At 42.1% G+C, this 248,462-nt stretch overlaps 36 protein-coding genes and 3 non-coding genes across 59 annotated transcripts; 15 read left to right on the top strand and 24 right to left on the bottom strand.

Moving 5' to 3' along the window:
- Positions 1-10,012: 10,012 nt before the first annotated feature.
- Positions 10,013-11,054, bottom strand: LOC108066504 (uncharacterized). Of its 2 annotated transcripts, XM_070215779.1 has the most exons (3): positions 10,973-11,045; positions 10,696-10,854; positions 10,013-10,293 (listed from the first exon to the last, which is right to left on the bottom strand). In XM_070215779.1, exons 2-3 carry the CDS (start codon positions 10,848-10,850, stop codon positions 10,203-10,205), a joined length of 246 nt encoding a protein of 81 aa, XP_070071880.1. In that variant the 5' UTR covers positions 10,851-10,854; positions 10,973-11,045; the 3' UTR covers positions 10,013-10,202. The 2 variants fall into 2 exon arrangements, with proteins under 2 accessions (XP_070071880.1, XP_070071879.1); XM_070215778.1 differs by having other exon boundaries at positions 10,696-11,054.
- A 358-nt stretch (positions 11,055-11,412) lies between these two features.
- On the bottom strand, positions 11,413-13,936 carry LOC108066491 (uncharacterized). The gene has a single exon (XM_017155025.3). The coding sequence runs from the start codon at positions 13,781-13,783 to the stop codon at positions 11,501-11,503; it is 2,283 nt and encodes a 760-aa protein (XP_017010514.3). The 5' UTR covers positions 13,784-13,936; the 3' UTR covers positions 11,413-11,500.
- A 1,292-nt stretch (positions 13,937-15,228) lies between these two features.
- LOC108066479 (nuclear transcription factor Y subunit beta) lies at positions 15,229-16,501 on the top strand. Its single transcript, XM_017155011.3, has 2 exons — positions 15,229-15,302; positions 15,783-16,501. Exons 1-2 carry the CDS (start codon positions 15,300-15,302, stop codon positions 16,494-16,496), a joined length of 717 nt encoding a protein of 238 aa, XP_017010500.3. The 5' UTR covers positions 15,229-15,299; the 3' UTR covers positions 16,497-16,501.
- Positions 16,502-17,225: 724 nt separating this feature from the next.
- On the bottom strand, positions 17,226-30,896 carry LOC108066585 (uncharacterized). Its single transcript, XM_017155161.3, has 5 exons — positions 30,237-30,896; positions 22,936-23,182; positions 22,759-22,882; positions 20,030-22,506; positions 17,226-19,175 (listed from the first exon to the last, which is right to left on the bottom strand). The coding sequence occupies exons 1-5, from the start codon at positions 30,789-30,791 to the stop codon at positions 17,335-17,337; spliced, it is 5,244 nt and encodes a 1,747-aa protein (XP_017010650.3). The 5' UTR covers positions 30,792-30,896; the 3' UTR covers positions 17,226-17,334.
- Positions 23,966-29,966, top strand: ebd2 (earthbound 2). 2 transcript variants are annotated; one of them, XM_017155163.3, is made up of 3 exons: positions 23,966-24,221; positions 27,046-27,317; positions 28,744-29,966. In XM_017155163.3, the coding sequence occupies exons 2-3, from the start codon at positions 27,258-27,260 to the stop codon at positions 29,794-29,796; spliced, it is 1,113 nt and encodes a 370-aa protein (XP_017010652.3). In that variant the 5' UTR covers positions 23,966-24,221; positions 27,046-27,257; the 3' UTR covers positions 29,797-29,966. The 2 variants fall into 2 exon arrangements, with proteins under 2 accessions (XP_017010652.3, XP_070071523.1); XM_070215422.1 differs by lacking the exon at positions 23,966-24,221 and adding an exon at positions 26,789-26,979.
- Positions 30,897-31,635: 739 nt separating the features above from the next.
- Tbc1d8-9 (TBC1 domain family member 8/9) lies at positions 31,636-38,220 on the top strand. 4 transcript variants are annotated; one of them, XM_017155125.3, is made up of 11 exons: positions 31,636-31,796; positions 32,238-32,404; positions 33,334-33,592; positions 33,646-34,207; positions 34,490-34,638; positions 34,701-36,096; positions 36,543-36,760; positions 36,821-37,059; positions 37,165-37,494; positions 37,555-37,643; positions 37,705-38,220. In XM_017155125.3, exons 1-11 carry the CDS (start codon positions 31,753-31,755, stop codon positions 38,014-38,016), a joined length of 3,765 nt encoding a protein of 1,254 aa, XP_017010614.3. In that variant the 5' UTR covers positions 31,636-31,752; the 3' UTR covers positions 38,017-38,220. The 4 variants fall into 4 exon arrangements, with proteins under 4 accessions (XP_017010614.3, XP_070072065.1, XP_017010612.3 ...); XM_070215964.1 differs by having other exon boundaries at positions 37,690-38,220; XM_017155123.3 differs by having other exon boundaries at positions 36,821-37,494.
- On the bottom strand, positions 38,115-41,874 carry Tsr1 (Tsr1 ribosome assembly factor). Its single transcript, XM_017155127.3, has 4 exons — positions 41,668-41,874; positions 40,047-41,602; positions 39,717-39,983; positions 38,115-39,201 (listed from the first exon to the last, which is right to left on the bottom strand). Exons 1-4 carry the CDS (start codon positions 41,771-41,773, stop codon positions 38,692-38,694), a joined length of 2,439 nt encoding a protein of 812 aa, XP_017010616.3. The 5' UTR covers positions 41,774-41,874; the 3' UTR covers positions 38,115-38,691.
- A 464-nt stretch (positions 41,875-42,338) lies between these two features.
- Positions 42,339-44,946, bottom strand: LOC108066488 (metallophosphoesterase domain-containing protein 1). Its single transcript, XM_017155020.3, has 2 exons — positions 44,682-44,946; positions 42,339-43,546 (listed from the first exon to the last, which is right to left on the bottom strand). The coding sequence occupies exon 2, from the start codon at positions 43,534-43,536 to the stop codon at positions 42,640-42,642; it is 897 nt and encodes a 298-aa protein (XP_017010509.2). The 5' UTR covers positions 43,537-43,546; positions 44,682-44,946; the 3' UTR covers positions 42,339-42,639.
- Positions 44,947-45,043: 97 nt separating this feature from the next.
- On the top strand, positions 45,044-103,508 carry fry (Protein furry). 9 transcript variants are annotated; one of them, XM_070214632.1, is made up of 29 exons: positions 45,044-45,390; positions 52,832-54,378; positions 54,434-54,774; positions 54,832-56,204; positions 56,268-56,499; positions 56,560-56,742; positions 58,343-58,486; positions 59,711-59,878; positions 59,944-60,093; positions 60,482-60,651; positions 60,752-60,906; positions 61,179-61,289; positions 61,355-61,509; positions 63,634-63,797; positions 84,277-84,396; positions 84,843-84,976; positions 85,052-85,150; positions 85,218-85,352; positions 85,420-85,591; positions 85,664-85,769; positions 85,827-86,162; positions 95,879-97,469; positions 97,995-98,501; positions 99,989-100,615; positions 100,877-100,906; positions 101,382-102,338; positions 102,399-102,644; positions 102,709-103,075; positions 103,142-103,508. In XM_070214632.1, exons 1-29 carry the CDS (start codon positions 45,336-45,338, stop codon positions 103,321-103,323), a joined length of 10,557 nt encoding a protein of 3,518 aa, XP_070070733.1. In that variant the 5' UTR covers positions 45,044-45,335; the 3' UTR covers positions 103,324-103,508. The 9 variants fall into 9 exon arrangements, with proteins under 9 accessions (XP_070070733.1, XP_017010547.3, XP_017010552.3 ...); XM_017155058.3 differs by having other exon boundaries at positions 103,139-103,508; XM_017155060.3 differs by lacking the exon at positions 45,044-45,390 and adding an exon at positions 48,803-49,513 and having other exon boundaries at positions 103,139-103,508.
- On the bottom strand, positions 65,393-83,277 carry CNMaR (CNMamide Receptor). The gene is made up of 7 exons (XM_017155068.3): positions 82,286-83,277; positions 74,916-75,058; positions 74,000-74,235; positions 73,464-73,585; positions 71,503-71,621; positions 71,330-71,400; positions 65,393-66,016 (listed from the first exon to the last, which is right to left on the bottom strand). The coding sequence occupies exons 1-7, from the start codon at positions 82,934-82,936 to the stop codon at positions 65,919-65,921; spliced, it is 1,440 nt and encodes a 479-aa protein (XP_017010557.2). The 5' UTR covers positions 82,937-83,277; the 3' UTR covers positions 65,393-65,918.
- On the bottom strand, positions 86,310-87,119 carry LOC108066529 (serine protease 1-like). The gene has a single exon (XM_017155073.2). It carries the CDS (start codon positions 87,117-87,119, stop codon positions 86,310-86,312), a length of 810 nt encoding a protein of 269 aa, XP_017010562.2.
- On the bottom strand, positions 88,349-89,226 carry LOC108066528 (serine protease 1-like). Its single transcript, XM_017155072.3, has one exon. It carries the CDS (start codon positions 89,208-89,210, stop codon positions 88,401-88,403), a length of 810 nt encoding a protein of 269 aa, XP_017010561.2. The 5' UTR covers positions 89,211-89,226; the 3' UTR covers positions 88,349-88,400.
- LOC108066530 (serine protease 1-like) lies at positions 90,504-91,360 on the bottom strand. Its single transcript, XM_017155074.3, has one exon. It carries the CDS (start codon positions 91,340-91,342, stop codon positions 90,563-90,565), a length of 780 nt encoding a protein of 259 aa, XP_017010563.2. The 5' UTR covers positions 91,343-91,360; the 3' UTR covers positions 90,504-90,562.
- LOC108066527 (serine protease 1-like) lies at positions 92,548-93,410 on the bottom strand. Its single transcript, XM_017155070.3, has one exon. The coding sequence runs from the start codon at positions 93,408-93,410 to the stop codon at positions 92,601-92,603; it is 810 nt and encodes a 269-aa protein (XP_017010559.2). The 3' UTR covers positions 92,548-92,600.
- On the bottom strand, positions 94,481-95,341 carry LOC108066531 (serine protease 1). The gene has a single exon (XM_017155075.3). It carries the CDS (start codon positions 95,331-95,333, stop codon positions 94,563-94,565), a length of 771 nt encoding a protein of 256 aa, XP_017010564.2. The 5' UTR covers positions 95,334-95,341; the 3' UTR covers positions 94,481-94,562.
- Positions 103,509-103,550: 42 nt separating the features above from the next.
- On the bottom strand, positions 103,551-105,846 carry Cyp40 (Cyclophilin 40). Its single transcript, XM_017155069.3, has 4 exons — positions 105,647-105,846; positions 105,318-105,562; positions 104,250-104,570; positions 103,551-104,176 (listed from the first exon to the last, which is right to left on the bottom strand). Exons 1-4 carry the CDS (start codon positions 105,726-105,728, stop codon positions 103,673-103,675), a joined length of 1,152 nt encoding a protein of 383 aa, XP_017010558.2. The 5' UTR covers positions 105,729-105,846; the 3' UTR covers positions 103,551-103,672.
- A 1,544-nt stretch (positions 105,847-107,390) lies between these two features.
- Positions 107,391-109,227, top strand: Or67b (Odorant receptor 67b). Its single transcript, XM_017155130.3, has 10 exons — positions 107,391-107,527; positions 107,580-107,679; positions 107,736-107,874; positions 107,930-108,121; positions 108,178-108,282; positions 108,337-108,505; positions 108,558-108,663; positions 108,725-108,826; positions 108,883-109,038; positions 109,095-109,227. The coding sequence occupies exons 1-10, from the start codon at positions 107,391-107,393 to the stop codon at positions 109,149-109,151; spliced, it is 1,263 nt and encodes a 420-aa protein (XP_017010619.2). The 3' UTR covers positions 109,152-109,227.
- LanB2 (laminin subunit gamma-1) lies at positions 109,158-120,299 on the bottom strand. Its single transcript, XM_017155129.3, has 10 exons — positions 120,189-120,299; positions 117,889-118,255; positions 117,194-117,327; positions 117,004-117,131; positions 116,322-116,936; positions 114,956-115,367; positions 111,306-113,891; positions 110,349-110,685; positions 109,984-110,284; positions 109,158-109,919 (listed from the first exon to the last, which is right to left on the bottom strand). Exons 2-10 carry the CDS (start codon positions 118,081-118,083, stop codon positions 109,708-109,710), a joined length of 4,920 nt encoding a protein of 1,639 aa, XP_017010618.2. The 5' UTR covers positions 118,084-118,255; positions 120,189-120,299; the 3' UTR covers positions 109,158-109,707.
- A 1,726-nt stretch (positions 120,300-122,025) lies between these two features.
- On the bottom strand, positions 122,026-139,785 carry Tmc (Transmembrane channel-like). The gene is made up of 19 exons (XM_017155150.3): positions 139,164-139,785; positions 132,823-132,959; positions 132,695-132,735; positions 131,678-131,977; positions 131,356-131,483; positions 130,955-131,059; positions 130,494-130,682; positions 130,288-130,418; positions 129,822-129,932; positions 129,158-129,252; positions 128,997-129,093; positions 128,844-128,936; positions 128,485-128,640; positions 126,628-128,419; positions 125,311-125,415; positions 125,042-125,223; positions 124,804-124,980; positions 124,426-124,748; positions 122,026-123,747 (listed from the first exon to the last, which is right to left on the bottom strand). Exons 1-19 carry the CDS (start codon positions 139,350-139,352, stop codon positions 122,210-122,212), a joined length of 5,889 nt encoding a protein of 1,962 aa, XP_017010639.3. The 5' UTR covers positions 139,353-139,785; the 3' UTR covers positions 122,026-122,209.
- On the bottom strand, positions 133,935-135,257 carry LOC108066580 (MORN repeat-containing protein 5). Its single transcript, XM_017155153.3, has one exon. It carries the CDS (start codon positions 135,177-135,179, stop codon positions 134,307-134,309), a length of 873 nt encoding a protein of 290 aa, XP_017010642.3. The 5' UTR covers positions 135,180-135,257; the 3' UTR covers positions 133,935-134,306.
- LOC108066581 (serine protease 1) lies at positions 135,412-136,401 on the top strand. Its single transcript, XM_017155156.3, has one exon. The coding sequence runs from the start codon at positions 135,426-135,428 to the stop codon at positions 136,173-136,175; it is 750 nt and encodes a 249-aa protein (XP_017010645.2). The 5' UTR covers positions 135,412-135,425; the 3' UTR covers positions 136,176-136,401.
- On the bottom strand, positions 136,669-138,001 carry LOC108066579 (uncharacterized). The gene has a single exon (XM_017155152.3). It carries the CDS (start codon positions 137,915-137,917, stop codon positions 136,775-136,777), a length of 1,143 nt encoding a protein of 380 aa, XP_017010641.3. The 5' UTR covers positions 137,918-138,001; the 3' UTR covers positions 136,669-136,774.
- Positions 139,786-141,564: 1,779 nt separating the features above from the next.
- Positions 141,565-187,348, bottom strand: LOC108066569 (capon-like protein). Of its 8 annotated transcripts, none has more exons than XM_070214641.1 (10): positions 187,107-187,348; positions 179,564-180,112; positions 157,334-157,405; positions 156,608-156,703; positions 156,379-156,546; positions 149,679-149,886; positions 146,964-147,070; positions 145,822-145,992; positions 145,620-145,742; positions 141,565-143,304 (listed from the first exon to the last, which is right to left on the bottom strand). In XM_070214641.1, the coding sequence occupies exons 2-10, from the start codon at positions 179,663-179,665 to the stop codon at positions 143,011-143,013; spliced, it is 1,341 nt and encodes a 446-aa protein (XP_070070742.1). In that variant the 5' UTR covers positions 179,666-180,112; positions 187,107-187,348; the 3' UTR covers positions 141,565-143,010. The 8 variants fall into 8 exon arrangements, 7 of the variants coding, with proteins under 7 accessions (XP_070070742.1, XP_070070740.1, XP_017010629.2 ...); XM_044396010.2 differs by lacking the exon at positions 141,565-143,304 and adding an exon at positions 143,718-145,353; XM_044396009.2 differs by lacking the exons at positions 141,565-143,304; positions 187,107-187,348 and adding exons at positions 143,718-145,353; positions 186,489-186,591.
- A 4,565-nt stretch (positions 187,349-191,913) lies between these two features.
- Ir67a (Ionotropic receptor 67a) lies at positions 191,914-193,692 on the top strand. The gene has a single exon (XM_017151393.3). It carries the CDS (start codon positions 191,914-191,916, stop codon positions 193,690-193,692), a length of 1,779 nt encoding a protein of 592 aa, XP_017006882.2.
- A 3,636-nt stretch (positions 193,693-197,328) lies between these two features.
- On the bottom strand, positions 197,329-198,986 carry Or67a (Odorant receptor 67a). Its single transcript, XM_017151392.3, has 4 exons — positions 198,136-198,986; positions 197,656-197,857; positions 197,446-197,601; positions 197,329-197,382 (listed from the first exon to the last, which is right to left on the bottom strand). The coding sequence occupies exons 1-4, from the start codon at positions 198,984-198,986 to the stop codon at positions 197,329-197,331; spliced, it is 1,263 nt and encodes a 420-aa protein (XP_017006881.3).
- Positions 198,987-209,846: 10,860 nt separating this feature from the next.
- TRNAP-UGG (transfer RNA proline (anticodon UGG)) lies at positions 209,847-209,918 on the top strand. The gene has a single exon. It is a non-coding gene; the product is annotated as a tRNA-Pro (tRNA).
- Positions 209,919-214,425: 4,507 nt separating this feature from the next.
- LOC108064055 (uncharacterized) lies at positions 214,426-215,013 on the top strand. The gene is made up of 2 exons (XM_017151391.2): positions 214,426-214,803; positions 214,864-215,013. Exons 1-2 carry the CDS (start codon positions 214,426-214,428, stop codon positions 215,011-215,013), a joined length of 528 nt encoding a protein of 175 aa, XP_017006880.1.
- A 288-nt stretch (positions 215,014-215,301) lies between these two features.
- On the top strand, positions 215,302-215,923 carry LOC108064059 (uncharacterized). Its single transcript, XM_017151395.3, has 2 exons — positions 215,302-215,679; positions 215,774-215,923. Exons 1-2 carry the CDS (start codon positions 215,302-215,304, stop codon positions 215,921-215,923), a joined length of 528 nt encoding a protein of 175 aa, XP_017006884.3.
- Positions 215,924-216,157: 234 nt separating this feature from the next.
- LOC108064068 (uncharacterized) lies at positions 216,158-217,304 on the top strand. The gene is made up of 3 exons (XM_017151409.3): positions 216,158-216,278; positions 216,398-216,963; positions 217,017-217,304. The coding sequence occupies exons 2-3, from the start codon at positions 216,511-216,513 to the stop codon at positions 217,170-217,172; spliced, it is 609 nt and encodes a 202-aa protein (XP_017006898.2). The 5' UTR covers positions 216,158-216,278; positions 216,398-216,510; the 3' UTR covers positions 217,173-217,304.
- Positions 217,305-217,321: 17 nt separating this feature from the next.
- On the top strand, positions 217,322-217,991 carry LOC108064069 (uncharacterized). Its single transcript, XM_070215164.1, has 3 exons — positions 217,322-217,547; positions 217,600-217,767; positions 217,824-217,991. The coding sequence occupies exons 1-3, from the start codon at positions 217,332-217,334 to the stop codon at positions 217,989-217,991; spliced, it is 552 nt and encodes a 183-aa protein (XP_070071265.1). The 5' UTR covers positions 217,322-217,331.
- Positions 217,992-218,574: 583 nt separating this feature from the next.
- On the top strand, positions 218,575-220,840 carry Zmynd10 (zinc finger MYND-type containing 10). Its single transcript, XM_017151407.3, has 4 exons — positions 218,575-219,337; positions 219,824-220,013; positions 220,066-220,508; positions 220,575-220,840. The coding sequence occupies exons 1-4, from the start codon at positions 218,667-218,669 to the stop codon at positions 220,627-220,629; spliced, it is 1,359 nt and encodes a 452-aa protein (XP_017006896.3). The 5' UTR covers positions 218,575-218,666; the 3' UTR covers positions 220,630-220,840.
- On the bottom strand, positions 220,664-222,190 carry RpS12 (ribosomal protein S12). The gene is made up of 3 exons (XM_070214885.1): positions 222,066-222,190; positions 221,722-221,856; positions 220,664-221,085 (listed from the first exon to the last, which is right to left on the bottom strand). Exons 1-3 carry the CDS (start codon positions 222,080-222,082, stop codon positions 220,818-220,820), a joined length of 420 nt encoding a protein of 139 aa, XP_070070986.1. The 5' UTR covers positions 222,083-222,190; the 3' UTR covers positions 220,664-220,817.
- Positions 221,169-221,239, bottom strand: LOC123003474 (small nucleolar RNA U18). Its single transcript, XR_006412605.1, has one exon. It is a non-coding gene; the product is annotated as a small nucleolar RNA U18 (small nucleolar RNA).
- Positions 221,939-222,009, bottom strand: LOC123003475 (small nucleolar RNA U18). Its single transcript, XR_006412606.1, has one exon. It is a non-coding gene; the product is annotated as a small nucleolar RNA U18 (small nucleolar RNA).
- A 5,363-nt stretch (positions 222,191-227,553) lies between the features above and the next one.
- On the top strand, positions 227,554-231,391 carry Adk2 (Adenosine kinase 2). Its single transcript, XM_017151403.3, has 3 exons — positions 227,554-227,805; positions 229,291-229,774; positions 230,530-231,391. The coding sequence occupies exons 1-3, from the start codon at positions 227,789-227,791 to the stop codon at positions 231,064-231,066; spliced, it is 1,038 nt and encodes a 345-aa protein (XP_017006892.1). The 5' UTR covers positions 227,554-227,788; the 3' UTR covers positions 231,067-231,391.
- Positions 231,392-231,874: 483 nt separating this feature from the next.
- Icmt (isoprenylcysteine carboxylmethyltransferase ste14) lies at positions 231,875-233,749 on the bottom strand. The gene is made up of 3 exons (XM_017151404.3): positions 233,366-233,749; positions 232,927-233,298; positions 231,875-232,385 (listed from the first exon to the last, which is right to left on the bottom strand). The coding sequence occupies exons 1-3, from the start codon at positions 233,618-233,620 to the stop codon at positions 232,098-232,100; spliced, it is 915 nt and encodes a 304-aa protein (XP_017006893.3). The 5' UTR covers positions 233,621-233,749; the 3' UTR covers positions 231,875-232,097.
- A 350-nt stretch (positions 233,750-234,099) lies between these two features.
- Positions 234,100-234,850, top strand: mRpL20 (mitochondrial ribosomal protein L20). The gene is made up of 3 exons (XM_017151405.3): positions 234,100-234,307; positions 234,380-234,588; positions 234,643-234,850. The coding sequence occupies exons 1-3, from the start codon at positions 234,221-234,223 to the stop codon at positions 234,797-234,799; spliced, it is 453 nt and encodes a 150-aa protein (XP_017006894.2). The 5' UTR covers positions 234,100-234,220; the 3' UTR covers positions 234,800-234,850.
- Positions 234,851-235,277: 427 nt separating this feature from the next.
- Positions 235,278-236,155, bottom strand: LOC108064064 (10 kDa heat shock protein, mitochondrial). The gene is made up of 3 exons (XM_017151406.3): positions 236,009-236,155; positions 235,666-235,827; positions 235,278-235,609 (listed from the first exon to the last, which is right to left on the bottom strand). The coding sequence occupies exons 1-3, from the start codon at positions 236,009-236,011 to the stop codon at positions 235,463-235,465; spliced, it is 312 nt and encodes a 103-aa protein (XP_017006895.1). The 5' UTR covers positions 236,012-236,155; the 3' UTR covers positions 235,278-235,462.
- A 115-nt stretch (positions 236,156-236,270) lies between these two features.
- LOC108064058 (zinc finger protein OZF-like) lies at positions 236,271-237,973 on the bottom strand. The gene is made up of 2 exons (XM_044395890.2): positions 237,860-237,973; positions 236,271-237,800 (listed from the first exon to the last, which is right to left on the bottom strand). Exon 2 carries the CDS (start codon positions 237,794-237,796, stop codon positions 236,672-236,674), a length of 1,125 nt encoding a protein of 374 aa, XP_044251825.2. The 5' UTR covers positions 237,797-237,800; positions 237,860-237,973; the 3' UTR covers positions 236,271-236,671.
- Between the last annotated feature and the right edge of the window lie 10,489 nt (positions 237,974-248,462).

Here is a 248,462-nt window from a genome sequence, read left to right as displayed (position 1 = left end):
TTCCGTTGGACTTAAACAATGTAAAACTGAAAAGCTTTCAAGCTTCGGCAACTTGTTGCTTGTTGAATTAAATGGGGCAGAAAAAGTGCTAGAAACAACAGCAACAACATGGATATCAGCAACATCAACAGAAACAAGAGCAACATTGAAAAATTATAAGATATTAAACAAACAAAAGTTGCGATAGCAACACAAACAAAATCAAGTGCAACGTGAAGAACTGCAACACGAGCAACATCAACAAGTGCAACCTTAGCCACAACAGCAACAACAATGTATTCAAGGAGCAACATTAACATTTTCATTGCTTGTGCGAGCCTGACCCATTTAAAGTAACAAGAGAGGAAGGCTAACTTTTAAGGCCGAAGATGAGATACCCTTGTTAATAATAATACTAATATTTATAATATGTAAAATGATATATGGCATTTTAACAGGTGAAAATAATATACGCTTAATCAGTATCCGTATCAGTATAATAAGGCTAACCTTCTGAGTTAGGAAATGAAAATGTATTAAATCTAGATAGTCGGAAAATATTTGCTAAGGTGAATAACACCTTTTTTTCCCAGAAAGGAAATATTTTATATATTTTCCATCAACAAAGTGTATAGTTTAGGCCAAACAACACCTTGTCATTTTTCAAAGTAAACGATGATTAAGAGACCGAGAACCAATAGTCATAAAAAATGCTTGCCTTCTTGTGTCTTGCTAAAATATTAAAAGGTATATTTGATTTGGGAAGATAAAAAGTTCCTTGCAATTATATAAAACTCTACAAGTGTATAAATAAATGAAATAGCGGAGAGTGTGTCATGGAGGACCGTCCAATCACCCAATAAAGTGGTCAAATTGACGGAGCAGTTTATTATTAATCTGTTGCACTTTGTAAGCTGATAAACAAAACGGAATGTTTACAGAACGGGCAACAAATTGAGCGCATTCGTCGAAAAACATATTCGAAAAGGCGAGGAAACGAAATGTAAACAAAAAAGTGATTCAAAAATTATGAAAGCCCCACATGAAGACAAATTGAACATAATTTTGCGATGAGGAATAGTTTCCCGGAGGGAAAATGGGAATCGCGAATCGAAATAGATTAATTTATGGTACGTGAAAGAGTTACCATGCTTGGCCACACAGGATGATCCATGCTGGCTAAAAATAGGGATGACTTCCAAAATCGAAATAGAATCGCCGGTCGGTTGGGTGGGGATTGTGGGTGTGGTTCCGATCTGCTTGTGTGTGTGTGTGTAAATGTGGGTGGGGGTGGGCGAGCGTGCGCCATCTGCTCTGGACATTGGCATTGAGTGGGTGGCGTGGCGTGGCGTGGCGCCTCGCTGCCAACATGTGCGGCAGCTGCCCCCAAAAAATCTGTGCATAAACATCAACATTCGTGTAATGTTACGAGCATACACCCGGCAAAAAAATGGATTATATTTGACACCATTTTGTAAATTTTAGTTTATTATAATAACTTTTTATACCCTTGCAGAGGGTATTATGATTTCAGTCAGAAGTTTGCAACGCAGTGAAGGAGACGTTTCCGACCCCATAAAGTATTTATATTCTTGATCAGCATCACAAGACGAGTCGATCTAGCCATGTCCGTCTGTCCGTCTGTCCGTCTGTCCGTCCGTCTGTCCGTCTGTCCGTCTGTCCGTCTGTCCGTCTGTCCGTCTGTCCGTTTTTTAAATATTTCTGAATTTCGAATTAATTTTTTAAAAAATCGGACTACTATATCATATAGCTGCCATAGGAACGATCGGAAAATTAATGGAAAAGTAATAGGAAATAAATTCAAGCTTCTTTGGTTTTTATTGTATTATCTTCTACTCTAGGATATGACTCTTTTTAAATATTTCCGAATTTCAATTTTAATTTAATCAAAATCGGACGACTATATCATATAGCTGCCATAGGAACGATCGGAAAATTAATGGAAAAGTAATAGGAAATAAATTCTAGCTTCTTTGGTTTTTATTGTATTATCTTCTACTCTAGGATATGACTCTTTTTAAATATTTCCGAATTTTAATTTTAATTTGATCAAAATCGGACGACTATATCATATAGCTGCCATAGGAACGATCGGAAAATTAATGAGAAATATTAGAAAATTGAACATTTTTGCGATTTGTTAATTAATAGGAATGATCTGCAAGGGTATATAAGCTTCGGCTGGCCGAAGCTAGCTTCCTTTCTTGTTTTTAATTCAAATTGCTTACAGCTGCGTTTAGCGAACATATTTTATACACTTTTCGATCCACAAGTAGAGCATCCATAGCCCCTAGAAAAAAGTTTGTTCGTACCGGTTTTTTTTTTGTTAGTAAAATTTTTAAATTTTTATTTAAAACCAAATTTAAAAAATTCACAATAAGGAAATTGTAATGGTTTGCTTTTGAAGCAAAAGAAAAAAAAGGGATTTAATATATGTTATAGGTATCTGACAAAAATAGTAGTACACAATTTCAAAAGCATTTTTTTATGTTGTAAAAACACATCCCACAATTTGTATAAAATATTTAATTAGCAATTACCTTACAGCAACAATAAATTAAATAAGTAGTAAACATCATATTCGCATAGGCGAATTTAATTTAAGCAAGGCATTTTGTTTATGGTGTACAAATGTATGTGTAATAAAATCTGGCATTTTTAATGTCCAAATAGTTACGATATAAAATTCTTTGGATAAACTATGTGCCTAACTTTTCTTTTGCCGGCCATTAACACCCGGAATATTCGAATAAAAACTAGAATGACGATCTTCAATGGGGAAGGTCGCCCATGATTTATGCGATAGCTCAACTCTTTTGGGGCCATCAAAGGCCAGACCCATTAATTCCGTTTCATTTCTAACCGTATACGCCTCCGTTTCGATCTCGATGTATTCCGTCCATCGACACTCTGCACTTGACTCCGGCAAATGTTTGCGCAACTTTGGCAGCCGTATCTAACATTAGACCCCTAATTCTTGTAATTTATGGCAATTTAAAGATTTTCTCAGCTGCCCCGCGAGGAGAGTCTAAACAAACACAAGAAGCGTCGATTCTGGCGTGACATTGACCCATCGAAGAGGTCGCAGCACGTGGACAATAGATTGTTTATATCACAGAAAAAATATATATTGAAAAATATAGGAAAATTCGAAAAGTACAATAGTTAAAAAACAAACATACTAATTAAAGAAGGTGTCTCTTAGCCTGTGCAAAAATGCGAAATAAGGCGATGACAAATGATTTCAAAATAAATCAAATGAAAGGAATAAAATTCCCTTGGGAAAATACATTTCCTGTATACCACTTTTGTGCGGATGTTGATAAAATATTTCGAATTTGGGTTTTTTTTCTTCTAAAGGTTGTTTCTTTATTTTATCACTAAGCTGAAAAAAAAGAAACTGCAAGTATCAATGCAACGCTAATTGGTATTTATTGTATGCTATTTACTAAAATTAGTTTGTGTTTTAGTAATTTATCAATGCGTACACGTTTATACTATTTCCCTTATATTCTTAATACAACGCTTATTAAATTTAAATTTTCTGTTTTTTTGTTCGGTGTAAGCTTTTAATTCTGTTTGCACCTTCTCGAGTTTTAATGTTTCAGCTGCAAGTCGAAATCTGAGTTTTTTTGATCTTCTATACAATTGCAACACTTTCAGACACAGAAGAAATCCCAGAATAGAGGAGATGAATGAGAGGACTCTGAAGACTATGAGTTCATTCTTGCAATCCACTAATTCCTCGTTGGTGATTGAATGCGCGGCAGTACCCATTGCTTTTGATCCCTTGTATGATTAAATGAAAACGTTGGCAGTACCTACTTATTTCCGATTGTCAACTTGTCCAAGATGTTGGAACCCTTTTATACCAAAATGAGTGAATTGCATCTAAGGGTTTTTTTATCTAGGAGATATCTTTGTTTTCGCAACTTAACATTTCTATGGCCGGTGACTGTACTGCTACCCTAATCAGAAATATTTACATAAGGGGCTACCTTCGCCTTTGCTGCTTTTATCTATTCCCTACGTAATGAAGTACCTTAGAATGTGCGCAATAATTTCATTTCTGAAGAGTGCCATATACATATATTCCTGTTAAAATCAAGTCGTTTGAAGTCGTCATGCTTGTAGGAAACTATAATAAAAGTAGTTTCAGTAAACCTTTCGACATGTTTGAAACAAATTAACCCAGACAAATAATTCCCGCATGAGCCCCACAGCATCCTGCCCATTACAATTGCCAGATGTAGCGAATGTCTTAAATTTTTCGCACATTTCGGCTATATCCAAAAATATATGTATTTTCGGAAAAAGCCCGGCAGTCGCAACATGTGTCGATGCCCGGGGATTTGCGTCTGGGTATGCTCCACTAATAAGAGCAAAAATGTAGTCCAATACGATCGCCACATTTCTGGACCGCACCACCGAGACCCCAATACGAAAAATCGAAATCGAGAAAACGGAACGATCATAAAATGCGAATAAACATGCTGAAACTTAAATTCGAAAATATGCAAACTTGCACTTGCTCCAAGACAATTGCTTAATAAACGCAGCGGATTCCAATCATATTTTACTGCCGATATGTAGTTAGGGTTTATATGGTGGTTCCATAAACAATTGAAGGTTACAACTCTGAGTCATCCGGCAGATCTGGTGAGTAAGCCACTTGCACTATGCAAATTTGAAAGCGAAGGAGAGAGGCACTGATGAATACCTTAGACCAGCCGTCTAACGTGTTTCCAATTATGCAAATCTCATCATAACATAACTTACTCGAACGATAGATAACCAAGTTTGGGATACTTTCAGTAATAAGTTTTCAATTAAAAAATATTTGATAAGAGGCCGCAGAACACCCAAGTTGGTGAACGCTGCGTGACTTAATTGCTTTTCGTTGTTGTGCTGCGATTGGCGCTAATTGAAGACAACTTGTTGGGCAGCTGGCGATGGATGTGGATGTGGAGATGGTGATGGTGGTCACTGGGTTGCTGGTAACTGGTGACCGGTGGTCAGTAAGCGGAGCCAACTGCAACCTGTCCCCCGGCATCGGGCTAACTTTGTCATTGATGATTACTGCACACCGAGAAAAACAAAGTCAAGAAATGTTTCCATGAAATAGATCATTCTTTTTTTTTTGACCATCATATTCATAAATTTGAACATTTCTTCAAAACTTTATAGACCTACATTGGCTTTCATTATGTCTTATTATTAAATATTTTAAAAATGTTTTTTATTTCTATAAAACTTTGGTCGTTGGGAATACCAAGAAAAGAATTAAAAAAAATAAAATTGGTTGGTTATAATCTTATAATGTTCTGTCTGACATAATTGTATATTAATATTTAAAATAATCTTTTAGTATATTGCAAAACTTCCCAATAATGCTAAAATATCATATTGATAATTGATTTTAAAATATAGTTTTTTGTTATGTTACAAAGTTGTAGTTTTTCTCTGTACGATTGCCCCCAAAGCCAGCAGCTCAAGAATTATGCGTGGCCACCAGTTCCCAGAGCCACGTTGTCTGGCGATGTCATTTCCATTTTGTTGATTTTCCTGTTCACTTTGCACTAATCGATTTCCAATATATTTACGCTTAGACGGCATTCACATGCCCATAGAGTACAACAATGTTTTTGCCACTGGGGCAGAGCTTATGTTTCTGGTTTTTATAAATATTCAAAATTATTCAAAAAGTTACGAAACTTTTGATAAATGGTTTTCTGAACATGGCCTCAGCCTGTTTAATATTAGGCGAGTAATTAAAAGTATAAGAATTATTCACTTGTTTGCATTCCACGAATTTCAGCATGAATTGACCCAATTTTCGGGTACAAAATTAAGACATTTCAATTGCTGTCACTTAACATCAAGTTCAAGTTCAATTGGGGAGCGTCATTTACGTAGTTTGATTCCAAAAAAAAAGTATAAGAGTTACATATATTTGTATTCTTCAAGAACTTTTCTGACTTAACTTCTCTAACAAAAAAAAACCACAGCTATATCTGAATCATCTTAGCCACTCTTATCGCTGTGAATAATCGAAATCCACTACCTGAATCACCTGAACATTTATTCCAGACATGAGTAATGTGGAAAATGTGTTTAGAATATTAGTTTTGGATTTCCCTGAGAGCATAATTCATGGATAATTGGCAGAGCTAACGACAGATTTGGACCATAAACCTTTTTCCCCGGCATCATCAATAATTGATTAAGCATATTTCATACGCGCTAGCTAAGGCTAATTAATCAATTTCCCTCTAATTGGCAGAAAGTAATTGCATAGAAATTGATCAAAATTGTTCGCGCTTTGCGAATTCGCAAATAACACGTATGCGACGCATGGGAAATGCGAAAATCTCTCTTTCCACCCCATCGATGTGCAGCGAAGAGTGAAATTCAATTTGTTCCAAAAAAAAAAGTAAAAAAAAAGGAAATGCGCGAATAGTTTCGGTCACAAAATCGCAACCCGTAATTGCATTTCGCTTTAAAGAGGCTTTAAAATTATGCAAAATGCATTTGAGCTGCAGGCACGAACCACGACGACCATCCATGTCAATGACAGATACCAATCCTCCGCCATCCACCCGCTGCCACCTACTGCCACCCACCTCCCACCGCCCCTTTTGGCCCCTCGGAAACGGCAGCAATTACAGCCACAACAAGTGAAGCGAAATTTTGGCCAGAGCAAAGAAACCGCTCCGCACACAATATTCCCTCCTTATCCAATCACATTGCACTCGGAAATAAAATGTTGTCCAACCTAATTTACCTTTTTATAATATAAAATATGAATTATATATTTTTCTTACTATTTTAAACAAAAAGTGTAAGTAATGTTTGTTAAAATCTTATATCTATGTTATTAAAAGAATTTATTAGGTTAAAAGAAGGATCTAAAATATAATACTTGTTTTATAAATTACTATAAAATGTAAAAGAAAAAATTAATTTGATATGTGTGAATTTAATTGGCTTTAATAAATAATTATATAATTTTTTTATTTAAAACAAAAAGTAATTACAAACTATTAAAATTTGAAAATAATATTTACTTTCTCTCCCCCAGATAATCTGCGTATTTCTTTAAGTGCACTGCTCAGATTGTTGCAACTTGCAAGTGCAGTTGTCGTTGCTTCGATGGCTCTGCCAATTCTTGTGCATATATAATTTTATGCTTATGCTCATGTTTGCCTTATGGAAATGCGAGATTTTACCACATAAGAAAAAAAAACCCGAGTCGTAGAAAAAAAGGGGGAAATGAAAACACAGGCGACTTTGGCACTTTGGACTTTGAGCTTGCCCATGTTTTTTATGCAAATTATGCATAATGTATGGAAAGAATTTTGTGTGGACACACGACAAAGTTCAATTGTATCAAATTGGTGGAAAAAAAAACGAAACGAAAAATAAACTTTAAGACGGGCAGCAAAAATAAACGAAAATCGAGTGCGACTCCATCAATCATATGGGCATCAATCAGAGGCGGCAAGAAGAGGGCGAAACTTTGAAGTTTGCGGCATGCCGCATTCAGTAAAGAGCAATTTTGTGGTCCATTTCAATTAGAACACAGAGCCAAACAGGCCACAAAATGTGGCAAGCAAATATAGGCGAATGTACATCTTATTTACAAAGAGAGCTCATGATGTGAAGGCACCCAACACTTTTCCCAGGAATTTTGGCCAAATAAATTCAACTAAAGTTCAGCACTTTCACATGCCAAATGATTCCAATAAATTCAGGTCTGATCTCACTTTTTATTCGAGTGGTATTAATACGCTCTTGTTATAGCCGATGAGCACACTGATGTCACTTCCACTTTCGTCTCGTTTGCAAATTGCACTTGCAATGGTGAAAAATGCAGCGAACAAATATGAATAAATTCACAGCGGAAATGAGACATTTCTTTGGCCCATTGTAAACTTTTTGACTGACGGCCAAGGTTTTAGGGAAACCAAGAACTTGCTAGCTCATCAGTTATAAATAGAAATTACAAAACTATCTAATCTCAAACGATATCATTAATCTTATCTTAAATGCAGTAGCAATTACAATTGTTGAAGTTTGAATACTTATATCCTTTTATCCCAATCTAAATAATGCATTTAGCTAAAGCCTTGTGTGTAAGTTAATTTAAATAATGATCTGGGTCACACAGCTTAGTTAGATTTAAAGCTCACATGTGGTTAAGAATTTTTGAATCCACCCATCTGCAGCCAGTGCCAAATGTTCAGTGTGCAGATATGCTAACGAGCAGACAAACAGATTTTGGCATGCTTGGAAGAAAGCTATTTTCGGAGCTATTTTTAAACGCAGACAGACCATAAATTTATGGAGGGGGATTCACAAAAGGTCAACTGAGCATGAAAGCCAAAACTCTGACTTTTAACACTGGTTTAAACGAAACTTTAAATTAAATCAACTATGTTTTTCTTATAAATATACTTTAATTTAAAGTAATAATCCCTTATCTTTATATTCTAAATTTAATACACTGTTTAGCTATTTAAAATTATTACCTTTCTTCTTACATTTTTTTCTTGTAATCAACGATTTTTATTTGTATACCCTTACAAGATTTTTTGTGGTTCCCCTACAAATTACATTGTATCTTTCTAGAATTAGCCCTTTGCTAGATTATTCGTCGGGGGATTAGCATTTCGTGCACACAATTCCCCAATTTATCATAACTGACACGGCGACTGCAAAAATTGGGCATCAATTTGATGAAATTCACACGTATTTAGAAACTGTCAGAAGTGCCAGAGTCGCGTCATTTGTCTCATTAAGCCATTATTTCCGCTTCTGATACACAGAGAGAATTCTGACGTTCTCATCTGAGTTGAAAATGTTCTTAAAAATATAAATGCCTTTTTTAAGTTCAAAATGTTCTAAATGTGCTTAAATTAAGTTAAATTGGTTCTTAAAATCTAGTTGAGCTTAGAATGTTCTTGAAATATGAACGAAATGTTATTATTTTAGCACAGGGTTCTTAAATCAAATCAATTTTGTTCTCAAAAACCACAATCCCTCAAAATGTTCTTAGTTTAAGAACGAAAAGGACTAAAGAATGAACAAAAATTAAGTTGCATTTCAACTTAAAGTGATTCAAAACTCTATTCTCTAATTTTTATGGATTTCCTAGAAAGCGTTAGGATGTTTTCGTTTGACACCTAGCACGCATTAGGCCATTTTCCTTTGCTCCAATACGACCTTACCATTAGATTGGCCCTTTTCGTCTTATTTATAATTCCCAACTGGGTCTAGCCCTTCATGAACCAAGGCCAAGTCAGATATTGAGACTTAAAGACTTTTTTCTGGCTTAAGCCTTTAATAAACTTCCGCACTTTTATAAGGTGTAGGATGAAGTTACTTTTGGAAAAGGTAATTGGACAACTACCTTAATATTACATATAAATTACTTTTGATCCTAAATGACTCTTATCTTTAGCTAAAATTAAATTCAAAATGCTATAGAATTGAGAGCGAAATGTTCTGAAAATATAACAAATGAACTTATTTTTGTATCCATTTGACTTAAAAATGTTCTTGAATTAAGGACAAAATCAACTTGAAAAAAGAACGAAATTAACTCAATGTCGGATTATTAGCTAACACCATTTCGTTCTGATGTTGAGAACATTCAACTCGAAATGAGAACATTTGTGCTTACCCGGTTTTTAAGAACGAATGTTCTTGATTTGAGTGCAATGTTCTTAGTTTTTTTTCTCTGTGTAGAAATGCTCGCTTGACACTTCTCAAGAGCAATGGCAATCTTGGCTCAATGTGTTCGGGATCGGGTGGCCCGAGTATGAATGACATCATGGATCGTTCTGCGATCGTTGTGCGAATATTCCATAGTACTATATGTCTGAAGCGCCGCAGATCGCGCTCAATGACGCTGTCTCCATTAATCACAATCGTACGTATCAGAATCGCCGGAGACAGCCTCATCATCAATTGCAGCAATATGCCAAAGCCCACACAAAAAGATCAAATATGCACTGGCACGAGGGCGAATTTCAATTTTATATAACATTTCGCGACGTCTGATGGATGACTGGTGGACGCTTAGATGGTGGCGAAGGAGTCAATCAGTGGGCCAGGCGGTTGCAGACATTCGATTTCAATTGGTGCTACTACGGGAATGTTGGGATGGGGGAACGGGTCATCTGTCTGCTTGGATGACACTACTTCAAGGCCCTGTCCTTCGCAGCACCGAAGTAAAGAACCGACCAGGACTTGTCCGGTATATCGAACACGCTTTCCCGCTGGTAAACACTGGATGGTAAAAAAGAATAAGATCTTAGGGATTTACTTTTTAAAATAAAGATCAATTATAATCCTTACAAAGCTAAAAAGGGATTTGTATATTTTCCAGATTTTTTGATTACTAATTATTATTAAAATTTAATAAAATATGGTCATCAAATACTAATTCTTGTTCAAAAATATCTAAATTACTGGAATATATTTATTGCAATTTATTGTCATGATTTTAATGCTAATAAATGGTCAATTAATTCTGATTTTATACAATTTCTTTCAATGAAGATCAAATTAATCTCTTGATTACGCTTTGAGTAATGACAAGACAAAATGATTCTATGTTTAAAGAAAATGCGAATGTTAAGAACTTGATGCTTTTGAATTTGTATTAATAATCTTTATATAAAACCTCACCTGACCAATCGCTGGCGTTGGTGCTCAGGAATGCAGGTCTGCTTGGGGGTCGGCTTCAGTTCCAGGGCGAAGTCACTCTCGGTGGGATCCATAATCGCCATTTCGTCCTTGCCACTTTTGGATACCCCACGCTTCTCACCGAATTGAGACGTCATGGTTCTTTGTTTTGGGCCGAAAAAAAGACAATCGGGTTTAGTGAACGGGCAATTTATAGTTAAAAGAATTTTAAAAATCTAAAATTTACACTGCCTTGTATCGAAATAAAAAGTTGACTCACAAAAAATTAATATATGTTTTGCGTATTATTTGTGAGTTTCAACTGAATGGGTGCTATCGCTTGAACTAGTGTTACAACTTATAAGACAGAAAAAGCAAAGGTTTGAGAATGAAATATACGTCTACTTTGATTTATTTGTTTGCCAGTAGCCACAAAAAGTAAACCTAACAAGTCGGTTAGCTAAATTAAATGCCTGCAGAGTTTAGCAATCCAGCTCCCTAAAAAGTAGGCAATAAAATTATTATACATTTTGAGGAGGCCTAGAAGTATGCTATGCTTTTTGGAGATTGCTAGAAATCTTGAAAAATTTGGGTTTATTGAAACATCATCTTTTTGAATTCTTATAAAATTATTATAAAGAAGAAAATAATCAAATCTAGGTATTGCTTAGATTTTTCCCTGTTCTACTACCAACCATTAAAAATTAAACAAAAAATTCGTATAGAAAAGTGATCATAAGATTGTTTTATTAGATACAAATCTATCCAATTAGTACGGTAAAATTTAGCACTTGTTGTCGATCGATCATCAGTAGACCTGCACCTGAACGGCCAGGAATCTGCGGGCATTGTTGGTCATCTCCGTGATCATGGCCATGGGCAGCACCATGGCGCACCGACTGCGGCCGACGTGGCCCACTTCGTTGGGAGCCCGGATATCGTAGATATAGCCGGTATTAACCCCAACGCAACCGGCCATCTGGGGACCTAGGGTGGACCAAAGCGAAAGGGTGGCCATGGGTTGCATGCCACGCGGCACAAATCCGGTTAACCAGAGAACGAAGAATTCTATATCGGATTGGGACCTAGTACGGGATCCCCGGGTATTAACACCCAAAGCATTGGTTAAATAAGTACGGCCACTCATCACCAGGACGGGCAGTAGATCACGGAGATCCTCGGCCTGGGTGTCGATGATCTTATCCCGCACCATATAGACCATGTGGCACTTGGGCTTGTCCACCATCGTCATGTTGGTGTCCAGAAAGAAGGTCTTGGTCTCCCTAGCCTTAATCCGCTCCATGGTCAGGGATCGATGATCCAGTAGCAGGTGGTTATTCAAATCGGAGACGAAGCACAGTCGCTGGCAATCGGAATCGGGACAACGAACGGGTGATCGCGAAACGTCTAGTTCCTTGGTCTTTTGCAACTTGGTCATCTGGGGTTTCTTCTCGATCAGTCGGATGAGTTCCTTCTCCGAACAGGCTATCGTGGAGAACTGAGCTCGCGGGGCATTCAAGCAGACTTCCATGGATTCATCTAGGCTCCTGATTAGCTTAACAATATCCAACGGATCGTTGACGAAGCTGGAAAAGAGAGCTCGCTGCGCCGAGGACAAGAGAATGCACATCCTGCGCGGTTCACCCAAGGGCTGGGTTCGCTCGAAATTATCCCTGGGTCGATAGCCACTGGGCATGTAGAAGCCAACATTGGCAGGGGTTGCAAAAGGATTTCTCAGCTGATAGGGCAGCGGTACATAGATCCTTTGCTTTCTGACAACTATACTTTCTCTTTGTGTCGTTGATAAGGGGGTTTCTAAGTTGGTTTCCGTATCCGAACCCGAATCACTTTCAGTCACGGTTTCCGTATCGGTTTCGGATTCTAAAGAAGGATCTAATGTTTCAAGGCTCTCTTGGGAAATCCGATCCGAATCCAAATCCTTGCTCTTTATATATGGTTTATCCTCTTCGTGTAGAGCCTTCAACAGGGTTTCCAGACTTTCTTCCTTGTGCAACTTCTTGCCTTCTGTTATTTTCTTTTCCATTTCCGCTTTAGACTTCAAACGTTGTAAGGTCATATGTGCTCCTCCACTCTGTCGTTTACTTCGTCCCGAGGAAGAGCGATGTGTCCTTTTCTCCAGGACATCCAGTTCCGTTCGGGCCGTCTCACATTCCGCATCCAGCCGGTTTCTCATCAAGGCCAACTTTCTCATTTGTCGCCGTTTCTCGAGTAGCTTCTTTTGAAGTTCCATATTGCTGGAATTCTTAGGCCGGGAATCTGGGCTCTTTGCCTGCTTGGAGGTCCCTGGTTTGGCGGAGGATTCATCGGCAGCAAAGCGACGCTGCAACTTCTTGATGTCCTTGATGGTAAGACCCGGTCCAGTGGTTAAGGAATAAAGATCAGAGCTCTTTACCCGCTTGGTGGAGGTTTCAGATCTTTGATTCTGGTCATCGCGATGCTTGTAGGTTCTGGCATATGGATTAACAGGCGACAGGCGACGATCTAGTTCGAGTGGTAGTACGGGATTCATATGCCTAGGCGGTGTGGATCGCATTAGTTCGATGCCCTTGATCTTTCCAGATCTTTTACTTCGTGATGGAACCACTTTCGCAGGACTTGAATTACGTAGAGTGCTCGCATCAGATCGAGTACTCGTCGCTGGGGATACATTTAATGGAGTCACGGGTGGTGTGACAGGATCATCTTCAATATGCTGATTGCGATTCAAGTTGCCATGCCTATTGGGCAGTAAATTGAAGGATCCACCGTTTCTCGGCGGATCCACGGCCTCGACGGCCCAATTATTCATATGGTTAGCCAGACTGGCGGCCTGTTGATTCTGTATACCCTTTCCGGAATTCAAAGTTGATATCCTGCAAGTTACCGAATCGATCGAGTCCAAACTTTGTCTGAAAAGTATCTGAACCGATTCGCTGGCCGCGTTGTGCTTCATAAAGAAGGTCAGTTCGTTGCACAAGTTGCACCAACTGGAGGCGCCCTCTATGTAATCCTTTCCGGAGTTTTGGAATTTGTCGGCGGTGCAGGGACTTAAGCAATTTCTTCGATTACCGCAGCGACTGCACTCGTACATACTCTATCCAGACCCCGATGATGGAAGGCCAATAGAAACACTAATAAGACAATTTATAAAAGCGCTACCGAAAATATACAAATAACAGTGTACAGTTTTTGGTTCGGTTCCCATTAAAAGGGAATGTAAACAATGTGAAAATACAAAAGGGTTTTTGAGTTTTCGAAACCTGACAACTGGATGGAAAAACAGTTGATTTAATGATCTCAATTATTAGCTAAAAATATTAAATAAAATATTTTATTAAAGTAAATACCGAAATAAACATTTATTTTAATATTTCAGAACAAAATTCCATATTTAGAATCGCTCAACCGTTTTTCTAATGCAAACATAAAGCATTTTATTTTCAAGTGGCTTATATGGGATTTTTCGGTTGATTGGTTATTTGCTTTTCCGGTCCGGCCCCTTGGAGATACGGAGACATCTTCGGTCACTCAGGTGCTGGACCCATCCATTGACCGTGAAATCCGACGCCGAAGGTCAGGAGGGGACGTGCAAAAAACACTCAGTGAAAAGCAAATTCGGGGAACCTTGGATACCCAGACCAGCCATGCTCCAGTTTATACGCCTCGAGCCGGAGCTCTCGAGCGCCATCGAGATTGTCAAACGCCCCGTCAAGTGGCACCTGTCAGCAGGTGAAGACAGAAATGAAGAGAGGAGAAGCGCTTAAAATGGATAAGCGTGCTTTTTTTAAAGGTGATGATTAGGTACACTTTTTCATAAAAATAAACAAAAAATTATACAAAATCATAAATAAAATGCTTTCCGTTTTTAAAAATATCCTGTTCATATTATATTTTTTTAATAATTTATTGCGAATTTATTCCTTAATAAATAATTGCTTTATTTACTTTATAAATGCTGTTATTAAATACATACATGTTTTAAGATCACAGCATAATCTTATAAGCCACAAGTAAATAAAGGAGTATATGGGGAATAAGTACTAGCTGTTTTTAAACCAATAACAATTCTTTACGTACGAGTATTAAGTATTAAAATATATATACATAATTAACAAAATACATATTTATTTAGATAGGAAATTACACAATAAGCTTTTATTTTTCTTAAAACTATTTATACATTATTTATTTATTTAGTAGGTGGTCTTCCTTGTGGGCTTTAAAAATCGTAATGACTTTCAGCAAGGGTACGAAAATAGCCAAAAGCGGCTTACACTGAGACCAATTGAGGCTTGACTTGAATCGGATGGGATCGAATTGCTTCGGCGGCCAGTGGCGATGAATCAGCTTGAATATTCGAACATTTAGCCATTCGAATGTTTGTTTGTTTGATTGTTTGCTGAGATGCACCAAAATCAAAATCAAAACCAAAGCCGAAAACCGAAAATCGACGACAAATCATAGATGGTCTGCGCAAATAACGGAACCCGCCCCGAAGCCCACTGTTTGAACTTTTTCGAAGGTCTCCCCTGAAGCTGTACTCGTATAAATATCATTACATTTTAGTGTTCCGACATCAGACGCTCCACAGCCAAACATCCAACAAGATGGTAAGCATTCACCAAGAGAACTAAAAGAACTAACAAGGATAATAAAGGATATAAGGAGACCATCACAAAAAAAAACAAAATAATATATTAAATTAAATCTTGCATTCTTTTATAATGCTCAAAATTTATTTTTTAAATGCTAGAAACTGTTGAGTTATTTATAACCAACTAAAAATTACCTCGAGTACCGATAAAGTGCTCAATAGTAAACATAGGTCGATTAAATCACTAATAGACTTTTAAATAGTTAAAAAAAAAATTCCGATAAAAAAAGATGATCAATAAATATAAAAATTCTTTTTTTAGTAGGGTTCCATTTTAGTAATGATCTTGGATTCCATTTCTTAAATATTAGCTTTTCGATAAACACATTTTTTGCAGAATTAACTTTCTAAATTTTTTGTATTTATTTTAAATTTTTAGCATGTTATTTTTATAATCTTAAAATTTAATAGATAATATCATATCACTCCCTCTTAGAAAACCTTCTGCCTGACCCTCGCTTTGTGCGCCTGCCTGGCGGCCGCGGATGTGTCGCACCTGCAACCTGGCAGCAGCTACCTGCCGCCTCCTCGTCCGGAGCACGCAGTGTCCATGAGCATCGAGCAGCAGGAGCTGCGCGAGCTGCCCGAACAGGTAGAGTACATGCGTCCGAATGAGCAGGGTCAAATGGAGCCGATGCCCAGCAGTCTGCTCACACCTCCCGCTCCAGTGGATCAGCAGGAGGAAGCCGTGCCCTCCACTCGCTACCTGCCACCCGCACCAGTTGCCGCCGCTCCAGTCCAGATGGATGCTGAGCCCATGATGATGCCCCAGATGGAGATGGCTCCCGAGGAGGTTGTCATGGAGAAGCTGCAGGAGCAGCCAGAGCTTGCCAATCGTTACCTGCCCCCCGCACCAGTCTCCGAACAGCAGTTGACCTACCAGCAATACCAGGAGCAGATGCAGCAGTTCCAGATGCAGGAACAGCAGCAGCAGGATCAGCAGCCCCAGGAGGAGCAGCCCCAGCAATTTCAGGATCAGCCAGCTGCGGAGGAGGAGCAGCAGATGCCATACATTCTGGATGTCCAGCAGCCCATGGCTCCGTCCGATGTGGAGACCCAGGAGCAACTGGAACCGGAGCCCGCCCACGAGCTCCGTGCCGATGGCTACCACTACAAACAGGCCGAGGAACAGCGTCGTCTGCGGCATTAAGTCATCTGCGGATTTGAGTCACCGAATGACGACATCGAGTCACCCGGTCATGCGTCATCCGATTGTTGTTAAATGTTTAGCTTAGTTCTTAGAGAACCGATTAAATTTCGACTTTGAAGAGTATCTGCTTTTGATTATTTCCATCTGGTTTCTATTAGTCACAGGGTGTGTAAAACGTGAAAGAATTTCATTCTTTATTTAGGAATCTTGGATAAAGAATAGTGTGATTTTAAAATAGGAGTTGAATTTTTGTCTAAATTTTTAGGGAGTAAAAAGTTCAAAAACAGTAGAAATTCTTAAAACATCTATGATTAAATAGAATCCTAAATTTTTATAACCATAATTTTGGTTTTAGCTAAACATTGAATCTTTAAACTACATTATTATTTAAGATAAGAATGACTTTAAAGTGGCATTTGCATTTTAATTTTAAAAGAGTTTAAAGCAATGAAATATTTTATATTTTTTAAAACACAAACAACACTCAAAAAACTCAGTTAAAAAAATTATTTAAGATTTGAATGACTTCAAGGTGGCATTTGCATTTATTTTTCTAAAGAGTTTAAATCAATGAAAAATTAAAAAAAATAGAAACTCAAAAATTAAAATTTAATGCAAAATGCAAAACATCGTTGTAAATTAAATTTCAAAACAGATAAAAAAAACAAATTTTATAATTATCATTTATCATAATCAAATGTAACCCATCCCGAAAACGATATATTAAAAAGTGACTTATAGCTTTATTAAATTCATACCCCTAATTCCATATATATTATCCAAACAATTAGTAACTAAATCCTGAGCCTCTGCCGGCACGAATACCTCACGAATCTCCTCAAGCGCCGACCTCCTCGCCGCCCTCCTCCTCCTCGTTCTCGACGGTGGCTCCCTCGCGCAGCATCTCCACCTTGTGGATGCTGAAGTCGATGTTGTAGAACGGCACATTCAGGGTGACCACCACGCAGTAGAGGAGCACCTGGAGGTGGCGGGTGCGCAGCATGTAGGAGGCGCCCTGTTGCTTGGGGAACAGCGGATGGTCCTTCTCCTGACAGTCGTACATAAAGTAGCCGCCATCGTGGCCGGGACAAAACCCGATGGCCAGCGATCGCTTGCGCACACTCACAATGCCGAACTGGTAGTGACTGAAGAAGTAGATCAGAGCCTCGGAGAGATTCATCCGGTTGAAGGTGGGCACCCGGTAGAGTTTGCCATAGCACACATGCTCGATGTGGACCACGAAATTGATGGTGTCCATGGAGCAGTCGATGTTGAGGTTCTCCAGCGAGAACTCGTAGTCCTCCTTGCTGATCTGATCGATGCTCTCCTTGAAGTAGGTATTCCCGCTGACCACTATCGTGTCCAGGAGATGTGGACTCCAGTCCATCAACCGATAGACACTGGCCGCACAGCAGGCCATCACATAGCAGCCCAGATACTGGCGACCCCGCACATCGTCCTCAAAGACCGGCGCCTCCGGATGGAGATTGCCCCACAGCGACCACAGGCGTCCCTCGATCTCGATGTCGAACTTCTTGATCTTGCTGATCGGCAGATTGCGATACTTGCCAGCCGTATTTCGGCGATTCAACCGGCTCCAAACGGGCAAACAGTTCTCCAGTTCCAGCCATCCCAAAGATTCGTTGGTGGCACAGATCTCGTACTCGGGTCGGCCGTACTGCTTATTCGTGCAGGTCATGGGTATCGAGAGATCGGTGAGGAGTTGCAGAATCCTGGCATTCGGTGCCGCCTTCTTGTGCGAAAGCACATCCACCAGGAAGAACTTGTACAGGTTCTTTTCCTTCCAGTTCTTCACGGCACTCCGATCGTCGATGTACTTGATCACCGAATCCACATCGTAGAGGAGAACCCAGGAGGCGGTGTTTCTTTCAGGCCAACGCTTGGGTCCCTTGGGACAACGCTTCTTTTTCTTTCCACCTCCTTCCTCCTCGGCGTCGCCATCGTCGTCCTCCTGCTCCTCATCCCCTCCAGGCTTCTCCATGCTGCCATAAGGATCAAACAGGTGGAAGAACTCGTCGTGGTAGATGGCATAGCTCCCATTTGGCGTAAAGATGATCATGTATTTGCGCTGGTTGAGCAGCTTGCCGAACTTCTTTTTGAAGATCATCAGGCCCACTTCCGGGGAACCGGGTTTCTTCACCGGCGTCGGGGTCCACATGCCCGCCGGCTCGAAGCAGCGTATCCAGATGTCGAACTCATAATCATCGATGGTAACGTGGCGAACCACGCGTTCAAAAACCGATTCCAGTTCACAAACTCCCGAGGAGATCGCCTTGGCATTATTAATAACCCGATCAATACGGTAAGAGTTCCATTGGTTCAAAGGACGCAGGGAGCAACTGATGATGGCCAGGGCGGAGGCAAAGTAGCAGGGCTTGATCGTCTTGAAGGAACCCTCCTCACGGCCCTCGAGCGCCAGGCTGCCCTGGATCTTGAAGTTGCAGTCCTTCTCGCGCATCCTGTAGCCAAACATTATGGGACGAGGCTTGTACGCCCGGCGAAGCTCCTTCGGCAGCTTCTTGCCCGGTCGGTGCTTCAGCTCCACCTCCTCCTCGCCCTCGCCTTCCTCCTCGCCCTCCTCCTCGCCGACCATGTCCTCCTCCTCGTCGTCGCCCTCCTCTCCCTCGCCCTCGTCGATGCCAATGTCCCGGTACTCGGCTAAAAAAAAGAATAAATAAAGTTTTAACACAAGAAACTTATACTTCAAATATGATTAAAAATTGAAGTAACTTATATTTAGGTTCCTTAATAATGGGTATTTTAATTTAAACATTTTTAAAAAATTATAAAAAACCCACTAGACAATCACCACAAAAATGTTGTCAACAAAATAAGTTTTGAAATGGATTGACAATAAATACTGTTCAAATTGTTTGAGTTAAGAATTGAAGCGTTTAAAATTGAAAAAGTTACATTTCAATTAAATTAAAAAAAAAAACAATTCAGATTGCTTGGTTTCACTTGAAATTATTTATATTAAGGTCGAATATATTAGATTCGTTGTTAATCATATTTACATTAAATATTTTACGTCATTAAAAAAATATTTTGATATTTAAATCAAATTTTAAAACATTTAAATTAACTATAATTTATAGTAATCATATTTACATTATATATTTACGTCATAAAAAAAGAATTTCTTATTTAAATAAAAGTTTAAAACATTTAAATTAACTACAATTTATAGTAATCATATTTACATTAAATATTTCACGTTATTAAAAAAAAAAATTTATATTTAAATCAAAGTTTAAAACATTTAAATTAACTATAATTTATAGTAATCATATTTACATTGAATATTTCACGTCATTAAAAAAAGAATTTCATATATAAATCAAAGTTTAAAACATTTAAACTAACTATAATTAATAGTAATCATATTCACATTAAAAAAAAAAAATTTCATATTTAAAATTAATAAAAACCGCAATGGATGAAACGCATACCGAAAAATATTTAAATTGAATATGAAATATTAGTATTTTCTTTTCAGTCTATAAACTTACGTTTCTTTCCCTCCTTTCTGTCCTGGTGCTCCTGTTTGGCCTTGAGGAACATCTGAATGCGCTCGTTCTCCTTCCTGAGCTCCTCGTCGATGTAGCGCATCTTCTCCAGCCGCTGATCCCGCAGCTTCTTCTGCCTCGCCGTCTCCTGTTTGACCTCCTTGTCGTCATCCTCCTTGCGCCAGGGTCGGAAACGCCCATGAATATTATTGTCCACCATTTGGACGCAGGCCACGATGAAGTTCATCACCGAGCAGCCCTGTGGATTGCAGCCGAATTCGATGCGCTTAATCAATGCATCCAATTCCACAAAGCGGAGGAGACAAGCTGGTCCAGATCCACCCTTTCGATAGCCAATTGCATTGCACGGGAATCCAATGAACATGTACACGAAGTTATAGCGCTTGAAGATCACGCAGGAGAAGCGCTGGCAAACGAGGAGCAGCCTATTGTTATCCACCAGGAGATCAACCAGAACCTGGCGCAGAGGCACCATGATCGAGGACTTGACCACCTTCTTGACCTCCAAACTGTAGTTGCTCTCGCCGATGGCGATGTCGGGTAGTTTTTTGGCCAACAGGCAGGCCAAAATGTACTCGTAGTTCTGGTAATCATCGCCAAAGCTATTGGCCGACTCCAAGGAGAACTCGATGAGATCGGCATTCCAGGTGGACAGCTTGTACTTGGAGGAAACGGCCATGGCCACCAGCCCGGCCAGCAGGCCACCCAGCTTGGCCATCTCCTCGTCCAGCTGAGGCAGCTGCGTGGTGCCCATGATGATCCAGGAGCCATCCGGCAAAGCCTTGAAGTTGCTTTTGAGCGCCACTTCTTCCTCGACGGTGAGCACTCGCTTCAGATCCTCCTCCTCCTCCGCCGCCGCCGCCTGGCCAAGTTCATAGCCCCGCTTGATCTTCAGCCGCAGCGCCTTGAGATTCTCCTGATCCGTCCGCAGCAGCACCTTTTGGGCGGGCTTATAGAGATACGGCCGCTTTGGTTGCGGTTCAGGCAGTTCCTTTATAATGCTATTGATGATCATGTTGATGAGCTCCTCCACCATCTCCTTCTCATCCACCGTGGGGAAGCGATCCTCCTCTGGAATACTCTCGATACTCTTCTTCTGCTTCAACTCCGGCATTGGTGGCTCATCCGTGAAGGTGGGCAGACCCATCTGCAGACCCGGAAACTTGTTTGTCTGCGGGGTCATCACCTGCAAAGGTCGAATGCAACCCGTTCGTATTCCATGAATAAAGAACTTGCCACCACGTCGCATCTTCAGGGCATTCTTGTAGATCACCCGGACAAAGGAGTCAAAAGTAGTGTGCATTTGCAACACCGCCAGACCCTTGATGGTATAGTCATCGGGATCCACCACCAGACCAGTTCGATTTCGCCGAAAGGGATCGAAGACATAGAAGAACTCCCTGTCCCGCCAAACGGCCATCACCGAGTTGTCGATCTGGAGCAGCGCCGATGGCCACTGGGGCATATTAAACAACTGATGCAGAGCCATCGTCAGCTGGGATTCCAAGTAGCTCTTGCAGTCCGCCACATGGCCATTGATCATGAAGGGATGCTTGCGAACGGTGGCCTTAAAAGCACCCATTAGGAACATTTCCGGCAGATCCACCACATTCAAGTGGGGCTTCTTGTTCTTCCACCGCTTGCCATCCAGTCGGAACTTCTTGCGAAGGGTTTTATAGTAGGCCACTCCATACCGAATGATATCATCCACAGTGCCGGGCTTCCAAAGTTTAGCCAGCTCAAACTCCGAGTAAATCAGAGCTATCAGGGACACAACCAGCGAGGCATTCTTCTCATTACCCGAAATGGGCTGGTGAATGCCACCCGTGGCCGCCGTTTTCACCGCAAAGTTCTCGTTGACCACGGCCCACAGTTTGTGGAACTCCTCGTTTTCCACCGCCTTAATAGGTGGATCCTTCAGTTTCCCATACTGCGTCAGAGATATCTCAAAGATATTGAACTCATCCTGCGGCTGGAGGTCACTGAACTTGGTGATCAGGTGCACCAGATGCTCAGTATATCGAGTGGCCATCAGCGAACACTTTCCCTCCTCGAAATCCCGCTCGCAGTCCTCATCCCGTCCATTGGGATCGAAGATATAGTACGAGTTCAGGCAGCGCTTCCAGATCAGCAGGAAGAGATCGCGTGAGGTGAAAATACAGGCATTGTATTTGGAAAAGAACAGCGAAAGCGCCTTGAACATGTTCGGTTCGTTCTTGAGCAGTCCAGAAAAATGAATCTTTATCTCGACGGCTGCATCCCGTTCCGCCACCTGTTGAATGATATCGAAGTCATTCACCTCCGACTTGTAGTTCAGGTCGGCGCTCTTTTTAGTCAACTTGACACCGCGCTTGAGGATGCCGTCCATGGTGGCTCCTGTCCAGAAATCGGGATTCAAGCGAAAGCTCTCCACGAAGGCCACTATAATGGCGCCGATCTCACTGGGTCGATTGTAGTATCTGTTTTTAAGGAGGGGGAGGTGGATTAAGATGCTATCTTACACACAAAAAAATTACGATATGAAACGTAGATCGATTTTACTTAAGATCAATTTTAATTTGTTATGTGACAGGTACAGGTAAATTTGAACTGGTCGAAAAGAGTATTTCATGTAAAAACGATATGGAAATATGTTTTTTTATGTGTAGGGACCTTTTTTTTTAATCAGAAATTAGAAATTCTTGATAAATCCTTATTATACAGACACTCACTGCAATCGGTAAGACTCCTGCTTCGGTTCCGGATAGATATTTCGATTTCCGAACACAATCTCAGCGGTGAAGGTCTTTTCCAGCTGCTGTGGTATATTATAGAGCGTGAGTTCGCCGTCCTTTTCTACAAAATTTCAATGAAGCTAGATTATAATAGATTAGAATTAGATTACATACCATATTTGGGCAGAGAGGCGGCAATGAACTCCTGGTCCATTTGCTCTTCGCGCTTCTGATAGCCCACATTCCAGGTCCACAGATCCTGTGGACTACAGCCCTCGATGATATCGTAGGTCTTAAGGTTCTCGCCCTCTAAGCCCTCTTGCAGGACACGCGGATTGTAGGAGGGAAAGGGCAGCTCCTCCAGGGGGCCAACTTCGGTTTCGTTCAAGTAGATGCGACTCTTGGGACGCTTTAGCTCCAACTGCGCATGGAGTACAATTATATCATTATTTATTTAAGGTAATCTACATTTTTAATATGCAATTACGGAGAAATTAGGTTTCGTAGCAAAGTGGGTAGTTAGTAATCGTTGCCTTACATTAGCTAGCTTTTAATTAGTCATAATTAAACACAAATTAATTAAACAGTAATAAGATAACCTATAAAACAAACATTATATTTCCTTGAGTCAACTTTTCTCCTTGTGCAGTTCAACAAAGAGGTTTAGTTTAACCCAAATAAAGTTAGGATATGGCCAGCAAATTGAATTATTCAGAGACCCAATAGTCTTGGCTGGCTATTGGGTAACATATGGCCAGTTATCAGCGCTTGGGTCTGTGCAAGCTCTGTGCTTTCACTCGGCGACTCTGTTTTCCTGGCCATGGCCATAAGCTTTTAATGCGGCTGAAAATAGCACGCATACGCCACCGATGCCCGTCGCCCCGTATATAGGAGGCACTTTTGTGCTTGTCTTGGTCTGGCTATGGTATAATATGGTATGGTATTTACGGGAGGCCTGTTTTTTCCTCCTCTGTGTTATATTTTTTTTGTATTTTCTGCGCTCATCAAGAAGTTAGTAAGCGGCATAAGGTAAGCACGAAATGCCAACTAGACTGACTATAACGACATGATGTCGCCGCGCTATATGCGGTATATGCGCTATATGCGCTACATGTGTATGGGTTCGGGGTGCGTCCGTATGGGTGAGTGTGCCTCTATGGCTGGCTGGCCACGATGACGGCCACCAAACAACAGAGGCGTCCCATGCACAGAGCAGTAAACAACGAACAGCGCTTAGTGCCACATCACGGAATCTTATCGCTCTCGTTCGACTCGACCAAAAGCCAAAAACCCAACCGAAACCGAAACTGAAACCGACTAACCCGAGACCAGAAACCCGGACCACCGAGCAAATACGAAGCTGCCTCGGCTGTAGAACAAACAACTCATCTAGTTGCTGCAGCAACAATAACAACAGAAATCGAGACATATAGTACAGTACGACGGACCAGGTGAACCAGGTGAGCGGCGCAGTATCGCGCAGTTATAGCATACGACCACGTCAATACCAATACCACTACCAATACCAAAGCGCAGTTGCCAACAGTACAAGTTGGTTCCAATTCCAATTCCAACTACGCAACCCTCTTGAAAAGGCGTGCTGGCAAAATGTCAAACTGGGTAGGGTTACGATGGGGCTGCGGGGGAACTAAGGAGTGGGGACTGCAGATCTTGTCAAAGACAGGTGTGCTGGGATGTCCACTTAATTATAGCGCTGATATGGCAAAGCAATGAGTGTATTTTGCTTAATATTTTATTTTAAGAATGATATATGATATGATATATTGGTTGTAGTTCTGTTTTTAATATTATTAGACATTTTAATATCCAGTTAGATGCTAAGGACATGTTTTCAAAAACTTTTCTTAGTTTTCTTGCTTAAAAAAATATGTTATATGATATGATCTATTGGTTTTAGTTCTGTTCTTAATATTATTAGACATTTTAATATCTAGTTAGATGCTAAATACATGTTTTCATAGACTTTTCTTAGTTTTCTGGCTTAAAAAAATGATTATCCTTAATTACAAGGTTAGAATTATAAGATATATTTAATTTTAAGAACTTTGATCTGTTCTTACTTAAAAGACAAAATCCACGTAGCCTCAGTTTTAAAATCCGTAAAAGGAACTGATGAACTAATCAACTTAAAGGCAGCTGTTTCCATCAAAGATGCTGAGGCTGCAATAGCAATCTGGGTGATGGCTTTGAATTCGAATTAAAATTGGTATTTGCCAGGTGCAGCTGCCCAACGAAAACTCAGATACACATATACGGATGCCAAGCTAAAGTGTTCGGCAAACAAGCGACCGCAGGCGGCGCCCCTGAGAAAAGGGAATGGCTGCAAAAACAGAGGCCTTTCCAAAGGGGGGTTTATACAATACTGTAAACTAATAATGTAGAGCCAAAGAAACCATTCAAGATTTTATTATAATGAGCTTTTTGAATATAATATCGGGATTTATTTTTTTAATTTCAAATTTGCGTCCTTTAATTTATCACACAAAATCCTTTAAAATCCTTTTTTTTATATTTTATATCGGGATTTATTTTTTAATTTAAAATTTGTGTCCTTTATTTTCACATTTAATCCTTTTAAAAATTGCCTTAAAGAAGGAAGCCTGTGCTACCTACATACATTAAATATTTATTTTCTTTGTGAAAGTATTATATTTTTGGTAAATTCCAATGATTACCAGATTTAAACCCAAAGATCTTATATATGAATCAGAATTGCTTCATGTCTATTGATAAGACGCTAGCTATGAACACCCGTAGAACATTAGAGTGCGATTATATCGCTTCGAATACGAAGCGAATCGTTCAAAGAGTAGACAGGCTCTTATCTCCGACGCAAAGTTAATTAGCCAAGATAGAGAGAGGTTTCTGCAGCGAGCCAAGCGAATAGGAATCGGATTTTAATCGTTAACCCAGCATATAGCCTTGCCACCCCCACCCCCTCCTGGCATAGCCCACGCCCCTCCTCCCACAACAAAAATTGAGACATACCGAACAGCATACGCGGAAAACGCAAACGCAAATGAAACAAAAGCGAGGCGACTGCAACCGCACTGCTTTTGCATATGGCCACTGCACAATGCACTAGACCAACAACGGTCACAGATGCGGTCAAAAACATAGTGGTACGGAAAGGTTTGAAACAGATAACAAACTAATATTTTAAAATTGGTCAGTGCTAGTTGCCTTGTTAAATACTTTGTATTTGTAAAAATTAAACTGTTTAAAATGTATTTTTGAACATCTAAATAATTTTTTTTAACAAACCAATTAAGAAAATAAATGAAGGTCAACTAATTTTAAAAATATGTAAAATATGCTTGGTTTATAAACAGTGAAATATTTACAAATATCCTTTAAAACGTTATTTCACCCAATACACTTTTTTTGTTTAAAGGATTAAACTTTTTTATAACTTTCTAGTGCATATATCGTTATGCATTTTGAAAAACAGGACACTTCATAAAAATTTTCTGTTATCTATTTTTCTTATATTCGATACTAATTGTACGCTAGTGATAGTCACTTCTGGTCTTTCAATTACTCTTTTGCTTGCTTTTCTATGCCCAAGAATGGGTTCTTATCTGCTCCAATCCAAAACCGTAAATCAGATGAACTAAGACCTTTGACAAGTAGTGTAATTCATAGATTCTTTAACTGCTAACCCTTTTTTTTGTGGAAACCACTATTATTTTGACCTGCTCTGTGCAATAGGATGAGATTCCTCTTACTTCAAACTGCATAACTACTATAGAAATGGTATGTGGTGTAAATTTTATATTGTTAATTGTTGTTTGTAAAAGTATTGCACTGTGCAATAGGATAACGAGAAAGAGCGAAAACTAGTTCAGGCTTATTTAAAGCCGTTTGGTATATGGTTTAATTGCTACGGCTTGTTTTTAGTGAAAGCCACTAGTATTTTGACCTGCTCTGTGCAAAAGTAACAGCTGCAAGTGTCGGTTGTGTTGCTACAACAACAAACACCACGCAAAAGGGACTGAGCATAGTGAACCGTTTTTATTTCATACGGAGCGCGCAAAGAACGCACACACACATTCAGAGGCGAAGAGCGGAACAAAAAAAACAGGGCACACAAGTGTGTTATTACTCAGTAATTGTAAAAATGTCAGAGCCGCAACAACAAAAGCTAATATAGAGGCAAGCGAATTTGAGAACGTGCCGTGCCAACACTCATGAAAAGTGACTAATAAACGCTTAGCTATTTGCATGGACAGTATTAATAATGCTTTTATTTCTGTTTTATAGCGATATATTTCGTTGTGGCAGCTTCAAAGGAGTCACACAGACACACACTCACTCGCTGTCCCCCTCTGACGCATGATCTTTGTGGCGAGAGAGAGAGCGAAACAACAACAACAGCGCAAGAAGCTGCTGCGCAGTTAGCTGAAAAGAGGAAGAGAAGGAGGAGGATAACGAAGGAGGAATAAGAGAGCTAAAAACTTAAAAATACTATTGAAATGGCAGCTATTGCGGCATTACCAACAACTACGTTGCGACGCAACAACAACAACAAAGGGGTAAGTTGTCTCAGGAAGAAGCCAGATACGTACGTATGTATGTATGTATGTACGTTTGTTAACTTGGCCTTTAAGCGGTCCGCTGAGGGTGGTTTTCACAACTTGCCTCAAGTGGACACGCGGCCGTCAGACAAGCACGCGTCTAAACTGGAAATATATTTACAAATGCAAATAAATACGTAAAAATGTATGTATGTGCATATGTACATATGTAGGCTTTATTTTACCCTTGAGCAATGTGCGTTGCAACCAAGGACCTTTGCGTTCATACGTACATATGCATGTAAATATGTCATATACAGGACCTTTTGCATGATCGTTTAAAATGTGGCCTCTTCAAGATTTAATACCTTTTTTTAAGTCAAAAAATTATAAATATTGAAAATTTAAAATCAATCAAAAAAATTGTAATGATCTTAAATTAGCTTAGTTATTTATTTATTAAGTTCTTCCTTCTACCGCTGCGCTTAAATACATTCATATTTTGCAATACCAAAATTAATATAGCATTTATTTTTAGCTACACTGATAACACTATGCAGCATCAAAAATTAACCTTAATGAATGCTATATTTTTGGATTCGTTACGAATTCCCAAGTTAAACTGCGTTTTCCAAAGAGTTCCCCGACGCAAGGATTCATAGCAAAAGGACCTCAAAGTTCGAAAAATGCTGAAATTGACCAACTTTGCGGAGCTCTCAGAGGCAAATGGATGCATGGCTTGGTTCGAAGTTAAAGTTTTTTAAAAGATACACCCTTTATCTTTCAAACCCCATACATAAAATAATTTTAGGATATTTTTTAAGGCAGAAATAAATTCCAAAAAACATAGTCAAAAAACTGAAAAACAAACAGCTGCGGTCAAAATAGTAGCAGTGTTGCCGCCTTGTGTTTTTAAAAGTTTGGGGTTTAAAAGAAAAAGGGTGTATCTTTTAAAAAGCTTTAACATCGAATCAAACCATGCATCCATTTGCCTCTGAGAGCTCCGCAAAGTTGGCCAATTTCAGCATTTTTCGAACTTTGAGGTCCTTTTGCTAAGAATCCTTGCGTCGGGGAACTTTTTGGAAAACGCAGTTTAACTTGGGAATTCGTAACGAATCCAAAAATATAGCATCCATCGAGGTAAATTTAAAAAGCACTAAAAATGCTGCACAGTGTAATAGTTATGTATCTACTTTTTGATACATTAATTTTTTAATTTCTATTATTTTAATAATTTTAAATATGGAGATAATTAAAGGAACAATAATCGGTAATTCGAAGAATTTAAAGTAGGATTTAAGATAAAATTAAAAAATATTTAATGAAAAACTTCATAGTTTTCTTTATATCTTTAAAATAGTGGTATCTTCTATTTAGTAGGACATGCCAAATATTATGAACGCTAAATTTTTAATTGATCTTTTATCCTCTTTCTTTTTCCCAGATCAAATCGCGTCGCAACGAGCGTAATATCCTTACTTTCTACGAAAAGATTGCCGTGATCCGTTACTATGAGGAGACAAATATTTCGAGAAACAGTCTGGCCAAGATGTTCCACTGCTGCGCCACCCAAATTCGCCGCATCCTGGACAAGAAAAAGGAGCTGCTCCAGCAATTGGCCACCTTGAGCGAGGCGGATGCCTCTATAATAATTGAGGAGATGACGCGCAAGCGCCGTAAATTCGAGATGAGTGCCATTAGTTTCCTGCTTCACGAATGGGTGGAAAGATGCACCCAACTGCACTTGAACATCAGCATTCGGAACCAAAAACTCAAGGAAACAGCCATACGAATGGCAGCAGTTTTGAATCTGCCCTCGTTTAGACCCTCCTATCGGTGGCTAAATCGGTTTCGTGGAAAGTACAAGTACGAGGCCGATGAGTTGGGCTACCAGGGAGAGAATGCCCTCAACCAGGATCTGCCTGTCGAGGACATTATTGTGGAGTTCAAGCATGCGCTGCCCAACTTTATGCAACGCGAGCTGGCCGAACCCGCTGAAGGTGTCACCAAAGGACCTGTCATTCCAGATTTTGTCAATCTCTCCAGTGAAAATAGTCTGATGTCTGATCACCACGAGGAGGATGATGGAGTGGAGGTGGTCACCTGTGAGCCCACCATGATGTCCTCACCGGCCAGCTCGCCAGAAGACGAGGAGGATGAGGAGGAGAAGAAGGGATTCCCTCCACAGGAAGGCCAGGAAAATGCCGAAGATCAAATGAACGCCGGCACTAGCACCCTACTGAATGGCGTCTTTCCGCACCTGGCCATCATCCATCAGTTCGCCCTGATGAACTCGGATGTGCAGGCACTGGAGCTCATCTCCCAGCTGGGCGTGCATATGCAGCAGCAGGCTGTTTCCGGAGCTTATCACACCCTTTCGCTGGCGACAACAGGTGGAGGTGCAGATGGACAAGCAGATCCGGGGACGAACTCTTTACCGGAACTGCCACCGGGCAGCATTTATGCAGATATCGATGACATCGAGTTAATCGAGTAGGAGCGCCAAATAGAAATCGAAACTAAGCTAGCCTAAGCTTCAATGCCATAATGTAGTCGTCTAGTATTTATGATCTACACACTTGAAGGTGATTTGATTTATTTCATTACGAAAGTACTTAATAAATCGACATCGGACTTTAGGTTAAAACGTTTTTTTTTTTTTTAAAAGATTAAAAGCCACATTTGATTGCTTAAAAAACAAAAACTTCAGTTAATCAAATGTGGCTTTAAATCGTATTTAAAAAAAAACGATTTCACTTAAAATCCGATGTCTATTAATAATTTATTATTATTATAGTATCGCTATTTAAATGAGCTTGTATTTAATAAGTTGTAAATCAAATTGGATTTGATTTAATGAAAAATCAATAAAAAAGCACTGCTTAATGTAAACGTTTAAATTGAATAATTAATTGAATAATAAGTTATAAAGCTTACCATGCGCTTGTCCGGAATAATGATCATGTCCGAGCTGCATTCGGGAGTGGCCAGTTGTGGCTTGACCTCGCCCTCCTCCTCCTCCTCGCCCTCCTCGGCCTGCTGCTCCTCCTCGCCCATGTCCATGGGACTGTTGAGCACCACCAGGTCCTTGGGACATGTCCTATCCACCCTGGCGTCGTGCTCTACCAGGCCAAAATCCTTGCGGGCCGCCAGCAGGCGCTCTCGCATCTCGGCGTGCGTCTTCAGCTCCGCCTGGGTTCGTTGTGGTATGATGCACATGGTGTACTCGTCGTAGAGGGCACATTGTTTCTTGTACGGCCGAATGAAGCGCGACTCCTCCGCCTTCTGGTGGATGCGACGCAGCTCATCCTCGATGGTCAGCACTTGGGAGATCGTCGAATTGGGCGGTTTCTTCTGGCAAACGCGATCGCGGGGCGGACAGTTCTCCGCCTTCCATTCCGGCGACGTTTCGTTGCCCAGAAAGGTTCGCACCTCATACGGATTCGCCGATGGACTGCACTCCGCGTTCACTTCCACGAATTTTTTCAACATTTTTGCAAAACACTATCGATTTTGCAGGAGTTGGGAATAAAACTAATAATTTTGTAGCACGACACGTTCGTTATGTTTCGAATCAGTCATACAAGTGAATAGATTCAGGTTGTTAAATGAAAGGCATGGTTTACTATAAAATTTTAAAGTGGTTTTGAAAACAAATTATTTGGGGTGGCGTTATACCATTAATTTATAAATTTTAGATAATAAATACGAGAATTTATAGTTTTTATAAAATTTAAGAATAGTTATAATTCTTTACAAAAGTGATTTGTTATAAAAGTTTTTAAAAAATGTAAAATTCACTTTTAAAAATTTAAATTAATTTACTGATTTACTTATTCAATCAGTAAAAAATAAAAATGTTATCCAAGTTTTTAAAATAATCATTAAAGAAATAAAAATAGTTTTTATAAGTGTTCGAATTTACATTATTTTATTTTAAGATTTTTAAGATCATCATTGTTTAATGAATTCACATTTCAAACTAAATTCAAATGTCCCGCGGTCAGCACCCGTTCACAATAGATCACTTCGTTCTTGCTGGATTCATTCACTTTATAGCCTACGGTCACTCGGAAACAGTGATGTCATTTTTGTGTGAGCAAAAAAAGCTGAATTCCAGGGAAAAGTTTCAGTAAGCGTTTAATGCTTAAACGCCTATTTTATTTCAAATGTTGCTTTAAACAGACTTACTTGGCTAAACACCTGCTCGAATTCGGTATTTGACCAAGGTTTTAGCAGCATTTGTAGAGCAATTAAACCCATTTAGCTATAAAATCTAGAATTACCGCCAGCCGCTATCAGCCTTAAAAAAAGCCAATACTGACGGGAAAAAAGCGGACATGACACCACTGCTCGGAACATCTGAAAAAAAAACAACAATCAGCGCTCGATGCAGTATTAAACAAAGAATATTTTTTGAATTACTGCCTCGCACGGGTCAAAACCGTTCAAGATGTGGATACAGCCCAAGGAGCAGCTCCTGCCCTCGGCATTCTGGTGAGTTCCAAACCAAAACAGCAGCTAATTTGGGGGAATGCCGAAAAGCCAAATTAAACATGCCCGCTTGCGTGTGTGGGTGAGCTGGATGTGATTGGGGCATGTGTATATGCAATGTTGTGTTTATGGAAGGTGTCTCATGGAATGCAATTATCACGAAGTGCAGGCCGCAAGGAGAGCCGCAAATCACGTACTCCGGCGACGCATAAACGACGTAATTGCATTTGTTGATAGCTAATTGAGCCAAAAGTTCAAGACTCCAACTCTTTGGATCGACGGTTCTGATTTCGCAACGCAAAAAGAGGCAGCTGTGTAAAGTCAGCTTGAAAATTGATTTCCAACTGTTTCCTGCTGCGTAGAAAAAAAAGAGACCCCACCCCCTGGAAAATTCCCCATAGAATTCTCCATTTTAAAGCGATTTTTTTTTCGTTCCGCCCACAGGATTGCCGAGATGCACTCGAGATATTTCGTCCTGCAGAAGCGACGTGGTCACGGGGAATCCCGGGGCTTCGGCTCCATGCTCGTTGGAACCTACGACAGCGTGATGAACACCAAACCGGCTCCCTATCGCATCCTCCACCAGACGCCCTCGTCGGAGGTGTCTTACGGTAGGTTCAATAACTCGGACTCATCCGCTTTATCAGCTGCAGTTGCTCGAGTCTATGTGACCGTGAATCATCGGGTTTTTATGGGAGTATGCCAATATTTCTTTCATCCAGAGGTTGCCTTTTAGCGCTTACGTAAACGAGGAACGAGGCTGATTACAAAAGCTGCGGAGGCTGGCTCATCTCTTTTGTTATTCAATTTGAAATATAATAATATAAGAAAGGAGGCTGTGCTTGGAGTACAGTGCTTGGAAAACCCTACAGAATTTTATCAAAACTTCAAGAAAACATTAGAACTTGAGGTCTACTAAGTTTCAGCTAACTATTTCTATGATAAGTAGTTTCAAAAATTATTACATTGCCTCATAAATTGTAATCAGAATTTCTAAAAACTTTAGAAGTTGGGGTCTATTAAGTTTCAGCTAACTATTTCTATCGTTTCTATGCTTAGCAGTCTCAAAAATTATAACATTGCCTTATAAATAGTAATCCGAATTTCTAAAAACATTAGATCTCAAGGTCTATTAAGTTTCAGCTAACTATTTCTATCGTTTCTATGATAAGTAGTTTCAAAAATTATTACATTGCCTTATAAATAGTAATCAGAATTTATAAAACCACAAAATTATGCTGATATGACTTATTAATTTCATAAGCATAATCAAAATATAAGCAATTTTTAATGTATTTGCTTACTTCCCAGCTATACAAATCATATTTGACGTTTAATAACCGTATATGGCTTTGGTTTAATGGTTATATCTTATCTTTATATCTTATCTGTTTTATTTGATTTATTTAATTATCATAAAAAACAAATTTACACAAAAGAAATGGTTCCCAGTTGCATTTCGCTTACACCAACCTATTAATAACTGATCTTGAATATTACCGACAACATTAAACTATTATTTAATACCCATAACCCACAGAAATCGCCATTGGCATCACCCAGAGTGAGATAGTCAAGGACTGGGAATGGCTGCAGGCCAATCTCTTCAAGGTGCTGGACGAGATGGAGAATGAGGACGAGGTGACCAACTTCACCATATGCAAGATCCAATCGCTCTACACACAAAACAACCAGGATGACACCGGCGAGTCGGCCGAATTCAAGGTGATGAAGTCAAAGTTCAGGCAGATTTTCAAAATGCCCGAAGAAGAGCGGGTAGTTAACTCCTACTCGGCCACGTAAGCATCAAAATTCGATATATAAATCCTATTTAATAAATGTTTAATTTTAGTTATGTGAAGAACAAGATTCCCAGACAGGGGCAACTTTATATTTCGCTGAACCACGTCTGCTTTTACTCGTATATGCTGGGCCAGGAGATTAAGCGCATCATACGCTTTGCGGAGCTGGAGGACATCAGCCGAAATGCCAATACCATCTATCTGAAGACCACCAATAACATGACCTACAACTTTACAATGCTCTTCAACGCCAGCGAGGCGCATTCGTTGATCGAGCAGCTAAATAAAATGGCCATACAGCAACTAATCCATGATCCGGATAGTCCAGTGGTCGATCACGACACATCGAATTTCGCACGGCTGGGCACCAAGACATCCAAGAAGCCGGTGCTGCTGCGGGATTTGACCGCTCGCCAGAAATCCGAGGAGTTTCGCATTTACTTCCGACTGCCGCAATCGGAGATAATCGACGGAAAGATAAAGGCAAACATCTGGACACCCTACTCGAAGCGGTTCAATTCCGGCTTTATCTATCTCTCGCCGAATTTCTTTTGCTTTCGCAGCGATGTCAAGGATTTGGTCAGCGTGGTTATACCGATGAAGACTATTAAGGTGACTAAATATCAGAAAAATCAGAAAAAAAAAACCGAAATGAAATAGGGTTATTTCTACATTAATTCATATCAATATGTCAATTTTAAGATTCAAACATATCAACATGATATTTTATCCTATCATAAAAAATACCAAATGTAGTATTTTTTGGGGAAATAATCTTTATTCATATCAAAATGATATGAATAACTTGATCTTTAAGAAATATCAAATTGATCATTACCATTTCTATTTTCTGTGTATTATTAAGTTGGTTAACGTTAACAATTTATTTTTTAGAGCGTGGAGAAGAAGGATGACGGCCAACAACGGTTCGAAAATCAAATTGTCATCATTACATCAGAGAATGTGCCTTTCATGTTTGCTCATATCGTGGACCGAGATGTGCTGATCTCCAAGATCACAGATCTTCTTGCACGGATTCATGTGTAAGTGTAGTCTAAATTAATATAAAATTAGAGCTCAGTAATTCCAAAATTCTCTTCATTAGTCCCGTGAGTCGCGAACGAGCCAAGTACGATATTTCGTGGAGCAAGCAGACCGCTCTGATGAACACATTCAAGACGCAGTTCAGCGCGGAAATCATTCAGAAGCAGGAGGAGAAGATGGTGCGCTGGGAGGCGCATTTCCGGGACTTTGGACGCGGCATCGGTATGTTCCGCACCACGGACGTGATAAATCTAATTGTGGAGGGCATTCCGGACAAGCTGCGCCAGGAGATCTGGCTAATCTTCTCCGGGGCAATTCACGACAAGGAGATGAATCCCGGACTGTACGAGGATCTGGTGGAGAAGGCGGCCTGCATCAAGAATTGCTTTGCCCATGACGAAATCGATCGGGATCTGCCCCGTTCGCTGCCCGAACATCCTGCATTCCAGAGCACCGACGGCATCGGAGCTCTGCGACGAGTCCTGCAGGCCTATGCGCTGCGCAATCCGCAGGTGGGCTACTGCCAGGCCATGAACATTGTGTCGTCCGTGTTCCTGCTCTTCTGCGACGAGGAGAACGCCTTCTGGATGCTGGCCAGCCTGTGCGAGAATCTACTGCCCGATTACTACAAGGATAAGGTGGTGGGCGCCCAGATCGATCAGGGAGTGCTCAACGAACTGGTGGAAACGCATATGTCGGATTTGCACGGTCATTTAGAGCAGCTGGGAGTGATCAAGATGATCTCCATCTCGTGGTTCCTCACCATCTTCATGAGCGTCATCAGCTACGAGAGCTCTCTGCACATTTTGGACTGCTTCTTCTACGAGGGCGCCAAGATCATCTTCATGATCTCGCTGCAGATCATCGAGTGGAACAGGGACAAGCTGCTGCACTGCCAGGACGATGGCGAAGCCATGCTGGTGCTGCAGAACTATCTGGAGGGTATCTACAACCCGGAGTACCAGGTTCCTCCGACGACGGACAAACGGAAGCAGGAGCGCAAGGTCCAAACGCAGACGGTGCAGACTCTCATCCACGAGGCGTACACCAAGTTCGGCGAGGAGATCACCCAGCAGCGCATTGAGGAGCTGCGCAACAAGCATCGCCGGCTGACCATGCGACAGTTTGACATTGACAACGAGAAGACTATTGTAAAGGCCTACGTCCAGAATCCCTACTTCAGTCGCAGTGAGCTGCACATGCTGCTTACGATTATCCGCGAGGAGAAGCACGCCCTGAAGTCCCTGCAGCAGCAGCAGCAGAAGGCCCAGTGTCCACTGTCTGAGATGCCCCAGTTGGTGCCGCAGTCGCCGAACAGGGCGATCCAGGATGCGGGCGCCTCTGGCGGTAGATACGAGGCGTATAGTGTGAACTACGAGGTGTTTCACACACTTTTCACGGAACTAACACCCTGGCGGAAGTGCGTCAGCGTTGATATTGGCGAAAAGTTGTTCAGGGTGAGTTGTTGGTTTGGTTTTAGGTTCAAATTTGAATGGATTTAATGAATTATTTCGAATTTTTTGTTTTATATGAATGAATTAATTAGAATTTTGAGTTTAATAGAATTGATTGAATGAATGGCATGAATTCCGAAATAATTCAAACGACAATTTCTTTTGAAGAAGAAAGGGCCATAATTTTGTGATTAAATCTGCTTGAATTTTATTTACTATACAGTTACCATTGATTGGTTAAAATTGTTTCACTTGTTGTTTTTAAAAAAAAATTCTCAAATTCAAAAAATTCATAGAAATTATTCATTTATTCATTCAATTCGAAATGAATTAGAAAAACATTCAATTTATTTCACATAGAATTGAATTAAACAAATCAAAAATTTCATGGCATACTATGATAAAACGAAAATTGAATGAATCAGTAAGTTTTTGTCTCCCTTCTGCAGCTCACAGATAAAAAAGGCACTGGTTTTCTGGACTTTGGCCAGCTCATCAACGCCTTGGGCCTGGTGTGCTCCACCAAGAACATGGAGAAGCTGAAACTGCTGTTCGTGCTGCATCTGCCGCCGCTTTTGTCCAAGGCGGAGATCGAGAGATCTCGTCGCCCGCGTCCACGGACCAAAGACGATGCCGAGGAGGCGTTCGAGGCGGAGGATTTCTTCGAGTGGGTGTTTAATTCGATTATTTAATCAACAAAAAATAACCCTTGTTATCTCTTTTGTAGCAACGATGCCTCTGAGTCGATGGAGGCGTTGCCCTCGCCCTCGGATCACAACTTTGATGCCGACGACTTTGCCCTGATCAGTGCCACCCAGCACCTGCACAACCTGGCCGGAATCTCGGGCAACACGTTCATGGACCTGTCGCGCACGCCCAATCTATCGCTGAACTCCAACACCTCGTCGTTGGCGCAGCGCAGCTCAACCTTTTACGTGGACCTGCCGGCATCAGCGGCACTCCAGGGTACAGCAACATCAACAGATGCTGGGCGGGACGAAGACGGTCTCCAGGGAGAGCTTCGCCAGCAGGGCCGTTACGAATCGATTGACACATTTTCGGATATTTCAGATCTGGGAGCGGTAGCGGTAGCGGAAGTGGGAGTGGGAGCATCCTCGGCCGATCGAAACGCCGATCAAATGCTTCTCAATGTCGAGACTATATCGAATTTCTCACAGATCAGCGACCTGGTTGCGGCCACGCGGCTCGAACGCGCCGACTCGAATGCCACGGACTCGCGGAGTCTCGGTAGCCTTGGCTATCTGCTCGATCAGCCCGATGAGGGCGCCTCCAGTTCGCAGCACAGCATTCCGCACATGCGCAAGGAGAATTTCCAGCTGCTGTGGCGCAGCATTGTCGAGATCATGGGTCTCGTTCAGGATGAAGAGATGCAAAGGGCTTGTAAGTGGAAGTTTTCAAATAGAGATAAACCTTTTTTTAAGCATTATTTTACTTATTTAGATGAGAATCTCCTGGAGCTGGGCAACAGCAACATAAAGAAGGAGCCCAGTTTGGAAAGTTTCACCCAGCTGAATATGGGAAGTGATGAGGTGGGTCCTAGTTTATCTTTCAATAGGCTATTGATAACCCTTACAGATTATCTTTTGCCAGCAACCGGATAGCAATGGCAATCCCACCACACCGGCAGCCGAACCCGTGGGCACCACCCGCCTGTTTGTGGCCCTCGAGGAGGAGCTGCGTCAGGCGAGCGGCAAGACCAGAACGACAACGACCAGCAGCGGCGACAGCAGCAGCAGTAGCACAAACATTTCCGAGTCCTGGCACATATCCATCAGCCAGTTTATCGCCACGGTTCTGACCGTCAACAGCATTGTCCGAGGTTTCCAGACGCCCATCCAAATAAGCGAACAGATCGAGCAGCTGCAGAAGAAGCGGCGCAAGTGTTTGTCCACCAATTACTGAATACCCTAAGTCCTAAGTCCCCTACCCATACCCAATCCTAGCCACAAAACTGTATTAGCCATATATATGATCCCCGATCCTTGTGCAATGCGGCAAGCTTTTAAACGTATCCATGTTTTATGTATGTATATTGTATTGCCTCTACCGTTAAGTTAAGACAATTGTTTGTGAATATAATTCTATTATTCCTATTATATATAACTACTCTGTCTGTTTGCGATTATTATCCCTTTATATAATTATTGTCGTAGCACGCAAAATTGATATTTTTTTATGGAAATGAATGAAGGCTGAAGATTAAAGGACAAGATCACCACCCAACACAACCGACAAGGAGCAAGCTGGACCTTTGCGCGTGCGTCCTTAACACTTCCATCACCATCGAAGCCAAATGATTCGTTACATTAATAATTATATTCATTTCCTAAGTTATCATATATAAATAATGATGGATTCGGGTTTTTCGTACATCATTTATGTACTTTTTGAAAGGATACTTCACAAAGGGATAAGTAATCGTGGGTATTTAACATAAATCTAAAACATTTTCAGAAGTTACTCAAATTATACATCATTTATGTACTTTTCAAAGGATAAGTAATCGTGGGTATTTAACATCAATAATATAAAATATTTTGAGAAGCTATATAAATCGTCCATCGGTTACTTATTAGACTACTCTTCCATTGCAATCTGTTGCGAGTTTCTCCTGTTGGCCGCTGCATGTTGCCGCTCGTGCTCCGCCGTTCGCACCAGACACTCCTCGTATGTCCACTTGGGGAAGACTCGCTTGTACAGGTACATGAAGGCGGTGTCGTAGGATCGCAGCTGGCCATCAAAGTAGCACTTCATGTGGCCGTGCGTGCCCAGCGACTCCTTGATGTGTCCCATTCGGCCGCACTTGGTCCTTAGTTTCACCGGCTTGAAGTACTCCACGTCCTCCTTGTAGAAGAACATGTATCGGATCGAGGCCGACTTGCGATTGATCCGCATGGGATGGCCGCTGAGCACGACGCGCTTGAGCACGATGCGATCGGGATTGCAGGAGAGCAGGCGGCCGCGGGCCACCAGCGCCAGCGTGGAGTCGGGATTCACCTTAAAAGCGAGCACGGCGGCCGGAGGGAACTGAATGGGGGCGTAGAACGTGGCGCAGATGGTCTCGTACGGACGGAAAAAGCGTTCAAACTGGATAAATAAACCATGTTAATATTGATTCACTTAAAGATCGCAAGAGCAATTCATACTAGAGCCCTGCGTGAATCATTCAATTTTTGTTTTTTCATAGTATGCCATGAAATTTATGATTTGTTTAATTCAATTCTATGTGAAATAAATTTAATGTTTTTCTAATTTATTTTGAATTGAATGAATGAATGAATAATTTTTATGAATTTTTGGAATTTGCCTAATTTTTTTGCGCTTTCTTTTGAGAACGAAAATTGGAAAATTTTTAACAAATCAATGTTAACTGCATAGTAAATAAAATTCAGGCAGATTTAATCACAAAATGATGGCCCTTTCTTCTTCTGAAGAAATTGTTGTTTGAATTATTTCGGAATTTATGCCATTCATTCATTCAATTCTATTTAACTCAAAATTCAAATTGATTAAATTCTATTAAACTCAAAATGCTAATTAATTCATTCATATAAAACAAAAAATTCATTGAATCCATTCATTCAGGGCCCTGAAATTCAAACCTTATGCTTATCCCCATTGGTGTGCTGGCTGTAAATGGGATTTACGACGAAGCGACGATAGCCGCACTGGATGATCAGCTGCTCCTTGGACTTCAGCGGCACCTCGGAGTCGGGCATTCGCTGCAGGACGACGTTCATGACGCACATCTGGTGCTCATGGGGCAGCATTCCGTAGACAATAATGTTGTCCGTCAGCTGGGCGGACTTGAAGGCGTTCCAACGGCTTTCGGGCACATTGATTACATGAAGAGTGACGTAGAAACCGGGCTAGAAAATATTTAACAACATTATTATTGAACTTTTAAGGCTTAAATTAAGACTACCCCTTACCAGCACACCCTCAAACTCCTTGGCCTCGTTCAGAATCCTCCGCTTGGTGCGGTCAAAGTTCTGGAACTGATAGATGCGCGCATAGTCGGCGGGCAGATTCTCCTTGGCATCCCAGGGCGATGTCCTGAAGGACTCCAGACCGCGATACTTCTGGAACCGCTCGTGGGCGGGCACATCCCGTGGGGTGTCTATCTCATCGGGCCACAGCTCATCCGAGCGAGCCTCCTGGAGCTGCTTGAGGGTCTCGCGCTCCTCCTGGAAGTCAATCTGCTGATCGTACTTCTCGTCGTTGATGGCAGCCTCCGAGGCCACCGAAGCACTGTCCTGATATTCCTCCGTGTCCGAGTCGCGCTTCTCGTACTCGTCCTCGAAGGATTTGTTGTCGCACGACATGAAGTCCTCTTCAGAATCCTCCTCATCATCGTCGTCGCTCATCTCATCGTCTTCTTGGCTCTCCGGTTGCTCCACCTCCTCAACGTCGGGAATCCAGGCAGCCTGGTAATCGCTGTAGCCTTTTGGCACCCGCTTTACCAGCTTCATCTTCTTGGTCTCCTGCTGCGAGGCGGCGATCTCCTCCTCGGTGGGCCACGTCTGCTCCGCGTCCATGGGATCGGGTATGTTCTCGCTCTGCAGCGAGGTGCGCTTCGCGGGATCACTGCGGTCCAGCAGACGCACCTCGGCGTTCTCTCCATCCCTAGATTTATCCAGTTTATACGGATCCGGCGGGGCGACCACCTGACTCAACTGAAAGTCACCCAAACCGGGAATGTGAACCAGGCCATTAACGTTCAGGGATTGTCCACGAAGGAAGCCGGTGACTTCCAGGGTGCCCAGATCGTCGCTGGGATCGGAGCTCGGCTTGAACTCCACCACATCGCCGAAGAGATGCGGCCGATTGGCCACGTTGTGCAGAATGCGCTTCTTCTGGCCGCCAATGCGTCGCATCACATTCAAACCCTCGCTGGCCGTGTCCAGCTGCATGATCTTCTCCTCGGGCAGCAGCTTCGAGATGATCTTCTGGGCCGCCTGCTTGCTGGCGGGCCGTCGCTTGGGATTGATGGACTCCAGATCCATCAAGGCCACCACAGGAGTGGGTATTCCCTGGGCGGACATCATGTTGAAGATGCGCTGACCCCAGCGATCGAAGATCTCGTCGTCGCCAAAGGCGGCCGAGGTCAGCAGCAACGTGGTGTCGCACACCTTGAGGTAATCCAGGGCCACCAGTTCGTTGCCACGACTCACGGGCGGGATGACAAAGGCGAAGCGCTGCTTGAATCGCGGCAGATTCATGTAAACAATGCCGCTGGGCGAGTTCTCCACCACCAGTTCGGAGTCGCAGCTCTGGAGGATGGCCAAAGCGGACCTCGGATCGATTTGCTCGTGCATGGGCAGCAGGCAGACGAGGAAGGGAGCGGTGTTCTGGCCACCCAGTTTCCGCTTCTGCTCCAGAACCTCATCCCTTTTGTTCTTCCTGAGTTGATTCATCTGGTTGCGTCGCTGCTCCTTGCGCTGCTGCTGCTTGTGCTTGTGGGAGATGGCCTTCAGCCCGATCTTTCCTGCGGGCGGAACAGGAGGAGCATCATTAGATTTATCCCCTAATCCCTGCGAGATTCGCACTCACCCTTCTGCGCATTGTCGATGGCTCCCTTGGAGCGATGACGACCCGTCTTGTGGGCCTTGTTCGCTTGCTTCAGCGGCCCCGGTCGATGGAACGCATGATCCGCCATGATTGCAGGTGCTTAGTTCAAGAAAATCCAAATCCAATCAATTTGCGCTGTTTTGTTTTCCCAACCAACAAGAGCACATGTTCTAGTGAGTATGACCGTAGTGGAAAAATACTTTAAGTAACATTTTTCATTTTCAAATATACCGAAAATATTGCAAACGGACTAACGCCACATGTTTACTTTACTTCTTGGCGGGAAAATAGTTTATTTTTAAAAATGTAAATTAAAAAATGTTTAGGTAATATTAGGTTTTATTTATCAATTCATTTCGGCTAAAAGTATGAAATTACCAACTTAAAAACTGTTCCTAACTAGAGACTAGAGATAATGTTAACTAATATAATTTTCTAGATAATTAATTTTTTAATTAATTTATTTCATTTGCTCCAATTGTTTTGCATTGATGAACGTAAAAATCAAAGGATTTTAATTGAAATATATATCTGTGACACATCCGATATTGCTTGATAAGAAGTTCTATAAAAATAATCAAATTTAATAATAATTTGATAATATTTTGTACGTGATTTTCGCTTACCAAAATATCATGGGAAAGTATAAATGATTCAAAGAAAACATTTTAATTTTATGTTGCTGTTTAATATAAAATTTAATTCTTGACAACTACAAATTTTTGTATTCTTTGCACTTAACTTGAATAAATATTTTGTGGTTTTTCATATTATGATTTCGGGTCTGTAGACTTGTAGAAACAATCTTTACACTAATTAGAGTTTTATCTTCTTCCGAAGACAGCAAAAAATGATTTTGCCCTATATCTTATCTCTTAAACTTGTAAGCCTAATATAAACTTAAAGTGGGACAAAAGTAAATTCATTGAACCGGCAACAAATGCGATCTAAATTCTAATCCTTGCGAAAGCCCGGTGGCAGGGTGACATCGAAAACGATGGGGGCATTGTTGGGTAGGTAATTGATGTCACAGGTTGAGGCGTTCACGAAGATGATCCTGCCGTCGCTGGTGATGCCATAGCCCTCGTGGACATGGCCGAATACATGGTACTTGGGGCGCACCCTCTGCTGAACTGTGCTGAGTAGCTCCACGCATCCGGCTCGCACGCCGGAACAGCAGAGATCCCCGTGACCCACGGGCGGCGTGTGGGTGACCAGGATATCGATGCCATCCGGTACCTGATTCCATTTCTCCAAGCAGGCTGGCCCCCGTGGGACATTGAAAGCCCAACGGCAGAATTCCGGCTGCCAGGGTGATCCGTAGATACGAATGCCCCAGATCTCCAGCAGCTCATCCTCCAGATAGCGACAATTGGTCAGGACACCGCGGACATTCTGCGTCTGTACGGCGCTCTCCAGATTCTCCTTGGCATTGCCCAAGGTGGGCAGATCATCCAGAATGGACATCCCGGTGTGCTTGCTGCTCGACGCATGATTCTTTTGAAAGGGATGCGTGAAGGTGCGATCGAAGCTCAGCTCATGATTGCCCGCAATCACGATCTTGTGGCGATGCGGCAGTGCCCCAATCCAGGTGTTGAACTCCTCCACCTCCTCCAGCTGGCCGCACTTGGTGAAATCGCCCGCATGGATGAATATATCCCCGTCGGGTATGTCGAACTTGATGTAGGGCGTCAGGGAGTGGGTGTCCGACATGCAGACCACTCGGGCCTTGTTGGGCGCCACCGTGGTCGTGGGTGGCTTCATCGTCACCTTGATCACCCGCTGCGTCTTGCTGATCTCCCGCCAGGCGGCCGTGGGATCCTGGCTCAGCGGATGTACTGGCACCTCCATTTCGAGAGTCCTGTAATTTAAAAAAGGTGAGTCGAATTTCTATAAATAGAACCAATAACAGAACTAGGTTTTTAAGATCTTATTTCATGAATTTTAATGCTTAAACTTGAACTGATCTTAAATTTATTAGGAAGTAGAAATATAAATAGGTTTTAAAGATCTTATTTCATGGATTATAATGCTTAAATCTTAAACTTTCTTGACTTTATAATTCCTTCGATTATAATTATAAATTTATTAGGAAGTAGAAATATAACTAGGTTTTAAATATCTTATTTCATGAATTATAATGCTGAATCTTAAACTGATCTTAAATTTATTAGGAAGTAGAAATATAACTAGGTTTTAAATATCTTATTTCATGAATTATAATGCTTAAATCTTAAACTGTCTTGACTTTTTAAGTGATTCGATTATAATTATTAATTTATTAGGAAGTAGAAATATAACTAGGCTTTAAAGATCTTATTTCATGAATTATAATGCTTAAATCTTGAACTTAAATCTTTATAATAAGTAGAAATATAACAAGGTTTTAAAGATCTTATTTCATGGATTTTAATGCTTAATCTTGAACTGTCTTGACTTTATAATTTATTCGATTAGAATTATTTATTTATTGTTAGAAATATAACATGGTTTTAAAGATCTTATTTCATTAATTATAATGCTTAAATCTTAAACTTTCTTGACTTGATTCGCTTATATTTATTAATTTATTAATAAAGCATACTAGTAAATTTAAGAAGTTTTTATTGATTTTTTAGTGAACAATAATATTTATAAACTACATTTTAGCGGGAAATCAGTTCTCGTAAGATAGTAAAACCTATAAAACGTGGCTATAAACGTTATCTCGATACGGTGGTTATAGGGAGGTTTAATTACTGGAAATGAATGGGCAAAAAAGATTTAAAATTAAGCAATGGAGATGGAATTTTAGAATTAGGAATTACAATTCGAAATATAATAAAATAAACTGGGTTGTAAAACCGATATTATCTACTTTACTATGCAGAATTTCGAGAACTGTTAAATAAAACCTAAAACTATTGGTAGCCCTTGCCATAATGCGAATTCGAGTACCCTATATAAAGTTTATTCTATAAAATGTATATAATTTAACAGATTTTTAGGTTACTCACTATTTTTATGAATATTCCTGGCGATTCCTAGCTTCTTTGCTTGTCGTCGGTTTCTGATTGTTTTGCCATTGTTGTGTAGGCCTTTAAGCACTCATTGCAATCGTCGGCGACATGGTCGAGCCCCGATTAGCACGCATTTATTTATGTTTAGTCAAGTATTGGCAGATAAATGCGATACTAATTTGATAATGGCAATCAAAATAGAAGAAAGTGCCTGTCGAGGAGTGACGTCATTGCCGGGGCGAACAGCTGATTGCCAATAACGTAACGTAAGCTTACTTAACGTAACAAAACGTAGCTGCCAACTGATTTTCTACGCCATAACGCGCTGCCAACTCGTCAAAACCTGGTCAAAACAAAAATCAGCTGCTTGGATATTTTTCTGCTTCTTCACTACGTGTAAATTTTCGTTAAACAATTTCAGCAAAAAACGGTCGAAAAAAACGCATAAATCAAATAGGAAAAAGTGATTTCACGGTGTGCAAGTGTACTTAAAGATAAGAACAGTGTTTTTTGGGTGTTTAAAGGCCAGAAAAGTGGTCACCTGGTGAAATTACCCTCTTGGCTAGCGAAAAAATGGCCGCAGCTGCCACTTTCGCAGACGCGTGTTGTTTTTAGCCATAAATTATAAATCAGCGACTGCAGGCGAATAAAATGGATCAATTGGAGCTGCAGGAGGATTTGTTTGCCTTGGAGGCAGCGGCTGCAGGTGAGTTTTTCGCGTTTTTAACTCCTTTTCTTTGTTTTTCAGCTGCATGAGGGGCTATTTTTGGGACTTAAACAGCCTTCGGCTTTTTTTTTACTGGGCGCAGCTCTTGCACTTATTTTTTAAATGCTCTTATTGCCTATTGTTTACGCCCACTTATTGTCTGTTTGTGTGCGTTCCCGTGCGTGTGAATCTCACTGCATTTCGCTCACTCCTCCAACGCGCCTCATCTCCCCTCTCCCTCCCTTCCGCACACACCTTCAGATCTTTTGCATCTGTTTATCCGTTATCCGTTTGTTTGTTTGCTTTGTCTTCCTCATTTGCTAAGTGATGATTCACTTTGATTGCCGGCCATCTCTCTCTCTCGCACTCTCTCACTCACTCACACTTGCCCACCTAATCAAATCACATAATTTATGGTTTTGATTCACTGTATCGCTACAGTGGAGCAAATTGCCATTGAACAGGGTGCGGTTTGTTTACTTGGGAAAACTCTAAAAGTTAAGAGCCCCAAGTGTTTATCCACATCTTCACAAAGAATCGCCGGTTTGTTTGGGTGTCTTTGAAAATATTTATCTCTCCTCCCGATTTAGATAAAAGTGGGAAAAGTTAAGAGATAGTTTATGAACTTTTGATCCAAATCAGAAGGTTTTGTCGCTAGGCAGTAATTAGTTATGAGACAACTTTTAAAGAAGGTATATTTGTAGAGACAGTCAGTTGCCAAGCAACCTTACTTTCAAATGTATTCACAAAGTTTGCGGTTTCCTATCCCTTAGATATTTTTAATAACCTGCTTAAATTATCTTAAAAAATTTCAATCAAAATGGAATCTGTTTTTCTTAAAAACTTTTTAATGTTCAGAAATATTTTACAAATAAGTTAGATTGCTTCTGATTTAATATTTTACAAATATTTGACTGTCATTTGAATAAAAAACATCTTTTATTCGTTGTGTTATTCTTTTTTTGTATTCCTATTAAATTTAATATATAAAATTTAAGAATATCTAATACAAACTTAGCTTGAACGATTGCTCTTACATAAACAATTGACTTATACCCACTGTTGACATAATGCAGTTTACATCTCCTCCTTTGTCTTCTTTAATTTATTGACTCAACTTTTCTTTTTCTTTTGGCGCACAGCAATTTTTCATTATATTCTGTTGAGATTGATTTACCGCCATGTTGAGCCGGGACGCGAACCAATGGGCCCTATCTCAGCGTCCCCCCAGAAACACACCCCCCAAAACAAACCCACCCACTTATTTGTACGCTTTTCATTCACAATCCCAACAAAAAAGGCGGGAAAAAGAGTGCCAAATAAACCTTGATAATGACATTCAGCACTAGAGAAACAAAACAAACGTCTGGCGTCAATGGGTGGGATTGGATTTTTGCTGTGTTTCGGTTTTGGTTTTGTTTTATGTTTTTGTTTTTGTTTTTCGGGATGGGGATGGCGATGGCTTGCCACCACCACCTGGCAGTTATCCAACGGATTTTGTAGCGCAGTGTGGCAAAATTAGAAAATTCCGCCAGCCATCCAAAGTCAAATGTCGAGTCGTCGTTACCATCACCTGTGCGAAATTGCATAAGTTCGGGCTCCAAACGCTCGTACATCAGCCCATTTTCGTTTTCATTCTCAGTCACATTCTCATTTGTTTGCCCGCCGCCGCCGTCGTCGAAACACAAAGTACCAGGGGGCACTAAAAATAATACGAAAAATCCGCCGAGAAAAGTCTATAGAGCCTCCCACTTAAGGCCGAAAAAATCAAGTGCGTTCCCAAGTGTTTTTAGCGGGTGTAAAGTGCGTTCCGGTCGCGTGCTTACCTTCTCGAATCGCGTGCCAGTCCATCATTTGGTAGTACCAACCTACCAACTCCTAGTTATGCGGTGGGCGTGATGTAATTTGCAATAAAAGCAGTTAACTAATTCGCCAAACCAATATTGTACCAATGGAAAGTGCTTGAGATTGTGCTGCCCAAGTGCTAATTTCTCGTACATGCATTCGACAGTATGACTACAAAATCTGGACGCGTATATAATCAATTTAACTGTTTGTCGTTACAAAATGCCCCTCGGCTTTGTTTCTTATTTGCCCATTTGTTTGTTTATTTATTTACTGTGTTGGTGTAACCAATTCGCACCGAGTTTGTTTAGAAATTCGCCAAGGCAGTTGGGAATTTCATTTCAATAATGGAAAATACTTTGGGTCCGGCCAGGAACGGGAATTAAACACAGTTGAACTTCGGTGCCCCGAACTTTTATCCAGTCGATTTTATTGATCTTTGCTTAGAGAACTGTAATTTAGTTTTCAAAAATGTCTTCAAAATTCAAGAAGTGGTTTAACATTTTTTTGTAAAATCCAGTTATGTATAATTTTAAAAGTTTTTTAAATGCATATATTTTGATATCAAAATTGAGTTCAAAGGACTAATTTTTGTTTAATTTTTTTTTAGAATTCAAATGGTATGAGAAATGTGAAATGAAATATTTCCATTTATTAACATTTTTTTAAATATCCAATTATAATTTACACAATTAATTTAAAAGTTTTTTAAGTGCATACATTTTGATCTTATAATGTAATACAAAAAAATATTTTTTGTTTGATTTTTAATTTTATTTTAGAATTCAAATGGTATTTACTCATCTATTTATTGTTCGTATTAGGAATATAAAAATGTTTTTTTTATCCTACCAGAATAGAGAGTTCGATTGAAGAGGTTTGACTGTTAATTTAAACCCCTTCTTTTAATCCCTTCTGGCGAATCTAAAGCACTTGCCTTGAATTGGATTTCCGTGGTTCCTAAGCCCGCGGAATTCGGGTTAAGGACGTCCTTTGAAGTGCTGCAGTTGTAGCTTAGCTCCAGCCTTGGCTTCTCCGCGGGATTTCCACGGCGAGGGCGGAAAGTTTTCCACTTAGCACTTCGCTGCGGGAAGGCGCTAGCCCGGTGAAGCTAACGCGACAGTTACTCACATATATAACCCCACTAGCCGTGCTAATCAGTTGGAATCTGCCGAGGAGAGAAGGCAAATACAAATGAGTAAACAAACAGATGGTCCTAATCATCGCTCATTTCCCGTACAACGCGGCGTATGAGTGTTGTTCTTGAAAGAGCTCAGCTGATTTTCATTTCGCCGCAACGGGGAATCAGCTGTTCCCTTCGCTCGGCTCTCTCGCAATTGTTAATCATAATTTTAAATAGACAATAATCGTTTGTTTTGATTTCGAGCTTCCAATTTGCGAGCGTGCGCGAGTTGCTCACTTTTTGTTGATTTTCGTTCGTTCTTTTTTTATTCTGCTGCCATTGACGTCGCTCGCTCTTTTATTTTTTTTTTGTTTTTTTCTGTAGCTCGTCCGTTTTGTTTTTTCGATTCGTTTTTCGCCGCAGTCGAAATTCGTCCGCCGTTTGCCTCGCATTTTGCACTTTGCGGTCCGCTCGAAATATTTATTTTGGACTTAACGTGTGCTACTCTTCTATATATACCACTATATAAAATATATCCGTCTATATGTTCGGTTCTATCGGTCCCACAAATAATTCGATTCCAATGGCCAACGTAATTTGACATCAGCCAATAAATAAAGAAATAAAAAGGTGTACAAGTTTCGTTTTGGATTTCAGAACGCTGAGCTCATTATTTCTAGCTAATTAGCATAAAAATCGTAAAAGCTCCACAGCGGCTGTTAAAATTATAAAACCTATAAAAAATATGGTTGTTCCATAGAAAATGAGTGCTCTTAGATTATCAATAATCCCCTCGTAAAATTAAAGTGAAACAAACCTGAAAAGTGACCCAGTGACACAGTTCAAACCATCTTATCAGCAGCCCGTTTTTAATCGAATCTAATACAATCTCACACCGTACAATAAACAATTGAAACTACAATTAATAAATATTATTCGTCGGCTGTTTAGAAGTACCAAATCACGTGCCTCTAATTGCAATACTTGTCCGCGTTAATTAGTGTTAAATACACTCGCTATCGCAATTGTTTTTCTAGTCGGGCAGAACAATTGTAAATCTGCCCGAATATCATTTTCCCAGCTGTGATTCCCTTACAAATATATGCTCCACTTTCATGTTATGGAATTTTCAATGGACTCCAAAAAAACTAAAAGGTTTGTTTTCCTTCTTTTTTTTTACATTAGTTACGACTCGAAACTCAAGAACCTTTTTGCGTACTAAGAAAGCGATAAAAAAATAAAAAATAAATGGGGTGACAAAACATGTATCCAGGAAATGTTTGGTTTACAGACGATAAAAATAAAATGTGATAAACAATCCGAAGGTTTCGACTGTTTGTCGAAGTTCAAGTTTATGTGAATGGAACAAAAATGAAGTATATCGAAAGTTTACATGGTTTTGCTATATAGAGTTATCTTATCGGAGTGATTACGAAATTCTTATAATTGTCATTGTTTTCGCTGTCACTCGCTGGCAGATAATCGAAATGGGAACGGCAAGAAAATAAACTACATAAGGGTTCAAGGGCGCAAGTTGATGGATTAATGGTTTAGATAAGATACAAATTTGATAATCAATAACAAGTTGATTTATGATTCCCATTACTCAGCTACCGAATGTTAGATTCTTTAAAATGTATTATTTTCATTACTCAAAACAAAGGCATTCCTCTAAGATTTGTAGCTTTACATTTATCTTGAGTTTCCGCCAAATTCTGGGAATATTTTTCATTAATGCTGCAACGCCTATTTTTCGAATTATCATCGCTATACTTATCGCCTCTTTTTTTGTATTTGGGGGTCTTGCCAAAAATCTTTGTTTATTATTTTCAACCCATTTTTATTATTCAGCAATATTATTCTTATCTTTCACAATGTTTTTGAATTTAAGCGTGATTTCCTATCAATTAACCATAAATCAATTTGTTAAACCGTTTTTCATGCCTCTTTCTTTGGACGCTTTTCTAATTTTCAAATAAATAACAAGAGCATTCTGGAAAGGGGAAAAACAACAAGTGAAAATGTATGGCATACTCAAAATGCTCAACAGCGACATAAAAAAGCACCTAAAAATATTTCCATGCGCCAAACTATAGATATATATCTTTTCCAACGAAATCGAATTTGTTAATAGAATAAAAGGAATAGGTAAGGTATGATAGACGAGGGTCTGTATAGGGTGCAATAATTAAAAAAATCTTATAATAATGGGTCACAATAGTTTTGTTTTAGAATGTTAATAGGTAATATAATAAAGAAACTAGGTAAGGTAAGGTGTGATAGACGAGATTCTATAAAGAGTGCAATATATTAAAAAAATCTTCCAATAATGGGTCACAATACTTTTTGATAAGAAGGTTTCATAACCATACTACAAATTCCATCCTGGTCATTATTTAAATTCCAGAAAACGATGACTAATTGGTATCTCTGGGTCGAACCCCGACCAATCAGTATATTAGCCTTATTTTCCTGCCCCTGTTGCAGTTTTTATTTAAAACTTTTTACGTTTTATTTTGGATTTGTGTTGGCCCAGTGCGATGGATCAATCGGTTGGCAGAGAGATATTTGTTCGGGTTCGTCGAACATCTTATAAGTGGCGTGGAATCGTGTTGTTCGCGCTTTTGTTGCTGTTGTTATATGACACATCCAGAGAGCTTTTATAAGGCGTACGTTCCGTTTGGAAAGGCGATTCGGGTGAGCGTGTTAATACGGTATTAATAATACGGACGCATATACCATATTGTAGGTACATATGTTTTCGCATTTCGTTTAAGATTTCGTTCGGAACTTTTTTAATTTTCTTCTTCACACACATGTGTTTAGTGAAATGACAAACATTTTCCAAGCCATTATTTATTCCGTCTCTGGTTGCACAAGTCATTTAGTTGCCTGGACTTCGGTGTCTTTGGGCAATTTCCTTGGAGCAGATTTCACGGCTTTCGCTACAAAGTTTTGGATTCAACCTTTGCTGTCCCCGTGAGCCTTCTAAATTGCCTTGTACTTCAACTATATCAATTATTCACGGAAAACGGCGACGGAAACCTTTACCCTGAACTTTAACAGACCTTCGGCCGGAGCTCAAACAGCTGACTGCGAAGCATGACACACGGCATATCGTTTGGATTACGTTTGGTAGTGATATCTATTATTCACCGGCCACATACAATAGTACTTGACTTGGTCATAAAGGACACTGGCACTCGTGTCTTGGCCTATTGATTGAATTCGATTTTAAAGGAATTTCGGCCCGGGGGGATGTCCAGGAATAAGTCATGATAATTGATCTAAATAATAGATTGAGGTTTTGCCAGTTAGGCAGAAGGCGGGTAACCTTTGTTTTGGGTGTTTCTTATACATAAGCGACAGCTTACAATTCATTAAAAAATCGTAAGTTCGTCATACATCCATTTTTTAATTGCTAGCTTATCGGAAATAATGTTTATAAATATTGAAGTTATTTTTTGACGTCATCATACACTTCCTATTTATGTTTCCCAACATTATTTTACTAGAAGAACCATTCCTGCCATAAATATTTCTGGGAAACTTATATTACGCACTTCAGTCAACTTTTTTTAGGTGGTATTTGATTTCTGTTCTTATCGTCGTACCGATAAACAGATATGGGGTGCCAGAAGGAAAACAAAATCATCAATTGTAATTATTATTTTGCATATTCTGCAGACTGCGTACGCTTTTGACAGATGGTTGATGCCATTCCATCCATCAGGCCATGTGGCAATAATAAGTTTACAGTTATTTCCAGGCAATTAAGATATAAAACCAACTTATTGAATGATAACCCGAAACGATACAGCCCCAAAGTCCAGAATTGGGCCCCATAAAGGGAGTTCGTTTCGGTTTCTCTTCCTAATTTGAGTTTTTGGGGCGTGTTTTCTTGCCACACCCCCACACTTGATGATGATTAAATTGTTGATGGTCGCTGATGATAATTTCTATTTACAGATTTCGCTTTATAGGCGTGTCCTAGAACCAAGGTTGGGTAAACAAATAAAACAAGAGATCACAAATCAAAAACTCATACAGTATATATCGCTTATAGACAAATGTAGGAATGCCAAAACAATAAATAAATGTCATAGCATTTTTGATTTGAAACACACGTGCATATATTTTTAGTTTTCTTGATTCTCTAGCCAAGTTTTTAATTTTATCTTAGGAAGTGGAAAAAAAAAATAGGAATATTCATAATTTAAAAAAGAATTAAATGGAATATAAACAAAAAAAAATTATTTACTTTTTTTATAACTGATGTTTACTGTAATTTATATTTTATATACAAATGCCAGGTGTTGTTATGATTTTTAAACACACTCGTTTAGTGAATCATTTTTGGGACTCGTCCAGCTATCTGAACATGTAATTCCATACCTATAAATAACTGATAAGTGTAATCCGTTTAATCGTAAAACCGATAATGATAATGGTTTTTGTTCTTTTTTTAACCAGGCACAAATCAAAACCCAAATGAGCAGCACCTGAGCGATCCGGCTGGCTCGCCCTCCACCGCCAGTCCGAGCAACAGCAACACCGCAATTGCCGCAGCAGCAGCAGCAGCAGCAGCAGCAACAGCAGCAGCAGCAACATCAGCAACTGCGGCGGGAGGAGGAGGAGCGGTGGTGACGCCAACAAAGAGCCCCCAGCGTAACGCTTTCCAGGAAGATGCTTATCAGGCAAACCTGGCTGGCGGCGATAGCGTCGATAACGTGGAATCGGCTCAATTGGACGGCAATCCGAGTGGCGGATCGCCCGGGCAGCGTCACTCGATAAACTCGGCGGAATACACTTCCACGCCGAAGACCAGTCGGAATGGTCCGAGCAGCACCAACGCGAGTGGAACAACATCGCCAATTAATTACCAGCTGCCCGGCGATGACTATCCGTATGGCATAGAGTATGAGTCACAGCAACTGCAATATCAACAGCAGCAACAGCAGCAGCAGCAGCAACAGCAGCAACATTTGCCAGAGCAACTGCCGGCGATTAGCTACCAAAGTTTGCCGGCCAGTCGCCAGAGTTACGCTTCACCGCCGGCTCTGATTATTCCCCAGCGGCAGTCGCTGCTCCCGTGGGGAGCTCACTCGAGGAGCTCGATCATCAACGTCCTGCCCAGCTACACCCAGGCCGAGATGCATGCCTTGGCCGCCAGCGTGGCCAGCGTGGAGATATCCGCTCCACGGCCGGGTGAGATTGTGATGCGCAACCTTTTTAGTGACTTCACCGCCCAGGCTGAGAAGAAGATCGAGCTGGTGATGCTGGAGAGTGCCGATAAGAATCTCTCGAAGCTGCTGCAGCGCGGCGAGGATCAGCAATTCGATCAGTTACTATCGGCCTTGGGTTCCGTGGCCGAGCACTGCCTGCCCTCGTTGCTGCACACGCTGCTCGCCTGGCATCGTCGGCAGTTGTCCGACATGGAGATCAAAAACGACCTGAAGAAACCTGCGCCCAGTGGCAGTAATTCCCAGGCGTCGAGCAATAAACCCACAGTGGATCTGGATTTTCAGCTGCAGCGTAGGGAGGCGGCTGTGGAGTTTATTTTCTGCCTGGCTCTCATCGAGATACTCAAGCAGCTGCCCTATCATCCGGGTCACGAGGATCTGGTGCGCAGCATCGAGAACCTGGCCTTTAAGCACTTCAAGTACAAGGATGGACTGCAGAACAATCCGAATGCGCATAATATCCACATGATTGCCGATCTGTATGCAGAGGTCATTGGGGTATTGGCCCAAAGTCGCTTTGCATCGGTGCGCAAGAGGTTCATGAGTGAACTGAAGGAACTGCGGGGCAAGGAGGTGTCGCCCACGACCACCCAGAGCATCATCAGTCTGCTGATGGGCATGAAGTTCTTCCGGGTCAAGATGGTGCCCATCGAGGAGTTCGAGGCCTCGTTTCAGTTTATGCACGAGTGCGGTCAGTACTTCTTGGAGGTGAAGGATAAGGATATCAAGCATGCTTTGGCAGGACTCTTTGTGGAGATCCTTGTTCCTGTGGCGGCGGTGAGTTAAGAGCATATATATCATTGAAAAATAATACTAATGTTTTACTTTTCAGGCCGTTAAGAACGAGGTGAATGTTCCCTGTGTGAAGAACTTTGTGGAGCTGCTCTATGTGCAGACTCTGGACGCCTCTACCAAGTCTAAGCATCGCTTGGCCCTCTTTCCGCTGGTCACCTGCCTGCTCTGCGTCTCGCAGAAGACCTTCTTCCTGACCAACTGGCACTACTTCCTGGCCATGTGCCTGAGTAACCTCAAGAATCGCGATGCCAAAATGAGTCGCGTGGCCCTGGAGTCGCTGTATCGACTGCTTTGGGTTTACATGATCCGCATCAAGTGCGAGTCTAACTCGGCCACGCACTCCCGTCTTCAGAGCATTGTGAACTCGCTGTTTCCCAAGTAAGAGTTGGTTTTTGTAATCCTTTTTATAAATACTAATTTATTTTTACCTTCCAGGGGCTCCAAGGGAGTTGTGCCACGCGACACGCCGCTGAATATCTTCGTGAAGATCATCCAGTTCATCGCCCAGGAGCGCCTAGACTTTGCCATGCGCGAGATCGTCTACGACCTGCTGTGCGTGGGCCGTTCCATCAAGCTGATCCTCAATCCGGAACGCATGAGCATCGGACTGCGAGCCTTCCTGGTCGTCGCCGACTCACTGCAGCAGAAGGCGGGTGAGCCGCCGATGCCCAGGACGGTTCCAGCCCTGCCCTCGGGCAACACGCTGCGCGTGAAGAAGACGTACATCAACAAGATGCTAACGGATGACACAGCGAGGAGTATTGGCATGTCCACGTATTTCCCTCATGTACGCAGGGTTTTCGTTGATATTTTGAGGGCTCTGGATGTTCACTACGGTCGGCCACTCATGATGACGAATACGCAGAACCAAAACAAGGAGCCCGACGAGATGCTGTCCGGCGAGAGAAAGCCGCGCATCGATCTCTTTCGCACGTGCGTGGCCGCCGTGCCGCGACTGATACCCGATACAATGACTGCCCATGAACTGGTGGATCTGCTCTCCCGACTGACGGTCCACATGGACGAGGAGCTGCGCATTCTAACCCACCAGTCGCTCACGACTTTGGTGATCGATTTTCCGGATTGGCGTCAGGATGTCGTGCACGGATACACTCAGTTTTTGGTGCGCGACGTCACCGACACCTATCCGCAGCTGCTGGAGAACTGCACGCGCATCCTGTTCAACTTTCTCAACATCTGGCGTTGCGCTATTAATGTGAATGGCAATAACACCACTATTCCGCCGAGTGGCGGGACAAATGTGGCTAGCACAGCACAGCCCAAAGTGGTCACAACTGCAACTGTGGTGCAGGCTACAGTGGCGCAGGCTGCAGCAGCTCCGGCCAAGGACACCGCCAGCAGTCAGTTGTCCAAGCAGCAGCATCTGAATACCGCCAGCAGTGCTGCCTCCAGCATCACCACCTCCAGCGGCATGTCGAGCATCACCCAGCACACTGTGCTGAATATGGCCAGTGATGTGGCCAAGAAGAATGAGATTCCACTGGCCACAACGCTTCATTTCGTCGAGGGCTTTGCCCTGGTGCTCCTCTGCAACTATCGTCCCTATTTGCGCAAGCTGGCCGCCATGATTCTCAAGGAGGTGAAGAATCTAATGCGGGCACTGGGCATACCGGAAACGGAGCCACCGCTCATCGATGTCATGGATCGCTGTGTGCCGGCCATCGTGGAGAAGTGCCTGCCCATGCTGCCGCAGACGGAGAAGACGGCTATTCTGAATGCCAATTGCATTGACCTGCAGTGGATAGCGGAAAGATCCAGTGGAGTGTGGCTGGCTGGGCTAACAGATGGTAGGAATTCCTTTTAAATTTATTCATTGTAATGGAAATAAATAAATTTTATTTTCCTTGCAGACAACTCAAAGTCCTCCACATCCACGCTCAATCTTTCACAGTCCAGTTCGACGGCAAATGCCTCGGCAACGGTGACGAGCTCCCCACAACCTCCGTTTGATCCCTGGGCCACTTGCTTGTTTGGATTGCTCGAAAGGCAGCGCATCTTGCAGCAGTGCCCCTCGGCAGTGGCACAGGCCTGGCCGATTTGTTTCACGCGCCTAAATGCGCTCTACAGTGTCATAGATCCCACGTAGGTGGAAAGTAGCTTAACCATTTCTAAATATAACAATCAATTACTTTACTACTGCAGCCCCGTGAGCGACAATCGAGCTTCGTTGCTCAGGAGTTCGGCGCCCACCAAGAAAGTGCCCACCGAGAGCCAAAAGGATTCGTACTTGCGTCTTTGGAGGAATCAGGTGGCATGTGCCATGCGATTGGTTCCCCAAATTCCCAGTGTAGCCGTTCGTTGTGCCTCGCCTGATTTGAGTTTGAGGTAAGTGAGGCAAGGGAAACACATAGCATTCGACAATCATTTTTACAGAGTCAAAAATAACAAAACTTTCAAATTGCATTCAAACTTGTTTATATTTCGATATAAATTGATGGTTTTGTTATTTTTCTCTGTGCATTTATTGATTCCTATTACTAACACCTCCCCAAAAACAAACAAGACACTTCATTACTTCTGTTTGACTAACATTTCGCATTCAATTTCATTTGGCACGAATTCGCATGCAGTGTTTATACATGTACTAAAATTGACCTGTGCTCTGTTATTAAGAGTGGGTGTACAAAATTTAAAAATCAAGTGTCAAAGTTCAAGCAGCCAAACAGATACAAACATATATGCATGTGTGTATATTTTCATATTTGAAAATGTGTTTTGTCCTACTCAATTTGCATTTTAATGGTCAATGCATATCAGCTTTAATATGTCATTATCTGTGATTGCTTCATCTGCGTTACTCATACGACACGTTGTGTGCTTAGCTGGATTGGTTTACATGCATGCACTCGATTGGATTTGCTAAAATCTCCAGTAAATTTATATAACATTTATGTAGAAGTTAATGTCGTATATCAGCCTGCATAAACACAAACAGTAGGGAACTTTTGTCAATATTTGTTCACATCATCCAAGCGCGATAGTAGTATGTTTATTATTTTAGTGAAGAGAGGTTAAAGAGTAGGGCTTAAATTAAAAGGGTGTTAGGAGTAAATCGGAAATGAAATGTTTTGAATGGCGGAATCAAACTGCATTTAAGCCTCTTGCGAATACAATGTAAATAAATTAACAGACAATTTATTCATAATTGAAACTATAACCTGGTTTGTCTATTTAATACTTTGGAAACAATTTTGTGTAGGAATATAGATAAAGCATATTGCTAGTTCCAAAAAGTATGTTGACTAAATATGCAAAATAAAATTAATAAAACTTCTTCTAATTTTATTAGTTTTTTGAGAGGTAAATGTAATGAAAATTTAACTTTTTAAGTGGACATGCCAGTTTATTGACACTACAAAAATTATTATAAACGAAAATTCTTGGAAGTCAATAAATACAAATAGGACTTTATGATTGCTTTTTTGGAATTGTATTTGGTTGAATATTATATTTATCTTGCTACCAGTTTTTCCACGTAGTAAATCATTGTTAATCCAGTTTCGGGCACCGTTCGTTGAAAATTTAACTAGATTTAAGTGAATTATATTGCGAAATATTGCAACCCACAACACACGACACACATGCAATGAAATCTACTCGAAACATTTCCATCAAATCAGTGTGTAAATGTTGGCCGACGGGAAATGTCAATAAAAATGGGGATTTCACAAAAAAATCCACATCGACTCCACCCCGCCACCTTTCACCCATGTGCCCGTGATGGGTAGAGTCCACGTCAACCTCCACACCGACAGAACATCCCATGGGAGCTGGGAGCCAACTATTTGCCATGATGAAATCTCCGTGCAAATGCATACATTAAATATTGCTCACATAAATCGTAATCGAATCATCACAAGTCGTTCAAAAACCCACAAAAAATCCCGCTCTTTATCAATATCTATATATGGATTGTAATTTATAGTTTACAAGATCAGTCGGACTCGCGTTCGCTGTCCGATTCCCTGGACAATATACCATCCAATGTGTTTGGGCCCGAGGGAATCGTCACGCGCTTCACGCTGCCACTCTCCTATGGACGCAAAGAGGCGCGCCAAAAGCGACTTGGGTAAAGCAAATAAAACCAAAACCAAACAAAAGTTCCAGCAAAACAATAACTCGATTTACGTTATAATTTGTTGTACAAATACCCAAAAATATGTTCTGAATGCAACCTGAGTATATTTCTGTGTTTATTATATTTCTGTTGCCTGTCTGTGTTTTTTGTGTGTTAAGCTTTGGCATGTAATTATAAATGTTTTGAGTTAGTTGCAAAAGTTTTAATCCTTGCCTACCAATTTGCATTCTTGATTTCGAGAGAGTATCCTTTTTCACTGTGTTTCCTTTATTTATTTAGTTTCAAAGGGTATATTATTCTAGCATAATTTTTTTCTTTATATTTTTCATTTTATTAAAACAATTTTAAGTGCTAAACTGTAATTATAATTCTCCCATAAAACTCAATAAATCAAACATAATATTTATTGCTTTTTCCACTTAAAGTATTTATGTATATAAATATTTGAATTTATTTCCTGCTGAATTTGAACTTATTTGACTTTGATTTCCTAAGATATTTTCCCATTTTCATTGACCAGATTTTTATTGAGTTAGTTGCTGCCGTTTAATTTGGCAAACAGTTGGCTCGCCTCCTTCTATCTTGTTTTCTGTGGAATACGATTCCGAAACGGTCAGTCCTCCTTGTTTGCAGTGTGCTGAAAATAATTTGAAGACAAGTTTGTTTATTTTTCATATAGCGCATGTCAGCCAGTTCCCCACAATGCCCAAAACCACCCGATTCCTCATTCCCGTGGCCCACAAAAACCCGCAAAAGCTTGATTTGGCTTCGTGTTCGCTTTTCAGCGGCAGAAAAAAATTTATATAAAATTGTTATTTGCTTGCTGTCATTTATTATTATTCGTTGCGACCGGCCCTCGCAAAGGGAAAGGGAAAATTCAGAGCGAACAAAAAAAATATGGGTTTTAATTGAAAGAAGATTTCGAATTTAAAATTCATAATGTTTATCGTTGTTGCACTGCAGAAAAAAGAAAAGGTGGGACCGTGACCCTGTATCCCTGTATGCTAAATAATGTCTGGAATTCGAGGCAGTCGAGTGAGCGAATTTTTACAGACCAGTTTAAATCGCAGTAAACTTTATGGACTTTCGCTAAATGATGACCTTGCCAAGCAAACACCCACAGAAAGCCAGAAAGCGACATTAACAGAAATTACTGCCCCGGAGCGCTCGCTGCTGTTTGACACTAAAATCCATGGCCGTAAATTTGTTTTACAGCTCATCGCCGGACTCCCTGAACGCCGATCGCAGTGACAAGTCGGCGATGGGCAGCGCCTCCCCGCACGCCCTCTACAAGCTGGTGGTCCCGCTGCTCCGGTGCGAGGTCGTCGATGTGCGAGATGCCGCCGTGAATGCTTTGGGCCTGATAAACCACGATGCGCTCAAGTAAGTCTCTAAGCTATTTCGAATTTGATGCATCCCCTCTGACCTGGTTGCGTGCGTTCTGGCAGGGATTTGATGGAGGAGCTGGTGGTCTACATACGCGAGGCGGTGGATCGCAAGCAGGAGAACATGCGCAGGAGGCGGAGACGGGATGCGCTGCGTCTGCAGGTGGTGCGAGTGCTGGAGAAGATTGCCGAGAACGGAACGTTTGGAGTGAGGTAAGACAGCTTTTGCCTATAATTTATTCAGTAGCCTTAATTGAACTGCAAGAAAAAATTTGACATGAAACGATGATCGATTTTACGTTATGTGGTATTAATTTTGACTTGATGTGCTCAAAATGTAATGTTTCTCCGCTATTTCGCTCTATTTCGAATTGAGAGGGTTTGTACTTTTCGTTCCCACTCACATAATTTAATTTGTCACATTGCTTCTTCCGCTCTTTTTTAAAGTCAGAGAATCTGCGAGAGACAAATTTACCATGCGCATATCGATTTGACCGCGACGTGTTATTTTTTTGTGTGTACCATATTTTGTTTATTATATGTGGATTTTCTCTAATGTTTCTAAATAAATAAATAAAAACTTTCCCTCATCCATTTGCAGCACCTGCGTGCTGGAACGCGACACGATGTCGCTGCATCCCACCTTCGTGGAGTACATCGAGGGCGCCGTGGCCTATCTAATGTCTGAGACGGACAAGGACAATCTGAGCATTCGGGAGGTGAAGGCGCACTTTTGCAATTTCATACGCAAGATGATTAAGAACTTCTCACGTAAGTCGTCGAAAGTCCTCCGAAGAGGAGCAGCTGTCATCGCCACAACTTTGGCGGCGCATCCATCTGCTACGACTGATTGCCTGTTCATTTCTCTCAGTCGAATCCTGTGCCACGCTGCTGTCTCGGGTCCTCAAGCGTAATCTGTTCAATTTGTTTGCCGCATGGTGCGGCAGCTTCTCTAAGCCCCTAGGCATCACCGTGCAGATTGGCCAGACCCTCGAGGAGGAGAAGCTGCAGTTCAGCGCCCTGCAGGCAAGTAGAAAAGCCGCCATAGGATTCTGTCTTATCCCAGTTTTTTGCACTAAGAAAAGCTTTCCATATTGGATCGTCTATTTATAATATTTTTATATCGTCTTTGGACTAATCTATAGATCTATTGGAATTACTTTACATATTTTAGTTAAATTTAGTTATTAAAAAACAGATATTACTGGGCGATACATTATAAATTTAACATAATTTAAATAATTTTGTAATCTAACTTTCAACTTATTTTTCTCCGTCTATTCTTGTTCCCTCTTTAGGCCATGTCCGCCCTGCTGTGCTGCGGTCACATCTTCTATGCACCTCATCTGCAAGACGAAGGCATCATATACAAGTGGCTGGATCTGCTGCTGACCTCCAAGGACGAAAAGGTAAAGGCACCACTTACTTGTCTCCCCACCTAAACCGCATTTAAAGGCTAAACTCATTCTCACAGATTTACCAACTGGCCCGGGATACGGTGGTGCTTTTGCTCGAATCGAATCCGGATATGGGACAACTTCTGGAGTGGGTCATAGATCGGTGCTATACGTCGACTCCTCGCGAGGCAGACGCCTGTTTCCTGGCCCTGGCCTCGATCTTCAGCGCCAAGTGAGTGAAAGGAAATGACACTTTAAGCATGAACATGGGTGACGCAGCCTCATATGTAATCGCCTTACGTTCCTGTTCCCTTTTAATTTGTTTCGACAGTCGGGCACTTTATACTCCACTTGCGGCCGTAATCGCCTGGCCCATATATCCAGGTTGGGATGTGGTGGGATAAAGGTCGTGATTCCCGCTTAAAACCGGTGCTCTTAAGTAGCATTTCACGTGTCTGCCAACAATGGGTTCTCTTTAAATTTACGTACACACACACGAGTGGCAGACAGCCTATTTGTTCAGGCCAAGCACGTTTTTTATTTCCTGTTCCTTTTCCTTTTTTTTGTTGGCCATAATGGCAGCGAACGGCGGCGTTTTCCGTATATATTGCTAGATAAACAGTAGGAGACATGAAGCATAGCATGCATGGCTCATTGCATTTAATGCAATTGTAAACGGGAGACCAATGTTTTACAGGCGATTTCATTTTCAGGTGTGAAAAGAACGGATTTTCTACTGAATGTAATAGCTATTAGCTAATTACTAAAAATGTTTTACAATTTTAATTAATTTCGCGTTATTTGATATTTCTGTTCAACCATCATCGGTAATAATATATTTAAGTGCCAGTTCTAATGGAAAATAATTACCTATGCTAAAACTCAAACCGTCTGTCTCACCGCAGTTTAAGCTTTCCATTTGTCATTTGTCGACATTTGCCGATGTCGTAGGTATTTTAGCCAGGAGCTATAGTTACGAGAGCCCACTAGTTTGCGGTTCATCTTCAGGGGAGTATGTGATTTTGTGGTTTTTCCAAAAACCGAAAATCAAAGACATAATAGAAGCCTCCCAACCACTTGAGACGACCAATTTCTTTGTCGGCTGGACAGCGTCTTAGAGCAGTGCGTTTCTAATGGTTATGGGTTTTTGATACCCTGTAATTGTAGATTTTCATTTAATAATGTGATACCTTTCCAGCGTAGAACTTTGTTTGATTTTTAAAAGGATTTCCTAACATTATTACATTTATTAAAATAATATATAAATAGATATTTGTTATCTAAAATATCGATATATCAATCTAGGATATTTTCGATATAATATTGAGCTCGATATTTTTGGGCAATATATCATATATCTTTATATTCATCTCTGAGTATGTTTATGTTGTTCATTGTACAGAAAACTGATACTACTGAGTATCTTATAGTCGAGTCATGAGACCACAGACATCCCCTTTGCTTTTTTCTAGTGTGACCCAACCACATCTGCTGCATCTGTGCAGCGCGTGGCATTCCGAACTTTATTTTCCGCTTCTCCGGTTTTTTTGTGTCAGGTGGCGTTGGCATGCTGTTGGCACATCGAAGCGAATACCATTTTAATTTTAATGGGCAGCGTGATAAATTCTTTAAATTGCTGACCCGGTTTAAAGGCGCCGACCAGAGCGAAGGAGCTGGCAAAGCAACTTGGCCCGAAAATTGATTGATTGTATCTAAACTGTTTTGGGTCTCGGTTGCTTATCGCAGGCAATTTGCGCCCGGGAATTCGCATTATTTGAATAGCCAGCCATTTGTCCTTGAACTTTGATCTTTACGACCATACAAAGGCTCTAAATTATACACATAAGTTCTGCTTTCCACTTTCTGTATTCTTTCAAACCCCATCTAGAAGATGAGGAAAAAAGAAAAACCACTGCATACTTTGTAGCGCCGAAGACTTGTGTTTGCGGTGATGCAAAGCGAAAATCGATTTGCGTAACTTATTCAATTCAATGCAAGCGTTGGGTAAAGTGGGTGGCTGGTCTTGTCCGAAAGTGCCAACCCCCCAACCCCCAACCCCCCGAAGCGGGGGTAAAAATGCATGTGTGCAAACAAGGAGCTGAAAGTGGGCTACGACATTTTAATGGATCTGTCGGGCTTTGGATGGGGTGATGGCTTTTCTGGTTACCTGGCAGTGCAGGTGGAGCAGCAACTGTTGATTCTTGGCATGTGCTGTTTGCTGATGTGTTGAACAATTCCGGCATTATTTTGAACACAGAACCGCAGAACCACAAGCCAACAACCTCATTAGGTTACTTTGTATACTTTTAACTTTTCTTTTAAGGACCTGGTTTTCCTTCCACCTTTTTAATTACAGGGAATACCCGTGCGACCATTACACATCCGTGATAACCGTGACCCTCCTGATGACGGGCTGTCCTCGAGTGGAAGTGCATGCGACGGCGCTGCAATTGCTGCAAATCCTGGACAAGCGATTCTTTGGCAGCGTGGTGGGCACTCTGCACAGCGACAACGAGAAAGGTATGAGTTTTCCTCCCTACTGACTCGCGAACTAACGCGGGGTGATGGCAATAAAGTGAAAATTAAGTGACAAGAAGAACTCTTTAGTGGAACTGGGGAATCTCCAGGCGGCTATTGATTTCCATAATGTTGCAGTGTCTCTTACCAGTTTTGCAATATTATGCCCCTGTAAAAGATTCTACTTTCTGGGAAACGATTATTTTCGATTGAATTCTGAAAAATATCGATAAAATCGATTTGAAATCAAAAACAAAAAAATTTAAAAAAAGTAATAGGATTTAAAAAGTGAAGAGAAAGCAAGAAATATAGATTTCAAATTAAGATTTATAATTCATTCTTAATTTGAGTTATATCACTTTAAAATAATATTTCCTTCATTAAGGATGCATCGATTCCCATAAAAAAAAATCGATGTAATCGATTTTTAAATCGAATTGTTGACAATTGACAATTGTCGATTTTAAAATCGAATTGTTGACAATTTTACATTTAATGTTTTCAAGTACTTTTCCATTATTTATTTGTTAGTGTTTATTATTCCCTTTAGAAAATCTTGAGTTAAATGATGAGATCATAAATGTCTACATTTTGATCTAAGCAATTTACGGATTACGGGCTAACCGCAATGCACAAGCATTAAATAATGAAACCTCTTTGAGGGAAAATGTAGCTGAAATTAAATCAGCTCTCCGCACTTCCTAATCCCCATTGTTCTTGCAATCCGTCAGAGGCTGAGCTACTTATAAAAGGGCGAAAACAAGCTCACATGACATTGACACCCCCCGTAAAAATACTTACTTCACCTTTCACCTTACCATTTTCATTCGGTAAAATTTCCCAATGCGGCAAGTGTTGTTTATTCTCCTTGTTTGCTGGTGCTTAAATTTTTGCATTTTAATTTCATATACCTACCGTGATGTTATTGTTATTTTTATACCTTGGGTGTGGCTGTAGAATTTTTATTGCATTACATAAGAAGCTTTAACAAGCTTTGTATGCGAAAATCGTTCGCATATTCGATGTTTTCCCATTAAGCCGAAGTTTGTTTACATGTAACGTTTGAACGAGCTAAGAAATTTCCCTTTTCTGAGTGTCTTTTTAATTCCCCAGAGCTTACGGCTAATCCTCAAAGGTATTTGTCTACAAGATTGAACCTTCAAAATTGTTTTCTACTTCTTAGAAGGCCCTTGCTCTACTATTTTCGTAATTAGAACAATTTCAGTGCTTGCACTTGAACTTTTTCATCGGCCTTTGTAAGGTTAGTCGACCCTGCTCGATGGGAAGCTGTTTACCCAAAAAAATATTATCCGCCCACATAGAAGCAGTCTTTTCACCTTTTTTCTGCCTTTACACTAAGCTGATGAAGTTTTTTGTTGCCCTTTGCCGAGAGGATGCTGCAATACAAGCTTAGTCCTGTAAAGTTAAAAAGATAATAATAAATCCCCGACATTGGGTCAGCAGTTCCGGATGAGTTTGGGATTCAGCCGTATAATTTGGCAAAAAAAATACTGTTTAAAGTTGGTTGATTGGAAAATGATTTAAATGCTTGCTGTGGCGAACTGGCGAATCCAATCAAAACACTCTCTCTTCGGCTTTTCATTTAACGAAATTAACATTTATTACATGTATACATTTTCGCGTCGGCTGGTTAGACAGCAATATATTTTTATTAATTTAATCTGTTTGGGGTTTACGTTTGACGTTTTCAAATTGTGTTTCTGTGGTTCGGTTTCAATTAAGTTAGCGTGCGGATTTGAATTGGATTGGTTTCTATTTAACTGCCTTCTAAATATGCGTACAGTTTCGGAAGCAAAAGAAAATTTAATTATTTTATTTCTACCATGGTTAGTTAAACACTTATATAAATGTAATTCGGTGTATACAATACAATCTTAATTTTGATTTTTCCTTTTCATTCCATTTTGCTTGGCCTTTACATCACAAACAAATACTTCGCTTTTGTTTTTCGTTTCTCGTTTCGATTCTCCTCTTACATTTATGTTTGCTGAAATCTAATTAAAAACGAAATTCCTGCTTATCCCGCGGCGTATTTCGCAATCTCCCATTTTTCCTTGGCCTTTGGAGCCGCTAAGTTTATTATTACTCTGTAAGCTCTGCAGTTCACTTGAGTGGATGCAACTCGTGCATTTCGTTCCAACAATGCTGCGTCATCATCCGACGGCGGGTGGATGTGCCGGTATTACGACAATATTCAGAAACTGAAAAGAAAAAAACCAAACAGCGCGGTTAACATGCGAAAAGGTTGTAAATTTGAACAATTATGTTTGCATCCACGTGTACTTATGTATGTTAATTTATTTTCATTCTCTGGCATTCGAATTGCCATAGCGAAAGTTCTTGAAGTTGATTTCTATATGGAGTGTAAATGGCAAGGTTAAGTAATGAAACATAATTACGAATTGCAAGGGAATAGTTTGGGTTTCAACTGGTTCCTCCACGCCATAAAAATAACTACAGTTAAAAGGAATTTAAGTTAAATTTTTTCGGATTTTTATATTGTATCTAAAAAAATTGACTACCGGAATTAAAGGCTTAAGATCCAAAAGCCCCAATGCTTTTTTGGGATTATGTGGCATAAAAACAGCATTCCAAAGCCTAAAATAAATGGTCGACATTTCATATGATATATGTTTTTTTTTGTATCAAGGCAAATCGTCAATTAATTGTTATACTAAATCCTTATTTACTCATGTTTTTTGTGTGTCATTTGGCGACATTTTTCTATCCCTTTTTTTCACCTGAAAATAACAAAGCCGCGATTTATGTGATGTCAGTCGTATCGAAATCCCAGCAGGGCGCACAAAAGTAGACTATAAATTCGGTACTTTGGGGTTTTCAATGGCTGCTCAGATGGCTTTCGGGCTTATTTGGGGGCCAATTTATTGGCCAGTCGATAGAGCGAAATGTCAGGATTCAAATACCGAACAAATCGGATTTAAACCCCCTGAAAACCAACCGAGTCGTAAGCATTCAGTGGGTTTTTGTTAGCTAATTTAACAAAGAACAGCGCAGAAGCATATTCATTTCGTTTGGTCTCGTCTTTATTTTCTGCCGACATATTGTGTTTCATGGCAATCTGAGCTAATCAATCATCCGTGTTCAAAAAAGCATACAAAGCTGGAAAAAAGTGCCAATAAATTCGGGCCAGCGGCATTTTTCAATGAACACAATGTTTGTCTGTCTTGTTTGCATTTGTTCCTTTATGATCTTTGCGCTCGGCAATTATGGCTATCCTTCAAAGGCGATTGTATTTTCGGGACGCATTGAAATTCACCTCAAATTAAACTTTTATTCATCCGCCTGCCGTGCGACACACTTTGTTTCCTTTTAATTATTTTAAATGTCTTTCCGGCAAGTCAACAAAGAAGATGTATAAATAGCATTTTGCCACTTCAGCTCCTTGAGAAGGATTCCATCCCCCTATGGATTTGCCTCAAAATTTTTGTTGATTGCCATGTGTGGATATTTGTGGCCTGGAAAGATTAATGATGACGTTCTTCGACTGTCCTTGAACCATGCCTGATGCTTCCTTGGCTTTTGTGCGAGTCGCTTTCTTTATTCCTCTTCCAGTAAGTTATTAAATAAATTATACAGTCAGCCACAAAAGAACAGAGACTACCCGCGTCATCTTTCCACCGCCACTTTCAAACGGAAGCCATCGAAATCCTAAGTGAATTGTTCAGTTGAGTTGTTTTGTGAATGAATAGACAGAGCGTCGAAAATTTGTAAGAATGCTTAAATTTTGGGGGTCTTCAAGTGTATAAGGTTGCTGCATTGGGCCATCCACTTGATATTCTGACCTAGCACAATCATTTCCTGGTCAAACTTAAGCTTCTTGTGAGATAAATCATTATAAATGAGTCCCAGTTAACACAGTGCAGCAGTGAGAGGTCACGAACAGATGATAGTCGTTAGTTTTTCTAGCTTAAGATGTTTGGAAAAAGTACTCTGAAATACGTCTTAACCATAAAGAAGTTAAGATGCTTAAGTTGTTATAACAGAATCATGGTATTAAAAGCGGAAACTTCCTCTAAAATTCATAAGTTCATTCACGCACTTTATAGGCAAGCAAGTAAAGTCATTGGAAAATATTAAAAATAATAAGTTAATTTGCTAAAGTTGATATAACAGAATTATGATATTGAAAGCAGAACCTTTCTTTAAAATTCATAAATTCATTCACACACTTTATAAGCAAACTTCTAATCCAAATCACTTTAAATCCAAGTAAAGTCAATGCAGCATTTCTAGTTTCTTTTCTAAGCTTGAATAAAGGACAGCGAATGGCCTGTTTTTTCCAGAGCAAAGCACTGATTGACTCGCCCAGGAAAATTCCGGAGGGCATAGGTTTTGGCCCTTACCACGAGGCATCCTGGATGGCTTGGTAATTTATGGCCAATAAGCAACACCGTAATGAGGCAGCGGGCGGATCCCGAGAGGCGCGCCAATTGCCAATGCATTCAGCGCACGTACCACATTGCGTATGAGTAATGCTGCGCGAAAAAAAAGGAAAATGTATTTGCGAAACTGAACCTTCGCACTTGCCGCAGGCCGTGATTAGGCGGGATTGGCTGGATTGGCTGGGCAACCGATGTGCGAACGCAACGCTTTTCTCATTAACTGCCGGTGTTTGATTTTCGGATTATCCAGACCGATTTTCGAGTTCAATAAAGGCATTTTTAGCATGGAAATTGGATTGACGGATTAATTAGTGTGAAATGTGGAAATTTTCGAACTTCACTCGATTTGAATTGAATACGAATTAAAGAATCGATAGATAATTTATTTACTACGTTTATTATGGACTTATAAAATAAAAGACAAGGAAATTTGAAATTCAAGTCGGAATAACTTAGAATTCCTATCAATGAAACGATTTAACTTTTAAAGACATTTAAGGTGTCTGCTTCAGGCTAATATTCATGAGAGACAGCGATAAATAAGAAAGCGTAATGTAAGCATTTTAAAATCTCTTCCGTTCCTGACAGTGTTAAATGTAATTGCAATTGTTGCTAAAGTGAAAATCTTTCCCTTCCTGTTTTCCCTTCCAGGCATGCAAACAAAACAAGGACACCTCTTGTATTTGCATGGTGTCAATATTTGCATGGAGCACACTCCTTCATCCCGTTTGATCCTCTGTCGCTCGCAGCCTCTACCGTAGAATCCTTGCCGTCAGCTGAAGCTTTCGTTTCGTTTTTCCTTTCACTCTCCCCAGTTTTCCCTTTTCATTTTCATTTCCATTTGAATTGTAGCGTAACCCCGGGTTTTGTTCTTGGGCGCGTTGACAGGATTTGTGTGGCGCAATTGCTGAAACTGGCTTGAATTTTCCGGTTGCTCTATTCGCCGCTTTTAACGAATTGGCAAACACTTTTAATTAAGAAGTGGAAAACCATACTGTAAAATAAATATGCTCCCTGACATTTTTATGGCTTCCAATATGCCACCAGAGGTTCGAAGAAAAATGCCTGTTCAAAAATGCTCTTGGCTTTAGTAAGAAATTAAAAATTGATGTGCCCCAAAGGTAAGCCGGAAAATCGTAAAACTAAATTTTACGGCAGGTGAATGATGGTTGAGTGAAAAGGGGGAGGGAAAATCCCGTTGTCTGCTTAGGGACCGAGTAGAAAAGCCAACTTAAGCCATAAAAGAATGAATTTAAATTTATATTGAATCCATATTAAGCCACAAAACTATACTTCCTTTTCAGGTAGAGTTTTCAACATGTAACATAATACATTTTTTAAACTAATATTCATGAATAATTTCTAAACAACATTGATTTGGTTAAATTGAAGCCATGGACTGAATTACATTTATTGCCGAAAGGCTTTAAGTTTGTTAGCCTGAAGGCATTTCATTCAGCTTTCGTTGAACGCTTGAAAAAGTTCCAAGAAAACCCAGGAGCGTAATGGAAAATCATTTAGCACTCGATTAGCATTTGCCCCAGTTTACTCTCTTGTCTACCAAATTGCATGCTTCAATTGCTCTGGCTTCGCATTCAAAACCAAACTGAGCAATTCAATTACGATTTGCATTCATGACTTAAAGACCTGGTTAATCGCCTAAAGATTGAAATTGACCCAGGGAAGTCAAGTTCTTCAAACTGAATAATTTCTTAAAATTAAAGAAAATATATCTTAAGAGCTATTTTTTTCCTGTGCACTTAATAAACCTTTTTCATTCCCGATTAACGCTTACATCCGGCTTCTTTCGGCCCTCCGAATTTCCCGCTTTCCCTGCTGCTGCTTTTCCCCGGTGACATTGCTAACCGCTTTTCATTAACAGAAAGCACGACGTCAGATGCTGATTTGTTTGCCTCCACTGTCAGAGCGTTTATAGGAAAAGTTTTCCCCGACTCTGCAGCAGCAACAGCAACAAAACAACAATTAGTGCTACGGCTTTTGGCAGAGGAAAAATGCAGTGCCTGCTGGGATTTAATTCCAGAGAAGAAACTTGAGTGGTCACTTTAATCCGAAAGAATCTCTGCTATAGACATCTGTTTGTGCCGGGTTGAGCAGAGTTTATCCGGGTTTTTGTCCAGCTTGAAGAGTCAGCCGACCGACTGGAGCGTTGAAAATGTTTAATATGCATAGCTGGATGTCAAAGCTTCTCTAATCAGCAAGGCGTCCAATTTAACTGGGGGTCCCTTGTAATAATCAACAAAAATATTTTAGATTTTTTGATATCAGCTAGAGCTTGAAAATTGTCGATATTTTGTCAATATCGATTTTTCCTTTAAGTTCTATTATGATAATAGTATTATCAGCCCATTCAATTGAGTATTTTAAGACGAGCAACTAAAAACTAAAAAGAAGGCACCAAATTTAAATAGAACCGCGCTGCGTAATTTCTTCCAAGTGCAGATGTCAAGTGCAGTCATAGAAACCGCAGCCCTGTTGGCATTTTGTACTAGCTTTGGCCAGCTTTAAATTTTCTCTCAAGTTTAGTTAAGACCAGTAAAGTTCCGAGTTTTGGCTGCCAGGAGCCACTGAAGTTGCAAAAGTTTTACTCTCAACCCAAGGAAATGTTCTGCCTTTTGTGTTATCGAAATAAATATTTGAAAAAAGTATTTGCATTTGAAATTTAAAAGCTTCTTGAGCAAATTGTGTTTTGTGCCATGTGAAAGTAAGTCTTTTGGTTATGTACCATAAGAGTTTTTGGTAAACCATTTATTTATACATATAATATTTTAATCTCAGTTAAGTCGGAAATAATTGGACATAATCCATTTAAAATGTCTAGATGCAGATTTAGATGTATATTCATAAAAACCAACTAGTCTTTGATATTTCCAAATATTAAATGGACTTCTTGAGATTAAATTATTTCGAAAACCAGCCATGCAGACAGTTTATGGTTATTAAATGTATCAAGACATCTTTTCCAAGACAACAAATTAAATTTTCAAGCTTTTTGAGCACATAAAATCGCATTTGTCATATGAAATTTCCACATGCTGCTTTGAATGCATTATGTGCCCTTATTATTGGAGAAAAATCCCCTCCCCCACTCACCTGTCACTTGGGTGTTTCCTGCCTCCCGTTGGGCGGATGAAACCCTCCTGAAGATGCTCAATACGGCTTTGCTGTGAATTCGGAAGAAAATGAACGAGAATGGAAAGAATAAAATGTATTTAAACAGTCCCATAAACATGCGTTATTGGGGTAATTTGTGCCGGATTACTTACCGGAAATTCTGTCCGCTGACGCAGTAAAGCACGAAATTGATGCCGAAATTTGTGATGAAGAAAGCGTGAAAAATATATTGAAGGGCAATTGTTGAATTCTCGTTTCTGGCCGATTCCGTCTGTGGATGAGTGAATAACAAAAAAGGAAGGAGGCGGCATTAATAAGAATTTCGTCTGCCAATTAGGAAGCTGCACGTTGTCGTGGCAACAGCTCTCGGCATTAACAGCTTGCCTTGGGCCTTTGAGCTCCTAATATGGATATCGATACTATTAATGCGAAATTTTACATAACTCACTAATGGCTAAATAATTTCTGGAACAAGACACCTCTCCCTTTCGCCCCAGAAACCCATGTGTAATGGGCACGTGCCGCCCTTGTTGACCTGTTGATCTTCGAGGAAAAGGCCGAATAATAATTCAGCTCTTGTCCGTCATCCGTCGTCCTTCCTTTTCCACTCAATTAATTTTGTGTCGCAATGGAAATTTGATTTTTAAATTGACATGTGAACTTGGGTGTAAAAATCAATTTCTATATATCCATTTATGAAAATCATGATGGGTTTTTGCAATAATCTAAAAATTTGTATTAAAATGTGCCTCTTGATGTTTTATAGGGCATTTTTAAGTCCTCACTTTTTGTTCTCTGTTTCTATAAAATCTATTCATTTATATGGCAGCTTTAACGATTCGTTTTGCACACAAAAAATTATGTCACAATGTTGACAGCTGAAGGCATGTATTAAATTCTGTGTAATTTAGAATACCCCTATTTCGCAGAATTTTCAGAAACCCAACTTGTAAAAATAAAAGAGTAATTACCATGAAAATGTTTGTGGACAAAGGCAAATTTAATTAACTTGTATACACACGATGCATTACACAGGTGTATTTTCAAAGGAAAACCATCATTTTCAATTTTAAAAAATGATGTCATTATCAGTTTCAGCTTAATTAACTGGCATTGAATGTAATTTGAATAGGAATATCATTTTTATAGTTTCCCTTTGTTGGAAATGCTAAAAATATACAACTCATGCTATTTTGCGATAATCATTTTATGATTACCCTTGCAGTTGACACCTGGCCCATTTATTGTAACAAGAAACTGATTTTATTTTTACGATTTAGCACCAAAGTGCACAAACTAATTAAAGCCTAATTAACACCTATGTGTCTTTCACCACGGCAACCGGTCTGTGCTCACTTGGCGAGGATATTAAAATGTTTTGCCCTTTGATGTATGTATGTATGTGCGATGTACTACATGTAAGCGAGCGGGAAGTCGAAGGATTTCAACTGGGGAGCAGGAGGTGGCCCCCAAGAGCCGAAGCATCCGAAATAGTTTATGTTGTCATGACAACTTTACGACTGTTGTCCTGCCCAGTTCAGATATGAGCAGGATCAGGAATTGAAACGAGTTTCAACGCCATCTCCCGCATTTGTGGGCAGATAATTAGTAACGGACAGCTGACGGTCGAAGTTATAAGACTACTTATTCCGCATTGTTTTGGGCAGGCATCAAAGAAGTATGCACTGTAAAAAAAATATTTGAACACTTTGCAATGCAAAAAAAAAACAGGAAGATGGTTAAATGTGAAAGAGATCTATCGATCTATGCATTATATCTCATAACATATTAATGAATGGTCCGATTTAAAATTTTTTTTTACATTTCGACAAGTATTATTAAAAATGAATAATAATATATTTAAAATCCGTTCAAAGTTGAATCCCATTTTGTTCCGTGTATATTTGCTCTGTTTACTTAACCAACCGCACTAAATTTAGAAGCTTGCCAAGGGCTGCTGATCCAATTACTTGGGTCAAGCCCAAGTAGAGTCCCATCATTGTTCTGGGCATCACAATGCACTGTCTTTGTGCTTGTCTCAATATAGTAGAAGAGGAGGGTTTCAACTCAACCGATTGGCCGAGAAGAGCGCCATTATGTTTGCATTACTTACCTCCCAATAGGCTTCAATGCGCAGCAGGCAGCTGGGCAAGTTGAGGCAGACAAAAACCGTTGAGACAATTAGCAGCATTTTGGTAACCTTGATCTGCGATGAGTTTTGTACCTTGCGGCGTGCTGAAAGAAAGTAAATAAATAAAGGAAAACAGGAAAGGAGTTAAGATGAGACGCATCCTTCACACTCCCGTTGACTTCATAATTAGTTGGAATTTATAATTGTAATAGTTTGCAAATTGTTTGACAATTTGTCAGTGTCGCAAACTTGGCTGAGACTGCAGCTGTCAGAAAGTTGCTCATACATTTTCCCAGCTGCTTTCATCATCTTTTGTTTTGTCATTTTTAATGTCAGACGCGGCTGGAAAATGGCTGCAAACAAATTCACAGATTCACGAGTCAACTTAAATGGCTTTAGAGAAAGTTTGAGCTTGCTTTTCTTGTGCCAAGTTTTCCAGCAAATGTCACCGAAGAAAGAGTTTCCCGCCTTGGATGTCAAGTAACCGAAGCACTGACATTTTCCGAATGAAAACTCACCTGGTTTCTGTGTGATCGCACAGTGGTGTTGGCAATTGTTTATTTGCTGCTGCTGCGGCTGCTGTTGTTCCTGCTCATCCGGCTGCCTGATGGCAACATTGTGCTGTCCGCTTGGATGCGTTCCCGTTGACTTTTGGCGCTTCAGCGATGCCGAAATGCGGTAAGAGGTCACTGCAGAAGACGCTCCTCCGGAAGAGTTCGATGAGTTCGAGGGCATGCTGTTTGTTTGAGGTTTCCTGAATGAGAAAGCAGAAGAAACATCCAATTATATTTGGGGTTTTGGATGAACATGAACCAAAAGATGACACTTGAACATTTTCAACAAAGAAAATTAATCAAGAAAATGCTGAACCTTTAAATAATATTTAATAAATACATATATTCACAAAAAGGCATATTTTAAAGAACCCTAATTTTAGCAATGCAATATGTAAAGTAATTTGTAGCTTAAATATTTTACTTGGCTAAAAACTTCTTATCATTTCTCCTCAATTTATATTTCTTTATTTAAATAATTTAAATCAACCATTTAAATTAAACGCTTGGATTACTGTGCCTATAATAAGATTATTTGAAATTACATTTATTAGGAATTGCTATTTAGTTAGCTTTTTGTTTGAATAGCGGCGTGAATAAACGCATGTTTCAAATTAAATGAAATTAATACAACAACATAACCCTTTCCTAACTTCATATTCACATTCTAACAAAATCAGCTCACGGCTACTTAAGTTTACAAGTGTTTTAAGATTTTCCTTCGGCATAGGCATGTGCAACAATTTAAATGTAATCCCAGAAGCACTTAGACAAATAATGAAAATGTTTCTCCAGGGCGAGCCATGCTAATCGCCTTAGTGCGATTTCCTGTCAAAAATCAATGAGTCGAATAGCGAATATCCCGGGGTTTAGTACTCACATCTTGTGCATGGTCAGCGTTCGGCGAACGGTGGCGAATTTCCACACCGTGCAACCTGTACAGGTGTTCAGAACGGCGATGGTGGTGAAGGGCACCGCATAAACGACAATCGAGTCCCAGTAGTTGAAGAGGGCCAGTTGTTCCTGCGAATGTGGAGAACATGTTTTTATTATTATTGCGCTGGTTGGTTCCAATTCAATTGGTTTTTGTTTGTGGTTACGCCAACGTGGCGTATACGAAATGTGTGTATAAAATTGAGTATACGCCACGTTGCAACCCCAACTAGCTTTAATCTTGTTTGGACCAAATTCAATTTGTGTGGCGTTTTTGTCTCAGCATCGCCAAAACTCTTTGCCAAAAGCTGAAAGTAATTAAATTCCAAACAAAATTGCGGAAAAAGTGGACTTAATCCATTTGCATGTCACGCAGAGCGCTGGGGAAATTAGTTGTTGAGTTGTCGAGTCGTCGAATATATTTTTGAAAACAAAATAGAAACTTGGAATTTAAATGGCTTCTCCAAAGCACCGGTGCAACTTAAAACCTCATTTCCCCTGATAATATAATCTACGGGTTAGCACGGAAAACAAGAGAATCCCGTTTTAATTTGCATAATTCGCTTGGCCAGAAATATAATGGAATTAATATCCAGCTGAACCGATAGGTTTATGCTCTAAACAACCAGAGCTGGCTGACCTTCTCTTCTCTGCTCGTCTGCTTCTTTAATCTCGGCATACTTCTCGGCATTTTACGCTCGGCCAAACTCCTTTTCTGCCCCCGGGACCCTTTTGAAGGGGTAAACTATTTTCGCATAGTCTTGTGCATTTATTTTCCACTTTCCCTGGGGTGAAAACCTCTCAACCGGGCAAATTCCGAACTGCCTGCATATTTTCATGTCCGAAATGTTCAATCTGAAATGTTCCAGGACGCTCGAATTAATCTCTGCGAACAGATGTGGGTAGCCATTTGGCCTGGCTAATTTCGGGCAAGGCAATCCCATTTGTTTCAATCACAATTAACCAAAAATGGAAGTCCATAAGCGCATTATCGTCCATTAAGGTCCATCCAACTGTTTACCCGTATTTAGTAGTATTCTAGTAGAACCAGCTGGCTAGTCAGCCTCCCATTAAAGTTCAAAACACTTTAAAGAGCAAGTGTAATTCCCACTCTATGTCCTTAGGTATGCAATCATCATCAGTGGGTTTTGTCGTAATTTCTAGCGGCTGCCTTCAATTTACATAATTTGAAGTGTTGGCATTCATCAAAATGTATTACACAACCATTGAAATTATGTTAATCACCAACTGGCAAAATCAAAATTGTTCATCAAGTAATTCAATGCCCAGACGTTTTTTTTTCTATATCTGCATTACAGAATCTGTGCCCAAAAGTATTTCCGAAAATAAATTTAAATTTTCCCCCATCGGCGCGATTTATTCGCCCACGTTATATTTAGTGATTTGATTACATTTTCTATGGGGATAAAAAAAACCGCGAAAGGGTTGATCCGTAATGGTGTATTGTTTCTCAATTTAATTGCTAAATACATTGTCTTCTTAATTCATTATTTATGCCTTCTTAAGTAGCGAGGCAAACCCATAATCTATTGATCGGCCATTCTATTTGTCGACTGGCCACTTGGGTCCAGGTGCCTTTGGACAGTAAACACCGCAGGAAGCGCCCTGGAAAATCCCCCGAATGGCCGCCATAACCGTAAAAGCTGTCCTGCTTGACCAGACCATTCAATTTATTTGCTTTTGCTATTTACTTTATATGCCCCTCTCAATTCGTTCATAGGTTTTTGGCGCCCGTGTGTGTGTCAAGTGGATCAAAGTGTAATAGCTCGTAAATTTTCAATCAACTGCCGATGATGATGATGTCTGGCCTTTGATGCTACTCATACACGAAATTGTTATGAAAGTATAATTAATTCTCGAGGAAATGTATTTCATGTTGGTTTTTATACTTTAAAACGTAACATAGAATTTTTCCAGTTGTATAACTACGTTTTCATGTTACTTTTTTATACATGTGGAATAATTTTAAATATTATTTCATTTGTTTTTAATATGTCGTAACAAAATGAAAAGAATAGAAAAGAAACAAAAGCTTGTAAAGTTGCATAAACCAAAGTGAATGTTTAATTTTAAAGTTTCCCCTGCATATTCCAAGCAAGTTAAATCCGCAGCTTTAGTGAGTGCTTTGCCCATCGGCATCCTTTGGCTCAAACTATTTCCATGCATATGGTATTTGCACTTTACTATATTCTTGGACACTTCCTGTTGCGGCCCCATGCTGACACATGGAGATTTCCATGAGCTTAGTCGATTTCAATTTGACTTCACATCTGCTTCCCAGTTACATCAAAGGGCGTCTTCTGTATTGATGACTGCCGGCCATAATATCGAACTTAATTAATTACCAAGAAAAGCTTTAAATAGAATGCCCTTTAGAGAGAGCTCTCACTTTCAGCGAATGCTAAAATTTAGGTAATACTTCTGCCGTAATTTGTCTATTCATTAGAGGTCTGCAATGCCAGAATCGACTTGCGGAGCTTCTTGAGGAACATCTGGCTGCCTTTTCCCGAGGAACTGCCTTCTGGTGTTCCCTCTCATCCAGGGGAGGGCTATTACACAATGATTTGTTTCTTTCAATATGCCAACCGCCGAGTACAAAACGTCTATTTACAGCTTAGAACTCGCTGTCTGTTTCAAAATTTATGTCGTCTACCCCTCGAGGCTCAATGTTCGTTGCCATTTTGCAATATTGTTCACCGCACGTTGCACAGCGTACATTCCGCCAACTTCACTGGATCCTCTAAATCATTTGGTTTGCCTGCCAGCGGAATTCGTGCATAATTTCCCAGCCGCTAGCCATCTGTGCCATCTGGTTGACGCTGGCATCAACGTCGTGGTTCCCATCGCTCAAACGAAATTGTTGTCAAACGAAATTGCTGACAATTCGCAGGTACACTTGAAAGAATATTATAATACGTCGAAAAATTTCTAAAGGATTGTTTTGCTTTTCCCTAAGACCATTACAACTGATGGTCTTTAAGATTGATTTATCATCGAATTTTAAAAGAGAAGTCATCGAAAATAACGAATAAGGTTGTAGGGTTTTTTACTTTTAAGTATTAAAAAACAAATTTTAGAAATAAAACGAAATTTGTTTTTAAAAATGTTTTCAGTGTGCCTGAATTGGCGGTATTTACAATATTTGTTTTAACAAATAGTAGACTAGTCCATTTAACTTTTATTTTCTTAGAATTTTGTTTTAAGAATAAAAACCTTTTGTGCTGAATCGCATGTAAGGAAGAATAGTTCTTAATTCAAGGAACATGTGCCCTAATATTTTTTTCTGTGCAGTTTCAAGTACATTTTTCTCGGTATATCAGCTCTGCTGATTGAAAGCGAGTTTTTCCGTTTGAGTTCCATCAATCATTTGAGCAATCGAATCGAGAAGTACACGTAGGCGCGACACTTAACGCTTCATTGGGGCCAATTTGGCTAATAGGCGGGCTGGCTGGCAGTCAAATTCACCTGGCGTCCTTTTGTTTGCATTGCATTGCGTCCGCCCACATATAGTGAAAAATTAGCATTGAATTTCAGGCCCCGAAAAGCGTCGCCTACCAACTAAGCAAAAGGTAAACAGTTGAAAAGCAAGTGAAATATGAGATTTATTGGGACCTGAGAATTGGAATTGTCATCCTTGAGACGCACGGGACACACCCATCAGGTCCACGTGTCTGGCGGTGGGTTCGGTGTTTTTTTTTTACTACCATGTCCTTTTGTCCTGTTTGTGCTGCGGGCCCAGAAAAAATATTTGCTTTGGTTTACGAGTCGGCAGTGCCCTTTTGTTTTTTAGTCATCCTTGTTTACCCAGCGTTTTGAGAGAGTTCTATAGTTTCGCCTTGAATTTTGCAACGCAGTTAACGCTATGGATGTGAAATCCATTAATTCAATTAATCCTATGACACAGCAAGAGAAAAAAATTATGACGAGGTCTTCCAAAAAATCGTAAAACCACTGAAATCACTTACTGTAAAATTTGGAAGTTTTTATTTATAGAGCATAAAGCTCTTCGTTGCTTCAAACATTTAACTTATTTCCCCCTTTTTTTATCTGGTTAACCTTTTTGCCATTTTTGGCTTTGTACTGTTATTTTTTGTGTGCAGTTCTTTGACCCATTCGTTAGCCAATTTGTGGCGGCCTTTTTTTCCTGTCCAATAAATGCTTAATTTGCTCGCTTAGCCCACACAGCGGTTGGCTTTGCGCCTTTCGGGACCCAATTAATTGACTAATTGCTCTACACTCAGAAAAAAAATCGCCCTAAATTTTAGAAAATCGCCATACTTTGAAAATCGCCTTGAAATTCAGAAAATATTTCTATTTTTCAGAAATATTTTTCTAAATAATAAGAAAAACTTACCCTGATTAAATCAACTCCTCTTGTTATCCACTTTTAGAAAAATTTTCTGTTATTCAGAAATTTTTCTTTCAAACTAAGAAAAAATCGCCTTACATTTTAGAAAATTGGCCCAATCGGTAGCCTAGGGGTCTAATGCGAGCGGATTATTTGTTTTCTACGCTTATATTCGGAAGCGTGTGTTCGATCCCACGTCGAGGCGGACATTTTTTGCGTCTTTTTTTTTTTTTTTTGCGCATTAAAATGTATACTTTAATACAAATAAGGATTTAGGTAAGCTAACACACACATAATGGATAAATAAGAGTATAAACCTAGAACCCAGGAGAACAGAATGAGAATGTACTTTGTACAGCGCCTCTCGTGATGCTTCCCTGGCGCAGCTAGTAGAGTGTTTGACTGCAAACTGTGAGGTAAGGGGTTCGAATCCCGCGAGCGACCAAAATGTTTTCCTCAAGATAGTAAGTTATTTGATTTTTATGTTTATCATTAATAAATAATATAATAATTTCAGTTATTATTTCAGTTACAATTAAAGATTAAAAGTGTGTTTGTGTACAAGCATCGTGACGTCATCCATGTGTTTAATTAGAGGAGAGAAAAATAAGTTGAAAAACGAGAACCCCAACAACAACACCCCACACCGACAGACTCCACCCAGTCGGCATAACTCCCGATTCCCCGATTTTTTTCTTCTTCTTCTTATTCAATTTTGCAAAAACTAACCCTAAATTTAAGAAATTTTTTTTCTAATTTTTAGAAATATTTTTTCTAAAAGGCAAGGCGAGCTGCCTTTGGCTTAAAAAGTATGGCGATTTTCTAAAATTCAGGGCGATTTTTTTTCTGAGTGTAGTTTTGGCCAAATTAGTGGCTACTTCGTCTTGCGGCCGGGCGCATGATCGGCATATCCTGGCGGTATTTATTGGGCTTAATTGACTGGGTGTCAATACCAAGTCGAGTGAAAGTGACGAAGGATTCGGGAACTCAAGAGCTGTCAAGTCAGAGTTTACTTGCGAAACAGCTGTAAGTGCCGGTGACAGATTCTTCAGATAATCCCTCGTCCTCTGGGTTTTTTTTGCCCACTCACCGAAATCATATGCTTCAAACATGTTTTCAAAATATTTGACAACAATGTTGCTGGCCATTTGCCAGAGTAAACATACAATGCCATTCAAATTCCAATAACGATATATGAATGGCAGACAAGAATTCTAAAATGCCAGCACTTCCACGTATGGGTTACCTTTTTGAAAAACCCAAAGTTAGGTGCGGGAAATGGCAAATAAATTTTCGTTGTGTCGCTGGTTACCGAAGGCAACCGAAATGAAAAATTCAAGGCACCGGAAGAATGCGTTTGATGAAGTTGGATTTTGATGTGTGAGATTTTTTGGGTGAGAGTGCTACAACTAAAAAACAAGAGAGAACTCTATAGTTGGTTGCCCCGACTACCTGATACCCTTTACTCAGTTAAGCAGTAAACTGCTTGCACCGCTTGCATTCCATTATTTGCTCATAACTTTTTAATGCGTGGTCCGATTTTAAGATTTTCTTCCACTTTTCGAAAGGTACACCCAAAAAAAAATCCGAAAGTTTACAGTTAATACGCGTTGTATTAAAAGTATACTACAGCTAGTATCAAACTGTCAGTATTAATTCAAAACTAAATAATGTAAGGAGCAGACTCAATAGTGTTAAGTTAAGACTAAATAGTGTTAAGTTTATGTCCTGAGTTTAATTTCTATACCGAAGTTTTCGGTTTTCGTTCCTGGTGTGAAGCCAGGATGCTCTGGTTTGGAACCTGGACATTTCGAACAGAAAAAGTGTTACCGCTTTTTAATGCTATTCGGACGCGTTAGTATTTTAAGGGTTTTACATTAGTGTATTTTGTAAACGACGCTGCGGTCTGTTTAAGGTTGTTTGTGAAAATTACTTGTGAAAATTTTAATATTTGCTTATTTTGGGCTTATTTGAAATGTAAGTACATTTAAATTGTGTCTTAGTCCATAACTAATGAGTGAATTCTTTTCTTTTTACTGACACCACCTTGAATTGCGCTCCAGATGCCGGGAAACTAAGGATCTTGCTATTGGCTTGCATTTTTTCTGACCGCGGCCAGCGCAATGTTTACTTCAATATCAGCGTCCCCGACCAAACTCCGGTGTTCATCTGGACGGCGACCACTCTGGAGATGATCAGCGACATAAGCGGTAAAACGGCTGCATTTGCCCAAATATGCATACACACGTACATATTTTGTACATGTATTGTATTTATGTTTATTTGTTAAATTAAAAATTACCTTCAGTAATTTATAAAAATGTAAAAAATATTTGTAATAATATATGAAAAGTACAGAACAACATTTTTTGAATTTTGTCTCTTTTATACGGGGTATAATATTTATACTGGCATTATACTAAATAGTATACAAAATAAACTAGCACCCTAAATTTCAGTACACTGAGTGAGTATAAACTGTACACTCGTTAGTTTAAACTTGACAACTTCGAAAGTTTCATTTTTATACTTTCGAAGTCCATTAGTTTAATACTCAGAGTATCGAGAAATTTTTGACACTCAATAGTTTACCTTTAATGTAGAAATAGTTTAGTTTCTATGATCATTTTTTTTTGGGTGTATAATAAACTCAACAAAATCACATTTACAGTTTTACAAAATCTGTAAAATTGTGGGCGCCAGTCTTGTTCTAAAGGTCTGTTAAAGTTTTAAAAACATTAAAGAGTATTGTGTACTAGCCAAATAGCCATTGATATTTCGTTAATGGTGTTCAAGAGAAAATATTCTCAGATCAATAGGAGATCTCTATTAATAACAGAAAATATTTGTTTGGAAAACCATAACAATGGAATAAATTGCTCTTTTTGTGGGCATAATTTGTTTGTTTCAAGTATAAGCAATATAATTTTTTTGTTTGGCCCACTCACCTTGTATTCCGAGTTGAGATCGCAGATGGTTGTGTTCAGTTTGGGCATAAAGACCGGCTTGGCAATCACTATATAGGGCAGACAGTGCAGACAGCCGACGAGGGTGAGACAGAAGAGCACGATTTTAGCCCGGCGCACGGTGCACATGGTCTGTCGCTTCAGCGGATAGATGACCGCAATGAAGCGCTCCACGGTGAAGGCCACCACAAACCAAACGGAGCAGAAGCTGGCCAAGTAGCTGAAGAAGGTGAAGAACTGGCAGAAGTAGTTCCTATTGTAGATGTCCACATTGAGGAAGTTCAGCCACTGGGCGAAGAGGCCGGCCAGAAAGCAAGTATCGCTGACGGCCAGAGCAGCTAGGTAAAAGCTCGAGGATAACTTTCGTAACTTGGTCCTGAAGAAGACGAAGACGGAAAGGATATTCCCAATGCCGCCCGTGCAGCAGAGTACGGGGATATAGTAATGGTGTACGATGTCCCCTATAAAGAAGGCTATCCGCAGCATCTCCTCATCCTCATCATCGCCAAGTGTGCCATTCGTGTCCATCTGTGTGGCATCCGTGACATTTGCTTCACTTGTGGTTGGACCAAAGTCCGCCTCCGTAGTCGCTGATATATTGCCACTGGTGGTGGCCATAAAGTCCATGTCCATTTTTTTTAGCTTTATTTTATTTTTAAAAATCTAAATATAATAAACACACTTAATATTCCAATTTCAAGCGTACACTTTGCTAACTTTTTCTCTGACACACTATTTTAATTGATCCATTTGAAACGCCAGACTTAATTGCCTCGCTTTTGACAAATGTTTGCCCATTTCAATGGAAAGGTAAAAAGTTTTTATTTATTTTTCGTTGGCCAACCAAACTATTTCACTCGACGGCACACATGTCAACAATCAAAAGTTTCGATTGGTGGTCGAATTTTTCACACGAATCCCTGTTTCCGCTTAACTTAATCTTAATTAAGATTTTGTATTTCAAACTTTTCTTTTGGCAAACTTATTGTTATTACCGATTGCTGCTCGCCAAGGTGTTTTAAGTTCATTATGGGCCAAACATTTTTTGCCCACCATTCGTAATGATGTAAACAAAGAAGAAACGCCAGGTAAATTTAAAAACTTTTGCCGCACATAAAAAGTTTTTTCTTTCGTTCCCAAAACTTCTGAGGGTTCTTGTTTTCAACAAAAGCAGCGTTTACCTGTGGTCTAGTTTTATTTTGAATTTTTTTCGAAAGCCAAAAACTTCTGTGATTGCGCTCTGAATGGAGGCAATATTTTTCTCGATTAATTAGTAATTCTCGGAATGGAATTCGTTTGTTTACTTCGAGAGGTGCTGGGTGCAATTGATTAAGAAAAATATTTTCCAACTATCCCGCCGGTTTTCTTTAAATGGCCTGGTGAACTTGGCTATTCGTTTTCTTTTTTTTGTTTTGCCGGTTCGTCCAACCAGCAGGACAATGAGCGCGCAACTAAGCCGAGACAATGGACGTGGCAGCCTTTTAAACCACTTTCAATTGACTCTTGGAAGGCGCCAAGTGAAAGCTTTTCCACGGCGATATTGCGCCGGCGCCGGTTCATTCATAAAATCAACAGGTGACAAGGTCAGGGTTTTTGGAGGAGCAGCAACAAGTGGTGTTCGCGATTGTCAAGGGATTAGCCCAGCAGGATTTGCAGAAGGAGAACGACGCCACTGGGTCGTAGACAATGGGCCGCTAAACAGTTCTTTTGAAACGCAATTGTTGCGGTCACATTGTCATTGGGCGGTAAGGAAAACAATAACAAACCGCGGCGCTTTTCCAAATGCCGGAAAAGCTCTTTTCTCTTGGAAAGGCTAGTCTGTACTTTATTCACAGTCCTCATTGGGACTTGCTCGAGTGCGGAGCTTCGAAATGGCTGCGCATCCTGGTTGGACTTGAATATATTCAATATATATTACTCCGAATTTAACGAGTCATTTTATTAACTTCCTCTTTTGTTTTCTTTATTTTCAGAGGATGACAAGGTGGGCACCCTGGATGTCGTGCTGAGCAGTGCTTACTGTCGATCCCAGCGCTTCCTGTCCAAACAACTGGCCCAACTGCGTCCGGAGCTTACCATGTCCATCTTTTCGGGTGAGTAACTTAACCGTAACTTAACTCTAACTTAACCGTAACTTGACCGTAACTTGACCGTAACTTGACCGTAACTTGACCGTAACTTGACCGTAACTTGACCGTAACTTGACCGTAACTTGACCGTAACTTGACCGTAACTTGACCGTAACTTGACCGTAACTTGACCGTAACTTGACCGTAACTTGACCGTAACTTGACCGTAACTTGACCGTAACTTGACCGTAACTTGACCGTAACTTGACCGTAACTTGACCGTAACTTGACCGTAACTTGACCGTAACTTGACCGTAACTTAACCGTAAGTTAACCTATAGTCAACTAATTTATGGTTTATTGAAATTTATTTTCATTTTTCACTAACCGTAACCTACCCGTAACTTAACCATAACTTAAACTCTAGTCAAGTAATTTATGGTTTATTAAAATTTCTTTTTATTTTTTAGAAATCACCCATCGTTTCCAGAGCGCTCGAGAGGATGTGCGCGCGCTGCTGCTGCAGTGTCTCCTTCCCTGGCTGCAGAATATGGAACTGGTGGCCACAAGTGTGCCGCCTGCCACGCCCCTTTCGTACATTATGGTAAGCGATGCGCGAAATAGCCTTCCGTTTGTTTTTTCTTCCGGCAAACGGATTGTAACCTTTGCTTTTTCGCAGTATTTTCCGGATTCGGGGACGCGAGGACGTCGCGAGGGAACTGGTTCGACAGAGGCAACGGAAATGATTCTGAACAATCTCTTCTACATCACAGCCAAGGTATATAGAAATATATGCTCATCGTTTGGAAAGGATGTATTTAAATTTTAAATTGTTTCCACTGCAGTTCTCTGACGCCCATCCACGCGACATCGAGGAGTTGTGGGGCACACTCTGCCAGTTTTGGCCCAATAACCTGAAGGTTATACTGCGCTACTTGGTAATCATGAGTGGCATGGCCCCCACCGAACTGCTGCCCTATGTAAGTGCTGGTTTACAAGGGTTATCCGGTGTAGTAATAATGATTTTCTTTAACACACTTTAAACAGGCCAAGCGGGTGGCTCTTTATCTGGTAAGGAGCTGTCCGGATCGATTGCTAGACGAGCTAATGGCCGAGCTGCAGACTGTGGAGACGCTCAACTGTCTGATTGAGCGCACGGAAACGCCACCTTTCTATCGATTGACCAGCATGCGAAAGGCCTCCAGTCACAGTGCCGATGGTAGGGGAAATAATTATACATTAAAATATTTTACAAATGAAATTTAAACGTTATTTTATTATTTTGTAACAGGCCAAGCTGTGGGCGGCATTAATGACTCGAGAATTCAGGACTTGGCTGTCGAGAAGGGCACCATTCACACCAAGCGTCACAGCGGAGAGGATCCCATTAAAATTGGGTAAGTTTTAAAGGCTTCTTATAAAGGTAATATTAACGTAAAAATATTTCCCCTCAGAACCTGCAAATCGGACAGCGGTATTAGGGCCTATACCCAAGCAGCTGCTGCTGCTGCTGCCGCTGCCGTCACTCCCGGATCAAGTGGCAATCGTCCACCGCGTGGAGCCGATAAGATTCGCGCCGCCTCAGGGCCTTCCATTCTGCCCCGGCCAGAGGATATTCTCATCAACGATCCAGAACTGCGGCAGGAGGAGAATGTTGAGCTGCGCGGAACATCGGATGCCCCGCCAAATGCCCACCCACATCCACTGCCCATGCCGGAATATGGTGGTTACTTTGCTCCGCTCACCGAGTTTCTACCGGATGTCAGTTTGCCCATCAGCGGATTCCACAGGTGAGTTAATGAAAAGTGGTGAATAAGTTTATGAGATTATCTTTTGTAAAAGTTTTCAAACTTTTAGTAGACATTTAAAATATTTAAGTTTTCAAATTAATTTATTAAGAAAAACTCTCTGCGAAAGAATTCCTATCTAAAACAAGTTTAGTAGGAAATGCCAGTGTTGTCGCGAATCCATCCCAGATAGTCGGAGACGCGGGTTCCTCCAGAGGGACCGCTGTGGCAGTCACCAGAGCCGAAGGTGATCACTCCCACGAGGCGGGGATTGTCCTGGGTAACCATGGGACCACCGGAGTCGCCTCCACAGGTGGATCTGCCACCGACGGGGCGGGTGCACAAGTCAGTGCTGGCCACCGAGCCGTAGGACTGCTCGCACTCGCTGTTGCTGATGATCTGGACGTCCATGCACTGCAGCAATTCGGCCAGGTTTCCGTTGTCCATACCGCCCCATCCGCAGACCAAGACCCAAGTGTCCTGGAAACGATCGCTCTGCTCGCTCATGCTGGGCAGGGCGACCTTGTTGATCAGATCAGTGAAGGTAACGGGATCAGTGCGAATCAGACCGATGTCAGTGCCGGCCCGGGAGCCAAAGTCGGGATAGCTGATGAAGTTCTCTCGACGGACGATTTGCTTCAATGCTCCGTTCCAGGCCTTGTTGGAACCGTAGTTGATTTCCACGTAGTCGGTGGTCAGGCAATGGGCGGCGGTCAGGATCCAGTTGTTGGCAATGATTGTGCCAGCTCCAACAGCACCACTGTTGCTTCCATCGTTTCGGAGGAACAGACCCACAATGTAGGGAGCCTTGCCCTCGTCGGCTGTGTAGCCATTGACAATGCGACCCTCGGGACCCTCGGAGAAAGTCACCTGGGGCAGGTGGCTGGTGCGGTTGAGCCCAGTTGGGGAGGCGGCGACCAAGGCCAAGACCACGGAAAGAGTTAGCAAGAACAGTTTCATGTCTGGGAAAATACTTAGCCTCTTGGTCGGAACGCCTTGCTTTTATACGATTCGCAAGGCTTGATAAGCAGGTCAACAGTCAATCATGGCATCTTATCGCACCCATACTTTCACTGAAAATCGAAATACCCCTTTGTAATTGTTATAGATTTCGCATCTCCGGGGGGGATTTTGCCACTCAACATCACGGTTATCAGAAAAGTTAGGAAATGCAAAATATACTGGATTTCATAGGACCTCATAAATCTATTGATCCTCTTAAGTACCAGGTACTGATAAGCGGCAAGCCATCGATCAATAAATTATTGCAAATTGAGCCCACTGCCAACTCGCTAAAATGATATGGTAAACTTTCGCCAGTCAATATGCCAGCAACAACATAAGAAAACAGGTCGTACATTTTTCATTTTTTTAATTTAAATGAAATAAATTGTTTGATAAATCGACTTAAAAACTAGAAAATCATTAAACAAGAGTCCAAAGGCTATTACACTGTGCTACTAAATAAATTCTTAATTTATTTACGTTGATGGCTGCTTAGGGATCTTATTCGCTTTTAATCGCCTTTTTCAAATGTGCTCGCAAAAAAATCCCCATACAAAAAATTCTGAGAAAAACAACCAAAGTGCTAAAAATTCGGTTTTTGAAATTTGTTTAATAGATATTAAAGGCGATTCTTGGTTGGTTAGTTAATTCCGACATTTTGCAAAATAAATTCCTTACCTTTTGAGTCTTAAACTTTGAGTAATATATAACGAAGTTATAACCGAAGGAATAAATTGTCATTGTCGTTCAGATGAAGAAAAATTCTTGGTGTTTGTAGCTCGAAAGGTAAAGAGTTCATCTTGTTATTTGTTTTGTTTTAAAACAGTGGTGGCCAGCAGAAGCAGCGCGCTCGATCCATGGGATAGGCAATTTCTCTGCCGCTGCGCTGCCAGCGTTCCGGTGCACACGTACGCTGTAAAGCAGAAAAACGGCAAACACAAAGCCAGCTTCTTGATTGCAAGCTCTCACGCAAACGCAATTCGTGCTCTCATTGTATGTGTGCTGCTTCTGCTGGCCACCACTGTTTTAAAATAATAGGATGTTGACTAAATTTTAAAAACTTGGGTTTAGAAAAATATTTATTGCATTCGCTTTGAATATTCACCCTAGTGGATGGTGCTATCCCCCAAACCACCCCACGTAAATTAGCCCTTTTCCCACCAGTTGAACAAGTTTACAAAGTATTGCATTTTAGAAAACAGTTTATTAAAAATAAACAGAAGAATCCTCGCGGAATTAGTAGGAGATGCCAGTGTGGTCGCGGATCCATCCGACGTAGTCGGAGACGCGGGTGCCGCCACCGGGACCGCTGTGGCAGTCGCCAGAGCTGAAGGTGATCACTCCCACAATACGGGCATTGTCGTGTGTCACCATGGGGCCGCCGGAGTCGCCTCCGCAGGTGGACTTGCCATCGGAGTTGCGGACGCACATGTCAGTGCTGGCCACCGATCCGTAGGACTGCTCGCACTCGCTGTTGCTGATGATCTGGACGTCAGCGCACTGCAGCCAATCGGCCAGGTTTCCGTTGTCCATACCTCCCCATCCGCAGGCGACGACCCAGGTGTCCTGGAAGCGATCGTTCTGCTCGTTCATGCTGGGCAGGGCAACCTTGTTGATCAGACCATTGAAATCCACATGGGGAGTGCGGATCAGACCGATGTCAGTGCCGCCACGGTTGGGCCAGTCGGGATGGCTGATGAAGTTGTCGCGACGGACGGTCTGCCTGTAGGCTCCGTTCCAGCCCCAGTTGGATCCGTAGTGGATCTCGGCGTAGTCGGTGGTCAGGCAATGGGCGGCGGTCAGGATCCAGTCGTTGGCAATGATGGTACCAGCACCAACAGCTCCGCTGTTGCTTCCGTCGTTCAGGAGGAAGAGACCCACAATGTAGGGGGCCTTGCCCTCGGGAGCTGGGTAGCCGTTGACGATGCGACCCTGGGGACTGTCGGAGAAAGTCACCTGGGGCAGCAGGCTGGTGCGGTTAAGACGGGCCGGGGAGCCGGCCACCAAGGCCAGGGCCACGGAAAGAATTAGCAGAAACAGTTTCATGGCTAGGAAGAAACTTAGCCTTCTGGTTGGGGCGCCCTTCTTTTATACCATTCGCGGCTGCTTGCTAACAGTATATTATGGCATCTTATCGCACCCATACTGGCTGAATTCATTCATGACTTGTACATAAAATCGCTGAGCCCCTTTCTAATCACTTGTTATGAAGTTGGCATCTCAGGGGGGGATTGGGCCACTCCACATCACGGCTATCAGAACAGTTCGGAAATGCAAAATATACTGTGTCCCATAGGGCCTCATAAATCTATTGTACCTCTTAAGTATCAGGCAGCGATAAGAGCCAAGCAACTGATCAATAAATTAGTCTTAATAGAGCCCACTGTCAGCTCGCAAACATGATAGGGTAAACTTTCGCTAAACAACATAGGAAAACAAACCGTTTATTTTCTTTTATTTTGCTTTAAATTAACTACTGAACATGTTTGATATCTAAAAGTAGGAAATTTTTACTAGCTTTGGAACATAAAACTCTTTAACAGTGTCTTTCCTTGCTACAAATATTAAATCTGTTGTTGGCCACACTCTTATAAGTACTCGTAAGTTTATTTGTTTACTTAATTAAGCAAGTGCTTCAAAGTAAAGTAATACTGAATCGTACTCAAGTGAGATATCAATAAAACATTATCAGGCCTGTTCCCGATTTCGCTTTCGATCGTTTTACTCAAATTACATTTGGGAGAACAGGGTACCTGTTCCGGTTTACCCAATTTGAGTGATTTACTCAACTTTAGTTAGTTTTGCTTGGAACTATGGAATTTGGCTTTTTTTAGTTTATCTTAAAACTAATTGTTGAAAATTAGTTTTTATCTTTAATAAAAATACTTCATTACTGTATCAACCACAAAATAATTTGCCGAAGCTGTTTGGATTTTTACGTGACCCTGAGATTGGAAAGGATACTCGATAAAAAACAAGAGAGAACGCTATAGTCGAGTACTCAGCTACTTTATAGCTTCAGCTGTTACATACCTTTAAACAAACAGAATATACCCTTTTAGTCTTTTAGTGTAAAAACACAAGAAGTTATTTCTTAATTTAAATAATGAATCATTTTTTAAGAAGCTTTTTTGATGTTGAATCATATATATACTCTAAGGTGTTAAGCCCCCCTCCTTTCAGATGAAATCTCATACCAATTATGGTTAAAAGAAGTACAATACACAAATTTTGTATTTGTGATATGATTTCACACATTTTCTAAAATTTTTTATTCGGTATTTTTTTATAGATCGAGAACCGGGTTTATATAGAGGGATGATGATGAAAAATATAGCATTGCATTTTTAAAAAGAGTTTATTAAAAACACTTGAGAATCCTTTCAAACCTTTCGGAATTAGTAGGAAATGCCAGTGTTGTCGCGGATCCATCCCAGGTAGTCGGAGACGCGGGTTCCTCCAGAGGGACCGCTGTGGCAATCAGCAGAGCCGAAGGTGATCACTCCCACGAGGCGGGGATTGTCGTGGGTAACCATGGGACCACCGGAGTCTCCTCCGCAGGAGGACTTGCCGTCCGTGTTGCGGACGCACATGTCATTGCTGGCCACCGAGCCGAAGTACTGCTCGCACTCGCTGTTGCTGATGACCTGGACATCCGCGCACTGCAGCCACTCGGCAAAGTTTCCGTTGTCCATACCGCCCCATCCGCAGGCCACGACCCAGGTGTTCTGGAAGCGATCGTTCTGCTCGTTCATGCTGGGCAGAGCGACCTTGTTGATCAGACTGCTGAAGTCCACGTGGGGAGTGCGGATCAGACCGATGTCAGCGCCTCCACGGTTGGGCCAGTCGGGATGGCGGATGAAGTTGTCGCTACGAACGTGTTGCCTGTAGGCGCCGTTCCAGCTCCAGTTGGATCCGTAGTGGATTTCCACATAGTCGGTGGTCAGGCAATGGGCGGCGGTCAGGATCCAGTCGTTGGCAATGATGGAACCAGCACCAAAGGCATCGCCGCCTCCATCGCTTCCGAGGTACAGGCCCACAATATAGGGAGCCTTGCCCTCGTAAGCTGGGTAGCCGTTGACGATGCGACTCTCGGGAGTCTCGGTGCGGTTAAGATGGGCTGGGGAGCCGGCGACCAAGGCCAAGGCCACGGAGAGTGTTAGAAGGAACAGTTTCATGGCTGAAAAAGAACTAAGTCTTCGTTCTGAGAAGTCGGGTCTTTATACGATTCGGCGGAGGCCAATTTAAAGTGTCTGCGAGTGCGCCTTATCGCTATCACTTTTGGCAGTCCACTTTGATTGATTCAAAAGTTTCAAAAAGTTTTTATCAACTCAATCACTTTTTTTTGCCAAGAAGCATTCAAAATAATCAGCTTATTCACTAATGAAAATTTGAATTCACACTCCTAATCTGACATGAATGAAACCCAAATTGTTGTTTTATAGTGGAAAAATATTTTGATATGTACTTTTATACTCCGGAAATTAATTTTAGCAGGGGGTAGGCAGGGGCGTAGGCACCCCCTCGGGTGAAAGCCTATGCAAAATATGGTTTACAGAAGTATGCTTCAGAAAATTCGTACGGTAAACCCCCCTCAACATAATCTTGCCTACGCCGCTGCTAAGGTGAATATGAAATAAAATGGGAATAAAAACATTCGACTTAAAAATAGGAAGTTATTTGATCGCTTAACTAAATTAAAAGAATTCCTGAATTACAAATATAACTGGCATGTACTTTTATACATGATTTAAAGCTCAGTAATACCAGCTGTAAAATTGCAGATATTACATTTAAAAGAAATCTTTTTTTTTTTGTGATACGAAAAACCTAATTCCTTGAAATAATTTTTTTTTATCTTTATGTTCGGAGAACTGAAGAACGGATATTCATATCACAATCGCTATAAACAATTTTAAAAGGTGTCTGAGGCCCACATCTTTAAAGATTTCGGAAAATTATAATTGAAATTTTGTTATGCCTGTTAATACCTATCGTAATGTAGAACAAATTTTTAAAATCGGACCATTCTTTAAAGAGTTATGAGCAAATTAGAATTCAAGCAGTGCAAGCAGTCGCTTTGCTGCATGCATATCTTCATCGCACTTCCTTTAGCTGAGTATCTGATAGTGGAAATAGTCGACTATAGCGTTTTCTCTTATTTTTTGGAAAAATATAATGTTTAAGGGTCTTATAGTTTTACTTGTCATATTGATAACTTCTCATAGTTAAAAGACTAATAAAAATTGTTAGTGACTAATAACGATTACCCTTTGTAAAATTTTCTCATTCGGTTTTCTTGTGTATATTAAGAACCGGGTTATTTAGAGAAATGCTGATGAAAAATATATAATCTTCCAATAGATCAATACAGTCACAGAACTTTGCATTTTTGAAAAGAATTTATTAGGAATGAACAAGATAATCCTTGCGGAATTAGTAGGAGATGCCGGTGTGGTCACGGATCCATCCCAGGTAGTCGGAGACGCGGGTGCCTCCAGAGGGACCGCTGTGGCAATCAGCAGAGCCGAAGGTGATCACTCCCACGAGACGGGCATTGTCGTGGGTAACCAGAGGACCGCCGGAGTCTCCTCCGCAGGTGCCCTTGCTGTCGGTGTTGCGGACGCACATGTCAGTGCTGGCCACCGATCCGTAGTACTGCTCGCACTCGCTGTTGCCGATGATCTGGACGTCAGCGCACTGCAGCCATTCGGCCAGGTTTCCGTCGTCCATACCGCCCCATCCGCAGGCCACGACCCAGGTGTTCTGGAAGCGATCGTTCTGCTCGTTCATGCTGGGCAGGGCAACCTTGTTGATCAGGCCGGTGAAGTCGACGTGGGGAGTGCGGATCAGACCGATGTCGGTGCCGCCACGGTTGGGCCAGTCGGGATGGCTGATGAAGTTGTCGCGACGGACGGTCTGCCTGTAGGCTCCGTTCCAGCCCCAGTTGGATCCGTAGTGGATCACCACGTAGTCGGTGGTCAGGCAATGGGCGGCGGTCAGGATCCAGTCGTTGGCAATGATGGAACCAGCACCAACGGCACCACTGTTGCTTCCATCGTTCATGAGGAACAGACCCACAATGTAGGGGGCCTTGCCCTCGGGAGCTGGGTAGCCGTTGACGATGCGACCCTCGGGAATCTCGGTGAAGGTCACCTGGCGCAGCAGGCTGGTGCGGTTAAGGCGGGCCGGGGTGCCGGACACCAAGGCCAGGGCCACGGAGAGAGTTAGCAGGAACAGTTTCATGGCTGACAAAAAACTGAATATTCGTACTAAGACGTCGGACTTTTATACGATTCGGCGGGCCCCCTGTAAAGTGTCTGCGAGTGCACCTTATCGCTATCACTTTCGACAGTCCACTTTGATTGATTCCAGAGTTGGCTATCAACTCAATGACCCTTCTGGCCAATAATCAGCATATTCACTAATGAAATTTTGAATTCACACTCTTAATCTGTCATGAATGAAACCCTGAGTGTTTGTATACAGTGGAAAAATCTTTTGATATGTATTTTTATACTCCGGAAATTAATTTTAGCAGGGGGGTAGGCAGGGGCGTAGGCACCCTGAAAGCCTATGCAAACTATGGTTTTCAGAATTATGCTACACAATATATGTACTCAACAATTTTTTGGGGAGATCTATAAGAATAGTTTGCTGTGGTCATATACAAATTCAACAGCCATTGCTTCGTTGTCATGTTAAAAATTGAGTATATTTACATTGCATCGGTTTCTCGCTTTCATAGGAGAAAATGTTACATTAAGGTTTATTGCTTGGGGTAATTAGTTTTTTAAATCTGGAGAATGATCAGTTTTCTCGATACTTAATGGGTGGTGTCATTAGCTAAGATATGGAACGGTAATATAATAAAGGAAGCTATGAATATTTTGCATTATATTTATAATTCCTATGTATTAAATTGTTTCGAATTTATATTATTTCAATAAAGACAAATAAGTAAATTTGTTTTCGGACTTCTTGTGCTTTTTCCAAATCGGATCATTCGATTTTATAGCTGTAATACTTTGCATAGTCAATCTAGGCATTGTAATCGCTTAGTATTCAAGTTATTAACCTAGAATGGTCCTAACCAATTTTTTTTATTGATTAAACAAACTTTCCAAAATTAGTTCATTTTTACAGCTGCAAGGGTATAACAACATAAATATTTTTAGGTAACTTACCTATGATTCCTTAAAAGATCATGAAGTAAAATCGAAAATTTGTATTCAAGCATTTAAGTTGTCCTTCACAAAAACAGCTAAACATTAATTTTTTGCAGCTTTCAGAGTGATTATATATTTATATAGATAGGTACATTTACATTGCAATATATCTGAATATATAGGTTGGATGTAGAATTCATTTCAATTTAGCCATGGTCCAGTTTCCAAGTTAGTAGTAGGCTATTCCCGACTTTTCGCGGATCCAGTCCAAGTGATCGGAGACACGGGTGTAGCCCGAGGGTCCACTCTTGCAGCCGCTGGAAGCGAACGTGATGACGCCCACTTGGATGGGGTTGTCGTGTGTGACCAGTGCGCCGCCAGAGTCGCCGCCGCACACGGATTTTCCATCGGTGGCCCGGGTGCACATATCCGTGGCGGCCACCGATCCGTAGGACCTGGCACATTCGCTGTTGCTAATGACCTGCACGTCCATGCACTGCAGCCAGTCGGCCAGCCTTCCATTGGCCATTCCTCCCCAGCCGCAGGCCACGCACCACCAGTTCTCGAATCGCTCTCCTTGCTGGCTGAACTTGGGCAGGGAGACCTTGTTGATCAGGTTGGTGAAGCCCACGTAGGGAGTGCGGATGAGTCCGATGTCATGGCCAGCACTGTTTCCGAATCCCGGGTGCCGGAAGAAGTTATCCTTGTTCACCGTGTGCTGGATCTGACCATTCCAGGCTCGATTCGAGCCGTAGTGAATGGTCACCGAGTCGGTGGTCAGGCAGTGGGCGGCGGTCAGGACCCAGGTGTTGCCAATTATGGTTCCTCCGCCCACGGCTCCGTTGTTCATCCGAAGACCCACGGCATAGGGAGCCTTGCCCTCGTAGGCTGGATATCCGTTTACAATGATGTCCTGCGGACCATCGTGATGAGCCGAGCGATTCCTGTGGGCACAAGTGGTAACCACAAAGAGTAACAACAACAGAAGCTTCACGGTCATGTTGGAAATTGAACGCCGTTTGGTGTTGGTTCTGGGTTTTATTGAAAAAATTCTACCGATTTTACTGGGGGTAATTACTTTCGCAACTCTGGAGAGTCATCAGAGCTATCGAAACCTAATGAGTGTCGTAATTAGCTAAGATATTCTTGTAATGGGTAATACGAAGAAGTAAGGAAATACTTTTTGGTTTCCAAATCTAGTATGTAAAAATTTACGTAAGTCGTTTAGGGGTAACAAAATAGGTACTATATTATATTATTAAGTATATAATATCTTTTTAATTAATACATTAATATTACGTATAAAATACTTTCAACTCCCTAATCTAATTTTTCAAAATATACATAAGTCGTTTAGGAATATTACGAAATATTTCTTTATATCGGCATAGATATAAAAATTATAGAAATTAACAGAACTAATTACTTAAGAAATTGTTTTCATTAAATCATCAATAATGGAGTCCCACAAAATCTCTTAAACTTAATACTTCCGTACTGCCTATCTTGAATCTATAAATAATAAATATTCCCCTTCCTTTACAGATGCAACGTGGCCGTGATGCTGCTCACGGACATTGTGGTGGACGGAATTCCTGGGATCGACTGGACGCTGCACCTGCCGCTGATGCTGCACATCCTATTCCTCGGACTGGACCACACGCGCATCATTGTGCGGGAGCACTGCAAGCAGCTGTGCGTCAACCTGCTCATCGTGCTGGCCGAGCACAACGATCACCTGACGGTGGCCCGCATCCTGCTGAACAGCGAGACGAGTAAACTGGATCTGGGACTCACGGTTCCCGCTCTGCCGGTGATTGATAACAATTTCACGGAGCTGCACCAGCAATTCGATAGCTATCTGCTGCACGTCAGTCCCCAGGCGGCGGCCTATGCCCTGCAGCACAATCTCTCCAGCTCCACGATCATAGCGGCGCATCAGCAGAATCTCTCGCAGACGCCGCAGCAGAATCAGCAGCAAGCGGGCTCGCAGAACGGGCAGAATACCACGCCGCCTGGTTTGACCACCACGCCGGCTGCCCTGCAAATAAATCCGAATAATTCGGAGAACTCGGAGGTGCCGCTGATCCATCCGGACGAGCATGCTCCTCCGCAGCCAGGACCCAGTATGCCCATTGCCCATGTGATCAAGAGCCTGTTGAAGTTCCTCGCCCAGGACACCTGCCAGCCGCTTTGGAACTACGAGGATATTACGGCCAAAGTGTGGGCGGTAAAATCCGCGGAGCAACTGAGCTGCTTCCTCAAGCACATGGTCAAGGTTTTCGCAGATAGCTATCCACAGGCTCGCATCGCCGAGCGCTGGGCACAGACTGCTCTTCAGTTGGGCCTCTCCTGCTCATCCCGCCACTACGCAGGACGCTGCCTGCAGATCTTCCGGGCTTTGAATGTGCCCATTAACTCGAGGATGCTGTCGGATATCCTCTCCCGCCTGGTGGAAACGGTGGCCGAGCAGGGCGAGGATATGCAGGGATATGTCACGGAACTGCTGCTCACTCTGGAGGCGGCTGTCGATAGCTTGGACTCGGACTTCCGGCCGCTCGACGTGATGAAGGATATCTTCAAGAGTACGCCCAATCTGAACAACAAGGACGGGGGACCCAACTCGATTTTGCCCGGCAAGAAGTCGCCTTCGGGCATGACGCCGCAGTCCTCGAACTACTCGATACCCAGTCACGGGAGGAGCACCAGCTACTCGGTTTCGTATTGCGGTCGGAAGGCCAATAACTCGCCGTGCGACAAGCAGGTGGAGCTAAGGAATCGATCCTCGGGCATCGATCTGGAACGGAGTGTCGTCTGCAAGTTCGGCGTGGGCAGTGGTGGCGTGCTGGGAGCTGGATCTGCGCTCTCCCGTTCCCGCAGCGCCCAGAGCCTCAAGATGCTGGGCGATACGGCCACGCAGGACGACAAGATGACCATCTTGGCGCAGCTCTTTTGGCTCTCCGTTTCCCTTCTGGAATCGGACTACGAGCACGAGTTCATGCTGGCGCTACGCCTGCTGACCAGGGTGCTGCATCGCCTGCCACTGGATCGTCCGGATGCACGGGACAAGGTGGAGAAGCTGCAGCAGCAGCTCAAGTGGACGGCTTATCCGGGTGTGCATGCGTTGCTCTTGAAGGTGAGTCTTTGTTTTAACTAAAATGTCTTCAAAACAAGAAAGAACGGTATAGTGGGGTGACCCGACTCATTAAACTTTAATCAGGTATAACTTTTTAACGAATGGTCCGATTTGAAAAATTTCTTCTACATTTCGATAGGTATAAATAAACGCAACAAGATTGCATTTATACCTTTCCGAAATTTTTAATCATGTGGGCACTTAAAATCGTTTGTGAGCGATTGTTGGCGTTAGAGGGGGCGTGGCGCCCAGCTGAAATAAGCTTGCGCTGCTTAGGAAGCCCAAGAATATGAGTGGGAAATCTCAACCTTCTAGCTTTTGTAGTTTCCGAGATCTTAGCGTTCATACGGGCAAACAGACAGGCAGACGGACAGACGGACATGGCTATACCGATTTGGCTAGTGACCCTGATCAAGAAATGCTTCCTTCTCCCTGTTTCATACTTTTGCACGAATACAATATACCCTTTTACTCTACGAGAAACGGGTGTAAATATTAATGTTCTTTGGTTCTCCTTTTTTTTAGGGCTGCACCCACAGTGCCACCTATGAACCCACCATCACCCTGCTCTCCCAGTTCGCCCCCCTGCTGACCCTGCCCGTCTGTGATCCCACCCAGAGCTGCGCCTTCCCCATGAACGTCATCGCCCTGCTGCCCTACATGCTGCTGCACTACGAGGACGCCAATGAGATCTGCATTCGCAGTGCGGAGAACATAGCCCAGGTGTCCACGGAGCTCGGGGCTAAACTGGAGAACCTGGGCACCGTGATGACGCTCTACAGCCGCAAGACCTTCTGCAAGGAGTCCTTCCAGTGGACCAAGTGTGTGGTCAAGTATCTGCACGACACCTATGCCCACATGGGCCTCCATATGGTGGCCTTCCTCATCGAGGTCCTGGAGAAGGGACCCCAGCAGGTGCAGGTGCCGGTGCTGAATGTGATCCACTGCATGCTGCACTACGTGGATCTGTCGGCTCCGCAGGCTCAGACTATCAATGCAGATTTGCTGCGGGCCATTGGAAAGTATCTGGATGTAAGTTCTAGATTAAAGCTATGGGGTTTCCCCAAGCAAGTGCGTACAAAAAGTTATCTTAGAAAAAATAAACTCTTCCTCAAAGCACTCTGCTCATATATCAGCCAAACAAACGATAAGAAAATTTATTTTTTTGTTTATTATAATTATTTTATTAGTTTAGTCACTCCGTCTGTGGCTAAAATCTAATCTAAATAGCCGTCTGTGGCAGCGTTTTCGATTATTGTGGTAGACCATAAAAGAAATCTTAGGAAAGATAACTTGGTCAAATCAGTTACTTTTATTTATTGTTAATGGAAAGCAAATAGGAATTTTATGTTGATAATAAATTTATTTTATTGTAACATTTTTACAACTAGGGCTATAGTTACTTTTATTTATTGCAACATTTATGTTAATGGATTATAAATAGACATATTACGATGATAATAAATTTAGTTTTTAAATTATATGTAATTAGATAAAAATATCTGTCTATTTTTCGACGGTAAACTGGATCATAAATAGACATTTTATGATGATAGCACTTTTTTTTATTGTACCATTACATAAATTAGGGCTAAATATCTCTCTATCTTTAGATGGTAAACAGGATTATAAATAGACATTTTATGATGATAATAGATTTTTTTTATTGTACCATTGTACCATTACATAAATTAGGGCTATATAGACTTTTAGTTAGATTTAATTAAATAAACATTTAAAAAATAAATTAAGGGGTTATATACCTTTTTTTTTTCAAAAAAACGAAATTTTTTTTTTTGCTGAATCTTAAAGTATATCCCCTAGAGAACATCTTCCCAAATTTTCATACAAATCCGAATAATAGTTCGATAGGAAAACAGCGTTTTGACGCGCTCGACTTCAATAGTTGCAACGTCAACGTAAAACTTTGAATGCGATTATCTCAAAGTCGTGTTTTTCCAAAAGTGCCTTCGCTGTGACCACGATTGCGCAAGAACTATTTGATCGATCTTCTTCAATTTTTTTTTAAATTATTCGTAATGATTGTGCCGAGTTCGTGAACGATTCAGTTTTTATGCGCCAATTTTAATTTCGCAGATCAGAATTTTTTAATAAAATTTTTAGAACTTGAAAAATCAACTTTGTGGAAAAATTGTTACTGTATGCAGAGAAATGCAGGAAATATTCTTAAAAGTAATCGTTCACGAACAGGAAATAATACTATACTAACTAAAAATTTTTGGTTTTTTGATATCAGTTGACCTGCTGGACTTCCATCGTGGTCACCGCAAGCCGCTATAAAAAAAAAAGGGTTCCGAAAGATTTGCCATAACTTCGTAAATTATTCATATTTTTTCAAGAACAAAGGCTTGTTGTTTCGATAAAAACATGTACTATCAATAAATAATAACTTCACTGTCATAAAATAATTGCTACACACAAAAAAAAAAATCCAAAGTTCCCTCAATTTTTTCGCTCAAAAAAGGTATATAACCCCTTAAATAACTCTCTTTTTTCAGACCGTAAACTGGAAGGACTCACTAAAGATTCTGAAGCTGATCGTGACCAGGAGCTCATCCCTGCAGGTGGTGCCACCCAGCGACGGCAGCAGCGCCGGCTTATCGTTCTCTTTCTATGGCGCATATCCGGACTCGGATATGTTCTGTAAAAAGGAACTGGCCGGTCGCACCATGGAGTTCACCTTCGATGTCTCACAGACGCCTCTGATCGGTCGTCGTATCCTGCTGAAGACGGAGGAGCCGGTGGCCACGGGAGCAGCCTCCACCACGGGCAGCTCCTCGTTGAATTCCACTTTGACGAATGCCACCACGGTGACGGTGGCACCAAGTGCTGTGCAACAGCAGACGAATGCGCAGCTGCAACAGCAGCGGACCCACACGAATGTGGCGGCCATGGCAGCCGCAGCAGCGGCGCAGCATCAGCAGCAGCAACATGCCATTGGAGCGGGCAGCAGCGTGGTGGGAACTCCCAATTCTCCGCGACGCAGTGCCAGTCTTTCGCCGGCGGATACGGTGCCGCTGAGCGGATGGAAGCGACCCTGGATGTCGCAGTGTCGCGTGCGTGAGTGCCTGGTCAATCTGCTGACCACCTGTGGGCAGCGGGTCGGACTGCCCAAGTCGCCATCGGTAAGTGAGCCTCTCCAGGATCGTCCCAGCCGGCCGCTTGTACATAGCCAGGTGCATGCCTTAGGCTCCCCTAGAGCAGCTCCCCTCTTCTCATGCATTTTTGCAATTATTTACCTCTAACTCTTTTTCTTTCATGTATACAATACCAAAAAACCAAAATACCAATACCAAATCCAATATCAATACCAAAACCAACCAAAAACTAACACGCATTATCATCATTAACCAATCAATCCGATACCAAAATCGAAACATATCTAGGACGATTTCATAAACTCAATTTGCTCAAAGGTAAAGGACACGTTTCTATGTGCTGCGTCTAGTTTGGCTTTTGTGTGATTTAGGTTCTCGCATGTAGTAGCTTTTTAAAGATATTTTTTAACAAAATTACTTAAAATATTTACTAAGTTACATGATTTGTTAACGTCAAATAGAAATTTAATCTGAAAAATATTTATGATCATCATTTTTTTGTTGGCCTGTGTTCCATTCCACACATTCCAGTCACACAAAAATACCGCCATTTGCTTTCCTATTCCGTTGTTCCGTTTGCATGTTGCATGTTTTGTTTCAACTGTACTTTTCGTTTATACTCTTAAATGCAAACACATTTAGTCGTTGAGCACGTCACTACTAACCGGATCGATTGCGACCAGACAAAGCGTAAGCTTTATCTCTATTACTCTTCTACATATATATTTATCATCTGAATGTTTATCCTTAGTTATTTTGTGAATATAACTAATCTTCTTACCTGTACGTATAGGTGATCTTCAGTCAGTCTTCGGATCTAATGGAGCGCCAGTCCTCGGCCGCTTCTTCCACGGAAGAGACCTCAGGTCCTCAGGGCGACCTGAGCAGTGGCTCGAGGCGCGACGATGGTCAGCCCGATTTCACCGTCTTCAAGGACTTTGATTTCCTGGAGTACGAGGACAGTATTGCTGGCGAGTCCACGGACAACTTCAACTGGGGAGTTCGTCGCCATCAGCTCTTCGAGGGCGATGAGGATCGTTTGAATTGCGGCAGTGGCATCGGTGGCTCCAGCAAGGGAGGACACTCATCTGCCCTGGAGGACAGCTTCAGTGATAAGACGCCCATTTTGAGCAAGAGGAAACGGCAGATTGCGGACGATTCATCCGATGAGGAGGCTGAATCCGAGTCGCCCTTGGACGAGGATCACCGCCAGTCGTTCCTGAAGTCGGGCTACAGTGCCGTGCCGCCCACTTCGCTGAGTCTGCGGGAGCGAAGGCGTCGCAACTCGGTGTCGCGCAGCGATACCAGTGGATCCAGTGCTGGAGACTTGGGTGATCTTACGCCCTGCAATGCTTCGCCTCACCTGCCCGGCATCATTCGCTTTGCCGCCATTCGCGACGAGGCGGAGGAGAACTGGCGTCGCCAGTTGCAGGCCATGCTGGTCAATCAGCCCTCGGCCCACACCTCGGAACTATTGCAGCAGCTCTTCCGGCTGATCAAGGAGCTCACCTTCAAGACCATCAACATTTCCAAGGAGGCCAAGAAGTTCTTCACAGGCATTGGTTCACAGCTGGGCAATAGGATCTCCCTGTTCACGGATCTTCTGAGTTCTCGGGCGGATCCGCCGCAGGTTTGGTGCAGCGAACTGCAGGCCACGACTCCCAAGCTCTTTGAGACGCTGCGTTTTAATGTGCTGGAGGTGCAGGAGCATCTGGAGACCTTCTTCGATCGCAAGGACCAGGTTTTAGAGGTAGAGTAAAATATCATTAAAAAGAATGGGAGTTATTTCACTAAATTTATTTCTTTTTAGTGCCTGGATGCTGTGAAGACCAGTTGTAAACTGTCGCTCTTCAACGAGGCGGATGTGGCTGCTTCTGGCCTGGAGCTGCCCAGCTCCTCCAGCGTGGCCTACATGCCCTTCGATCCTGCCTCCACTGAGGTGGTCCTCGACCTGGGCCGCTCTCTCTACAAGCTGATGTTCCAGCTGCTGCTGCTTATCGAATCGAATCACAAGATATCCTCGAATGTGGTGAATCATTTCCGTATCAACGAAGACGTGAGTGAAGAGATTTTTAGTTTAAATCAGTTATTATAATTTATATTTAATTTATTTACTGCAGATGCATGACATATCCGATCTCTATGCCCTGGTTCGCGATGCCCTGGTGCGCTACACCAGCGAGGCTGAACTGGATTGCCTGGAGTCCTCCACCTCAACGGAGGGCGAGCACACGCCCACGCCTTCACCTGGTTTGCCGATGACCCACGAGGAGTTTGAGGCCGCCCTCGCCGAGCACATCGATCTGCAGAGATGGCCCAGCGCCATAGCCCATGTGCGTCAGTATCGACGGATCTCCACGCTCAACGCCAGCGGCGATCAAAACCTGACCGTATTCAGCTACAGCAGCCTGGACAATCGCCAGAAATGGGATGAGATGTCGGTGATACTGAATGCATATGCGCATGGTATCATGAAGGATCGCACAGGTATATTATAATAGTGCTTTTTAATTTAAAGATAATTAATCCAAAAATGTCTCACCCCTTCAGCAGAAGCCTTCATTGTATCCAAATCGGACTCGGAACTGTTCGAGATCTATGCCATTCTCTCGGAGAACTTGTATCATGTATCCAGCGCCCTGACCAACATGGAGATCAGCATGAAGAGCTACTCGGCGGGCGGCGCATCGGGCAATCTGCATCGCAGCGAACAGGACATTGTGACAAATCTTTAAAGTAATCCGTAGACTAAGCGAAACGCAGAGTTAAGATCCCTTTTATATGTAATCTTTTAGAGTATCTAAGCTGCATTCTAGACACTGCTGTGTGTACGTAAGCGATCATTATTATTGAGTGCGAAAACAAATGTGAGTTAGATACGATCCAATATATTTATCAATTACAGCACAATAATCAGAAATAGCTGTCTGACTGCCTTTTTTTGTTGTGGTAAACCACTGACTGACTGTTGGTAAAACAACAATATTTATTAATAAGTATTTACATGCAATGAAGCCATTCAGAGGTCCGCGTTAAACCAAAAGAAATTCAAAACGATCCAGGAAAATGGTGACTGGCTGCCAGCTAGGCAAAAAGATTTTTAAGCGCATTTCGTTGCTGTCGGTTGTACTGGGCCAGGAGCTGCTTGGTGCTGTTCAGTTCGTTCAGGATCTGTTTGTTCTCGGGCAGCAGATTGTGGGCCTTCTTCAGATCGTTGATGGCCTCCTCGTAGTTGCGCAGACCACGCTGCGCCTGGCCACGCCGGTAGAAGGCTTTGCTGCACTTGGGATCCAGTCGAATGGCCTCGGTGCAATCGTTCCTGGCACTCGCGTAGTTGCCCAGTTTCAGGTCGACGGCGGCCGAGTTAATGTTGTTCACCACCGAGAAGCCGTCGATCTTCAACAGGTCCGTGTCGACCAGGTGCTTTTTGAAGGGGTTAAGCTGCTGCCAGCCAAACTGTTTGCTAAGGTAATGATAGTAGCGATTGGCCTTGCGATATTTGGCGCGGGCCTCGTGATAGCGGCCGAGACTGTAGAAGTGATTGCCCGATTGGCGAATGACCGTGAGCAGCTCCACCGCCGCATCAGCCTGTAGTGTTAGTAGTGGATAGTAAAATTGGGTCAGTAGTGCAGCTCTGATAGAAACTCTTATCTGGACTCACTGTGAACTTGTCGAACTTGCGCGTCCAGTCCATCGGATAGGCGGGCAACTTGTCCGCCGTCTCGTCGCTGCACTCGAGGCCCCAATCCTCGCCAGAAGCTATCTCGCCGCAGTCCCGTATCACGATCTCCGCCGTGGGATCGCCCTCGTCATTGCAGTTTTGTTCCATTTCAGCCACAATGCCCAGGCCGCGTAGGACACGGCCCACGACCACGTTGGTTCCATTCAGATTCTCACAGCCCACGGCCGAGATGAAGAACTGTGAATTGGTGGAGTTGGGCTTGCCGTAGTTGGCCATGCTGACTACGCCCTCTTCGTTGTGCTGGGGATAGATTAGCGGTTATAAAATGGGGTACAAAATAAGGTATATTTATAATCTGTAGATTTTCAAACACTTGAGAGGTCTAACAGACCATCTACTTCAGACTTTTTGAAGTAGTGCCGATCAAGTGCCGATTTCTCCGCCTGTTTAATTCAAAGGAAGCTTTAGGGCCGTTTTCTCGACAGTTTGTTAAATTTAAAGTAAGGAATAAAATCGTACGGAATATAAGATTTTTTAAACCTACTTTAAATTTAACAAATGGACCAGAAAACGGCCCTTAAAGGTTTAAAATCTCTATAGATTTTAAGAACTGTGATTTGCCATACGATTTCAAGGTTAAAACCTTACTTTAAATTTAACAAATGGACGAGAAAACGGCCCTTAATGGTTTAAAATCTTTATAGATTTTATAGAACTCTGATTTGCTATACGATTTCAAGGTTTTAACCCTACTTTAAATTTAACAAATGGACGAGAGCCCTTAATGATTTAAAATCTCTATAGATTTTATAGAACTCTGATTTGCCATACGATTTCAAGGTTAAAACCTTGCTTTAAATTTAACAAACGGACGAGAAAACGGCCCTTAATGGTTTAAAATCTCTATAGATTTTATAGAACTCTTATTTGTCATACGATTTCAAGGTTTTAACCTTACTTTAAATTTAACAAATGGAGCAGAAAACGGCCCTTAATGGTTTAAAATCTCTATAGATTACTGGTGTCCCTGGATAAAAGTAAACCCACTGTGAGTTCAAAGTTCTCATCCTCGAATACTGGACCGTAGATGCTCTCGCCGCTGGATCCGTCGTTCTTGACCACATCCCCGCTCTGGACGGCGAAGACGCGCTTGACCTTGTGGAAGCGGGTTCCCTTGTAGTGGAGCGGTTTGCCCATGGTACCAATGCCACATTCGCCCGTGCAGAGGGCGCGGAAATTTTCCGCTGTCCTCGGCACAACATCCTTGCGCAGTTCAATTATCATGCGACCCGCTGCGAGATTGATACATATATATGAGTAGAAGATTCAACTGGTTGGCATGGCAATGGCCTCAATCTCGGGCAGAATCCACTCACCATCCTCCTTGCCAATGGAAATGTCCAGGTAGACCAGCGGATTGGAGGTTTTCACCGGCCGGAGCAGCTTGCGTTCGTCCATTTCTGCCCTTTCAGGGCGGGCTCTCAGTTACGTGACTTGTCACTGCCCGCCAACTGGACCAGGCTGTTCCAAATTATCACCCGATTTCTAACTTGCGAATAAAATTGTTTACCTTATTTTAGTAGTGTGGCTGTGGGAGGGAAATCGCAAAACACCTGCTGCTGGTGGCGCCTCATAGCCTCTGCACACCATTTACACAGTGAAAAAACTGTGAATTAATTGCAAATATATTAAGTAACAACAATTAAATTAAAATTTATTTGAGACTTGTGCCGAACTTTTTCGTCTTTTTCAAACGCAATTAGGTTTTACGAATTTTGGTCGCTGTTGCAGAATCGCCCTCTGTGTAAAAATACTTTTACAGCAGTCAAATGTATGTAAATTTGATTATGTAAAATGTACATTTCAGATATCTTCTACATTTCATGTAGAAACCATGTATTTTAGTTGATGTCTCGAATAAATGAAGAAAAAATCAAAATAACGGACCAGTTTTTTCAAAATAGACCGGAAAAAGTAATGGTTTTGCCCTTTATCTCTAGTGCTAATTTCTGTAAAATAAATTCGTAATAAAGTTCCAAATGGATTGTCGTTAAATGAATAAATCTTTAAATTTCAACCATTAAAAAAAATTGCATAATAATTTTTATACAAAATTAGAGCTAATAGAGCAAACAGCCCTTCGCTTTGCTGAAGTACTCTCATTACCTAAATGACGTCGAAAAAACATTCAGAAAAATTGTTTTTTTGCAAAAATTATTGTCCTTGTTTTAAAAACCATAAAAAATGGTTATTTTGTCCGGAACAATACATAAAATGGGCAGAATATTGAATGCCACGTCGCGCTTGGATTTCGACCATTCTTTGATAAAAATCGTGATAACCCCTTATAAAAAAAAAAAAAAAAAAAAAATTGGAAAGAAAATGTATCTTTTTAAATTTACCCGAAACTTCTGTGGATCGTTAGCATGGGTTATTAGCTGGACAAAACAGAGGTTCTTATTGCTGAGGAACTCTTCCCTTACTTACGTCAAAAAAACACTTAGCAAAATTCTCGTTAAAAAAAAAAAACTTTTGACGATTCTATTTTTAATTTTACTTAAATAATTTGTTATTAACTCTTAATAAAAGTTCGGATATAATTAATGTTGGTCATTTAAATAGTGATGAAATATGAGTCTTTCAGAATAAAATGAATTTATCTTTGATTTATATCTTTGATTTGGTTTTAAGCGTTAATTTTTGAAATATCTTGCCTAGTTTGACTTTTAAAGAGTATTAAAAATCCGAAGACACTAAAAACTCATGATAATAAAACCATTTATAACTAAAGTCAAGGGGATGCTTCCCTTTTCCAGCTATTGCTGGCACTCTTCCCTATGAAGTCTGACTTCAATTTCATTATTGGGCTTTTTTGTGACTTTGGTAGCTATACACCTTCGATGAGTTTTAAATTTTTAATGATTTTAAGACACGCCCATCCAATTTAGGTAATTATTTGTGTCCTCTGTCGAGTTGCACAATAACCAGAGCTTATAGCAAATTATTCCATAGGAACCATATAATTTGTGGCCACTAATTGAGACAAGAAAGCCATTGCAAAAGCCATAAAAGCCTAGGATACGGGTTGTCTTTAAACAGTCTTAAAACCAACTATACGGAATGCAGGACCAACTGGATCAGGAGCTCGAGCGCATCGATAAGTTGCCCAAATTGGGGCTTCTGTGGGTGGAGTACAGTGCCTACGCGCTGGGCGTTAATATTGCACCCAGGAAGCGCAGTTCCCAATACTGTCGATTGTAAGGAGTTCCCTATATTATAGAAATTTATTTAATAGATATTTTAACACAGAACACGCATAGTGGTCTTGGTTGTTAACCTGAGTATCATATACAGCCTCGTCGCTTTCATTATGGAAAACTACACGATCTCTTTTGAGACCTACGTTGAGGTTTGCATGGGCTTTATTCTTTTGGGTTTTTCTTTAATTAATCTATGTTCTATTAGGCTGTTTTACTCACCTTTCAACTGAGCGTTGGTGTGGTCAAGATGTTTCACTTTCAGAGTAAGGTAGAATCTTGTTCAAAATTGGTGTTTTCTACAGAGACAGGACAAGTCCTAAAGTCCCTCGGACTCTTTGATTTGGGTAAGTCATTAACATCCTTAATGATTTTTAATTTATCCTAAAAAATATACCCCAGATTTGCCGAAGAAAAAGGAGCTTCTGAGATCAGTGAGCTTGATCTTGCTTGACAATTGGTTGATAATCGATCGACAGGTCATGTTCTTCTTCAAGATCGTCTGCATGCCTGTGCTTTACTATTGTGTGCGACCCTATTTTCAGTACATTTACGATTGTTATATTGTCAAGGATACCTGTGAAATGACCCTGAGTATGTGAAGTTTTCAATCATTTTGCTTCCTATTTTAACCTTTTTTAACATTTCAGCTTACCCAGCCATTGTTCCATATGTGCAACTAGGAAAGTTCGAATTCCCCTCTTATGTGATTCGCTTCTTTCTACTGCAATCTGGTCCTCTTTGGTGCTTTTTTGGTGGGTAATTAAAGAAATCAGTTTAATAACTAGTTTTATACGTTTTTCTTATAGCTGTTTTTGGATTCAACAGCCTATTTGTGGTCCTCACTAGATATGAGTCTGGTCTTATAAAAGTTTTACGGTTTCTGGTTCAAAATTCTACTTCGGATATCCTGGTTCCCCAGCATCTGCGAGATAAATATCTTCAATGTTGCGTGAGGCTTTTTGCTCGCATATCAAAGTGAATAGTCGTTACTCTATTTAAAAACCCATTTTAATTACATTTCTTTTAGCCATCATAATCAAATTGAAAACCTCTTCAAGTACATAATCCTGGTTCAATGCTCAGTAAGCAGTATTTTGATCTGCATGCTTCTTTACAAGATCAGCACAGTTTTGGTAGGCTGATTGACTAACTATATGGTTTAAGAATATATTAATTTGAAATTTATTTCATTAGGAAGTTGGCTGGGTGTGGATGGGCATGATAATGGTCTACTTTGTAACCATTGCTCTGGAGATCAGCCTGTACAACGTGAGTGCACAGAAGGTAGAAACCCAGGTGAGTTAAATGAATATTATTATTTGTTCTTTTTAAGGAAACATTTCATATTTTAGAGTGAACTTCTATTCTACGATTGGTACAACTGCAGTTGGTATAATGAGTCCAAGGAATTCAAGTTCATGATCAAAATGATGCTGCTTTTCTCACGTCGAACTTTGGTTTTGAGTGTGGGTGGATTTACAAGTCTCTCCCATAAATTCCTGGTTCAGGTATTGTTTTTAAAATATGTTAAATATTTGATTTAATAGGGTATAACCCATTCCAGGTCTTTCGTCTGAGCGCAAACTTCTTTCTGCTACTCCGCAACATGAACAACAAATAGACCAAGTTTGGTTTTTACAAAATTACAACGTTGGAAAAGTTATATTTTGAGGGGAAACTCTTTAAGCGACTTATACACAAAGATACATGGTAATTGTATTGGCACATTAAACGTAGATGACAAATATGTTAATATATAAGTGTTTAGAATAGGTTTCAGGTGGAGCTACGGCAGAGATAGAGAAATGCGATTGGATTATCGGATTGGAGTACAAGTTCGTTTAGTGTTTAGTGTTTTTTGTTTCTTTTAACATATAATACAGTTCGTTGCTGGCTTGAAACTGGTGAAGCTCAGTTGGCAGTTGATTCTCGATGTGGGCATCCCCGTGTATCATTATGGTATATGGCATACAGTATGCGAACGATGATGCGTTAAAGCTTAACGTTGTCTGGTCACTAAACAGAATATTTCGGCTAAGTCACTAAAATTACATAATTTCATTCAACGGCTACGTTCTATCATAAATCTGATTTGTTCGTCTCGTTCTGATCCTCGTTCTCGAACTTAGTGTTAATTGAAGTAGTTGTTATTGGGGGGCTGGGGGATCTCTGGATCTCTACGGTTCGAGGCGATTGCGACTGAAGCAGTTCTCCGGCAGAGCCTTGGAAATAAGGCCAATATTCTTCACCTCCTCCCTGAGCTCCTTCAGCTCGGCGTCGTACTTGTCGATCAGATTCTTCTGGGATGTTCGCTGCTCCCGGTACTTTTCAATGCGTCCCGTCAGATTGACACGATTGATCTCACCCTCCACAGTGGCCAAACGATTCTCTGAGGGATTGATTAAAAAATATTGTTAAGAAATGTTAGTATTCTAGGAGATACCTGAACTCACCCAATTTATCCAAATCGCCCGTGTTAATGTCCTTCAGGTTCTCCAGCTCATCCTTGATGGCCGTCAGCTCGGCATTGGCCTTTTCGATCTGCTTCTGGGCCTCCTGGGTATCGGCCTTGGCCTGGCCCACCTTTCGCTTGGCATCGTCCACCAGGTTGTCGTCCTTGGTTGAGCTCTCCTCCAGCTTGAATATGTCCATTTCGGTGAGCTTCACCCGGTGATTGAGTTGGTCGGCCTCATCGCGCAGATTGCGGGCAGCCACCTTGGTCTCGTTGGCCTTGCGGCGGATCAGCTCGGCATCCTGTAAGGAAATTTTTCAAAATGAATATATCTAATTTTCAGAATTAGTGAGTAGTAATAAGTACCTTTGAAGCCTGTTCGGCATACTTCAACTGCGCCTCCTGGGCGTTCTTCTTGGCCTCGTTGGCATTCTTGTTGGCTCCGTCCAAGGCCGCCTCCGCCTGGCTGATCAGGCTCTCGGCATTCTGGATATCCTTCTCAATGTTGGGCACGGTCTGCAGTGCCTGGTCGGCGCTCTCCGAAGTGCGCTGGACATCCGACTGGAAGCCGGTCAGCTTGTTGTACGTGTTGTTGGCCTCCTTGAGGGTGTTGTCGCCCTGTTCCACCGCCTTGGTGGCCTTGTCGTGGGCGGCCTTGGCCCGCTCCAATAGCTCGATGTCATCCTGTTGCTGCTCTTCGGCTCTAAAAGATAAGTTGAAGTTAAGTTAATGTAAAGTAATGTTAATGTAATGTTAATGTTAAGTTAGGTTACAGTTAGTTTGAAGTTAGGTTGAAGTAAGGATTAAGTTAGGTTAAAGTTGGATTGACGTTAGGTTGAAGTTAGGTTCAAGTTAGGTTGAAATTAGGTTGAAGTTAGGTTGAAGTTAGGTTGAAGTTAGGTTGCAGTTAGGTTAAAGTTAGGTTAAAGTAAGGTTGAAGTTAGGTTGAAGTTAGGTTAAAGTAAGGTTAAAGTTAGGTTGAAGTTAGGCTACAGTTAGGTTGAAGTTAGGCTACAGTTAGGTTGAAGTTAGGTTGAAGTTAGGTTGAAATTAGGTTGAAGTTAGGTTGAAGTTAGGTTGAGGTTAGGTTGAAGTTAGGTTGAAGTAAGGTTGAAGTAAGGTTGAAGTTAGGTTGAAATAAGGTTGAAGTTAGGTGGAAGTTAGGCTACAGATAGGTTAAAGTTAGGTTAAAGTTAGGCTACAGTTAGGTTGAAGTAAGGTTAAAGTTAGGTGGAAGTTATTCTACAGTTAGGTTGAAGTTAAGTCAAAGTTAAGCTAATCTTAATTTAATCTCTAGTTAAGAAGACCTTTAGGAGCACCCACCTCTTCAACAGCGTTTCCGTGAGTTCCTGCTCCGTTTCGAAATCGGCAAAGAGTTCGCCATTGCTGTTGGACAATTCGTTGATCTGCTTGAGCAGCTCATCGGCTCGCTCGTTGGCCGCCACTGCATCCTTCTTCAGCTGGCTGATATCGATGGCCGGCTGGGTCTGACGGTTGACATCATTCAGCAGGGTCAGAGCGGTTTCGTAGACCTCGTTGGCCTTGCGCAGAGCCTCCTTGGAGGTCTGGACCACGGTGCCCAGCGACTGCTTGACATGGCTCAGCTCCAGGCCCACCTCCGTCTGCAGCTCCGTGCCGATCTTCTCCTGCAGATCGATGGCGCTCTTGGCCAGCTGATGGGCCTTCTCCACGGCGTCCTTGGCATCCTTGGCGTTCTTCAGATCGAACTGGGCCTCCGACTCGAGTTTGTCGGCCAAAGCGCGAGCCTCGCGCGAAATGTCCGAGATCTGTTCGGACTGCTGGCCAAACTCCACGGACTTCTCCCTGGCCTTGGCCAACGCCTGGGCACCCTCGTCGTTGAGCAGATCGAAGGCCTGTTGCAGTTCCTTCTTGGCATTCTCGGTGATCTGGTCGAGGATTGTGTAGTTCTGTCGCGCCCTATCGATCTCCCCGTTGGCATCCGACTGGAACTTATCGGCACTTTGCAGATGCTCCCTTACGCTCTCCAAGTGCTTGTGCAGATCATCGATGACCTCGGCGTAGGTCTGACCACCTTGACCCGAGTTATCGCGAGCATCCTGGGCCAAAACGGCCACCTTCTCCTGCACGGCCTTCAGCTTGGCCTCGAACTCATCGTCATTGGTCACCGGCGTGCGGGCAATCTCATCCAGAGTCTGGCTAAGATTAGATAGCTTCTCGCGGTGCAGATCGGCGGCATCTTGAACTAAGTTATAGCAATCGGGGCAGTCGATGCAGCCGCGATGCCTATCGTACTTGTTCTCCTTGCAGCGATCGCAGCGACGACCCTCGACATTGTCGTTGCAGGGACACTGGCCACTCTGGTCGCACTGGAATCCCTTGGAGCCACTCTCATCGCACTCGCAGGGCTTGCAGCCCTCGCCGGAGAAGCCGTAGAAGTAGTTCTCGCACTGGTCGCACCGCTGACCTGTGACCCCAGGTCTACAGTGGCACTGGCCGGAGTAGCGATCGCAGGTGGCATTGTAGCTGCCCACCGGATCGCACAGGCAGTTCTCGCAGCCATTTCCTGATCGAATATTAAAGTAACCCGGCTGACACTCCCCACAATCCCGGCCAATCACATTCGGTTTGCACTGGCACTGGCCAGTCACCTGGTCGCATCGCGTGATGCTCTGCTCATCCTGCTCGGTTCCTGCCTCGTAGCAGGTGCAACGATCGCAGCGTCCATGTGGCAAAGCCAGGGGATCTCCAAAGTGCCCGGACAAACACTGATCGCAGTGATCACCGCCCGTATTGTGGATGCACTTCAAACACTCGCCCGTCGTCCTGTTGCAATTGCCCACCGCATTCGGGTCCACATTTCCATTGCAGTCGCAGCTCTTGCAGGTCTGAACTTCGCCCAGCAGCCCAGTGGGATCGCCAAAGAAGCCATCGCTACACTGTTCGCATCGAGAACCGAAATAACCCTTTGGACACTCTGTACAAATAACCGTATCCTCGTTGATCTGCAGACAGGCACCGTCATTGGGGCAAGGACACCGCTTGCAGTCGCTGGGAGTTCCACCCAAGGCATTCCCGTAGAATCCCTTGGCGCACTGATCGCAGTTATCCCCGTGAGTGTTGTGCTGGCAGATGCACCTGCCCGTCTCGGAGTCGCAGATGTCGGCGTGGCCATGGCAATCGCAGGGTATGCAGGGCATGAAGGGACCTCCGCGGGCGGGACTGTGCCGATAGCCGGGGGCGCAGGACTCGCAGAACTGACCCAGGTAACCCTCGGGGCAGGTGCACTGCTCGATCCAGGTGGCCGGATGACCGGCTGCCCCGCGATGCGCCGTCTGCAGCTCCACGTCGTCCAGAATGGCCTCGCCCTGCACCGAGTACGTGGCCCTGATCTTGATGGCCGTCAGGTTGGACAGAATCGAGAGGAATCCGCGGGCCGACTGGCTGGGCTGCCACTGGTAGTCGTGGTGTTCGTGCAGCCGGAAGGTGAACTCCTTGACCCCCAGATCGGGCAGTCCATTGCCCTGGGCGAAAATGGGCAGCGAGATACGGCTGCCGGCGCCCTCGAGAATCACATCACTCACTCCCGTATTGGCCACCTGACCCACCAACTGCAGCTTGAACTTCAGATCCCTGTTGTAGGAGGCCCTCTGATCGCCGAGGAAGCGATCGGGCGCCTGGAAGTACACGTGCTCGTTGCCCTGGGCGGTGGTTCCTATGCTCCGACTGTACTGGTTGTACTTGATGTCCACCTCGCGCTGGTTCAAGTCGGCAGCCGTCCAGCGCTCCTTGAACTTGTTAAAGTTCGAGGTCACCGAGACAATCGAGTAGCCCGGTGCCGTCATGCACTCGGAGGTGTGGCCGTAGCAGAAGCAGGGGGTGCAGCCGAATCGGTTCGACTTGTCCAGGTTGAAGAAGCCGGGCTTGCATCTAGGTGGAGAAAGGAGGGGAGATTATAGAGGGTGATTTAAATCAGAAAGTTAACCGGAAGTTAAATTCGTTTTCTCAATGTGCTGTTAGTTTTACGAACGACAAATCGCGTTTTAATGGGAATTTTTAGCTGACAAACCTGAATAGATTAGTCTTTTTTCGGCCGACCAATATAACTAGAATTTAACCTTTAGTTAAGAGTTTTCAGTTGGATAAAACCTAAATTGATATCGAGAAGCTACATTTTTCGGAAACATCCATTTAAATCGATGACAAAAATAAACACTACAAACTATCTGTCGGAGAAAGATAACCTGAAGATAAATTCGTTTTCTCAATGTGCTGTTAGTTTTACGAACGTCAAATGGGAAAATGTGAATTTTTAGCTGACAAACCTGAGTACATCAGTCTTTTTTCGGCCGACCAATATAACTAGAATGTAACCTTTAGTTAAGAGTTTTCAGTTAAATAAAACCTAAGCTAATATTAAGAAGCTAAATTTTTCGGAAACATCCATTTAAATCGATGACAAAAATAAACACTACAAACTATCTGTCGGAGTAAGATAACCTGAAGAAAAACTCGTTTTCTCAATGTGATGTTAGTTTTACGAACGACAAATCTTTAGACGATTTAATGGGAATTTTGGGCTGACCAACCTGTATAGATGTCTTTTTTCGGCCGACCAATATAACTAGAATTTAACCTTTAGTTAAGAGTTTTCAGTTAGATAAACCTAAATTGATACTGAGACAAATCCTTACACGATTTAATGGGATTTTTGAACTGACAAACCTGAATAGATGAGTCTTTTTGTCCTTCGACCAACATAACTAGAACATAACCTTTAGTTAAGAGTTTTCTATTAAATACAACCAAAATTGATAACCAAAATTCGGAAAAATCCATTTAAATCGATGTCAAAACTTAACACTACACAGAGAAACTAAACTTTTACGAAACGACAATTAACTCGATGGCTAAAGTTAACTTGACATTGAGAAATCGGCTCCTAAAGCACTAAATGTGAAGCCAACTCATTACTACTCAGCATTACTACTCACTCATTGCATCGCCTGCCCTCCACGTTGCCCTTGCAGAAGCAGATTCCGGTCTCCGCATCGCAGGCGGGGGTGTTCTCGTGGGAGCCCCGTCCGTCGCATCCGCACTGCTGGCAGCCATGGGGGCCGAACTGATAGTAGTTGTTGTCGCAGCGGTCGCACTTGTCGCCCGTCACTCCCGGCTTGCACTGGCACTTGCCGTGGCTGTTGCACTGCAGCGATCGGGAGCCCACGGGATCGCAGGCGCAGTTCACGCAGTAGCCGTCGTCGCGCATATAGAAGTTCTCCTTGCAGCGCTCGCAGTTGGGACCATCGCGATTCTCGCGGCAGTCCAGGCAGTGACCTCCGTGACCCGTGCGGTTGAAGAGCTGCGCGTCGAAGAAGCACTTGTCCGCCAGTCCATTGCAGTTGCAGGCTACGGAGATACAATATAGTTCAGTGGTCTATCTTTTCCTTTCTTGAATATTATTTATACAATTAATCAGGTACCAATTCGGCACTCCTGGCCCTATAAGATTCGTCTCTAGGCCGTAATCTTTTGACCAGCCCTGAACCAAGGCCAGTGGTAAAAGAAAGACTGCTGGCAAGCAAGGCACAAACATGACTGATGGTCGCCTGTCTTCTTTGCTTCTTTCAACTAACACTGCCTCTAACGGCAAAGTGGTCTGTCCTTATATAGAACGCATCGACGGGAAACTCTGTCCAGCTGATCGAAGAAAACCAGAAAACGCATCTCTCCACTCTGGGAAAACTAGTTTAGAGTCTAGACTTTCAGCTTTGGGACTAATTTCTTAAATTAAATTGTAAAATATTTGTTTCTCACTTGCACCCAAAGAAATATCTATTTGAAACAGGGACCGAAAATATTCATTATTTTGTATTTTTTGAACCTAAAAATCAGTCACTTATAATAGTCGGAAAACCAAATGGAATACACCGATTGGTTACTAATTAGATAACCTTTTCAAATCCGCAATGAACATTTTTTTTTTGGTTTTTAATTGATATTGCTCAGAAATATTCATTATTTTTCAGTTGTATAAATATGTATCAGGAATAATCATTATAATCGTTATTTGTGAGCGATATTATTTTGCTTAAAAATATCCCTCAAAGTAAATAATGATTATATTTGAGATTTTTGGTGGAAACCGTTTTGTTTTTAACATATTGGGTTTCCAAATGAATAAGAATTTTGAAAAAAACATATTTTCGCTCTTGGCTGTTTTCTGTGTAGTAGGTAGCCTAATAAATCCTAAATTACCTAACATTTTTTGGTTCTTAGAAGTTAAATTATTATATTTTTACGAGGAAAGGTCAAGTTTCTTCGATTGTGACCTCCTGTTTTTGAATCTCAATTTCCACCTACCTTTGCATTCGTTCACTTCCGTGGAGGTAGACCTCTTCCACTTGAGGTCGTTGTAGAGCGGCAGGCAGCGATCGCAGTCGGGTCCATCGGTATTGTGACGGCACTCGCAGACCACGGCCCTCTCGCCATGCATTCCGGTGCTGGTGATGCACTTGCTGGCATGTCCGTTGCACTTGCAACGTGCTCCGACCGAAATGTCGGTGATGGCATAGAAGTAGGACTGCAGCACCTGGGGATCTCCGAAGACCTCGTCACCGAAGGTGTTCAGGCGATCCAAAGTGATTCGGATATCGGTGGCCGTGACCCATTCCTGGAGCTCAGCACTGCGCTCGAAATTGATGCCACTGGGACGACCCTCCAGCGTGGAGAAGGCGATCTCTCCGTCCCTCAATGGCGAGATATCACTGTACTCGCTGGTGCAGAAGGCATGAGCCTCACCTTCTCCCTTGCGAATGGCCCGCGAATCGGGCAGGGAGTAGGTGTCGCGACAGGTGGCACTGTAGAACTGGTAGGGAATCCAGGGACCATTCTGCGAGGTCCTCTTGTAGATGGTAAAGGATTCGGGACGAGGCGAGCGGAACAGAATGCTCACATATGTGACATCGTAGGACTTTCCTGGGGTTTTGATAAAATTATAAGATAAATATAGGTCTTCTTTAGCTCATCTATGTAAAAAACTTACCGAAGTGCAAAGTCAGATTCACATAGCTCGGGTGCTGGATGCCCTCGTACATGGTCTCCGATTGCCACCAGGTGGGGATCTCCCCCTTATGCGCATCGGTCAAAAAGGTGGTAGTGTGATCATTACGTCTATTGAAAGGGATTTCAATTATTTATAAAGACGTCTTTGCCATAAAGATGATTTTACTCACCCGCACAGCTCGCAATTCTTATGATTTTGATTCATAGTTTGTACGCAGAAGCGGTTGTCTTTCTGCTCACCGCAGGTATTAGTGGACTCAATAGGTAGTTGATAGGCAGCATTGATAAACTCGGGCAGGCATTTCTAATGGGGAATAATATTTGATTTAATTTGTTGGTCCTTATTTCACAAGTTATCTAAGATATATCAGAAAAAAAAAACAATATATACTATATATATTGTCCTGAAACTAAATAATACAAATTCTATACTCAGTAGTTTTATTTTAATATGAAATATTATAAACTTAATACTTTGTAGTTTCGTTTCCATACCGAAAGTTTCAATTTAATACTTTTGAATTTATTAATTTAATACCCCTCTTATTGATCGAATTTGACTCTCAATAGTGTAGAATTCATGACTATTTTTTTGGGTGTACCTAAACTTATAATAAATTAAGTCCCTAATATGAACTACTTCATTTACTTTGAGACAGCATTCCCATCGTTAATTCCCCTAACTTCCTCTAATTTGTTCCATTCTCCCTTAAAAAAAACTGTCGTTATATTGCTCAATTAGTTTGCATCTCTCACTCGAATTGACCCAACCCAAAAGCAACCGCTAATTCTCAATTCTCTTCAATTGGTTTGTAGACAAACAAAGCGGTTCCGAGTTCCCATTCCCCCCAAATAAGCCCCTTACCTGCGGTCTGCCATATGGATCGTAGCACTCCAGGGCCGGCAAGTAGTTGACATTGCGCAACTCGTGGCCTCCCACGGAGTTGATGGGTGGACGCTGGGCGGCTAGGATAACGGTGGTGCAGCTGGCGATCAGGACTCCGATCAGCAGCAGAGGCGCCGTGGAGGAGCCACTGTGGCTCCACCGGCTGCGCTTCATGGTGGGTTTAGTTGGGGCTTAGCTCTCGGGCTACAGGTGGGTGTCCCTGGGATGTGGACAAGTTCTAAGACTATTTGGTTTTCCGCGTGGTTCCTTGGTCTCTGGTGGTGTCGTCTCTCTTCAATTCATTACGGATCACTTCCTACTGTTGGTGCCTGAGCGACTTCATATGCTGAAAAATGAGATTATGAATGTGATTCAGTTAAGATATTGATTAAAGTCCAGAAAACATGTGTGGCACATATTGTGGCGAAGATTTTTAATTAGTTCGGCCAGCAAATCGGTCGAAAAATAAACTTTACTGCCCGGACAGGCCGGCAATGAGTTCATTTGCTTTTGGGTAAACAAAACGAAAAACGAAAACTGGAAACTGAAAAGGCAAAAGGCAAAAACTGCAAATGAAAATTTCAAACAACAAGCAGCCGTGTGAGCGGAGACATAAATAAACTCTCGAGCATGAGTTCCATGTGTATTTGCTATTCGGGAACTCGAAGTAATTCCATGCGATGATTTCATCTACTCCCCTACTCTCATTCATTCTTATTCTCAATTGCGGCGGCCTTTCAGTAATGAGGATTTTCTTAGTCTCACTACGATTTTATGGACTGCAATAGCTGCAAGGTTGGATTCATTTAGATTTTTCAGATCCCAGATTCATATGTGCCTTTTCTATGAATTCAGTAAATTAGAGGCACTAATTAGCAAATATTTGCTTAGTATTCCGGGGAAGATGATATCACATCCTCTGGAACAGAATGCAATATGAGTTTCGCCTGGGATACAGGAAAATACCAGTTCGCGTGGGTGAGATGCGGAATTTTGAGACAGAAATACTCCTCTGGAATTTCATTCAGTGAACTCAATCTCATTCCTAATTTGAATTTCCAGAAGCGCCGGCTCGTTCTATTCCAAAAAAGATATTCTGGCTGGAAATCACAATGCGGATCAGGGTTTCGTTATTTTTAGTCCACAACCAAGATTAGTTTTTTGTCTAACAATTGTTTGCACATAGATTCTAATTATATTTTTGTTTTATCAATGGCACCCATTTATTTCCTTTCCCGGGATCCCGTTTTCGTTCATTGTCTCGGCTTATCAGCCTTTCGAGTTCTTCACGGATCGAAACTACGAGTATACGAAATCTGTTGTCAGGCCGCCCGACTTTCAGATGAACCCTTTGCGCAGAGTTCAGCCGAGTCCACATAACACTGATACCGATACTGGAACTACACACACACACTATATATGGTCGGAACGAACATCCGCTCCATTCAGATTCGAGATTCCCATATGGAATACATATGTAACATAAGGCTGGGTCTTGAGCTGCGACGAGATACGCGCCTATGAACACGAGTTCCTTTGGCGATAAGAATTTGGGGCTACGCTACGAACTAGCTGATATCACACTCTATATAAAGACTACAGCAGTTTTGATTTTTTAGTTTTTTTCTAGGCTCAAATGCGTTTTTGTTTGCACCTTTTGGCCTGTATCTTTATTGCTTGGTTTGTTTTTATCCACTGGTTCAGCCGCACGCACACTCACAAGCCAGCAGGTAGAGGGAAAAACGGAGGAAAGCACTCAAAAATCACTCAGATACTTTTACGAACTCCGTTTCGTATTCGTATCGTATCTCACGGATGCACACAGGGCGCAGCAACTGCGTTATTTTCGTTTATTTATCGCCTATATTTATATGGTAGATACATTTTCCGCTGCGACTGAATGTAGGAGCACAACACATGGCACTTTTCGACTGTGATTTCCAAAATATTTCCCTACTATTTTTTATTTTATTTAAATAATAGGACTGGTCACTGGGCTTTCGATCGACTGCAGTTATGCACACTTTTCCAGCCCTGTTGCATTTCTGCTGACTGGCGTTTTGAACTGGGGATTGTGTTGCCTCGCTTTCGTGTAATTGTATCGGCACCTCGAAGGCAAGAACCTCACGGGTAAACACTGCGCACACATGCAAGATACTTTTTATCTGAACGGGGCTTTTCTTTGCTTCTTGCTGCCTGGCGAGTAGTAAAATAAAAGGTGACCCGAGAAAACTTGAGACTGCGCTGCGACTGATCTCCGTTCCACCAGATGCACTTACTTCGTCGCTCAGAAGACGCTGGCAACCGCTAACGAGGACGTCCAATGCTCAACTGACTCTCGAGGAATGCGAAGCCAGACGAACCGATCGCTCGATCTGCGCTCGTTGAGTGAAACTCGGCGCTCAGTATCTGTATCTGCTGGTGCTTTGGTATACTGTCGGTTGTATCTGAGACTGTGAGAGAGTACTACTTCTGCCCGGGAGTTGGACTAAACAAAGCTCTCCAGTTGTGGTGATCTTCCTCTTGGAAGTACTGCTGCTTAATTGCCTCTCTCCTCGCAAAACCACATCTTGGTTTTTTTGCTACGAATTCCATTAATTGCTCATTTAGGCGGGCAAATATTTGAACAGTATTCAAAATAATTGCCCCGAGTTCTGCCGTCTCGGATGCTGCGACGGGGTGCTCACTGCTCCACTTTCCGCTCAGTTTGTAGTTATTGGACTTAGCAGGTTATCGCTGGCAGTGCTGATAAGGAGGTTATCGACGTCTTACTTTCGGTTTCATTCAAGAAACATTCAAAATGTAGAATTTAATAGTTTTATAGTTTTTTGATTGCTATATTTTGGATTTATAAATTTAAATAAATTAACTGTTGAAAATAAAAAGAAGAAATATTATTGAAATACAAATAATATTATTTAAACAATGCCTTAGTATCACTAAATTAATTTAAGGAAAGAGCCCCCTTAGAAGGCATCGTCTTATGTCATAGAAATGAAATTGAATAAATATTTTTGTTTTGTTTAACAAAGACCAAAAGCACTTTTTATACCCTTGCAGAGGGTATTATGATTTCAGTCAGAAGTTTGCAACGCAGTGAAGGAGACGTTTCCGACCCCATAAAGTATATATATTCTTGATCAGCATCACAAGACGAGTCGATCTAGCCATGTCCGTCTGTCCGTCTGTCCGTCCGTCTGTCCGTCTGTCCGTCTGTCCGTCTATCCGTCTGTCCGTCTGTCTGTTTCTACGCAAACTAGTCTCTCAGTTTTTGAGCTATCGGGACAAAACTTTCGCAAAAGTCTTCTTTCTATTGCAGGTAGTATATATGTCGGAGCCGACCGGATCGGACAACTATATCTTATAGCTCCCATAGGAACAATCGGAAAAAAAAAACTTTAAAAAAATTCTAGCTTCGGTGTTTTTTGAAATATTACCTTCTACTTTTGGGGATAATATTTTTTAAATATTTCTGAATTTCGAATTAATTATTTAAAAAATCGGACTACTATATCATATAGCTGCCATAGGAACGATCAAAAAATTAATGGAAAAGTAATAGGAAATAAATTCTAGCTTCTTTGGTTTTTATTGTATTATCTTCTACTCTAGGATATGACTCTTTTTAAATATTTCCGAATTTCAATTTTAATTTAATCAAAATCGGACGACTATATCATATAGCTGCCATAGGAACGATCGGAAAATTAATGGAAAAGTAATTGGAAATAAATTCTAGCTTCTTTGGTTTTTATTGTATTATCTTCTACTCTAGGATATGACTCTTTTTAAATATTTCCGAATTTCAATTTTAATTTGATCAAAATCAGACGACTATATCATATAGCTGCCATAGGAACGCTCGGAAAATTAATGAGAAATATTAGAAAATTGAACATTTTTGCGATTTGTTAATTAATAGGAATGATCTGCAAGGGTATATAAGCTTCGGCTGGCCGAAGCTAGCTTCCTTTCTTGTTTTAAAAAGCCCTTATCAATAAAAACTCACCTTAGACGTATTTATTTTTGCTAAGCACGCCGCTTTTTGCAGTGTATAAACAAACAATAACTTCTTTGAATAATAAAATATTTTTTTTAGTGCAATATCGAGTGGTTTATTATAACTTCGTATGGAAATAGACTAATGGATGAAATATCTTATGTTATATAGACCAAGAGATTTGTCAAAATGTCGGAGAAGAAGATTGAAGCCAAGTCGTTAGTGGAGTAGGAAGAATGCTAATTTATTTAGTTAAGATGACAATCTGGCGTTAAAGGCACTTCTTCAGTGGGCTCATCATTACTCCTGCTCCTTCTCGATGTCGATCTTAATTATGTTGACCGCGGGTTCCGGCGAGGTACTTCGCGATTCGGGCAGTCCATTTGGTGGAGCAGCTGCATCCACAATGCACTCATCGCTGCCGGTGGTGCTGATCGTGATGGTGGGTATATTATCCGACCAAATGGAGCTCTGCGAATCCTGTCGCATCGTGCGGCGTCGATGGGAATCGCTGCGTTTGGGAAAGGTAATGGGACCGGCCGTGTCCAGTTCCTCCAGGTCATCGTCCACGGTGGCCGTTGGAGCAGTGCCGCCAGTGGAAGGAACTTTGGGAGGCTTGGGTGGTTTAGTCGGCGGACGAGATGAGGAAGTGCTGCTGCCAAAATGCAGTGGAGCACTGGGAGTCGGAGACTCCGGTTCCGGGGTGGGTGGCATTTCCAGGGCCGTCGAGCTGGACACACTGGACAATACTGAGGGCGGCGGTGGCGGCGTGTAGGCCAAATAGGTGGGGGTGGTCGGACCCGGCGACTCATCCGAGCCAGGCTGCTCCGGTTCGTCCTTCTTGAGATTCACTGCCTCGCGGACGAGGGCCAACAGGTTGCCGATCTTCTTGCGACCCTGTCGAGACAGCACCGACAATTGCCGCTGGTGGTGACCCTGACCCTGACCCTGGTGACCCTGACTGGGCGTGGGCGAGGGCAGACTCCTCTCCTGCTCCTGCTCACCTCCAGATAGCTCGCTGGTCAGGTGCTCCGGGGCTGGAGGGGCAGGCACATCCGAGCTCCTCTCCACACTTCGCTCATCGAACTTGAACACTTCGGGATTATTTGACTTGAATTTGTGCTTGCGGAACTTGAACTTGCCCAAACTTCCACCACCACCACTTTCTTTATTGGTCGGTGAGGGTTTATCTTCCTTCTTTTCATCAACTATGTGGAATTTGGGGGTTACGGGTGTGGATTCCTCGGCATTCGGTTCCACTGACTCAACTGGCATGTTGGGTGTTTGTGGTGTTTCTGGGGATTCCTCAACTTCCCCCTCTTCATCCTTCTGCTCCTTGTGGCGCCTCAGCAAACTGGCGCGGCGTTCGCTGACAATCCTTGAATTCGTATCCGGATCATGTTCGTTGTCCTTGTCCTTGGGCGATTCATAGGGAGGCGGCTGTTGCTGCGGCTGCGGCTGCTTGTGTTTGGTGTCCTTTTTCTCCTTTTCCTTTTCCTTCACGCTGCCCCTGTGTTTCTCCACTTTGAAGCGGCTCTTGGGATGGGTTTCCTTGAGAGGGAAATTCGCCGAGGAGCTAGTCCCGGCCACTATAGAACCAGCCCGTGCCCGCTCCTGTTTGGCAATCTGCACGATGTCCACGAGCGAGGGTTTGCGGGTGCGGCGGATTTGCTGCAATCGCGACAGGCCGAAGCGCTTGTCCTTGGCCTCCTCGTCGTGGGGCAGGGAGTCCTGGTGCTCGGTGTCCGTGTCATCGTCATCCCGCCGCACAAAGGAGTCCTCATCGGAGGTGGCGGATCCCTTGCGAAGCGCCTTCTTCATGATGCGTGAGATTAGCTCTGAAAAACAAATGACTTGTGAACTTAACAAGAGAGAACGCTATAGTCGGCTGCCCCGACAATCTGATACAATCTGATGATTAATTTTTTTGTGCCAAAAATTGGGTTCTAGGTTTTTGGTATAATTTAATTTAATAACGAGTTCAGAAAGATATAACAATTCATATTTGGATCCATATGGTTTTGGCCAAAAAACCAATTATTTTTCGGTCAAAAAATTATTTTTTTTTGTGCCAAAAATTGGGATATAGGTTTTTGGTAAATATGATTTTTTTTCTTTTCGTTTTTTGGCTGTAACTTGGCCAAAAATGGTCCTACACCAAAAATACATACTGTTTTGAACAGATAACAACAAAATAAATAAATCCATGACACTTTTCGTGTGGTTTTGAAAAAATAAAATTTTCGCCAATTTTCACTATTTTTATAAGGGGGTACATCATAATTTTTTGCGAAAAATGGCAAAAAAATAAAATGTCCAGGTTTCAATGACAATCGATTGGAAATTTAATAACGAGTTCAGAGAGGTATGACAATCCATATTTGAATCTATATTTTCATTGTTTCAGCCAAAAAAACAATTATTTTTCGGTCAAAAAATGCATTTTTTTTATATCTTTTTACTCTACGAGTAAAGGGTATAAATATCTCTCTCTCTAATCCCTTGGATTCACCTACCTTTGCGGGCCTGATTTTTGTACTCCTCCGTGTCGAAATCGGGCGGTTGGGTGGGTGTAACCGGAGAGCTGGCCTCCAGAACTTTGCGCCACCGATTTGTCAGCGTGGTGGCCGTCGGTTCCGCCTGCTTGACCTCCGGTACCTTGAAGATCTTCTTGCGCTCCTCCTCACGTTCCTTCTGCAGCTGGGTGCGCAAATCCTGGTTGGCCTCTCGCAAAGCGCCAGTCAGGGAAACCAGATAGTAGATGATGAGGATGAGCAGCAGGAGCAGTGGAATCACAGTGCTCGAGGAGGTCAGATAGTCCAGCGGTTCGTGGAGTTGTCTAACAGAGTTTATATCTTTATACCATATCTTTAAAATGTAGTTTTAAAACATACTTTGGCAGCGCATTCCTGGTGGTGTTGGTGATAAACTCTGCTATCCTGTTGTACTCCGAAAAGGGACCGCAATGCCAGGAAGGACGCAGCCAAACAATCGCATATCCAACTGGCAGGACGCAAAGGAAGAGCATGGTCAGTAGCAGCGATAGGTAGAAGTTGTTCGATTTGGACGCCCTGCAAGGATTCGAGATTACCATACCATCATCATCAACAGTTGAGTCCCAGGACCACTCACTTGAATACCACCTCGTGCGGCACATTGCAGGTGAGCACTATCCACGAACGGAAGTACATCATGATCATCAATTTGACCAGGTTGATGAGCACCAGGCCCGGCGAGAAGAATATGCCCATCCACACCTGGCCCTGGTTATTAATCAACGTCAGGATGTTCTCGGCTATCTTGAAGTCGCCGTACTGCGATGAAAAGCGACGAAAACAAAGCCTCGCATTAGTCACCTGTGGCCAGGGAAACACCGAAACCGGATGGAGTGCTCAACTCACCTGGGGAAAGGTCTTCTCCATGTCCCAGCACCAGTTTTGATTGACATACCGCACGAAGAGGGCGCGCAGAAAGTCGATGCACAGCGGCGCCACAATGGACATCAGCTTTTGGGAGATGAGGTTGAGAAAAGTGGGGTTTAATAAGCGCTTTGTAATGAACTTGGATGGTCCGGATGCTGGCGCTTAAAAGTTGCCACACGTAACCCGGGCTGTGCCCGTCTTGAATCCTAGTTTATGGCTGATTTTGTGGTCCCCAATTCATGCACGAACACGTGCCCCAATCCAAGGTTGAATCGAGATGAAGATACCGGTTGCAAGCCCAAACCGCACATGACCAAACTCAATTCCCCATCGCCAGGGTATTTGGTTATGCGTAAAGCATAAATGCGTTTAAGCCCCGGCCCGTAACTTGCCTAATTTATGTGCTTAAATCGTTTAATAGAGATTATGTACGCCATGTCGGAGGGGGCATAATCAAATCGGGACAGCAGACCCATGTCCTTATTTTTTTTTCGCTCGGGATTTCAGATCCCTAGGCCGACACACAGTTTACACGAATGTCGGACAAATGGTAAGTACGGAATAAAAGGGCAAGTAATCCCCGGATTGAGATGTCTTCTGAAAAATCCCTACGACCAGTAGGGTTATTGACTTGGCCGGATATCTACACCGTTTCCTCATCTCGCCAACAGTCAAAAGTGTCTCGGCGACCTTGAAAACTTTTGGCCATTCCACCAGTTTGTTTACGATTAGACTGAAAGTTCACAGCCCAATGGGATGCCAATCGACACTCGACGTGGCAAATGGCCAAATAAAAGTTGGCATTCGAGGGCAAAAAGTTCACAATCATGCTTATGGCTTATGTAAATTTCTGACTGGAAATCGAAGAGAGCGCGTAGAAATTCCTTTTCCTTTTCCGGCTACCAGCTGCGTTTCACATCAATGGCAAAGGACTCCCGAGAGCGATTATTATGATAAAATGCCCTGCGTTTTGCTTTTAAGTCAAGTGGATTTTGGTTTTGCTAGACGAGGGCAAAAATTTGATTTTCAAAAAAACGTAGGGAAAAAAACCGAGAAGACAAAAGCGGAAGACAAATTTTGCGTTAAATTTTCCGGACAATTTAGCTAAACGGGCTTTCACGCCCAGCTACTCCCTTTTCGAGTTCAATCATATTTAAGGCTAAATAGATTTTGATACAGAAGCAGTTGCTTCCGAGCTGGAAGCCCAGGGAAATTGATAGCAGCTCATGGTGATAAATTTGCTTTTAAACTGCGGCAACTTTGGCAGTGCTTAGCAGTTGAAGGAGCAGAACTCACCCCGTCGAAAACGATGACTTTGGAGAGCTCCTGGCCCAAGGAGGTCTCCCAGCACATGGTAGTCAGATTGGTTTGTATCTGCTTAATCGCCAGCTGCACTTCCTTCAGTCGCTTCTGCTTCCGCTCTAAAGGAGTGAGTTTCACGGTGGTTAGCTGCTTGGAGTCGCTGCTCAGGGTGGTGCCATCGGGACTTTCGGTGGTGCTACCAAAGATACTATTGCCCGTGGGACAAATGGTTACCACACAGTCCTCCAGCTGATCGCTATCCATATAGGTAGTGCTCTTGAACTCCGACACATCCATAATGCCCATGTAGTAGGGTGTCTTTGGAGCTTCCTCGGTGGTCGAAGAGCTCTCATCTTCCTCGGTGGTGCTACTACTGCTTTCATAGGGATTTGTGGTGCTCTCCGAAGTGGAAGATTCGGTGGATCCCTCCGTTGTGGATGTTTCCTCCTCGGTGGTGCTGGTTGCCTCTGTTGTCGTTCGGTATCTTCTTCTGGGTCTTCTGGTGGTTGTGGTAGAAGTAGAAGTAGTTGTAGAGGATTGCCTGTTTCTCAGTCGCCTGAGTTTCTCCCACTCCTCCTTGCTGAGAATTCCATTCAGTGGTCTTTTGGTGGTGCCCTGTGTGGTTTGCCTGATAACAGAGGGCCAATTCAGGGGCCATCGACTGGGAATGGCATTTACCGCCTCCGTGGTTTCCCCCGGTTGACCACTGGAAACGGCGGAATCATTGCGATGTCGTCTGCTGTATTTGCTGGTGAAAAAGGGTGAGTCGCCCAATGATCTCTTCCTGCGGCTCTTCGACTCCTCTTTTTCTTCTTCATCCACTTGCTCCAGAACCTTGGCCAATGGATCTTCTGCCTGATCAGTACTCCTCTGTTCATCATAATCTTCAATGTCCGAGGGTTCCGACGAGAAGTCTGTAAAATCGGAGTAGCTATTGTTTTCCGGGGCATCTGACGTGGCATCGCTGCCATAGTCGTAGGAACCCTCATCGTCGCCTGAGGTGTAGGAAAAGTTGTCCTCTGGCTGGGGTTTTTCGGTGGTTGTGGTTGTCGTTAGTTTTGTGGTGCTGCTCGAAGGCAAAATGGTGGTTTTAGCAGTGGTTGCTGCTGTACTCATAGTTGTACTACTGGTAGTTGGTGCTATAGTTGTATTGACAGTGGTGCTAATCAATGTGGTTGTTGTTGGAGCCTCTGTGGTTGTAGTGGCTCTTTCAGTCGTTGTGGTTGTTGTTGCCTCCGTGGTTGTTGTCGTCGGCGGTAAAGTTGTCCAAGGTGTAGTTGTAGTAGCAATAGTAGTGGTGGTTGCCTCCGTGGTTGTCCAAGTACTCGAAGTTGAGGGTGTTGTTGTGGGCAGCGTTGTTGGCATCATGGCTGGTGTGGTGACATTAAGAACCAACAACGCGGTGGCCAAGTTCTTGCCACTGATAATGTTGCCCAAGAACATTCTTTTGCATTTCATAGTCCGGTTGTAGCACTTGAGTCGCTGCATCGAGGTGGCGATTAAGGTGGCAGCAGCTGTGGTCGAGAAGAGACCTCCACTATCCTCGCCCCACGATGAACTCGAGGCGGAGTCATCGAACAGGCCATCCGATGTACTTTCGCTATAAAGCGAGGTCGTGGGGCTCATCGCCCTGAGAGCCTCAATCGAACTGAGCAGATTCTTCAGCTCCATGGTATTCGTTTCGTTCTCCATTTTCAGCGCCTGCAGCGGTTTCTCTTTGCTGTTGATCTTGTAGATGAAGGAGAACATCAGCGAGTACAAATTCAACATATTCAGGATCATAATGCTGCAAAGTAAGAGGGCTTTCGTTATTACCAATAAAATGTAATACATTACCGCTGTTTAACTCACCGAGCCAATTGAAGGCGCAGCTGCTGCCTAGGATGCCAGTTCTCGAATAATCCCAGGGCCTCGAAAATCATGGGCAGGAAGAAGGAGAGCAGGGTCATGGTCACGTTCACCGCATTGCGACTCAGCCAGTTGTCGTGCTTGGCCAGGTCCTCAGAGCTGTAAATAAATTACACAGAGGGGAATATAAGTAAATAAATAAATTAATAAATAAATTATTAATTAAACAAATATTAATATATTTTTAAAATATTTAAAATCAAAATACAGCTTCTTTAAGGCTCTTCCTTTCCACGTTTACCCATCAAACGTAAATAAGGATGTTTTCCCTACCATTTTTCCCATTTCCCCCATCCACTTACTGATTGACCAGCAGCACCACCGTCGCTCCCGACAAACCCAGCAGTCCCATCACCAGGATATTGACCAGTATCCTCTGCAGTATCACCCGCCAGCTGAAAGGACACGGCGCATCGATTATGGTAAGTAAATAGCATCAGTTGGCCGCGACTTACTTGCGATTATCCTTCTTCTTCTCAGCCTCCTCCAGCAGGGCCTCCTTGAAGCCCACGACCACGGATGCGATGCGATTGTGGGCCGTTTCCGCGTGTCCTATGGGAGAAGGATTTAATGGTATGGGATGGGATGGATGGAGGAACTGCAACTGGCCACTTACCAATCATAAAGTCCCAGCCGGTGAAGAGCTTCCACGAGAAGACGCACTCGTCGTCCTTCGAGGAAAGTTTCGAGTTGCGCGAGTTTTCCGCCATTCTGTCGACAGAGCGAAAAAAGTTTTAGTCTTGCCGTAATTTGTGCTGAAAATCCCCGGCAATCCCAGGATAGCTTTTGCCAATTGGAATAATTCACGCTCGCCGAGCACGTGCTAAGCTAAAACAAAAGTGGCCAGCGGAAAGGTCAGTGCCGGCTGCTCACTGTTGACATTGCTACTTTGTTCAATTACGAAATCAACATAATGCCGACAAAGCCATTAAAGCGAGCCAGCCGCCCAACGGTCAAAATGGCGTTTTGCCATTTCCGTTTCCCGTTTGCCACCCCCTTTTGCACGTGTCTGCGTGTCGTGTGCGTGCGTAAATCATAATGGCCAATGCTCTCTGTTCTCTTTCGTTGGGGGCAGAAAGTTTTTCGGCCCCCCAGTCACGCCCCGTGCCAAGATTTGTATTATTTAATCAGCGCTTCAGTGTTGTTTAATTAATTAACGAGCATTCGGACATTTAGTTTGCTTTTTGCGGCTTCGATGGCAAGGGATTTAATGAAGTGCCTGGCCAACACTGGGACCCATGACCCTCTGGAACCTTATTTACTTATATACCCATACTCACTTTCTCAGCGTGGCCACAAAGCTGTAGATATAGACCAGGACGGCGGTGAGGAAATAGGCTAAGGGCAGCTTATATCCGGACGTGCTAATGCCGGATGTGCTTGAATAGTAGCTGGGGGAGAGAAAACGAGAGGATATTGCCAGCAATTAATAGAGATCTCATTCCGCCACTCTAATAATACCATTAAATAATTGCATAAAAATATAAACCAATAGGGTTATTTTCTGTTGAAAAAGCGAGTGAAAGTTATATTATTTGGGTGTGAAACAGAGTAGGTGTCTAAAAGTATGCAACAATATATTTTTAATCCAAAAGTGATATAAATTCTTACAGTAAGACTACTGTTCTTAATTCACTGCATACTTTTAAGCACATACTTGACATTTAAAAGCGATTTTCTTATTTTGTACTTGAAGAAATAGGGAGTTAAGTTTCTTTATTTATTTATTTATTTATTTGTTCTCACCCATAAAACATCGGTGAATACTTCAGGTATCCCTCAAACTCCCAGAATGTGAAAAGATTGCCGGCCACACGAGCCTCGGGGTCGGACATCCTTTTTCTGGGATCCGTTTCGCCGTGTTTGGTGGCAAAATACTGAAAATGCACGAAACCCGAGTGGAAACATGAGAAGAGTTGTAAAACGAATTGGCCACTTTCGAGGGCACTCACCTCGGGCCCAATGACAAAGGCGACCAGCGGAATGGCAATCATGATGTTGACCCACATGAGCCAGCGCAGGAATGTAAAGTAGGAGGCCACGCCGGAGCCGAAGTGCGACTCGATCTCCTTGATGCGCAGCTCCCAGGGAATGAGGACGGTGAGGAAGCTGGTCGTCTCCCGTTTCCAGTGTCGCCATCGCTGAGGGAGTAGAAAAAACGATTTATATCTCGGAGGAATTGCAGCCTGCAAGTTCGTATTTTAATTGGTTTTCCCCGGGCAACCAAGCTCACATAACTCTGTGAATTATTGAATGTCCGTCCCGAGCCGGAAAAGTGGCCCATAAATTGTGTAAACATAAATATTTTTTGCATGGCTTGGGGCTTGCTCGCCTTGGGCTTGTTGCATTCCGCATTCTGCAGGCGTTTCCTGCCGGGGAAAAAGGGGTAAAATGGGGTACGAAAATCACTTACTGCCGCCATTAAAATTTTAAACCTCGCCCACAAGTCTCTGGTGCTGCGTGACATGGCGAATCGCTCCTGCAGCGCTCCCTCGTGGCGTGCCACATATGTTTTGGCCTGTCAACACATCCGAGGGCCGCAGGATCCCACAGTCCAAGTCCAGAACATCATTAAAAATGCCAGGGTGTAGCGCAAGATGGGAGATAAAGAGTGGTTGATTTTGTGGTGTGAATGAAATCGAAAAGTTTGGAGGAGAGGTTGTCGTAACATTCTCAACGACCTGACAAGCGGCGTGAAAACGAACGCGCCCAGTTTTAGGCTTCCAACTTCTCACCCACCCGAAAAGAAATCCCCGATTCCAATTCCACGCCCATCTTAAAGCCATGGCTTTATATACACCCTCAACCACCCACCTGCCGAACCAACTTGAGCTTCTTGCGGATGGGCCATGGCTGTAGCTTCACCGACTGTATGACCTCCTTGTGCAGGCGGATGTTCTCAAAGATTTGCTCTTGCGTGGACTCCTGATTGGTGCCCTCCTCTGAAAGTCAAGAAGAGGAAAAACAGATTACACATACGCCCCGTATGCCACGCCATCAAAAGCGGAGGCCGCACGTAGCATGAAAAATTACGGAAAACAGGCCCCCAGACGTTGATTAGCTGCCACTGGAGGACCGAGAGCCGCTCGTTAACTAAGCGAAATCTGTTCTGGACACTTATGGGTCCCGCACTTGCCTGAACTTGTCGTATAGACACTGGAGCGTCGCCGCTCCACACTATCCAGCACGTGATCCATGGGACTGGATGCCCGTCGCGAACTCCGGCTGCCTCGTTTGCCCCGATAGCCGCGCACACTGGCACGTCTCTGCATTATTGCCGATACGGAAATTGTGTAGCTCTCCTCATCGTCAATGTCGCCGCCGCCGCCATCCTCGATTCCTCCTGTTATTCCGACTCCTGATGGCGGATACTGCCCCAAGTGGGCTTCGTGGTGGCTGCTCTCGGCGTCGCTGCTTTGGTTTTGCAATGGGAAATCTGCTGGGGAGAAGCAGAGGAGGAGGTCATTAGGTTGTCCACCTATACAACAATCAAAGAAAATTGCAAACTGGCTGGGAAAAAAATATTTTCAATATAAGCTCCCTCTGACTTGCAACTATATTTGTAAACTCCATTTCTCTTATTTATATTTAAATTTTAAAATAATTCTTAAAGGCTCCAAATGTCTGTGTTATTGTATTTGAAAAATTGTTAATGGAAATGTTGTTTCTAAAAAAATGTTTTAAGATTTTATTTCACAAATAACTACATTTATTTTATTTTAATCCAAAACTGGATGAAACAAAAATTTCTCCAAACAAATAAAAAGTGGAAATCTTATTAAAAGAGTTTTAGTAAGAGGAATATTATTTTATAGGTTTCTGAGTGAACTGAAGAAAAGAAAAGTATTTATTAAAATGTTCGTACCAATTCTTACAAATTTTAAAAGAAGTATAACGTTGCTAACAAAATGTACCTGATTTAATACACAATTAAATTTGAAAATAGATTTTTTATTTCAGTTTTATTTGTTAAATTGTTAAAATATTTATACAATTAAAGGGAAATCATTGAACAACATCGCCATTAAAAAAATTCATTTAATGCCGTTTTCTAGTCCAACTGTTTAATTTAAATATTGCTTTTTAGCCATACTTTAAATTTAACATACCGGAAAACCGGATATAAAGTTTTCGTTAAAGAAATTGTACATACCGTTCAGTTCGTAGGATCTGTGGTCCTCCTGTGATGCAGCTCTTTAATGTTGTAGAAGGCAATAAAAAAGCAGAGAGACAGATAGTTGCTCCATGGCCTTAAATTATCCTCAGCGCCGCGGCACTCACCTCCTGCCCCGTTGTCCCTTGTAGAATTCCCTCTTGGCATCGGCGCTGCTCTGCATTTGCCAGCCACCTCTATCCAAGTCGCATGGCGGTGCCCAGGTCACAGATAGTTGATGGGGCGAGGTGACTCCCGAGTTGTTCTACGAATTGAATTGATGGTGGAAGCTTAACTCAACTGGTTTTCAAGTGCTGTTCCGGGACAGCTAATTACTCAAATCACACTGGTACTCTTCTCTTTGCGTGCGGGAGGACCTTCACTCTTAATTGCTTATTTATTAATTTCACTGCAGAGTTATTATATATCTTCTGGTGCCCTCGAAGAAAATCCTTTTAATGGACTAGTAGTCAGCAATTTGTGCTCCTGATTTTGCTAGTTAGCCGCCCGTAGCGCTTTGGAGCAGCCTTGTGCGCAGACTGAACGGCTTAGCTGGCTGGCCGGGCCAGCAAGGCGCAAAAGACCATCCTCCAAAAGGACATCGACCAACACCATTACCAAGGAGCTCACACGGACACAGGTGGAACGAGCGAAAGTTAAATTTTTCTAATAATGAATGAATATGAATGAAGAAGCGAGGGAACCGAGGGACGAACACCACCGGCGATGGGCAACTTATCAAAGCCAAAACGTGCCCAAAACCCACACAAGCACTCGATGTGGCGCCAAGGAATTTACGCGGACATGGTATAGTATAGAAAAGGACAGGACCTCCTCGCCCAGTTGGAACGAAGACGAATGAGTGTAAAAATCGCCAGCGGCATGTGATAACAACGCCGTATCCGGGCGTAACCAGCCAGGACTTCGAATGTCCATTTAGATGGCGATGTGAGTGTGAGTGTAAATGTGAATGTGAATGCGAGTGGGTGTATGCCTTGTATGATATTGAGTCACCTTGTATTCTTGGCCCGACCATGTAAATGAAAATCAAACATGCAAGGGTTGATAAAGGAAAATCGCGAAATTCCAGGGTTTTCCCCGGGTTTTCTGCCTTTTCAGTCAGGGGAGTGCCCTCTATTGAAATATATGTTTTGGCGCTCTCCGCCGTGTTTTGTGCTTCGCTTTCGCTTTTGCTTTCTCTGATTTCACTTTCGTCCCTTTTAATTAAATGGAGTTCGCCTAGGCTTTCCCGGCTTTAATTAACATCAAATTTATCTCGCACGTGTAGCCTTATTATTCGGCGATTATGGGTTCATTACCCGCTGTGCCAGTGGCCTAGGCCTGAATTTGAGAATTTTCTAGGTTCAGGTCCAGGTAAACTTGAGCCAAAGTTCAATGCCGCACCGATGACCCAGTGAAAAGCCCACGCCTTTTCTTTGGGCCTAAGTGGCTTTCCATGTTCGGCTGCAGTTTTCGCGATTCGCCCATAAATCTTAGGGCCTAACTTGGCCAAAGGCGTTGGTCCTCGAATGTGGGTCAACTACACACAATATATATTAATTTGAAGCCACCTAGAAAGTATAACCAAAATAAATCAAGGGATGCATGATGATCAATTAATGCGACACACATTGCTCTCGCTTTTGGAGCGCCTCCATTTGTCGCGGAATTCGCGGTGGCGCAACCGCATTGCCTGCACCTCCGAGGAGCTGGAATCCGTGGTGCTGGCCAGGTGGAGGCGTTCCGAGGGGAAGCTCTCCTGGCTGCTGGAGCGCCGGCAGATGTGCATCTTGGGCATGTACTGCTTGCGGCTGCAACCGGCGTTCTTCTGATTATTCCGGATGATCTCCCGCGCAAACCGGGCCATCACCTTCTGCTTGTGGTGACGATTCCACAGCGGCCCGTGGGCACAGTTCTCCCGGACCCAACGACGCGCCTCCCGACAGCCCACATACAAACTCTGGTGGGCGTAGCTCTTGGTGTCCAGCATGAAGCCACGATTGCCCAGGAGACCGAAGCCAAGATCGAAGACATTGCGGCCCATGGCCAGGGGATGGGGTCCATCTTTGGTCTTGAATAGGTTGGGACCAACTGGCTCCAGGGGTCCCTTGGTTTCCTGGTGAAAGCGACGATCCTCGGGAGAGCAATATGACCAGTTTTCGAAAGATAGCAAACCCTCGTCATTCAACTCAAAGTCCACGGGCAGCGAGTCATTGAATCTCATCTGATCTATCGACTTTAGCTTGCCATGTCTATGGGTTACTTGGTAAGTAACTCCCGCGGGATCCGGTGTCTGAATGGTGCCCCTGCCATGGAATTGATTGTTTTTAAACTCTCCCGTGTAGCGGGTGCCATCGGGATAGATGTAGACACCCAACTCCTGCATGCCCAACTCATCGCTGGGGCCAATATATCTAGATCCCGTCATAAGGATGTCCACCTGTGTAATGGTCGAGGCCTTCGTTGTCCTCTGGTACTGCTCCATTTTCACTTTAACAACTTGGGTATTTTGTGTACCGAAACAGTGAAATTCGAATGTAATGTTGTTGAAAAGTTGAGTGATTATTCAATGAATTTGTCTAAAATATTCTATAACCGTTAATGGCGAGGTAATCAGTAACTTCAGTGATTACACTAATGTTCCCACTAAACTTGGCCTAATTACCCCCGTTCCATTTACTATATAAATAACCCACTGAAAGGCAGACAGTAACAAACTTTTCTTGGCACGATGAAGAAGTTGGTAATTTTCTTGGCCTTCGCTGTGGCCGCTGGAGGAGCTGCCAAGGATGATCCCGATCACATCATCACCAATGGAAGCCCCGCCTACGAGGGACAGGCGCCCTATGTGGTGGGCATGGCCTTCGGGCAGAGCAACCTGTGGTGCAGTGGCACCATCATTGGCGACTCCTGGGTTTTGACATCCGCTCAATGTTTAGCCGGCAGCTCGGGGGTGACCATCTACTTCGGAGCCACCCGGCTGAGTCAGGCCCAATTTGCAGTGACAGTGGGCACTGGATCCTACATCACCGGAAGTCAGCATCTCGCTTTGGTTCGTATACCCCAAATTAGCTTCAGCAACCGGGTCAACAAGGTGGCCCTTCCACCGCTGAGGGATAGATCCCAGCGCTACGAGAACTGGTGGGCCAATGTCTGCGGCTGGGGAGTTACCACTTTTAATAACGGACTAACCGATGCGCTGCAGTGCGTCGACCTGCAGATAATGCCCAACAACGAGTGCTCCGCCTTCTACGGATCCACCACCGTCTCCGATCAGATCCTCTGCACCCGCACTCCCAACGGAAGGTCCACTTGCTACGGCGATGCCGGAAGTCCGCTGGTCACCAAATCGGGATCCACCCTGGTGGGCATTTCCGCCTTCGTGGCCTCCAACGGCTGCACCTTGGGACTGCCTGCCGGCTTTGCCAGGGTCACCAGCGCACTGGACTGGATCCGTCAGCGGACCGGCATTTCTTACTAAGCGGGTCATGTAGTAGAGTATCAAAATAAACATGTCCTATGCCTGCACAGCAATTTTTGTGATGCTTCTTCTGGGGATCAAAATGATTCATTTCGATTCAAATTGTTGATTAAGTGTTTTTAAGATTTTGTAAAAATTTAGATGCCATTGTGATGTGTTTATACCTATCAAAATGTAGAAGAAAACTTTAAAATCGGACCATTCATTAAAAAGTTATGAGCAAAAATTTAAACAGCCGCTAGATGGCGCCAGTAGCATTGATGAGTAATGGGTATCTGTTAATAGCGTTCTCTTAGGTTCTTTTTCAAATAAGGCTTAAAAATTAAGCAGGAATGGCAAACTCTTATATTTAAATAAACTTCGTCATTAAAAAGGGCAATTCACTCAGTAACGAAGGGATTCACGAAATTATTGTAGGGATTAAATATTTATTGATTTTTATTTTTAAAAAAATAGGAGACTCTTTAAATAAAAGAAATTAGTGAAATTGCTCTTTTGTTCATAACATACAAAATGAATAAATTTATTTGAACCTCCTACGCGGCGTTAACTAAAATTTTAAATAGGAAAATACATATAAACAAGACAATCCTCGCGATCTACAGCTCGAAAATGGAGCGTGTCATTTCCAAGTAGCTGTTGTGGCGAATCAGATTGGACTGCACCACATTGATGTTGTCGGCCGGCCGCTTTTGCATCATGGCGAGGGCCGATCGATAGGTTTCCGGAACCTCCAGGGGCAGTGAGTCCTCGCCAAAGCTATCGGACTGGCAGCTGGAGGCGCCGCCCGAGTCGGGATTGCGAACATCTGAGGTGCTTGTCCATTGGCGAGGTCTTTCAACCTTCTCCATTTTGGCACAAGGATGCTTCTTCTGGTACTCTTGCTGATCCTGCTGTCGCTTGTCCAGCATCCTGGCGTAGGCCCTTACACACATTTCCGTATCCCAGGCGGGATCATTGGGCGGCATGGACTTCCGGCGAGTGGTTTGCAGCGGCTCCTTAGTCGATTGACCCCGCTTTTTGGTCAGCTTGTGGTAGTACCGCTTGCGATTCACCTCGCCATTGGGCGCATATATGGCAGTCCTTCGGAGCTGAGCCCGTTCCGTGGCCAAATTGTTGGCTATAATGCGGCGGCAAAAGTCGGCGGGTGGTTCAATAACATGCGCGGTTCGAGCCTTCCTACAATGACGCTTGATAAAATCCTTATCCTGCTGACAGCCCACGTACATTCGGCTGCGAAACGGGCCCGGTCGATCCGTCATCCAGCAGGTCTTACTGTTGAACATGCCCTCCTCGACATCGTAGCAATCCGGCGGTATTTCCCTGGGCAGCATTTTGGCCGTAATAAAGGCCGTCGGGCCCACCGGCTGTTGGCCATAACGACGCTCGGCATGATAGCGCCGATCGCCGGGCGTCAAATAGTCCCAATTGTCGCACTCCAGCTTCATCTCGTTGAACCTGCCCTCGACATGCAGGCCGTCGGAGAACCACATGTCCTCCACCGTCACCAGGCGACCATGCTCGAATTCTCCCTTCACCGTGAAGCGATAGGGTTGTGCCAGTCTTAGGTGCCCGAAACCATGGAACTGACCCTGGTGGAACCTGCCGCGATACTCGCTGCCATCCGGATAGCGATAGCTACCGAATCCGTCCATCACATTCACCAGCCTGTCCCAGGCGCCCTCATAACTGCTCCGGGTGACGAAGTGCCTCTGCTGGGACTCGGCGCATATCGTCGACATTTTGTCAGCTTTTTCGGGGGTAATTTTGTGTGTCTGTGTAGTCGAAGCAACTGAAAACCAACTCGAACGTGCCAACTGACAAACTCCCGGCCTGCCTTGTTGAGATTACGCATCAGCTTTATGACCAAATAAATGTTTGCCCTCCGACCCACTCGACCCACTGTTCTGTCCCAAAAACCACTGGACAAGTGGGCAGAGTCCAGGGTGTGTCTACCGCATCCACATGCCCACTCGCATGTCTGGCCTAATGAACACGGGGATACTCTTGTCTGTACCTGCTGGCCAAATAGCCAAGTGATTTAACTTGTTTATTAACTGCCGTAAACCAGAAAACCTCCAGTGATCTGAGATTTTGCATGCTTATTTCGAGTTGAATGTGTGGAGTTAGTTTGCGAAATTATTCCAATTATGTTAAAGTTTGACCAGGAAAGCCACTCATAATTAGGAGCATTTACAACATACGATAGATAAGTATCAAGGCTTGGTAAAAATAGGTTACCAGAGAAAATTTAGCTCTTAATTAAGGCAAACGACTTTTCATAAACATGCAAAGGAAATAAAATAAATGTGAAATATACAAAAGAATTTTTAGCAATAGAATTTTTATTTTTAAATAATTCGAAGTAAAATAAAAATTTAACTAAAATCGTATTAACCAAAAAGGCTTTTTAAAAGGAAAGCAAAAGGTATAAAAGGAAAACATTTGTAATAAAAGGAATCGTTAAAAAATTCCCAATTTTTAAATGCATAAACTAAGAAGAAACAAATTCTCCAATAAATTCGTCCTGAATAACAAAAATACATTTTTCAAAAATACGCAAAGTATAAAAAAATAGTTTACAAATAATTCGAATTTTAAAATTGATTATATCAAAAACTAAGTACAACCAAAACTTCTTAAAAATTTTTAGTAGTACATTTTTTTTAAAACCCTTAAGTTTAAGATGAATTCCTTCTTTTAGGAACCCCTACAGAGCATCCTACGTCCACCTTGACCAAAGGAATCTCCCACCTGTCTACTGACGGGTGTAAAAAATGATTTTAACAGCCAACTGGCTGGCGCTGCATTGCTTTTGCTTGACCGAGCCAAAAGCGACGGGCAGTTAAGTGCGATTGGTGTTTATGGCCATTGGCCATTGCTGCAGCTGGGCCATGTCCAGAGCCATTCCATTGACTCGTTCCATGTCTCGTTGGCCTGGCCAAATCGTAAGCACTCCCGGGCGGGCCGTAAATCATGCTCACTTACCTCACTGTTGGCGCCAGTGGCCACGTTGCTGCTGCTGCTGCCCACGCAGCGGAAGTCGACGGAACCACCTGATGAGCGTCGCGGTTTGCCGATGTCCAGGCGCAGGATTCCCGGCTTGGGTCGCCGGGGAGCTGCGGCCGGCGGGCCACTGAGCCCCGCAGCTCCACTGGGCTCCTCGTCGTTCTGCATGGCCAGAGTTGAAACGCTTTTATTCACCGCGCTCACACACGTCCGCCGTGCAGCGCCAACGCGAACTGACTACATCCTGGATGTCCTGGCCGAGGACTTTGGAGCAACAATTACGCGCGCAGCCAACGGGCAATGGATATAAAATGTGAATTAAACGCGCCACCCACGCGATAAGTGTCAATGAATGTGCCATGCGAGAGTGTGTTTGTGTCTCCATTTTCCTGTGTCCTGCGTCCTGTGTCCTGTGCTTTGCCAGTTCCCGAGGATGACGTTGGACAGCACAGGACACGCGGCACTTTCAACTGCTTCTCCTGGCTGTCACCGACTGGGCTCAGGCTCACATGACACAAAGTGAACTTCCTGCTTTCAGGGTCACCGCGGCCTACCTCTGTGTAATTATGTCTGCCGCGGCCCCAAAAAGTGTCAACAGCTCGGCCCCCAAAAATACAGGACACAAAATATCGCATGTCGCATTCGCCATGTGAAGGAACGCCATTTTTCATTTTCACTTTCGCTTTTCATTTTTATACCCGTTACTCGAAGAGTAAAAGGGTATACTAGATTCGTGCAAAAGTATGTAACAGCTAGAAGGAAGCGTTTCCGACCCCATAAAGTATATATATTCTTGATCAGGGTCACTAGCCGAGTCGATCTAGCCATGTCCGTCTGTCCGTCTGTCCGTCTGTCCGTCTGTCCGTCTGTCCGTCTGTCCGTCTGTCTGTCCGTCTGTCTGTCTGTATGAACGCTGAGATCTCAGAAACTACAAAAGCTAGAAGGTTGAGATTTCCCACACATATTCTTTGGCTTCCTACGCAGCGCAAGTTTATTTTAGCCGAGCGCCACGCCCCCTCTAACGCCCACAATCGCCCACTAACGATTTTAAAATGGGTCCTGCGCCCACATCTTTAAAGATTTCCGAGAAGTATAAATGCAATTTTGTTGTGTATATTTATACCTATCGAAATGTAGAAGACATTTTTCAAATCGGACCATTCATTAAAAAGTTATACGCAATCAAAAATTATATATCTATCTCCCTCGCACTCCCTTTAGCTGAGTTACGATTATTAGTCGGGACACCAACCCGACACAGCGTTCGCACTACCTTTAGCTGAGTGACGGGTATTAGATAGTCGGGACAACAACCCGACTATAGCGTTATATTTTTGCGCCTTCCATTAGTGCGATGCGTTGCCCCGTGTCCTTAATTATGAGCGCACAAAAGGAGCCTTCACTGGGTTTTCTAATTGTGGTGACCAGTTTCGATGGGGTATATACGTTTTGGGGAGCTACTATTGATTCGTAATGAAATGTTCCTAATGAGACTCAAACTTAGGACACAAAAATCTTAAAATATAGTTTTTCTTAAATATATATGGTATTTTATTTCTAAAATTAAAGTCAATGGAATTTTTTTGGGTGGTTCTACATTTAAATAATTAAAATATATTAATAAATAACATAAATAAAATTAAAAATTGTCATCCTGGTAAATAATAAATGTCAAATTTCTTTGAACTAGTATAAAATAATCACAAGCAAATTGCAATCCTATCAAAAACAAATTTATTACTTAACTCATTTTACAAAAAATGTTGTTTAAACAATTTTTAAAACATAAGGAAACCAAAAGAAATGCAAGTTTTGGAATCAGCTGAAAAATAATGCGAATAAAAAGACTGGGTCCTGCTATAGTATCAATTTTCGGCTAATACAACTTGAATTTAGTTTTTATTGGTATAAAAAAGCAATGAAAATATGATTTATAAAACGTATTATTGGCTGCGTTATAAAATGATTATATTTAAGTTGCAACCCCCAGTCGATTGGTAGCAATAAATACTGTTACGCTGTCAGATAAGTTTCCATTTCAAACTCCCCATAAATACTTACTAAAGCTGAAAATACGGGTCCCCCAGTGGGGGGTACTGCCAAGTCGATCCGAATGCGGGCTGCACACATGGATGGTGATGGTATCTCCGCTCCACGACGCTCCCACTTGGCCAGAATGCGCTTGTTAGCTGCCAAGCCCACCTGCTGTTGCTCCATCTCCTCCCCCTGCTCCCCACCAGCGGCATGTCCTCGCACATCCGCATGTCCTGCCCCTGCTGATATGCAATGCCTTTCTATTACATGCAAAGCGCGTTAAATTAATTGAACTGCAAAGTGTCAGCGGCAGAAGGAGCGGAATAGGGAAATGTTGCCCAGCATGTTGCATTTAATTTTTATTCTTTTCACTTTATTCTATTGCGTTGAACCAGAGCAACTAATATTAATTCAACACGGGTATGTTGGTACTCGCTAAAGTAGCTTATAAAAAACTTTTCCTATTTGTCGCAAATGTGTGTGTGTGGAATGCATGGATGTGTGTCAGTGTGATGTATGCTTGTGTTTGTGTCTCCTGGTTTATGCTTAGTACAAATTTCAGTTTCAGTCTCAAAAAACGTTTGCATAAATTAACTAAAACCATTTTACGTAAATTAATTTGTGCTTTTTCTTGCATCTATAAATTTCGTACCTAAATTGCAAATGTCATAAAATCGTTAGGAAAATCGTCTTTTCATTGTGATGCCGGGCAATAAACGGAGGGGCTACCAAATAATGCAATAAAAACCCGACTGAGTTTGATGATGATTGAAAACCATTTGGCCGGCTTTAACTCCCCTCAAATTTGAATTGCAAAATTTCGCCTAGCCCCCCTAAAAAGATTGTCACAGTTTTTCTCGCAGTTGTTTCTGCATATTCAACTAACCCTAAGAGCTATCTGGTTTTACTAACCCTAACTTAACCCATCAAACTTGAAGTGCAATCTGCTGGCCGTACCTGCTAACTAGCATCTAGCTACCTTACGAAACCCACACACTTTATAGCCAGCAAATCCCCATAAATTTCGAGTAAATCGCTTATACGCCACGTATGCCGCAAGTTCGGTTTTGCACTTTCCACAGCATCTGACTTGAATTTATAGAGTAACCCGGAATGAAAACAACAAAAAGGGAAAAAGGAAGAGGGAATGGGACTGCCAAGCGTAAAAGTAGAATCGATTTATGCATAAAAACGGTGAAGCCGGCAGAAATTTATGAATATCAAACATTTGATCTTTTTGGTCCTGGTTTTTCCGGCTGCAGGAAAGCTCTCTCTGTTTTTCCTGTGTTGTCTCCGCTGCCCCCTGTTTGCTTAGCTTAATAACCAGTTTTTCTCGTACACGAAAAGTTGGTCAAGTTAAGCAGTAAATGCTCTTTTGGCTTCTGTCTTCTGGCAGTCGGTGTGTGTGGGTGGGCTACGTGGCGTATGATTAATGTGCGTGGCTTGTTCGCCTAATGAATTGGCTAGCATAACCACGGGCTAACTGGCCAAAATACTGCCATTCAGTTAATACTTAAATACACATTGAGCTTACGTTTGATGCTCGCTAATTGACTTGTGTCTTGTGTGTTGTGTGTTCTATGTGCCTGTTGCATGGCATCTCGATGAGCATGTCGCTTGTTCGTTCGTTAATTTGGTCCTTTAGTCTATTGGTTTTCGTACTAGCTAGCTATGCCTATGGAAATTGGTAAATATATCAAACCTACACTTAGGGCTATGCTAAAAACTCACTTAACAGCTAATAAACGCACACATTACGCAAATGCGAGGGGCGATGGGCGATGGAGCGACCTCAGAAAGTTGTCACTTTGCCCAGCCGCATGCCGAGCAATTTACGGCGCTTTTTGGCGCTCAGCTTTGTCCAAATGGTGCTGCTGCCCTCCACCAGCAGAAATTCGTCGCATAAATCATCCGGCTCCTTGGTGCCTCCGATGCCTCCAATCCCTCCGATGCCGTAGAAATGATCCTCCTGATACTTCTCGGAGCGCGAGTCGCCGGAAACGAAGCCGCTTTCTGGGCGGGACAAGGAGGCGGTGTGCCAGGGAAGCTGCTGGAACCATCGGGCCACTTTCGCCGTCGACGATAGCTGCGGGAAATGGAAAATCGGCGGTTGGTGGGTGGGTGTGTTAAGTAAAGTCAGTGTGTAAATTTATGCAAATGAGTTATGTGCGCAAATTGCTGCCCACCAGCAAAATCCGTTGGCAGTAAGGAAAAAACGAAATAAAAAAATATTAAAAAAACCAACTACCGAGTAGAGTGAAAAATGGCGACACTTGTTTTTTGCCACTCCTCCTTGGGCCGACGGCATCGTTTTTCATTTATCCAGGGGTGGAAATTCATACACTGACCGTCGAGCGTCCCAAGGGGCGGATGCTTAATGCGCTTAAAAGTGTGCTGCATGTTTTTGTCGGAAAAGTCATTAGGGAAATTGCCCAGTCTGGCGTTAACTTTCAATTATTAACGACAATATACAAGCGGATCGAAAGAGATGCCAAGGGTTTTGTTTTTACATAATTATCCGATTTTTATTATTATTATTTATTCTGTTGTCTGCCGTTCATTGTTGCTCGCCCATTGAATTTCCATATTCAGCCGAATATTTGAAATTTTAATTTACACATAACTCTTTTGCGGGTTGAAGCCTATGCGGGTCACGCATAAATTGAATTAAAATACAACAATTTACAAAAATAACAGTATCCAACTAAAACTAGACTCATTAGCTTAAACACTAGTTGTATAGATATAGATTTCATTTGGGGGAAGAGAAAATACTTTCAAACGATTATGGCAAACTTTTTGAGTAAGTTTCTTCGTTGCTGATATGCTAAGATTATGTTTCACAAATACTTTTACCTAAGTAAACCAAACGCCAAAGGGCTATATACTCTGACTTTGGCACACACTTTGAGCTAGAAGATAACGCTATATAGATTTAGATATATTTTACACTTAAATAGACGTTGAGCTGGGCAAATAATTGGCACATTAAACGCCTAGGACACCTAAAATGCGAAACTAAAGTAGGGTTGTGTTGCTCCTAAATTAATACTGTTCCACCCACTCATTCACTCGATCCTCAGGCTCTCTTTAATATAATTTATTTAGTGGTATGCCTGGCCCAGGTGGTCCTCTGCACCTGGCTCATCATCTGGCTGCGATTGGGCACCTTCTCGCTGGTGCTCCTGGTGATGAAACTGGGCGTGGCCGATAGCTTCCTCTGGTGACCCGCCTCGTCGGTGACCCTCAGCAAAACCGTATTGAATCGCGTCTCCCGACTGCTGTTGCTATTATTGTTCTGATTTTGGCTCTGGTTGCCATTGCTGCTCCCGGGACTTATGTTATTGTTGCTGCTTCTTAAACGAGGTGATGATGGCGAGTCCAGCGTTGAGGAACTGCGACTGGTGTCCCGTGTGCTCGTAGATCCACCGCAGGCCAGGCCAGCCAAATTGCCATTCGAAACGGCCGCCTTGAGCTGCTCCTCCAGACTATTCAGATTCTGCTCGATGCTCAGCCGGATATCCTCGTTCAAGGACGAACTGCCGGCGAAGGAGTTCCGATTCATGGTGCCCAACGGCGAGGGCGTCAGCGTTCCCGTGGCCGCCGGCGAGGTGAGGAAATTGAAGGCTCCTCCAGCTCCAGCTCCTCCTCCTCCAGCATTATTATTCGGAGTGGCCGGAGTGCAGGACAATGGATTCACATAGAAGAAGGAGTTGTGGCCCGCGGCGGAGGGCGTCTGCTGGCCCTGGCCAGGATTGGCATTCAGATTCAGGGCCTGCAGGCGATTCAGCAGCTCCTGATTCACCTGGAACAGATCCTTGGACAAGGCATCCTGCTGTTGCTGTTGCTGCAACTGATTGCTGATGCTCTGCAGGGCGCTCATCGAGGGGTAAGGACTACTGCCCCCCGCCACGGGAGGGGGCGTGGCCGGATTGGGAACCGCTTGTTGCTGCTGCTGCTGCTGTTGCTGTTGCAAATTCTGGAGGTGCTGGCTCTGCTGATTGAGGCCACTCAGCTGGTGACTCAGCGAGGTCAACTGCTGATTGATGCTGCCCAAATTGCTGATCTGCTGATTGATCGTGGCCAAATTGTTGTTGTTGCTGGTGGCCTGCAGCAGCATTTGCAGCTGCGATTGCTAATCGAATGGGGTGAAAGGTCACAGGGCATTTAGTACTACAGTTCTCACTCTCAATCAATGAACAACAACGAGAATAACGAGAACGAACAACGAAAAGGGCGAACAACTATAAACACTCGTGCAAAAACAAATGGCAGCCAGGGAAAAACGGAAAATGAAAAATCATGCAAAAAGGAGGCGCAGCTGGGAAAGGCTCGAAATGAGCGCAAATTTACGATCGCATAACTCAAAAGCTTATAGAGTATATATAGTATAGCCCTCACCTGTGGCGCCATTCCGATATTGGCCGACGTGAGGCCCGCACTCTGCTGTTCGTTGTAGGCCCCCAAGGAGGCCAGGTGCTCCAGGAGCTCCCGGTTCTGCTGCAGCAGCTGTTGGGTGCGCGCCTGTAATATTTTTTAAATATATATAAAATCTTTAAATATATATTATATATCTTTTTGGGGAGAAGGGTCTTCCACCCACCTGCGCCTCGATGCGCGCATTGGTCTCCGAGATGAGCTGCTCCCGCACCATCATCAGTTGGCCAAGAGCCTGGCGCGTTTGAAGAGCCTGTGCCTCCAGCTGGTCCTTCAGCTGGCTGATCTCAGAGCGCGGAGAGGAAGGTGAGCCTGGAGACTTGTCGTCCACATCGCACTAAAAGAAGAAAGGGGGAAGGTATTGAATTTCATAAGAAATACCAAAGCTAATGGTTAACTGCTTGCACAGCTTGAAGTTAATAATTTCATTTCATTGCTTATAACTTTTAAGAGAATAATCCGATTTAAAATTGTCTTCTACATTTCGATAGGTATTATAAAACACAAAAAGATTGCATTTACACTTTTACAAAATCTGTAAATATGTTGGTGCAATGTTTACTTTAACTGTAAGCGTTAGAAAATAGAAAATTATTTTTTAAATTTTTTCTTCTTTAAGACAATATCCAGTTTTAATTAAATTTTAATAAGGCCAAACACTCAATTAAATGTTGCATGTTTTCTGGGAGAACAAAGACGGTTCAAAGAAAAAATGTGTGTTTTCAAAATATAATAAAAATGTTTATATATTCTTTGAAAACGTATGGTTACTCTAGACAGTTTCTGCAAAATTTATTTATGGGCCCATACTTTCGATTAATGGCCGCATTTCACTATCGCATTTTTGAAGCTATCAAAAACAGCATTCATATTTCTCATGTGTTTCCCCCATAAATGAAAACAAACATGAGACCATTAAATTGACATATTTAATTGTGAAACTGGGCCATTTAGCCCCTTTACAACCGATTTTCCTTTTTTTTATTCACCGTTTAGCCTTGACAGTTCTCGGGGGCAACTGGAAATGTTATTGAATCTGAATATTATTGTTTTTCCCCCAATGTTTACCCTCTACTGACCGCCTTGTTAGGTAAACAAATGCGAAATATTACTTTATACATTATGGCCTAAACAGAAACGCCAGCAATGGGCCACATTGTATTTGATTTCATTTCGGAGATTTCATTTCGGCTCATTAAAATTCGCCAGCGCCGGCATTTTAATTGCCCAGCCAGGATATGGCTGTGATTTCGGTTATTATTAGCGGGCAATTGGACGGAATGATTATGATGGACATAAGTTACTCACCAGCAGGCTGTTCGATTTGCGTAGACTCGAATGCGATGGCATCAGCTCCAAGTGGCTTGGACGCTGCGGCTGCGTGCGGTTCAGATCGGGCGATATGGCCAAGTGCTCTATAAATAGTGGAGAATTGGATTTGCGAATTAAATAGCTGGTAAGTGAGGTGTGTAAGGCCGGCCCACCGACCTCCCCAATTAGTCAAGGTCGCGGGACACCCACGCGGCCCACCTGGTGCCCCACGATCTGCGATCTGCTCCGGCGGCCACTTTCGCGCTTAATTTCCCATTAATTACAGCGTCTAGAGTTCGATATTTGTTTTGATTATGCTGTCTGTCCAATAAATAATGAAACAATTATCTCTAGACCCTCGCGCGATCGCTATAAAGATGATGATAATGGTTGTTGTGATAATGAAGATTGGGGCGAGCGAAGTTCACTCCTGCTTTCAGCAGCCATTTCAATTTGATTTGTTGGCAAATATTTAAGAAATTTCTTCCCAGAACTCGGGGATATAAAGGCAGTCGGCTGAATTTTCGTTTCGCACCTGCGGCACGTGTTAATTGCCAATGAAGTGCTACAAGCGCTGTAAAAATCCTTCACAGCATGTAAATTAATTTGCCGTTTCAGATGTTTTTCACCAACGCCGAGTGTTTTGGCAAATAATTGTTGGAATTTGCCTATCCTATGCCCTGCAAAAATCAAACAAGGATTCCATACTCGCAAACACATGTTTCTTGAGCTAAATTTAGAAATCATCTTTTGTATAATTTTTACAGCCCAAATGACCCATTTTGCGGAACACATCATACTCAATTAGAGAGCTCGACAAAACAGCTGCAAAGCGATTCTATGACATGGAACAACATTTAGTAATCCAAATGTTCAGCTTTTACTTATAGCCAATCTATATTATATTGTGTTTTGGATATATTCTGGCAAATTTTCTTGGCCAAAGACAATATACGAGGTGTTGATTAACGTAATGGCGTGCTTATTACAAATAAGACCTGTGGTCGCGAAAGTTCAAAAACAATAAACAATTTTGTTCGGGGTCTAGCTTTAATTTGTTCAGTATAGTTAAGTAAAATAAATAAAAATTTACAAAGTCACAAAGTTTAGCAAAATTAAGATTATTATATAAGAATATATTTACAAGGAAAACTAGTTTCCAAAATAAATAAATTCCTTTGTTATTTTAATTAATTGTTACCATCTCTCACTTAAAAGTATTAAACAAGGGAATATCCTAATACACCTAATTTCATAATTTTTCGTAGGCTAGCCTAGGGTATTGAACTTTGAACCTCTGCCATCTGATCTTCCTAATCTCAGGGGAATGTCGCCCAGACGCAGACAAACACCCATGTTCATAATTTATTATTTCAAAAGTCAGCCAGCACAGGCGGGAAATTACTATATAGCGAAAATTACAAGACCCCAGACTCGGAGGATGAGATATTGAAATAAATAAATTATTTTTGGCACACGACTTCAGGGCACGCCCACACACAGTTTTGGCCACCACGTGAGGGTTCCGTGGTCTCGAGTGTCGCCTGGTAACAAATTCGGTTTCAGTTTTCCCGAATCCAATGACTCGTGGTGATGCCATGGTTATGATGGAAGGTATCTGCAAATAATCCATCTCCGATAAGTAGCTACCTTGCTCCCCATTCCCATTTTGCCCCACTCGGGGCTTTATTTATATTTATATTCTCAGAATTTCTTGCGAATGATGTCGCTGGATGGTTTTAGACAAAAGATTGCAAAAAGAATTGCTTTTCTCGTGAGGTTTTCAATATTATTCGTTTTTTTTTCATCTTATTTTTGGCAGCAGCAACGCGTTGATGACGTCAAACTACGCCTTGCCTGTGTAAAAGTGTTTGGGGGAGGGGGTGGTAAAGCAAAGAGGGGTGAGAAGGGGGAGGGGCTGGTTGGCAAGATGGAAAACCGCACGAAGATTATTGAAAATTGAAGCAATATGTGGAAATTGCTTAACAGCGTCGAAGTGTATGTCGAAAGCTGCTGCTTCTGTTCTCGGTACTTTTATTTTTATTTCTGAATTTTATTTTATTTCTTTAATATTTTCTTCTCATATGCGCAGTCATCTTTTGTATTGTATTTTTCACTTTAGCAGGCTGTACTGTGTGTACACTCGAATATTTACAGTATATACATGAGGTCTGCAGTTGCATTTTGTATATTTACGGAAATAAGGAGAAGAAAACAAGGTAAAATGGTAAACCAAATAAACAAGATATTGTAAGAGCCAAAATGTACCCTGTATTTCGTAATAACAAACTATAACTTAATAAAACGTGCTGCCGATTTTCTACGTTTATTTATAAAAACTGTTTTGATGATAATTTAAATTTACTTTGTTTTCTCTGGCGGCTAATTTTATAGACTTTAGCACGAAAATCGCTCCCTTTCCCTTGCGAACCTCCACTGGGAATAAAATGCAATTTAAATGCAAATGCCTCCTCGCTCGCCGCATCGAACTGAATTCGAAATTAAAGAGCAGACATTTGCATGGGAATGCAGAAATGAATAGGAAACTAATGCGAGACCAGCGTCCAGGCTCCAGAGATTCAGAGCCTCAACCAGGAAGCATCTGACGGCGACGACAGCCAGACAGCCGGGAGCTTTTCATTTATTTATTGGCCAGGCAACGACCATTTTGCCCATTTTTCACCCCATCCCCATGAATTATTTGCCACTCACCTTTCTTGGGCGTCTCGTTGTCGCCACCGCCACCGCGTTCGCCGTCTTCGCTGAGCTGCTGCTCGCTGATCTGCTCCACGTCCAGCAGCTCCGAGGAGGATATGTCGGAGCGTTCGTCATTGGGTTCCAGGGAATTCTTATGAAGATTAAATTTGTGGCACACTTCAAAGGCTTGTCCCACGGTGCGAACGATGCGCATGGCCTGGGACTGCAAGCAGAGGCGGAGGGAGAAACACAGAGAAAAGGGGATTAAAATAATTGCATTATGCCACAGCCCCAACCCCCCATTAAGACATAACCCCCTTATGGCAATTCCATTGACAGCAATTACGCATACGCCATGTTGCTGCACATTGAACCCACCTCCGGATCGCTCGCCGCACAGCCGCAGGAAATTGCATCCTTTGTGCGATTATTGCATAAATTATCACAGTCTGCTCCCGCTGCCAAGCCCCCTCTGCTGCGCTCCAGGGGGGAGCTGCGACGCCTCTGCCTCGCCTGTCGCTGTTCCGAGAGGATGAGTGGTAATATCTGGTCTCCGGCAATGATGGGCTCCCGAAAGGAAAGCTTCTTGCGCGGCTTGTCGGTCTTGGGTCGCTCCAGCATGATGCCACTACCCCCTCCACCGCCGCCGCCACTGCTCAGGCTGGAGCTGCTCTGCTGATCGCTGAGGCTCTTGCGCCGCTGCAGCTGATGCCGCTGCTCGGATCGCTGGTGGAGCAGGTGGGCCCGACGCAGGGCCTCCGGCGAGGCCTCGTAATGATCGCCGGGCAGGCGCTTGAGCTTCAGCCGCGCCTTCAACACATCTCCATTGGCCTGGCCATTAACCTTGTGACTGGACTTGGCCACCGGCTGCTCCTTTTTTATGATATACACCGTATTCTCGTCGTCATTGAAGAGTATGTGCTTTGGTTTGTGGTCTAAGTATGTGTCATCTATAAAGCGAGGTGGCTGAGTTGTAGAACCTACTCCTCCTGCTGTCACTGGAACCAATTCCCTTTCCACACAACCAATGAGCTCCCGGATATCTAGGCTCTTATTCCGCGACAACGGCTTCTGTTTCTTTTTATGCGACGGCACCGGAGATTGTGGTGGCTTGTTCTTCAGTTCGAGATGCTTGTCCCCTACCAAAATATCGCGGATGAGCCCACCGCCGCTGCGAAAGATGTTCTTGTGATAGTGAACCTCCGAGGATTTTTCCACTGATGCAGCCGAGGAAACAGAGGCCTGCTGTTCTTGATTCTGGGCCACCTTGGCCATGTTCACCTTGCTGCGACTCCGCGTCCAGGGCAGAAAGTCAAAGGCCTTGGTTATGGGACTGCGGGGAACGTGGGCGGAGCTGTCCGGATGCCGCTGCTTGTGCGGAGCAGCCATGGCGAGGGTCTTCTCGTGCTTCATGGCCACCACCAGCTGGCCAGAGTTCGGTGATCCGCGAAAAGTATCCGCAATCCGAAATCAGCAATCCACAAGGTCGTTAGCTCGCTGGCCAATTTGTCACTGCTCACTTTAAGTTCAATGCTGTTCAATACCGATTTCACTGCTCTCGAATCGCCCAATTAGTTGGCTATTAATTTCATAATTGCTTAGGGTTCTCCGGCTCGCTCCCTTGATCCAGGTTGTTCACACACCGCCGATGCGCCATTTTTCACACCTGCGAGGTGCTATATATTGTTTATGTTTCTCTTTCGCCCCCAGGCTGTTGTTTTTGTTTTTAATTTTGCTGCTGCTGTTGCTTTTGCGTGTTCATTTATTTGTGTATTGAATTATTTGCAACTCTTCATGTTGCCTACCTATCGGGAGAATATATTTTTCGGTTATTTTCCGAATATTTCTGCCGCCTGCATGCACGATTTTTCTCCTTTTACCCTCGCACCCCTCCGAAAAGCAAAAAAAAACAGAAACTGTCAATCTGATGTGGGTATTGTTATGGTTAGCCAGCAGGCAAAATTTGTGTCAATCAGCAAGCGAATGATTTGCAGGGGCTCTCTGTCAGCGAATTAGTGTATGTAGTTGCATTTCCAAAGGCAATGTAATTTCGAAGGTCCCTAAATATTTATAAATATTTTTAGCGGAATATTGAACTCTCATTTTCCTTCAAAATCAAGCTACAAAATATTTTTTGTACCCTTACAATAATCTGTGTGTACAATTAAATAATTTAAATTTAAGTTACAAAATGTTTTTGCTATTTTCCAAAATGTGTACAGATTTTAAATTATTTTTTATTATCCACCATAATTTATTGCAACTTTAGCTACTCTACAATCGACTTTTTTAAAGGAATATAAATTCTTTTTAAGTAAAAACTCTTTAAAATTAAATTACAACTATTTACAGCTGTTAAAAAACTATACCTATTTCCCCCCCAAATTTTAAATATATTTTTAACATAACAAATAAGAAGACGACGTCGGTTCCAAAAATTGCCGAACACTTTCGTTGCCATTACTAATTAAGGCTAAGCTGGCGAATAACTTTGTGGTTTCCCCTTTCAGGGGTCTCTCGAGCAGAACTTGGCCAGCACTCGAGCACTTTGAAGGGCTACTTCAGTGGCGTCAGGTTGAGCACTCGCCTGAACGACATTAACAACACATCAATTTGAATTATTTTGACAAGCAGTGACAGCACTTGTTGCGCAAGTTGGCAAACAAATCGAAGAGTGAAGGAAGGCATGCTTACAACACTCGTTCAATATTTGAATATATTCTATGCAACTAACTCGACCATTTAACAGTTCTTTCAGTGTGAATTTACCCGAGGCGTCGAATCGTCTCACTTTGCCGCTTTATCAGCGTTGCGCATACGCCACGTGTGCCGAGAAAATCCGTCTTAGCCAAAGGTGCCAACTGATTGTCTATCTCGACCAAGTCCACACACACTTTTCACATATATCTCCCTCGTGTGGCTTGTGCAATTTCGCATAAATCAAATTGAAAACTATAAAAAGTAAACGGATAAAGTGTGTGGCAATTTACATTCGTTACAGCAAAGCCGAAATGAAAACTTAAATAAATAAAAGCGAGTGGAGTGAAGGAAAATTGCGTGGCATTTCGTGGAAAACTACTTGAAAATTTATGGCGTTAAGAATGACTTTGTTAGCTTTGTTTTATGTATTTATTTGATTTTTAATTTCCATTTGACTCCGCAGCACAGAGCAATCAAATCTGGCAGTTTGTTTGTTTTCCCCGCTCTGCCTGTCATAAGGGAAAATTTTTACACGAAAAATCTTTTGTGTCTGGTCTGGCTTTTTAGCACCGTTTTTAATGGCCTTGCCATTGCCCCGCCAGCCATCTGGCCGGTGTTTACTGTGGCCATAAGTCGTCGGTGGTCAGGATGCCGCATTCGCGCAGCATTCGCAGGACCTCCAACCGCAGCGGCCACTTCCGCAGCTGCAGTTGGCCAGTTGGCCACAGTTTACCACAGTTCAGCATGGCAAAACGGCAGATCGTAAATTCTGCACATTGTCACGTGGTCAGAAAGGGTGTTACTCCACCCCCGGGAAACTAATGAACTTCCCATTAGTCATGCAGGCTGCGGCACTTGAAAATTCAATTTACTTCTCTCGACTGCCTAAGCGAAAATAGCCAAGGAATATAAACCCAAGTATTTATAATTCGCCTCTCGAATAAAGCCAAACACCTGCCCGCACGACCTGCGTCTTCAGCCCCAATCGCTTTTTGATTTTCGAAATACTTTAAAGTAGGCTATTAAAATAATGGATCTATTTTGGCTTGCGAATGCGAAAAAAATAAAGCACAATCGTAGGAAAACAAAGCGAAACGAATGTCGATGAGGGCAGCCATTTTTGGGAATATGAAAATGGAAAACAAGGCACGTTGCGGTTTTCCCCGAGGCAATGGCTTTGCCAATTCCACAGACAACAGGTAAATTAGAAATATTTCCCCATTTTCTGTGAACTATTCGAAAAACTTGAGAACCAAGTTATGTTCATGAAAATATTTGCAGCAATCTTTTATGTTTATTTGGGATTTTTTCAGCTGTCAAATTAGCTTTAGCTTGTTTATTGTACCAATACGAAATATAGATATAAATAAATAAGCTAGGCAAAGGAGAATCGTAAATATTTCAACCGTATTATCACGTGTTCGTTCTCGTTATTGACCATAATTCTATTTATTTATCCCAGCCTCCTCATTTCCGTGGACTACCTGTGGCGCGAGTAGCTCATTAACAATTAATATGCATAAACAGTGGGTTTTGAGGGAAGAGTGTACGTCACTGAGCTAAGTTTGGCTAAAAGTGAATGAATCTACTTAAAACATAAAATTGTTCTTTCACAAAAAGGGAAGCACTCGAATTTTTGCTTTATTTCCACCAAAGTCGTATTACTGTCCGCACTTTGCAAACTTTTTTCAAGTGGCTTGTGTTGCGGCTTTTCTCTGGTAATTAATTTTCCAGTCAATTTTCTGCTCTCGTGGCTCATTATTCAATCCTTAGCATTGTTTAAAAGTATTATGGTTTCTGTTTTTTTTTATTTCTGGCCACAAGCATTTAATGGCGTCAGCAGTCCGAATGGCTAGAAAAACTGATGACAAAACACTTTTGTGACTTGATTTCTGCAAACGAATTTTTTCCTACACACTTTGAAACATTTAATTGATCTATGGGTGCGTTAACATATTTTTCTTAAAGCTGTGACATGCCATTGCCAGAATTTATTTATTTATTTAGCTGATATCGGATGATGCTGGGGCTTATTTATTGAAGGCACCGCTTGCAGGCGGCAGAAATTTCGTTTTAAAATTAATTAAATTATTTTCTTTTGTTTTTATTTATTTTCTTAAGTTGAAAACACTTCACTTTTTCACGGACACTCACGCACTCATTGCATAATTTTGGGTATTGGGTCTGTGATCGAACTTTGTTTGGTTTTTGATTCGCCACACGTCTGCAAAGGCGCACCGTCTAGAACGCACTGGACAAAGACCGAAATGAGAGAGGAGATGGCCGATCGATGGATCTCGGATCTTGGTCTCGTAGCCGGCAAATGGAAAAGCTTTTCCCAGAGCTTTTCCGCTCAGCTGTTGGCACGATTTTTGGCTACTACATGCTGCGTTTGTTTTGGTTTTCCTAGCCGTTGGCCGTTTGCTGTTTGCTGTTCCAACGAATCCATATACATATATCGAACCCCTGAGGCCGGTCCAACCTGGCGTATGCGTGATTGCAGCTACTGCAGTGACGTCATTGCTTTGTGTTTCGCGGAAGTAAACAAACGGGGCTCTTCGCTTGTTTCGGCCATTTTCCGTTTCGGCCTGGCTCCTGCTTAGCCATTAATCATATACCTTTCATCGCTTTGTCGGCCCGTGTTTGTGTTCATTCAGCTTCCAAATTGCGTTGCATTTGAGTGCTACGTGTAAAACTAATGCCTGAATGGCGATTGTATATCCCATGCCCATGCCTCAGGTGCAACGAAGCTTTCCACTGACGCGCGCGGCGTATGCGCGATTTCCAACACGTGCAGGCGTCGTTGTGGAAGATAATGCCCCCCCTCCCCATTCCCATAAGTCGACCCATCCCTCTGGCCTTAATTTCTTATGTCACTTGTCAGGCATTTCGACAGGCCCCGAAAAAACATCGACTGCCGCCCCTCTGATGTATTGGAATTTTTTCCCCAGAAGTCCGCTTGTTAATTAGAAAGGAAAAAATAGAAATGCCAACTTGACATTGTCTACAGACTGAAGTTGAAGGCCAGACGATTATACCAAGAAATGGTTGCGTTTATTGCGCTCTTAAAATATAAATTTGGAACACTGCTGACTTGGAATTAATCAAAAGCCGCATTGGGCTCGAAATCAAAGCAAATGCATTTCCCCCAGGCGACCGACGGACCACAAAGTAAAATCTGATTTATTTATTTGGCAAATCTCGGCAATAGCTTAATGGGGAGCGATGTCGCCTGGCGAACGAATGAGAGAATCTGGCCATATAACACGGAAATGGATGTGCCGGCTGGCGGCCCGACTGATGGACAGTTGCGCCTTACTTTTCGCCGGGTTTGTTTAGATCCCCGAGCGCTGTAATGGCCAATGAAAAATTGGTCTAGACCAAACCGAATTGACAATGAAAAATAACCATGGAATCATCGGTTCAATAAATAGAAAGCGAATGGGAAAAGTGTGACTCACTGGTTATAAAGTAAAGTATGAAATTAAGTGAAATTTTTAGAATAGTTTTCTATTTTTCCTTTGACAACATCTAAATTATCGAATCGATAATATGAAAATATCAAAATCATCGATCATATTTAGCTTCAGCTCTCTATTTTAAGTTAACATTTTTAACCCATTTAATACCCAATTCGGCTTCACAACTTATTCCCCCGAATTTTAGTCATTACCAATTAATGGAAACTAGATCAAATAGATCGCAATTTTAGCACATCTAATAAACTACACTTCGCTCTTTATAGCGCGCATATTTTTTTGTTTATTTGCTAGTTGTTTTCGTTTCGGTTTTCCAATGCTGGATACTCGCCAAAATTATGCATGCGAGTAGACATTTTGCACAAGACCAGAGGTTATATTTTTAGCTGCAGTTCGGGGTGCGAGAAGCCGCGGGATTGGGGTAATGTCAAGTAAGTCCAAGTCACATGTAGCCCGCATTATGCGAATTGCGGCCATAAACATTGACCGCAGTAAAAGGAAAAGCCTAAAGCAAACATTGGGATCTCGAAACTCACCTTTTTGTGACTTTTGAAGACGGAACACTTAAACGTATCCGTGCTGGCATCGCGCGCAATATAGCTGAATATCTTGAGATCGCTGCTGTCGTGGGACACGTAGAATATTCTATAGATGGGATGATTGAGCAACTCGATTTCCTCGGGGTCATTGGTCCAGTTCTTTTTCTATACGGATAAATAGATAAATTAGTTTCGAAGTAAATATAGTCAACCGGCATTGACTTACTTTTCGACGACGCTTTTTGAGCACAACGCGTACGCCATTTACCGATATGTGGATGGTGACCTTTCGCTTCTTCAGATTTTGAACTTTGCACTCGTACTGAAAAGGAGGGCAAATATCTGTATAAGTTTTTCTGCTATATAAGGGGCCACGTAATTCCAGAATTTTCAATTAACATCTGACTGCCTTTGACGGCTCGCCTAATGGCAAAGACATGACAATAACAAGCGCCGAATTTACCACGTTCCCCGCCTCCTCCTTTCATCCTCAATTTTCATCGGCTGACAGACAAGGCTAATACACAATAACCCACATACTCCCCAAGTCAGCCGGGCTAACACGGTTTAAGCCAGGGCACGCACGACTTCTTAGGAGCCAAGAGATGGGGCAAAGAATAAACAAGCCTCGTTACTTTTTATGCTACTAGAATGGTTTTTCTTTTTAGCCAGCTTCAGCTTCCCTTTGCCTTTTGGCCATATACGAGAATGTAACTGTAATCAAAGTATGTGACGCTGGCAAACAGAGAGAGTGTTGCCTGCCTTTCGGGAATGGAAAACCCTACACCATGGGTTTTCGAAATTTAAAACCGCCTTCGGCCCGGATAAAAGTTTCTTTAATTGGCAGCCGGAGATGCGAATATCCAGGGAGCGGGGGGAAATCTGTTAACTTTTCAACTCGACGGGACTCAAAATTCATTTGCGTCCCACGCGTCGTATGCGTAATACTCACCCTTATGCGACGCATGGCCTGGACGATCTCGGCTCGAGTGTTGGGTCGCGGCACCTCCTCCCAGCCGACAAACTGCAACGGAAAAACAAAGATGGGTTATTGGCTGCTGTCGATTGCTCAAACAAAGGCAACAAAGGCTGCTCGAGTGCCCTACAGTGCTGGAGTGGCAGACTTTAAATTAAATAAATTAAACAAATTAGTTGCAGTGCCTCTGAAAATTCCCCAAAATATATATGCCAAAATATGCAGCAATAAAATTTAATTCAATTTTAGTTTCCACAAGCGATTCTGTTGCCAACAGCCTCGACACAGTAAGCTGCATTCCTATTTTTAGTTGGTTTTATTTTCTAAATATATACAAGCGACGATCTGCCCTTTGCCAAGTTCTTCAAGGGGAATGATCCATCAATTACTAAACTAAAACACATTTTTCATTTCGCCGTCAGTCAGAAATATGTAAACTTGGGGGATCTGTGAAAATTAATGCCAAAAATGAATGCAAACTGCGGCGACAGCAATTGTTTGAAAATAAAAATTGCAATATTAATGCAAAACTTTAGTCTTGCTGGCGTTTTTGTATTTGTTTTACGGCGAATGCAGCTCAAGGATAACAAATGCGTAGATATGGACCTAGATTTCCGAATTTTATTACAGTGACAACAACAATTTAAATGCGAAATGACATGACAACAACCACAATATGGCGAGAGTGAAAGAGACGCTGATGATGCCATCGTCGACTGACAGTGACAAAATGTGCATGAGATAGCAGCCACGCCCACCGCCCCCCATTCCACCACATGAATATACACACTTTACACTTTTCCGAACAATAAAAATAAATATATAGTGAAGAGGGTTCATTTTTCGCTTGAAAAGCCTTTCGCCTCGCCGAATATCCTTTTCGGGAAAACTTTTAAAATATTTCACCAGAAAGGGGGTGTCTATTTTTAGGATCCAGCATATGTCTGTTCTCTATGATCTATGTCAAGATATGGTAAACAAATCGAAAGTTTTGAGCCACAATGCGATGAATTTCTGCGAATGCTAAATTATTAGATGATTAATGTTCTGCTTTGTGGATATAAGGGATATGGCGTGTGCCGAATTTGTATTTTTCACGACTTCAGACTAGGCCAAAAATAGCACAAGTCGAAAATTGAAATTCGGTAGAAAATAGATTTTTGCACATTAATTCAGAAAATTATTAAAAGAGAACCTGGGGTGGTGGCAGTGCGCTAATTGATTTCCACCTACACCCTGACGAAGGCCATGTGCCCTAAAAGTATGGAAAGCAGTTCATTAGTCAGAATGGCAAATGTTTACTTCTCCCGAATACACTTATGATTATGCAGATGGTAAAAAAAATATTTTTAAAATACTCGCTAGCCGAAGTTTATGGCCAACGCTGTCAGGACATATAAATAGATATTTGCATGCCATTACCATTCAAAAGGTTATGAAACGAAGCTTTAAATTCCCCACAAAAGCCATCCGGCAGTAAGCCCATAAAAAGCCATTTACAAAGCGGAAAGCAGCCGAAGATGGAGCAGAAAATAAGGAAAATGGAGGGGATGGAGATGGCGAAAAAAAAAATGGAAAAAGGAAACTGGCAGAGGCGAAACTCTCACTCTCGCCCACAAATATTTGGATTGCATTAAATTCATGCAAACACAAAGGATAAAGGATACACAGAGCGCTTATCCTCTCCAGCTAGACAAATCCCCGCGCAAATAAAATAAAGAAAGAAGAAAACCAGCTTCAGACTCGCTCTGAGCTGGCAAAACGTTTCGCTCACTCTTTTGCCTCGCTTTTCCTATTTCCATTTCCATTCCCTTTCCCAGTTTTCAGTTTTCCCCGCCCCAATGCCATTCGCATCCTTTTTTTCACTTAAAAACCATTTCAGTGCGACGGCTCTATGCAAATAGCCACTGGACTTTGTTCGTCGCTTCGTTTAAATTCATTTACTTTGATTAAAACCCTGGCCGAGAGCGGACCCTTTCCAAACTCTGGAGTAGTAAACTTTATATATCTTTCCGTGGGTCTAGACGCCTTTACTCACAGACCAGTTAATATTTTTTATTTTAGGCCATAACTTTACCTATGTACACAACAAAATGAAAGGATTCTTTTTTGAATCCACTGTTAAAATTTACGCACTAAACATTTTACTTTATTTTTTAGAAGTTTTGATATTTAATTTAATAGTAAATTTAAATATCTACTTATTTCTGATGATTTTTATTTTTGCCATATACATTTTGATTTAAGCACCCTCGTATTTATTGCATATTTGCCGATGTTGATGTTTTTTATAAACAAATAACCAATTGTTATAGGTTTTCTTATTTTTCTGTGTAAACATTTTTAAGGCTTCAAAGGTTTATGACCCGCATTACGTTTATTGGTCAATGCTGGAGATTCTGTTTTGATTATGAGTTTTATAAAACAACTCACGTCTTTTCTCCCACTTTCCTGGGCGTTTTTCCCTTCGATTAATTGCGAGCATTGAAATCGATTTTCCCCACTTCGAGTTCTATTTTCATGCATTTGTTTATTTATACTTGATCGTACAGGCGAAAGACAAGTGAAAAGTCAAAAGCTGGCCACGTTTGTTGGACCTCCTCGTCAGCGTGACGTCAGTACGGAGCACGGTGGAAGGTGTTCAAGGTGTTCCCGAGATATATATATTACCTGCCATTTGTCCCGGCAAAAAGCAATTAAGCTTCGCTTAAAGTCATCCCCAAAATCCTGACTAAGATCATCATGAAATTGAATGTTGAATTAAGAGATTTGAAAGGGGGGAAGCAAGACAAAAAATGAGATGGGCTTCAAATGGGTTGTGGGCCACGTTTAGCCGACGGCCAACGACAAACAGATTAGAACAGCTTAGTTGACCGGCAAAAAAATATGCGAAAAATGAATAAAAGAAAGCCCCTTGGCGCAGCGTAAAAAATCTGAAAAAAGGATTTGGTTTTTGGCTCGCCTTTCAGTTTTTCAGCCTTTCGCCAGCGTTTCGGCCACGGCTAATGGCGCTTCAGGCCCGACCAGCTTTCATGTGCGGCTCCCATTGCCCCTTTTGCTCTTTTGGATTTGCCTTTCAACAATGCGAAACATTTGTTTGCACAGCCATCCTTTCCAGCGACGGCGGGCTGAAGCGTTGAAAACATAATTTTTCTCGGTTTATTTAGAAAAAAAATGTATAAAATACATTTTTGTGTACACATGACCTCTGACCCTGCCGGCGCATAAATGCCGCAATTTTTTGTCGCAATGCTGCTGGGTATTACAATTTGTATTTGGCCTTGTTTTTGTGTTTGTCTTGACGAGGGGTATGAGTTTTTGAAAGGGTACGAAATGACCTAAGAATTTTACTTTTACATAAATTTGAGGATTATTCAAACTCCCCTTTTATTCCAAAATATTAGTAAGTAATAAAACTATTATTTCCAAATTATTTACCCATCAAAATAAAACCAAAAGTATATTTACCTTACACTTTACACTTAATTTCACCGAATTAAAAAGTATACTTTTAGGCTGCCAATTAAATTGTATTTTTCCAAAAAAAGCTTTGGAAAAGCCCACAAGTAACACCTCGAAATGGTGGAAATTTTTAATCTAATGAATTATGAAACGCAAAAAGCAAATTTCAGTAATGGCTGTAATCCACTTACTCGCTTTTATGTTAAACATTTGCAGTACACATGTATGAAATTAAAAATAAGCATTGCATATTTTTCAGGGGAAAAGCAAGAGAGTACGAGAAAAGTGGGGAAAAGTGTCGGAAAGCTCTTTTCACCCTCCTCGAATCGTGTTGGCCACTAATTCAACATGTGTAAGAAATTTAAAAATTAATTACGAAACTATAACGAACAATTTAAAGCGAAATGAAATGTGGAAGACAAAGCGAAAATAGATCAAGACGAACAGTATTTTAAGCACTAAATTGACGCTGTTTATGGAAACATTTAATTGGCCACTTTAAAAACTCTTCAATGGAAATTCGTTTTAAAATTGTTGTTTGGGAATTTGATGTCTTCATTTGTTTATCGATGCCGCATGGCTAAAAAGTGCATATGTGTATGTGTTGGAATTTTTCTGATGAATGTTATTCATTTTGCAGACAGGGATTCTTAGTAATTCAAAAACTTTAATTTAAATATTTGTGATCAATATTTCAGTTAATAAGTTTTAAATAAATTAAACTTTTCAAATAACTTGTGCTGTAATTACCTAAAAGGAATTACTGCTTGATAAATGTAGTACCCACAGTCTTTAAGTAAAACTTGTTGGAAACATTTAAAAAGGAAACACAACGCGGCAAAGTTAAACGCGAAACTGCAGAAACGAAGAGGGAAGCGGCAACAAGAATTTTCGCTAATAATGTTAATTCCATTGCCACCTTCTCCACCACCCAGCAGCCACTTTACCCAACTCCCACTAAACCACCGCAGATAATCAGCATCTCTGGCCTGTTCTGCACTTCCACTTGCCTTTTGTTTTGCTTTCATCTCGGGTTTTAGTTTTGTGCTGTCTCGGCCATCCTGTCTTCCTTCCTTCCTTTCTGGCTGTTGCGCAACTTAACTTCCTTTTGGGTTTCCTCCCCCTAACAAGCAACAACCACCTCCTCACCAACCACCCATCAGCCCTCTTTTCAGGCCATTTCATTAGCATCATCCAGCCAGGAGCCAACTTAATGAGATGGCGGGCAAAACTTTGAGCTGTCTTTCTGGTTTCTGTGTTATGCATAACTTTGGGCATTTGGCTTGTGCTTAATTTAAAACAATTATTTGACGAGCTGTAAGTGGCCAAGGCCGCAGGCCAACTTGGCTCAAACCAAATCAAAGGTTGGCCCAACCTGAAAATAACCCAGGGGCTAAAAGAGGAGATGCAAGTTTTCTCCATCATCTCCAAATTGCAGTTGGCCAAAATGCAAATCGTTTGGCCAATGCCACGCCCATCCCTATTATATCTCAACTATGATAATTTGCTGGCCGTTAAGCGGGGCAAAATGCGCAGCTCAAATGCAAACTGCAAACAAATGAGTTTGTCTGGTCGAATAAATCATGTCGTGGGATTTGGGGTTAGAAGCGCCCCCCACCCCCCTCCTATCAGCTACTCTAAAGTAAAGTGCAAAGTCAGGCTGCCTAAGTGGCGTGAAGTGAAATGCTTTCTTTTAGCCAACACTCGCGGCAACAAGTTAAGTGCAAGTTAAATCAACATCTGAATTTCCACCGTGCTAAAAACACCGAAAGGAAGAAGCAGCTCTCAAGGTGCAAATGAATTGAGCAAAAAACGTGCACTGGAAAAAATATTCAATTAAAATTTTGGATTGCTTAAACACAATGCCTGTTAGGCATAAATCTTTTTATAATAACTTGAATTATTCAATTATATTATTAAACATCGATAGAATTGCTATAAAATATACTTAACAAGAAGGGAAGCTACCTTCGGCCAGCCGAAGCTTATATACCCTTGTAGATTAAAGAATGCTTACTCGGTGCAGTTCCAGGAATTCCAGATTCAGCGTATTTATTTATTAAAATTTTGTTTTTTAGTAGTCAAGAATCAAAACGCTTACTTCCTAATGATACTTCTATTTGATTTTTTTCAATCCTAGTTCACAGTGTAGACCGTTCCTGAAGTTTATTCTCCCCATCTGGCCATAAACCTGCATGAGTGTGTGCTGCCTCCAGACGGTTAATAAAAACCAAAGACTTGCTTTCTTTGGCTCTGCATTTGCATAAGCCGGGAATCGTCTCTTTGATTGGCCCCTGCCAAAGAGTGTGATTGGATAGGTGGGCCTCACTCACCTAATCCATCAATGCCTAGCCCAGGTAATAGTCAGTTTCCGGTGAAAAACGCATACAAATTATGTGTATGCCTTGTGCTTTATGAACTTCACACTCCGAAAGGCATAAAACTCTAAGCTAATAATAAACGATGCGAAAGAAATGGTGAAGCAAAGAAACATGGGAAAAGCGATAAACTATTATCGGTGGGGAGATAATAAAAGAAATATGAGTGGAGGGGGACAGTTGCATTCTTTGTTTGTTCTTGGCTATGACTTTCGCCTCACTTCATTAACTCCCCTCGCTCAATTGTGGAGTGTCAAGTTTTATTGGCCCCATAGTTCAGTTCAGTTCATATCGGAGACCTACGGAAAAGTAAAAGTTTCTGCTGGCTGCTGTCCAGCGGTGACCCATATCTATACACACATATATTGTAGTATCCCACAGATATATTTCGGTTCTTTTCAAACAAAGCGAGTCGAAACGGAATGCATTATGCAAATGCAGCTGCCACAGCATGCAAGAAATGCATCATGATGCGAGTATTTATATTATGATGAGGCAACCATGTCGGGATCTATCTGACCCCGATCCCTCCGGAAATATGTGCGTGGGTGTTGTGGGTAAGTGAAATGTTTTGTTCGACCATAGGGGAGTACAACCGAGCACAGACAATGGACATGCCTTGTTCTCCACATGTAATTGCAAATCAAATGAGCCGAGATTAGACAAGCGTATCGTGTCGAGATACGAAACATCCACCGACTTGATTTATATGTGCTGCTGGAATAACATCTCCGCAAAGTTTCCTCCACAACTCTTGCCCAAAGTTTGAGTTCAGTTTTCAAAGGAGGAGCAGGAACCGCAGTGGCGGCAAAGTTTCCGAGTCAAAGGTAAAATCAATAAACAAGTTACCGTTTGGGCAGCGGGCACAGAACCTCCCCGAGTTACCAACAACCCTCGGACTTGGCCATAAACAATTGTGAGTGCGAGTACTGGGGGCGACAAAGCGTATACAAGTGGAACAATAATAACAAAGCAGAAAATCAATTGGAAGTACTTAAGCAAACAATGGACCAAAGTAATGAAAGAACAGCCCAGTAGCCCAAAAAAAGGAGGAAAACAATAAACCCTCTTCTGCATCCCCTTACTTTTCATTTTGTAATAAGGGCCGTCTAATTTAGCACAATGCGATTATTTTGATAACAGCATTTGGAGTTGCTTGGTCAATACTTGTAATCACCACTGTGCTCAGAAAAAAGTTGAAAATACGCATCGACATTTTGCTTAAAGAATTAAATTATTTGAACTCAAAATTAACGCACAAAAAACGCCGATTTCAAATCGATATTTGCATGGTAAATTTTTGGTCTTTATGCGCATATAGTTTTTACCATAACTTAACATAATAATAATGACATTTTGCTCTTCGTTTAAACTAAAGCATCCAGATCACAGTTCAAACAACTTATAAATCTTTAATTCTATAACTTTTCGTTTATTACGTGATAATTAAATATTTTTTATCACATAAAAAATCTATTAAACCAAATTATAAACCAGTTAAAATAGTTTAAAAAAACGGGTACGTTTAATGAGATTTTCAGAGTGGCCGAGCATGAGCTCTGGTGGAGGAAAATGAAGCCAAAGCGCAAACAGAAATTAAAATAAATAAATTGCGTGCCTCACACAAACGCAGACGCGAAATGGGCGAGGAGCACGGGGCGTATGAGTAATGCGTCACAGCAACTAAACGAGCGGAAGCGTTTAATTAGCAGCTTTAATAATTCAATCAGCGTTATGTGGTGTCCCCTCCCCTCTCTTTTGATCCCAACTCGGTGCGTGTATGCTGACCGCTAATTTTTATACAGCAATTTAACCATGATGTTATTATTTGGGCTTCTCTCTTCTGCCTTTTTATTCGGCGGGTGTAAATTTCACAAACAAGTGCTAAACAGACTTAAACGCTTGGCGCCCTTCAATTATTCCCATCTCAATTTCCATGGATTTACTCATTGCCTGGTCACACATTTTATTGAACGACCTTATTATTGGGTGAATGGGTGGATGGGTTGGGGGTGGTGACTTGCGGCTGCCTTTGAAATGAATCGTGTGGCTTTTTGGGGGTGGCTTTTTAGCTGAGAAGCTTCCGTTTAGCCACCTGCTGGGTTGCCAGGGCTTGAGCACTGCCACTCCGGGGTTAATGAACTCCGCATAATTAGGTTAACGGTTAGCGGTTAGCTCGACCGAAAATACTACTTACAAAATGCAAATTAGTCAGTACATTATTGGTTTTATGTTTCTCACACCACAGCAACAGCTGCAGCAGTGAAAACACCTTGGTCCTGTTGGCGATTTTAAAGCGTCCGTTTGGCAAATATCCGTCGCACGTATAAGGCAAAAATTGCATCGCAATAAATTTGCGATGACCACGGCAATGGCCAGCAGCCGGAGGAAAGGCGCCGAGAGTGTTTGCCGCGACTGCCTAATGAAAAAGCAGCCAGGGCAGCCAGCAAAAACGGGCAAAGGCAAGGCAAGGCCTGGTCAATTGCCATTGATGTCCGAGAACAGACAAACGTATAGCCAGATGGAGAGCTGCACTGAGCGGAGGAAAAGTCAAGGAAAAATCTTTAATCTAAAATATTTTCTGGAAAAAAATTAAACCATAAAACAAAAATTGTTTTCAGAAAATCAATTATATCAAATTCATATGTTTTTACTAAGCAAAATAACCCAAAAAATACTCAAACAAAATTGTACATAAATATTATATTTAAAAAACTGCTGAACTGTAAGTTAAATTCTCTTTTTTAAAGTTTAAATATAAAATACAAATTATAAAATTCTTATAAAATCTTATAAAAGGAACAAGAAATATACCTTTGATAATCTGATTTCTTTTCTGCACTTTTTTTCTAGGTGTCCGCATAAAGTCAAGACAGACTGCCAGCCAGAAATAGCTAGACGAAGTCGCAGTTGGAGGCTGTGTAAAAACCATCAAAGCCAGCGCCAAATGTTGGCTTAAGCCTGCAAACATGGCCATGTCCAATGTGCGTGCATCTTGGCTTTTTCTACCTGCAACCGACTGCGACTGACTTTTGCCCACTCCGCCCCACTCCTGGGCCATTCAATCCATGGCCAAATCGACGGCTGCAGCTGAGCTTTGATTTGATGACCGTGTGTCCCATGTTCGCTTTCTGTTTCTCCTCCAACTCCAACTTCATCTCCATTTCCATCGAGCATTTCACTTTGTGTCGCCTGCCTGAACGAGTGAAATCCAGAGACCTGGCCTCCGTGTGTCTGGCAATCGGTGGATCAGCCTAAATGACTGCATCCGCCGTGTGAGAGAAGAATCTGCTATGAAGTAATTTCATGCCATTTCAGATAGCTAAACCGAACTGGACCGCAATTATAATCAATTCTAGCCGAGGTTACACGGGGAAAAAGTACGAGGCAGTCCATTACTTATAAATTTAAAGAGGAAAATGTAAGAATAAACTATAATATTAATTTTTAGTTAAAGTAAGAAATATATATATAAATCCTGAGTTTTATTTTACATTTACTCTAGGAATATTTCCCTATCTAATGCAATAAGGATTTTTTTCTCAGTGCAATTCTGGACTCAAGTGTAAAACTAATTTCAGCAACGATTTCAGCAAATGATAGCAAACACACAGCTCCGATTCGTATCCAGTTTCGTTATTGTTCCGAGTCAGGAGCGTCAATTGCCTAACTAGAACAATGGCATCTGTGGTGCATCGGGCACAGAAGCTCTCGTGCAGTCGCCTTGCCCATTAGCAGAGCAAATATAATTACTAAGGCTAACTGGGGCAACAAAAATGCCAGGAAAAGCCCGGAAAAGTCGGGCCAAGCCGAGCCGGGCTGTGGAGCGCATAAATGCATGTTAAAGTCAATTTATGCAGGCCAGACAATGCAGCTTAGATCCTCTTGGCATCCACTTTTGTGCCAGGTACAGATTGCACACAAACACGTCGGCCAACATGCTAGCACACACACACATACAAATGGCATTCCCAAGGGGCCAGGACACGTGCTTGTTAGCGTAATATGAACACCCCAGATTGCCCGCTTGAATATGTTAAGTGGCAGCCGGGATGACAGTGCGTATGAGCGATATATGCATTCCAACAGCTCACAATGGAATGCAATTTGCCAAATCCCAACCTGGCAATTAATTTCGACTTTCGACCCCTGCTGCAACAAAAGAAAGTCGCCGAAGCGAACCCAAAAATCTATGACAAATGGCCCGAAACATACACACATATCTCCACTCCCAAACACAGAAGTTGCAAGACGAATGTGCAGCTTTTTCTCAAATTTGACAGCTGCCGACATGTGAAGGCAAGTCTGGAGGCACTGTTCAATTTTCCATCAAACTTGGGGCTCAATGGTGTGAAGAAAAGCGTTTTTCAGCGGGAAAGTTTTTGGAAAAATGTCGGTGCCAACTATTAAAATTTTCCACTTGAGTCGCCCAGTCCCTCAGACTTTAATTTAACTAATACGAAAGATGTAGACAAAAATCAATATGCCTAACGTGTGGCCGCCGGCGGAAATGTTTTGGGTCGTAAAAGAAATATTAAAATGAGTAATATTTTTTTTTTGGGACAGTGCCTAATGACACGCAACATAGGTGTTATGGGACCAGCGCACAAAAAAAAAGGGTGTAGTCGAAAAAGAACTGGAAAACATTGGGCCAAGCTGGGTGAAAAACCCAAAATGAAAAGTAAGAAAATGTAGCCGCGATATCTGCCTCCCTGTAGCGATCTGTTAATGATACTTTCCCGGTGAAAATCGCGAGAAAAATGGCAAAGAAACGAAACGAACTCGAAACGAGGACACGCACATTATATAGCAATTTGTGAGCTCTGGCAGCAAAAAAAAAACAAAAACAAAGTAAACTTCGCCCGACTTTCGCGACTGAAAGGCAAAAAGTTAAAAGCAATTTGGATTTGGGATTGGGGGCCAGTTTTTAGCCACCTCACGCAACTTGAATTCCCCCATAAGGACATTGCAACAATTGTTTGTTGTTCGCCAGTTGTTCGTGAGAAAAGTCAATGTCAAGGTGTACGGAACGATTTTCTATTAATACCTGTCGACGCGCTATTTATTTTCGATTTAGTTTCCGAATGCTGGCATTGTGCATTCGATTGCTGTCGATTGTTGGCTGCTCATTAATAATTTATAAGACATACCGCGACGGAATGCCATGATTCACAAACCGAATGGCTGAAACTGCAGCAAAGTTCCTCGCTAATTCGATTGTTCTGTAACACGAGCTAAATTGTTTGAGAGGCCCTCGAATGCCGAATTCCAGCACTTTGCCCATTTTTTAATTAATTTTTGTCAACCTACCGCCCTGCTGCAGCCATTTTCAAATGTCTGCCCATTCTTTTTAATTGACAAAATTGATTAAAATGTTGCTTAACATTTTGCACCAAACTGACATTTATCTTAATTGCTGGGAAAATGTCGTTGGGAAAATAGAAAAAGCCCGAAACGGAGACCAATGAAATGGGACACAGATCCGAAAGATGGAGCTCTTAATTAGATAATGGTTGTCAGGGCAGTTTGTAAATTAAATTTGCTGGAGATAAATGGAACGCAAAGAGATGCCAGGCTTTTATTCTATCAACGCCTAATGGTGAGTGTAAAAAGTAAATAAATTACAAATTTGGTGCACAAAAAGTGACATTTCAGAATTTATTTTACCTATAATCTTTTTTACAGAATATTTCCCTTTCAATTTGATGAACTGGCCCACCCGGAATACGTAATCTCTTTCACAACGCACGATTGTCCATGGATTTAATGGCCAGCTTTATTTTTAACATCGAAATTCAAAGATTCTCGTGGCATTGCCAGAAAATATGATTTACTTCTTTATTTATTTATGTATCTCGCCTGCCATTGAGCGACTGCTGACACGCCATCCCCGCCCATTCAATATGTAGGTATCATTTGTTTATAATGCTATTCGGCCGTGTATATATATTTCTCCTAAATATTTCATTTTGCGGCACATTAAAGCATAGTTAAGAATTTATGAGCTCTGGCCGGTCTGACCGGGCAATATGTGGCAACTACTACTTCCGCTGGATGTCAAGCATGTGGCAGACAAATGTTCCTCTCGACCAGTAGTCTTTGGGCCCTTTGGCTCCACTGCACTGCACTTGACACGTTTCCAAGGAGCATTCCTAAGGACTTTGGACACTTTCCAAGCAAACGGAAAAATCGGTTGCGACGGTCTGTGTGCAGAAAATCCTGAGAGATTGTCGAGTGTGACTGGCATTTTTATAGGCTGCAGTTGAATTATCGACACATTTCCTATTTCACTTCCTGGCATCTCCTTGGTTTTCGTCTGGCCACTATTGACTTTTCCAGCACAGAGTGCCAAGTGCCTTGCGCCGTAACCGCACTCATTTAACTAATCAAAAGTAATTTTAATCAAAGGAAAACCCTCGCCGCAGGCCAGGCACAGATACATAGATGCTTTAGATAGCGGAGAGCAGTCGAAGCGAAAGCAATTAAAGCCACGTGCAAAGTTTGCCAAAGGTTCCCGGAAAACTTCTTCTAGGCTCCAAGGTGGGCGACTTCAAGAAGGATTGCTGCTCGATTTTTTCCGTATTTGTCTTGGCAAAGATCAGAGGGAAAAGTCCTGGCCCTTGCGAAAGTGGCCTGGGGACTTGGATTGCCAATCCTTGCAATGGGAATGGTGTGGGGCTCTTGGGTTAAGCAAACTTAATTAATAAAGGGAAGACGCAGCTGAAAGGCAGCTGATTGAAGGCGTGCACTGGGAGAAAAGGTTGTTCTTAAATTATGATTTATGTCAAAGAGAGAAGGTAAAATTCACATGATTTTTGTTTTTGTTAATCCAAACAATTTTAAAATATTTTAAATAATTAAAAAATTTTTGTATACATTTTTCAATTAAATAGAATTAAATCTATAATTTAATTTAAATTTATCAAAGTGCAATAACAGCTTGTGTAAGCTAGACTCCTGTCCTGTGTCGTGCAATGAATCGAAACTCATTAAAAACTTTCGCTGTGGTTTCATTAAAGCCAGCAGCTGCCACGCCCACTCCGCCTCCTTATTGTCTTCTATTAATATGTCAAGGTCTGGGCAAAAGCACACACACATTGTGCCGACAAATAAATTTGAATAATTAAAAGGCCCACAAAGAAAAACACACGCAAAGGAAGCTGAAATAGATGCGAAACAGCTGTCCTTTTATTTTCGCCAAATGCCAGGACAAGCTGTTGGGTCTCCTTGATTATTTAGAAAAGGGGGAAGAAGAAAAGCCAGTCGCACAGACAAATAAAACAGAGATAATCGGGGCCGGCAAAGTGCACCCCCCACGCACAATAGACCGAAGCGACAGCTTGACAAACTAATAACAAAAGGCAAGCCGGCTGACAAACGCACTCGACTGGCCGAGGGCAAAAAGAGAGCTGGCCAAGATCCCAGCTGCCAGATACCCAGTTTCCCAGTTACCCGGAGACCCGAAGACTTGGAGGCTATAGCCTCCGGGCTTTCGGTTAGCTCATTAAAAATGAGAGCCACTGTTTGCGTATGCCAACAAGTGCCAAAGTCACAATTTTAATTTACCCCTAGACAAGAACGGGCATCCCGTTGACTGTTTGTCATGGTCAGGAGTGGGTTGTTGTAGTGTCCTGGCACTCTCTGTTGTGTGTTCTTTGCATAATCCCACTCAAGTGCCCTCATCCATCCAGCCAAACAGCCCAGCAAACTCCTTGCCGGGCTCACCCACATTACCAGCCAATTATGAGGCGGCTTACGGCCTCAAAAAAGTTCCCAACTTTAAGCGACAGCTGACAAAATGTATTTTAATTAAAATTCAAAGAAAAAACCAAGGCCCAAGTTCTCGCCAAACGCAAATTTAATTGAGCGAGCCCAGGACAAGGCAGGATACATTTTCTTCACGCCCTATAAACTCGCAAATAAGCAGATTCCGCTCTAGTTACCATGCCCTAAAATTCCCTAAAATTTTTCGAGATCTAAAAAGATTCCTGCGAACTTAAATATTTTAAAGTACTTTGCCATGGGCGGTAAATAAATAAGTGGATATTTATTAGCGATCTACCTAAGCTTTAATATAATTAGATTTATTTTGAGTTTATTTTTGAGAAGATTTGTACTATAAAAAACATTTTACATTTTTTCTAACATATTTATAGTTTTTACAAATAATTTGCTTTGAAGTCGATAACCCTTCAAAGTTCCAGATTGCTCTTACTATTAACGGGAAAATCTATTTAAAAGTATTAAGAAAAAGGCAAGTGGAAGAAATCTTTTTAAGTATTTTGCGGGAAATAATTTTCGATGAGAATGCAAATGAATTGGTGGCTAATTGAAAAAGCTTTCAGCACGCGCGCTCCGTCCGCTGAAAAGGTCAAAAGAGCGCGCTGCGGCAAAGAATACACAAACATTGCGTATACGCGGTGTGAGTCGCACGCCTTTTGCTATTCGCAACAATTAGGCGCCAATCGCGGGCAATTATTAATTTGGCTTGGCTTTCAATTAAGCAATTTGCCGCCCCAATCCCATACCACCCGCCACCCACTAAAACGTTGATTGTTCCACAAGTTGATTTTTGGGTGGCGAACTACACTGATGTTTTTCGGTTAGGGAAAAGTCGGCGGAACAAAAGGCGGAAGGCGCAGTGAAAAATTGGTCCATTTATGGTGCCGTGTGTGCAATTCCTTACATTTTACGATTGGCAGGCGGCAAGAGCTAAAAATGCCAAAGTGCTGCGCCCCCCGCGAAAATCTTTTATGCTAATTTCCACCCACCGAAGCGGGGAGGCAGAAGTTTTTCGGGGGGGAAGGGGCCTGAATGGATCCAGCATCAAGTGGAAAACTTTCACAGTATCCAACGTCGACACAGTGTCGAAGAAATGTTTGTTTAGAATTGGCAGAGCGTTATTTATGGCCCAATAACTTTTAACTTCACATGCGGCCCCCTTGGCAGAAAATGCAAATTAGTTGCCATTTGGCCAAGACTCACGTAGAGTCGAGGCGCACAATGGGGTCAAATAAATTTAATTGAAAATACTGATGGTCAGGGGGTGGTCAGGTTGTTGTGTTCCTGCTGGGCAGGTAAAAACTCCTGGCCAACATCCCCCAAGAATGTCAATCGAATCGATCGACCACCAGCAGGTCCTGCCAGTCAAAGTGTTTAATTAATGCCTAAATAATTGACAGCAGCAATCTTCGGCAAGCATTTTCATTAATGTTAAAGTCCCCCGCTTTACCCCGCTTTCCACTTTTCTCTGTTTTCTCTGAAATGTCCACACTGAAGGTTAAGGTCACGCCCACGCAGTCAGTCAACATTTTCTCAGCTGTCTTTTGATTATATTTCGGGGTACACAATTAATTTCTCAGCCAAGCTACACAAAGATATAAGTATCTATTAGAACATCTTTTGGATTTCAAAAAAAAACTGTTTGTAAATATTGTTAAATATCTTTAAAATAAACAGAATGGGTTCGTAGAATCAATTAGCTAAAAATGTATTTTAGAGACTGGTTTTTCTGGGCTAATAATAATTTTACAAGCAGGCATATAAAGAGACAATATTATATTTATAAAATGGTGAAATTTCAAATTTTGGCATTTAAAACTCTTTTAAACTAAACCAAAAAATATACTTAAATCCCACTTTTTTAACCCAAACCCAAAGGAAGTTTAGCAAAGCTAATTATTGGCCATAAAGTTGATTTAAGCAGTTGACTGGCTTGCCACAAAAAAGCCATTCAGAGATGCCCTTCTGCCGTTCTCTTGCAGTCCGCAATCCTCAATCGCTGCACTTCATCTCTGCCCCTGTCGCCAGTCTCTTTGTGTGTCTTTGGCGGCAATGTCAAAGGTCGCTGTGAATGGTGGCACATAATTGCACTTGACAGCAAAACGACAGCAGTAGCAGTAGCAGTATCTGCAGCACTGGCAGTAGCAGTAGCAGTCGACAGTCGCTGAGATAAGGCAAAGTCAAAGCCCAGGGAAAACTGTGAAAGATCGCATAGCGAAATGAATTCAATTGCTGCTTTTCCGATGGCTGCAGCTCTCGTTGGTTGTCACTGATTAGACTGAGGAGCAGAGCTGCAGCTCCCGGCGCTTTTGATGCAGCGGCACAGATAATTTTCCATCTTTTTTTCCAAGAATGAATGAAACGTGAGCGCGCGGCAGTTAACGAGACTTTGGTGCTGGTGGAACCCTTTTCGATTTGCTTTTGCTCGAATGGGAAAATTGGCAGAAAAAGATCAGAGATCGCTTGTCATTACCAAAAAAAAAAAACAAACAGGAAGGAATGATAAAGAAGAGGGTCTAGACCACAAGATACCCTGTTTTTAGTTCATTTTAAATTCTAAAATGGATTTATACAAGCAAATATATATATATTTTCATATGTGCTCTCTTGAACGGACAAACTTACGGACAAAACACCAATATACCCTTCTTTTTGAAGGGTAGCGAATATCAAATATTGAACCCAAGCTGCATTCGATTGTGCTGCTTCATTTGCTTTGTTTGGGCCAGGGCCAAGCCCAGTTGGCCAACAAACATCTGTCAGCGGCCTGGGAAAGGGTCGGTGGTCGCTTGGTTTAGAAAACGCTAGCAAAGAGCGTGCCACGGCAGCTGGCGTTGCAACTTCCGCCATTGAGCGCTTCGCTAGGCACCCACAACAACAACAGCAATCGGCTGGCCGGGCCAAAAGTTTGCACATTTGCGTGTGCTACCAATTTTGGCCACAAAACAGGGATGGCTGTCTAGCTGCTTAGAGGGAGTGGGTGAGAAAGCATTTTTCTGCCGCGGTTTCGAGAGCCTGAGCCTGCCTGACTCATTGGCAGTCATTGGAACTCGTTTGCCCCAGCTGCGCCAGGTGTAATTGCGAAATGTGAGCCAATTTGCAACAGAAAATTGTGTAATAGATAATAAATGAGCTGAGTGGACTAGAGCATGTGCCGCATTCATGGCCCAATGATCAGCGATGTCGATTGGCCGGCATCTGAATGAATCATCATCAATGAGCTGGCCAGCGACACCCAGTGTTAGATAAGCCAAAGCAAAGTCCGTAAGTCCGAGTCCGGAGAAGTAATGGCCACTTAATCCTTGACGACCAGCATTAATGTGGCACTTGACACACATTAAACGCGAATACGGTCGGGAATTATGGTCCAAAAGAAGCTCAAGTAGGTGGCCACTAATGTCCCTATCTACTTGCTCGTGGGCTAAGCCAAAGTGGAATAACCTAACCAAGAATGGCTGAGCAGGGAGAAACAAGAAAAATCGATTAGCCCAGCCGGGCAATCAGCCAGAAATGAGCGGAATGAATCTGTAATAATCGAACCGAATTGAAAGAGGAATTGGGTAAAGAAAAAGTGAGGTACCCACGACTTGAATTCAAATGAATCCCCCAGTCAATCGTAGCCACCAAATGGATTCCATTTCCGCTCTCACACACTCACACATCGAATATCCATGAATATCCTTTTAGAGGGGACCGGAATCAAGCCATAAAAGCATTTAGCCGATAATTTGCAATGAATATGATAACCCAAAAGGCCATTTGTTGGGGTTCGCGCACTGCCAAAGGAAAATTACATTTTCCCCCATGGCCTTTATTATTTTTATAACACTTTTAAGTAACTGGAAATATTGAATTTTATTATTGGATTTCAGCCGCAAATCGAGGCAGCTTTCTGCGCTGCAAAGCGATGAAAATCAAAAGGGGGATGCCATTAAATATTTATCGTACTTTATACCGTATGCATAAAGTCCAATATCACCGGCGACGGCTTGTTTGTTTGCGTTATGCCAATGTTATGGCCAGCAAATGCATTTTGCCACCACAAGAATAATCAAAAGTTCAGTGAGGTCCGGCCAGCCATTTGTGCCGTGTCCCGCAGATGAGCTGCGAATTGAGCAAAGTGTTGGCCATAAAATCCGGGCAGCGGTGAGGCGTGTTAATTATCTCATGTAAACCCGAACTTTTCATTGGCAATGGCGCAAAATCCAGCTAGAACAAATGTTTATCTCGGATATTAACGGGCAAATTGAACTTTACACAAAGGTTAAGCAAGCACGAAAATGAAACTTGAAAAAGAAAAATGGAAAAAAGAAAATCACGCAGAAAGAACTCTTTAAGAAAGCACATAAAAGGCAAACTTCAAGCGGCAAGGACTCTTGAGTTTTATTTGCATTTTATGACTCATTTTTCACGCCTTTTTCGAGGGCCTGCTGGTGTCAGTTGCGACTGATAAAAGCCAGGACCAAAAGCAGGCAGGACCCAAGTTAAATTGCAGGCCGCATAATCCTTTTTGGGGCGTCCCTTTTTGTCGTTGCCAATAATTTATATATAGCAAAATGCCTTTGAAATGCTTCCAGCTCCCAGCTTCCCAGCCACAACGGAAATGCCAGATAATTGAAATTGATATATGACGAGGCCAGGCCCGAAGTTGTCCTCTAGCCGTACTTCTAAAAACAAAACGAGGTCTGCCCTGGCAGATAAACAAAGGGGCAGGAACAGCGGGATGTACGTAGTACAGGGCGGCTATATTGCGTATACGCCGCCTGAACAGCATTCATAATTTTGCGTACACATGGAAGATGGGTAAACACAACAGAGGCCGAGGAAAATCCAAGGCACACACACTTTCCCAGCACGTGGACCACTGGCATGTGCGGCCGTCTCCATTTTATTTGTTTTTTAATATTTTTATGTGCCCCCGTATTCGCCAGTATTTTTCTTTTCCTTCGATTTATTTTTCGCCTCGATTTTCTTTTTCGGTTGCGTGGAAAATTGGAACATACATATGCGCGCTGCTTCACCTTCGCCTTAATTAATATTATTTTGTAAATAATAATTAATTTTACCTCGAGCGTAGAAATTTTTGAGTCCAAAAATATATAATTTCCCATCGGAGAAAAAAAAGAGAAGAAGAAGGCGAGATGAAAATGATTTTATAATTTATATTTCTGAGAGATCAGCGGGCGATGAGCGAAATGGTAATTAACATGATTTTTATATAGACCGGAAATTGGTTTTTCTGGAATGGAAATCGAATCTGCGTATACTCCCTTCTGCTATTTTAAGCGGCTCCAAGAGGAAATGTCAGTTGCCTGGCCCCCACTAAATAAATAAACTTTTTCACCCCCTGGATTTGATCCAAACCATCAGCGGCATTCCACTTGATTCAAATAATTGATGAACCAAAGGGCCATAAATTCCCCATACGCAAGTCGGAAGTTGTTAAGCCCAAATAAATCGACTTGAATCGGATGCAATCGCATAAATATTTGATAGAGCAGCGAATAGCTGGCAGAATTGGCGAAATCACAGGGCGAAAACCAGTGGTGTTAAGCATACGCCGTGTTGCCAGGGGCGAAATAAAAAACAAAAAAAAATACACCGAAAGCGGCGTATAAAAGTGCGAAGAAAATATTTTTCGGCGCCAGGCGTTGTGCGTGAGCAAATAATTTATACACCTTTTGAAAGATTTATGCAGCGTGGCTTTGGGGCCCAGGCAATTCGCGAAATCAAAGCGTGAAATTCAATTAATCTAAGCAGCAAAGCCATGCCAGCATCCGAATTAAGGGGGCTTCAGGACACTCTCGTTTGCCATGGTGACTCGCGGTGATTCATAACTCGCATAATTCCAACTGGACACTCTGACAGATGAATCAGATGAAGTTTCGGCGCTGACACAGCAGAAAAAAAAGAACAGGGATTTTTCGGGCGGAAACTGCAGTGGGTTGGGCCCGTTGGCTTGTTCATCTTATTTGGGTTAGCAGCCATCGAATATATGGCACATCGGTAACGGTACGGCTATTCACCGTTCGCCTTCCTCTTTGGCCAAAAGCGAGTCCCAGGTTCCAGCCAAAAGCCGAAGCAAACAAATAAACAAACGAAAAACGACTGAAGCTGCAGCTGAAGCAAAAGCACAAACAAAGCGAAAACTGCAAAAGCATAACAAAGTGCAAAACTTTTTTTCACTTGTTTTGTTTTGCTTATGGAAAAATGCAAATAATAGTAAACTTGCTGTCGGGGGTGGTTGGGTTGAATGGGGAGGCAGCTAAGAGCACGTGCATGAAAACGCCAGGGAAAACTTCCTCTACACAAGGAAAATATTGAACTATTTTTCATATCATTTTGTTTGAATTATTTAATATTATTTTGTTTTTTTTTTATATTAAAAAATAAATATGTAAATTCAACTGTTACAAAATGAAATTATTTTTTATCAAAAGCTTTTTGAGGGAAACAAGTTAGGATTTTATCTTAAAAGTTCCTATATACATTTTTTTTAGCATTAAAAATTATATAATCATGTAATCATGTCAATCTGAATTGATTTATACTGAATCTGACTTTCACAATATCAAAATTAATTAGAAGTATCAAAATCCACAACAAAATTGCGGAATTAAATAATTAAATCCACCCTCTCTTTCTTCCTGTGTAAAACTTCAACGGTTGTCAAAGCAAAATTGTTCGTTGGCTGTGTTTCGTTCCCTCCACAATTCGACATAGAAAATTGACTGTATTTAATTGGCATTGCAACTGCAACTGAAACTGCAACAGCCCGATGCAACAAAACTCCAAGTGCAATGCCTGGCCACACAAACAAAATTATGCAAAATGCTAGAGTCTCTCGGCGGCTCTGATACCGAGACAATGTTGCCTGGGATACGTGAGAATGATGCGGCTAATGTTCGAATGATTTGCATACAAAGTTGGTCTGGCAGGCAGGCAAAGTCAATGGCCAGGCAAAAAGCAGTCATGAACTTGCCACAGCCCACATGCTTTGAATTTTCCATGGACGTTAGACCCTTCCACTGGGGCCCAAAGCCCAAGCTCATCAATCTTGCAGGCAAAATTAATTGAAATTTTGGTCAACCGCATGTAACTGATCGAATCAAAATCAAAAGAACAATAACAACAAAAACATAAACAGCAGCAGCAGGGCACACAAACAATTTCCACACATTGAACAAAAATAATAAACAAAAGCAGAAACCAAAACATCGAAGGCAAACACAGGGGCAGAAAAAACGCACACAAAACTAAACAAATGCTCAAAATGCGATTCTGAATAATTGAGCACGATACCCAGACAATCCGTACAGAAATGGAAATTTTGTTTACAATTTTTACCCCCTCTTCGCCGATATAAACTATATATATATCAGCATATATAAAACAAAAACAACCAGTCCCGGTAATTGTGACAGTTGACTAACTCTTTTGCTTGCCGCCTGTTAGCGTTGAAAACTCTTTATTTGCCGCTTCCGTCAACCGCAGCAGCAATGGAAATAAATTAAACCAACAACCCCAGAGCAGCTGCAACATTGGCCAGCCAGCAGCCAATATATGGCCAACACACATTTGATTGCATTTACGAAATGGTTAGAACCGTTTATTCGCCCAAGTACCACAAAAATATAAAATCCATAAATTCAGAAATGCGAGATGATTGAAGTTTTGTTTGAGCAAAAACAATGACAAACCAAATTGCAGGCTAGCGTGAAATGTTTGAATATTTATCTTCACAAATTTTGATGACTAATGCAGCGGAGATTCCAGTTTACACAACGAGTATTTCACATTGGAATGTAAACAATTCTGCGGAAGAATATTCCAGACTCACGAGCATATAAAGAAAGTGAAATAGTGAAATTTTTTGTTTTGAAATCTAATATATCCTAAACTATATAGTGCAAACATCTCCAACCGATTGGAAAGCGTTCATTTAAAATGCATTTATTTAACTACTATTTTAATGTGAACACTTCTTAATTTCTAATGATACTTCGTTTAATTTATGTGTAGCTAACTTGGAGTTTATTGGCCTGCCACAAAATAAAAATTAATGACTGCCATACAATTATTTACGAACTCTTTTCGTTAACTACAGTAATATGGTTCAATTAGAGTTCAATGTAGATCAATAAAGTAGCTTTCACAAAAATGTTAAACTTAATCAATTTAAAAAGGAAAGAACAAAACAAATTCTTTTATTTTTTATATGTAGGTTAATTTACCTAAATAATATTTTTTTTAAAACCGTAACAAAGAAAACCAAAATATACTCTTCCGCAAAATGTATTTTAAAAGTTATTGACCTTGCCTTAATTTCTGTAGAACAGCTGAGAGTAATGGCGAAATCAATATTTAAAAGAAAATTCGGTTGTTTTCCATGCTGCCAGCGGTTGCCATAAGATCAATTTTATTGCGAATTTATTGGAACATAAAAACACAATTAACGGAGATAGATCTCTTGAGGAATGCTCGCAAGATGCCCGCAAAGAGATAAAGAGACCGACCACTCCTCTCGAAGTAAATACACTATATCCCATATATGTTTATAGAACAAGGAGGGTTCCAAACTCACCTTGGCCTGAAATGTGATGCCGTGGAAGAAGGCCTGCTCGGCGTGCAGCGGCACCCGCAGATCCTGGTCATCCTGGACCAGATCGTACGGCGTCGACGGCATTCTCAGATAGTTCAATAGCACCGATTCGGACCACTTGTAGTATCATGAAATGGTTTTCATCTTCCTCGTGCTACGCTTGTGCAGCTGATGGCGCAATTGCCATAAAACGCCACTTGGCCGACGCTTTGGCTGCTGGCTTTGATTTTGATGTTGGCTGGGATGATGGCTCTGTATCTGAATCTGTGTCGGTTGACTTGGAGTCTGATTTGGATTCTGCTGGCTGCTTCCGAGTTGGCTCATGCAAATTGTGGTGGGGCGACGAGCGCTCTGTGATTGATTTGCTATTGCTCTTGGCCAAAACCCCTCAGTCCGCGTTGAGCTCTTGCTTAATCTCAATTTATGAGCTTGCGGTCGACGCTGCGCGATGCTGGGCAAATTGAATTGCGTCAGTTGCGATTCTTTGGCCGTTATTATGAAATCGGCCCATTCACTGTATCTGCGGTGTATCTGCAAGTGGAAAGAAAACAAATCAGCCATGGCAAAAAACCGAAGAAGAAAATATAGAAAGGCATTATTTGAGCTCGACTTGACCGTTGGGTTATTCTGTAATCAAACGATCCATCGATCTGTCTATTAAAGTGAGTCATTAAGTCGATGGTTTTGAGTCAGCTTTGGGTTCGCTGGAAAGCCGAATGCTAATCACGAGCTTTAATTGACTCACAGACTAGACAAGCTCGTGGTGCGATGACACCGTTGCCAATCGAATTTTGAATTGCTTTTCGATTCGCATTGGCACTTGGCACTTGGAACTTGGAACTGGGAACCCACAGCCCACCTACACACACGTGTCGCGCTCGAGTTTTGAATTCGTAATTCGATTCGTTGTTTAGGAAGCGTCTGCACTTTAATTCAGCTCGATTGACGAAATACAATATTGTTTATTTTCACATGGTTATTGGGAGCTGTTCGACGAGCTTATGAAGACAAAACAAAACAACAACTACAGTGCGCACTTAAAATAGGGTTTGAGGTTGAGGTTTTCATAAGTTATTTCTTATCTAAAAAACCTTAAAATTATTTTTTTATATTATATTGCTTTTACATCATTTAATATATTTTCAAGGGATAGTGCAAATTATTAGAGGTTACCAAATCCACTATTTTTAGGGCTCACTGTATGCAGGCGCAGCGAAACTTTAAGCTTTACTTATTCTTAGCTATTGTTGTCTTTTTGTTTGTCTGCTTATTCTGTTTTAATAATTTATGAAGAGTCTGCTCTTTAATTAAGATAGACATTAGATTTTTAAATAAATTATAACATAAGTACACTTATTCACTACCTCTTTGTTACTCTCTTCATTACCTCTTTTAGTCAAACATTAAACCAAAGATTAGTATTACTATTCAGATCACTCTTAGCTTTCTTATTGTAACTTTTTCATTATTTTTCGTAATTTAAATGGCATTTTTGATTATAAACCATATACCTACATAACACAGTTAAACTTATGTTTTAAATCCAAAAGCTGTTCACATTTAATTTTGTTGGTCGTTTTTGTTTCTCTTTTTCTACTCTCACAAATAATATTTCAATTAGTTTCATAAATTTGCATAGCTGTGACCCCATTAATTTTGCACTGATTAAAATTTTATGATTTAATGCCTAAAGCTGTTATAGAAAACAAATTTGGAAATTTGCTAAAATAAGATTAATTGGGTATAATAAATAGCAACAAATTGTTTTTAATTAGTTACTTATGCAATTATTGGAATTTAATAAGTTTCATTCATGACGCTTATTGAAAGTGTCTCTTTTGGCTTTTAATATTGCATGTTGTGGATTTTCTCATGCTCCGATTGAGCTGCTTAACAAGTTGATAAAGCCCAAAACAAAAGTTTGAACTTAACGTCAACAGCTGGTTAGCATTCCCGTCTCTCTCCCACTGCCGCCCGCTATCTCTTTCGCTCGTTGTCTTTCGCTCTTTGTGTTGTCTTTGTCTTTCGGAGCCTCCGAGTTGGCGGAGTCGGTTGAAAGCCGGGCCAGAGGGTCACGGACGTTTACGCGTGTAAATGACAAGGCAGCCAAAGCGCAGCTCCAATAACAACAACAAAAACAGCAATAACAAGTACAAAAATTACGAAAAAAAAAGAAAAATTACAACAAACACAAGGTCCAGAGATGACTTTAGTTGTTGCCTTGTTTGTTTATCTACCTCCTCCTTTTTTTTGCCTTTCGCGAAGGCTCGAATTGCTTGGCACTGTCTCCCCAGTGAATAAATATGCTGAGCCAACTTTTTTAAGGCCCCGCCGAACTCACTCCCCGTCTCTTTCACTTTGCACATTGCCTCTTTGTCTCCCATTAAGTTATCAATTTGGGTGTCGATTGAGTTCAAATTGCCAGCAGCTGATACCGCTGGAAGCCCCCCTCCACTTTCCCCTCCAATTGGATTGGATTCGAATGGAGGGCATTGGGTTGAGGTTGGCCGCCAGTTGACACTTTTCGGGGAGCGACATAAATCAGCTTTGTTTTGAGGTCAGCCTGCATTCAAACGGGGATTAGGGAGGTGCCGAGCTTGACCCGAGGAGTTTAACCTAATGGGCGCTTCTGTTTGGAAATTGTTTGGACATAGATTGCTTAAAATTTGTGAATACTTTGTGAGGTGCAAATACATCAAAGAATAAAGAGGGATTTTATTGGATATACATTTCGATATTGAACGAAAGATTCAATGTTTAATAATGTGGAATAAAGCGGAAAAACAATTCCAATAAAATGTTTTAAGAATTACAGAACACAAGATATAGAAACAAGTTTCCAGAAAACGGCTGTTTAAATAAGCGTATCAGATCTATCCTGAAAAAGGCTAGAAATGGTAGCCCTGACTCATATATTACACCCAGAAAACAAAATGGACTAAAAAGGGGCCTAATTACCTAAAATTTTAGGAAATATGGCCAGAAAAACGCGCCAAGGCCATGCATTACCTAAAATGTTGTCCATGTGGACTATATTTTGTACGCAGTCTTGAATTTATTTCTGGTAATGGTTACCTAAAAAAATGGCTAGTGGACTAGATTTTTAGGTCAGAATTACCTAAATATTAGGTATTTAAAAAAAAGCTAGGATTTTTACTATTGATAGTAACATATTTGATTATTTTAATTGCTTATATTGTATTATTCGGAAAAGCAAATATTTTATCTTTCTGAAAAAACAATCACTTTATTTTGTCCTCGGTGGGAATCGATCCCGGGTCTTCTGCGCGAGAGTCCAATAGGCTAGCCTCTGGTCTACGGAACTACTTAAAAGCCCTGCGGCAAAACCAAAGCCTGCTTCAAGGGGCTCAGGCGAATTCTATTTTTAGAATAGGGCACTATTACCTTAAAAGTAGGAAAATAGTCCACGTAGGTATTGATTTTATATATTGAAACTTTTCCATCACTAGCTTTAAGAAAAGTCTAAAAAATTTTTTAACATTAAACTTAAAAAACCGAATAATTTGTTTATTAATATTAGGGACCTATATTTGTATTAAGTTGTGAGTGATAATCGACTTTAAATTATTCCTAAATTTTAGGTCTTATGGACCAATTTGAAGGTTACGATGGCCTATAAAAATCTCTTTAGCTTTACCTAAAAAGTAGGAACATAGTCCACATGCTAATATTTTTAGGTAACCCATTACCTAAATCTGAAATTTTAGTCTATTTAAATTTTTTAGGTCATACGTTACCTAAAAAATAGTCCCACATTTCTCTGGGTGTATCCACTCCTTTTTCAAGATCAGTTTTAAAATACAGTAAAATTTCCTAGGAAATGCTAAAGAGATTGCACCAAATTCTTTTTATGAATTTTTCTTTTTAGCCCTTTGCCTTGCTCTATATATTTCCTTGCTTCCCGACCAGGGTTCAATGTTCGGTCGCCCGCAACCATATATCATCGTCTTAGGAGCCAAAGCTACCTTAGCTCTGCCGCCATTTTGTGGCCCCACACACACACACACTCCTACGTATATGGACAATAAGGTTCAAGTACCTCAAGAAAGCAGCCTGCACATGCGTCGTACTAGACGAAAACCCAGCCAGCGAAAGGAAAGAGACGGCACTGAAGTTGCCCAGCACTTAACACCCACCTCCGGCTGCCACTCCCCTTCCGCCCACCAGTGGTGCAAGCACTCGTACTAAACTCGTACCTCCATGCTACGCACGTCGCCTTTTGGGTTCTTCTATCTTCTGGTTTACGAGCAACTATCGGTTTCGCATTGTTCGGTGACTCGTGCTTCTTTCAACTGCACTTGAAACAATTTGGAATTCTCTTTTTTAAGATTCTTTAGAATTAATGAATTTTGAAAAGAATATTTTCTCAAATAATTTGTTAGAAGATGTTTGTTAAATTTCAAAATGTGTAATATTGTTTTTTAAAACAAATGTTATGGAAATTAAAATTACAAAGTAATTTTAACTTTTTAGTTGAAGTAATTTTAAAAGTACTATTTTTCTGAAATAATTTTTAAATCGATTTTGGTTAAATTAAAAATGTGTAATATTATTTTTTAAGCTATTGCATTAAATTACACTTTTAAATAATTTGTATATTTTGTTTATTTAATTATATATAATTTGTATTCTAACGAAACCTTTAGTTCTAGAGTGTAAACTAATTTTTTCGAAAGTATCAGGTTAAATAAACATTCATGAAAATATTTCAATTAATAAAACTTAATGTAAAGTGTATAGAATTAATAGTATAAAATCGGATTTTTAAAATAAAACATTTCTCATTATTAACTTATTATTATTCTCTTTTTTGCAAGTGTAGTTTTCCCTACTACGTTTTGTTCTTGCGCCCGAGCTTAATGGCATCGACTGCAACTGCAACTTCTACTGCCGTTGCCACTGCAACTGCAACGCGGCTGCGCAGCCAGCAGAAGAAAAAAACAGAAAAACTGATACAAGAGCCACAAACTCGAATCGGCTGCAAGTGAATGACTTGGCGAGCCCTGCAAGGCGTGCTTCTTGGAAAAGAAGCATTCGAGAGCAAACCGGTTTTCCACTGGGAGCCGTATTTCGATTCGGAGTCAAAGTCTTGGTAACTTACACGCTCACTTCCTTTCCGGTTCTTGCATACTGCCAGATATTTCTATATATATATATGTACAGATATATTGGCCAGAAGCGAGTGCAAGCGGGATGGCCAGAAAACAAAGCCCAACTGCAGTCAGCTGCAATTTGTGGCTCGTATCGTATCGGTTGGCCGTTTTTCAAGTTTTGCGCTCGAACTTGCAATTACGTAGCAGCGAATGAAGCGAATCGCTTGGCAGCTTTTGTCATGCCCGAAACGAAGGAAAAAAAAATAAAAGATATTTACTGCGCAGTCGCAGCCTCCGCGGTTGCAGTTGCACTTGCCGCAAGCTGTTGCCGTGCAGATTATGCAAGAAAAAACGAAACTGGTCGCCAACTGATTGGTATTTTGAGTATTTTTCGGAAAAAATAACTCTGAGCCCCGTGCGGGAAAACTTGAAAGGCGAAATTGCCAAGTTCCCGGGCGGCTTCCCTGTATTTTATTATTTTCCCAACCCCCCGAATAAACACAGATGAACAACGGCAATTAAACAGATACAAGTGGCTAACAAAAGGCAGACGGAGCAGCTGCGCTGTCTCCTTTTTGGCCAAGAAAGTCCAAGTCCGGTTGCGAGGCATCAATCTTGTTTTCGATTTCACAGAAACTAACTGCCTGTATAAGAAGGCAACATGCTTCGCCTTAGAAGCCCCAAGAAGATCCCGATCTGACGACTGGGTTCTGTGTCTCGCCATTGTCGTTTGGCCATATATTTATGAGGCAGACAATCCAGACACATAGCGAATGGAGGAAGGGGGATTCACTGGGCGATGCAAAACTTTTTGCCTGTGTATCTATAAGATACATTTTGTTCAAAGAGCGAGCGAATGTGTGTATGTTTGTTGAGCGCCTATAAATAGCAGCGGGCGGCCACTCAGCCTGTGTCTGCTCAACCGACCCCTCAACCCCCCAAACCCCTTTCCCAGACGCACCTCACAAAAATTTTGGTCTAAACCGAACCAGAAGAAAAAAAAAAAAGAACACACAAACATAAATCCGTTGGGCAAAACAGCGATTGCCAAATCAACTGGGAAGGGGCTAGCATTGATTTTTACTTTTTTTCGGGAAATCTGCTCAAACATTCATTCACTGGGGGATCATTAGCTAAGCGTTCTGAGCCCAAAGAAACCACAAGAATAAAATATAGCTAGTCTAGAGCCTAGACTAACCTTGAATGTGAACTTTTCCGCCGAGTTTTCAAACCATGGCAAGTAAGTAGTATGGCCAACTAAAAGATATTAATGATCAAACAAAGCGAGGGGAAGCGAGAATCGAAATGTTGGTGGGTCAGTTATCAGCAATTTTGTCATTGCCCTGAAATTTATCGTTTATTATGCGTCTGCCTCGCCGGTTTCCGTGTCAGTCTGCATTCGTGTGTATCTTGCAGATGCATTTCACCAGAATGCTGCGATGTAAACGGCAATCAAACAGTTCTCGCTCCGAAAAATCTACCTATACACATATATCTCGCATTATATACGTATATATTTTTGTTATTGTTGGGCAATAAATTATAAAAATAATAAACACGACTGTGGCCGTATTTCTCGTCTCATTTTGGCACACATTCAACTAATATCTCGCCAGATCTGCACTGCAGCCCAAATGTATCTAGAACGCGTCGCGTAATCAGTTTTTTAGCTGCGATCTGCAGAATTCTTTTCTTCACTAGTTTTTCGGAGGCTAAGCGAAAAACTTTCCGTTTCTATGGCGGCGTGGGTGGTTCGAAAGGTTCTCGAATGTCATTGGAAAGTGGGGACTCACCGGAATCTTTCCTTTTTTTTCTAACTTTTGGGTATATAGTTTCACAGTTATCACTCGCACACTCACACACACACACACTCAACACCTACGGGTATTTAACAGGTCTCGGTTCGTCTTTGGTTCTTTTCTTTTTTCTTAATCGCTTTTTAGGGGTTCGCCGCTTGGTCGGAGGTGATTTCAACAATTAACTGCCAATTCTCGGAAGACGAGGCTTTTCTACCTATCCAACGCTCTCAGCTGAATGTTAATAAACACAGCGTTGTTTGAGTTTGGATTTGGTTGTGGTTTATTTCTTGCTTTTTTTTTAGTAAGAGAGTTGGCGCCGACTTGTTGCTATGTTTGTCTGTGGAAGATTTTTTGTCTACCACGGGTATGAATATTAAATAACTTTTTTGCCAGTTTTGCCTTTTGCCGTTTTATTTGCAAATCACCGTTTATTTTCCCTTCTTACTTTCGAGCCGGAAATGCTTAGATTATGATCGTGTAGAACTTCACTTTCGTCACGAGCATAAAAAACGAGCCAGTGCAGAATTGAATTGAATGAATGCCGTAGAACCCGTTTTCGAGAATGCAGCGCACACGACAAATGTGAATATAAGAATACCAAATATGCAGTACCTTATAGTTATTATTCTTTGTGGTTGCGGGTGTTATGTTGTTGAATTTTAACGGAAAGCGACTCGAATTACGTGCGTGTGCAACGACGAAACCGATATCCAACCGTTATTTTTTTTATTTTTATTTTTTTATTTTTATTTTTGTTATTGGGAAATGCAACCGGTATTCAGAATTTTTCGCTTTTCGAAGCGACGCCAGACGAAACAATGACGTTGCGTATACGTATACGCATCTGACCACAAAGAACGCCGAACAACAACTGTCGCTTCGTTTGGTTGTAGACAGAAAAGCACTGGGTACAAGCGTGGGTACAGGGTGCTTTTCCGGCTCGCCTCGGAAAACCAGTTTTCGTCGCTCTCTTAGCCCGCTCTCTTAGTTTTCTTCGGGTCTTCGGAAACGCTTGCTCTCTGCGGCAACGAAAAGCGAAAGCCTCTGGCCAATCAAATCGACGCAACTACACGTGCTCGACGCTTCTTTTCCATGGAGTGGTCGAAAGGGGGGTGGTGCGAAAAGGGGGGCCATTGCCCAGCGTTTTAGACAAGTTTCTCTGTTTTGGTTTTTTCGCAACGAGAGGCTGGGGCTCTCTCTTCAAGTCGCCTGAGGATGCCCACACAGCCACAGGGTAAACATGGTCGAACATTGCCAAACATTGCCCAGCATGCAAGGGATTTTATTAAACCAAGCCAAACATGTAAAAAGGGCTTCAAAGTAAGACTTAACTGTTTTACAAGAATTGAATTACTTTTTGTTTAAGATGCAACATTTTTAGAGTCAACAACTCAGCACTTGAATTAAAAAATTTTTTTTTCGTTTTATAACAGGAACCCTAAATAGTATTTAACTTAAAATAGAACAAGAGTGTCACAGAACTAACAGTAGTAGACAGAGAAACGATAACGATAAGAACTTTAACCCAACGGCTAAGATTCGGACGAGAGAGTGTACCTATCGAAGATGAAAGCCCAGATGGTAATGGCCGCCTTCTATACCCACCGTACCTGTAAAGCCCTCAAAAGATAACAATTTAATTTATATTAAACTTCATCTTTAATAGTCCAAATACGATAATATGGTCCATTCTTAATACTAACACTAAGTCCTTAAGACTAAACGTTGTCTACGTTGGTCGACTCTCTATGCAGTCGTGTTGGTATGTGCGATTGTCAAAAAGAAAAAGAGAGGAAGTAGTAGTCGACTTCAGTCGATCTTTTGTCAGCTCTAATAAGCACACACGTAATAATGTTGCAAAATAGGAATCGTAAAGTAAATTAGAATCTTATCTTAAATGTGTTGGAACTAGAGAAAACTAAACTACTTTTACTTAATGCGATACAAAGAACAAGTTGGCAGCCCCGGCCAACGTGAACTGAAGAAGATCCACTTCACGCGGAGTGCGCCTTTACAGAAATCCTTTATGAAAATTTAGGCGTGGCGAGGATGAAATACGGCCCAGACGTAGGCTCTGATTAAATGTTAAATCCAGGCGTAGAGCTGATGTGGATTGGCCTCACGCTGTTGCGGATTCTAAGCGTCGCGCACGCGTGGCACTAATGTAAAAAATGTTACCGCTGCAGCGGCACCAGCTCCTTGCTGTGCGCAGATGGAGGACTCTCAAACTGTCAAACAATTCTTAGAAATCGCACGTGGTCGGTGGTTTATGTGTTCTGGGGAATTCCAGTCAGAAAACGACAATATTTCATAGAAATTAACTCACCAACAATAATAAGAACAATAATAGGATGAAATATGCACAGATTAGCAGGAAAATCACTCGCGGATGATTGGATGCGATCGAATTAAGTAATTTTTCCGGAGCGAACGAACTGGTCACGAGAGACGGAAATCATGGCTTCTAGAGTGGACGTCGTGTGCATGAAATCCCAAAATCCCTAAATATAGTATTTTCGGGTATTTCGGTGTGAGGATCGGATCCTTGCTAATAGCAGGGTTGCATTTGAGGTGAATGACTTAGCTGGAATGTCTTAGCTAATACTTAGGCAAAAATATACTGACTCTCACAAGTTTAAAATCATTCTTTCAACTTTATGTTTTAAATTACAAAAAAATATATTTTAATTGTCAAGTTTTCAAAAACTAAAATACAACATTTATTTAAGAATTTATAGCAATTCCAGTAAATTAGATAACATTAAATGGCTTTAAAATAAATATTTATTTATTTTTATTTTACAGGGCTAAAAGAAAAGATAAAAGATACGAATAAATAAACATTTCACACATATTTTACACTCTTTCAGCATTATCTTTTATATTATAAAATTTATTTTAATTGACATTGATTTAAAAAATTAAAATACAACATTAATTTATGATTATATTAATTAAATTAAAGGACTCCAAAATAAATAGAAAGTATCAATGTTTTAGATACCAAGCAATACATACTAACCCCTTTTGGCGAATATTGCCTTAAAAATTGGCCCCCTTTCTCAACAAAGACGTATGTCAGCTGCAGGAACCCCCCAAATTGTACCAAACCAAGGTTGACAACTAAATTCTCGGCATACCCAGAGTAACCAAATATATGGGCGGTTTTTGAGACAGCCACAACCTGAGCTTGTTGACAACTCAGTTCGCATATCTGCGAATATTCACGCATAATTCGTGCTTCCTGTGTGTGTGTGGGTGCAAAAATGGTATTCATGGGAAATATGCAAAAGCATGAAGCCGCAATCATATGAAGGGCACAAGCTGGGGACCGCAAAAAGGATGACAAACAAGCGCAAACTCGAAAAGGATGCGGCCTGGTTGTCAGGCAAACGACACGGAACGCAGACAAATGAATGGTGGATACACTCATACCCGAGTATTAGACGCCAGGATGATTCGGGGGGACAGTGGGGGTATGCGGAATGCGGTCAAGGATTCCAGCGCGACTTGCAGAATTGGCTGAGATCGGGGCGAAATGCATTCGAACTGGGCAAATATTTGCAGTATTTTAATTACTTTTTTGTCTAGAGTTTCTGCAACACTGCAGCTCCGGAATAGAGATTGGAAATTAAAAGCGGCAAGGAACAAGTTCAAATGGCTGTCGCCCCCTTTTCAGTTGGCCACTTTTTTAATTAAAAAAGCGAACAGCTGAAACTGTGGCGCCCGCAAAATGGCGAACAATTTCACACAGCTTAACATGGCCAACTTTTGCCTGGCTGCCAGACCTTAAATGCTCCCGAGATACGGATACCTTTAAAGCCTTTCCACTTTGGGAAATGCCTACGTTCAATCATTGAAACTTTTCCCCTTTGGCCTGTGTCAATTTTCACTTAACACATTGTCGAAAAATCTTAAGCAACCCTACTTAGGCAATCCCATCAACAGGGATTCGGCTTCAGGTTTCAAGTGGTGTGTGGGCTGCTGGAAAATGAAAAACTTTTCCATTTTTCCGCCCACTTTTCAAGGATGAACCTGCCGGAGCTTTAAAGCCGAATCAATTAATAACTTTTACCAACACACACACATATTTTCCCATTCGAGCTGCGCCTAAAAGCACGCTCATTATTTTGTGCATAAATTATATTACTTATATCGCGATGGAGGCGAAAGCCATTGGACATAAAAATTTACTGCACATGTTGTGCGATGAGATGAACAGACGAGGCGAACTTGATAAGCTTCAGGATAAAACCAATAAATTTATTGTCGCAGGAGTCGGCAGGAGTCTGGGGTCGCTTCCAGGACCTCTTCGTCCTTTGTGTTAACGCTTCGTTAAGTCTGCGTTAATTTATGTGGGCGTGGCTGCCTCTGGGCCAGGAGCCAAATGACTTTGATAAACCAAATTGTCTTGTCCCAGATTGTCCCGGGGAAAAGTTGTAGGCCGTTAAATCCTCTTCAGCCGGGGAAATCAATCAGCAAAGCAAATAAATACAATTAATGTTACATTACGCATACGCCGTGTTGCGCGGCTAAGGAAAAGTCTCAGGCCATTCGGCATAATTTATGTATGCCAAGCGACAATTCTTTGCAATTTTATGCATGTCAACGACGGGGAGAAGGAAATGAAAAGCTTCTCCGTCTCGACTTTATGCAAAAACACGAAATAAGAGCAGACGGCGGAAATATGAATAAAAAGGGAAAATCAAATATGCACTCGCGTGAAAATTAAGGCGACACGCTCTTCAAGCAACGTTTTCCCCTCTCTTTTTACCCATTTAACTTGTTTAATTGAGGGAAAGCAGAAGCACCCAGGAAGCGGAAGTGGTAAAAACTTGTTGAGAACTTGATGAGCAGTTTAAAGTTATGGGTTGTGTGGCTTCTGTAAAATTAAAACAATACATTATTCAAGCCAAAGCAATTAGTATTTTTGGCCAGCAATGCCCAGGAGGTATCAATCTACAAATGCAATACATTTTGATTGAAAGTAAACCCCAAACCGAAACCGAAACCGAAACCGAGATAAAATCAATTGCAAACAGGCTTAATGGAGTCAAAAGGATGTGTTCGAAGGTATATGCAAATTTGACGAAAAACATTGAAAGCAATTTGCCCAGGCAATTAGAAGCGTTCAAATATTCGAAGGCAATACACAAATCATTCTGAAATATTCAACCGGAGATGGAATAACTGAAGGCCACCCACCCGAATTTCCTTCTTTCCCCTTCCCGAATTTTCTCGAACTTATAATTGAGCCTGTGAAGCCGTAAAACTTAATGCTAATGACGCCCATTTTTCAATGCCCTGCAATCCGTAGCTCCATTAGCGCGCCCCCAAATCATTTGTAACCTCCGCTAATTAGCGTTTATTTGAATGATAATGCTGGGTATGCCTGGTTTTTCCATCATTCCGCCTGGACATGTGGCCGCTACTAGTTCCAGTTGTACTGCTGTTCAACGACACGAGGTGGATAAATCCCATCCTGGGAAGCATCTACCGGGATAAACCCCACGAAACGGTCCTGCTACTCCGGCACAGCCAGCAGAGCAATGCATCTGGCTTGGAGCGATTTCCCTGGCCGGTTTTGAATTTCAACGAGCAGATGGACTTCTATGCGCGCGGCAGCTTCAACAACGAAATGCTCGTCATGATTTGGCAGACCGGAAATTTGCAGTTGGACTCGGATTTGTGGCAGGCACTCGACCGGAGCCTCTTGAATATGCGGAAGGTGAGGGTGTTGCTATTAAGGAAATGGGAAAAGAGCCCCTCAGCCGACATTGCCAACACGGCGGAGCATCTACGTTTTCTTCACGTTGCTGTAATTGCAGAGAAAAATAGGATATATCGACTGCAGCCATTTTCTCCGCAAAGGTGGTTAAAAGTTAATCCCATGCAATCGCCCATATTCACCAAGGTTCGGAACTACAATGGCAGATATATAATAACTTTACCCGATCAATTTCCACCACGTTCGATTGTCTATCGCGATCGGAGGACCGGAGAACTCCAGATGACTGGCTACGTTTACAAGTTCCTGCTGGAATTCACTCGGATCTACAACTTTACCTTTCGCTGGCAACGACCCATTAAGCAGGGTGAGCGATTGAATTTGATTCTGCTCCGAAATATGACCCTCAACGGGACCATCAACATGCCCATCAGCCTGTGTGGCTTTGAGATGCCTAGTGATTTGGGTATTTTCTCGAATATCTACGATCAGGAGGATTGGTTCATAATGGTGCCGCGTGCTCAGGAAATACCCACCGCCGATGTATATGTGGTGATGGTGGGCGCGAATTTCCTCATCGTCCTGCTGATCTTCTACTGCATTTTCACCATCCTGGACACTTGCTTTGGACCGCTGTTGCTGCAGAAACAGGTGGATTGGTCGAATCTGATCCTCAACGAACGCATGATATCGGGCATTATGGGACAGTCTTTTAATATGAGTGCCGGGCACACGATCAGCTCGAGGGTCACCAATGCCAGCTTGTTTCTACTTGGCTTGGTTTTGAGTACTCTCTATGCGGCCCATCTGAAGACCCTGCTCACCAAGAGACCCACTTCAAGGCAGATTTCTAACTTTCCGGAACTTCGCGACTCCCCAGTTACCGTATTTTTCGAGGAGGCCGAGAGGTTCTACCTTAACGACTTCATGTGGCAGCGACCCATTAGAGTTCTCAGGGATCAGTTGACTTTCAAGGAGACTGGGGAGTATAATGCACTAAGGAGTGGCCTTAATAGATCGCACGCTTTCTCTGTTCTAACATCCGAATGGATGATTGTGGCCAAGCGGCAGGAGCTCTTCAAGCAACCCGTTTTTACTGTTCAACCCGATCTGCGGATCATCAGGACCAGTGTCCTTCTATCGCTGGTCATGCAGTCCAACTCCATCTACGAACATCATATTAATGATCTGATCCATCGGGCCCACAGTGCCGGAATCGTGGAGTATTGGAAGCAGCAAACCCTCCGCGAGATGATAACTTTGGGCATGATCTCCCAGAAGGATCCCTTTCCGTATGTTGCCTTCCGAGAATTCAAGGTGGGTGATCTGCTCTGGATATGGATTTTATTGGCCAGCTGTCTGTTCCTGTCCCTTTGCATATTCCTGTGTGAACTTTTGGTTAATTGCTTTGTCAGAAAAACTAAATTAAGAGCCCACAACCCCGCCTCTATCGACTGGTTTACCCGTTAAAATTATAATTGATTTTATCCAAGCGTTTGATTAATTATAGGTACATGACCGGAAATTAACCACCTGATTGGACTTTAATTAGTTTATTATCTTTATTGTCACTCAAAATAGATTAGCTTCTGATTTATGCTGCTGTTTATAAAATTAATTGCAAAAAATATAAACCACTAGGCACAACATGAACAGAAGTTTTTGAATATTTGCATAAATTTAAAGTGAATAAATAATAACCTATATATTTTGGGAATATTACATGAAATTTAGTCAAAATTAGTCAAATCTTATTACATACTTAACTTTTTTTCCTCCAAATCTAACTTATCTTTGCATATATAACATTTTGTGTACACCGCAAAAAGTTCATATAAAACAATGAACGATTTGATTTAGATTTGATATCCGGCATATCAATTTGATATGTGAATGTTCTAAGTAGTCCAGTTCGAATTCCGAATGTGTCTTTCTCCCTCCCACTTATTAATACAAACTCTTTAATCTGAATTCCAGCGAATTACAACTTTTCGCGGGTGTTAAAGTTGTTTAACCCACTTGTCCCTCTGAAACACTACACCCATGGCCCGCATATTCCCCGACCAACTAATGGTCGACAGCCCCTTCCTCACGTTGACATAAATCAAACATTTCGTCGGGATTACTTTCAAAAAATGTCACTCCCATCGCTGCTGTTGGCGTTGACGAGGTTTAAGCGTTTGCTTAGTTTTTGTTTTCGACAACGGGCCTCCGTCATTCAATCATCCGGGCTTGGGTTACCGGGAAGTGCGCCCCCATAATTGACGTTTACGCCGGTTTATCTTTAAGGGAATACGACCAGACAACCTGGATTTGCGAAGTAACGGCCGCATTATGGGAGCCAACAGGATGTTTATGGTAAAATCAATACAGCACACGGGCTTTAAGAGTATCGTTCTGGAAATTTACAAAACAAAGTTACCACTTTCAGCAGCAGACAATCGAATTATTGATGCACTGCAAGCGGCGTAAAATTTTTAATTAAGCCGGACAACATTGTGCTCGGTAAACGGATTCCATACCAACGTAACGCATCCCGAGCTCTTGACTAGTTTGGAAAATTCATGTAATGCAATATGCAAATTAGCGGCCAGTGGGCCCCCAGACCACGCCCACCGCCCACGGCCCGGGGGCGGGCACTACCCTAATTGAACCGCATTTCGGGGCTAATTGCAACAACTTCAACAGCGACAACAGTCGAATTTCGAAATGCTCGCACGCGGATTTCGTTGCTATTCGCGTCGTTCTCTTTTTGGCTTTGGGGAAATCGAGGGACCAGCATTTTCGCCATTTCATTTGAAAGTACTGTCAAAAATCTGAACAAGGGAAATACGAATCAGACAGCCATTTACACGAACTCAATCGTGGGACTTAAATGTTGAATTTTAAAGTACAGAAGGCAAATATCTGCCATCTTATATGGCTTATAATTAATAACAAAATTACAATATTATTTACATTTACATTTTTTGATTTCATTTATATCCTAATAATAAAGTATAAAAACAAATTAAAATTCAAAAATTAAATTGAATCCCTAATTTGATGAAATTGTTAAGCCTTTATATGCCAGACAAAAAAAGCTTATCCTTTAACCATTTGACCAAAACATTCCATTTTAATTATGTACGGAGGGAAAAACAATTGTTAATTGTAATTATTTAAGCCACAAATTGGCCCATGCGATAAATTACTCTTGTTTTCATCCGACAATGTTCGGTGAAACGCATTAAAGTGTTAACCAAATGGATGTGGAACAGACCACGTGACACAATAATTGAACACGTCCTTTGTAAAATTATATGTAAAATAAATTAAATAATTTAATGCAAGACGGTTGCCATTTTAATACAAACTAAAAGAAACAAAGAAAAAATTGCATATTTTGTTCAAGTTTCCTTCCCAAGTTTCTTTTTGCATAGTGTTATGGCATTCAACATTTTTGCTATTCACATGCGAAATGTTGTCCAAAAAGTTTCTCCACATTGTTGCATCCAAGTATAAATGCTGAATGCTCTCTGCATGGCCAAAGTTGAATGACTAAAACTTTTACTGAACAGCAGGTGGGCGTGGCAGCCGCCTTCCTGTCGGCCCGTTGATTTGGCATTCGTTTGCATTTGTTTATGCAAATCGTGGTGGCAGCATCAGAGGAAACAAGAAAAAATTGTCAGGCGTCACAAAAATTGTATTCCAACATAAATTAATGCCGAATACTTTGTGATTCCATTTAACTTTCGAGCTAATTAGTCGTGAATTTTAACGCACACCGTCATTTGCATAAATTTACCAAAAATATTCGGGGCGGAAAAAGGTTCTGCGGTTCGGAGGGGAAAATTCGTTACATCCATTTGCATTTGTTCTAATTATGAGCTCAGGCAATTAGCAGCCGAACAAACTTTTCCAAGGCAGCTGAGCAAAAACAATAAACGGAAAATCAAAACAAGCTTAGTGCAGACACCTTTATTCGGGATGGGGGTGGGGGATAAGAATCCCTCAGAGAAACTGTCAAAAACTCAATCAGAAAACTTTCATCTAAGCCGGTTGGAAAAGTTGTTGCTACCGACGGTCGGATTTAGGGGGCGGTATTTTCCCATTTCCATCCCACCTCAGCTGGCATTATTAACAAGTTTTCTATATGCAAATCAGCTAGAACAGCACAGAACTTTCAATGAAAGCAAAACAAAGCAAAGGAGTAGACAATGTTTACCCACCCAAGGCCATTGATTTCTTTTCGTTTTCCTCTGGCTGCCAGTTTTCCATCAAAATGCGAAAGTAAGTGAAATTGATGAATGCTCTGGTGACAATGGAGTGCCTCAGTTGTCATTCGGTGCTAATAAATGGATGGCCAGGACGTTGGCGAGGGCGATATTTATCAAGGGACTTCAATAAATTTAAAGCCGCCAAAAGATATTTCTTCATAAGTTTTTGCCCAGTAATCCTGCCCCCACTCGCCCGAATGGCCAGCTCATCTTTGTGACCTCTAAAGCTGCCCATTGATTTGTCAATGCCTGGTCTTAAGTCCTATTCCTGGTCCTGCCTGCCTTCCTTTCTTCCACCGTGGCCATAAATCAATCCAGGGAGAATTTTGAAAGCATTAAAAGCATTACAAAGAGCACCATTTCGTGGTTGTTGTAGTTCTTGCGTGCTGCTGCTGTCGCTGTCATGTCTTTGTCATGTTGAACAAAAGCCGCCTTGGCGGCAGCATTACGTATACGCCCTGTGGCCCAAAGCGGAGATATAGGGACTCACACATGCAAAGCGACATTTTGCAGGCAGCCGAATGAATGCGAGAATGAATGACTGAACGAAATAGGAAAGGGGAAAGACGAGGAGTACTTGGGAAACCTTAGGCCATCTTTTGTCTGCCTGCTTTTCCGCTTTTCCTCAGGCGGCTGTGTTCTTTTCGCCAGCCATTTGATTGTTTTCTATGTATCTCCTTGTTACCATCCACATACACTGTACTCTTACAAGTTATCATCCTAAATTTCATATCTTTGGATTTAATTTTGTAATATTTATTTTTAGAGTTTTTCTACATTTCATTGAGTAATATTAATATATTTTAGTTTTTCTTAATGACACTGATAACTTATCAGTGATAAGCATTTAATTATATATAGTTTGAATAGCACAGAAGAACTTGTAAGACATGCTAAGAAACTATAATGAAATACAATAATTAAAACAAATATTTATGCAATAATTATAACCTCTGGAACTTACGATGCTCATGGTCTCAACAGACAAGTCCAGGACTATGGTAGCTTTCAGGCAAATTGGCTTCTGGGCTCGCATTGAAAGGAAAACTAACATTTTCCGGCATCGTGTGTCGGCCTCGGTCCAATTCATCTCGTAAACCGCAGTACTGACATTCTCACTCTGAAATTGCCGGGTTAGTGGGTTAGATCTTAGGAAGTTGTCATTATAGCAAACCGCATCGATCAGCATCTGACTGAAGAAGCAGAGGAGATAAACCTCTACCAATGCCGAAACCAGGAGTAGCATCTGCTTCAAAAAGTATGCGGGACTGAACTCGATGGTTAATTGAAATCCCACCAGGCAAACAAGCAGTGAAGAGGCCAGAAAGTTTAACAGCAAGGGAACTCCAAAGACATCGTTCATCACGTCGTTGATCCTTAAAATAAATTAAATTAATATTATTGTTTGGTACTTAAGTTTAGGGTTGGTAAAAGGATCCATAGCACTATCGATGATATCGATCGTTTTGAATATTATCGATAGTATCGCTTGGGTAACATATTACATTTTTAGTCTTTTTTTAAGCGTTGATCTTGATTTGAATCGAGCACACATTTTTAATCACATATATTTTTTCGATACTATCGCTAATATCAACCATGGCTAAAAAAAATCTATCGATGTTTTCGCAATTTTGATAATCTTTAAGCCAACCGAAGTATTTGGATGTGTTGGGCGATCAGGGATTGCAGCGCCTTAAAATCCTTATTGGCTCCATTGGTTTCACTATGGTTCCGAACCTCGAACTCCCTGAGAACTTTAGCCAGTCTGTTGTAGAGCATAGTGATCTGAAAAACCACGGCAAAGATCATGAGGTCACTGGATATGGATCCGCAGGTGGCCGTGTAACCGGCGATCGACTGGAGAACGTAGGTGGGATAAAAAATCCAGCTTTCCCTCCACTCCCAAATGCATAGGTCGAAAAATGGCAGAGATTGCTTCGCATCTGGCAAATGAATCACACAAATCTGATAGTAGTATATGACTATGGGTAACAGGCTGTGCGCGAAAAACATAATCGTAAGGAGACCACCAAAGCCTCTTGTGAAAATGTTGCATCGTTTCAAATAGCTATTCACAGCATACTCCTCCTGATCCTTTTGACTGGGTGTCGGAAAGCAGGACTCCAACTGGCGGACCAAACGGGTCAGCTTTTGCTTTTTAATCAGCACCGTAATTAACTTGAGAATGCCGACGAACACGAAGGACACGTAGCCCAATATGATGCAGCTTTCAAGGAAATCCTCATCTTCCCGAAATGTGATTCCCATAAATACGAGCTCTTCAGCGAGTACTTTCAGCGTGTTGATACAATTGAGCACAAAATAGAGTTGAAACCAAAATCCGGGTTTTCGGTCAGTTTCATAGGGCTCTATACCCACGGTATTGTAGAAGAACACGGGCAGTCTCAGGAAATCTTCGACGACATGATTTGCTCTCTGAGGCTTAGCCGAAACTTTAATCCACCGACAGGACAAAATATCCTTTAAGATATTGACACTCATTCCGGACTTGAATCGATTAGATAATGAAGTGCGTGCAAAAGGGTTTCGGGTTTTTATAGGCCTATGGTTTAGCAGAAACCGCAAGATTTTCTTTTCCCCCTAAGGGCTTACACTGACCCAAAATTTTATTTCCAATGAAATATATGATTTCCAAACTGAAAAAGTTTTTTTAAATTGTAGCAAAAAACTATTTAAGGCCAAAAATTATATTGGGCCATTACAAATTTAAAAATTATCAAACCAAACTAAAAAACTTTCTGATGAAATGGGCAATTTCATCAAGCAGATGAAATAATAAATATTATTTAATAAAACAAATATTTATTCTTTATAATACAAAAAAAAATCATTTAAAGCTTATACTTTAAGACCCTTTTTTTTCCTTATTAAATATGTACAGTGTACACGTGTGTCTTTTATTGGCAAAACAAAGACTGCGTGATTATTTATAGGTCAATGAAGTCAGTAATATAAATAAAGAATGAGCAATTTTCAAGCTGTTTTACGAGTAGAAAGAAAATATGTACCTTGGAATATATAGCTCTATTAGAAATCAATTTCCCTAAGTATTAAATATTTAAAAAAATAAAAATTTGAGATTTTAGAATTTACCTGACTCTATTTCCCTTTTTCATTTTTTCCTGTGCATTTTGACAACGGAAACGAGCTCGTGTCAGACATCCTTGAGGCTCCTTTGCTCATTTATATGCATTCGGTCCGGAGGACACAATATCGGTAGATATTTGCTTAAGAGCGTAACATTATCGTTTCGTATCCGTAAGGTCAGCAAATGTCGTTGGCTAAGATTGGATTGCACATGTGGCATACAACGTGTACCACAGGAGGCAAGAACGGCAAGAACTTCAAGAACAGAACCGAAACAAGCTTCATTTCGGTTTCGTTGGCGGGCAAAACAAGTTTGACAGCTCTCGGGCAACTGGGCAACTGATAGATACAGATAAAGTAAGTTGAGGTCTGAGGTTCTCGACTGCATCCCGCAGAAGTTCATTGCCATCGCAGCAGCAAAAGAGGGAAACCCAAGATATCAAGAGTGGGGATACATATATATGTATATGGGAGACCGTGGAGCATTGAAAGTGAAGACGCAAATTGCTGTCGCTATCAGCGGGCTCGAACTTGCTAGACAAGTTTCGGTTCTATTCACTCGGATAAAAGTAAAACTTAAAAATGTATATGTTAGATAGATGCTGGTCCCACACCACAGAACTTTTCAAATGCATAAATCGAATGCAGTCGTGCGAATTAAATAAAATGCCAGCTGCCATTATCCCATATCGAACCCACATAAATTGATGGCTGCTTCTGCTGCTGCATCGTCACAAATAAAACATTCATTGGATTGACATTTTAAAATGCTTTCCATGCACACGGGCTGCCATAGAAACGGATTGGTTGGGGCAGAGAGAATGGAATTGGAAATCGAAATGGAAAATGGTCGAAAATATGACAATCGAAAATGTATCTTTGCCATTTGAAATGGCATTGAGTGACCGCTGAATGGCGAGAGTAGAATTTATTTAAAACTATGGTTTTACGCTTCCTGGTGGGATTATCAAATGCTAATTAGCCAAATGATGTTTTCAATTCATTTGCGGAAGTGGCGAGCGGTACTGAATTTACGAGCCAATGCGCCGTGTGATTGCCCATTGAATAAAGCCAGGAAGAACTGTGTTTATTTATTGTTTTTAAAATATTTATTTTACCACGAATCATAATCGTTTGATCCTATTAGTAATTTTGTTCCTGTTTCTCTCATGTGGATTATGTTGGAATCGAACTGTAGTTAAATTTATCTTGTTTAAAATTTTATAACTTCAATTTTGCTGGGGCTTTTTGCGTTACATTTCCATGAGGTTAAACATTATTGATGAGCTCTAATATTTTGTGAAATTGATTTCATAAATTAATCGATTTCCCTTTTTTAATATAATCATGATTGTTTTTATTCAAGGCTAAATATTTACAGAACACAATTTAGTCTCATGACTCAAGCTAAAAGCATTAAATTAAAACCCTTTTTTAAAGAAATGTTATCTTATTGATGATAATAATGCAGCTGAAAGGAAAGTTTACGATTTTTTACGTTTACATTTTAAAGTTATTCCTATCCCTTGATTAGATTGGCACCCCTTTCCCAATTTCCCACCACATTAAGCGCTTCATTACGCTCACATTCTTCGTCCGACGTGACATTTCAATTGGCCGTGTGCCGGGGGCAAGAGGACTACATAAATCCCCGGTGCTTAGACGCAGTCAGATATCGTGGCAGCCTCACCTCGAACGCTTAGCCCCCCTTACCGAAACTACAGAATGCATTCATATTCGCACTCACATTCACATTCAGTCGCAGGAGTCGTAATGCCTTGCACGTACGGAAAGCTCACCGTAAAATGACGGCGAACTAGCAGCGCTAAAAAGTGTAAGAAAATCAGCAACTAAATGGCGGGGGATCCCCGTTTCACCCCCCAGTGACCTGGCACATTTCTCTACTTAAAGCCACAAAAGCCACACGCACACACTGCGAAGATGAGGCGACGTCTTTAGCACCGCCATTGTTGTTAATTTTGCAAGGCTGCCAGGCAACTTTGCGCCGGAAACGGAAACTAGAAGCACTTGGCTCGTCCTAGCTAATGTGTCCGTATGTGTGTGTGTGCTCACTGTGTGTGTGCGAGGATGCGGGCACGTTGGTATGTGAGCATTTACAGTTGAGTTATGGGCGCACATAAATAAAATGTCAGCGACAAAATGGCTGCCAAAGTTTCTGCGGAAATTACCTGAACTACGTCGTTGACACAAAATTGAGCCAGCAGCACTTTGACATTTCGCTTTGCCATTGTTTTGGGTATCTGGCATATCACGTAATTCCCTTCCTGCACTTTTCACTGCTTTCGATTGAATTAAATGCGGCCTAAGCCACTGAGCAGGGTTTGATGAACCGCTAAGCTTCCCGGAATTTCACAGGGCCCATTTACCCGCCCGATGAGCAGACAACAACATGGTGTAAGCCCATTAGCCCTGTCAAAATCAGGTTAAAAAAGGTCCAAACAAAGGCCGCAACCGCAGGGCAGCAAAAAAAAGGGTTCACTCTCATTCGGAACTTATCTATAAAATATTTACATTTTATTGCAAGCTTTTCGAGTGTCTCTCTCTGGCTATATTTAAATTTTACATTAATCCTTTAATGTTTTTTTTATTTTTCGGGGTGAATATTTGACCTTTCTACCCCAATTTGTATCACTTTCAAAACCCCTTTATTTGTGCGAAGGGAAAATTGATTTTTGTTGGCTTTTGTGCGTGGCGAATTTGTTTTAGATTTGAATGGAAATGCAAATGTCTAGACAGAGAGAGGGAGAGTCCTGAGGTCCTGAGTAAATATTTTTGCTAAAGGGTTTTTAAAGCACTGCCGCAAAAGCAGCTTTGGGCACTCATCCGAACCGCTTCTTTTCTGGACCATGTAATGCAATTGTTTGGCCTTTGTTTTACGCTGCACTGACCAGGCCGCAAAAAAAATGAAAAAAAAATACAAGGAAACGTTCCTTGATATTTATTTGCCTTCTTTTTGCCCACTCTGCCATTTTCAATTTACGTTTACAATAATTCAGCAAAACGTTCAAATGGCGTGCAATAAATTCGCAACATCCCCAAATAGGGGGAATGGCACTGCCAACGATTTACCCTCACATACAATATTTATACATAAAATGTAAACTTTTGCAGTTTTACTTTATTTTATTTGCACTTTATTGCACACAATGGCAATTTATGTTACGCCATTCTCAACTGGGGCGTATAGGGTGTATATATAAAATGTAAATACGTAACTTCGGGGGTCATATGTTGGTCAGTGTAAAACAAATGCTGACAAGTGCAATTATCCCGGACGGAGTTGGGTGGCAAGCTCTGCCCTCGTAATGAATGTAATGCCAGCAAATGGCAGTGTAAGTGCGGTATTCTCCACTCCGGAATCCGGAGTGTTTCAGCTTGCTTGCTTACCAAATGGCCAGTGCTTTGGCGGAGCCGGGGGTTTATTATTCGGAGGTGGTAAGAAGTCCTGATTCCAGTTAAGACCCACGCGACATTTTGGTAACTGGCAGGGCTTTAAGATTAAAGCTTTTGCCGCTGGCTGTTCTGTAATGTGTTCTGTGTGTGGCTTCCTTTCGGTTTATTGCACTTAACCCACTTACTTGGATGGAAATTAAAAAGCCATGATTAAGGAAATGCTTTAAATAAAAAATAAAAAGTTGAGGGTATGTAATTACAAATTTTTATAAGGTTGTCACATTGCTTCTTACTCTCTTTTTTGAAGTCAAAGAATCTCCGAGAGGAAAAAATGATATTATTTATTATCAATTTTACCAGTATAAATACCAGAAATGTAGGTTTTTTTGTTGTGTATTCTTTTTTAGCCCAACCAAAACTCAGATCCTAAAGATTAATACCGACAGCCCACCTTATCACCTGTCACTCCCTTAACCCAACTTCCAACATCACCCACTAGTTGGCATGAAATACTTAAATGTTAGCATCCATAAAAGTTGGCTTCCGTTTTAGCGCCTGTCCTAAATGAATTTATGTCACCGGCACTTCATTTAAAGGCCCAAACAAAAAGAAAACAAGGGGCGAAACTAGAATAAACTCCAGTCACTCCCCAGTCTAATATTCCGAGCGATGCAAGCCGCAACCCGGCAAGTTTGCGTCTTGTGTCTGACATTAAATTAATTTGTTGAATACAACTTTGCCGGCAGCAAATAGTGCCCCTGGGTGGCCTTGTTCCATCTCGGTTGGGCCATAGCTCCGGTCCAGGACTCCGGTTTCTAGGCTCCCGGAAAACTTGTTAAAGACGAAAATAACAAGAAAAGTTTTAAATCATTCGCCAGTGCCAATGTCGCAAAAGTTCTGCCCGAAAGTATAGAGAGCAGCCCGAAGAACAAAAACTAAAACGCAATCGGAATCGGGAATGGGAAATGGGATAGCAACTTGAATGAACAAAAGGGCGTGTGTGGTAACTGCTAGTATAGGCATTACCCATAACGTTTCTGGAAGGCGTGTCAAGGTTGTTTGGGCTCTCCATAGAATTATGGCTGAAATACAAACCAACACACACATGGCGGGGGGAATCATTCGAGTACTAAATCTTTGCCCTAATAGTCAACGCTTGGGGAAATGTTTATTGCTGTTTGTACTTAGCCAGTAACCCAAATTGATAACAAAAATAAACTTTGCCAGCTGTCCTTGGGCAGTATTGCATTTGGCTGTTTGGCGAGCATCTTTGGTGAACTGTATTTGCTTGTGGTTATCTCGTAAGCCAACGGATTAGAAAAGTTTCTATTGATTCGCTTAATTTGGCTTCTTAATCTCTGATTTGTTTACTGTTTTTATAACTTATTGGGATAAATATTGCGGACTATTTCGGCCGTCAATTTTTTTTAAATATTTCTATCTTTTAAAAGTGTTTAACTTATTTACTATATCGATTTGATCTCTGCTTGGTGAAAATGTCAAGGGGACCGGCAGAAAATTAACTTTTTAATTAAATATCATTTTTATATACCTAATATACAGCCATTTTAAACCAATTGTTTCCATTGCACTTACAAATTTGACTAGCCCTTCTTAAACTTACGTTACGCATCATTTACAAACTTGACCCAAAATGGAGGAACTATATATGTCACTCGCAACATATGGCTCACTACCTACGTATCTTTTTCCATTTCGCTTTCGGTTGCCACACACATTTCTGAGCCATTAGCTGCAACTCGACCAATTTGTTGATCGTTTGCCAGCACTCTTCAAGTTTTTTTCTCTTTTTGGTATTGTACCTCTCACACTCTGCCGCACACTCACGCACCTAACCCCACACGCTTTTCCATCCACTTTTCCGGCAGCTTTTCCTCGGAGCCCGGGAACAACTTCATTAAAAGCTCGACACTGCAGCGGAGTAAACCAATTACAAGTTCGAAGGGGAGAAGCACACAAAATGTGATTAGAGTGCAATGCCGGGGCGGAAACTGCAGCTGCTCCTGCGGCGGAAAAACACAAAATCGGCAGCAGGAGCAGGACTGAAAGGAGGATGCAGTGGCGACGCCGCTCATTGCAGACACATAAACAATTTTACGAGCAAAATTTTATAAGCAACAAACGAGGATGGAAGCTTGTTAAATGATTTAGGGCCAGTCCATGGGTCCAGAGTCTAAAGACCATCTGCAATATGCTGCGACATGCACTTAAATCAATTTACTTCTGCCATTTGGTTGTGAGGAATCTCTCTTTCAACTGCACATGAAAGTTGGCCAAGGAAACTATTAAATCGTGCGCATCGCCATCAGAATGTCCTGTGCCGGGGTAGTAAATTAAATTTTACCCATAATAGAGTACTAGCATAATAGTGGTGGGAGAAAAGTGGCAGAAACTGGCAAAAGTTGTGCATATTTTTAGAGACATCCATCGAGACACTTTCCCTTCTTCGCAGGACTGAAACATTGTTGTCTTTGCCACACGCACATACATATACATATGTAGACTATATAGTTTCTTCTCTGGCACATTGGACTTTTGTTCTGCCTGACGGGTCATCGTGCAACTGCAGAAATTACCCAGCTTTCAGTAGCCTTCTTTTCACCCCTTCCATTACTTACCCCTTTGTTCCGGCTCCTTTGTTTCGCCCTCCCCTGCCACTGGCTGTCATGTGTTTTTCCATTACCAACTGCAACACTTCCGGTGGCATTGTGGACTGACTTTTGTATGGCTCACATGACGACGCCTGTTTTCCGGCTCTGCTTCTCCCTTTGTTTCCCCATCTCTGAAGCTGCAGCTCCTCGTAACCGCATTTTCCTGCACATTTTACACATTTTCCCATGCACATTTAATTATGAACGCAATTTTCATTTGCATGTTGGCCCAGTCACAGATTTTAGTCTTCCTGCACACTGAGAAGATTACTATTTATAGTTCCTTTTTTATGAAATTTAAAAATGGTAGAAGTCGTTTATTTTTTAAAAAATATAAAATTTTATTATCCTTGAATATCCTTTACTTTTTCTTTAAAATAGTTTATATGGTATTTTTTCCACTGTTGCTCTCTTATCCTTAATTTCCATAGAAGGCTCAGCGGAATCGGGTGTTAATTTAATCAGCCGGATGCGTTTAGTCGTTTAAGGACGATTAGTGTCATTGAACCTGTGTGCGAAAAGGAAGTGAAGCGTAAGGAGCAGTGGGTGTGGGATTTTCGCACATCTGATTAATTACCAGGGCCCGCGCATCTCATTGGACGCACATTACGCATACGCACTTGGCTGCAAGATTGATGACACGCTGCCACGCCCCCGTCCCCCGCTTCCCGCCCTCGTTTTGATTGATTGTGTTCCCGCAGCAGCAGTTCGTCCTGTATGCAGTAGCCAGCCATCATCAGCCATGCAAGTCGCACATCCCTCAGCTATTCATCAACAGCTGCCCGTCTAATCATGGCCAGAATGCTTTCATTCTCTGTCCGGTTTTTTTCCGCCTTCCCTTTTTTTTTAATTTACCATTTTCCGCTGTTTGTCGGGCATATGCTTTTCTCGATTTTCTTTTCCTAGTTGGCTTTCCGGGCACGTCGCTCTAAACAATTGCGCTGCCTCGAAACATTTTTGGCATGTGCCGCAACTATTTGTGACAGCCTGACGCCTGCGGCTGTTCCCGCAAGTTAATGCACTTAAAGCTGACGAATTTCACGCTCAAAGTGAGCCTTTTTGTCCCCTAATTAGCATGCGAAACTTTGGCTGCTAAAACTTGAGACGGCAGAGAAAATAATGTAATATGCGTATGCTCGACAACAGTTGGCTGGGTCATCATCATGCGTATTCCTGGCACGCGACGCCTCGCAAAGTTGGCATTAAATTTCAAATTAAATTGCTGCCTGCAATGCGATACACACACACAGGGACACGCAGGAGACACAAGGACTGCTGGAAGGACATGTGTTAAAAATCAGCGTCGGCAGCATTTGTCCCCATCACGTATACGTCACGTAGGCAACAGAGGCAGCAACAAGAACTACACGACAACTTGCCGATTGGATTTCAGCTTAAAGCTTCAGCTTAAAGCCGCACGCAACGAGATATTACGCATACGCCACGTGCTGCACATGTTGCGTTATAAAAATAAACTTCAAACATTCATTTGTGCACGGGAAAAAAGTTACAAAACTCAGGTACAAATTTTAGAAAATTCGCCCACATTTTAATTTTTAAATTAAGTAAAAAGCAGATACCAATTCTTAGAAACTCCAACGCGTAAAAGAAAATGTTGGGTTCTTAGAAAGCAGGTTCATTATACTTTTCCAGAAGAAAGGTCCTTGTTCTTTTCAAACTTTCTGAACGCTTTCTTCTGAAATCCTGATTGTGTCAGGTTTTCTTATCAGTGTGTTCATGTGTAAATACGGTGCCCGGATGCTCATGCATAAATCTCTTTTAACTAATCAGCCTGCCTTCTGGGGTTAGCCGAAAAGCAACTGCCATAAAGTGAAAAGTTTAAACAGCACTCGAACTTCATAAAGTGCACACAAAAACGTCGGCAGGCAGCATTCGCTGAGGATAACGGCCTTATACGGTGGCTGTCAAAATAAATATAATAAAGCGAGAAAACGTTGTCAGCATTTTGAGGGGGAAAAACTTGATGGGTATGAGGGCGGGAAAACAGGAAGAGGGAAATGTCAAAATATTTAACAACAAGCCCATCATCATCATCATCAGCAGCATTGAAATGCCTGCCAAGGTGTAAATTCAATAAAGATAAAAAGTTGTTGGGCCAAAGTCTTTTGGGGCAGGATAACCTTATCGAGTCCTTGTCACGCCTTCGTCCTTCGAACATTTGCGTACGGCGGGAATTATTAAAAATTTGCCCTTTGTGGGGCATAAAATTCTGAAATTGTTGCCGCTCACAGCCGAAACGAAACGAAACGAGACGAAATGAAACGAGGCGGAGATGGTTTTCCAGTTCAGTGACAGCTTTTCATTTGTTTTCCCTGGCCAAACATTATGACAATCGTACGCACACCCACACACCCACAACCTCATAGGAAAAACAAATGGGATCCGGGTCAAATGTGGGGGACAGAGAATAAGTCGACACAAGTTTTATCTTTACGCTTGCCTGCGTTTTTGCGGTGCGATGTCCCAAGTCGGAAACAAAGGGCCAACAAAGTAAATTCCACGGCAATGAAGTGTAAAAACAAGAGAGAACGCTATAGTCGGGTGCCCCGACTATCAGATACCCGTTACTCAGCTAAAGGAAGTGCGAAGGAGGAGATAAAAACTTTGATCCGCCGTAACTTTTTAACGAATGGTCCGATTTAAAAAATTTCTTCTACATTTCGATAGGTATTGATAAACACCATAAAACTGCATTTTTACTTTTCCGAAATATTGAAATTTTTAAAATCGTATATATGCGATTGTGGGCGTTAGAGGGGGCGTGGCACCCTTTTGAAACAAACTTGCGCTGCGTAGGAACTCCTAGAATCTGCATGCAAAATGTCAATCTTCTAGCTTTTATAGTTTCCGAGATCTCAGCGTTCATACAGACAGACAGACGGACAGACAGACGGACAGACGGACAGACGGACAGACGGACAGACGGACAGACGGACATGGCTAGATCGACTCGGCTGGTGATCCTGATCAAGAATATATATAGTTTATAGGGTCGGAAACGCTTCCTTCTACCTGTTACATACTTTTGCACGAATCTAGTATACCCTTTTACTCTACGAGTAACGGGTATAATAACAAAAGCTGCTTTCTGCCCCAGAACGAATCTACCTGGTCGTCTCGTCCTCGTCGTCGTCGTCCTGCAGCTTCCCCCCACATAGTTGGAATTTAATTTCACAACAATAGCTTTTAAGCCCCGCCCTCCGGACATTTTCTTCCGATTTCTCTCAGCCCCCCGCAAGTTGACCAAAAGTTTTGGTTTAAGCATTTCCTTTAAAGTCACTCCTGCCCGAAGGTTGCCTTTTAACGCACATTAAGCCCGAATTCGAGTTCCTTTGCCGTCCATTTCTTATGGCCATTTGGCTTTTTATTGACTCACAGCGCGACTCCTTTTTTGGGGACACTTTCTGTTTTTTGTACTCCTGCTTTGTCCTGCCTGTCACGTGGCCAGATGTTCAACTTACAAGGAGCAGTCAAGATTGGGCCGGTTTCCCATTTTTTTGTGTGTTATTCTAGCTTCCTAATTGGAGGCAACGCTGTACGTGTCCTCGTGGCAATTAAAATTGCTCACATCCTGCACGTTCGTCCTTAAAGGCAATTAAACGGTTTTAATTAGTTTTAACGACAAGTATTTTGCACTCTCATTTGTCACTGGTCACAGGCTCTATTAGTGGAAGGAGAGGTGCTTAAGATGGGGGATAAGTAAATTGTGGTAAAGTTCGTGGTCAGGGTTCTTCAAACTAATTGGAAAAGGGAAGCTTGAGTGAGCAAGGAAAAGGCACTTAAATGAGGTATTTTACTTATGTATAATCTATTTTTATAATGGCGTTTATAGCCACAAATTTTTATATAAGAAAAATTAAAACTAGACTTTTATTTCCCCCTCTTAAATGCAAAACATAATTTTATGGGAATATATAGGTCATTTATTTTTATAACATTTTTCTAGCTACTTAAATTTGAATTTTATCTTAACCAACATAAATATTTTTAATGCAGATGCACACCTCAACGAATAACACAAAACCAACCAGTTTTGAAGGTCATTAAAAAGTTGAATAATTATGCATATCGACTTGGCATCTCTTCAGCAAACCTAAAGACGTCTTCGCCAGCTTAAGACTAAAAGATATTTTAAGCATTTCATGGCGGCTCAATGGTCTAGGGGTATGATTCTCGCTTTGGGTGCGAGAGGTCCCGGGTTCAAATCCCGGTTGAGCCCGGATAAATTTTTTATTTTAATTTTTAATAGGATTTTAAGATGTATTTACCAAGCATATTTTAAAAAGATTTATTTAAAGAGCAACTAAGCCATAAGTTCTCCAAATCTTTATACTTAATATCTTATTTAAACATTTCGGACTAAAGCACAAGCTGACTTTTATGAGATTAAATCAAGATAAAGCTCTTAAAGCTATTTGTGCATTCAAGATTCATTTAGTCGGTGCAGCAGAGGCAGAAACAGCTCAATTGTTTAGCCTGAGTAAGCCAATTTCCCAGCCACATACTCCAAGCAATGATGAACAATTCAATTCAATATATTGAGAGCCAATTTCTAATGCTGCCATCTTCGTTCGTCATCTCTCCTCCACCCATTTAATCCGTCTGGCACAGCCTCATGCCATATCCTCTACCTATATATTATGGCTCCTTCCCACTCCCGCTAAATGTCTGTCATGTTTGTTTGCCCGTTGTCAAGTGTTTCATATGCTTGTCAAATATATATCTCTATATATTGGCAACACTTGCCTCAGCTGCTTCACAACCTCCTACTTCTATTCCTCTGGATATATATGTATCGCCGCTTCAGAAAAACATGTCGAGACACTTGTTGTCAATGGAAGATTTTCGAGTGCCGCTTTCATATTTGCCATTGCCCCTCGAAACGCACTTCAAAATCCACCGAAAGATTACCGAGTTCAATTCCTCTCGACAGTAAATTAACGTTTATTGCATTTTATTAGCCATATCTAAATGGGAATCTGGTTGATTTTTTATGGCCCCCTCTAATCACCATCAAAAATGCCTCAATTAACGTGCTTAGACGAGCATATATACTCAAGGACTCTTCACGGAAAATATGGAAATAAAAGCCCAAAAAAAAATAATTGTTCAGAGAGCGAAAAAAACAATAAAGGACCACATGTTAGGCTGCCAGGACAACGAACCGCACGTATTTGTGTGGCCCAGGAACACGTTTAAGTGGCCCAGAGAACAACAATGGAGACCCAAACAAATTAACAAAGTTAAGAGGGGGTAAAAAATATACAAATTCCCCACGCTTCATAGAGATCACGAGCAGAGGACAGGGGCTTCGTTTGGCTACACTTTTATCAATATTCATCTCCTGCAGCGTCAGGACTAGAACATGGCAATTCAATCAGCGGAAGCCCCACAACAGAGGGGAAAAAAACCCCCAAAACATATTTGGCAAATCAAAAATTGCACTCAGCCCTACAACACAGCTCCACTCGACTACAACAAATTCGATTTTATAACTCGCTGCACGTCCCCTCGATGTATTGACCCCCACAGTCCAAAATGCAAATGGTTACGAAACTTTTAGCAAAAATGAAAAAAATCCAGAGACACAAACGCATCAACAACAAAATTGTCTAGTGACTTTTTCCAGAAATGGAAAATAATTGAAAAGCGAGGCAAGAAATAAAATCAAAATATCAAAACAAATCGAACCAAACCGAAAGCGAAACCATTGCCAAAAACGCCCAACAGTGAGAAAGAATAAAAACTTTTTCAAGGCAAATGTTGTGCCAACAGCAATATGGAACTGTCCCATTCCAAATGGATTGATGGCAGCAGCCGCAACTAAGGCGAAACTAAATGGACAGTGTTGTGGGCAAAGGGCGACTGGCGAGTGCTTTCAAATAACCGAAATTGCCCCTACAGTTCCGGCTCGGACTCTTGACCATGACCTTAGGCGCATTTTCACACGGCCAGCAGCACACACTCAAAGGAAATCGGAAAAAAATGGGAAAAATGTGGGCCTGCCAAAGACAAACTTCGGTGGAAAAATAACCACTCAACACTTTTATGCCCTGCAAAAACATTAAGTTGAAATTATGTAAAATCACTAAACTTATGCTAGTATTTTTCTTTGTTCTTAAATATTATTTAAGCATAGTTTACTAAAGAATATATTAGGAATATTTTTATTGGGCATTTCTTACAACCTTCTGAAACATCAAATCAATAGAAGTATTTGATTTAAAATAATAAACTTTTCAAGAAGCGTTTTTTAGAATATAAAATATTTTTCGAGTAATGTTTTTCTACACCTTAATTTTACGTTTAAGCTTGAATCTCTGATCGGCTCAAAAGTATAAAATCGGCTCCCCCGAAAGTATGCAGCACTTTCTGCAAAACATTCCCTTTGATAAGCCGTCGTGTCGTTCCAGCAAAAACAAGAAGGAAAAAGTCCCATAAAGTAGTGAGCACACAGACTCGTGTGAGCAGCACATAACTTCATCAAGTCCCGCCCAACTCAGTGGCTCAGATAGAAAACAGCCTCGGGCCTCTAAAGAAATGGTGGAACAGAGAACAAGAAAGGCATACGCCACACATGATACTCATAAAGTAGAGCACACATTTTGTTGGCATGCCCAAAACACAAACACACACTCAAACTTAAGGGCATTATTACATTTTTCACGCCAATAAAAACAAATACAAAAAGTGAGGGCAAAACTTGGCCATGCTGATCAACTGCCTAAGCTTTTGAATGGCAGAGGTTGGCCTGGTTTTTCCTCCTTTCCTCTTTTCTTTTTTTTTTGGCAATTTCCTCTTTTTTGGCAACGCCATCCGGTTGAGAGTTCGACTTGGTCACTCACGAAAATTACTGAAATTGTATATCCGTTTCCGGTTGAAGTTGGGTCCCGGCCATCCTGCTTTGTGCCCCATTTTTGACAGGCATATCGAGTTATTTATTGGCACATTTGGCCCTGGCCAGCAACAAAAATAGTTGGCACATAATTTATGGCACATCGCGCATACGCCGCATTGCCCACATGTATCTGTGCGAAAAGGATGGCCGAATGAGTAACAGTTTCGAAATTCGAATCCATTGACGCAGGCATTTTTCATTCGATACATGTCCCGACCCAGTTGTAATCCCTTAAGCCTACACAAGTCAATTTGCCGGCATCGAGCATCGAACTTGTAGAACAATTGCCCAAGCAATCAGCAGGCAAATTGTCAAAGCAACAAATCTCTGCCGCAGGACCGATGCACAGGAAAAAATATACATCTATTACGGTTATAATTTTTAAAATAAAAAATAATATATTTTGTTAAAAAATTAGAACACCAGGTATACAAAATTATAAATATGAAAAGTTAAAATCAAATCACTTTTAAACCACTTGGATTACAAAAAAAAAAGGAAAATAGGAATTTAAAATTTAAAAAATTTAAAATTTGTCATTTAAGTATGTTAAAGAGAAAAGATTTAACTAATAATTTAATGCTGTGTACTTAACATTTTTTGATTAGATAAGTATTTCTAATCATTTTCATAAATTATGGTTTGAAAAATAATATAAATTTAGTCCACAAAATATTTATATAAACCAAAATATCTTTCTTAAATCCTCCTTATTTAACACCCTTTTTTAAAACTTTTATCCCAGTGACTTTGAGTCATTTCCAAAATCGTTACCCATTCGAATCGAATGCATCACTTGGCCGGCCAAAGGCCAAAAGAGCAGTTAAGTGGCAACTTTTCTTCCGGAGAATCGGAGATGGGATGGTCCTGGGAATGGGGTGGCCGTAATCATCAGGACAAATTGCCGGGCCACAGGCAATAATGATTAATAATGAGGCAGCTGCAGTTGCTCCGGAGCGCCGGAAAATGGCCGAAGTTTGTACTGCCGCTTGTGGCTTTATTAAAATAAATAACTAAGGTTAAGGCAGTTAAGGCGAAGGTAATCGCGACGCGACCCTTGCTACCACTTCCGTTATGAATAATAAACTTGCCGCCGTTCAAAGTTTACCGATGCCCGGGGCAAAGTTATAATTTGTCTAATTAAAAGTTTTCCTGATTAACCTGGCGGCTAACAAGGTCAGTTGGTTGGTGAGTGCAACAAGACAACGAAACAAATCAACGAGCAATGAAAACCTGTGGGGAAAACATCAAACAGCAAAATTGTAGCAGTCTAGCAACTTTGGCTGTGGTCCCTGAAGTTGACCCAAAACCTGGGGCCACGTGACTCGTGTGTGGTACATATCAACCTAATGCACATTGTTTTGCAGCTTCCCCATTTTGTTGTGGCATTCTACGTGCATTTTATTGCTAAAGTTTTTCCGGTCATGTCCTGCGGAGTTGTCATGTGCGGTGGACCGAGGAAATTGTTGCAACTAAGAAACTACAAAATATACCAGCGAAAACCAAAGGTTCTTAGCAGTCGGTAAATATTTGTAAATTATTTCAAGGCTAAGTGTGAAACTTTTTCTTTTACCAAAGTTCATTCATACCAGTTCATTCAAGTAAGAGAGAAGTCGGTTATAACCGCTAACCGAAAATCTTTATTAGCCAATATATGCATTTAAACCTTTTGGTTATTATATCCATTATCATAATATACATATTTTTAGCGGCAAATCGAGAAGATAGATTTTTAATTATTTAGGCATTTTTTCCATGTGAGTAACTTTGAAAATAATTATATGCTTGTTCGCAGAAATGTTAATAGATCAATTGGAAAGAGCAGGGCATGGAGAGAGGTCTCGTTATTGGAATGTTTTTGACTTTACTAGCGTCAGTATTAGTTAATGGAGATTTTCAGTTACAAAATGTGGTTTGCGAGTCCTTCGACGCCTCCTATTCGAGTTTCGAGCGCTGCGAGATGAAAATTATTCGACGCGGCATGGCGGCCTTCTACATGGTTTGGAAACTTTACAAAGTGCCCGTCAACAATGTGGATATTAATGTCTCACTGTACAAGAAATCAAACGGATATCGGCCATTTCTCTTCAATCAGACCCTGGATTTTTGTTACTACATGCGGAATCCCAGGGCGCATCCATTAATTTATATGATGCACAAGGTATTTTTATCAGCATCCAACATAAATCACTCCTGTCCCTATGATGTAAGTATTAAAATGTTGACATGGCAAACTAGTACCATTATTTTAAAACTTTCCCAACAGCACGATTTGATAATAAATGATTTTACCTACAAGAAGAACGATTTAAAAGATCTACCCATACCCAATGGAGATTATATGATAAAAGTGAAAGTGGCATCGGATAAAACGTATCGCGCATCTGCTAAGATTTACGCAAAAAGAGTTGATTAAAAACAGTTAAATTAATATTTTTCACACATTTTTTATCCTAAAAATTTATATTATTTGTAAAATCCAGAAATGTGTCTTCTACTGGTTTCTAAAACAGTAAACATGTACATAATACTGAATAATTAAAAAAAATCTTTAAAGCAATTTATCGCGAATCTCAATTTCATTAATCGGTTTTTGCCGTTTTTGCAATTGTTTTTTAATTGGCATTGAAATGTATACACATTACAGCCACATATAATTGTCAACATCAGAATCAATCGAGAAGTCAAACAAAAATAGCACAGCATGGCGAAAGGTCTGGTTATTGGAATATTTTGTACTTTACTCTGGTCAACACTCGTAAATGGAGCCTTTCAGTTGCAGAACGTCGTTTGCGAGTCCTTCGACAAGTCGTTCTCGGAATTCAGCCGCTGCGAAATGAAGGTCATTCGGCGTGGGGTGTCCGCCTTCTATATGATCTGGAAGTTCTATAAGGTGCCAATCAACAACTTCGATATCAATTTGTCGCTACACAAAAAATCGAACGGATATCGGCCATTTCTATTCAACCAGACCCTGGATTATTGTTACTATATGCGCAATCCCAAGGCTCATCCATTAATTTACATGATGCACAGGACCTTCTGGTCTATCTCAAACATAAATCACTCCTGCCCCTATGACGTGAGTAACTAAAATATTAAACAGGTTTTCGAAACTGAAATAAAATGCAATATTCTGTAAGGTGAACTAAAGTTTTAGCATATTTTATTAACAGCACGATATGATCGTCAATGAGTTTATCTACAAGAAGAGCGACTTGAAGGATCTTCCGGTTTCCAATGGTGACTATATGATACAACTAAAAATAGCCACTAACAGGAAATATTTTGCGATGATAAAGATTTTTGCAAAAAAGAGCGACTGAATGTGTTTCAAACTACTCTGAACACATAATATTTACATTTAATTATGTTGTTCCTTGCGCCGATTTTCCTATTTCTATTACGTTGTAATCAGAGTTCGGCTAAGATTTATTTATTCACAAAGCAAACCAATTGTATAGCGAAATATACCATTTCTAGTAATAGCATGTAATTAATTGTTATTTTTGGGTTGGCTAGCTTTGAAAATTGTTTTATAATTGGGGACTTTGAAATGTCTATTGTAAATACAAAACTGTACTATATAATACCAAACAACTCAATCAGTCAAACTATAAAAGCAGAAAAACAAGAATATAGAGGTATTCAGTGGCAAAAAGTTTTTATGAATCCATAAAAGTTAGTTGTTAAAATTGCGATTTATATATATTTGAACCATTTAAGTTATTAATTACTAAATTGGTTGAACATAATACATTTTAAAAAGCTTTCATATATTTAACGTTTTTACTCCTTAGTTTTAACAAATAAAAGTTAATGTTTTGAAGAGAAACTTTTGCTATTCACTGTGGATTGAGAGATATATATCTTTATTTACGACAAATTACTCAGTCCGGTTGATTTAGTTATAATGGCAGTGAGCAATCCACCCGAAATGAGATCAAATTGTCACCAAAAGCGCAAAAGCGCAGCACTCAACATGAAGTTTTTGGCCATTTTCAACCTGATTTCGACTGTGGTATTATTTCCTGGCCTACAAGGAGCCCATTTTCGGTTCACCAACTTTCATTGCAACAGTCTGGATCCACAGTTCGTGGAGGTCAAGGAGTGTTTCCTGAAGATGGTGAGCCGAAATGTAGTGGGTATGAATTTCCACCTGGGGATTAAATACGACAAGCCCATTAATAAGATCCAGTTCAACCTGAGCATATTCCGAAAGTCGAATGTATACAGGTTGTTTCTGGTCAATCACACCATTGACTTTTGCTACTATATGCGAAGACCAAAGCAATATCCGATTTTCTATATGTTTCACGACTCTTTAATGGCCGCCACCAATGCCAATCACACGTGTCCATATGCCGTATGTATACCGTTATTACTATTTGGTTAATAATCACATTTTTCGACCCATAGGAGAAGGATATTTATGTGCGGAAAATGACATTCAATGAGCAGACTGTGAGAGACCTTCTTTCCTTCCTACCCGAAGGCGAATACAAACTAGTTGTATCTGTGAGTGCTTTTGGAGTCTGGCGGTTACAGGTCAACGTCTACGGGCAGCGTGATTAATTTAGTGATTATTAACATAAGTACCGAAAACAGTTTAAAATTAAGTAAAATCGTCAAAATCTATTTTAATCAATCAAAGCAAACCAGCCGTTAAATAGAGCCGTTAAAAACCCGAGCCAGACATTCAAATAGTTCAGTTATTTCCATCGATGAGACAACATGAAAGATCGCCTATTGAATTTAGTACTCCCCATTTTAATCGCATTGGATTGGAGCGAGGGGAAAGTTTTCAGAGTCAGCAAAATGGAGTGCCGCACCTTGGATCCTTCGTTTACGTACTTTAAGACCTGTAAAGTTATTCACAGGGAAAATGGTCGAGCTGCTCTTTATGTTAATGAGGTGATTCTATATAAAGATCCCATTGACGATATCCTTGTAAGTTTGAAAGTGAACTCTTTTTTTAAAGATATAGAAAAATGTTTTCTAGCTAAATTTGGGAGTATTCAAAATAGCCAAAAACCGCCGCTTTCAGTTTCTAAATGAGACTTTGGACTACTGCCTTTTTAGTCGACAATATTTGGCCAGTGGATTTTTCGGATTTTTGATGACACCTTTAATGAAAATTTCAAATTTAAACATCACCTGTCCCCTGCAGGTGAGAGTCGATGCGGTATTAGAATGATTATCCCTTACTCAAAGTAAAACCCACAGCCACAGCCAAACATCATTTTCAATGGTTTTCCCGTCGATGAAAACACAATTAAAGAGATTCCCATCCCGAACGGTGTTTATATGTTCCAAATGCGAACGTCCATGATGAAGAAATGGAGAACAGACGTGAAGGTCTATGCCACTCGTGTTGATAAATATTCTGAATAATTTTAAAAATAATTAAATTAATACATGTAAATTTATCGCTTTTTCTTATTCGACAAAAAAATAATTTCTTCGTTTGAAAAATATTTTCTACCTTTTTATTTAAATACATTTTTAAATAATTACTTTAATTTCGAAACACAAAACAATGGGTTATATTATTATAATCATAATTATTATGGTTACTTACATAGTAACTACACAAAACCGAAATGTAAAAAAGGCACATTCGACACAAGTTAAAAATTCAACCACATTAGTTGTGCGGCGCTTTACATAGTACGGTATCATTAAAATAATTCGAAAGTCCCGCCATTTAGTTTTTAATAATAGTCACTTAAATTTTAAAAACTGTATCGATAATATAGATATATACAGTTTGTTCCTACAGCTTTTACTACTAAACAATATTCAGAAACCCCTAGAACCTGCATAAAATATTTTAATCGTCTAAAATCGTCGTTAATTTGTATCTTCGGCTATTGAAAGTGTTTGCAGTATTATAAATGATTATACCCTCATATAACATTCCATAATCCTAGCAACCTTGTCATGGCAACCAAAACTGTTTACTTGACTTCCGGCCGCAAACTTCACTTCTCATTGACAAAAGCCGAACATTGAAACAAACTGATTTCGAAAACTCCTAAAGAAATTTTTAATCTGCACAGAGCAAAAATGCTGAACTTTGTGTATCCGGAGGAGATGTACCTCTTCGTGGAGAGCATTCGTCCGTTCGAGGTGCGCGAAGTGGGGAGCCCCAAGTGGCTGGAAGTGCACGAGATGATCATTAAGCTGAGCCAGCAGGCCTCCTTGGAGCTGGCCGAGAAGCGCGAGGAGGAGGTCAAGGAGTTCCTCATCTCGCGCGACAAGCTGCGTCTGCTGATCCACGAGGCCTATTGCGTGACCCTCTGGAAGACTCGGGTTCTGCCGCATCTCCTGGAGATCGATCCCAATCCGCAGGCCACGTTCCTCATCTACACGGTGCTCTATCACGAGGCTGCTTTGGTGGCTCTCCTGGACGTGTGCCTCTACCATCCCAGTGGCTGTGAGACGCTTCAGGAATCGGTGCTGGATTTAATTGATTACTGCGCCCAGGCGGTTTCCCAGGTGATTGGCCTGGTTAGCATGGGTTATCATGAGAACGAGTCCAAGTTGGATGTGGATGAGGCGGTGCTCACGGAGCTGGAACGCCAGAAACGTGACTTTATCTATAAGATCGGACTGCGCTGCATCTCCGTACTGAATTATCTGGCTGATAATGTGGGTTTGTTTCATCTGAGCGCCGCACGCCGTATGCTGGTTACCCATGACATCCCTTGGCTCATGGCGGATGTTTTGTGTTTTCGGTAAGTAAGGTTAGAGCCCTGCATGAATGGGTTCAATGAATTATTTTAAATATTTTGTTTTATATGAATGAATTAATTAGAATTTTCAGTTTAATAGAATTGAATGAATTTGAATTTTGAGTTTAATCGAATTGAATGAATGAATGGCATTCATTTTAAAATAATTCAAAAGACAATTTCTTTAGAAGAAGAAAGGGCCATCATTTTGTGATTAAATCTGCCTGAATTTTATTTTCCAAGCAGTTAACATTGATTTGTTAAAAATTTTCACTTTTTGTTCTTAAAGGAAAGCACAAAAAAAAACTGGCAAATTCAAAAATTGTATAAAAATTATTCATTCATAGTTCAATTCGAAATGAATTAGAAAAATCTGAAATTTCAGAAATTTACCATGATTAAACAAAAATTGAATGAGTCACGCAGGGCTCTAGTAAGGATCTTGAAGGTTCCCGGAATATGTATTTAATTTTCCTATTATCTTCTTAGTCCCTGGCAACGGAAGACTAACAAGGGAATGCAGAAGTTCATCGACGAAAAGTGGACCAATGTGGATGACGTGGCCAAGATTTGCAAGCCGGAGGCTCAGGCCTGGTTTTGTGTGCGACAGCTTCTCCTAAACGCCGAGATCATGGAGAACTACGCCTTCAACGAGGCACGCTGCAAGCAGTTAAACAAGGTTAGTTGTTAATCAACCAATTTTAAAGCACTAACTTACGATGATTACTTAGCTTCTCGGCTTAATGCACGAGACTTTGATGGACCAACTGCCGCCGCTTATTGAACTTAAGATGTTCCTCAGCCGCTTGACACTCAGCGGCAATACGGCCAAGTCGCAGACTCTCCTGCTGGAGGACATTCCGCAGATCCAGGAGGAGCTGATAAAGGATGTGGAGGAAAGCGGCGGCTTCTACCAGATAGCTCAGGATCAGGACTCGGTGTTCCTGAGCAAGAACAAGGATGATATCTGTGCTATGGCCAGTCGCCTGAGCAAAGCCTATGGCACGGATCTGCTCTGCGAACTGGAGCAGAACATGGAGGATCTCAAGGTGGATGAGCCAAAGGATGCCGGAGCGGGTGGCGATGGAGGAGGAGAGCAGCATAGCTGTGCCACCTGCCAGGAGAAGGCCAAAAAGAAGTGCGCCGGCTGCAAGCAAGTGCACTACTGCTCTCGGTGGGTTCGATTTACAAGCTTATAAGCTAATTTCAAAAATAATTAATACATTTCTGTATTTTTTAGTGACTGCCAGCTGAAGGATTGGCCGCAGCACAAGATCGTCTGCCTTAAGAACTAATGCTAACCCAATTGTAATTACAAAATTCGCTTGATTAGAATTGAACATTCCAAAAATGTAAAAAGGTCAACTTTCTTTTATTTTCATCTGGATTCAGGTGCATTACGTTTTATTTTCAATTAGCGGAATAGCTTAAAAAAAACTTTCACGTAGTCTCTCATTCAGCAGACAGGGGACAGCCGTTTAGTTTAGCTGTTCTGCCTGAGATGGTCCTTAACCACGTCCAAAGCGGGTGTCTCCTCACCGAAATCCTTGATCACGACCACGGAGCAGCCGCACACCTTGCGGGGCTTGCCCTCCTTGTCGATCTTGCACAGGCCGGACCACTCGCCCAGCTTCTTGTGCGAGTCCACGCGGATCAGGGGGATCTGGTGCTCGTTGCACAGGGCGGTGACCAGCTTCTTGTAGTTGGGCTCGTCGAAGGACTCGGCCAGGATGCAGAGGACAGCCTGACGCCTGTGGGGGTGAAGAAAGTGGAAGCAGTTAGGATTATTGTTCTCTTAATAGTTGATAATTAAATGCAGCTTGCTCTGCTGACATTTGCTCAGTAATTGGAAGGTTTTTAATCAATATAAATTCATAAACACGGACCAATTAATTTCATCATAGGCACAAAACATCAGCAAATGCAAGCTACATAAGATGGTAAAACTTCTCGAGACTAAATCTACAATTATTATTCTATTTATCTTACTATCTTGTTTTAGAGATATGGCATTTATATATAAGCCAACAAATATTTCTTTGCTCTTTTTAGGATGAAAATTATGTGATAAATACTAATAATAAATTAATTCTGCCCTATAAATTTATGATCAGAAAAGAATACATATAAACAGAAAATGCACAAGTTAGATTTCGTGAAAATAGGTTATGTAGAACTCAAACCGGCAATTTTCAAAACGTGGTTTTCAAAACATTTGTACTCAAAGATTCACAAATTATATATATGATATACTTGTTAGTTTTTAGCCCCCTAAAACCAAACTGGAATTATTTATACTACAAAACTAGCATTGCTAGACTTCTTCATCAATTAAAAACCTAAGAAGTGTATGACCATCTTGATTGCAAGATTTTTAGACTACTCACTTGTCCAGGGCCTTGCAGGCCTGGTGGATGCCATGGACGAGTCCATCGGCGATCAGGGACTTCTTCAGGACCTCCTGCAGGGCGGTGTTAATGTCCATGGCGCCATCGAGGACGGGGGCTGCGGAGGGAACATCACTGCGGCGGGGAGAACAGGGTAAATTAGCATTTTATCATCGCTCAAATAACATCTCGCCTCGAAAAACTCTCTTCAGCCTTGCTTGTTCAGTAATTGGAGAATTTATAATCAATGGAAATTCATAAACACGGACCAATTAATTTCATCAACAAGCGGTTCGCCAAGCAAGGCATAAATTGCGTTTTTCGTCTATGGAACAGGCACTTACACATCAACGTCGGCCATTGTTTAGCGGTTCGGGATGCACTGCACTGGGAATTAAAGGTAAAGGGTTAGTATTAATTAGGATGCCTTGCATTTCGACGAGTTATTTTTTTCACTTCTGTACCTTTTGACAACCGGAAAGAAAGAGAAAAAAAGTTGGTTGGGTGATGGCGATGTGAGTTTCCAGCTATCGGCCCACTATCGATAGTGGCTGCAGAGCCGCAATTAGAAACTATCGATAGTTGCCATGAAATTTAACGCCCGTTCACACTGGAGTCCAGTTTAGGATGCGTCTAGACGACAAGTATATGATACAAAAATTATAAATTGGTCTTAGTAGATGTTGTGTAGAATCATAGTAATCCCTAAACTGTAAAATTGCTGAATTTTGGTCAGCTGTTCATTACAACATCAACTTTTGAAAATTTTGTTAAATGTTGTCACTTTATTTTACTAAAGGTTATGGCAACTCTGCAACATTTTATTATGTATCGATAGTCTAAATATTATTACTATTATTAACATAACAATTAATAGCCTTCTCTCATAGAGTCCCGTGTGAAACGGTTGGGATTTTTGACAAATGTGAAGCTCGTGTTCCCACAGAGCTAATCCATCATCCAATAACAGCTGACTGAAGAGCAGTTGCTCAGCTCAACATTAACGAAGGGGGATTTCAACTCGGCAAAACTGTCGTAAAATTGCGTTCTTTTAATTTTATTGTAGAATAATACAATAAATAGAATAAGAAATTAGTTTAAAAAATCTGTGAACGTTTATAACGAGTATGCATACATATTGCTGACTGGGGGGAGCCTAACCTCCCGTACCCCACACTCCGCTCTTACTAACTGCCTAGCCAATATTAATATGAAAAATTTGTAAACAAACCCAAATTTGTGCTGTTTTTGGTATTTGGAACTTTATAAAAGTACAAAGGACACTTTTAATTAATATTAGTTATATTTACGAAGTGCTGAACAAATTTTGACACTTTGCTGCCAGCATTGATGTTTTCGTACGCACAACAGCTTACATTTTGTCCCACACAAAGCAACCAGCTTGCGAACGCTTTTGCGCTCATAACAAACTACAAATATTTAAAAAAAAACCCAAAAAACAATGAGCTGAAGTATTATTTAATTTTTTCCCGCCATCGATTTGATTTGTTCTCGCAGTCATCGTTCCAATTTTCACAGTCAAGGGGAAGAATTCAGAGTTGCACCGACAAAACATCGCCTAACTATCGCATAAAAGAGCCCGTCAAAGTCCGTCAAAATTGGATGGCGGTCTAACTGGGAAATTTTCGGAACGGCAAAACCTTACGGACCATCCGTTCAACGGATGGTAGATGGTGGATGGAGCTCTGTGGGAAGACCCTATAAAACTTCAATTTTCTCTGCTCCCGACGAAAGTTTAGCGTTTTTTGGTCATCCTCTCCCCGGCGCGAGTCCAGAAAAAACTCAAGTTGGGGCGGCGATTTGGAGATTTCTTGTTGTTGCAAGACTTCGTCTTTCTTCGGTCTTCCCAACCGATGATTTTAATTTTTTTTTAGCGCCAAGCCAGCTAGAATTTAGCGGTGCGCTGGATATTTGGACGGTTTTTTTTTCTGTTCGCTGAGATGCCGGGGATTACTTTCGCACAACAAAATTTAACAAACTGATAACCGTTATTTAATAGATACTTAGACATATTAGATTACAAAAAGCTTGCAGAAATTCCGTCCCGAATTTCAGCAGCATTCCCCAAACTCTCTTGACGGATAGACTCCTCCTCGTTCTGGTTGGGAGATTCGTCATTATCCTCTTCAAACTCTGTCATATACCCATTCCGTCGTCGGCAAAGATTGTGTAATAAACAGCAAACATTGATAATTTTGCACACAAATTGTGGATCATAATGTAATGTTCCTTAAAGGCATCTGAATCTACTTTTTAGCAGACCAATAGTCCTCTCAACAATATTCCGAGCTGCTGCGTGCTTTAAATTGTATACATTTGTACATGCTGCATACTTTCTTTTTGCGGACTACGATTAGGCGTTAGCACAAACAGTTCCAACGCATATCCTGAATCTGCTAATACAAAGAAACTACTGGTTGTAGAGAAAAATTCTCTTGTTCTACTGTTGTTCCAAATAAAGGAATCATGACATGATCCTGGATGTGTAGCATTAAATTTAAATGTGTAGCAAATTATAGTTGCATATTTAAAACGAAATCCGAATCGCTAGACAATGAACTAGCCATGTCTTCATACAAACTTACCACCATTGCATTTATGCTGAAGTAGCCGTTACGATTCAATTATAATTATGGGTCTTTAACTGGTTTTATAATTTTAACGTGAGTTCCATCCACACACTCAATTACATTTGGAAATGAAAATTTTTTAAAGATGTAGTCCTCCAATTGATCTATCTTAACCGGCGTTTGTTGGGTGGAAATGTTTTCAGGCCACACGCAGTCCAACGCTCCCACCACTTTGTGCAAAATTTTGGAAAATGTGCTCCTTCCAATACTGACATCGTCATCCTTCGCCACCCCCAGTTCATACGACCCGATTGCTAGGAACCGAAAAACGGCCGCAACCTGGGTAATATGGGAAATTAAGGGGTGTTGTAGGGTCCAACTTCGTCTACAAGAATTGTCAACAATTCCTTGTCGACCCGGTAAGATTGTATAAATCTGAAAATCTTACATTTTTTAGCTTTCGATACTTGCAATTTTTAATTAATGCTAGCTTACTGTCGATCTGAAATGTTAAAAATATCAGAATTGTTCCTTAAGTGCCTTCTATTGCGGCTTGTGTTTAACAACTGTCTCCTTCTCAATTCGTTGTTTGCCAAAACGTGTAAAAACATTTTAAGTCTACATGGACTAAAAATATATATGGGATGAAAACTTTTAAGTCCATGTATAGCCCTATTTAGCCATTTTAAAGCCATTATTCCTTAAATCAAGGTCAATGGACTTAAATTAAGGACATTTTTTTTTCTGAGGGCATGTTAAAATCATCGCTATTTTTCATAGAAATTTGCTAGTGACTGAGCGCTTGGTGTTCAATTTTTGGAATTCATTGCCAAAAAGGTGATGAATGGAACTGCAGGGTCAGTAAGCGAGCCGAGCAAACGAACACCGAAAAACTGTTCGTCGGCTGAGTGCGAGTAAAATGTTTGTACGAACAATTCAATCGGTTGCTCTCTGATTTATTGCATAAAGTCTGAGAAAAACAGTTGTTTGGGGACTGTCAACAGTTATTTGCGAGCTATGCTTTTAAATATTTGCTTTTACTTATATTTCCAGAAGCGAAGAGGATATGGATCTAATCGCCGAGGTTAAAGCCCACCCATGCCTGTACCAAAATAGTGGGTACACTAAAGCCCGAAGGGCAAAGGCATGGGTGGAAGTGGCAAGGACGGTCAAAAGAACCATTGGGTATATTTTATAGGTATTTTATATTTCGATTTAGACAGCCATAATTTTATATCCACAAAAAGTTTGTGCCAAAAACGGTGGGCCCTGCAGAGGAAGGAGTATGTGGCCTTCCTCAAAAGCAACAGGGAGTACCGGTACCGCAAGGAACTACATTTCCTAAAGGACTACATGCGGTAAGCAATAAATAAGGTGACGGAGGCGGGTCGATGAGCTATCTTACTTGATCGATATTAAATATTTGGTTTTATTCCTTTCTCCAAAAACGCAGAGGATCATGGCCGTTGTGGCAAGCCACCCGTGCCTGTACCAAAGTTGTGGCTCCACAAAAGCCGGAAGGGCACAGGCATGGGTTTTATTTCTGTTTTCAGAAGCGAAGAGGATCTGGCTCTTATCGCCATTGTGGCAGGCATGGGTTTTATTCCCGTTTTCAGAAACGAAGAGGATATGGACTTAATCGCCGAAGTTAAAGCCCACCCATGCCTGTACCAAAATAGGGGGTACACCAAAGCAGGAAGGGTACAGGCATGTGTGAAAGTGGCAAAGACGGTCGAAAGAACCGGTGGGTTTATTTTATAGGCATTTTATATTTCGATTTAGACAGCCACAGTTTTATATCCACAGAAAGCTCCTGCCGAAAACGGTGGGCCCTGCTGAGGAAGGAGTATGGGGTCTTCCTCAAAACCTGCTGGGAGTATAGGTACCGGCAGGAGCTGGTTTTCCTTAAGCGGCACATACATTTTTATATAAAAAGGTACACCTTTAAAGCAGCTGTGTGCAGAAGCTATTATAAGAAACTAATTAAAGGGTTCATAATAGCCGAGAAATGTTGCCGGACATTCCGTTTTATGCTGCTGTCATACATTACGTAATCACAATTTCGGCGATTTTGGTTCAGTTTTCCCTTCATTTTAAAGTAGATCAAAGCTTAATTTTGCCATACAGATCAATATGATTGGAAGCGCAGCAGCTCGAAAAAGATGAGAAATGAGTTTATGGTCGACGTAAGTTGGCTGTATAGTAAAAACTCGAAAAAAAATATGTTGAAAAATCATTATGAGTGCCAATTTAAATTTACATCCTTCCGAATAAAACAAGCCCAAATTCACCGAAAATTGAATTTATGGTGGATTTTTAAAGTTCGGATTTATTTGTGCAATTGTGCCGTTATGATCTACGCATATATATTTTTTTTCTTAGATTTCAGCAATGAAAGAGATGGTTGGTATGTGTTTGAATTTTATTTAACCTAAAAGAGTTATTCCACACCACGAGGTCCCTTGCAGGGATCGAACTGTGCGGGTTCCTTCAAAGGCTGTGAGTCTGAGTGGACTGATCTACGCATACGATCATATGTCTCGTATTAAGAAGCATTAAGTGTGACCGCTCAAAGAGAAAATACCATACTCACAATACCGTCAAATGGCGCTGGTAAAAATGCGATAAGTACGTCAAATCAGCGTCGATGAGTTAGCAACAAAATTGGAACGGTGGAGTTTGAAACACTGAAGCTATTTTAATTTTGAAAATTTTCTCTATTTGGCTCCCGAATTGAACGCCTTCTGTCCAGTATCAATAGTCAAAATATCGGAATTTATTTACATAATAATTTTAGAAAAATTTTCTGATTTTTATGTATCTACAATAGCATGAGGAATGCTGCAGATGCGGGGGCGGGAAAAATGTTTTTTTAATGGCTATTAAGTGGAAAAACCATTTCCTATAAAGTCATTGTAAGCAACATCTACTGAGACCTACTAAGAAAGTTTTAAAGTGCGCGGTGTACTGTTTGATTTAATATGTTTTACTTTACCGTCATCGAAATGTATCATAAGCTTTTAGCAGAACAAAATTGATCACTGATTACTGACCCACCAGTGATCAGTGATCATGTGGTTCTGCTAGACCAATAAAACCATGCTACATGCCTTGACACACTACCAAGAAAAATATTTTTCGACTAGTTTAACCCCTAGCCGACCTGAGTACTAGGCTTTACAAAAGTGCAGTGCATTCCACGCGTTAGCCAAAGATACTTGACCCATGGCACCTGGTAACACTGAGATAAACAATCCCAAAAAATCCCAAACGCCCGCAACTCGCGCTTCCGAGCATAACCGCTATTACACTAATTCCGCCTATAAATACTCGCGACTACATCTGATTCTCCCCCGGATAGGATAGCGCTTGAACCGAGTTGAAGGCCCACGCTGGAGATCTGAAGTGCAATAACTTGTTTATGTTTACATAAGAAGGCAGCCGAGGCAGCAGCAGCAACAACAACAACGAGGAGAATGACGAGCACGCTACAGTAAGTTGCGTCTGTAGTGGGGTTTTATTATTAACAAAAGAAAAAAAGTAATGAAAAAACACCCACCATGTGCTCCCGATTCTCGTGTCGCACATACACACACGACTATATAATTGCCGAAAAATTTACAGCGGCATGTGAAAATCGTGTGCTTCGCTTGTCTGTGTGCGCGTGTTGGCTTTCGTTATCTGGAATTTAGAAGCTAGATTCTAGATTCAAGAGTCTCCAAATGTTGATCCGTAAGATACAACACAAAATACGGGCTCAGGGGGTCTGCCCGGCACTTGAATGAATTAAAATACATATGTACATATATCCGGCCGTGTTCTTCGGCACTACGAACTCTCGAGCCCCGAAATATGCGACTGATAAGGAGGGCGAATTCTTGGCAACAACTACAAACATAATCGTAAACAAGACCACACTATCGTCCCAAAAATTGATTATGCCTAGAACGAAACTTGGCTGTTTGATAGAAGATTATGGGAGTGTTTAGAGATAGAGGTAATATTTTCTTGGCTAGGTAAAAATAACGACTGTTCTTCTGAAGACCCTCTTAATATGATTTGCCAAAATATGACGATTATAATAAATTCTAATGATAATTTCTTAAGTCAATACTTTTACTATTCCAAACTATCCCACATCCCAATTTTGATATCGATTGTACAAGTATTGTGGTCTTGAGAGCGATTTAAGACCGACTTAATGTGATTTGCCAAAATATGCCGATTATAATAAATTGTAATGATAATTCCTTAAGACAATACTTTTACTATTCCAAACTATCCCACATCCCAATTTTCATATCGATTGTACAAGTATTGTGGTCTTGAGAGCGATTTAAGACCGACTTAATATGATTTGCCAAAATATGCCGATTATAATAAATTGTAATGATAATTCCTTAAGACAATACTTTTACTATTCCAAACTATCCCACATCCCAATTTTCATATGGATTGTACAAGTATTATGGTCTTGAGAGCGATTTAAGATGCGAATCTTAAAAAAGAGCCAAAGATACTAAATATAAAACCCTCTCTGTACGGATTTGCCAAAATATGACGATTATAATAAATTATAATAATAATTCTTTAAGACAATACTTTTACTATTCCAAATTATTCCACATCCCAATTTTCATATCGATTGGAAAAATATTATGGTCTTGAGAGCGATTTAAGATGCCTGATACGAAATATAAGACCCTCTCTGTACGGCCGTATGCCTAATATTCCGACTGCTAGTCTTCTTCCACTGGGGGTAGGGCTATCTCTGAGGTTCATCGCCAGCTGATTGCGCTGAAAGCTCTTGCTGTGCTCGATGTTGAATGGAATCCGCAATTGGGCGCATTAGCATCAGACCCTCAGGCGAGCAACATGTGCGATCGTATCAGCAGCAACGTTAGGTTCGGGCACTCTACACCTCTGCTAGCCATCGAAATAAGGGAGATAACACTAATATAATTTCTATTTCCCACAGAGAAGGAATCCTGGTGGGTTGCGGCAATCCGCTGCTGGACATCTCCGCCGTCGTCCCCCTGGACTTCCTGCAAAAGTACTCGATGAACGAGGACGATGCCATCCTGGCCGAGGACCGACACATGCCCATTTACGGGGAGCTGGTCGAGGGGTACCAGGCGGAATTCCTGGCCGGTGGATCCGTCCAGAACTCGCTGAGGATCGCCCAGTGGATCCTGCGCCAGCCCAGGGTGGCTGTATTCTTCGGCTGCGTCGGCGAGGATAGGTACGCCAATATCTTGAAGGAGAAGGCCCAATCCGCCGGACTGGACGTCCATTACCAGGTGAAGAAGGACGTGCCCACGGGTACCTGTGCCGTCCTGATCACCGGCACCCACCGGTCGCTCTGCGCCAATCTGGCGGCGGCCAACAACTTCACCATCGATCACCTGGAGGAGCCCAGCAACAAGGCTCTGGTGGAGAACGCCCTGTACTACTACATTTCGGTAAGTGCAGATAAACCGTAGAATCGAAGCCGGAAGTAATAACTAAATGACCCAGCGGGAAGTAAGTTATAAAGCGATTGCATACCAAGGAGATTAGGGTCTAATATCAGTGAAAGTTTCTCGATTGATATGAAGTAGAGCCCTGCATGAATGGATTCAATGAACTATTTTGAATTTTTTGTTTTATATGAATGAATTAATTCGAATTTTGGGTTTAATAGAATTGAATGAATGAATGGCATGAATTTTGTGGTTAAATCTGCCTGAATTTTATTTACTATCCAGTTAACATTGATTTGTTAAAAATGTTCCACTTTTTGTTCTCTAAAAAAGGCACAACAAAATCTGGCAAATTCCAAAAATTCATTGAATTTATTCACTCATTCATTCAATTCGAAATGAATGAAAAAAACATTCAATTTATTTGACATAGAATTGAATTAAACAAATAGAAAATTTCATGGCATACCAGGATAAAACAAAAATTGAATAATTCACGCAGGGCTCTAATATGAAGATCTTAGATCGAAAATAACTAAAACAGTAAATAATATTTACCCAGATAGGAGAAAACATTTTGGTCTAATTATTACCCTAACAACGGATTGGATTTACCTTGAATTATGATTGTAAAAAACTAATATGTAATTATAAATAGGAAGTTATTAAGATAACAAGTGTTTCGTTACTAATTTAAACCCCATTAATACTTTTATAACCGAAATTCAAATGATTAATCTGTTCCACTTTCGCAGGGCTTCTTCTTGACCGTTAACCCGCCGAGCATTATGCAGGTGGCGGCCACCGCCCACGCCAATCAGCGACCGTTCCTAATGAACCTCAGCGCACCATTCATATCGCAATTCTACATGGCACCGCTGCTGGCCGTCCTGCCCTACGTGGACATCATCTTCGGCAACGAGTCGGAGGCCCAGGCCTTCGCCGAGGCCCAGAGTTGGCCCAGCGGGGATCTGCGCGAGATTGGCAAGCGTCTGGTGGCGCTGGACAAGCTGAATCCGGCGCGGCCGCGCATTGCCATACTCACGCAGGGCTGCGATCCCGTCCTGCTCATCCAGCAGGACTCGGTGCAGGAGTTTCCGGTCACGAAATTGGCGGTGCATGAGATTGTCGATACCAATGGCGCTGGGGATGCATTCGTTGGAGGTTTCCTGTCGCAGTTTGTGCAGGGCAAGCCGCTGGACGTCTGCATTCGGTGCGGCAACTACGCCGCCGGGCACATCATCAAGAATCCCGGATGCACGTACACTGGCGAACCGGAGTTCGTCGAGTAGAACCGCCGGAAACGGAAGCTACCGAAACCTTATACACACACACGAAGACACAGATGAGATGGAGGCAAAGCGCAGCAAGATTTGCAATTGTTAATTAAGTAAACGAGAGTGACTAAGACATTTTGTTAACACGATAATTGTTTGTACATATAACCCACACACTCAGACACACACAAAAGCATACACATGTGGAATGACATGAACAAATAGCGAGAGTGAGGCTTGTGTCTTCTAGATAGAGCAATATTCGAATTTAAATTGATAATAAAACAAAAGTGACACACGCGAGCGAAACACAAAAGTCAACTGTTTGCACAACTTGAAATCTTTGTTTTGTATTTCAGATAAGAGGTGTTAATAACCCAAGCGGTGTTATATTTCCCCACCTTTATATATCGGGTCTTTTATCAGATTGGAATTTAAATGGCTCAAGAAAGATTAAATTATATATGTGATTAATCTTTCTTTCTTTCACTTGCTTATTCATTATTCTGGATTACAAGTCCCATAAATTTACACCATTTACACCATTTTATTAGACAACTAAGAGATAAAATAATCTAAGCAGTTTTATAGCTACTGTAAATCTAATACTACAAATGGTTAACAGGTCCTAAAATGTCCAACATTTTTGATAACTATGGCTCATCAGCAGATAAGATTATTAGCAACAAACTGATACGTCATATAGATAGAAATGCTGAGTATCAGACCACTCATCGTTAATAAGGGCGGGATGAAACCACACAGCTGTTACAATTCGACGGATCAGCCCCATAAATTCTCAACCAATTGACCCAACAACAGATTAGATTATCAGCAACATGCTTTGACTAGTTTATGAATACAAAACAAAGTGCTAAATATTAGAAAAACTTACGTTAAAAAATACAATGTGCTTTTGAAAATATTCCTTCTTTTTTTTTTGGCTATACAAAAGACAACTGTTGTGTACGTTGTTTACCTAAATCTAAAATAGAACTTGTTGTTTGCCCTGCCGACTTGTGACATTGAACCCGAGATCCGTGGCACTAGTCGATCAGATAGCCCCGGATGAAGGGCAGGCCCGTTGGCACCCGCTTTTGATAGCGCACATAGTCCGACTGGAAGAAGTTGAGCAGGGAGTACTCTTCGACGTAGACGCGGTCGTGGAAGAACAGCCAGCTGACCAGTGTGTAGATGCATATGCAGATGGGATTGAGGAGCACGATCTGGGTGCCGATGGACCACCAGAACCAGCCGACATAAGAGGGGTGCCGGCAGAGGGCGTAGATCCCGCTGGTTATTAGCTTGTGATCCGAGTGCTTCTCATCCTGGACCTGTAAGGGATAAGGAAATTAGAAAATTACTAATAATGTAGTAAGGTCTACCATTTTCAGGGTTCTGAAAGTGACACACATGTTAAAAACATGAAAAATTTTATTTTACAGTGTGAGCAAAATTGTTGACTTGTGTGTCAAATACAAAAGTGTTAAAATGTGAAAAATAATTGCTAGCACACACAGCTCACTTGTGTTTTTTACTCAATGTGTTTTTAACACGACGTGTTTTTTACACACTGTATTTTTAACACAAATGAAAATTACATTTTACTGACATTAACAAGTCGAAGGGAAAATGAAAAACCAATATGTTAGTTTTAACCATTTCAAAGCATATATGAATTCTTATACTCCCGTAAAACCGTTTTAAATATTTTAATGTCAAAAACTTATTGTGGTAAAAAAACATGTCGTGTTAATAACACGTCGTGTAAATAACACAAATGACATGTGTGAGTTATTTATGTTTCCAACATATGTAGGATCCAATTTTTTACACACAAGTCAATAACCCTGACCATTTCCCAAGCCAACTAACCAAATGTGTGAAGCTCCGTCCTGCTGTGATGATGGCCGCCTTGCGAACCACCTCGCCAAACGAGCACAGCACCACGCCCACCAGCCAAATGTGTCCGTATCTCTTGAACTCCGGCAGGAAGTAGACCTCCAGGCTGAACTCGATCCAGCTGGCTGCAGCGGCCAGGCCATAGTGCACCGAGTGGTTCAGCATGAAGGAGTCGAGGCTCAGGGTGCGTGGATTTGCACAGGCGATGACCAGGAACTCCGAGTAGTGGAAGAAGGACATGAAGCAGCCGTAGACGCCGAATTGCTGCCATTCGCTGGGGGCAAAGCAGATGACCAGCACGCTGACGGCCATGGCGAAGCCCAGGAAGGAGGCCCTGATGGCCACCTGTGCAGAAATGGTAGAAATGGTAAATACCACCGATAAGGTTTAGCTACTCCAACGGGTGACTCACCTGGTAGTCGTGGTTTCGCAACACGAACCGTATAATCATGTTGATCAGGGCGTAGTACAGAACCGGACCCCAGAGGACGGCGCCCCACACCTGGGGCACCAGTCCAAAGTGGATCTGGGGCACCGAGGGGATCAGGATCAATGCAGCGGTGATCGCAAAGCAATACAAACTCAGGCGGCCTTCGGAACAGAGGCTGGAGCAGCGTGGGGAGCCTCCACTCCCGGGGGCGGGGACGCGGGGGCTATTTGCACACATGATCGAGGGATCAGGACTCTATTTGTGCTGCTAGTGTGCGCCAAAACACGTAAAATGCGGATTTTCAAAACATTTGCTCGGTTCAGTGCGTCAAAATGTAAATAAACCGGCAAAGGTTCCGATAACGATAGGCAGAACAGTGACCTACTGCTATAAGGGATTCAGTAAAGCTAAAATCATTTGCAAAATTTAAAACCAATTGTACAACAAATTCGTCAAAACAATATTTTAAAATTGTTTCTGAATAATAAAATGATTTAAAAAAAATCATAGTCAAATTAAACAATTCTTTATTAACCAGTACCCACTGTAGCTAAAAACGATAGTTAGCATTTCAAAAAAGCAATCGATATGTGGTAGCTTTACGTTTATATAAATTATGCCTAATAATTAAGAAACAATTAAAAAAATAATAATTTAGATCACAAATTTTTTTAAAATAAATGGTTTTTCATTCAACGACATTTCATCGATATTTCATCGATAGTCTGATGAACGGCTGTTAACGGCGCCGTGCAGGTTATGTAAAATAAGAAGTACAATTTTGGAGATCAATTAAAAACCCATAGAATATTAATAACTTGCTGCTAATAACCAACCATGGTCTTCCTGAATCTGCCCCTTTTGGTGCGAGCCCGAGGTCCCGATGAATTCTGGCGGAAGAGGCGCATCTTTAAGCTGGCAGCGGTACGTTCTTTTCTCTTCTCTTTCAAATCTCAAAATAACAATAAAGAAATGCGTAATGTTTACTTCCCGCAGCACTACAGGAGCCGCACGCGCAATGTCTACTCCTTCGCCATAAGAAGTGTCCATAGGGCACTGGCCTATGCCACCAAAGGACGAAAGCTGAAGAAACTGGACATGGCGCAACTGTGGAGCACCCGCGTGGAGGCGGGTTGCCAGCAATATGGTGTGGGTTTGGAAACCTTCAAGGACGGCCTGGCGCGCTCTGATATCCTGCTCAACAAGTGGGTAGCACTGAAAGATGCCTTTATCGATTAATCAACTGTAATTCTTTGCAGGAAAGTCTTGTCTGATCTGGCCATTTGGGAACCCCGTTCCTTCGAAGCTCTGGTCAAGATCTCTCGGGAACGGGCCGCCGTCGAAGGAATGCCCGATATCAAGCGGAGGTCGGCCTTTAACCAGGTTTACGGCCTGAGCAACATGAAGTTGGATTAATTTAGGCTTAAGTAGGGAACGAAAATATAGATTTTTGTATATTTTAACGAATGATAAGGAATCTTTTTTGGGATAATACTAGAATATTGTAAAATTACTTTGTGGGAAGAGACAGATTTCCTTTTAACTAAAAATTGTTTGCCAAAATTATATAACTCGATATTTGACTTTTATAGTACCGAAATTCAAAACCCATAATATGGTCTAATATAGCAAAGCTATTTTATTAAGTTTCAATGGTTTGCAATTTATTTAAGGAGTGTTTTTCACTCAATTCAACATTTAAATATTTCTAAATGGAATTTTTTAACTTATAAAATGTAATAATACTTTTATTTAGAAGAATTTTCTTGTGACATCGGCCTCAAATTTGGGCTACCTCTTTTGTATATTTTTTTTTAGCACCTTTGACTAAAAACGATATGTACCCACCACTTTTGCAAGATAATGCACCTTGAGAATCACATCAAATGTAACCTTTTAATACATTTTAACAAGTAACTCGAAATTTATTGAATGGCGGTCCATGCGCAATGCAAACAAAAATATTGCATCAGCGTTTATTGTAGTTCTGGTTTCGGTTTCGGGCTTGTGGGTGTGTGTTACGTACTAATAGAAAACATAGAATTCATAGAATTGTGAGACAGTTGCCGGCGGCGAGCTCTACTCCAGCTTGGCCAGGATGTCGGATTCGCGGAAGAGGAACAGCTCCTTCTGGTCACCCTCCAGGTTGACCTTGGTGCCCCCGAACTCGGGCAGCAGGACGCGATCGCCCTCCTTCACGCCAATGGGAATGTGACTGCCAGTTGTCTGCGGATTTAGTTGGATGATTACTCTCTGCGCAGAGATAATGGCGAAATACTTACGGCATTACGAGTACCGGGGCCCACGGCCAGAACGGTGCCCTCGAGAACTTTGCCCACCGACTTCTCCGGCAGAACGATGCCGCCTTTCGTCTTGGTCAGCGCCTCGGCCCTCTGGATGAGGATGCGGTCCAGCATGGGGATGATCTTCTTGATAGCGGCGGCCTGCGAAGCATTAAGGGAGCCCCCACAATTAACCCATGTTTCGTGCTTCTCTCATTGATTACACAACATCCCGGCAAAAGAGAAGTGGAATCTTCGTGGAATCTTCTCGAAAATCGTAGACACCGCTCCGATTTCCAAATCTCTGTTCTATGCACTGCTGAGCAACACAGTCTTAACTCACCATTTTAGTTATTAAATGCAAACTGGAGCGCTTGTGAAAAGTTTAAGAGTGAACTTTTTACTTGACCACACGTGCCGGCGTAACTTCGATAGATGCGAAATCGGATAGATGACAATCGTCGGTGTGACCAGGTCATGTCTTTCGAATCCCACTAAATATGGATTTGTTTGAATACACTTAGAAAATTTAAGAACAGCTATTTCAAGTAAGTGTAAATGTTTTTATGATTATAATTTTTTCCATTTTTAATTTTTTTTAATCTTTTTAAGCTGAATATGCAAGTGAAAACTAGGTTTTGCTGGACGATTGCCTTTAAACTTTTTTAATTTATTCCACAGAAATGTGTTTGAACTTAAATTTACATTTCGGTGTCACAGAAACCGTTACAAAATTACCATTTAAAAACTTATACAGAAAGTCAGAAATAAAACAAAACTGTAAGTTAAAAATTTCGAAAGAAATGTCACAGAAACCGTTACAAAATTACCATTTAAAAACTAATACAGAAAGTCAGAAATAAAACAAAATTACAAGTTAAAAATTTCGTCAGAAATGTCACAGAAACCGCTACAAAATTACCATTCTGAAACTAATACAGATGGTAGAAAGTAAAAAACACTAATACAATTTTCCTTACGCATAAAATAGTCGATTTTATTGATGCTAAACCTTGTGGGTTAGCAAGTGAGCTTTAAGCTTGCCGAGCTGCGAATAACTCTTGGGGCAGATAGAACACTGGTACGGTTTTTCTCCAGTGTGCGTTCGCAGGTGTACATTGAGGCTGGAAAGACTTGAGAAACTCTTTGTACATTGGATGCAGTTGTACGGCCGTTCGCCTGTGTGCGTTCGCAAGTGCAGCTCAAGAATGGAATTCCGGGCAAAGGTCTTTGAGCAGTGAGAACACTTAAACGGCCTTTCGCCCGTGTGGATTTGCAAGTGCCGCCCAAGCGCTGATTTCTGGGTAAAAGCCTTGGAGCAATGCGAGCACTGGAACGGTCGTTCGCCGGTGTGTATTAGAATATGTTTCTCGAAAGGTGATATGTACTGAAAGGTCTTCGGACAGTAGGAACACTTAAACGTTGTATCTTCCGTGTGCGATTTCAAGTGTCGCTGGAGATAGGTGTCGTGTGTGAAAGTCTTCTCACATTGGGTACACTGGAACGGTCGCTCTCCCGTATGGATTCGCATATGGGCCTGAAAACTCTCAGGCGTTATAAAAGACTTGGAGCAGTGGCTGCAATTGAGCGGTCGTTTTTCCTTGTGCTTTTGAAAATGTCTCTGCAGGCTTGAGCTGTATGGAAAGGCCTTCGAGCAGAGGGAACACTTAAACGGCAATTCCCCAGTCTCTGAGTGCGTTAGCAGGTGTCGCTGAAGATAGATATTGCGGTCATATGTCTTCTCACATTGGGTACATTTGAAAGGTCGCACGTCATCTACATCATCGTCAGAATCTCTATCTCCCTCCAAACCATCCTCATCCTCCTCCAGCTCGATCTTCATATCGCTTGGATCAACCTCGCACTCCAAAGTACGAGTGTTTTCATCCTCGGATACGTCTTCTTCGATCGGCTCGTTTTTTACTGGGCATTCCAACGGTTCCTTCTCCAACAGTTCTTCGACAACTTCTTCCTTAATTCTGACCACAACCTGTTGAGAAGCCCCATCAGTGTCCTCAATTCCTTCGAGTAAATTCTTGTCCAGTGGTTTCTTCATTTGGTGTCCTGTCTCGTCCGTTTGCTTTATCTCAAAAGCATTTTGTGCATCCTGCAGGCACATTGACACCTCCATCACTCTGAAAATCAAAAATAGAATATCAGTTAATTAAACTGAAGCACAAATTTGTATTCTCACGGTTTTATTTGCGATTTTTAATGCACATCTAAGCGTTTTAAATGGTTTGTTTACATCTTCGAAATTTTGTTAGAGATGTTAAATGTGTGTGCTGCCGTCGATACTTTAGTGATGTCACTATCGAATGAGCATTTAACAAAATGAGCAAGTAAAAGCCTCTTCCCATAGAGTCCATCCGTTTGAAACGGTTGGGATTTTTGACGAATGTAAAACTCGTGTTCCCACAGAACTCCATCCACCATCTACCATCCAATAACAGCTGACTGAAGAGCAGTTGCTCAGCTCAACAGTAACGAAAGGGGATTTCAACTCGAGAAAACTGTCGTAAAATTGCGTTCTCCTAATTTTATTGTAGAATAATACAATAAGTAGATTAAGAAATTAGTCTATAACATATCCTACAACGAGTATGCACACATATTGCTGACTGGGGGGAGCCTAACGTCCCATACCCCACACTCCGCTCTTACAACGCCTCTACCTAGCTAATAGTAATATGAAAAATTTTTAAACAAAACCAAAAAATAATGCCTCAGTCACAAAATGCTCCAGTCGCTGAATGCTCCAGTTACCAAAATGCTTCAGTCGCTGAATGCTCCAGTCGCTGAATGCTCCAGTCGCAGAATGCTCCAGTCACAAAATGCTCCAGTCACAAAATGCTCCAGTCACAAAATGCTCCAGTCGCAGAATGCTCCAGTCGAAAAATGCTCCAGTTACATAATGCTCCAGTCGCAAAATGCTCCAGTCGCTGAATGCTCCAGTCACTAAATGCTCCAGTCGCAGAATGCTCCAGTTACCAAAATGCTTCAGTCGCTGAATGCTCCAGTCACAAAATGCTCTAGTCGCAAAATGCTCCAGTCACAAAATGCTCCAGTCGCAAAATGCTCCAGTCGCAAAATGCTCCAGTCGCAGAATGCTCCAGTCGCAAAATGCTCCAGTCACAAAATGCTCCAGTCACTAAATGCTCCAGTCGCAAAATGCTCCAGTCGCAAAATGCTCCAGTCGCAAAATGCTCCAGTCGCAGAATGCTCCAGTCACAAAATGCTCCAGTTACCAAAATGCTTCAGTCGCTGAATGCTCCAGTCACAAAATGCTCTAGTCGCAGAATGCTCCAGTCGCAGAATGCTCCAGTCACAAAATGCTCCAGTCACAAGATGCTCCAGTCGCAGAATGCTCCAGTCGAAAAATGCTCCAGTTACATAATGCTCCAGTCGCAAAATGCTCCAGTCGCAGAATGCTCCAGTCGCAAAATGCTCCAGTCACAAAATGCTCCAGTCACAAAATGCTCCAGTCGCAAAATGCTCCAGTCACAAAATGCTCCAGTCACTAAATGCTCCAGTCGCAGAATGCTCCAGTTACCAAAATGCTTCAGTCGCTGAATGCTCCAGTCACAAAATGCTCTAGTCGCAAAATGCTCCAGTCACAAAATGCTCCAGTCGCAAAATGCTCCAGTCGCAAAATGCTCCAGTCGCAGAATGCTCCAGTCGCAAAATGCTCCAGTCACAAAATGCTCCAGTCACTAAATGCTCCAGTCGCAAAATGCTCCAGTCGCAAAATGCTCCAGTCGCAAAATGCTCCAGTCGCAGAATGCTCCAGTCACAAAATGCTCCAGTTACCAAAATGCTTCAGTCGCTGAATGCTCCAGTCACAAAATGCTCTAGTCGCAGAATGCTCCAGTCACAAGATGCTCCAGTCGCAGAATGCTCCAGTCGCAGAATGCTCCAGTCGCAGAATGCTCCAGTCGCAGAATGCTCCAGTCGCAGAATGCTCCAGTCACAAAATGCTCTAGTCGCAGAATGCTCCAGTCACAAGATGCTCCAGTCGCAGAATGCTCCAGTCGCAGAATGCTCCAGTCGCAGAATGCTCCAGTCGCAGAATGCTCCAGTCGCAGAATGCTCCAGTCGCAGAATGCTCCAGTCGCAAAATGCTCCAGTCGCAAAATGCTCCAGTCGCAAAATGCTCCAGTCGCAGAATGCTCCAGTCACAAAATGCTCCAGTTACCAAAATGCTTCAGTCGCTGAATGCTCCAGTCACAAAATGCTCTAGTCGCAGAATGCTCCAGTCGCAGAATGCTCCAGTCACAAAATGCTCCAGTCACAAGATGCTCCAGTCGCAGAATGCTCCAGTCGAAAAATGCTCCAGTTACATAATGCTCCAGTCGCAAAATGCTCCAGTCGCAGAATGCTCCAGTCGCAAAATGCTCCAGTCACAAAATGCTCCAGTCACAAAATGCTCCAGTCGCAAAATGCTCCAGTCACAAAATGCTCCAGTCACTAAATGCTCCAGTCGCAGAATGCTCCAGTTACCAAAATGCTTCAGTCGCTGAATGCTCCAGTCACAAAATGCTCTAGTCGCAAAATGCTCCAGTCACAAAATGCTCCAGTCGCAAAATGCTCCAGTCGCAAAATGCTCCAGTCGCAAAATGCTCCAGTCGCAGAATGCTCCAGTCACAAAATGCTCCAGTTACCAAAATGCTTCAGTCGCTGAATGCTCCAGTCACAAAATGCTCTAGTCGCAGAATGCTCCAGTCACAAGATGCTCCAGTCGCAGAATGCTCCAGTCGCAGAATGCTCCAGTCGCAGAATGCTCCAGTCGCAGAATGCTCCAGTCGCAGAATGCTCCAGTCGCAGAATGCTCCAGTCACAAAATGCTCCAGTCACAAAATGCTCCAGTCACAAAATGCTCCAGTCACAAAATGCTCCAGTCACAAAATGCTCCAGTCACAAAATGCTCCAGTCGCAGAATGCTCCAGTCGCAGAATGCTCCAGTCACAAGATGCTCCAGTCGCAGAATGCTCCAGTCGCAGAATGCTCCAGTCGCAGAATGCTCCAGTCGCAGAATGCTCCAGTCGCAGAATGCTCCAGTCACAAAATGCTCCAGTCGCAGAATGCTCCAGTCGCAGAATGCTCCAGTCGCAATATGCTCCAGTTACCAAAATGCTCCAGTCGCAGAATGCTCCAGTCGCAGAATGCTCCAGTCGCAATATGCTCCAGTTACCAAAATGCTCCAGTCGCAGAATGCTCCAGTCACAAAATGCTCCAGTCGCAAAATGCTCCAGTCGCAGAATGCTCCAGTCGCAGAATGCTCCAGTCGCAGAATGCTCCAGTCTCAGAATGCTCCAGTCTCAGAATGCTCCAGTCGCAGAATGCTCCAGTCGCAGAATGCTCCAGTCGCAGAATGCTCCAGTCGCAGAATGCTCCAGTCACAAAATGCTCCAGTCGCAAAATGCTCCAGTCGCAAAATGCTCCAGTCGCAAAATGCTCCAGTCGCAGAATGCTCCAGTCACAAAATGCTCCAGTCGCAGAATGCTCCAGTCGCAGAATGCTCCAGTCGCAGAATGCTCCAGTCGCAGAATGCTCCAGTCGCAGAATGCTCCAGTCGCAGAATGCTCCAGTCGCAGAATGCTCCAGTCACAAAATGCTCCAGTCGCAGAATGCTCCAGTCACAAAATGCTCCAGTCACAAAATGCTCCAGTCGCAGAATGCTCCAGTCGCAGAATGCTCCAGTCGCAGAATGCTCCAGTCGCAGAATGCTCCAGTCGCAGAATGCTCCAGTCGCAGAATGCTCCAGTCGCAGAATGCTCCAGTCGCAAAATGCTCCAGTCGCAAAATGCTCCAGTCGCAGAATGCTCCAGTCGCAGAATGCTCCAGTCGCAGAATGCTCCAGTCACAAAATGCTCCAGTCGCAGAATGCTCCAGTCACAAAATGCTCCAGTCGCAGAATGCTCCAGTCGCAGAATGCTCCAGTCGCAGAATGCTCCAGTCGCAGAATGCTCCAGTCGCAAAATGCTCCAGTCGCAGAATGCTCCAGTCACAAAATGCTCCAGTTACCAAAATGCTCCAGTCACAAAATGCTCCAGTCGCAAAATGCTCCAGTCGCAGAATGCTCCAGTCGCAGAATGCTCCAGTCGCAAAATGCTCCAGTCGCAAAATGCTCCAGTCGCAGAATGCTCCAGTCGCAGAATGCTCCAGTCGCAGAATGCTCCAGTCGCAGAATGCTCCAGTTACCAAAATGCTCCAGTCACAAAATGCTCCAGTCGCAAAATGCTCCAGTCGCAGAATGCTCCAGTCACAAAATGCTCCAGTCGCAGAATGCTCCAGTCGCAGAATGCTCCAGTCGCAGAATGCTCCAGTCGCAGAATGCTCCAGTCGCAGAATGCTCCAGTCGCAGAATGCTCCAGTCGCAGAATGCTCCAGTCACAAAATGCTCCAGTCGCAGAATGCTCCAGTCGCAGAATGCTCCAGTCGCAGAATGCTCCAGTCGCAAAATGCTCCAGTCGCATAATGCTCCAGTCGCAGAATGCTCCAGTCACAAAATGCTCCAGTCACAAAATGCTCCAGTTACCAAAATGCTCCAGTCACAAAATGCTCCAGTCGCAAAATGCTCCAGTCGCAAAATGCTCCAGTCGCAGAATGCTCCAGTCGCAGAATGCTCCAGTCGCAGAATGCTCCAGTCGCAGAATGCTCCAGTCGCAGAATGCTCCAGTCGCAGAATGCTCCAGTCGCAGAATGCTCCAGTCACAAAATGCTCCAGTTACCAAAATGCTCCAGTCACAAAATGCTCCAGTCGCAGAATGCTCCAGTCGCAGAATGCTCCAGTCACAAAATGCTCCATTCGCAAAATGCTCCAGTCGCAGAATGCTCCAGTCACAAAATGCTCCAGTCACAAAATGCTCCAGTCGCAGAATGCTCCAGTCGCAGAATGCTCCAGTCGCAGAATGCTCCAGTCACAAAATGCTCCAGTCGCAGAATGCTCCAGTCACAAAATGCTCCAGTCGCAGAATGCTCCAGTCGCAAAATGCTCCAGTCGCAGAATGCTCCAGTCACAAAATGCTCCAGTCGCAGAATGCTCCAGTCGCAGAATGCTCCAGTCGCAGAATGCTCCAGTCGCAAAATGCTCCAGTCGCAGAATGCTCCAGTCACAAAATGCTCCAGTCGCAGAATGCTCCAGTCGCAGAATGCTCCAGTCACAAAATGCTCCAGTCGCAGAATGCTCCAGTCGCAGAATGCTCCAGTCACAAAATGCTCCAGTCGCAAAATGCTCCAGTCGCAAAATGCTCCAGTCGCAAAATGCTCCAGTCGCAAAATGCTCCAGTCGCAAAATGCTCCAGTCGCAAAATGCTCCAGTCGCAGAATGCTCCAGTCACAAAATGCTCCAGTCACAAAATGCTCCAGTCGCAGAATGCTCCAGTCGCAGAATGCTCCAGTCGCAGAATGCTCCAGTCGCAGAATGCTCCAGTCGCAGAATGCTCCAGTCGCAGAATGCTCCAGTCGCAGAATGATCCAGTCGCAGAATGCTCCAGTCACAAAATGCTCCAGTCGCAGAATGCTCCAGTCGCAGAATGCTCCAGTCGCAGAATGCTCCAGTCGCAAAATGCTCCAGTCGCAGAATGCTCCAGTCGCAGAATGCTCCAGTCACAAAATGCTCCAGTCACAAAATGCTCCAGTTACCAAAATGCTCCAGTCACAAAATGCTCCAGTCGCAAAATGCTCCAGTCGCAAAATGCTCCAGTCGCAAAATGCTCCAGTCGCAGAATGCTCCAGTCACAAAATGCTCCAGTCACAAAATGCTCCAGTCGCAGAATGCTCCAGTCGCAGAATGCTCCAGTCGCAGAATGCTCCAGTCGCAGAATGCTCCTGTCGCAGAATGCTCCAGTCACAAAATGCTCCAGTCACAAAATGCTCCAGTCGCAGAATGCTCCAGTCGCAGAATGCTCCAGTCGCAGAATGCTCCAGTCGCAGAATGCTCCAGTCGCAGAATGCTCCAGTCGCAGAATGCTCCAGTCACAAAATGCTCCAGTTACCAAAATGCTCCAGTCACAAAATGCTCCAGTCGCAGAATGCTCCAGTCGCAGAATGCTCCAGTCACAAAATGCTCCAGTCGCAAAATGCTCCAGTCGCAGAATGCTCCAGTCACAAAATGCTCCAGTCACAAAATGCTCCAGTCGCAGAATGCTCCAGTCGCAGAATGCTCCAGTCACAAAATGCTCCAGTCGCAGAATGCTCCAGTCACAAAATGCTCCAGTCGCAGAATGCTCCAGTCGCAAAATGCTCCAGTCGCAGAATGCTCCAGTCACAAAATGCTCCAGTCGCAGAATGCTCCAGTCGCAGAATGCTCCAGTCACAAAATGCTCCAGTCGCAGAATGCTCCAGTCGCAGAATGCTCCAGTCGCAGAATGCTCCAGTCGCAGAATGCTCCAGTCGCAGAATGCTCCAGTCACAAAATGCTCCAGTTACCAAAATGCTCCAGTCACAAAATGCTCCAGTCACAAAATGCTCCAGTCGCAGAATGCTCCAGTCACAAAATGCTCCAGTCGCAGAATGCTCCAGTCGCAGAATGCTCCAGTCGCAGAATGCTCCTGTCGCAGAATGCTCCAGTCGCAGAATGCTCCAGTCGCAGAATGCTCCAGTCGCAGAATGCTCCAGTCGCAGAATGATCCAGTCGCAGAATGCTCCAGTCACAAAATGCTCCAGTCGCAGAATGCTCCAGTCGCAGAATGCTCCAGTCGCAGAATGCTCCAGTCGCAGAATGCTCCAGTCGCAGAATGCTCCAGTCGCAGAATGCTCCAGTCGCAGAATGCTCCAGTCGCAGAATGCTCCAGTCGCAGAATGCTCCAGTCGCAGAATGCTCCAGTCGCAGAATGATCCAGTCGCAGAATGCTCCAGTCACAAAATGCTCCAGTCGCAGAATGCTCCAGTCGCAGAATGCTCCAGTCGCAGAATGCTCCAGTCGCAAAATGCTCCAGTCGCATAATGCTCCAGTCGCAGAATGCTCCAGTCACAAAATGCTACAGTCACAAAATGCTCCAGTTACCAAAATGCTCCAGTCACAAAATGCTCCAGTCGCAAAATGCTCCAGTCGCAAAATGCTCCAGTCGCAGAATGCTCCAGTCACAAAATGCTCCAGTCACAAAATGCTCCAGTCGCAGAATGCTCCAGTCGCAGAATGCTCCAGTCGCAGAATGCTCCAGTCGCAGAATGCTCCAGTCGCAGAATGCTCCTGTCGCAGAATGCTCCAGTCGCAGAATGCTCCAGTCACAAAATGCTCCAGTCGCAGAATGCTCCAGTCGCAGAATGCTCCAGTCGCAGAATGGTCCAGTCGCAGAATGCTCCAGTCGCAGAATGCTCCTGTCGCAGAATGCTCCAGTCGCAGAATGCTCCAGTCACAAAATGCTCCAGTTACCAAAATGCTCCAGTCACAAAATGCTCCAGTCACAAAATGCTCCAGTCGCAGAATGCTCCAGTCACAAAATGCTCCAGTCGCAAAATGCTCCAGTCGCAGAATGCTCCAGTCACAAAATGCTCCAGTCACAAAATGCTCCAGTCGCAGAATGCTCCAGTCGCAGAATGCTCCAGTCGCAGAATGCTCCAGTCGCAGAATGCTCCAGTCACAAAATGCTCCAGTCGCAGAATGCTCCAGTCACAAAATGCTCCAGTCGCAGAATGCTCCAGTCGCAAAATGCTCCAGTCGCAGAATGCTCCAGTCACAAAATGCTCCAGTCGCAGAATGCTCCAGTCGCAGAATGCTCCAGTCACAAAATGCTCCAGTCGCAGAATGCTCCAGTCGCAGAATGCTCCAGTCGCAGAATGCTCCTGTCGCAGAATGATCCAGTTGCAGAATGCTCCAGTCACAAAATGCTCCAGTCGCAAAATGCTCCAGTCGCAGAATGCTCCAGTCACAAAATGCTCCAGTCGCAGAATGCTCCAGTCACAAAATGCTCCAGTCGCAAAATGCTCCAGTCGCAGAATGCTCCAGTCACAAAATGCTCCAGTCGCAGAATGCTCCAGTCGCAGAATGCTCCAGTCGCAGAATGCTCCAGTCGCAAAATGCTCCAGTCGCAGAATGCTCCAGTCACAAAATGCTCCAGTCACAAAATGCTCCAGTCGCAGAATGCTCCAGTCACAAAATGCTCCAGTCGCAAAATGCTCCAGTCGCAGAATGCTCCAGTCACAAAATGCTCCAGTCACAAAATGCTCCAGTCGCAGAATGCTCCAGTCGCAGAATGCTCCAGTCGCAGAATGCTCCAGTCACAAAATGCTCCAGTCGCAGAATGCTCCAGTCACAAAATGCTCCAGTCGCAGAATGCTCCAGTCGCAAAATGCTCCAGTCGCAGAATGCTCCAGTCACAAAATGCTCCAGTCACAAAATGCTCCAGTCACAAAATGCTCCAGTCGCAGAATGCTCCAGTCACAAAATGCTCCAGTCGCAAAATGCTCCAGTCGCAGAATGCTCCAGTCACAAAATGCTCCAGTCACAAAATGCTCCAGTCGCAGAATGCTCCAGTCGCAGAATGCTCCAGTCGCAGAATGCTCCAGTCACAAAATGCTCCAGTCGCAGAATGCTCCAGTCACAAAATGCTCCAGTCGCAGAATGCTCCAGTCGCAAAATGCTCCAGTCGCAGAATGCTCCAGTCACAAAATGCTCCAGTCGCAGAATGCTCCAGTCGCAGAATGCTCCAGTCACAAAATGCTCCAGTCGCAGAATGCTCCAGTCGCAGAATGCTCCTGTCGCAGAATGCTCCAGTCGCAGAATGCTCCAGTCACAAAATGCTCCAGTCGCAGAATGCTCCAGTCGCAGAATGCTCCAGTCGCAGAATGCTCCAGTCGCAGAATGCTCCAGTCGCAGAATGCTCCAGTCACAAAATGCTCCAGTCGCAGAATGCTCCAGTCGCAAAATGCTCCAGTCGCAGAATGCTCCAGTCACAAAATGCTCCAGTCGCAGAATGCTCCAGTCACAAAATGCTCCAGTCGCAGAATGCTCCAGTCGCAGAATGCTCCAGTCGCAGAATGCTCCAGTCGCAGAATGCTCCAGTCGCAGAATGCTCCTGTCGCAGAATGCTCCAGTCGCAGAATGCTCCAGTCACAAAATGCTCCAGTCGCAGAATGCTCCAGTCGCAGAATGCTCCAGTCGCAGAATGCTCCAGTCGCAGAATGCTCCAGTCGCAGAATGCTCCAGTCGCAGAATGCTCCAGTCACAAAATGCTCCAGTTACCAAAATGCTCCAGTCACAAAATGCTCCAGTCGCAGAATGCTCCAGTCGCAGAATGCTCCAGTCACAAAATGCTCCAGTCGCAAAATGCTCCAGTCGCAGAATGCTCCAGTCACAAAATGCTCCAGTCACAAAATGCTCCAGTCGCAGAATGCTCCAGTCGCAGAATGCTCCAGTCGCAGAATGCTCCAGTCGCAGAATGCTCCAGTCGCAGAATGCTCCAGTCACAAAATGCTCCAGTCGCAGAATGCTCCAGTCACAAAATGCTCCAGACGCAGAATGCTCCAGTCGCAAAATGCTCCAGTCGCAGAATGCTCCAGTCACAAAATGCTCCAGTCGCAGAATGCTCCAGTCGCAGAATGCTCCAGTCGCAGAATGCTCCAGTCACAAAATGCTCCAATCGCAGAATGCTCCAGTCGCAGAATGCTCCAGTCGCAGAATGCTCCAGTCACAAAATGCTCCAGTTACCAAAATGCTCCAGTCACAAAATGCTCCAGTCACAAAATGCTCCAGTCGCAGAATGCTCCAGTCACAAAATGCTCCAGTCGCAGAATGCTCCAGTCGCAGAATGCTCCAGTCGCAGAATGCTCCAGTCGCAGAATGCTCCTGTCGCAGAATGCTCCAGTCGCAGAATGCTCCGGTCACAAAATGCTCCAGTCGCAGAATGCTCCAGTCGCAGAATGCTCCAGTCGCAGAATGCTCCAGTCGCAGAATGCTCCAGTCGCAGAATGCTCCAGTCGCAGAATGCTCCAGTCGCAGAATGCTCCAGTCACAAAATGCTCCAGTTACCAAAATGCTCCAGTCGCAAAATGCTCCAGTCGCAAAATGCTCCAGTCGCAGAATGCTCCAGTCACAAAATGCTCCAGTCGCAGAATGCTCCAGTCACAAAATGCTCCAGTCGCAGAATGCTCCAGTCGCAGAATGCTCCAGTCGCAAAATGATCCAGTCGCAGAATGCTCCAGTCGCAGAATGCTCCAGTCGCAGAATGCTCCAGTCACAAAATGCTCCAGTCGCAGAATGCTCCAGTCAGAAAATGCTCCAGTCGCAAAATGCTCCAGTCGCAGAATGCTCCAGTCACAAAATGCTCCAGTCGCAGAATGCTCCAGTCGCAGAATGCTCCAGTCGCAGAATGCTCCAGTCGCAAAATGCTCCAGTCGCAGAATGCTCCAGTCACAAAATGCTCCAGTTACCAAAATGCTCCAGTCACAAAATGCTCCAGTCGCAAAATGCTCCAGTCGCAGAATGCTCCAGTCGCAGAATGCTCCAGTCGCAAAATGCTCCAGTCGCAAAATGCTCCAGTCGCAGAATGCTCCAGTCGCAGAATGCTCCAGTCACAAAATGCTTCAGTTACCAAAATGCTCCAGTCACAAAATGCTCCAGTCGCAAAATGCTCCAGTCGCAGAATGCTCCAGTCGCAGAATGCTCCAGTCGCAAAATGCTCCAGTCGCAAAATGCTCCAGTCGCAGAATGCTCCAGTCGCAGAATGCTCCAATCGCAGAATGCTCCAGTTACCAAAATGCTCCAGTCACAAAATGCTCCAGTCGCAAAATGCTCCAGTCGCAGAATGCTCCAGTCGCAGAATGCTCCAGTCGCAGAATGCTCCAGTCGCAGAATG

The sequence above is a fragment of the Drosophila takahashii genome, chromosome 3L (assembly GCF_030179915.1).
Source record: "Drosophila takahashii strain IR98-3 E-12201 chromosome 3L, DtakHiC1v2, whole genome shotgun sequence".
In the NCBI taxonomy this organism is placed as follows: Eukaryota; Metazoa; Arthropoda; class Insecta; order Diptera; family Drosophilidae; genus Drosophila; species Drosophila takahashii.
The sequence above is the reverse complement of the archived record's forward strand: the minus strand, read 5'-3'. Positions and strand labels throughout refer to the sequence as shown.

What these genes read in the sequence shown, in the direction of transcription:
- LOC108066504 (XM_070215778.1), bottom strand. Translation starts at nt 10,850, where the DNA reads ATGACGTCTCAATTCGGTGAGAAGCGTGGGGTATCCAAAAGTGGCAAG. An exon ending in CAACGCCAGCGATTGGTCAG is followed by an intron (nt 10,294 to 10,695) that starts GTGAGGTTTTAT and finishes TTTACCATCCAG; the next exon opens with TGTTTACCAGCGGGAAAGCG.
- LOC108066491 (XM_017155025.3), bottom strand. Translation starts at nt 13,783, where the DNA reads ATGTACGAGTGCAGTCGCTGCGGTAATCGAAGAAATTGCTTAAGTCCC.
- ebd2 (XM_017155163.3), top strand. Translation starts at nt 27,258, where the DNA reads ATGGCAGCTATTGCGGCATTACCAACAACTACGTTGCGACGCAACAAC. An exon ending in GCAACAACAACAACAAAGGG is followed by an intron (nt 27,318 to 28,743) that starts GTAAGTTGTCTC and finishes TCTTTTTCCCAG; the next exon opens with ATCAAATCGCGTCGCAACGA.
- LOC108066585 (XM_017155161.3), bottom strand. Translation starts at nt 30,791, where the DNA reads ATGTTGAAAAAATTCGTGGAAGTGAACGCGGAGTGCAGTCCATCGGCG. An exon ending in TTATTCCGGACAAGCGCATG is followed by an intron (nt 23,183 to 30,236) that starts GTAAGCTTTATA and finishes CTCCATGCGCAG; the next exon opens with TTGGAGCTAAAGCGTCCCAA. An exon ending in CGCCTCTCTGCCCAAATATG is followed by an intron (nt 22,883 to 22,935) that starts GTATGTAATCTA and finishes GAAATTTTGTAG; the next exon opens with AAAAGGACGGCGAACTCACG.
- Tbc1d8-9 (XM_070215962.1), top strand. Translation starts at nt 31,753, where the DNA reads ATGTGGATACAGCCCAAGGAGCAGCTCCTGCCCTCGGCATTCTG. An exon ending in CTTCTTGCACGGATTCATGT is followed by an intron (nt 34,639 to 34,700) that starts GTAAGTGTAGTC and finishes TCTCTTCATTAG; the next exon opens with TCCCGTGAGTCGCGAACGAG. An exon ending in TGAAGAGATGCAAAGGGCTT is followed by an intron (nt 37,495 to 37,554) that starts GTAAGTGGAAGT and finishes TTACTTATTTAG; the next exon opens with ATGAGAATCTCCTGGAGCTG.
- Tsr1 (XM_017155127.3), bottom strand. Translation starts at nt 41,773, where the DNA reads ATGGCGGATCATGCGTTCCATCGACCGGGGCCGCTGAAGCAAGCGAAC. An exon ending in AGGAGTTTGAGGGTGTGCTG is followed by an intron (nt 39,984 to 40,046) that starts GTAAGGGGTAGT and finishes AATATTTTCTAG; the next exon opens with CCCGGTTTCTACGTCACTCT. An exon ending in CCAATGGGGATAAGCATAAG is followed by an intron (nt 39,202 to 39,716) that starts GTTTGAATTTCA and finishes TTATTTATCCAG; the next exon opens with TTTGAACGCTTTTTCCGTCC.
- LOC108066488 (XM_017155020.3), bottom strand. Translation starts at nt 43,536, where the DNA reads ATGGAGGTGCCAGTACATCCGCTGAGCCAGGATCCCACGGCCGCCTGG.
- fry (XM_017155058.3), top strand. Translation starts at nt 45,336, where the DNA reads ATGGATCAATTGGAGCTGCAGGAGGATTTGTTTGCCTTGGAGGCAGCG. An exon ending in CTTGGAGGCAGCGGCTGCAG is followed by an intron (nt 45,391 to 52,831) that starts GTGAGTTTTTCG and finishes TTTTTTAACCAG; the next exon opens with GCACAAATCAAAACCCAAAT. An exon ending in AACGGAACGTTTGGAGTGAG is followed by an intron (nt 60,094 to 60,481) that starts GTAAGACAGCTT and finishes ATCCATTTGCAG; the next exon opens with CACCTGCGTGCTGGAACGCG.
- CNMaR (XM_017155068.3), bottom strand. Translation starts at nt 82,936, where the DNA reads ATGGACATGGACTTTATGGCCACCACCAGTGGCAATATATCAGCGACT. An exon ending in GTCAGCGGACAGAATTTCCG is followed by an intron (nt 71,401 to 71,502) that starts GTAAGTAATCCG and finishes CCGAATTCACAG; the next exon opens with CAAAGCCGTATTGAGCATCT. An exon ending in AGGAAACACCCAAGTGACAG is followed by an intron (nt 66,017 to 71,329) that starts GTGAGTGGGGGA and finishes TTTTCTTTTCAG; the next exon opens with TTTCTGAATATTGTCGTAAT.
- LOC108066529 (XM_017155073.2), bottom strand. Translation starts at nt 87,119, where the DNA reads ATGAAACTGTTCTTGCTAACTCTTTCCGTGGTCTTGGCCTTGGTCGCC.
- LOC108066528 (XM_017155072.3), bottom strand. Translation starts at nt 89,210, where the DNA reads ATGAAACTGTTTCTGCTAATTCTTTCCGTGGCCCTGGCCTTGGTGGCC.
- LOC108066530 (XM_017155074.3), bottom strand. Translation starts at nt 91,342, where the DNA reads ATGAAACTGTTCCTTCTAACACTCTCCGTGGCCTTGGCCTTGGTCGCC.
- LOC108066527 (XM_017155070.3), bottom strand. Translation starts at nt 93,410, where the DNA reads ATGAAACTGTTCCTGCTAACTCTCTCCGTGGCCCTGGCCTTGGTGTCC.
- LOC108066531 (XM_017155075.3), bottom strand. Translation starts at nt 95,333, where the DNA reads ATGACCGTGAAGCTTCTGTTGTTGTTACTCTTTGTGGTTACCACTTGT.
- Cyp40 (XM_017155069.3), bottom strand. Translation starts at nt 105,728, where the DNA reads ATGGACGAACGCAAGCTGCTCCGGCCGGTGAAAACCTCCAATCCGCTG. An exon ending in ATGAGAACTTTGAACTCACA is followed by an intron (nt 104,571 to 105,317) that starts GTGGGTTTACTT and finishes ATCTATCCCCAG; the next exon opens with CACAACGAAGAGGGCGTAGT. An exon ending in GCAAGTTCGACAAGTTCACA is followed by an intron (nt 104,177 to 104,249) that starts GTGAGTCCAGAT and finishes CTAACACTACAG; the next exon opens with GCTGATGCGGCGGTGGAGCT.
- Or67b (XM_017155130.3), top strand. Translation starts at nt 107,391, where the DNA reads ATGCAGGACCAACTGGATCAGGAGCTCGAGCGCATCGATAAGTTGCCC. An exon ending in AGTTCCCAATACTGTCGATT is followed by an intron (nt 107,528 to 107,579) that starts GTAAGGAGTTCC and finishes ATTTTAACACAG; the next exon opens with AACACGCATAGTGGTCTTGG. An exon ending in CCCATAAATTCCTGGTTCAG is followed by an intron (nt 109,039 to 109,094) that starts GTATTGTTTTTA and finishes AACCCATTCCAG; the next exon opens with GTCTTTCGTCTGAGCGCAAA.
- LanB2 (XM_017155129.3), bottom strand. Translation starts at nt 118,083, where the DNA reads ATGAAGCGCAGCCGGTGGAGCCACAGTGGCTCCTCCACGGCGCCTCTG. An exon ending in GGAAGTGAACGAATGCAAAG is followed by an intron (nt 115,368 to 116,321) that starts GTAGGTGGAAAT and finishes GTATCTCCGTAG; the next exon opens with CCTGCAACTGCAATGGACTG. An exon ending in ATGCCGAACAGGCTTCAAAG is followed by an intron (nt 110,285 to 110,348) that starts GTACTTATTACT and finishes ATTTCCTTACAG; the next exon opens with GATGCCGAGCTGATCCGCCG.
- LOC108066580 (XM_017155153.3), bottom strand. Translation starts at nt 135,179, where the DNA reads ATGGAGCAGTACCAGAGGACAACGAAGGCCTCGACCATTACACAGGTG.
- LOC108066581 (XM_017155156.3), top strand. Translation starts at nt 135,426, where the DNA reads ATGAAGAAGTTGGTAATTTTCTTGGCCTTCGCTGTGGCCGCTGGAGGA.
- LOC108066579 (XM_017155152.3), bottom strand. Translation starts at nt 137,917, where the DNA reads ATGTCGACGATATGCGCCGAGTCCCAGCAGAGGCACTTCGTCACCCGG.
- Tmc (XM_017155150.3), bottom strand. Translation starts at nt 139,352, where the DNA reads ATGCAGAACGACGAGGAGCCCAGTGGAGCTGCGGGGCTCAGTGGCCCG. An exon ending in TATTCACCGATGTTTTATGG is followed by an intron (nt 129,933 to 130,287) that starts GTGAGAACAAAT and finishes TCTCTCCCCCAG; the next exon opens with CTACTATTCAAGCACATCCG. An exon ending in CAAAAATCAGGCCCGCAAAG is followed by an intron (nt 123,748 to 124,425) that starts GTAGGTGAATCC and finishes TTTGTTTTTCAG; the next exon opens with AGCTAATCTCACGCATCATG.
- LOC108066569 (XM_017155140.3), bottom strand. Translation starts at nt 151,076, where the DNA reads ATGAAGCACGAGAAGACCCTCGCCATGGCTGCTCCGCACAAGCAGCGG. An exon ending in ATGCGCGCATCGAGGCGCAG is followed by an intron (nt 145,743 to 145,821) that starts GTGGGTGGAAGA and finishes AAAATATTACAG; the next exon opens with GCGCGCACCCAACAGCTGCT. An exon ending in ATATCGGAATGGCGCCACAG is followed by an intron (nt 145,354 to 145,619) that starts GTGAGGGCTATA and finishes CCATTCGATTAG; the next exon opens with CAATCGCAGCTGCAAATGCT.
- Ir67a (XM_017151393.3), top strand. Translation starts at nt 191,914, where the DNA reads ATGTGGCCGCTACTAGTTCCAGTTGTACTGCTGTTCAACGACACGAGG.
- Or67a (XM_017151392.3), bottom strand. Translation starts at nt 198,986, where the DNA reads ATGAGTGTCAATATCTTAAAGGATATTTTGTCCTGTCGGTGGATTAAA. An exon ending in GTCAGATGCTGATCGATGCG is followed by an intron (nt 197,602 to 197,655) that starts GTTTGCTATAAT and finishes CGGCAATTTCAG; the next exon opens with AGTGAGAATGTCAGTACTGC. An exon ending in CTGTTGAGACCATGAGCATC is followed by an intron (nt 197,383 to 197,445) that starts GTAAGTTCCAGA and finishes ATTTCATTATAG; the next exon opens with TTTCTTAGCATGTCTTACAA.
- LOC108064055 (XM_017151391.2), top strand. Translation starts at nt 214,426, where the DNA reads ATGGAGAGAGGTCTCGTTATTGGAATGTTTTTGACTTTACTAGCGTCA. An exon ending in ATCACTCCTGTCCCTATGAT is followed by an intron (nt 214,804 to 214,863) that starts GTAAGTATTAAA and finishes CTTTCCCAACAG; the next exon opens with CACGATTTGATAATAAATGA.
- LOC108064059 (XM_017151395.3), top strand. Translation starts at nt 215,302, where the DNA reads ATGGCGAAAGGTCTGGTTATTGGAATATTTTGTACTTTACTCTGGTCA. An exon ending in ATCACTCCTGCCCCTATGAC is followed by an intron (nt 215,680 to 215,773) that starts GTGAGTAACTAA and finishes TTTTATTAACAG; the next exon opens with CACGATATGATCGTCAATGA.
- LOC108064068 (XM_017151409.3), top strand. Translation starts at nt 216,511, where the DNA reads ATGGCAGTGAGCAATCCACCCGAAATGAGATCAAATTGTCACCAAAAG. An exon ending in ATCACACGTGTCCATATGCC is followed by an intron (nt 216,964 to 217,016) that starts GTATGTATACCG and finishes TTCGACCCATAG; the next exon opens with GAGAAGGATATTTATGTGCG.
- LOC108064069 (XM_070215164.1), top strand. Translation starts at nt 217,332, where the DNA reads ATGAAAGATCGCCTATTGAATTTAGTACTCCCCATTTTAATCGCATTG. An exon ending in ATCCCATTGACGATATCCTT is followed by an intron (nt 217,548 to 217,599) that starts GTAAGTTTGAAA and finishes AATGTTTTCTAG; the next exon opens with CTAAATTTGGGAGTATTCAA. An exon ending in ACATCACCTGTCCCCTGCAG is followed by an intron (nt 217,768 to 217,823) that starts GTGAGAGTCGAT and finishes TAAAACCCACAG; the next exon opens with CCACAGCCAAACATCATTTT.
- Zmynd10 (XM_017151407.3), top strand. Translation starts at nt 218,667, where the DNA reads ATGCTGAACTTTGTGTATCCGGAGGAGATGTACCTCTTCGTGGAGAGC. An exon ending in GCTGCAAGCAGTTAAACAAG is followed by an intron (nt 220,014 to 220,065) that starts GTTAGTTGTTAA and finishes ATGATTACTTAG; the next exon opens with CTTCTCGGCTTAATGCACGA. An exon ending in CAAGTGCACTACTGCTCTCG is followed by an intron (nt 220,509 to 220,574) that starts GTGGGTTCGATT and finishes TGTATTTTTTAG; the next exon opens with TGACTGCCAGCTGAAGGATT.
- RpS12 (XM_070214885.1), bottom strand. An exon ending in GCCTGCAAGGCCCTGGACAA is followed by an intron (nt 221,086 to 221,721) that starts GTGAGTAGTCTA and finishes TCACCCCCACAG; the next exon opens with GCGTCAGGCTGTCCTCTGCA.
- Adk2 (XM_017151403.3), top strand. An exon ending in CCCTGTACTACTACATTTCG is followed by an intron (nt 229,775 to 230,529) that starts GTAAGTGCAGAT and finishes CCACTTTCGCAG; the next exon opens with GGCTTCTTCTTGACCGTTAA.
- Icmt (XM_017151404.3), bottom strand. Translation starts at nt 233,620, where the DNA reads ATGTGTGCAAATAGCCCCCGCGTCCCCGCCCCCGGGAGTGGAGGCTCC. An exon ending in TGCGAAACCACGACTACCAG is followed by an intron (nt 233,299 to 233,365) that starts GTGAGTCACCCG and finishes ATTTCTGCACAG; the next exon opens with GTGGCCATCAGGGCCTCCTT. An exon ending in GACGGAGCTTCACACATTTG is followed by an intron (nt 232,386 to 232,926) that starts GTTAGTTGGCTT and finishes TATCCCTTACAG; the next exon opens with GTCCAGGATGAGAAGCACTC.
- mRpL20 (XM_017151405.3), top strand. Translation starts at nt 234,221, where the DNA reads ATGGTCTTCCTGAATCTGCCCCTTTTGGTGCGAGCCCGAGGTCCCGAT. An exon ending in GCATCTTTAAGCTGGCAGCG is followed by an intron (nt 234,308 to 234,379) that starts GTACGTTCTTTT and finishes TACTTCCCGCAG; the next exon opens with CACTACAGGAGCCGCACGCG. An exon ending in TCTGATATCCTGCTCAACAA is followed by an intron (nt 234,589 to 234,642) that starts GTGGGTAGCACT and finishes AATTCTTTGCAG; the next exon opens with GAAAGTCTTGTCTGATCTGG.
- LOC108064064 (XM_017151406.3), bottom strand. An exon ending in GCCCCGGTACTCGTAATGCC is followed by an intron (nt 235,610 to 235,665) that starts GTAAGTATTTCG and finishes CTAAATCCGCAG; the next exon opens with ACAACTGGCAGTCACATTCC.
- LOC108064058 (XM_044395890.2), bottom strand. Translation starts at nt 237,796, where the DNA reads ATGGAGGTGTCAATGTGCCTGCAGGATGCACAAAATGCTTTTGAGATA.